This window comes from Nothobranchius furzeri, chromosome 6, assembly GCF_043380555.1.
Source record: "Nothobranchius furzeri strain GRZ-AD chromosome 6, NfurGRZ-RIMD1, whole genome shotgun sequence".
In the NCBI taxonomy this organism is placed as follows: Eukaryota; Metazoa; Chordata; class Actinopteri; order Cyprinodontiformes; family Nothobranchiidae; genus Nothobranchius; species Nothobranchius furzeri.
The window spans coordinates 72,891,189-73,153,688 of NC_091746.1; the positions used below are offsets into that span (position 1 = coordinate 72,891,189).

Sequence of the window (262,500 nt, forward strand, 5' to 3'; positions counted from 1 at the left end):
AAGCTACTCAGTTACAGTTACTTGAGTAAATGTAATTCGTTACTTTCCACCTCTGATGAAACCTCCGTTGATTGGTCCTCGTCCGAGCGACAGCGATACACACACACAAACACAGAGCCTAAATTAGCGTGTAGCTTTTTTTTACGTTGAGCCTAAACATGTCTTTGGCCAACTGCCTTCATTAGTACTTGGTATGGTCAATACTCAACTTTGAGCACTCATATTTGGTTTGGGAAAAAAACATAAGTATTAACCTAAAAGTTCAAAGAGAAGGAAATGATGCTTAACAACTTGTTTACCCACAATGCTACCATCTAGCTCCTACAGTAGTGTAAATATTTGCTGAAACAGGTTTCCACATCAGAGAAAGAGTGGGATAGAAAAACGAGGAGAACAAAGAGCTGGATGAAAAAGGAAGGGTTTGTCCTGGAGGATAATGGAGTTTTATTATTTGTTTTTCTTTTATTGTTTGGGTCTCAGCTGGCAGAGAACAATGTATTGTGTGTGAGGGTTTGCCTCCCTGCGTACAGACTCACACACAAACCAACGGCACTAAGTGAATCTGCCCTCTGAGGTGAGAATTTACATAATGATCTCATATCAGTTTGATTTATCAGTTCAAATCTTGATCTCCTATTTCTTTATGATCCCCCGAGAGAAGCCGTTTACCGGTCTACGGTCCCTAATCGCATGAGCAAGGCACCAACATGGCCTGGGTGAGGATTCGAATACCAGCGGGGCCGCATATGTTAAAAATTAATACAAACGGTGTCCGCCTAAATGGAACGTTAATATTAGAAATGTTTAAGAATAATATATGAGATGTATTTGAATAAAACGGGAAGAGATTCACTCAAACAAGCAGCAACCCTTGGGGACTAAATGTTCCCAGGGAGGCAAAATTTTACAAGCAATTACGTTAAATGAGAGTTCGTCTTTAAGAGAAATAAATAGGTGCTCTTCAAAAACTCTTTCGGTAAAAAATGACACAAGGCTTTTAGTACCTAGTATCTCTGTTGATATATTTTATTGTTATCATATGAAGAACAGGTCATTTATTTCAGAACGTGCTGCAGTTTGCCGCCCCTTACTTCTGCCATGTTAGTACAGCAGCCCATAAGGGACAAACCAAACACTGATGGAGGAAACGAGGCAAGTGTTCAAGTTTGTGGTCATAGAGTTGATTCCATAGCAAAAACACAAATATAAGCATCATTTCAGACATGCCCTCACACAGGTTACCATCATTCTAGACACTCACTGGAGGTGCTGACCAATTAACCATCCTCTTTTCTGCTGGTAAGCTTAATGCTTAACCCTCTGGAGGCAGGCGTTGCAGATTAGCAATGTTAAAACCTACCTACCTGGTTACTCCACATACATATATCATGAGCATTTTTAAACTCAGAAGTTCCCCTGAAGGATTTAGTTGTTCGTCCTTTTATCAAAACTTATTTTGAGCCTGAGAGGGTTAAGTTGCATCAGGAAGCTTTGCTGAAAAAGTCTAATTCAAAAATGGAATTTTTTGAATTTTCCGAAACCAAATAAATTTTTTTCTTTTTCCATAAGCCATTGTGGGTATACAATTAAAGAAAAAAGCTTTGAAATGTATTAAAGTGCGCAGAATTCTGAAGACAAACTCTGCTAGCATAACTTGGTGGTGACGGCTTCTCTCTGACCATCTAATCAGAGGACAGAAACCCCTCATGTCATGTGAGATAGCTAGAAGGTCCAGGGAGGAACGCTGATTGTTGAAAAAAGCAGCTCTCCTGCGATAAGGTAAAACTAACAAACTAACCAACACCTGCTCTTCTGGTGGACTCAGTGGACTCCTTTAAAAAGCAGGTGAAAACTCACGTGTTCAGGCTGGCTTTTCGGTGACCTTCATCACCACCCCTCTCCTTATTCTGTTATTATTCCGCCTTTCCCGGGATCCATTGATTTCCCTCTTCCCTATTAATTTTCTCTCTCCCTTTCCTTACATTTTTTATCCATTTAAACATATTTTTAATATATTTTTTAAATCTTTCTGAGACAAGACGCAAAGTTTCTATCCATTGTTGCAAGCACTCTCCAACAGCCTCGCAAGGGCAGACGGAATGGTGCCCACTTTTCTAACTATCCCTCAAAAGCGATGGATACCACAAGTCTGTGATTGGTCAGAATGCTGCCTCCTTTAACTTCATCAACAGCACCGCCATTCCCGTCGCCTTCGTCTTCCTCTGCTTACCCGGGTCCGGGTCACGGAGGCAGCATCCCAACTCAACTCAACGAAAATTATTAATAAAATGAGAACCAAAGTTATCTAGTGACAAACACGGAGCAGATTGAGGAACGTCTCGCAATAAAAGTCAAACAATATAAACGTTAATACACCCGTGACTGAAGTACTACAAAGATATGGAGAACAATTTTTATTCATGTCAGGAAATTACAGGAAATATGAGTTTAAAGGATGGAGAGGTGGAGGACAAATTTGTCCATGTTGAAAAGGCTCTGAAAAACATTTTTGTCAACTGTGATCTGATTTTCTCTGTAGGACTGCAGGTGTCCAGGGTCAGGAGAGGCTTTACCTGGTTGTCATCCTGGGAGAGAGGCCTTCTACTGTCATCATGTTAATGTTATTTAGCTGTTTGATATTTGAACACGTTTATTAAAACAAATACTAATAACTTTCTGGTCACTGATTTTATCACCAGTTTTATTATTACAGATGTTTTTTGAACATGTTACATGAACAGAAAATGAAAAGATGGTAAGGAGACAAGATTGTTTATGATACGTTATACTTATTTACAGATCAAAACCAGTATGGACCAGTTATGCATGGTTAAAGCAGGATTAACCTGAGTGACTCTTCCTGGATCATCTATTTAAACTGAGTGAGCAGGAAGTCTTTAACAGTGCAGCTGGATCTGCTGCAGGAGGATCCAGACGTGGATGGAGGGCTGGAGCAGACCCGTGGCTGGACGTTTCTGGTCAGAGGAACATCATACAGGACGGTCTGCAGAGAGAGCTTTGGGACGCTTCCTCTCACTGTCCACTCCATCGTCCATCTACAGGGCCTGCTGGGCTGGCTCAGACGACGGCTGTTACATCTCTAAGACGTATTCAGAAATATGAAATGAGGAGATGGTTTAAGGATCCACTAGTATAACAATTGTGACTCTTCAGCAAATAAAACCACAGTGTTGTTTTTAATAGAGGTTCCTACATAAATGACTTGCCTGTTAACAGTGGTGGTGGTCTGCTGGTACCTCCTCCAGGACAGCACCACTGACCTCCTCCACACACATCTTCCTCAGGCTCATCCTCCAGACCCACAACTTCACCAGCACAGAGGCAGATGTGCAGCACAGTGCATGCTGACCTGTAATAGATTAAATAAGAGTTTGTTTGTTTTTTTTATAGAAAAATGTAAAACAAACATAACCTGCAGTACACTGGTTCTGTTCAGGTTAAAGAAAAGCAGCAGGGAATAGTTCAATAAAAACTACAGATAATTACATTTTTACGACAGATCTAATCATTATTAGGTTTAAGTTGAATAAACAAACGCACATTGAAAACACTTCAATGCTATTTTATTAAAAAGTCTGTTTTTTAAAACGTTTTACCCTCATTTGATGCAAAATAAGTTCTACGGTCCAATTTACATTAGAAAACATCCTACTGCATTCAACATTTATAATGCATTTGGTTTATATGAATTACCTACATGATAATACTCTGTAGAAATGTGTTGTCTACATTTAACAAGTTCATTCTGTAGCTTAAAACATACATGAAACCATCTAAAGTTAACATGTAAGTCCTGAAAGATTCTAGAATAAACAAAGTTACTTTACCTGAAAACGGTTGTGAACAAACGCTGCTGATGGACGTGAAGCTGCTGTAGCTCCTTAATATTCCTGCTCCATTTTCGCTAGCTTTAGCATTTTTCCTTTGCGTGTAGCTGCCGCCGCGGCAGTGACGGGACCTACGAGCCACCGTAGAGGTGAAGGCTAAACTATCCGAATTCAGAGCCGCTGGGTTCCGGTCTTAGCGGTCTTAAAGGACCCGGCCTTGCTAGACCGGCGAGGACCCGTACTCATAAGCATCCTTCCTGTGGATTCGGACACACCCCATAGTCCCTACAGCATGTCCTGGGTCTTCCCTTGGGTCTTCTCCAAGTTGGACGTGCCCAGAAAACCTCACCAGGGAGGCATCCTGACCAGATGACATGTCGGGTATCTGGTCTTGTGCTCTTGATTATTACGGAAAATTACGTTTACATCTGATCTAAAATAATAACCTACATCTATAATTCCATCTGGAACCGCACCGCTACTTCTGGACTCTAGAGTCCCGTTAGCATGGCTGCAGCAAAACTGCTAACCGTGTTAGCTACGGTGAGGAAAAAAGTCATTTTGGAAAGCTACGACACACACACACACACACAAGATATAATCTGAAAGATGATCCCCATATTTCAACAATAGTTCCTCCTGGGACCGGTAGAACCTCCGTGCCATCCTGGATTAGTGCAAACAACGAGTCTAACTAACGAGTTACTCCAGCATCAGGAAGATTTATTTTGGTGCTATCGGTTAAATATAATCCAGAGTTATATCAACATATACACACACAGCGGTAAAACTGGCAGCACATTATTTTATTTATCTGTATATTACTGAATTACATTGGGACGCATGGTGGAGCTAAGACCAGCTGAGAACTCGTCAGCTTAGAGCTCCTCATGTTGGGATAGAGTCTTGTGACCCACGACATGCAGAATCATGAAGAGACAAGGTGAGTAAAAATAATATATCTTTATTTGAGTTTGATGAGGCTGGGGAGACGTCGGAGGAGGGCGGTTCTGGCAGCGTTCAGAGACAGAGAACAAGAATGAGTAATGTAAAGCAGAAGGGGAAGGTGTGATAGAATGGAGGCTTACGGATTCCAGTAAGGTAGTGGAGCGCTGAGAGGGGGGCGTGTCAGGTCTGAGTGGTAGCTGTTGGAGGAGGCTGGGAGCTGAGCACCGGTTCCAGGAGCGGGCAGGTGAGCGCAGGAGAGCAGACGGCCAAAGGGAGAAGCGGTGTGGCGGGTGGACAGGAGATCCGGAGGCGCCTTGTTGTAAAAGGTGAGAGTGCAGGTTGACGAGCTGGTAACAGGTAGATGATGAGAGTACTTGGGTGGGAGAACGGAGGAAACGGGACAGGTGATGACGAGGCTTTAACAGGCAGAACAGGATGCAAACAACTAGAAACAGGTCTAGAGCTGGTGTATGCTACCCAATGCGAGTAATCATCCGGCACTGGTGAACTGTCACACCGCTCCTTAAATTCCCTGCGAGCTGATGAGGGAATTTGCAGCAGCTGCTCTCTGGGCGCGCCCACCTGCAAACAGGAAAACTCATGGAGAGGTTAGCTACACCCATTGTGACAGTACCCCCCCCACCACCACCACCACCACCACCCCCGCCCCCCACCCCCCTCAAAGGTCGCCACCCGGCAGCCAAGCAGAGGAGGAGGAGGAGGAAGCCCGCGCCGCATCAAAGTCCCGGATGAGGGACGGGTCATCGATCCAAGATGCTGGGATCCATTGCGGAAGTTCCGGACCATAACCCACCCAATCGACCAAGAACTGGCGGCCCCGACCATGGGGTCTGTTCTCAAGGAGGCACTGGACACAATAACCAAGATCGCCGTTAGACAGACGAACAGGAGGAGGAGCAGGGGCTGGAGAAGGACACAATGGACTCGATGAGACGGGCTTAAGGAGGGAGACGTGAAAAACAGGGTGGACCTTCAGGGAAGAGGGCAGCGAGAGACGGACTGACCAAGGGTTGATGACTTTGCTGATGGAGTAGGGACCAATAAACCGGGGAGTGAGCTTCTTGCTAGTGTCCTTCAACTTAATGTCTCTGGTGGACAGCCAGACCTGTTGCCCACAAGTGTAAGGAGGAGCGGGACGACGGTGGTGGTCTGCCAACCGTCGGTTGCGATCAGCCGTTCGTTGGAGGGCCGCACGGGTCTGGGTCCAAGTCCTTTTTGCTCTGCGAATAAACTGGGGTATAGTGACAGCGGGAGGAAGATCTGAAGAGAAAAGTGGGGGTTGATAGCCGGAGCTTCGAGAAACAGTGGCTCCCAGGGAGGCAGCAAACTCTTTCCAGACTCTCGAGGGGAACTGGGGGCCACGGTCAGACAAGATCTCGTCCGGGATGCTGTGAAGTCGGAAGACGTGCTTGATCAGAAGTTCAGTGGTTACTGAGGAGGAAGGTAGAGACTTTAGTGGGATGAAATGACAAGCCTTAGAGAATCTGTCAATGATGGTAAGTATGACTGAGAATCCTTTAGGGGGGTAGACCGGTGACAAAATCGAGGGCGATGTGAGACCAGGGACGAGAGGGAATGGAAAGGGGACGGAGTAGTCTGGTGGGAGGCTGGTTCTCTGATTTATTACGGGCACAGACCTGACAAGCCTTGACGTACTCCTTAATGTCCTGGAACATGGATGGCCACCAGAAGGACCGGCGGATCAGGGCGAGGGTGCGGGCCACTCCCGGGTGGACAGAGAATCGAGCTGTGTGGGCCCAGTGGATTACAGCACCTCGGACCTGCTGGGGCACATAGAGCTTGTGGGGCGGTCCCTTAACTGGGCCAGGGTCCGTTCCTTGGGCATCCAGGACTTTCTGTGTGATCTCCCAGGTGACTGCCCCGAGCACACAGGATGAGGGAAGGATGGTTGCAGGTTCTTGATCCTTGTCGGATGCATATTGTCGGGACAGGGCGTCGGGTTTGACGTTCTTTGTGCCTGGTCGAAAGGAGATGACAAAATTGAACTGGGTGAAGAACAGAGACCAGCGGGATTGCCTGGGGTTTAGTCTGTTAGCCTCCTTGAGATGGGCAAGGTTCTTATGGTCAGTCCAGATCACTATGGGGTGCTCAGCTCCCTCCAGCCAATGGTGCCACTCCTCAAGAGCCAACTTCACCACTAGCAGTCCCCAGTCCCCCACATCATAGTTTTGCTCCGCCAGGGTCAGTTTTCTAGAGAAAAAGGCACAGGGATGGAGTTGGTTATCAGAGAGGGAGATTTGGGAGAGAACAGCACCCACACCCGAATCGGAATCGTCTACTTCAAGGGTAAACTGGCGAGCAGGGTCAGGGCGAGAGAGGACAGGGGCTTGAGTGAAACGGTCCTTCAACTCAAGAAAGGCGTTGTTTGCGGCCTTGGACCAGACGAAGGGGTGTTTAGTGGAGGTCAACTGGGTGAGGGGTGAGGCCACTTCACTGTAGCCGCGAATAAAACGTCTGTAGAAACTGGCGAAGCCGAGGAACCGCTGCAGCTGCTTGCGAGTGGCAGGGGTCGGCCATTCTCGAACTGCTTCCACCTTCTCGGGATCCGTCCGTAAGTGCCCACTCTCCAGAATGAAACCCAGGAACTTGATTGAAGGGGCATGGAACTCGCACTTTTCCGCTTTGACAAAAAGGCGGTTTTCAAGGAGGCGTTGCAGGACTGCTCGGACATGTTGGTAGTGCTCAGATGGGGTGTTGGAGAAGATCAATATGTCATCCAAGTATACGGTAACAAATTTATCTATGTAGTCACTTAGAATGGAGTTTACCAGGGATTGAAAGACGGCGGGCGCGTTGGTAAGGCCGAAGGGCATGACGAGATGCTCGAAATGACCCAGGGGAGTCTTGAAGGCCGTCTTCCACTCATCTCCCTCCCGGATCCTGACGAGGTGGTAGGCGTTTCGTAGGTCCACTTTAGTGAAAATGGTTGCATTCTGGACTGGGTCAAAAGTTCAAGAGAGCAGGGGTAATGGATATTTGTTTTTTACCGTAATTTGGTTGAGCCCTCTGTAATCAATGCAGGGGCGCAGGGATCCATCCTTCTTAGACACAAAGAAGAAGCCTGCTCCAAGTGGAGAAGTGGATGGGCGAATAATGCCTGCAGCCAAGGACAGAGATATAGGTGGCCATGCACTCTCGTTCAGGCTTGGACAGGTTATACAGTCTGCTGAAAGGTAGAGTGGCTCCATGGAGGAGGTCGATGCAGCAGTCGTACGGTCGATGAGGTGGTAGTGAGGCTGCTCGGTCCTTACAGAAAACAGTTTGCAGGTCGTGGTATTCAGGGGGTATTAGAGACAGGTCAGGAGGAGTGGGGGTACGGGTGCCGGAGCCTGGGAGGACAGGCGCCAGAGACAGTGAGAGAGGCAAAACGGACTCCAAGAAATTATCTGGCTGGTCCTCCAATCAATGTGAGGGTTGTGTGTAGTGAGCCAGTCATGTCCCAGGACAATAGGTGATTGGGGTGAGGGAAAAACAAAAAATGACAATATTTCATGGTGGTTACCCGAAACCTGCAGCTTGATGGGTACTGTTTGGTGAGTAATAGTGGTTAAGGAGCTGCCGTCCAGCGATGAGACTCTGATGGGGTTGGACAGGGGCGTCGTGGGGATTTTAAGTTGGTCCACGATGTTCAGGTCAAGCAGGTTCCTCTCGCACCAGGAGTCCACTAGGGCTTTAGCGGGAACACCCTGCTGGTTAAAAAGGATGGAACAGGTTAACAGGCACTGAGATGTTTTAGAATCAAGGTTTCCACCCACCAATACTCCCGGTCCTATTGGTGGGCTCTTCCTTTTGGACGAATGGGGCATTTGATCAGGAAATGTCCGGACAGACCACAATAAAGACACAGCCGAGGTGATCCGACGCTGCTTCTCCTCTGGAGTCAGCCCGGCCCGGCCTATCTGCATGGGCTCCTCCTGGTTGATTGGGGCCAAGGCTGGGCTGACAGGTGTGTGTGAGTGGATCGTCCGGTTGGGCTGAGGTGGCTGGAAACACTGCTGGGAACATGGTAGTCGAGTCTTAAACCTTTTCTCTATCCGTACCGCAAGACTGATTAGGTCCTCCAGGTTCTCCGGTTCAGGACAGTAGGCGAGCTGGTCCTGAATTCTCTCACTGAGAGCCTGGGTGAATGCCCCCTTCAATGAGTCGGCATCCATACTGGAAGTAGTGGCCAAAGTCCTGAAATCGATGGCAAAGTCCTGAACTGTTTGTTTACCCTGTTTAAGGTTCCAGATGGTCCTCGATATTTCTGCTGGGGTCTCTGTGTGGTCAAAAGTTAGTTTAAATTCTGACAGAAAATCGCGCAGTGTACCTTTAATGAAAGACTGGTCTCTGCCTCTGGCCTCCGCTCATTGTAATGCACGGCCCTGGAGCAGACCAATTATGTAGGCAATTTTAATCTGATCAGTGAAAAACGCTTCAGGGTAGGATTCAAAATTTAACGTGCACTGAAACAGAAAACCCCGTACATGCTCAGGCTCACCGCTGTAGGTGACAGATGGGGAGGATTCTGGGACCCGGAAGTGCAGACGAGGTGGTGGAAGTGTTCGAACGGGGGTTTCTTGGGCAGCCGATGAAGGCGCGGGAGCGAAGGGAGGAGAGATCTTTTCGTGGAGTTGCCGGAGAAGGCTCTCCAGTTGGAACACATGCAGATTGGTGTTTGCTTGCTGATCATGGAGGGACTGAATGGAGCTCTTGTGTTGGGCCAGGGTTGTGGCGAGATCAGGCGGATGTGATTCAGCGAGTGGGTCAGAGTTATGGCCGGATGATTCTGTCATGTTGGGATCGAGTCTTTTGACCCACGACATGCAGAATCATGAAGAGACAAGGTGAGTAAAAATAATATATCTTTATTTGAGTTTGACAAGGCTGGGGAGACGTCGGAGGAGGGCGGTTCTGGCAGCGTTCTGATACAGAGAACAAGAATGAGTAATGTAAAGCAGAGGGGGAAGGTGTGATAGAATGGAGGCTTACGGATTCCAGTAAGGTAGTGGAGCGCTGAGAGGGGGGCGTGTCAGGTCTGAGTGGTAGCTGTTGGAGGAGGCTGGGAGCTGAGCACCGGTTCCAGGAGTGGGCAGGTGAGCGCAGGAGAGCAGACGGCCAAAGGGAGAAGCGGTGTGGCGGGTGGACAGGAGATCCGGAGGCGCCTTGTTGTAAAAGGTGAGAGTGCAGGTTGACGAGCTGGTAACAGGCAGATGATGAGAGTACTTGGGCGGGAGAATGGAGGAAACGGGACAGGTGATGACGAGGCTTTAACAGGCAGAACAGGATGCAAACAACTTGAAACAGGTCTAGAGCTGGTGTATGCTACCCAGTGCGAGTAATCATTCAGCACTGGTGAGTTGTCACACCGCTCCTTAAATCCCCTGCGAGCTGATGAGGGAATTCGCAGCAGCTGCTCTCCGGGCGCGCCCACCTGCAAACAGGAAAACTCATGGAGAGGTTAGCTACACCCATTGTGACACCCGGTGGAGCACAGGAATGAAATATTTAACAAAGTTAACAAACTGTACCGATTTTGGTTCTGAGGAGGAACAGAATCCTCCTCGGTGTCCACATTGGGTCGCGGGTCTTCTGAGTCTACTGGTCTATAACGTGTCTGCACCTCCGGTGGTGATATCCAGCTAGCAGGGTCGGAGTTCTGTTGAACTTCTCCGGTAATCTAATATCCGTTCTCGTCGCCGTATCCCAGAGAAAAAACAAATGTGACCGACTAGCAGAGGCTTCAGAAGCTAGTCCTCAAAGCTGGCATCACTGCATGGTATGGCAACAGGAAAATGACGGGGCAGGAAGCGTAATCAGCTCAGACTGTACTCGCATAATGGTTATTTAAAAAATGCCTCTGACATTTCGTCTCTGCTGCACTGGAGATGCCACGGTAAATTGTTGCTGATGACATTTGTGATTGTAAATACCAACAGACATTTGTGCAAATATCAGAGTACTATATATAACAGATTTTTATATATTTCATGTCAATAATCACAGAAAGGTGTAAAAAAACCACACATGAACTGCTGTGCTGTTGTGGTGGCTCTGCTGACTTTGTGAATTTTGTACATTTTAAACTTCAATGAACAAAACACCAGCAAGTAGGATTCAGTTATCAGGTTGCACAGATGTCAAGGAATATTTGTATTTTGATCCAGATCAATTAAACATGTCTAATCTTTCACTTTCCTCATTCCTGAGCTTTAATTCAACATTTACTCATTCATTCACTCTCAATGACTCATCCATTTATTCATGATCTCTCATGCTGTCTCAATCATGCATGCATGAATTCATGTTAATATGTTTTTTAATATGCATGCTGAGTGCATTCACTGCAACTGACTTCAGTCAAACATACATTTTAAATTAACACGTTTGATCAGCAGTTTAATTCATTCACCTGTTAGTTGATTCATCAGTTGGTTCTATATTCTCCCCTGACGAGATCTTTATTTTTCAGCTGTGATCTGTTTGGGTACGGGTAACGAATTTCAAACTCACCTCAAAGAGAAGAATCCGGTTACTGGATGAACATCACGGCGCATCGCTCATCCCGCTGATCTGAGGAAAAAACAACATATAAATTAATTAATCAAATTTGATTATTTTTGCGCACAAAAGATGATGTTGTAAAGAAGATGAGGCTTTAGCTTTTACGGAAATATATCAATCACATTTTATAAAGCACTTCACAGTGTGGTAGAGTAGGAAGTGCTTCACATAATTCCAGGCAAGATGATAAATTAGACGAAAAAATAATATAAAAGAATAAACAATAACTGTAGTAGAAAAAAGGAACTGAGAGAAAACAATTTCATTAATGAGGGGAAACACAGATGTAGGTATGAGAAAAGTAAATCATCTAAGTAAGGAGAACAAAATCAAATAGGAAAACAGGGGTGCACAGTTCATCCATGGTGATCGGTGTTGCTGGTAGATTGTAACAGATAAATGCTGGTGGTGGACACACACACACACACACACACACACACACACACACACACACACACACACACACACACACACACACACACACACACACACACACACACACACACACACACACACACACACACACACACACACACACACAGAAGAGCCCCCCTCAGAGGACCTGAGTGACTTGGTGGGTTTGTAGAGTAAACCCTAATCTTATAAACACAATTAGCTTTACAAACAAATAAAACACCAACGAAAACAGAAATAGATGATGCAGACTTTAACAACGAGCAATGCCAGTTCTCTTTCAGGCCTTTGTCTGCACCATCATCCACCTTCTGACCCTTTCAGGGAGGAAATTATTGGAGAATATATTTAACTGTTCAGTCTTCGGCGGAACAGTAAAGTAAAAAATGAATTGTTTCATGTTGGAGACTTTTTTTCTGTGAGAACCAGTGACTGTGTTCTCCATTTGCCAGTCTTCCCTGTTTTCCTGCACTTCTCCCTCTGTGCGTTTCTATAGTAACCTTGGCTAAAATCCAAACAGCCGGTAGGGGCCTCTGAAGGGCATTAGGCAGGCAAGATGAAAGATTTCCAGCATGCGACTGCAGCTTCCAGGCAACAGATAAATGTGACTTTTAGAGGAGGAAGGCGCCACCGAGCGAGGAATGCTAGGACGATACCGGAGAACTCGCCCATCCGCGGTCGGATTTTGAATCGGCATTAAAAGGGTAAATAAAAATGTGAACATTGGGTGAATTTGAAGACTTAGAGGTTTGTTCCACAGATTCTCTGTTAAAGGATCATTTTGGTGAAGAGAGAGTGAAGCAGAAAGCAAAGCTCTAAAACTGCTGGTTGATCTACGTCTGAATCCTCACCAATGGTCAGGAGCTTTGGGTGATGACCAAAGATCAATGTCACAAATACAAGCAGCCAGCTGAGGAGATTCCAGCCTTTTATCAGGACACATCCTGGACATCTCCGGATGGACGCGTGTCCGGCATGTCCAGCTGGCAGGAGCCTCCTAGGTTAACCCGGGTCTCCCTGGAGGTCTGGCCCAGAGAACTTGTGGACATTCCAGCAGAGGAACTGGTGAAGGCGGGGCTTCAAACATTACCTGCCTTTTGGTTTTAGCTCCCATGTTCTGTTCCTGTTACTGTGACATGTCAATGTTTTTTTTTAATAAGAACAAATATAATCACCACACTTCTATTGAAGGCACGCACACGTTCCTGTGAAGGTTTTAAGGTGTTTTCTGTAAAGAACCACCGAGTAGAATTTAAAGCTCCGAGCACCGATGTTTCTGTTTGTTCCCTGAAATATTCACAAGCTCCACATCCACATGAATCTTTCACTAAGGAAGTGATTACCGTAAACATGAAGTGCCATCTCTGCCACTGTGTGCTGAAAAATTCATGCTTTTAAAGCCATAAATTATGACGTGACTTTTCTCTCTTTGGCTTTTGGGGGGGGGGGGGGGGTCTGGCTACGAATTCCTCATCAATCATCTTCTTCCTCACCCCCTGTCTCTAACTCCTGTCTCATTTCAGGTAAACATGCTTAACAACATTGTTTTAGGACAACACACCTGAAACTCCGAGGATCTTACTTCAGTTATACAGATTCTGATCATTTGATGAAGCACAAAATATAAACATTTGACTGTTTTTGTCTCATAATCACCAACAGAAACTCCTCTTGGGCTTCTGCAGAGCTTGAGGACCAGCTCAACAGGTGATTCAGCCATTTAATTAGGTGTGATAAAGCAGAGAAACAACTAAAGCATGCTGGATAGTGGACTTCCAGGACCAGGATTGGTTATCCCTGAAATCTGGTGAGGATGTAAATGTACAACAAATGTGCACTACTCATGCACGTGTCAATAATCACCCCTGGAGGGAAGATCTTTAACTCAACCTTGACAGAGTTTGAGATTTAATTTTGACAAGAGGGGAAAGAACCTTGAGTCAAACATCTGGGTTCAGAGAAAAGATGACAAGTCACAGGAAACAGCGGAGACATTTCGCAGTGGGGTGGGGAAAAGGCAGGAAGCACCAGAAACCGGGATTATTCGTTTCAAAATAAAACAGGAAATCAAGAAAGAAACCAGCATAACTTCAGTTTGTTCTGAATGATTTCTCCATCATCAGACTGAGAAACAAATCAGTTATAAAACAAAACCAAATCAGGCCAAAGTTCACAGTGAACCCTGATTTCACATCAATGCAGGGTCTTCTGCTCATGTTGTTGCCAGATCCTGATTTATTTGATGTGGTTGTGGAGTGTGTGGTCCCCGTATCTGCATGTTCCAGTTAGTGTGTGTGTTCCTGCGCGCTCGCTGGGCCCTCACCTCCAGGCGAGTCGATCCTCTTACAGTAATACCATTTCCTAATCTCAGAGGCGTATCAGAGGCAGCTCAGCACTAATAGGTTCACACAAATGGGATCTCGTCAGAACCCTCCCAATCCTCCTGCCGCTGTAAATATGGAGAGAATTATCGGAGTCCGCCTGCGGGCCTTCCATGTGGAACTGATGCAGATTTGACAGAGAGGCTGGGAGATAGCAGCCAACACACAAAAAGATGATTTTACATCATGTTAACGCGTTAGGACGGTAATTTTTTGGGCTGTGGAGACAAATTTAATCAAGTTTTATAACTCTGAGCGAGTCTGATGTCACTAAAACACATTTTAATGAGGAAATGTGAATTCCTGAAAAATGTTTAGGTTTTAGATGATCTGCTTTGATAAAATGATTTTGCAATTTTTCAGAAATACTTTTATTGAATCTGGAAACAACCTAGTGCAGGTGTGTGTGCTTGTTAATGACACCGCCTCAGAGCCACTCTCTAGGTCCGCCAGGTGATGCCTCCTTTTGGTGCATTAGCAGCCATCCGCCATGACTCACTGGGTATCAAGAAGACAGAGCAGACACTTGCACGCACGCACACACACACACACACACACACACACACACACACAAACACACAACATATGCCAACTAGGGCTGCTCAATTAATCAAATTTTAAACCCAATTACGATCTGAGTTTTGAACGATTATAAAACCAAAACAAGCCGATTATTTGCTCCTCCCTCCTGCGCTGCTGAGTTGCAAATCATTTGGTAAATGGTAAATGGTCTGGTTTAGTCTCGGCTCTTAAACAAAACTCCCACATGTCTCGTCATGTTTTAGTCACTAAAGAGCCATTTTTAGCTCATCAGCATCTTGTTTTCATTATGAAAAAAGGGATGCCACCAACTAAATAAATGTGTCATCGTTAACAAAAACAACACTGGTTATACACTGCCTTTGTGTTTGACTTTCTGTCTGGCTCGATCTAAACGGTGGAGTTTCACGTGTTTTCGAAGCGTAGCGCATCAAAAATACTCAAAACGTAATGAGAGCGTGTCTTCAGTACTGGGGCACGTCCAAAACATGGAAAGGAATGCCTCCACTATAACGGCTGCTAACTTGAATCTGCACCGAAGGGACTTGAGTGTCTGTTAGTGCTTGTTTTTGTCTTCTTAAACTTTTGCTTTGCACTATCTTCCATTGGGAAAGAGAAGGAAACTCATCTGTGGGGTAATCCCATTGTCTAGTAGCTCCGGTTTTGGCCAGCTGAAAACAATAAGTGCAATCGGGGCCGTGAACGAGCGGTTTCTCCCCTCCCTGAAAACACTCATCAGGAGCTCCAGGTCTCAACCATTGCAATCAGCTGCTGCATGAACACCTGTTTCCAACTAGTAACACAGCATAAGTATGGTGGCATAACTGAAGCGTCAGCGGAAACGTCAGCCCTTGTGTCTCAGCCCCTCCGGTGTGAAGACACTATGGGGTAAAGACATACGTGTCTACCTGCGCGTGTCCACAGACGCTGCTCCATCGACACCTTGCAAAATGTGCCATTATCCTATAACTGTGGTCACTGGCTTCAGAGGAAGGTCACACACAGCAAACTGCTTTCGCAACCTTCAAAACCTCCGCTCGCTAAAACCAACTCCCCCGAAGACACCCACTTGTCTATGGGACTGTGGAACTGCCAATCAGCTGTAAACAAAGCAGACTTCATTACCGCATATGCAAACCACCTGTCACTCGATGCACTGGCTCTCACTGAGACCTGGATCAAACCATGTGACAATGCTACCCCATCTGCTCTCTCAGTTAACCACACTTTCTCCCACACTTCTCGTGCATCTGGCCGAGGTGGTGGAACGGGCATGTTAATTTCCAACAAATGGATATACAGTCAGTTGCTACCCATCACAAAATACAACTCCTTTGAATACCATGCCATCCAGGTAACTGTACCGAAAAATTTCTTTTTGGTTGTCGTATATCGCCAACCAGGTCAACTCGTAGACTTTCTTGATGAACTCCACACCCTGCTCTCCTCCATTCCTGAGCACGACTGTCCCACAATGGTCCTTGGAGACATGAATATTCACCTGGACAATCCCAACTCATCAGGCTTCCTGTCACTAATGTCATCATTTGATCTAAAACTAGTACAAAGTCCTCCAACTCACAAAGCTGGAAAAGCACTTGACCTCATTTTCACCAGAAACTGTGCCATAGACACAATCTCTGTCACACCGCTGCATCTTTACAATCATTACTTCATCCATTTCAGCACAACTCTACAAGGGAGGTCCACTGCTTCCTCCCCAATGGTCTCATTCCACCGCAACCTCTGCAGTCTGGCACCCAACCACTTCTCCTCTCTTGTTGCCTCCACTCTTCCATCTCCCAGCACTTTCTCTGCTTATGAAGTGAATGATGCCACCGAGTCACTCTGCTCCACACTCTGCTCTTGTCTTAACAACTTGTGCCCTTTAGCCACTAGACCAGCTAGATCCTCTCAGTCGCACCCTTGGCTAAATGATACCCTCCGGGCTCTACCCACCAATCTTAGAGCTGCGGAACGGAAATGGCGCAAAACAAAAGATCCTGGTGATCAACTGAAATTTCAGGAATTACTGTCCTCTTCTCTGCCAGCATCACTGATACAAAGAAAGCTTTCTACACTGACAAAATTCTCACCTCTACTGACTCTCAGAAACTATTTTCAAGATTCAAAACTCTGCTCACCCCTCCGTCTCCACCTCCTACCAACAACCTATCAGCTGACACCTTTGCCTCATTCTTCACTGACAAAGTGGCAGCTATAAGCAAACAGTTTACTCAACTGGCCACTCCTGAACATTCGCTACCACAAACCCCTTCAAGCCCAACCATCTCAGGCCCTACTGCTTCATTTTCCTCTTTTTCCCCTCTCACTGAGAACTGTGTGTCCAAGCTTCTCACGTGCAGCCGCCCTACTACATGCCCACTGGACCCCGTTCCGACTAAGCTGCTCCAAGCTATTGCTCCTACAGTAGCTGCAACAGTCACACATGCGATCAACGCTTCACTGACATCCGGTATATTTCCCACCTCTCTCACGCATGCTCAGGTTAAACTGCTGCTAAAAAAAACATCTCTTCCTCCAAATCATGTGGAGAACTGCCAACCTATCTCTCTCCTCCCTTTTCTGTCCGAAATCATTGAAAGGGTGGCTTTCAAGCAGATCACAGAATACCTCTTACAAAACTGTCTGCTTGACCCTTACCAATCTGGGTTCAAAAAGGGCCACTCTGCTGAAACTGCTCTGTTAGCAGTGACGGAATCCTTAAAAGAAGCTAGAGCGACTGCCAAATCCTCGGTGCTTATCCTGCTCGACTTATCGGCTGCATATGACACTGTCAACCATGGCTTCCTTTTGTCCACACTCTCTAGCATGGGCATCACAGAGAAAACACACGCCTGGTTTGAATCGTACCTCACAGGACAATCATTCAGTGTATCTTGGCTTGGACAATCCTCTACCGTGCACCATCTTGCCACAAAAGTCTCCCAGGGCTCTGTACCAGGACCTCTTCTCTTTGCCATATACACCACCTCACTGGGTGAGATCATTCAATCACATGGCTTCGCCTACCACTGCTATGCAGACGACACCCAGCTCTATCTGTCATTTCCACCGGACGACCACACTGTCTCTGCACGAATAACAAAATGTCTCTCTGACATATCAAAATGGGTGAAATCCCACCATCTCCAACTCAACCTCTCTAAAACTGAACTACTTGTCATCCCAGCAAAACCATCCATACAGCACAATATCTCAATCCAAAATGACTTCCTATCTCTGGCTCCTTCAAAGGCAGTTAGAAATCTGGGTGTTGTGATTGATGAACACCTGACCTTTAAAGATCATATTGTTTCTGTTGCTTGTTCATGCCGCTTTGCGCTGTATAACATACGAAAGATCAGACCATACCTAACACAACATGCCACCCAGATCCTGGTGCAATCTACTGTCATCTCCCACCTCGATTACTGCAATGCCCTTCTAACTGGTCTTCCAGGCTGTACTGTGAGACCTCTTCAAATGGTCCAGAACGCAGCGGCGCGTCTGGTCTTCTATCAGCCAAAAAGCGCACACGTCACCCCTCTGTTCATTGAGCTCCACTGGCTACCGCTAGCAGCACGCATCAAATTCAAATTGCTAACACTAGCATACAAAGTCCGAGATGGTACGGCTCCCATCTACCTGAATCCTCTTGCAAAGGCTTACGTCTCGGCCCGGCCGCTCCGGTCATCACAGGATGGTCGGCTATCAGTGCCTACACCACGCTCAGGACAATCCAGACTCTTCTCATGCATCGTTCCACAAATGTGGAATGACCTACCAAGCACTACCAGAACAGGGGCTTCCTTTTCAATTTTCAAGAAACTCCTGAAGACCCTGCTCTTCAGAGAGCATCTTCTAAACTAGCACCCTCCCTGCACCCGTCCCCCCTCTCTACTGTCCACTCCTTGTTCCCTCCTCTGCATGATTGATGTCAAGTTGTTGTTGTTATTGTTGTCGTTAGCCTCAAGGGCAACATGCCGATTATCACTTGTAAGTCGCTTTGGACAAAAGCGTCTGCTAAATACATAAACATAAACAAACTGCCGTGTAGTATGTTTCGCGACGCTTTCACGTGCAGTGGAAAGGAGGGGTTGGGGGACGGAGCGTTTCGTCTTAGTGCTCTCCAGTGAGAGGTGGGAAGGACTTCGTAGCCGTGGTGCTGGAGTTTCGGCCATGGTGCAGTGCCACACCTGAGCCTATTCATGGGAAACACAGAGGTGGTTTTATGTTTATGTTTATGTTTATTCGCTTAGCAGACGCTTTTATCCAAAGCGACTTACAATTTAAAGCCTATAGGGCATGTTGTGATCTGTGGGGGAAACCGGAGTACCTGGAGGAAACCCACGCATGCATGGGGAGAACACGCAACTCCACACAGAAAGGCCGCAGCCGAGTTTCGAACCTGCAACCTTCGTGCTGCGAGGCAAGAGTGCTAACCACTGCGCCACCATGCAGTTTTAACGTCGGAATGGCACCAGTTTGAAGAAGTAATCCATCTGAAAACCCGCTCTGGTACTGGCGGTGATTTAACTAGGAGTCTGAAATCACGGTAACATTCTGGCTCTATTTTTGAGAGCTTCTGAAGATAAAATCCAACCATTTCTGCCAATTCTTCAGCAAGACTGGACAGGGATCCCGTTCCACTCACAGAAAAAAATCTATTTTTGGTTTCTAGGCATTATTCAAAGTTAAGACTAGATAAGAAAGAAAATGCTTCTTAACAACAATGGAGATTACACTCCTGCTAACTACACAGAGAGAACGTGTGCTAGTGTTTACAGTCCAGTGAAGAAGTTATCCGGGCTACAGACTACCTAGATGTGCAGGAAAACGCCGTTGTGACACAGCAACAACCCCATCCAGCCATCTGCAATAGCTTAGCATTGCATAGCTTAGCACGGTGTAATGCTAACTATGTGTCTGGTGCTGCAGCCTCTTGGCCAGATCGTCGTAAAGGAGAATGCGTTCTCAATCGACTCATCTGGTTAAATAAAGGTTAAATAAATGAAATGCATTGTTTATCATGGCTGAAAGGAAGAGCTGAGACAGGAAAACACATATGTGGAGCCAAAACTGCTTTGAGGGTGTTATTTGATGTTTAAGCTGAGCTGAAATTCTGAGAAATCTAAACAGACAAAAACAGACAGACAGACTAAAAGACAAAGATTAGAGAAGGACACAAATATTGTCACAAGGTTTGCTGACTTAACTTATGAGGTCAATCTGAATGAACTCTAGAATGTTCTGGTGTAAATTACAACCCTCCTCTTTGCCATTTTAATTGACTTAAACCAATAACCCGATTTCTAATGTGTTTATGATGAGAGCTTCAGGGTCCCTAAAGCCCAACAGCACCAGAACCATCTCCTAAAGCTGATCAGAGTATGACCACCACAGAACAGGTGTGAATGTTCCTGTAGAACAGTGAAGAGAATGCTTTTGAAGGACGGCCTAATGCCAAGAAAGGCAACGAAGAAGCCACGTCTTTCATCAGGAATGGACTGATGTTCTACTTAACCCTCCCACTGTCTTCATGGGTGACCCCGTGAGGAAAGTTGACTATTGAGCAGAATTGATGGTTTATCCCTTGAGGTCCATGTGGCAGGGGTGAGGTGTTGCTCACTCCTCACCCCTGCCACATGGACCCAAGGGATAAACCATCAACCCTGCTCAATGGTCAACTTTCCTTGCGAGGTCACACCCATTGGGACAGTCGGAGGGTTGAAGCTCTCATTCACCCATTTGGCCAATAAGTCTGCTTTAGTCTCTAGTATGAATTAATGCCTTGAGTTGTTCTCTGTTGTTCTCTGTGGAATAAAAGCTCTGGCGCTCCTGGAGGGGTGTCAGAGGAAAACGACAGGATTACGAGTCTTAATTGTTTCTATTTATGATATGAAAATGTCTCGACTCTGATTGGCTAACAGATTGGCCAACTCTTCTGCTGCCTTCATTCACTCTTCTTATTTGGATGAAAAATGCAATGTTGATGTTTTATCTCTAAAAATAACATAAGTCTGTATTAGGGATGTCCCGATAAGCATTTCAGGTTTTCGATTCCGATCCGATCGTTTAACTTCAAATCTGTTCTGATCAGTGTGTTCTATTTCCGGTAGCTTCATTCCGGTAGATTCTTCCTGGCACTCGCAGAGTACAGACGCTTCTCTTTTTTCTCTCTTATCTTTTTTTCCCCAAGGTTCTTTGTCCTGTCTGCCCACAGAGCGCTTCTCTGCATTTCTTCTGAAAACCCCTATTTTTAACCATGGATTTGATAAATTGATCATTCAAAGCGATCGATAAGATTTTTTCAACAATGAGAACGGAGCAGGGGGCTCCCACATGCCCACAGGGGACACACCCGGTGGGATATATGCTGGATTCCTGGAGGGAATGGAAGATCATATGCCTCTGCCAGCTGTCCATTGAGGACATCGAAGACGTGTGGATATTCGGCCTGATGATCACTGGATTTCTCCTGATTGGAGTGGGACGATATCTGGTTTTCTGGAAATTTGGGAAAACGGGAGCGATTGGAGGGCGACCCGCACCCACAGAAAGCACCGTCCGTGTGGAGACTTCTCAGACTGGAACGTTACTCGAGGTGAATCGTAAGCTGGACAATGTTCTAGCTGCGATACCAGTATTAGTGCGCAAAATGGATGTCATCTTGGAGAGAGTCACCGGACGGTATGGACAAGTTAAAAAACCCAAAATTGGCTTCACTGAAGGACTGGAAATGACCAGTTTAAAGACTGAAGGCAGTGAGGAAAATTATCTCAGCCTGACCCAAACAAAGTCTTGTTATCCGAATCTGACACCCTAGCAGACCCTAACCCTAACCCCCGCGAAGGAATGCAGACAGATGCTGTGAAAACCCGACCATGAATTAATTAAACGAAGCCTTGAGGCAGAGAATTTGACTCGAGGCTTTTTTGTACTTGAATTATTCGAGGTACTCGAGGAATCGTTTCAGCCTTAACACAGACATAAAAGCAATTTACAAAATGTAAAAGTAGCATAAATGCATCAAACCAAAAAGCCAAACAATAAAAATGAAGACCTTGAAGACCTGCAGTGATGATGACGGTTTAATATCGAGTGGAAGCTCATTCCATAAAGAAGAAGCCAAGACCGAGAAAGCCCAATCACCTCTAGACTGGAACCTAGTCTGTGGGACAGTCAGTAGTTCCAGGTCAGGCAAGCGTAGAGTTCGTGATGGGGTATGTCTGCCAAGTATGGTGGAGCACCAACATAACCGCAGTCCTCACAAAAAAGCTCAGAATTATTAAAAGGAAAAAGGATAAAAGTAGGGGAGACAGACAAAACAGACGGCGTGTCGCATGCACTGGTGCCATCTTGTCCAGCTAGTGATATCAATTATTTCGGGAGATCGGCAAGACTTGTCTGTTATAATCACTGAAATACAGTGATGCACCGATATGAAATTTTTGGGCTGATACCGTTATTAATATCACTGTTCCATCCATCCATCCATCCATTTTCATCCGCTTATCTGGAGTCGGGTCGCGGGGCAGCAGCCTAAGGCGAGAGGCCCAGACTTCCCTCTCCCCAGCCACTTGGGCCAGCTCCTCTGGGGGAAACCCAAGGTGTTCCCTGGCCAGGTGAGAGACAGTCCCTCCAACGTGTCCTGGGTCTACCTTTAGGTCTCCTCCCGGTTGGACGTGCCCGGAAAACCTCACCAGAGAGGCATCCAGGAGGCATCCTGACCAGATGCCCGAGCCACCTCAACTGGCTCCTCTCGATGTGGAGGAGCAGCGGGTCTACTCTGAGCCCCTCCCGAATGATCTAATATCACTGTTGTGGCGGATCATCGATATTTGCTGATGCCGATATACCAACATAAATCCTTCTAAAATCAGCAGATTTTGTGTAGAATGAAAATTATTAAAGCTGAATTAGCATGATGTACACACACCACCACATTAGTGTGTGTGACTACTAATGGGACTTTAAGAGTTTAATTAAAATCACTGTCACGTGACTAAACTACACATCACCCCCCACCCCACCCCCCACTCTTCACACACACACCCTCTGAAACAGATAAACAAATGGAGACAATATGGAAAAAATATCGGTTGTTAATATCAGCCCAGTTTTATTCATTGGGCCGATGCCAATATGTAAAAAAAGACTTAACATCGGCCGATACCAATAATGATGCCGATAAATTGTGCATCCCTACTGAAAAACATGAAAAAGTCGTCCCAATCCGATCTCGGCATATCCCTAGTCTGTATGCAATTGTAACTAAATTCAGTTCAATTCAGTTTATTTATATAGCGCCAAATCACGCCAAGAGTTGTCTTAAGGCACTTCACAAATAACTAAAATAAAATTACCTTTCAAACTTACAAAACACTGAAAACATTTGACCCGAGGGAAAAAAAATATGTCCTTCCGTTAGGTTATTAAATATTCAATTCAATTCAAGTTTATTTATAAAGCGCCAAATCACGACAAGAGTCGTCTCAAGGCACTTCACATAATAAAAATTCCAATTCAGGTCAGTTCATTAAGCCAATGAGAAATAATGTTTCCTATATAAGGAACCCAGCAAATTGCATCAAGTCACTGTCAATAAGTCTCTTAATATTTATTGAACTTCGAATATAAAACAAACTGAAAACATAAAAAAATAAACGGTGTGTTGGGGTCCTTTCTTCAGTCTAGTAGTGGCGGTAGTTGCCCACACAGGTGCCTGGTTTTTTTTTTTTTTAATCAGCTTTTAAAAATAATTTCGGCCGATGACTGATATAGAAAAAATTGGATCTGTTGGCCCGATATACCGACTGGCCGATATATTGGTCAGCCTCTAGCCAGTTTTAAGGAGTTCTGTTCCCCTGTAATGCTTTAAGATTTTATTTCAAAATAAACCTTTTATTTTCCCCACAAAAGTTATGTAATATTTATAAACATGTTCAGCATTTGGGGAAAAAATGTCATAAAACATTACCTTCTGAAATCTTCAAATCTCACTTGAAGTACCAGAGAGCCTTAAAGTGATCAAAATAGTGATTTGTTTTATATCGCGATATCAATAACGACAGACATGAAAATAATATGACAGGATTTTTTTCCACATCACTCAGCCCTATCATCAATAAGTTAAAAGTATCTACAGCTAATTAATTCATCAGCAATTATTAGATTAAACATGTATAACAACAGTGTTCCTGTGAAGTTGTACCGATGTTTCTGGGAACCTAAAGTTTAAATCTGTTTTGTATTTGTTCCAAAACAAAACTTCTTTCCAGTAGCCTAGTAAGTGTTTGCAAAACAAAAGTAATTATTGTATTTACATTAAAAAAAATAATGAAAACACTCATAATCATGACCTTTTCTGATCTTCAAAAGCATCAACAGGATCTGTAAATAAGGGTTTTATAAGGTGTAATTTATTATAAACACCCATTTTATTTCATAGTTACTGATTTACCAGGAATAAAAATGGGCTTAAACTAATTGATTCCCTTAGAATAAAAACCATGTTTGGAAGGAAAGAAAGTTCCACCACTCAAAGTGATTTAAATTAAATCAAGTAATGCTGAGATCATTGCTGCTGCTGCTACAAGAAATAATGTTGAGATTTTACTCTTATTTTTCCCTAAAAACTAAGATTTAAAAAAAAATAAATAAATAAAAACTAAGATTTAAAAAAAAAATTTAAATAAAATTTCAGGAAGTTTTTTCTCCTCCAACTGCTCATTTTTTTATTAGACACTCATGTTTGATTCAGACAGCCTTTAATAAAAATAAATCTGTGAATATAGTTTCGTTGCTGCATAAAAACTTTTTCTTAATTTTAAATGCTCAGCTCCTTTAAATCTTCTTTCTGTTTTATGTCAGTTGTATAAGGTGATTTCTCTCATTCAGATGTCCTCAGAAATGAGGATTGCTGTGAAGACTCTGACACTAGTCAGTGACTTGATGCGACCTGCTGGGTTCCTTATATAGAAACTTTTTACTGATCGGCTTAATGAACTGACCTGTATTGTAATGTTTACTGTGTGAAGCTCCTTGAGACGACTCGTCGTGATTTGGCGCTTTATAAATAAACTTGAATTGAAAAATATGTATATATTTCATGATGCGACTCATTTTTGTTGTAGATGACCTGCTGGGTCAGTCTGACACATGTCTGGGTCTCGAACCATCGGCCTTCTGAATGAAGACGAGCGCTGACATAGAGCAGAGCAGATGCAGAACATAGATCCCTTTATTGTATTTATGAGCTTTGTTTTTCTGGGGGGAAAAAAACAAAAACAAGACAAGCAGGAGGAAGCTAAACATGCAGATGCCTTTTGAAAATTAGGACACATTAACACACGAATTAAGATCAGAACCACTCCGGTCCGTTTAAATGACCCTGTAGAACTCAGCTGTGCTGCCATAAATCACCCCACCCCCTCCTTGAATGCTGACCATGCCTTAAACTGCTCCACTGGAGGGAGAAACAGGAATATCTGACAAAAGATTAGCAATGAAACGTGTTTCTTCAGCAGAGCCACGCGCTGATGTGGCTGCAGCAGGAGAGCTGAAACACGGTCCGAGAGTGACACCAAGAGGCTGCAAACAGAACTGCTTCACTCAGAAGTTTGCAGGTTTACACAGAGACATTTGGGACTTGTGTATTTTCATATCTGTAATCAAAAACAATCTAGATGTTTTTCTACTGAATCTGAAGCCAAATACAAGGTTTTAATTTCATCTGTTGTGAGGATGCTTGCTGAAGTTCAATCTAGATTAGACCAAGCTGTGGTGTAAAAAGGTTAATTAAAGTGTATAAATCTGTGGATGGGCACACCCAGCCTTATCCTGTTCTGGATCCTGGTTTTCACTAAATCCTTAAAGCTGTTATAGCGAACCAGCCCTCCCCTCTGGTATTTTCCCTGAGATGCTTCTGCCAGAACCTGAAACCCAAATTGCCAGAGGAAACAAGAGAGTGCTAAACACCAGTCACCTTCATCTCGGTCCAAACGTCTACATTGTCCTGGCTAAAGGTGAAAGAAAAACTTACAGATTCTTCGTTAAATTTGACAAGAAACCTTATTTTAACTAAACTGACGTAAGTACTTAATCTGGGGCTCAGTTTCAGTTCCGAAGAAGTGAATTATGCCACTACACATGCCACAGAGGAAAGGTTTACTCTAGGTCTGAAACGATTCATCGAGTACCTCGAATAATTCGAGTACAAAAAAGCCTCGAGTCAAATTCTCTGCCTCGAGGCTTCGTTTAATTCATGTTTAATTAATTCATGGCTTAGCAATCGCCCGGGGTCATGTTTCACCCGGACCGAAATAAGTGATGCACATACACACTGCACTGAATGCACACGCGAGTAGCGAACGTAACTTAACTTTCTCTTAAGCCATGGCGGACAACGTGGACCCCGGTGGAGTGCGAAAAAGACAGAAAAGGTCAAAGGTGTGGGAGCATTTTTCACGTCGTAAAGCGGAAAACGTAGTCCAGTTTAAAAACTGTAAAATGGATGTAGCCTACCACACCACCACATCCTCCATGCTGCAGCACCTGACCAGGAAACATCCACATGTAAATGTCCCTTCTACAAGCGGACTCGGAGGTCTGCTATATATTCTGCGGACACTGTGCGACTTTTCATTCATAGCTCTCAGTTTCAGCTCACACTGTGGTTCTGGTAGCAACACGTCGGACCTAAAATGTGCTAAAAATAGCAGTTTTTACACAACACGTCAGACTTTTTATTGTGTTGTTATTGACGTCTGTTGTCCCTCGGGATTGCTGCAGGAGGACACGGGTATTTATGAGAAGAAAACAAAAGAAAGTAAATAAATGTTTTGAGATCAGTATAATTTGACATAACCACGGCAAACATGCTTTCTTGACAATTCTTGTTATTGTGTGAGAAAAAAAGTGTAGAAATTAAAACGGACGTGTGTTAATAGGGAAACAGCTGGCGAGCCATGTTTGCGCATGCGCCGTGAGCGGTTCTGGTTCTGTTTGGGCCGCAGCCGCTCGCTGTGCTACTTCAACAGTTATCCTCCTAGTTGTTGTCTGGCTTGCTGGGCTAGCAGATTCTCACACGAGGGGAGAATCAGCTCAGGTTGTTTACTTATTTTTTGCACAGGCATTTGTTTACTGTGGAGTAAAGTTGAAGTGCTGAAGTTTTGAAAACTAATTTTGAATAAAACTTGAAAGAATAACTTGCAATTGCGTGCTCATTTTAATAGGTATTTCATATTTTATAACATGCTATTTGATATAATGGTTTACAAACACAAAAGGGTCATTTATTAGAGTACTCGATTAATCGATAAAAGATTCGATAGAGTACTCGATTACAAAAATATTCGATAGCTGCAGCCTTAGTTTACTCTACCCACAGTAAAAACAAATAATGGAAAAAGACCTGTTACATAAAGCAATGTCTTGTTATAGTTACATTGACCCCAGGAAGAGTAGCTGTACAAATTGCAGCTAATGGGGAAATATCTGAATAAATAAATGGGGAAAATGGTGGTTTATAGACACATGCTAAATAACCACTTTATTAAAAATATGTATCTCCACTATAATGTTCAGCTATTCTGTGTTTAAACATTGTTAAGAGGCATGAAAAAATGTTTTAAGCTAATTTATTTTCCACATTTGTTATTGCATCTTTAGCTCTGCCTCGTGCTTCATGGGTTCACATGAAGCCCACCTAAACCACAGGAGCTAAACCTCAACCAAGGTCTTTGAATTGTTCTTAATCTGACTCTCTAACTTTGTACCAAATCCCTCTGGGAGACAAAAGCCCAATTCGTCAAAATAAAAGCCTTAAGCTGGTGTCAGTTACCCAATTTCACATTTATGTTTGGAACGTAAGGTCAATAGACTTCATTTACATAAAATGTTACCTAATTTCAGTAAACAATTAAGTATAAATCATTAATGGGCCAAAACCTACCTTATGAAAACCCGAGGCAGACGTGTCCTCCCAAATTATGTCCATGGTCCTCATCGTCCATACAAAGCAGGTGCTCCAGTAAGCAGCTATACATGAGGCATACATTAAGACAGGCCAAGTGCCATTGCTGCTTGTTCACCTGTCACTTATAAATTAGCTCATTTTACTCATTACACTTACGTTAAAACTTCGTTTCCCATCCTTTGTAGTCCTGCTGAATAAATTCCTTAAAGCTAACGCTAAAGAAAAGCTCCCTGCTAAGCAGCTAGCTTGCTGTCCGCTAACAGATCTTCTTGATCACAAACGTTCTCCAACTAACTGTTTTTCCGCGTTTTCAATGCTATTCTTACTTTTCCGCACCTCTTCAGCCCTTGCTCGTTCCTCTTCAAGACAGAAACCGATTATGGTGTAGCTCAATTTAATCGTGGCAGTTTTGTGGCTGTTTTAAGTGTAAACTGACTGGAAGTAAAACTGACCTGGAATCAGCGCAAGAAACTTCCCGCCCAAAATGAACAATAACCCTAACCAATCAAAACTGATAGTTTTGTTTAAACGCCAGTAAACTGTTACACAGCCAATAATATTCTATTAGAAGACCGAAAAATTCCACCTGAAAACAGGATGTATTTATTTGTGATTGGATGCTAAAACTTCTTGAACTAAGCAATCTCAGCAGCTTTATTGTGGACATTTTAAAGAGCAAGTAACATCTAAATTAACTCTTTTTTTTTTTTTTGCTGATGAACTGTATAAATGAGTGTAATGGTGTTTTAAATATGTGTATTCATTATTTTAGCATTTTGGTGCATTTTCTTTAAAAATTTAAAATTCTGCCTAAATACCACAGTATAGCTCCACCTTCAGCTTGAAACATAGAATTTGAGTCATTTTGAATAAATTTTAGCCAATGGCTAAAGAGTAAGATACTACGTAAACCAGTAGAGTACTACGTGGCAGGTCTGTGTCAAAGTTATAAAAGCAACGAGTCTCGGCCACGCCTTGTGGCGAGTTGGGAGTTGGATTTGCAAGCGAGTGTAGGACGGTTAGCGGTAGTTCAGCATTAGCATATAGCATTAGCATATCCTAGTCTTTAGCATAGCTTTTAGTGTTATGCATACTTATTTAGTGTTAGTTTGGCTGTTGGATATTGTAGTTTAGTTGGTGTTTGGCTGTTAGTGTAATTAGGAAAGTAGTTCGGGTTTAGTGCTCCATAGTGTTAGTATGGTGAGAAGGTGTAGTGTAGTGTGGTTGCGGTGGCTCTGTGGGGTTTCACTCCTTTCCGCTGGACTTAGAAATTAGGCGCCAGTGGTTGCGCAATCGGTGTCTGGAAAACATTCAGCTCCTGCCTGGTGCTGTAGTTTTATCCGCGATTCTGCACGTCTCCGTTTGAAGAGGGAGGCCGTGCCCACCGTGGCTCTTCCGCGATTTAGATGCAGCCCACCGACTCTGCTCCCCCACCATGGCGGGCTCCAGTCTGAGGTGAGTAAGCTAAATAAAAGTTTAAACATCTTCTAAAGACAATCTCCTACCTAAATGCAAAGTTTGAGAGATGTGGTTCACTCCATTTAGCTAATATCAGCCTGCGCTGCCTTCGGTTAGATTTGTCAAGTTCACAAAATGTGGAACGGGATGTAAGGTTAGAATCAGCGACGAATCGGAACATGTCTCAAAGCCCTGGCCGACGAAACGGTACGCATGACTATTACTGTCAGGCTCGGAGAAAATTCGGGTTGTTTTTGTGTCAGTCGGTAATTCTGCAACAGTGACTAACTAATGCAGCACTAGTTGACAGACAGCATTACAGCGTGAAATCCAGCTTGTGACCCGGTTCCGTGAGGAATTCTGTTCAGGAGGTCGCATTTCAGGCTCTCCACATCATATGTGACTGACTTTTACATTATAATAACGATCACACACTAGGAATGTTATAAAGCGCCTATATTGGGCAGTTTCTTTTGTATATTATCTGACTTTATAAACTCCAACAACAATGTGCTTCTTTTTTCAGGCTAAATCTACCCAAGAAATTGGCTGTCAGACTGATTTACTAGTGTGCAAGAATGCATTTGTCCAGCCTGACGTGAAGCCTTACCCGTAGCAAAGGTGAATTATTTTTAATAAACTTCTATGTAAAACTTATTACCTTCTAGTTTTAATTTGTTTTACAGATTATTGTTACATGTGATTTTATGCTCTTGTAACCTAGGCAACGCTGGAGCGGCAGAGCTCCAGCGTCACACAGGGATTCACAATGACACAGGTGGAGAACGAGGGTGCAAAACCAGAGGGACAGAGACACCAGAGAGCAGAAGTTTGCCTGCAACCTCTTTTATTAACTAAATAAAAGCCCCCATCTAAAAATATAAAACTAAAAAGTTTGAGTCCATAAAAGCAGTTTAAAACATGTTCTTCAAAAAGACCCCAAAAGATAGTTGGGCTCCTCCCAGATCCACAACGTCACGCGGAGGGAATTTCCAGGATGGGAAAGGTGGTGTCCCGGCTTCAGCGTCCGACTCCAGCAGTCTCTGGTCTCGCTCTCAGCAGGCACTCGTCTCAGGTTTGATCTCCCGGGGGCTCTCGCCGCTCCTCCCTGACAAGGACAGAACACTGGGGCAGAACTTTTGTCTGTGGCGCAGTGCAATCTCTTTCTCGTAGGATCGGCCTATACGGCGCGTCACCCAGCATACAACAGAGGAAGCCGTTTACTCACGGATGCAGGCAGAGGTCCAACCTCTGCCCTGCTGTCATTCAAAGGCGTTGCTCCCACTCGTTATCGCTGCACGCCAGGGATGAACCGGTCCTCCTGCGATCCAACGCGTTCTGTGCTACGTCCACCTATATTAGTCCAGTCCCTCTGCCTTCTTGTTTCTTTGGTCTCTTTTTCCTCTCTCCTTCCTCAGTTCTGCAGCTTCTTCCCTTTATCAGCCTGCTAACTATGCGCACCTGGTGCGCTTTCCCAGTCACGCCCACCTCTTCAGGGGACTGTCATGTCAACAGTGGCAAAACAATCTAAACTAAACAGGCACATAAAACCAACAACACATGACAAAATCATGCAATAACACAAAACTATTAAGAAAATCCAACAATTAATAAAAGAATTTAAAGCAACAGAAAACACACATTCCACTGTGTGACACTCTTTTAAACATTTATAAATGTGCTACTTCTTTGTTTTTTACATAGCCACCCAGAATAGAGCTCACAGCCTCAGTGTGTCTTGTGACACAGGGACCATGACGGAAATTCATCTTCCAGAAAGTCCAAGAGCAGCGTCCACACCCCTGAAAAGACCAAGATGTGAGGTGTCTGCTGTTGATTCCAGCTTCCACCTCAGTGACAATGCAAGCTCAATGAACTGTTCAAGGTAAAAAAAAATTTTAAAACATTTCAGAATTTAAGATATTAACAATTAAATAAGTATGTGACTACATCATGACATCATGAAGGAGGCTACTGATGCTGGCCCTGTGACACTTGGTGGTGACGTGTGAGCTGATTCACCTGGTAAATAACTTTTACATTAAATATTTTGTTTTTGCTATCAAAAGTAAATTATCTAATAACCTGCATTATTGCAGGACACTCAGCAAAATATGGACTCTACACCATGAGGCAGGCACACGTTAATACTCTATAAGAGCACATAAGGTGAGCAACACCACATATTATTTTTATTACTGTACACTGTCCTGGATTTGTTTTCTTTCTGCATCTCATCATTAGCCTGGCTGATCACCTGATAAATCCTGTCATCTGGTTATGACAGCATGAGGATGTCCTCACATACCTGTAACCTATCAGCTCATCTGGCAGAATAGAGAGAAGAGACAACTCCACATCTCCTGTTCCTGGAAAGCCTTCAGCCATCCTTCGATGACTGAGAACCTCCATCAGCTCTGTCTCCTGTCTGCCTACAATTATTATAATAAATATTGTGTTTGACAAGTTTTTTGTGCTGCCAAATATCTCATTTTGATTCCAGTTTTGATATTTTAATGGATATTTATAAATTTCATTAACTGAATTATCACATTGTTGCATGTTTAACTAGCTCTATTGTGATGAATTATACTAGCACCTCACTGTTAAAAGCTCGTTTTAATTTCAAGCATGTTTAAGTATTTATGGACATGAACAAAAACAGGAAATATATAAATTGAGATTTAATTAATTAATATAATTAAAATAAGGGGGAAAGAGTCATTGAAAGGCACATTCTTCTGGAAGCTCCTGATCCTGACGACACCAGCAGAGGAGACCAGCTGCAGACACCAGAGAATCACCTACAACCAAGAAAGCAGCTAGTATCAGTAAATAAATAATGAAATCAGGGCAGTTTTAGTGGGCTGAACACATTACAGAATAATTCTATCATGGGGTATTTTCATAACTTTCTATGCAGCAGACTGTAACTTAAGCCCAGGGCTCCTGGACAGCTGCTATCCAGCACGTTTCAGTGGTTTTCCTGCTTTAACAGGTTGGATTAGCTGTTAAGCAGCTCAGCTATTTGTTGCTGATTAAAACCAGGTGTGTTGAAGCAGAAAAATCTCTAAAACATGCTGAATACCAGCTCTCTAGGGCCGTGGAGACAAACCCTGCAGCTAATCCAATGCTATGGCTAACGGCTACTTACCATTCAGAGCTGGTTCTGTTGGGTCGGTTCCGCTAGTTTCAGGCAACTCACAAGCTCAAAACAATAAGGCTCAGGTCCGCTTGTCTCCTCCACATAGACTTGGTTCCTTTCTTCTCGAGTGTCTGGTTAAGGAGGGGGAGAAACATCCTCCACTTCTAATAACTGCTCAGAGTGAAGGGAGCTAGCATCGTCTAGTTAGCCATCGTCTTCGTCACTGCCGCGCCTCCGCCCTCTTGGTCCTCCAGGCAACGCCTACTAATGTTGCAGTTTTTAGAATTGATACGTGGGTGGAGTAAGACTCTGAGGGGGGCATTACCACTTCTTTAAATACCTTACAAAATGAGCTGTCATACCAGATCTGCTAGGGCTTCCAGTTCAGATTGCTTGGGGGTGATTACGTCACTGTACGGCAAAATCAACGTTCCCACCAGGCCCCCCACAATGCAGCTCTGAAATTGAGTCAAACCCGGAAGTGAAATAAATTGCAGTTCCACCCTCATCCGCTGGGGGCTGGTGTCAGAAACGAGTAAATCCTCATTGACTCCCATGTTAAAAATACCAATTTCACAGCAGAAATAAACATGTTTACAGGGTTCAGCCCTATCAAATAAAATGTTTTAAGCCTAGTCTTAAAAGTAGACAAGGTGTCTGCCTCACGGACTAAAGCTGGGAGATGGTTCCACAAGAGATCTGCCTTCCATCCTATTTTTAGATATTCTGGAACCACCAGTAAACCTGCAGTCTGAGAGCAAAGTGCTCTGTTAGGAACGTATGGAACAATCAGGTCACTGATGTATGATGGAGCTTGATTGGTAAGAGCATTACATGTTAGGAGGATCTTAAAATCTATTCTAACAGGCAGCTAATGTAGGGAAGCTAAGACAGGAGAGATATGGGGTGTGTCCGAATCCACGGAAAGGATGCTTGTAAGAGTGCAATGACGTCACAGCGCAGCGACGAGTACTGTCCGAATTCCATGAATACTCATTCTCACGTCCTCAAATGCGTCCTTGCTCCGCCCACATTTCGAGGATGGGTCTGTTGTATCCTCACAGAACAAGGCTATCCCAGCATGCTTTGCGCGCCGGCAGTGGATTTTCAACAGGCAGAGAAAATGGGGAGAGCTACGAAGTTTTAAAAGTAAGTTTGTTAAGAGCTAGCCATAGAAACCTTAAAAGCTTAAAGCGGTTCAGTTTATAGATATTTTTCGTTTGTATATTTTTTTTTATTACATTTTAGGCAGAAATCAGCCAGAACGAGTTTGTATCGCGAGTCCCAGTTATTCCCGTGTGTGTGTGTGTGTGTGGCGAATTAAACTTGTCATTTGTTTTAAGGACTAATTTTGTGGTTATTTGATAGTTTTAAATTTTAGGGTTGGGTTAAGCAATAATGAAACATGGGATTTCCTCCAATTCTGACTCCAGATGTAGACAAATTAACTCCTCCAGGCTTTTGTGGTTGTTTTTATTACCTGATCAGTAATAAATGTTACCATTGTCAACAAAACCAGTCATTAATCAGAAAACCCTGATTTAAAAAAAACAAGTTAAACTGCTAAATGTGCCCTTGGCTTTTATTAACAACCACACGACAAAACCACATCATAGGAAGAAACTGTTACTGAGCAGCAGTTCTGACCTACAGGACTGGTACCAGTCTGGTTGGGACCGGTAACGGGACCATCGGATCAGTAATAGTCATATCAGATAGATCCGTGACAGTCGGATTAAGAGTTTAACGTTCCGTCCCAATTTTCTGTATAAAGGCCTGAATATGTTTAACGCGGTAATTCAGAACACGAACACAGATTTTTTTTGAAAACAAACAAAGAAATTATAAGACGGGGCTCCTGTACCAACAAACTCATAACACCACCAAGGCTTCACCCACAGGAGTTAGAAGCATCTGGATACACGTTAAATCTAAAACGTATAGATGGTAAATAAAAAAAAACATTTTTATTTGTTTTATAGGAATTTAAAACAAATCTGAGAAGAAAACCAATAATGGGGAAAAAAAGTTCCTAAAAAAATCTTTTAAAAAAGGACAAAAGTTAATCCAATCAGTGATTTCATACAATGTCTAACCAAAAACAGTGATTTTGCTCAAACACCTCACACAGCCTGGTTCACCAATATCCCACCACTAATCCGAGTAAAGCAGAAGGTATTCTGACAGTTTAGCCTTATTTCAGTTTTAATCTGAAGGAAAGGGAAGATAAAACCCAGATGTCAAAATTAATGTAATTGGACATGATTTCTAAAATGTGTTAAAACGTCGTTCTAAGTGCCGAGAAGAGGTGAGGCTCGATCTGTTTAGAGATTTAAATGACGTTTCACGTCAGTCGTACCGGTGTGGAACAGAACTGGCTCAATAAAAGAGACGCATTTAAAAGGAAAATCCTGAGTTAAGGAACATTGTGGTCTTGCTGGAGCTGCATGACCTCTGACCCCCGGTGACGGCGGTGGTTTCTTCGGTGAGTTTTTCTGTTAGAGTTCGTGCATAAATGGTGAAACTGGAGCTTCACCGGTCAGAGGCACTTCAATGTTCAAACGCTAGAATAAAAACCAAGTTGGAGCTGTTCAGCGACTCCACAGAAATTAAGTCGCTCCCAGATGTTTACAGCTCCTCCAGCTGTGGCTCCGCTCACATGGCTTGGGCATCTCTGCGAGAATGCTCTCTGGTGCCGTCCTGGGGACCTCCGCGGGCCTGAGGACGCCGTCGAATGCTCCGCCCAGTGGAGATGAGGTTGGCATAGCCGGGGGTGTGAGAGAAGGCGTACGCCGAGCGACGCGAAGGCCGATCCCTCTGGAACGCTGGCCTTTTCCTTCTCGCCTCTTCTTCCTCACTCCTCTTCAGGTCTTCTTCGTACTTCTTCCTGTTTTTCTGCACCTGGAAGAGGATGGGAAAAGTTTGTCTTTAAGAGCAGAAAATCACCTCCAAGTTCAGCATTGGGTCTTATTTAGTCTTCTCTGTCGGGACCTTTTAAAAACAGACTTCCTCCAAAAGGCCAAAATATATTCCTGCAACTAAAACTTCATGAAGGTGGTGCATTCAGTTGGTTTCTCTGGAGTATACAGGTGTGTGTTAACATAAGAAAAGGCACAAGAGCAGCAGCTTTCCCTATTATCCATCATAATTTATGCTCCACTTATTCTCCAGGATCATTCCAAAGCCTGCACCACTTTTGGCCGTTCCAATTTCATTTTCCTGCTCCAAACGACCGGAATGAGCTGCAAAAACCACTAAACTCTTCTAAATCTCACATCTGCCCTCAACTCGACACGATCAGTAACACCAAAGAGCTTCTGACTGCCTTCAGACGTCCAGATTACTCAGATGAAAGTCTGAGTGACGACGGCCTTTATGAGGTCCCGCTGTAACAGCTTTGCCGTCATATTTCTTGGCCGTAAATGACAACGATTCTCCGTCGACTCACCTGGTTAAATAAATCTGTGGCTTTCTGTCAATCTGGAAGGGTCAAAGGTCGTCTCTAAATGTGTTTGGAGACTATTATTCTACAGAGACACAAGGGGGAAAATATCCAAGACAGTCCCTGATCTAGGAGTGGAGGTTTCCTTGAGGTCAGAGGTCAATGCTCAGAATTCCATTAAAAAGGTCAAAGGTTACAGTAGCTTAGAGCAGATTTAGGGCGTTCCTCAATGTCGAGGAACAAATTCCCAGAATACAGCGCGGTATTTTCAAAAGGAAGCTGGCAGCTACTTTGGGAGCCCAGTATAGATGCAAGTCTGCTAACTGTGGCCATCAGGCTGAAATCTGAAACGTTAGCTATGGTTGGTTAGTTGCATCTTTGGTGGCTATCAGGTAGTAACTCACTTACATCTTTAATGTATTTTTAACAGTAAAAGGCTTGCTATACATTTATATCGAAACTTACACGTATAAAATATAACGTTGCCTCACGTGTCATGTGACGTGTAGGCCGCGGTCACATGATGCAGTTCTGTTTCGTTTAACCCTTTTCTTTGACCGAGGAAGGACGGTGTTCTCGTAAGCAAGGCGCCTGGCCTCGCCAGACATCGCCTCGCGAGGCCAGGGGGCTTGACATTGAGAAGCACCCCAACAGTTGTGTCCCGAACGAGAGAGCTTTACCCGTGATGCACTGTAGCACAAACCGCTGATCCCAGCAGCCTGGTTTGGGCCGGTTCTGATCTTTCAGCACTTCAGAGAGCTGAAAAGGACTCCACAAGGCTAAACGTGGACGTTGTTGGTCTCACCTTGTCTCCTACTGAAGGCCAGATGGTTTTGTAGAGGAACTGGATGCAGATGACGGGCAGCAGACTCATGCCCACCGTCAGGATGATGGTTAACCACAGGTATGGCTGACGCAGGGCATTGGGCGCCGCGCCTAAAGACACAAACATGGTTACAAGATGACACTTCGTTTTCAGCTCATCTCCACCTTTCAGCATCCTCCCCACTGACTGACCTGTGAAGGTGAAAATCGAGGGGAAGATGACATGAATCCCTGCGCTGTGGATGTCGAACATGATCCCAAAGTAGATGGCGATGCTACCCAGAACGGCAAAGCAGTTGACGAAGGTCCAGTATGACGTGTCCAGAGAGATCTGCCCAACAAGACCGTTGGGTTTTAGTCCCGTCAGTTTTCTGTCACAAGTTCTGGTCTGAACGTTTGACCATCAGACTGATGTAGAAACCGATTTAACACTAAATCATGAAAAACACCTGTTTGAAATTACGTAAAAAATCCCTTTTAACTCCAAATCTTCCTCCATTATGATGTTTTAAGATTGTTTAGCAAACTGAAAAACATTAAATAAGCTCGTCGACTCCTGAAGCAGCGATGGTTCGGACCAGGTGACTCACCTGCAGGTTGACTGTGAAAATCAGAGATGAGGCGGTTACCACGGCAAAGGACTGCAGGTCTGACGGAGCTTCTCCATCCTGCCCCATCGTCTGCAGGAACGCTCCGTAAGGAATGAAGAAGATGATGAGAGAGACAAAGATTCCATGGAACAAACTGATGAAGAAGTTCTTGTAGTTGAACATCGTCTCCTGCTGGCCAGGGAGGTAGAGTTTAGGAAACTTCAGACTCAGTCTGTCGTTCACGTCCTGCAGGAGGAGGAGGAAGGAAACAACACATTTATTTTTATGTTTTTATTTTTAACATACAAAAGATTTTCTGGTTTCAGTTTGGGTTTCAGTAAAATATTCAAAAAATTAACACAAATGAGAAATTTTCCCTGAAAATTTTGGACCCAAAAGCTTTGTTACTTGGTGAAAAGTCACTTTTAACTCGTTCACTGCCAATGACGACTTAAGTAGTCATTTGCATGTTTTTACTGTGTGGGCGTCGGACGAGCCCCCACACCGTGAGAACAAACATCTCAGCTCTAAAAGCCAATCTTCATCCGCATACGTCACACGTCTCGTGATCAGGAAGCAGAACATCCATGTGTTAGGAGATCATTCTGGGCCGCTGCTGTAATAAAAAGTGAGGTGCGAACCAGAAAAGCTTCTGCCGATCACAATTCAACAACAGATTATGAACGGATAACGCTCGAAACGTGCGGATTCTTCCTGATGTAAGAGGTGAGTCTCCTCTTTGTTTTGGTTGTTTGGGCGTCGACATCATCGTAGCGCGCAACGTTTTGTCACTCTTTAAAAAAACTGTAAAAACGGTAAGAAACGCTGGCAGCGAATGAGTGAACAGAATCAGAAGATAACCAGTTTGAGTTTAAACCTGCATTAAAAAATAAATAACACGTAGATTTTTGACACCAATCAGTAAAATCTAGTCAGACTCGAAATGTCTGCAGAATGTTTGATTTGCCAAAAATAACAGAAGTTCCAGTCCAGATGAATGGCGTGAACGTATTCGAATGGCGTTACATTTTTAAGCAGTTATGAAAGCGCTGGTCATTTTAGGACATTTGTGCACCTCGTTATGTCCCCGTGATCCAAACCCAAACCAGTTTGTACCTGATCAAGAAGTCCAACAAGCAGAACGGGTAAACTGCTGTAGGCCAGATTGTAGAGCGTGATGAACCAGTCCTCATAGACTGTCTGCAGGAAGGAAAAGTCTCGTTTTAATTTTTAAAAGGTAACAAAACATCACTGGCCCTGAATGTTCTGTAGAAACTGGACTCATTCCATCAGAGACCGGACAACCACCTTCCGCTGTATTTTTCTTTAGACCAGACTCCACCTCCACACCAAAGTCAACAAAAACACTGAGATCTGAGCATTGCTGCCCACCTGTGCGGAGTATCCGTTGAAGAAGGAGTACCAGAAGTGGACCAGAGTGAAGGCAAAGTTCTTGAAGAAGAAGTAACGCAGGAACTTGCACATTCTGATGTAGGACCAGCGCCCGTGCACCAGCAGGAGGCGCTGAAGGTAACGGAACTGGGCAAAGGCGAAGTCGCTGGACATGACCGCCTGCATCCCCTCCTGACCGCTGATCCCCACACCGATGTCGGCAGCTGGAGGGACAAAGGACGAGGATCAGAGAGCTCACAGGGACGTGGACAGAAAATAAAGACCGGTCCTCACTCTTGATCATGTTGACGTCGTTGGCGCCGTCTCCGATGGACAGCGTCACGGCCTTCTTGTACTTCTTCACCAAACTCACCACGTTAGCTTTTTGTTTCGGCGTGACGCGACAGCAGATGACGGCTTCACACTCACAGGCCATGTCTACAAAGTCGATCTATGGACAAATACGATCATATGAACAATGAATTTAGATTAAATAGCCCAGATACATAATCAATACATTGTGCGAGGTTGCTCCACATATCGACAAATGATTGTTATCTCAATAACGTAACCAATGTCACAAAATTTTACATATAAAACTTTTTTGGTCTAAAGCAGTTGGATAAAATGTCTTCTGCTAGTTTATTATTGTATTTTCCACAGGGATGTTTAACGCGAGTTTTTTAACCAGATCCAAGATCCGGCTACATAAAATTCAAGAAATTCAATGTTCAAGTTTGACTGATGTTTAAATTTACAAGATAAGCTGTTGAATCAGCTGGTGATCGTAACCACAACTACATTAACTGGGAATGGATCATCACTGGTCTAAAATGCAAACGGTTCTGAATCACTTCCTGAATCAGAATCTTTAAACTAATCAAGGAATAAATTTAAGTTTTTGGAGATTTTGGAGATAAAACTGATATTGGCCCTGAAAACCAAAATCGGTGCATCTATAGTTAAATGTGTCATTTCTATTGGCAAATGTTCAAATATGCTGATATACTCTTACATGTTCTAGAGGTTTCAGGGAACAGGAAAAAAAACAAAATCGATTCACGACATATTTATAAGGATTCGGAATTTCCCAGTTTCTATACTTCCCAAACATCCATCCATCCATTTTCATCCGCTTATCCAGAGTCGGGTCGCGGGGGCAGTAGCCTAAGGCGAGAGGCCCAGACTTCCCTCTCCCCAGCCACTTGGGCCAGCTCCTCCGGGGGAATCCCAAGGCGTTCCCTGGCCAGGTGAGAGACATAGTCCCTCCAACGTGTCCTGGGTCTACCTTTAGGTCTCCTCCCGGTTGGACGTGCCTGGAAAACCTCACCAGGGAGGTGTCCAGGAGGCATCCTGACCAGATGCCCGAGCCACCTCAACTGGCTTCTCTCGATGTGGAGGAGCAGCGGGTCTACTCCGAGCCCCTCCCGGATGACCGAGCTTCTCACCCCATCTCTAAGGGAGAGCCCAGCCACTCTTCAGAGAAAACTCATTTTGGCCGCTCGTATCCGCGATCTCGTTCTTTCGGTCACTACCCAAAGCTCATGACCATAGGTGAGGGTAGGAACGTAGATCGACCGGTAAATCGAGAGCTTCGCCTTCTGACTCAGCTCTCTCTTCACTACGACAGACCGGTACAACGCCCGCATCACTGCAGATGCAGCACCAATCCACCTATCGATCTCACGCTCCAGTTTTCCCTCACTCGTGAACAAGACCCCGAGATATTTAAACTCCTCCACTTGGGGCAGGACCTCCTCCCTGGCCCAGAGAAGGTATTCTACCCTTTTCCAAATCAAGACCATGGTCTCAGATTTAGAGGAGCTGATTCTCATCCCAGCTGCTTCACACTTTGCTGCGAACCACTCCAGCGAAAGCTGAAGATCACATTCAGATGAAGCCAACAGTACCACATCATCTGCAAAAAGCAGAGACCTGATCCTCAGGCCACCAAAACGGATGCCCTCCACACCTTGGCTGCACCTAGAAATCCTGCCCATAAAGGTTATGAACAGAATCGGTGACAAAGGGCAGCCTTGGCGGAGTCCAACCCTCACTGGGAACGAGCCCGACTTACTGCCAGCAATGCGGACCAAGCTCTGACACCGGTCATACAGGGACCTAACAGCCCGTATCAGAGTGCCTGGTACCCCATACTCCCGGAGTACCCCCCACAGGGTCCCCCAAGGGACGCGGTCAAACGCCTTCTCCAGATCAACAAAACACACGTAGACTGGTTGGGCAAATTCCCACGCACCCTCCAGGATCCCCCTAAGGGTATAGAGCAGGTCCAGTGTTCCACGGCCAGGACAAAAACCACATTGCTCCTCCTGAATCTAAGGTTCAACAATCCGAAGGACCCTCCTCTCCAGAACCCCTGAATAGACCTTACCAGGAAGGCTCAGGAGTGTGATTCCACTGTAGTTGGAACACACCCTGCGGTCCCCCTTTTTAAATAAGGGGACCACCACCCCGGTCTGCCAGTCCAGTGGGACTGTCCCCGATGTCCACGCGATATTGCAGAGCCGCTTCAGCAACACTAGACAGTGATGCTTTAACTTCCAGAACGACCCACTTCATCACAGACAACTGGCAAACCCGAGAATCGGATTCGACTGAATTGAGGAGTTGTCAGATTCACACCCAAACCATGTTCATCCTCAGAAATCGAGCCACAATGGAAAACCCTGATAACCGGTGTTTTTTGTTAAAGTGGTACAATTAATGTCGAGCTGCTTGAGTTAAAAAGTTTTACTTGTCTCAGTTCTTTTTCCAGGTCGTTCATCGGTTGTTCATCCTGAGGGTTGGTGGGCGGTGGGCGTCTTCCCAGACGGCGGAGCTTGAGCCGGCGGCGTTTCTTCTTTTTCTCGAAAAGAATCTCGTTCTAGACCGTGAGAAACAATAGAACAACTGGTCAGAGAGATGGAGAAAAGGGCGACATACAGAGTTTCATTAGTGAATGAATCGAACCAGCCAGCCTCCGGTGATGATGAGAGCGTTTTTGCCCGATCCAGGAAAGAAAGGCTCTGCTGGTTTCTTTTTGCGAGCTCTGATCGTCTGAGGAGCGGAGTTTCTTCTGTCGGCCTGACGAATCCGCAGCTTCTCACTGCAAAAACATTCAAGCTCTAGTCTCAGGTCTGCTTTTTAAAATTTGTTTTACGCCAAAATAATAAAATTATTTAAGAAATGTTTTTAAACAAAACTCATCCAACAGGCTCGTACACACTTGCTACGTTAATTCCAGGTGGCAACGTTTTTTGGACAGGCAGTCTATAAATGACGTTTGATGTAAAGAGCACTATTAATCATATTTAAAGAGCAAGTCACCCCGTCCCAGAGTAGGGCTGCAACTAACGACTATTTTAATGGTGGACTAGTCACCGACTATTGAAACGATTAGTCGACTAATCGGATAATTATTACATTTTTCTTTAACTTAGCATGAGATTGCTGTAATTATGTGAAAAATTATAGTAAACACAAGAAAGATGGGTACTTCAATGGAAAACGCATATTTTATTGAACTTTGCTGCTGATAGGCCGATTCATACTAAAGTAAATAAAAATGCCGTCTAACACCAATTAGGCACAGTGCTCAGTCAGTACAGACAAAAATGCATAAATAAAGTTAAAATACTTTTGTCAGGCACAGTCGGGCATAACATTAAATCTCTATTTTAAAAGGCTCCCTCTGTTTGGAGTTTCAAGTCGGCCCTGAAAACGCACTTCTTTAGCATTGCCTTCCCTCCGTGACACTTTTCATGACAATCTAGCGCCGGATTTGAGTTTTTAATTCTGTTTTTATGATTCAGTTGCTCACTTTTGGCACCTCGCACCATCTGGTATTTAATTTTGTTTTATTTGTGCCATTTCAAATGTTTTATCATTCGTCGCATTATTTTATTTTATAGTGCTGTTAACCGTTCTCCTATTTTATTGTTTTTAGTAGGAATTTCTATCTCCGACTATTTATGCTTTGTTCTGATGTATTTTGCCTGTTCTTATTGTGTTTCTTGGTCAAGCATTTGGCTTTTTTTATGTACAGCACTTTGGTTAGCTGAGCGCCAGCTAACAGAAATGGCGGCGTCCAACACCGCAGCTACGCGTACCGAAACATCTAAAGTTTGGGAGCATTCTAGCCGGGATTCGGCGAATAAAAAGTTTACCTGCATTATATGTAAAGCAGTCCTCGCGTATCACGGCAGCACCTCGGTGATGCATGAACACTTAACGAGAAAGCACGTCGGACAGTTGAATGAAACAGAGTCTGACTCACCTCGGTAAGATTTAAATAACACAAAATCAAATACGTTTTGTTTTGGATGTACGTTTTTTAAGCATATTTTCACCATACCATATTTATTTATAAAGTACCATTTCAAAATAGCATGGCAGCAGAGAAGCTATTGCGCACGTGCAACTCTCGGCAGAGATCGTAATGAAGTGAGATGCCTCACTCGGTCATAAAAAAACACGTCTGGCAACAACGTCGACACTGAAATTCATTGTCGACTGTTTCTATTGTCGATATCGTTGCAGCCCTAGCCCAGAGTCTCACGCCGCCCACGCTGCTTGTATGAAAAAAGCGGCGTATACAGGGATTGCATGGCGGACTGAGAGGGTGTTGCCGCAGCAGCGACTCACAGCCTAAACAGCTGATGTTGTGCAACTTCTTCCTTAATCCGTTTAACGTTTTAAACCGACTTACTTAACGTCTTCTCCGTAGTGAACCTGCATGTCGTCTGTCAGAAGTGAGCAGGAATATCCAATGTTTTCTGCCGTTTCTGGTGATAAGAAAGAGAGAGAAGTATGACTTCTAATGCTTCAAATCATTTTTATTCACCTTTTTGAACCATTTTATTTCAGATTCAGTCTAGTTACCTTTCTTATCTCCAGTTAAGACCCAGATCCTGATGTCAGCCTTCGCCAGTTTGGCGATGGTCTCCGGAACCCCGTCCTGCAGTTTATCCTCGATAGCTGTGGCTCCGATCAGCTGGATTCAAATAATGTTTAACATTTCTTCAACTTGTTGGAAAACATTTGGGAAATTTGTTCCAATGCTGTAATAATGCTCTACCAACCATCAGGTTGGTCTCGATCTCCTCGTACACCCGGTCCAGAGCAGCGTCCCGGTCCACCATGGTCAATTGGGCATCTTTGTGTTTCCTGGACCAGGACTCGTACTCGCTAGCGCTGATGTCTTTGTAACACAAACACAGAGTCCGCAAGGTCTCGTTGGCGAACATCTGAGACACAAAAACATCCAGAAGGTCTTTCTTCCATTGAGAGGAAACAAACATTTGGAGTGGAAATCAAACTAGAGTGAAGGCACAAGTACTCACATCCAAAGCCCTCTGGGTGGCGTCTTTGTGCCTGGTGTTAGGAGAGAGGCGCTCATAAATGACCGTGTCGGCTCCTTTACAGTACAGACGAATACGGCCGTCAGGAAACTTCACTGGAAATCAAAAGGTAAGGCACAGAACTTAAATGCAGAACCTAAACCATCAATCCACTTCCCTCCGCTCATCCAGGGTCGGGTCGCGGGGGGGGGGGGCCACTTAAGCAGAGAGGCTCCCTAACCTAAACCTCATGAACAAAAGCAATTATCACAAATCTCAAGTGGAGTTCAAAAGTCTAAACTAAACATTTTAGACGGCCTTTATCTTCGATAATATTCCCCAAAATTGGGAACTTAGTTCCTCTAATGATCTAGTTTAATTATACTGTATACAGATGATACAGAGCTCAACATCATCCTTTACTGGACCGATGACAGCCCATCAATCTATGTCCATCATAGACAAGAGCGGGACTACAGGTGCTGGCCAGTAAATTAGAATATCATCAAAAGGTTGAAAATATTTCAGTAATTCCATTCAAAACGTGAAACTTGTACATTATATTCATGCAATGCACACAGACCAATGTATTTCCGATGTTTATTACGTTTAATTTTGATATTTATAGGTGACAACCAATGAAAACATCAAATCTGGTATCTCAGAAAATTAGAATATTCTAAAGGCCAATGAAAAAATGTTTGTTTCTCTAATGTTGGCCAACTGAAAAGAATGAACATGAAAAGAATGTGCATGTATAGCACTCAATACTTAGTCGGGGCTCCTTTTGCCTCAATAACTGCAGTAATGCGGCGTGGCATGGACTCGATCAGTCTGTGGCACTGCTCAGGTGTTATGAGAGCCCAGGTTGCTCTGATAGTCGTCTTCAGCTCCTCTGCATTGTTGGGTCTAGCGTATTGCATCCTCCGCTTCACAATACCCCATAGATTTTCTATGGGGTTAAGGTCAGGCGAGTTTGCTGGCCAATCAAGGACAGGGATACCATGGTCCTTGAACCAGGTGCTGGTGGTTTTGGCACTGTGTGCAGGTGCCAAGTCCTGTTGAAAGGTGAAGTCTGCATCCCCATAAAGTTGGTCAGCAGCAGGAAGCATGAAGTGCTCTAAAACTTCCTGGTAGACGGCTGCATTGACCCTGGACCTCAGGAAACAGAGTGGGCCAACACCGGCAGATGACATGGCACCCCACACCATCACTGACGGTGGAAACTTTACACTGGACCTCATGCAACGTGGATTCTGTGCTTCTCCGCTCTTCCTCCAGACTCTGGGTCCTTGATTTCCAAAGGAAATGCAGAACTTGCTTTCATCAGAAAACATAACTTTGGACCACTCAGCATCAGTCCAGTCCTTTTTGTCCTTGGCCCAGGCGAGACGCTTCTTGCGCTGTTTCATGTTCAAGAGTGGCTTGACACACGGAATGCGACACCTGAATCCCATGTCTTTCATGAGTCTCCTCGTGGTGGTTCTTGAAGCGCTGACTCCAGCTGCAGTCCACTCTTTGTGGATCTCCCCCACATTTTTGAATGGGTTTGTCGTCACAATTCTCTGCAGGGTGCGGTTATCCCTAGAGCTTGTACACTTTTTTCTACCACATTTTTTCCGTCCCTTCGCCTGTCTGTTAATGTGCTTGGACACAGAGCTCTGCGAACAGCCAGCTTCTTTAGCAATCACCTTTTGTGTCTTGCCCTCCTTGTGCAAGGTGTCAATGATTGTCTTTTGGTCAGCTGTTAAGTCAGAAGTCTTCCCCATGATTGTGGTGCCTTCAAAACAAGACTGAGGGACCTTTTAAAGGCCTTTGCAGGTGTTTTGAGTAAATCAGCTGATTAGAGTGGCAGCAGGTGTCTTCTATATTCAGCCTTTTCAGAATATTCTAATTTTTTGAGATACCATATTTAGAGTTTTCATTAGTTGTCACTTATGAATATCAAATTTAAATGTAATGAACATTGGAAATACATTGGTCTGTGTGCATTGCATGAATATAATATACAAGTTTCACGTTTTGAATGGAATTACTGAAATATTTTCAACCTTTTGATGATATTCTAATTTACTGGCCAGCACCTGTATGTCAGAAAGTTGTGCTTTTATTTTGAAAGCACTGGAAGTCATCTTAAAGAATGAAGACGAGACTGCCGTCTTGTTGAACTAAGGATCGGATCCCTGCTTTTTGCAGATGATGTGATCCTGTTGGCAACGTGATCTCCAGCTTTCTCCGGAGCGGTTCGCAGCCGAGTGTGAAGCAGCTGGGATGAGAATCAGCTCCTCTAAATCTGAGACCATGGTCCCGAGTCGGGAAAGGGTAGAACGCCTTCTCCAGGTCAGAGATGAGGTCCTGACCCAAGTGGAGGAGTTTAAAGTATCTCTTGGTCTTGTTCACGAGTGAGGGAAAGTCTGTTGTGGAGCTCTCAGTTTACCAGTCTATCTACTTTCCTACCCTCACTTATGGTCATGAGTTTTGGGTGGTGACCAAAAGAACGAGATCACAGATACAAGCAGCTGAAATTAGTTTTCTCTGCAGGGTGGCTAGGCTCTCCCTTAAAGATAGGGAGAGAAGCTCTGTCATCTGGGAGGGGCTCAGAGTTGAGGTCGCTCAGGCATCTAGTTAGGATGCCTCCTGGACGCCTCCCTGGTGCGGTTTTACAGGCACGTCCAACCTGAGGAGGCCTAAAGGAAGACCCAGGACACGCTGGAGAGACCATGTCTCTCAGCTGGCCAGGGAACGCCTTGGGATTGCCCTGGAGGAGCTGGCCCAAGTAGCTGGGGAGAGGGAAGTCTGGGCCTCCCTGCTTAGACTGCTGCCCCCCACGATCTGACCCCAGATAAGCGGATGATGATGGACGGATGAAGACACAAGAAGGGTTGAATATTTTTGTGAGGTTCTTACAGACGATGGACATGCGCTTTCGGTCAGAGTTGAAGTCCAGCAATGCCAGCATTTCATAGGTCGCCTCACGTCCCATTTCAGAGATGGTGATGGTGTCCTGAGTACGAGACAGGAAGACGAAGCCGAAGTTCCTGGCTGCAGTCACTAGAGCGCCTTCATCAGGAGATGCAGCCTGGTAGACCAGCTCACCTAAAGGGAGACACTTTTTAGATTTGCTCTTTAAATGGTGATTTCTTCTCATTGTGCTGTTCTCAAACACCTAGTTCCATATGGTTTTGTTTGGTTCAACCATTGTGGTTCTAGCTCAGGTTTATATAACTTTAGGATTACCATCGTTGCTTTCCACCATGACTGTGTGACAGAGGGACAGCAGCTTGAAGAATTCCAGAGCATCTTTGTCCTTTTTGGATTTAATGTTAGCAACCAGCAAGTGATCCACAAAATCAAACTTTTTATCAGCAAGGCGGTTCCAGCTCCAGTCCACAGGCTAACGGAAAAACAAAAAAAAACAAAAACAAAGATTAGCTTGTATGATTTTTATTATTAGAGGACTAAATGCAGCATTTGAGGAAATTTCCATAAAAATATTTTAAATCAATCTGAAAATTAATAAAAATGCTCAAAAATATTTCAAATAATTCAAAATCTCTAGGAGATGAATGGCCACAAAAATCATGACTTAAATATTTTTTATTTTACTTTTGACTTATTTTGCAAGTTGCTGAACAAAATAACCAGAATATTTTCCAATAAAATAGTTTTTCTGGGAAAAAACGTTTTCTGGACAGATTTAAATCAGTTTGTGTGTTTATTTTTTTGTTAAGTGTTTGAAAACAGCAACAATGAATTAACAGCTTTCAGTCAATCCTTCAGTTCAGTTACTTTATTCTGTGCTACAGCATCCTAAAAACCTTTTATATTGCATTTCATTTTATTTAAAAGGGACTTTACGGACTTGTGAATTTTTATGCTCGCGATTGCCCCCTCAGGCCAAAAGTGTAACGGCAGCTTCAATAGGAGGCTTGTGCACGAGGCGCGCATGCTGTACGTGCACACTCCTCAATGAAAATAACAGCTGAGACAGTCCCGTGTGTGTGTTGGGGGGGGGGGGGGGGACCGAGGATAGGAGAACGCACAGCTAATTAAATAATTTGGTTCTGTACCTTTCTCTTCAGCACAGCCGACAAAGGTTTATGATGGGTCAGTCCTCCTGCATGCTCAGATCATTCCCTTCCCTTGCTTGAAAAATTGTTCCAAAATGAAAGTTGAACCCACATCTTTTTTATCTGTGAATTCAATGCCGTTCGGCGAGTCTCAAATAAAAATTTGGGCATCTTACTGTAAAAAATATTCCATTAATGTAAAAAAGCAACTCTAAATGAACTATGTTCACATCCAGAATCAAACCCAGGTCTTCTGCATGAGAGTCCGATGTCTTACTAGGTGAGCTACACTCTAGTAACATTTACAGCATTTATATCCTTGATGGCAGCTGAAACGACGTCAAACCAAAGAACGGTTCGGAGTGAAAATGGCTATTTTGTTGCTAATTTGTAGAAATATCTAGAAGAAAGTTCTACAGAAAGTAGCTAAGGGTCCTCAGAAATGTAGCTAGCTTTGTCACTAGGCGTTAGGAACAGCGACAAAGTGGCACTGCCTCTCTCTCTGCTGCTAAAGCTACGGATAGCAAATGCTATGGGCTATGCCTGAGCATGAACGCTCATGAAGCAGCCTGCTCGACCCGAGCATCTCTCTTTTTCTGTGATTTTAAAGAAAAACAGGCAATCACAGTAAAAATGCCAGGGCTCATTTTACAGGACCAGGGCATTGCAGGAGAACGTATGAAGAAGACTTTTATTATTTCTATACATGTTTTGGCTGTCAGACTTCCACAATGCCCCTTTAAAGAGCAACACCACAAATTTACCAACTGTTAGCTATTGTATGCTAACCAGTAATGCTAACAGGTGCTAGTAATGCTAACGTGTCAGAAGTAAACCGATGAAAATCACCAACTGATATTAAAGTACAAAGGTAAAAATAATCATCAAGTTAACGTCCGTTTGTTCATTCATGAAGACACCATAGTGATCAGGCTCAGCGTGTCACATTTAAAATAGTCCCAGTGGAAACGATTGCCTCTTACCCTCTCTGGCAGAAGATGGTTCTTTGGTCCTTTAACACATTCCTTATCGGTTTCATACGTTGATTTAGACACCATAATTGTATCTGAGACAGCAGTGTCATCAACAGTTTTGATTAGAAATAAGTGAAAGTAAATAGAAATGTATTATTTAACTACACTAACTATAGAGGCAAGATAAGAGTCTTCCCATTAAAAATGTGATTATTTCATTTAGAATAAGTTATTTATTCAAGATGAATATGTAAAAAATTTGATTGTGGCATTTTCTTCTGAGATCTGGATTTTTTTTTTACTTCTACTGGTTATTTTGCAATAGGATCTCATAAACAAAAGTAATGTTTTTGAAACTTTATAGTTCAAAATCCCACCTTTATTTTGTCCAGCGACACTCCTTCAGAGGTGGTAGGGTCACCTGTTGGGGGAAAAAATAATTAAGAGTTTAAATCCAATTTGAAAAAGCTGCAGAGATAAAAACCAAAGTCATTGAAAGAGTTAAACACAGCCTTTTAAAATGTCAGAAATTTTCTCGACTGTCCAGTTTTAGAATTTAAAGATAAAACAAAAAACCTGTTCAGTTCGGGTCTTCCCTCTCTTTGTTCAGGTCACCCCACTGGGATCACCTAATGGGTTTTTTTTTTTGTATGCAGACGACACCCAGGTTTATATTCCCATTAAAGGTGGCCTACCTCATTAGATCCTCTCCTAAACTGCATCGGTGAGGTTAAAACCTGGATATCTGCTAATTTTTTACACTTTAATGACAAGACTGAGGTCATGTATGTCCAGTGGGCCATGTTCAGCTGACCTTGGTCCACTGGCCCCATTTCTAAAACCTGCAGCGACCAATCTGGGAGTCCAGCTTGACAGTGACTTACTTTTGGACGAACAAATTAGTGCTATAACCAAAGCTAGTTTTTATCATTTAAGGATGATTCTCAAGGTTAAGCATTTGCTCTAAAAAAATGATTTTTAAACAGTTATTCACGCGTTCATCACACCATGCCTCGACTATCGTAACCAACTGTACCTCGGGGTCCCTCTGTCTCAACTCTGTTGTTGACTGAAATTGTATCAGTTAAAAATATGTCAGACAAATTGACAATATTTGAAACATTAAAGGCATGGTTCACTCATTTAAGTGGTCTCTAGTAGGAATGAATGTCTTGTAAATCGTGCTCTAGACCTAGCAGTGAGCCACATCACGGCTGAGCTTCAGACAGCAGGATCCGGAGTCCTATTCCCTGATATGTGGACATCTCTCCTCTGATTGGCTAAGAGCAACACGACTACCACATTCACAAGCTGGTGGTGATGAGCTACGATGTAGCCACAGCTGCCCTGGGACACAATAACAGATGAGGTTGCTGAGCACAGGCACCACCGGCCAATCCGGCCACCACCAGCAAGGTGGGTTTATCGTCTTGCTCAAAGACAACAGCAGCTTTCTTTGCCGGCATCGATCCAACAACCCTTTGATTAGTGGACAACCTGCTCTGCCTCCTGAGCTGCTGCTGCCCTAACCTTCCTCCTGATGGGTCACTATAGCTCCATTTCTGCACTTTAAATTATAAAAGGTTTGTTTAATATAATCAGAGAACGTAGTTTGGGGTTTTATTCTGGAGAATTTAACACGTCGTACCGTAGCTCCGTCCGGCGATGGTACACTTCTTAAACTGCATGATGTTCTGCGTCAGCGTTCCAGTCTTGTCTGAGAAGATGTACTGGATCTGACCTAGCTGCTCATTCAGCGTCGTGGTCCGGGCCTGCAAAGGAAAAGAACAACGTCTACATGAGAAATGCAGGCAGGAACTGTGCAACAGCATGTTGGGGCAAGCAAAACAAACAAAAACATCCAATCGGATGAGAGAAAATGTAAAGTTAATGACTTCAGGGACACTGGAGAGAAGAACCCATTTTCCTTCAGAACCCGACTATTGGTTTAATTTTTTACAGTGTTTACATCATTTGATGTCATTTTTTAGGTGTGTTTTTACGTCTCCGTGGTCTAGTGGTAGAGTGTCCGCCGTGGGACTGGGAGATCGGGGTGTATATCTGGTCGGGTCACATGACTTTAAAAATGGGACCCAATGCCACCCTGCTCGACACTCCGCTTTAAGGGGTTTGATTGGTGGGTTAAACCACAAAATGTTCCCGAGCACAGCCCCATCTCTCTTCCGATTGGCTAACGGCTACACAACTCTACCGACTCAGTTTGTTCTTCAACGTTGATGTTTTATCAAATAACACAAGCATGGAGACGTTCTGCTGTGTGGTGGAGGTGCTAATGCTAACAGTTAGCTTCTACTAGCTGAGACGTTCTATGCAGTTTCCTGGACGCTAAACCAACAACGGCCTTCCCCGTCGAGAGCCAAGATGGGTGAGTGCACGAATGTTAGTGACAGTGTGACGTAGATCTGTCAGGATTTTCTATCCTAGAGTTTCACCGTCTGTTTTCTATCAGAAGCTACCGCAGGAGGTAGGTGTAGGAGACTATTTTCATGTTCAGCCTGCATGAAGCACTCAGAGTGACCCGTTAGAATCAGAAATAATCATTAAACATGAGTTTTCGGTGAACCACACTTTTAAAGTGTAAAAACAGAAAAGGTGTGGTTATAAAATGTTTGTGGAGGCTGGTTTACACACTAAAAATCACATTTAATCCAATTTAAAGACAGTATTTTACGACTCCTAATTAAGATTCACACAAACTAATTTAAATCAATAAAATCAATTTCAGACTTTCGTAAAAACAACTTAAATTCTCCACATTTGCTCTGATTATCGATGAAGCGGGCGCTTGTCTAAGACATTTTAAAGATAATTTTACAAAGACTGTGTTAATTAGTGAATAATGTCGATGATCCATGAAGACATACCAACCTTTGCTGGTGTGTCCTTCTCATGGTAATACATCTGCAGGTCCCAGTTGATGAATTTACTCTGACCCAGACGGATCACCTCCACGCTGGACAGAAAATATCATTTAAACCATCAACACACACACACACCTGGGAACCACTGAACATGATCCCATCACATCTCAACCAATCAGAACCTTTTGTCCCCTTCGGGCTGAACCAGACGTACCTGACGTAGAGCGAAATGGGCACCATGGTGTTCAGGACGATGATGTACCCCCAGAAGCTGAGGAAGCCTCTGTAGCCGGCATCCTGATGTTTACCGTCATACAGGTACCAGGCCCGAGAACCGATGTCCTGGTACCAGTACGTGTGGCCGATGGCGAGACCAGCCGCCACCAGGATGAGCAGCACGAAGATCTACAAAAACAGGAACCAAACAACGCTAGAGCTTAAACCCTTCACAGGGCCAGTAGCCATATTTGATCACCACTGGCCTCATTTTAGCTCTGGACCCTAAAGCAGAACCATAAATAATGACATAAAAAGTAAACAAAAACAATATATTTAAGAAAACAGTCTAATTAAAGTCTTACTGTGTAAACCATGTAGTTCATCAGCTCGTCAATTTTAGTCCTCTTGAATCTGGTTTTGCCTCCATTCCTCATGATTTTAGTGTCGGCTCCTACGGAAATGATCAGATTTAAAACGTTTAAAATTATATTAAAAAGAGCGAAACAAATGTTGAAATTCATTCCAACAGCCACATGAGGGGGCTTGAGGCGGTACCGACCTGCGAAGATGACCAGCCCGTGGCACACGTCTGTGTTTCGGACCTTGCATCCTCGGAGCAACATGTTGTCCAGCTCCAGCGGGTAACGCTCCCCGGCCCACTGCATTGTCCCGGTGAATTTGTCCAGGCGGTTATTTGGTTCCTCACATTCAATCAGGGCTACAAAACAGGCACGAATGAGTGAAGAGTCACACATTCATCTGTGGACTCAACTGAATGACTCCCATTAGAAACATCATTTCTATCATGTCGCCTCTGATTACGACTTAGTTCGCCTCACAGCTGAAGAAAAATGGAGGGAACGGTTCCCAGAGTGGGGGTCGGGACCTCACTGGGACAACTCGACTAAATAAAACCTGTGGCAGCCATCCTTAAACGGGTTGAATCCAAACGTTTACAGGATTTTCAGCCAGTGATTAGGATCAGAGAGTTTCCTTAGCGCCACTAACTTATGAAATATTTAGTGAACAAACGCTGATGATGTCATCATCAGTGTAAATAAAACAAAGGTTATTTACATGGACCACAGAGTTGAAGTTTTTGTTACCAAAGTTTTAAAGTAACATCTAAATACAAACACAGCAAAGGCTTCGACGGGCTACGAGTGAGAGCGAAGTGGTCAAGGAAATGTTAGAGAAGCCGATTAGTACCATGAGGTTCCCGAGTCGGCCTGAGGAACCCTAATGTTCCCACATTAGACACGGTTACATGGTGAGGGAGGATATATAGATTGATAGATATATCGATGTATATATAGATAAATCTATTGATATCAAATCTACCAAATCTATTTGATCAGAAAAGAAATACATCTATAGATCTATCTGAGCCAGGATCTTCTGGAGCTTTCTTCCCGTTAAAAGGGAGTTTTCCTCTCCATGGTCGCTGCATGCTTGCCTAGTATGAGGATTGGTGTGGATTGGAATGTTTATTATGTGAAGTGCCTTGAGATGACACTTGTGATTTGGCGCTATATAAATAAAACTGAATTGAAATTGAATTGAACTGTAAAGACACACTAGTCAGTGACTAGATGCGACCTGCTGGGTTCCTTACACAGGAAACTTTTTACTGATCGGCTTAATGACCTGACCTGTATTGGAATGTGTACTGTGCGAAGGTCCTTGAGACGACTCTTGTCGTGATTTGGCGCTTTATAAACTTGAACTGAATTTGTCTTTTGAGCACACTGCTCCGTTAGAGGTGCAGAACTTTCTATTCAACGTTTTGTCGTTTGCAATAAAACATATTTGCATAAAGGAAGTGCGTTAGTCTGCCCATATGGTAATAAAGACATTATAAACATCATGCTACGTACATTTATGATATGCTATTAGTTTGTGTATAATCATGAAAAGAATCCTGAATTTAACCCTCTCAGGCTCAAAATAAGTTTTGATAAAAGGACGAACAACTAAATCCTTCAGGGGAACTTCTGAGTTAAAATGCTCATGAGACACGTGTGTGGAGTAACCAGGTTGGTAGGTTTTAACGTTGCAAATCTGCAACGCCTGCCTCCAGAGGCTTAATTTGTATTTACAGGGCATCTGCAGGTTTAAGGGAGCCAAATTTAAGACTTTTTAAGACCTTTTTTAAGGCCACTTTGACCAAATTTAAGCAATTATTTAAAATTAAATTTAAACTCCAATTTCCAGCTATTGCATGGAACCGGTGCTAACCACGTCGAGAACGTGGGATTAGCCATCCAGTTACCATGGCGCAAGCTCCCCCTAGCTTAACCAGCTAATGTGCTCATCTAAAAATAGCCCCCTTTCACAACCAACTGAATGTGTACGGTTTCGCTTACGGCAACATCGTACACAAAAAATGCTGAACACTAACTAGAAATTCACCAAATTTTATAGAAACAAAAGAATCTTGTTTGTTGGGTCGTCGGTAATTTTAGACCTTTGGAAACTCTATTTAAGGATTATTTGTTATTTTTAAAGATTGTTAAGGCCTTAAATTTGGAAAAGCTAATTTAAGACTTTTAAAGGACCCGCAGATACCCTGTTTTAAAATAAAGCCTTGTTTACTTTTCAATCCCTTTTATACAAATACGCATTACGAACAATTAAATATGTTTTTATTTAGTGGTTTTACTTCATTTACTGACGTTCTGGCAAAATGTCCCTCATGTAATAAATTAAAGGTTTACTAATCATGAATTTCTGTAATAAACTGACATTTATGCCCCCCCCCCCTCCACCACCAACAATAAAAAGAAAATAGGCCCTCACTATGACGCATCTGTGGTTTTTACCGTTAAACTCGGCCAGCTCCTGTTCCTCCTGCAGCCTTTCGTCCGTCACCCGCAGGCCCATCTTAAACTTCAGGTTGGTTTCCCTGCAAAAGGAAACAAGCGAGGATTTATGGAAATAATTCAAATGAAATAAATATCCTCTGCACATTCGGTAAAATAAAATGGATTCTCTGGTGTTGCAGGTTTAAAATCTAAACATTTAAAAGTCACGGGTGGATTCTGAACATGGTTTAATTTGCAGAAGAGGATTTTCCCATGAAACACGTCTACAGTTTGTTTAAGCAGACTCGGGTTCATGTTCCACTCCAATCACTGAATAAACCAACAGAACCTGAACCGAAGCTTACAGGAGCCAACCTGCTGTTCCCTTAATATTTACCCTCACTTGCTGCTGAGTAACATGTTAACACAACAGTCAAATAAACTCAGTCATTCAAAGATAACGGCAAACTACTGACTTTAATCATCAAAAACACCAAGTATTAAAAATCTCATAAGCATGTGGGATCTTACCCGTCCAGCTCGGCTGTTTCTACGTAACACAAACTGTTTGGGTTAGAGCTGGACAACAACAGGATGTCGGCCTGAGGAGAAAGACAAAAGGTTAAACGCTCGGCTGAGTTTAAGCCTCAGGTGTGCATAAACATTCATTACTTTTATTATTTATCCACTTGTGAAATTCATCTGAAATGTTTGCTAAAATCTTAAGTCTCCAGCCCCAAACGCGCACAAGCATCTGGCTGCAGACATCAGCTGGCGTCTTTGCCGTGACAGGAAATGACGTATCCGGTAAAACAAGACAAGTTCTTCCGGCGACACGCCAGCTGATGTCTGCAGCCAGGTCCTACTCAGTATGGTTGAAACAGAAGCGGCCGCCAAAAAAGACCAACTTCCGGCCGAGGTCTTTCACTCGTCGATTTTCCGGTAAAAGCAATGACATGCCATCTTGTTCTTGCTAGAAAATTCTTCCGGTGACACGCCAGCCAATGTCTGCAGCCAGGCCCTACTCCAAACGCGTGTTAAGATGATGCTACAGGAAGGCCTTTTCGCATTAAAAGCATCAAACCTGTGAATTTCATCATTTGTAACCTGAAGATATTTAATCATCAAGCAGTTTAAACATGTAGTCACAAAATATACGGTAAAAATGAACAAAAGTTCTGGTTTGCTTAAGATTCTCGCTTCTTTATATGAAACCAAGATTTTTTTTTTATGCAGCAACTTGAATGAGAGGAATGTAAATAATCAGTCTGTTTGTTACTGACTGTTGCTGGTTTACATCCCAAACAGCAACTTCTTTAGTTTGATAGCAATAATGTTCACACAACATTTATTATTTCACCACTTCACGTTATTATTTGTTACCATTAGCTATAACCTGCAGCTTTCAACAGCGATGCACCGATTTCGATGTGTCCAAACAGATCTCATTTTTGTTTGGCTGAGGTGTGAAGTTGATGAACATGCAGCGGTTTATAGCAGGGCTGTCAAAGCAAACAGGCTAAAAGCACCTCGCCTCATGTTCTCCCTGATGCCTGAATAATTCACAGGCTTCCCAACTTCAGTTAGTCGGGACCTTCCATCGCAGTTTCAGCCCTTTCAGCCACTTCCTCTCTCTCCCTTCTGTCCTCTAATTCAGCCTAATATTGTATTGTTTGAAGATTCATAACATGCCTTAAAATTACTTGAAAGGTAGGTCTATCTATCTATATCTCATATATCTCTATATGTAAATGTATATCTCTCTAAATACATCTATATATCTATATGTATATATATCTATATATCTATATCTATCTCTATCTCTATCCATCTATATATATATATATCTATATCTATATAGATATATATACAGATATATGATTTGATGCCATATCACCCAGCTCTATATGTTTTTCTAACCTAATGGAAGATTAGTTGTGAGTAAACGACAAAACTAATGAGATAATTTTAGACGACTGACAGCTCAAGTCAAGATAAATATTTTGGATTTGTTTTGCAGCAGCAGTTTGGTCTTGGGCCATCTTAGGCTAGCAGTAGCCTTGAATCTCCACTCATCTTTTTCCCTAAACTGAGGCTGTTCATAAACTCTCCACAGGACCACAAAAAAACAAACATCTAAAATAACTTATTTTTAAACAAGCTTGTCAAGTGAAATATTTTCAAAACAAAACCATCTTACTGGAATGAAGTCATTTTTCTTGAGGCGAACCACGTCTCCAACCTGGATGTTCCTCCATTTTGAGTCTTGAAACCTGAGGCAGAGATAAAATAATCTTTTTTTTATTCTGTCACCTCTCAAGTAGATTCATCTCAATGAGTTGTGTTCCTGACCTGCCATCCAGGAGAACTTCACACTTCCTGCCGTTGACTTCCTTGTCCATTCTGTGTCGCGCCTGGGAAATAAAAAGTATTTAAAAGATCTCTTATTAAAATTAATCCCGAACCAGACTGAACAGAATATTGGACGAGCTGAAGTCCTACCAGGTCATCCACCAGGTCTTTGATGGCGGTAATTCCCAAAACGATGACCAGAGGAATCAGCGTGGTGTACCAGGGCAGGGTGGTGATCTCTGGTATACTCTAAGATGTTGCATATATTTATCAGTCCTTGTGATTTAAACCATAAAATTAAAAAATACATGTTTTATTAGACAAACCTGTAAGATGAGCAGAACCAGGAAGTAGATGTTGGCAACCCTCTTAAACTGCTCGTACAGGTTGAGAGGGAGGAAGGTCAGGGCGTTGTACTTGTAGGTTTTAATGGCATTTCCCTGCAGAGAAACACATAAGTAGGTCACTGTCAGATTATAACATGACCATTACTAATAATTAATAATGGTGTAAGTCCTTTGTGACCGGTGAGCGACTAAAGTACCGATTCAGAGTGATTTCAACTGTAAATTTGCATTTAAACACCATTAAGAGTCAGGGATAGGGAAGTTTCAGCTGCAGCAACATTGCAGCTCTGACTGTTGGACGACAACATTTAACAATAAAGTACAAAATAAGACTTGAGAAATTTAAATATTTAGCATAAAAATTTTAATCATGGTCCCATTTTAGATTTAGAAATCAAAGCAAACATTCCCCTCAGTTTATCCGAGGTTTCTGCGTCACTTTTAGTACAACTTCAGCAACTTCTTGGATTTTGAAATTAATCAAAGCAGAACCTGGAAAAACAAGAATCTGATGCAAACGTCCTTTAATCTCAGTAATCCAGCTTAGACTGAGAGACCCTCCAAAGGCTCAGGAACCCTCTGCAGGTGTTCTGGATTCATTAGCCGATCACAGTGTGGCACTTAAGGTCTAGAATACTGAACCTTTTCACTAGGGTGGGATTTTGAATGTGGGGTTTTTGGCAGCTGTAAGCCACAATCACAATTCTAACAAAGGTTGGAATATCTGGATTAGCATGGAATGAGTGTCTCGCAGGTTAGTTTCACCTTTTAGGTCGTTTTACGGACATACATTTCATTTTATTGTTTCTTTTCATTTATTTATAAAGCCCCTTCTGCGACCAATGCAGACGCCCAAGGTGCTGAACACAACACAATAAAAACACAAAACCATCAGAATAAAATATAACAATCGTAAAATCAGCATAAAATCAATTAAAAGAGGAGAGTAAAAGCAAAAAATAAAATCCAGAGAAAGATTAAGAGGCCGGGGCATCGAAACTGGGTAAAATTTGCTAAACCTGAAAAGCCTTGACAAAAAATGGGTCTTAAGGCGAGTCTTAAAACCCCCCAATGAGGGTGACTGACGCACCACCAAAGGCAACTGGTTCCAAAGTGCAGGTGCCAACACAGAGAACGCACGGCCCCCCCCCCGTGACCTGCACTAGTGCGTGGAGCGATCAACAGCTCCCTGCCGGCTGAGCGAAGGGCCCGCAAGGGGGCATGCCTATGCAAAAGGTTGCCAAGATATGCTGGAGCCGTTCCTTGTAAGGCCCTGTAGGCTGGCACCAAGACCTTGAATTTTGCCCTGTATCGCACAGGCAGCCAATGAAGGGATGCCAACACAGGGGTGATATGCTCCCTGCGCCTAGTGCCCGTCACGAACCTAGCGGCTGAGTTTTGTACTAACTGCAAGCGTGCTACCGCACCCTGACTAAGGCCGGCGTACAGTGCATTGCAGTAGTCGAGCCTTGAAAGAACAAAAGCGTGTGTGACAGTCTCTAGATGTACTCTGGACAGCAGGGGCTTCATTCTGGCTAGTCGGCGTAAGTTAAAAAAAACACGATCGCACAACCTGGTTGATTTGCGCGTCAAATTTTAGGGCTGAGTCCAGTTGCACCCCCAAATTTCTGATGGTGGTCTTCATGTTGGATGCTTAAGGGCCCAGATTCACAGCATCGCATGGGCGTGTAGACATACCAGGGCTGAGTACAATTACTTCAGTCTTGGCGTCATTCAAATGTAAGAAGTTTGTAGCCATCCAGGAGCGCACATCCTCTAAGGCATCTACAAGTTTTGATATTGACCCATCAACCCCCCGCTGAAGGGGGAGGTAGATCTGACAGTCGTCAGCATAAAAATGAAAACGCATGCCGAACCGCCGAAGAACATTCCCCAACGGTAGTAAGTAGATGGCAAAAAGAAGCGGAAAAAGAACTTTTGCACCACGTTCTCATGTTCCCAGGTTCCCTTGAATCAGAAAACATCCAAAGACCTTTAGGCGGTCTGTGGAACAACAGATTCAAATGAACCATTTTCTAAAAGATCAGAAGCTGGTTTTGGTGCAGAGCCACAGAACCGACAGCTGGATGGAGGTCCAGAACCATTTAAACCCTGTCCACCTGCCCTCCGTCATCTCCTGCTGCGTCTAACGTGTCTGCTGGGGAGACTACACCAGTTCAACCGGGCGATCAGGTTTCGGTCTTCACAAAGGCCGATTACACCCAGAGTCTGACCTTAAACGTTCGTGCTCTCCGGCTGCTGGAGAACCCAAACCTCACCAACGGCTGGACGGAGTCCCTCGGGGAATCACAGTTTTCCACCTGCTGGCTGGACTAAACCAGCTTTCACTTGTATTTAATGACATTCTTACAACTTCTGATGAGAAAAGTTCCCAACATGTTCATCAGGAGGGTTTAGGCTCTCCAATCTGTGGCTCTGAAGCAATACAAGGTCCTTCAGCCTCTCTGGAGTGGCTCCGTGTAACTTTGACCTGAATCTGAACAGTTCTGAACCATTTCCTAACTTTTCCAATCAGTTCCTGAAAATTCAACGACAGAAAGACGGAAACATAAGTTTCTTCCCACCAGACTTGTCTTAAACGTCTGAAGTTGATGCTCTAAAGAATCGATTCACGAGAGTTGGTCTGCTGGTCCAAACCAACAACACGGTGGGGTTGTTTCACTTACGGAGTATCGGCTCTTCTTTATGCACAAGAAGATTTTCTTCTTAAACTCGGGCAGCTGATGGTAAGCTCTGTCGTTAGCCTTCACCTTCCACCCAACCACTGAAAAACAACGTGATTATTTTAGGAGTTTACGGAGACGGGATCTAGGAGATGAACGTAAACGGGTCAGCTGCCTGAACCCACCGGGGGGTCTCGTTTCCATCGGAGGTTGAGGGGCTTCCGGCGCCACCTCCGCTTCACTTTCCGAGGTCTCGTCGTCCAGCTCATCGTCCGTCTCGTCGTCGCTGTACGGCATGACCTCATCGTTCGGCCCGATGGAGCCCTGCGAGTCGACGCGTTGCCGACTCATCTTAGAGCCTCAAGTTTCTGAAAATAAACAAAAACGTTAAAGCTTCACCGTATCTTAAAAGTCACGTCAACTCCATCAACGTAAACAACCAACCAAGCACAACACTTCCCGTTTTGGCTCGTTTGGCTAGAAAGGGTGTTGCCATTAGGGTTATTGGACGCATCCATAAGATCGTCCGATCGGAAGGCGGGCCAAAGAATGGCGTGATGATCGTGATGAGTGAGCCGGTTCTTAGTCCCTTCTCTTATTTAAATGTGAAACTGATGTTTAAAGGGACATTATGGAAGTGTGACAGCCAAAACATGTATAGAAATAATAAATGTCTTCTGCATACATTCTCCTGCAATGCCCTGGTCCTGTAGAATGAGCCCTGGCATTTTTACTGTGATTGCCTGTTTTTCTGTAAAATCACAGAAAAAGAGAGATGCTCGGGTCGAGCAGGCTGCTTCATGCGCGTTCACGCTCAGGCATCGCCCTCCGAACCGTTCTTTGTACGTTGTTTCAGCTGTCATCACAGATATAAATATTCCAGATACAGATGATGTCACTGGCGCTTTAGCTCACATAGTAAGACTTCGGGCTTTCATGCAGAAGATCTGGGTTCGATCCTGGATGTGAACATAGTTTATTTAGAGTTTCTTTTTTACATTAATAGTATATTTTTTTACAGTAAGATGCCCAAATTTTTATTTGAGACTCGCTGAACGGCATTGAATTCACAGATAAAAAAGATGTGGGTTCAACTTTCATTTTGGAACAATTTTTCAAGCAACGGAAGGGAATGATCTGAGCATGCAGGAGGACTGACCCATCATAAACCTTTGTCGGCTGTGCTGAAGAGAAAGGTACAGAGCCACATTATTTCATTAATTAGCTGCACGTTCTCCTGTCGACGGACGGACGGACGGACGGACGGACGGACGGACGGACGGACGGACGGACGGACGGACGGACGGACGGACGGACGGACACACACACACACACACACACACACACACACACACACACACACACACACACACACACACACACACACACACACACACACACACACACACACACACACACACACACACACACACACACACACACACACACACACACACACACACACACACACACACACACACACACACACACACACACACACACACACACACACACACACACACACACACACACACACACACACACACACACACACACACACACACACACACACACACACACACACACACACACACACACACGTCTCAGCTGTTATTTTCGTTAAGGAGTGTGCACGTACAGTATGCGCGCCTCGTGCACGAGCCTCCTATTTAAGCTGTCGTTACGCTTTTGGCCTGAGGGGGCAATCGCGAGCATAAAAATTCAAAAGTCCGTAAAGTCCCTTTAAGTCCTCATAATTTTAATCCCACCTGAAACCCTAAAACCAAATTTGAGTCCGATGCTAAATTAGGACGCAGTAAAAGCATAGTTATTAATACAAAAGAGAAATCAAAGTAAAAAGCCAAATGATCTAAAATTAGAACGGACTTGACCTTTCATTTGTAAGTGAACACAACACCTGCACATTCACACCTCTAATTATTGGAGGTGTTAAAAATGAAGACTGGTGAGAAGCTACCAGATGATAAACATGAATGTTTCACCACCTCGTCGGCTCTTCGTTCATCGCCCGTTAACATCTGAGCTAAAGTTTCTCCTGAAGGTCAGCAGACTCTAAACTGCTGACTAATTTAAATCAAATGCTGCCATTTCCTCCTAAAGTCCTGCTGGATGTCTGCAGTCATAGATTCAGTCGTTACATCAATCCTTTAATCAAGACCTTTGCTTCATTTATTCATTTCCACCCACAGACGTTATGACATTAGTCTTATTTAAACATTTCAAACATCACCTACAACCAAACACGAAGAGACTCACAACAAGTGAATCAATTCAAGAGACAGTGTGCAGATTTCACCATTAATTTCTGGAAATATTAATCAAAATGTTGAAAATGAATGACATGATGCCCAATTGTTGAAAAGTATTGGCGGCTTTGTAACATATAACCATAAAAATCAGGTCTAAAACACATGGGAGCGGGTCTGTGGGTGTTTATCAATGCCAAGGAACCTTGCCTTGATGTCTTGGCCCCGCTCCGGTTGCCTAGACCAGTGGTTCCCAACCTTTTTCCCAAGGGACCCCATTTTTTACCAGTAAAATTTTTGACGACCCCCTCCCATTCTCTCTTCCAGTACAAACAGTATTAAGAAATGATTAAATTATTCAAGCACATTTTAATATGCTTTGATTCCAAAGATAACAGTAATAGTAGGCTCCAGTACAGAACAAAGTCATTAACAAAACCAAACAGAGCATAATGTGCTTGACAGTTTGTATGACTTTTCTGAACACATTGTTTCTTGTAAACACTGATAAATCAATCATTCCTTTCAACAAACGTTTGACACATAAAAAATACACTGAGCAAAATGTACTTAAATGTGTATATTACTGTTTATACTAGATTATTTACTGTAAACGCTGTGATTAATCAACCAGTCCTATCTTCAATTAACTTTTGACACTAGAAAATAAAACAGTGAGCTGAACAAAATGTTCTTAAAAATGTGTTACTCTTTCTGTACTAATTATTTCCAGTCTTAATATCAGTAAACTTTTCACTCAGGAAAAAAATGTGAGCACAATGTAGGCTATAAACAAGTAATAAATGAAGTTTTAACCCCTTAAAATGGAGAGGTCCTGGCAACCCACTGAGAGGCTTTGGCGCCCCCTTGTGGGGGTCGGGACCCCCAGGTTAGGAACCACTAGCCTAGGAGATACGTCATCAGGAGCCGCCAAGACATGTTCCAATGTTCATGTTCTACCGAGGCGTGTGATCTCCGTTTGTAGGCCGTTTAGCTAGCTGAGCGAGGATACACAGGAAGTGTCTTGTAGCCTAGCCTTGGTCAAAAATTACCCAGAATACACCGCGGTATTTTCAAAAGGACGGCGGATCAGAAGCCGGCAGCCGCTTCGGGGACAATTTAAGTTTAAAAGTAAATCATCTAATTTAAAATGTTTTTACATCCAAAGAAGTTATCTATGGTTGGTTAGTTGGTTAGTAGTAGCAGCTTCGGTGGCTAGCGGGTAGTAACTCACTTATATTTTTAATTTAATAAACAAACACAATTTAAAAAGTAAAAGGCTCGTTATATATTTATATTGAAACTAATACGTATAAAATATAATGTCTCCCGTGTCACGTGAGGTTATGTGACCACCGTGGATGCCACGGTGGTCACGTGATGCAAGTCTGTTCCATTTAACCGTTTTCTTTGACCAAGGAAGGACCGTGTCCTCGTAAGCAAGGCGTTTTGACATTGAGAAACACCTTCTACGGGAGCCCATGAGGACAAAATGCATTTACTGATTGGCAACAAACAGTTACAAAACTTTTGTCATTCTTAAATGTTGTTTTACACATTTAGCTCGTCGCTTGTCGCAGTGATGAAAGGGAGTGATGTGCGCGTTATTTTGCTGAAGTTTGCACTCCCCAGGGCTTTTTGACCCTAATGGGCATCTGTTAGTAAGGTCTTACCCCGACACAAAAATACTGCTTGCTTGAGACGATTTAGGCATCTACTGCCCCCTATCGCCAAGAAAAATACACACAGTCACTTTAAAGAGTAAATGTCAGTAACGTGTGAGAGTGAAGGGAGTCCACAGAAATCCAAGAAGCTCAGCAGAAGATGGAGGTAAAGAAATGCTGAAGAACTGAATCTCAGACGGCTTTAAAAATCAGGTTCAACTTGTTTGTACAAGAGACTTGGAGCTTTGGAGGCTTAGGACATCTCAGAATAAAGATCAAGTCAAACAGCATCTCAAGGATTCAGAACCGGTTTGGTTACAGCTGCTGGGTCAGCTGATCCGGCCGGCTAAAAAGGTTTTACAGGAAGATTCCCTAAAACTGATCTCAGATCTGAGAAATCACCCAAACAAAGAGCTGCCGGTCAGACGTGGTTATGTGATGAAACGGTGATGTTGTAACGAGCGTCTGCATATCAGAGAGATTAATCCAGACTATGTGTGTGTGCTGGTAGTGGGGTGAGGCGACGCCTTCATCAGTTTTAACTCAACAGGAAATAAATATCACCGACGTCTGAAGCTGAGATTTAAACAGGATATTTCAACAAACTTCAGTCAAAACATAAAAACAAAGAAAACCTGTTTTTATTTAGTCGTTTGCTTTAAATAGAAGCAGCAGATGCTGCTGGTCGTCTCCGTTCGTCCTCAGGCTAAAACCCTCAGAGGGTTTGTGGTCACCACGTCCGTCAGAGCAGAGGAAGCAGAAGATTCTGGAGTCAGTCTGGAGGTAAATGAATGAGGTGTGAGTAACGGCGCAAGTCTGAACATGAAAACTCAGTCAGGAGGAGAGGAACACGACCTGAACGCCTCCAAAAACACTTCACCCTTACGCTCATTCCTCTGAGTTCATCCTGAAATTTCACATCTGACAAAAATACGAGACCCAAGTCAGCTTTTTGGATCAAGTCACTCAACGGAAATGAAGCATTTCTGCAAAGTGGATTTCAGAAGTAGGATCGCCTTCAACATCCACTCCAAAGAGCAACGCCAAAGGAAAACAACCCGGAGTCAATCCCGCGTCACACCGTTCATAACCAGGAACTACTGAGGATGACGTTTTGATTCTTGCATAATGGAAACGGTGGAAATGTTCCTTTAACACAACTCCTGAGTTAATGTCAGTGTAAACATTTACATGATTCCATCACACGTCATTCACACATTCACACATTGGTGGTGATGAGCTACGATGTAGCCACAGCTGCCCTGGGACACACTGACAGAGGCGAGGCTGCCGAGGACAGGCACCACCGGTCCCTCCGACCACCACCAGCAGGCAAGGTGGGTTTAAGTGTCTTGCCCAAGGATACAACAGCAGCATTCTCTGGCAGGAACCGGGATTGAACCTGCAACCTTCAACCGGGATTGAACCTGCAACCTTCCGATAACTGGACAACTTGCTTTACCTCCTGAGCTACTTCTGTACACTAAAATGAATTTCAATTACTTCCACTCTTCAGTAATACTAATTATCCGTTCATTTTTAACCGCTTATCCGGGTCGGGTCGGGGGCGCAGCAGCCTAAGCAGGGAGGCCCAGACTTCCCTCTCCCAGCCACTTGGGCCAGCTCCTCCGGGGGAATCCCAAGGCGTTCCCTGGCCAGGTGAGAGACATAGTCCCTCCAGCGTGTCCTGGGTCTATCTTTAGGTCTCCTCCCGGTTGGACGTGCCCGGAAAACCTCACCAGGGAGGCGTCCAGGAGGCATCCTGACCAGATGCCCGAGCCACCTCAACTGGCTCCTCTCGATGTGGAGGAGCAGCGGGTCTACTCTGAGCCCCTCCCGGATGACCGAGCTTCTCACCCTCTCTCTAATTCCAACAGGAATTAGATCATTTTTAACCAGGACCGTTTGCAATAGCCAGAATGTAATCTTTAATTTGACCTTCTCCTTAAACTTAAAGTAAATTAAATGAATAAAAACAAGTTATTTGAATCTTAACTTACATGTTATAATAAGTGAAAGCATCCGAATAAGCTCCAACATTCCTCTTTATAGAAAAAGAAAGGACCAATCCGAGCACGATCAGATTAAATCTGAAATTAAGAGATTGTAGAAATCTAAAGCAGCTGAGGAGGCGCATCCCTCCATACAGGTGCTGGCCAGTAAATTAGAATATCATCAAAAGGTTGAAAATATTTCAGTAATTACATTCAAAACGTGAAACTTGTACATTATATTCATGCAATGCACACAGACCAATGTATTTCCGATGTTTATTACATTTAAATTTGATATTTATAGGTGACAACCAATGAAAACATCAAATCTGGTATCTCAGAAAATTAGAATATTCTAAAGGCCAATGAAAAAATGTTTGTTTCTCTAATGTTGGCCAACTGAAAAGAATGAACATGAAAAGAATGTGCATGTATAGCACTCAATACTTAGTCGGGGCTCCTTTTGCCTCAATAACTGCAGTAATGCGGCGTGGCATGGACTCGATCAGTCTGTGGCACTGCTCAGGTGTTATGAGAGCCCAGGCTGCTCTGATAGTCGTCTTCAGCTCCTCTGCATTGTTGGGTCTAGCGTATTGCATCCTCCGCTTCACAATACCCCATAGATTTTCTATGGGGTTAAGGTCAGGCGAGTTTGCTGGCCAATCAAGGACAGGGATACCATGGTCCTTGAACCAGGTGCTGGTGGTTTTGGCACTGTGTGCAGGTGCCAAGTCCTGTTGAAAGGTGAAGTCTGCATCCCCATAAAGTTGGTCAGCAGCAGGAAGCATGAAGTGCTCTAAAACTTCCTGGTAGACGGCTGCATTGACCCTGGACCTCAGGAAACAGAGTGGGCCAACACCGGCAGATGACATGGCACCCCACACCATCACTGACGGTGGAAACTTTACACTGGACCTCATGCAACGTGGATTCTGTGCTTCTCCGCTCTTCCTCCAGACTCTGGGTCCTTGATTTCCAAAGGAAATGCAGAACTTGCTTTCATCAGAAAACATAACTTTGGACCACTCAGCATCAGTCCAGTCCTTTTTGTCCTTGGCCCAGGCGAGACGCTTCTTGCGCTGTTTCTTGTTCAAGAGTGGCTTGACACACGGAATGCGACACCTGAATCCCATGTCTTTCATGAGTCTCCTCGTGGTGGTTCTTGAAGCGCTGACTCCAGCTGCAGTCCACTCTTTGTGGATCTCCCCCACATTTTTGAATGGGTTTGTTGTCACAATTCTCTGCAGGGTGCGGTTATCCCTAGAGCTTGTACACTTTTTTCTACCACATTTTTTCCGTCCCTTCGCCTGTCTGTTAATGTGCTTGGACACAGAGCTCTGCGAACAGCCAGCTTCTTTAGCAATCACCTTTTGTGTCTTGCCCTCCTTGTGCAAGGTGTCAATGATTGTCTTTTGGACAGCTGTTAAGTCAGAAGTCTTCCCCATGATTGTGGTGCCTTCAAAACAAGACTGAGGGACCTTTTAAAGGCCTTTGCAGGTGTTTTGAGTAAATCAGCTGATTAGAGTGGCAGCAGGTGTCTTCTATATTCAGCCTTTTCAGAATATTCTAATTTTTTGAGATACCAAATTTGGAGTTTTCATTAGTTGTCACTTATGAATATCAAATTTAAATGTAATGAACATTGGAAATACATTGGTCTGTGTGCATTGCATGAATATAATGTACAAGTTTCACGTTTTGAATGGAATTACTGAAATATTTTCAACCTTTTGATGATATTCTAATTTACTGGCCAGCACCTGTATTTTCCATAGGATGGAAGAAGTGGCAGAAAGATTTTTCTCTACAGATAAATCATGATTTCATCAGTTAATTTGACCATTTTAACAGAATTATTACAGTTGGTTTGTTTTTATGACTGCACTCTAAAGTGATCAGACTCAGGAGTGTGTCGCATCTAAAAGGGTCCGGGCAGAAACACGCTCTCAACCTTTATTTTACATAGAATGTGACAATTTTACCATTTTTCAGATCAGCGGCGCACCGAAATACTCCATCGCCTTTAAGACCTCTCGTGTCTGCAGCCCAAACACATTCATATATTAATAACCTGAATTAAATAACTGGGTTAGAGTCAGCCTAGCCGGTCTTTACTATGATAAATGTTTTCCTGTGGAAAAAACAACAACCATTCAAACACAAACCAAGCAGAGAAGCAGCGACCGGTTTGAGAACTGGTTTTAGCTCCGAGTACCTCAGCAACAACAGGGAGGAGAGCGGGACAGACGAGAACATACCTCCATGACGACACTGAAACCTGAGGAGGAAGGAGGTGCAGCTCCTGGTAAGGCAGCTAAACTCTTCCCACAAACAAGGCAGACCGTAAGAAATGTCTACAGAGGATGTAAAACAAGCTGCTTGAGAAGGTCTGGAGAGCTGCTCATCCAGATCCGTGATGATCGAAGTCTGGAAGTTTGGGAGGAAAACCCAAGAGCCGAGGACTGGGCGGCATTATTTTTAATAAAAACTGCAAAAACCTGTTTCTCAGGTCTCCTCCAGACTAAAAGCTCCAAACGTAACAAGTTCTCGAGCAGCTGGGTGGAACTGGGTCAGACCGGGTCACAAGAAATCCTTTAAATCTTGAGTCTTCTCTGGTTTGAACCTGGTTGTTTAGAAGTGACACAATAAACGTACGAACACCGAACACTCACTAAAAAGTCTCCTTCACGTCAGGCTGGCTCAGTTTATTCAACCAGAGGAGTTCACCGAGAACTCGACGGCGATCTGGACGATCCCATTCCATCCTCCAACTCTACAGGAAGTCGTTTTCAGCCTCCGCCAAAGTTTTACTAAAAAGACCAAACTTGTTTTTGGGGATTGTGGCTTCAGCCCCAGGACCCCACAGCAGGGATCGAACCTGCAACCTTCAGATTACTGGGCGACTCGCTGAGCTGCTGCTGCCCCTTAACTTTAATTAAACAGGTCTTTTAATAATATTTTGTTATTTAACTTGTTCACGAGCCAGAAAAAACAAAAAAAAATCCCAGTTAGAAAACATCCGAGTCACCACCAGAAAAAACGAGCTCCAGACTCTTTTCTGGGGTTTCCCACCGGGACCATCTTAGCTCAGCACAGCTCGACTCGTCTCATTGCGGTTTCCAGATGTTTGAGTCAGGTTTACGGCCCTTTTTCTGGGCTGAACACATGACGTCAGCGACTGTCACGGATTGGCTAGGGGGCGGAGTCACCGGTTGTTCCAGAATGTTCCATTGTGCTGCTTGCTGCCTTTTTGGAGTCTCTTCTTTTTGGAGTTTGACAAAAATCTACCAACGCAGAAGAAAGTTCAACAACGCTGCCATGTTGCCTTTAGCGGTGCTACGCTGCATTTGCATCACATACGGATGACATCACACCGGCCCTTCGTGTCGGGTTGTCACCCCACTATGCTAGTCCACAATGGTGGGCCAATCACAGCATTTAATGGGCAAATCAGGGCCCTCTGTAGAGAGCCTGAGTCACGTCCATCTACTTCCGGACCACGGGTCTCCGGAAGAATGAAAAAATGAATACAAGTCAACAGGGCTAAAAACGCTACTTTCTAATTTTGCATGTTTTGTGCCATGGATTTCACATATGATGTCCGTGAATTTTGATACCAAGAACGAGCTTACTGTCAAACAGGGGGTACGGACGACATTTTAGGTTTTGTGCGAAAATAAGTCCAGGACTACAAATGCGCTTCACCAAAGTCACGTCATCGAACCAGACACGGAGAAAACTGAGGGCTGTAAGTTCAGCAAACTTCCCACAGGAGGAATGAACCACCATAAATCTGGTCATGTGGTGAGTAGCAGCTACACTGGGGGGAGGAGCTTATGTGCTGATGTCACATTTGTGACGTGCCAATTTCTGGTGTGCAGTCATGCTAATTACTACATTTTACAAGCAGAAAAATCTCAAAGTACGTGACTGGCGTGGTCGAAACACCCATCATTAGTTTTCCTTTAAATTGCAGTGCAACACGTGTGATCCAGGGTCTGAGGCACAGCAGGTTAGAAAGAAGTGTTTTAGCCCCGGGGACCCCTGAGCCGACCGGAAAGGGAGGAGACTTAAGCTCCCTCTTCATCTGGTTGGACTTGGGCTTTATCAGAATCAGGAGCAGACAGACGTATTAAAGTTTTTTTATTTAGAAAAAGGATGCATTTTCACCCTCTTCAACAGCGGACCGCCTCGTTTACCAACGTCCGTTACGGTGAGTACGTCACATATTCATTGTCCAGTGGTATACGGCAATCGTTTGAAAGACAACGGTAGAACCCGACCCACAACCGAGAGCCGTCAATGGAGCAGTTAGACTACTGTAACTCTCTTTTCACGTGTCTGAGCAGAACCTCCCTGAACCGTCTACAGGTGGTTCAGAACGCCTGTGCTTGGCTTCTGACCAAGTCCTCCAAACACACCCACATCACCCCGCTTCTCCTCCAGCTTCACTGGCTGCCAGTCAACTTCAGGGTTCATTTCAAGATCCTGGTTCTGGTCTATAAGGCCTTACATGAACAAGCACCATCTTACATTGGTGATCTTCTTAGTCCCTACACCCCCAGCAGGTCCCTGAGGTCCAGTGATCAAAGCCTACTGGTTGTGCAGCACCAGGCTAAAGGTCAAAGGTGACAGATCATTTGCTGCTGTGGCCCCCAGACTCTGGACCTCTCTCCCCCTGAGCCTGAGATCAGTGGACTCAGTGGTCTCCTTTAAACTCACCTGTTCAGGCTGTGGTGGGACCTTCATCACCCTCCTTGTTCTGCTCTCCCCACCTATTCCACCTTCCCCAGGATCCACTGATTTCCCTCTTTCCTATTCACTCTCTCTTTCTTTACATTTTTTAATCACAATTGTCTTTTTGCTCATTTTAAATATATTTGTAATCACTTTCTAAATTTTTTATATTTTACATTTTTTTTGTGAAGCGCCTCGTGATTTTTATCGAGAGGTGCTATAGAAAACTTTTCTTCTTCTCCTTCAAACACTAAATAACATATTTAGTCTGGCTTGCCAGGCTAGGAATGAGCCACTGAGCTACCAGAACCTCCGTCAGCTCACCAGACAAGACCTTCTACCCTAGCACCTACCCAGACACGTCCTTCTCTCTACAAGCTGCACACCGCTTACGCACGCCCCTCCAATGTTGGTCCTTTAAAACTCAGACGAGGTTTCCCTTTTCTGGTAAAGTTCCAACATCAACAAGGAGCAAAACAAAGCTGCACTCTCCTCGGATACAGGTCCTGGTTCTGACCAGTCAGAATCAGCTGAAGAACCTGATCAGAACCAATCTGATGTCTCAGTTACCCGCTGAACAAAGAAGAGGCTGGTTTTTCCCAGCCGCATTTCTAGTTGGTTCTGTTTCACGCTTGTATTTTACACAAGCAGGAAGTTTAAGCTGTTATTTACTCAGATATAAACTTAATGGGAATTATTTCAAATCTAATGATTTACAGACAGAGTTAATAAAAGTTTTATTATTATTATTATTATTATTATTAGGGAAATTAACTGCCATCTGTATTCAAACGTTTGAACATTTTCCTTTGAATCCTGAAGTTTGATGTGAATAAATGTGAAAATAAATCACTGAAAATTACAGGAAAATAAAGATTTTACAGGTAGAAGTCAGAAATGGAACATTTGTCTCGATTCATTTAGACCCAACGTTTAGGTTTAAATGAAATTTCAAACCTTCAGATCCGCTTCTACATTAATGATGTATTAATATTTACTCACAACAAAAGCCCCAAGAATAAGTCCATTCATGCACAAAAACAACCAGCAGCTGGATTAACCCCTGGGGGCAGAAACATCCCAAATCCAAATAAAAATCACTTCTTCGTTTAGAGCAGAGACCTGGAATAACGACGCTGGGCCCCTGCAGGAGAAATATTTGACTCCTTATTTGCATTTGTTGTTTCCTGGCTGCGCCTGACCCGGTCGGCGCCTCGCCAAAAACAATCATTGGTGTAAAAGAAACAAAATGTTTCCCTAAAAATCAACTCGGTTAAATTTTCAACCATCTTGTCGTTTTCAAGCCTTTGTTGAAGTTTCAAATACATCTGGTTGACTTTTTGATGGATTTTTATTATCAATTTACAATTAATTCTGTTTATAGTAAATAATGTAAATGTGTAAGTTATCATCAGTGGAATAAAAGAAGCAGACTGATCACATCTGGCACAGAACAATCCTGATTGAAGCTTATTTAGTGAGATGGGATCAGAACACACTAAAAAATTCATCAGGACATTTGTAGAAATTCAGTTCAAATTCAAAAATACTTTATTAATCCCGAAGAGAAATTCAGTAAATAAACTCGTTGGCCCTTTTATGTGTGACCTTATAAACTTAAGTCTACGTTAGACTTGACTCTTGACATCATTTTTACCACATGGACATGTTTATGTAGGGAGTTTTATGGATGTGGTTCTTTTAATTTGGGCTGAAGTTCCCTACGGCTAACTCCGGTACTAGTGAAGCACAGATATGAAATCCTTGGGCCGACACCGATATCCAATATTAAGATCATTGTTATGGCTGATAACTGATATGCCGACATTAATGCTTCAAAAATCAGCAGATTTTGTATAGAATGAAAATTGTTGAAGCTGAATTTACGTTATGTACACACAACTAGGGATGCAACGATACCGATACTGGTATCGGTACAGATACCGATAAGATATTGATATCGGTAAAAGTTAACCGATACCAATGCAGTTGCTTGAAAATGGCTTCACTGTAATTTGTCATTTCTGTTCATCTAATATTTTAGTTTTGTGATGATTTCCATTCATATATTTTACTTTTTATCCACCTCACAGTATTTTCCTGTTGAAAGCAGAGAAGAAAATAAAACTGTATTCCAAATCATTGCATTTTTTTTGTGTGGTAGAAGTATCGGTAATCGGTATCGGCGAATATTCAGATCCAAGTAACGGTATCGTACCGCTTAGGAAAAAAGTGGTATTGTTGCATCCCTACACACAACACACACATTTACGGTTCTGAGATGATTTCATTCACTGTTCACATGACGTAATTACACATCACCCCCCCTCACCCGCTGAAACAGGCAAGCGAATGGAGCCAAGATGGAAAAAATATCGGTCATTAACATCGGCCCGGTTGTATTTATCGAACAGATACCGATATGTTAAAAAATGATCAACATGGGCCGATACCGATATTGATGCTGATATATTGACCATCCCTATCTGGTACGATGCTTCTAACAGGTTAAAACTGGTCCTGAATAAAGAGCAGCAGCAGGTGATTCTTTATAACGTGGATGAAGAGTTTAAAAGACCTGAAGTCGGATTCAAATAAGACAATAAAATACAGAACGGCTGAAGTTCGCCTGATCTCATCTGAACTCAACACGCCTGCGTCTTCCCCTCATATTTTCCTTCGAGTATTTGACTCACAAGTCACGATTCAAATTCTCTGTCGCAGTTTTCCAGGTTGAAAATTTCCATGAGAAGTTCAACATTTCCCTAAACAAAGTCCTGAAAACTTTCTTCACCTCCAGAGACGAGCCCTGCCGAGGCGAGGAGCCCGGAGGGACCGGAATGTGTCGGGTCGGAAGAGAAATGGGCAGACGGGGCGTTTCAGGAGCTTTTAGAGGTTCAGGAGCTCAAGAGTGAGGAGGAAGTGAAACCAGAAGTTCCACGGTCCGTTACCCAGCCCAAACGACATAGACAACAGGGTTCTCTCCGTATGACCCACATGCACACACACAGGTGGTGATGGGCTACAAGGAGGGTGAAGTGTCTTGCCTAAAAGCACAATGGCTAACACAGACGGAGCCTGGGCTTGAACCAACAACTCTCCAGTTACAGGGCAAAATTCTAACCTGTCACCGCCCCCCCCCCCCCCCCCCCGGCATGGTAAAACAGCACACCTGGGGGCAGGTAAAGGTCTTCTGGGAAAATACTTAAGCGTATACAACAGAGAACTCAGAAAGTGTCTGAAATGAACTTTGGCTTGAAAAACTTCAGGCGTGCAACAAAAAAACGATTAAAAAAGCACCGATAAAAAGTCTGTCGTCGTTTTAATAGAACATCTGGATGATTTTAGCTGATACTTTCATCCTTTTGTGAGTTTTTTTATTAACCAAAACTTAAATTCTGAAAGTTTTTATTTCTCCTTTTAAAATGTCAAAAGATGTTTTTTTCTAGCAAATTTTATTGTCAATAAGTTTCATCCCAAATGTGAAAAACATTCCTCCTCGTCTCTGTTGTAGGAAACGGGTTTAAACGCTCTTTTGACTGATTATAAAAAATATGGAGAACTTTAGCAAAGCGGGACTCCAAAATAAAACATTAACTTTCACTGCAGGTTGTGAGACTTCCAGATTAAATACCAGCAGGTTTCAAATAATTAATTTGCAGAAGATTTTTGCTAAAAATCTGATTTTAATCATTTCTGCGATATTAATCGTTACCTTTTGAGCCACAAATTTATATTTGATTAGATGATTATAGAACAGGCACCCAAAGGGCTTTCCTGCTAATTCACCCTGCTGTCAACACGTGAAACTGAACTAAAACACTAAAAATAACCAAAAGTTTTTACATTTTTAGGACCAAAGCAAAACTGAGTGAACGAAATCTGTTTAAATATATCTGGAAACATCCTGCATCTGTGTCACACTCCCTTTTCATTCGGTCATACTGGTTTTCCCTGCAGCTTCAGCAGCAAATAAAACAGAATCTTAATAGATTTGATGCCCGAGTTTAGATTTTAAATCTAAAACATTTAAAATTAATTTACAAATTTCGTGAATTCAAATTCTAATCATTTAGATTGAAACATAAAAACTAATAAAACCTAATTTCATGAGCCAGTTTTATTTGTACCTAATTAAAACTAATCCGCATCGTTGTTTGGCTGCTTCCCCCCCAAACACAGAAACGAGATTATTTAGGGATTAAACTAGAAACCGGAAGCTCTTCATCTCCTCTGGGACCCGCTGTGGTCGAACTGAGCCCAAGGGTTCGGAACCAGGTGTTAGTTTAGAACGATGCTGCGTAAATAATCCAGCCTACCAAGGAAAGGTGTTGGGCTCATCAGCCGACAGGTGAGACAGGTGAGGTCCTGCCTCGTGAGCCGTTTTAGTTTTATACTTAAAACAACCAGACTCCAGGTAAGCAGGTGGAACACACAAACACGAACCGTTCTGGACTCACCCCGCCTTTCAGTGGATCCGTTTGAGCTGAAAATCGTGTTTCCCGTCCGTGTTTTCGTGTCCGTGTTACCGAACCATAGCGTCCGCTGCTTCCTGCTCCGTCTCTGCGGCACCCCGCCCTTCTCTCCCCGGGACTCCTCACCTGTTCAGCCTCGCACAAACCTGCCGAACCGGTCCCACGCCTCCGAGCCCCCAAGCAAGAGCAGCCTGCCAGCAGCAGCAGCGAGGTGGAGGCTTCACCTGCGGAAGTGGGGGCGCTGTTCTGCTCACGTGAGGCGCAGGTAAAGGGGTGTAATTGAATTCTTAATTGAACCAGGTGAGGGGTTTGTGGGCGGGGCTTTCTAAACCTGCTTCTATTATTGGAACTCTTGCTTCTTTTATGAAAATTATTAGTAGGAGCAGAAACGTGTTGTTTCTCTGTATTTTACTGTTTGGATAAATGTCTTTTATGTCTATTTATGATACTCATTTATCTTATGTAATTCTATATTATTCATGCACATAAAATCAGTCGCTTTTTACTTTCCATTTCAGCTCATTTTTTGTACATAAAGAGCTTAGCATGAAAATAAATATTATGAAAACTTCTACAGCTGTGTTGTGTGAAAACCGTTTAACATTTGCAGACACACAATTTGTACACTTTTCTTTATTTACTTTTAATTGAATAAAAATAACAGCACAGTTTGACAAGCAGAAAATCATTTTCGTTACTAAAATACATAAACTATCCTCGTCAGATGAATTGAGTTTTAAAGTGAATTGTTTATGAAAACTCACCAAAGACCTCAAGTCATCATGTTTTTAGCTAATGGCTGTTTTACAATTACTTTGCTAGTGATTAAACACACGTTCTCACAAAACAGAAGATTAAATGAGTCTTGAAAGGGCAAACGTCCAAGTAACACTGTTTTACAAAGCCTGGATGTACCTCCATCCATTCTCCTGATGTCTGTTTGTTCTGTTTCCGGCAGAGGGCGCTGTCTGAAGTTACAGAGGAGGAAGAAGAAGAAGCCCCGCCTTTCATGTCACGTTTGGGCCAATCAGGACGCTCCATCCTGACGCAGCTCACCGTGCCAGAGGTGTGCTCCTCCAGTCAGCTAATTTTCTGACAGAAAGCTAAAAACAAAACACCCAATTTTCATCAATTTCTCTTGTCTCTGCTCGGATTACCGCCCGGGGCATCTAGCTCTGACCTGAGTCGCTAACTCTGCACCATGGTCGGTGTTAAAGTGATCGGGAGCGACCCGGACTTCCAGCCGGAGTTAGCGGCCGCCGGCTCCAGGCTAGCCGTGGTGAAGTTCACCATGGCCGGGTAAGCTAAGCTCACCACATCGGTTCTCCATGGTTTGTTCGTTCTTTTAGCTAATATGGTGGTGGGAGATTTACCTGATCTAAGAAGCGGCACTTCGCTAAATACCATCTTTATACGGGTGTAGCTTCCATGCTAACATTAGCCAGTAGCTACCTAGCTGTGTTGCCTACAATGACATAGCAGTATCACAGTAAGAAGTAACGAGACTAATCAGTCTGTGGGGTTTTTAATGAAGCCACGTGGCTTTTTAACCGGGAAAAGCGAAACTACAGCGGCTAATATTCTGTTTAGTTTATTAATAGCGAATTATTGATCAACTTTTCTCCTTCTGCCTCCTCAGCTGTCGACCCTGCGTCAGAATAGCTCCAGCTTTCAACATGCTGAGCAATAAGTATCCACAGGCTGCCTTCCTGGAGGTCGATGTTCACGTCTGCCAGGTAGATCTCACACCTGACACCCCCTCATGGTGTTCACACATTAAAACGTCCTCATCAGGTAAAATAGTGGAGTACAATACACCTGGTAGAAGCTGTGTTATTATTGAGCTGACTGTTATTCAGTAACTTCAGTTTGTTTTCGCTACTTTTGAAGCCTGGGTTGTTTTGTGGTGATTATTCTGACCAGTTTTCTAATTCGTAAAGGGATCATCCTAATAAACAAGTCACTGTAGGCCTGAGTAAAAGTTATAAATAGATATCAAATAGCTTTCTGAGTGGCCTCTGTTTGGAGAAGGGGACCATCAGTCCTGTAGGACTGAAATGCTTGTGGCTAGTCCGTGAGCAGCGTGCTGCCATCTTAAAACGGCCTTTACTGTGAATCCTGAGATTTACACGTTTAAACATCACCTGCATCAGCAAAATGCAGCAGTCACGACTCCAACAGGAAGTTTTTAATACGGAGGTATTAAGATAGCTGCAAGTAGATTAGCTGTTAGCTCATCAATCGTGGAGGGCGTTACATTTATTGCTCTGAGCGGAGGCTGTTCAGGAAGCTGTCCACACCTGGTGGCAGAGGAATCGTTTGTAACCTTTACCCAAAAACACCAGAATCAGAGCATAAAAAATGAGGTTTAATTAAAAGACATTAATGCTTCTGTGTGACTGGATTAATTATTGTTTTAATCGCAGAGTTGGAGAAAAAAATACTTCTTTTCTTCCTCTTTAGGGGACGGCAGCAGCCAACAACATCTCAGCCACACCCACGTTCTTGTTCTTTAGGAACCGAGTTCGGGTGGATCAGTATCAGGGGGCAGACGCCGCGGGCCTGGAGGAGAAGATCAAACAGCACACGGAAAACGACCCGGGAAGTAACGAGGACTCGGACATTCCAAAGGGATACGTGAGTCGCTACAGAAACGACAACAAAGGGATTTTCTGTCTGTAGAAAACAAACCACATGACCCGAAGCCGCGTTGGTGAGGTGTGCAATCCAACAGGGACTCAGAAGTGGAGATAGCAGAAGGAAAATCAGGATCATTTTCACTAATCTGATGTTTTCTAATTAGATTTCCAGCAGAAGCTCTGGGTGTCAGAAGGTAGAAACAGTTGTTAGCTCTTCAATCGAAAGAAGCCTTTAAGTTAACCTGTGTTAGCATCGCTAGCAGGAACCGGTGGGACAAAATCCACGAGTCACGACAGAAGTTTAGGTCCTCCAAACAGCCGAGTCGGACCTTCAGGTCCCAGTTTAAAGTGACCTGAGGAGACAAACGTGACTAACGTCTGCCTCCTTCTCCTCCACCGCTCAGATGGACCTCATGCCGTTTGTCAACAAAGCCGGCTGCGAGTGCCTGAACGAGAGCGACGACTGCGGCTTCGACAACTGTTTAGTCAAAGACTCCACCTACCTGGAGTCTGACTGCGACGAGCAGGTAACGCCATGATGACCTCGTTCTTACAAAACAAATATTCTAGATCAACCAGGTTGTTTTTAATGGGATCTATAAAATGTACTTTATGTTTTCGTTTCTTATATTTGCCTTTCTGCAGTTTACTAAAATGTAGAAAACTCTCAGATGTTTAGAAATTGTGTAATAATAATAATAAAGTGTTTGTGGGGTTTTTGGGCCCCAAACTCACAACAAACCACTAAACAAAACAAACATCCCTACTGGACTTTGGTTCTAGTGTTTTAAACTCATTTAGCCTTTTTTTTTTTGTCTCATTTAGTTTTTGATAACGATGGCCTTCAACCAGCCCGTGAAGCTCTTCTCCATGAAGCTGCAGTGCTCGGACTTAGGTGGGTTTCCTCCTCTGGTCTGGAAGCCAAGCAGAGAAAAGGGTTTTCTAACGTCCCTCCATCTCCCCGTTCCTCAGCCCAAGCCCCGAAGGTGATGAAGGTGTTCATCAATCTTCCTCGGTCGATGGGCTTCGACGACGCCGAGCGGAGCGAAGCCACCCAGACTCTGGAGCTGTCGGAGGAGGACTACAAAGACGACGGTCTGATTCCTCTGCGTTACGTCAAGTTTCAGAACGTCCAGAGCGTGACGGTGAGAAACCAGAAACTTCACCGGGACTAGGGATGAGTACCTTTGACATTTGAATCGATTCGGTACTAATTCCCGGTACCTAGGAATCGATACCGGTACTTAACGGTACCAATATTCGATACTTTTTAGTGTTTAATATTTTAATTCTCTTTTATAATTAAATATATATTTTTCTCAATATGTAACCATATTTGATAAATATCACGATAAATAACATACAACTGTTTGTATTTTAATAATAATAATAATAATAATACATTTTATTTAAAAGCGCCTTTCAGGACACCCAAGGTCACTTTACAGAAAACACGTGATAAAATACATTAGAACAATAATAAAACCCAAACAAGAAAAAACAAAGAGAGAAACAGTTCAATAAAATCAGAGGTTGTAGGCAGATTAAAACATGTGTGTTTTGAGTTTTGTTTTGAAAAGGGTGAAACTGTCGATGTTCCTGATGTCTGGGGGAAGTGAGTTCCAGAGACGGGGAGCAGAGCGGCTGAAAGCTCTGCTCCCCATGGTAGCGAGACGGGCAGAAGGAACCGCAAGATGGATGGAAGAAGAAGATCTGAGTGAACGGGATGGGGTGTGAATACTTATAAGGTCTGAGATATATGGAGGAGAGAGGTTGTGGATTGCTTTGAAGGTATGGAGGAGAATTTTGAAGATGGACCTGAATTTAACTGGGAGCCAGTGAAGCTGCTGTAGAACCGGGGTGATGTGGTGAAAGGAAGGGGTTCTGGCGATAATACGGGCTGCTGAATTCTGGACCATTTGCAGTTTATGAAGGAGTTTGTTGGGAAGACCATAAAGAAGTGAATTGCAATAGTCGATACGGGAGGTGACGAGGCTGTGGACGAGAATGGCGGCAGTGTGAGGGGTCAGTGAGGGACGGAGACGGTTTATGGAACGTACATGGAAGTATGCTGACCGAATTATGTTATTAATGTGAGCCTGAAAAGAAAGTGAGCTGTCAAGAATGACACCCAGACTCTTGACGTGAGTCACGAGTCCTTGTAGTTAACATCGTCCTTGTAGTTTTATAAGCTGATAATTAAACTGAAGCAAACATCTTTACTGTGAACTAAATTTACTGTGTATCTTCATTCCTTTTGCCGTCCTTTTTCTTTTGATTTTTCCTACTGGGAAGTTAGAATTTCCCAGGAGAAAGCGAACGCACCATTAGCTGATAACAATGGTAGCAATGGAAGCTAACATATCAAGCTAACGTTATCTTAAACAGTTTATTTAGCTGGTGGAGCAGATTAAAACGATGATGCCTCACACTTAGATCGTTGTCGCTGGTTTCATCTTCACCCCATCACCCGTCGCATTTAGTAAAGTGAAGCCAAACTTTAGAACGCGTTCATGTTCTTCTAGTCGGGAATTCGGAGTTCCGAGGAGAAAGCGAACGCACCGTTAGCAAAATGGAAGCTAACATATCAAGCTAACGTTATCTTAAACATTTTATTTACCTACCGGAGCAGATTAAGATGAGGATCTCACTTAGATCGTTGTCGCTGGTTTCATCATCACCCAGTTACCCATCACATTTAGTGAAGTGGACCCAAGCTTTAGCGTGCGTTCTTTCTACCATGCTGCTCTGTTTACAACTGGCTCGCAGCGACCGACGACATAACGCTCTTGCGCATGCGCAGCTGTCTAGGCAAGTTCTCGTTATGAAGGACGGGTACCGAAATGAGGCACCGTTTCAAATGACGTGAGTCGGTGCTCAGTCGGTACTGTGGAATTCGGTCGGTACCTTAAAAAGTACCGAATTCGGTACCCATCGCTAACCGGGACTAAACCTGATGAGTGATGTCGCCATGATGCCATCAGCCAGATGTTTTATTGTTTGGGATATAGTCACGATAAATGCCACAGGAATGACTCGTATCTGTTATAAACACAGTTTATTACAGCTTCCTGTTCAGTATTTTTACATGTGTGGTTTTATGCGAGTATCGGGATAACCGTTTCTCTCCTCTTCCTGTCAGCTGTTTGTCAAATCAAACCTCGGAGACGAGGAGACGACAAAAATCACCTACCTGACGTTCATCGGCACCCCGGTACAAGCCACCAACATGAACGACTTCAAGCGGGTACGGAGCTGCAGAGCCGTCTGTTTCTGTTTCCTTCAGCCCAGTTTTCCAGCCGGTTGGGCTTCATCCGAGGTGCGTTTCGTTTGTTGTCCTGCAGGTTGTTGGGAAGAAAGGTGAAAGTCACTGAGCAGGAGGAGCAGGGGAGGGACGATGAGAAGAGCGGGAGGAGGAGGACGTTCCGTCTGCCGAAGCTGCCACACACCCAGCTGCCAGGAACAAGGAAGCCCACACGACCTCCCTCCTCTGGAGACCTGCTCTTTACGTCGTTTGTATTGTAATTCTGTCCAATCGCTGTAAATAAAATACAATCCTTTTTCAAAGGCACGTCTGTCGAGCCTGCTTCCTTGTTTTTGGCGTTTTAGTGTGATTCAAACCTGAACGTTTAAAGTTCAGCTGAAGTCGCGTTCATCTACAATCCGGGGTCTTTTTTGAGCTAACGGCTAATCGAACACAGCTGAGTTTGATTCAGTCACCGTTATTTCATTTGACTGTTGTCGCAGAAACTGATTCACAAAGTGGTTCGGAACATTTAGGAAATCTACAAAACACATCAAAACTAAAAGCGCACGTTAAGGCCAACATGGCTAAAACTTACCAGCAGAAATCCAGATTATTACGTCTAGCTCATCCGAACCTGGATCTGAGCCGATGCGATCCTCTTCCGTAGGCTGAGGCGGGCCTGGCACCTGACTAGATTATTCCTGCAGGTTTTACAGGACCGGGACTCATTGAAGGAATTATAAATCCTCTTGTCTGGAAATGCCTCGGGAATCATGAGGAGGAGCTGGAGGGAGTCCAGGTCTGGGGTTTCCTCTACAACCCGACTTTGGATCAGTGGTGGAATATTGATGAGAAGAACATCAGAATTCTGTAAAAACCACAGCACTTTTGTTCCAAAGATGGTGTAAAGGATTCATAGAAAAATGTCTGATCAACTAGCCATTAGCTCATCAATCCTAATGCAGGTAAACTTTATTTCTCTGAGCAAAGGCTGTTCTGGAAGTTTTCTAAGTAATGAGACCTAAAAGTAGAACCCAGAGAAATAGATTTATGAGTTTTACGCTGAAAAAGGCTTACCTAAGGATGAAACATTCCTTTGAAATTAGCTGGAGGAGTGTGTGTGCGTCTCAACACTTTACCCAGGAGAGGCCAATAGACCCTGTGTCGAGAGCTTCTGACTGGAAGTTGCTACTTGGAGGTGAAGATGAAGCACGACCAAGTTTTTGGTGTGGAGCTTGACATTTGTGTAGCAGTTGCATACAAGGATATAAACAGAAATGGGGATGAAAGTGTTTTTGGAAACAACGACAAGTCCTGGGCTTTGTGGTGTTCTCACGGTGGTTACGAGTTCAGACACAACAGCATCAGAACCCCGTCTCGGGTCGGTGGTCGACAAAGTCGGAGTGTACCTGGACCACAGAGCAGGAGTCCTGTCCTTCTATAGCGTACACAACTCCATGATGACCCTCCTCCACAGAGTCCAGACCACGGTCACCCAACATGTCTGCCCAGGATTAGGTTCATTCGCGGAGTTTGGTGGCTCTGCTAAATTCACACAACTAACGTTATCTTAAGTGGAGATTTGGGCTTTTGAGTAATTTTGATCACGTCTAGAGAGGATTTGTGAATCAGAATCTGTGACAAACACCAAACAGACAAGTAGAACTCCAGTTTCACTTTGACAGATTGGATGGGAATACTGGGAAATCCACTTGCCCTGGTGTGATTGGTCACCTTCTAATCAGTCACACCGACAGCTGAATGGGAAATTGCTCTGACTTTATTTTGACCATCCCTGATCATATATGGGTTCCATCTTGTACTGTTCCTAATTAGAACAGTTCTTGAACATTTAATTATGCTAATTAGAGCAAAGTTCATATTAAAGAATAAAACAAACAAATATTGTTATTCAAACAATTATACAAAGAACTAATTGCTGATAAAAAATAAGATCTGCTTTGTTCTATTCCTTTATTTGCCTATTATGCATTAATTTTGATTTTTTTAACTAGTTACTATCAGTAAGTTTAATCATTTAATGTTTTTTTGCTTTTCTTTATTATTCTTTTAATAAAATGTAATGTAATATTTTATAATGTTTGAATAAATAAGTGAATAAATAATGTAGCAGCTGATTCTTGCTCATTCACAGGAAGAGACTAATAATAGTATTAGTAGTAGCCTAATAATATACGATTACAGAAAACAACTGTTGAAAAACAACCGTTTTTACACCGAGTGGTAAATCCAACAGGTTACAAGGTTTTAAAGAGTTTCATGATTACTCAGTTTCCAATTTTATGGTTAAGTTTTAGAATTTACCGGAGCTTTCCGTTGTGCTACATTCAAAGACATCCGAGGATTTCGGGACTTATTTCCTCCAAACTTCTATTTATTTTATTTTAAAGTACTATTCATATTCAAACCCCTATAAATAATTGTTTTATATTGACGCATGTTTTCTTTGTTGTTATTCATGGGATCAATAAGAAGTTGTCTTTTTACAGTCAGCGGTTTCTCAGCCTAGTTTTTTCTTGAATGTAGTATGTTCTGGCATTGATTATAGCCAATCAGATTTATTGTCATTGAAGTAACGTTGACTTGCTAGCCAATAAGATATCCCCAAATGGAAAAATCCCCGCCTCCTCCTCTGAGCTGCGGCAGAGCTGACGCAAAGTTGCGTGTTAGGTACAGCAGACGTCACCTGCAGTCAGCTTTTAGGGTCCGTTTTTTTAACCTTTTCGTTATAAAACCACCGTCTCATCTTCAGCAGAGGGTTATTTTACGCGGGTCAACATGGCGACCGACATAACAAAAGGTGTGGACAAAGTATCAGTGGGTAAGAAACGGAATACGCTCAGCCAGCGTTAGCTAGCTGCTTCGCTAGCTACATGTGTGTGTTTCGTCAGATTCATTCAGCGGTGAGGGCAGCTCGGTTTGCCGGTTTCTGGTTCTTTAGATTCGTATGGGACCGTTTCACATTGACCGAACCTGTCGAACACCAGGCTTAATGGAACCGGTTGATAAAGCCTGAGCTAACAGGCTAACGCTGAGCTAAAGCAGCTGTCATTAGTGGTGAGAACGTGAATGAAACCGAAATTTGTCAGTTAAAATCACCGATATTATTATTAGTATTATTATTATTGTTGTTGTTATTATTGTTATTGTAGGATTTATTATTATACAAGTAGGATTTATTATTATACAAGTAAACAAAATTAGAAAGTAAACTGGACCAAACTGCTTCAAATGATAAATATGATGATGGATAAACCTGAGATCTGCTATAGAAAATTATGAATTAAGATTCTGGTTTAAAATTCGGCTTTAGAGACATTTTGGTCATTTTGAACTTTATTTTTTTTATTTAACTAAGATAAACGTTAAGCAGCTTGAATTAGAGAGACATTTTCTGGTGGATTTGTTCCGGATTCAGAGAGAAATCATCTGTTCAGGCCCGGTGTTTCATCAGATGTTAACCGTTTAACCACTGACTCTGTTTTTCGTCACTTTTTCTGTCCCGAGACTCTGAGCAACAGGAAGCTTCAGAGCTCAACACATTTCTTCACTTTTCCTTTTAGTTTCTGTTTAGGAAGACATCAAATGCAACGATCTCTGGTATAAGTAGAAATGAAGGAGGTTGATCTTTAAGGACTTGGGGGGTCTAGAGAGGAGAAGCATGTGAAGCAGGTTGTCAGCAAGAGTGAAAAGAAAAGTGTAGAAGACGGTTGTCTGGTTAGAGACGGTGTCAGTGAGGACAAGCCAGGAGGACAGAACCAGAGGTTCGCTTTGGGAGAGATGAGGATGATCAGGAACAAGCCCATCAGAGGGAGGCAGGAGGCTGAGATACTGACCAAAAAGGTGAAATAGGACACGAAGCTAGTTGGTGTGAGGGTAGAGGACGCAGGAGACATGACTAAATGGAGAGAGATGATTGGTTGTGGAGACACCTGAAGGGACACACCCACAGAGAAAGAAGATCCATGAGTCAGACCTAAATCTGTGACCAAGTTCTTATTTTTAAATCATCATCAGGGGCAGTACATCTAGTAATCAGAGGGTTGTCGGTTTGATCCCACCTCATTCCTGATCATTCTGCCGTTGTGCCCTTGGGGAAGACGCTTCACCCTCCCTGCTGCCTGTGTTCGTCGCTTGGAGCAAAACTTCTGGTCACAAACAGTTAGGGATGTGTATTGGTGACATACTGGCGATACGATACGGGATACAGATGAGGCGATACGATACGCGATACAGAGGCGGCAATACGATACGCGATACAGAGGTGGCGATACAATACGCGATACAGAGGTGGCAATACAATATGCGATACAGAGGAGGCGATACGATACACAATACAGAGGAGGCGATACGACACAGAGGAGGCGATACGATACAGAGGAGCCGATACGATACAGAGGAGGTGATACGACACAGAGGAGCCGATACGATACAGAGGAGGCGATACGATACGCGATACAGAGGAGGCGATACGATATATTGCGATACATTCAGCCAGACGATATTAGTGATATTTTTAAGACAAATTATTGTGGGAAAATTCAATAAACAGTCTAAACTGATACTTCACATGTTTAACATGAGGTATCTGCACCATTATAGAGGGATTTACATTTCAGTGGTGGAAACAAAACCCATGGCACACTGCTGCCAGCTAGCGTTAACGTTTGAATTGCACCAAGAGAAAAGAAAATGCACAAATGTTTGCATGTAAATTCTTCCAAAAATTCAATGCACAGCTGTCAAATATCGATATATAATGTTGCAGGAAATAACACCACGACATGTTGCTAGATCAATGTTTTCTTACATCGCTACTGTTAGTAAAATCAAAGGTTTGTCTTCAGGGCATTTGACGTTGTCATGGTAACGTTTGTTTGCAGCCGAGCTGTACGTGTCTGATAAATGTGGCAGCGACGAGGACGGAGACGGTTCTGAGCAGAAACCCTTCAGAACTCCTCTAAAGGTGCGTGTGGGTCTAAAGATGCTGATGGCGCTGCTTTAGTTCGTCCACCAGTCGTTTACCTGTCAGCACTTCCTGTTGTTGAATCCCGTCAGGCGCTGCTGTTCGCTGGGAAGGAGCCGTTCCCGACTGTCTATGTGGAGTCCCAGAAGGAGGGGGAGGTGAGTCCCGCCGCCGCTCTAACAACTTCCTGTGTTTCTTCTTCTCTTGTTCTTTACCTGCCTTTGTTTTGGTCAGCGCTGGTCGGTGATCTCCAAAACCCAGATGAAGAACGCTAAGAAGGCCTTTAACCGCGAGCAGATGAAGAACGATGCCAAAGACAAGAAAGAGGTCTGTAGAGGTGAAGCAAGTGGGTTCTGGTTCTGGTTTGGAGAGGGTTAGAAAAATCTCAGGACTTGTTTTGGTGTTCAGGCTGAAGACAACGAGAGGAGGGAGAGGAACCTGGAGGAGGCCAAGAAGATACTCGTCACGAAGGACCCAAACCTGCCGGAACCAGAAACGGTTCGATTCTGAAGCTTTTCTTCACTCATCCGCAATCAGCTCAGGAGTTTCGTCTGTTAGAAAACATTTAGAATTTCTACGAGTTCGGGTTCTTTCGGACTTTGTGCGATTCCATCAGATATGAAGTTAGAGTGGACGTTGAAAAGTTCTGGTGAGAAATCTAAAATTAAACGTCCAAATATGCAGTAAACACTATTTCAAAAAAGTATGGAAAATATTTCAAATGATAATAGTAATAGTAATAATAACAATAATAATAAGCGTAGTAGTAATAATTATAGTATTAATAACAATAATAATAATGATAGTATTGGTAGCAATAATAATAATAACAATAATAAGAGTAGTAGTAATAATTATAGTATAAATAACAATAATCCTAAAAATATTTGTAATATCAGTTGTAACAATAATATTATTAATAATAAGAGTAGTAGTAATAAATATAGTAATAATAATAGTAATTATAATATCAGTTGTTACAATATTACTACTAGTAGTAGTTGTAATAAATATAGTAATAATATAATAGTAATGATAATATTAGTTTTAACAATATTACTAGTAGTAGTAGTTGTAACAAATATAGTAATAATAATAGTAATGATAATATTAGTTGTAACAATATTAGTACTACTACTACTGCTAATAATATAGTAGTAGTAGTAATAAACAGTAATAATAATAGTAATGATAATATTAGTTGTAACAATATTACTACTACTACTAATAATGGTAGTAGTAATAAACATAGTAATAATAATAGTAATGATAATATTAGTTGTAACAATATTACTACTACTACTACTAATAGTAGTAGTAGTAGTAGTAGTAATAATAAATATAGTAATAATAGTAATGATATTAGTTATAATAATAGTATTAATAAATTTAGTAATAATAATAATGGTACAATTACTAGAAACATTATTAATTACAATAATAATTATAAGGATGAAGATGATGATAATAATAAAGGCAGTTCCAAAATAATGTTAAATATAAAAAGAAGCTCAGTAATGAAACTCTTAAATTCCACATTGAGACAAATATAGTCATTTATTAAAGATTGTAGAACATAATCTGATATAAATCCTAATTCCTCTGAGATCACTAAAGTGTTTCTGAATAAGTGAATAATATAAACACTTGATATTAAATAATAATTTAGAGTTGAAACTTTTCTAGATGGTTTTAGTGTTATAGGTTTTTATTCGGGTCGTGCCGGCTCTCGACCACCAGGCGGTTTTTAAGCTTCCAGTGGAGAAACATAAATGACCCGCACTTGTACAGAGTAAGGACTCCAAAGTGCTTTACACTACAGTGTATCAGTCATCATTTAACACCAACATTCACACACTGGTGGTGGTGAGCTATAAACCGTTATAAAATGATGTCAGATTCTTTCATTATTTCATGGTAATTGAGTGTTTTTAGTCTGATTGGAGTAAAAGTAATTATTAATTTCTTTGTCATTTTCTGATGATGAAACAAGTTTTACTGCGTGAATGTTGGTGATTAAACTAACGGGTCGGACTGTTTGTTCAGGTTAAAATCCACCAGCTGGAGGCCAAGAGAGGTCAGAGGGTCAAAGTGTTCGGATGGGTCCATCGTCTCCGGCGGCAGGGTGAGAACAGAACCACAACCCATCGTCTGGTTCCACCTGGAGCTCCGAGTCCACTGATGTTTTCTCTCCCACAGGGAAGAACCTGATGTTCATCGTGCTGCGGGATGGAACCGGGTTCCTCCAGAGCGTTCTGTCTGATAAACTGGTATCGTCTTGTTTTTACTCGGGTTCTGATCCAGATCTCATCTCTTTCCTTTTCCTGGAATGCTTTCATTTAGTCCTCCACACCTTCTGAAGCTATTTCCCGCTTTGTTTGACTCCTCAGCTCTGGCTCTTGTTCCTGAACAGGGTGGAACATTTTTTAAGGCGGGAAACAAAAATGAGAGTTTTAGGTTGAATTACAGGTGAACCGTTTCTGAAACTGGATCAAAACTCATCAGAGTTCAGAAGCAGAACCTGAAACGTCCTTCAGCTGAAGAAACGACCTCGCTGAAGCTAAAATCTAAAGTTTTTTCTGTCTTTGATGTTTTCCATAAGATCTGATCCAAATCAGCTGCTGTGTTGTGGTACTGGCTCATCCCTTTAGTTATGCTGCCAGTTTATTGCCTGATTAATTCATGGGGTTGAGTTCTTATTAGCAAACCTCTGAAATGTTCTGGTACCGGAACTGAACAGCTCTGAAGTTCTGGAGAACTTTGGATCCAGAACCACAGGAACATCTGGATCCCGGTCCAGGATCGGTTGGCTTTCCATTGTTTGTGTAACGTAATAGACTCGTTTTCCCAGCATGCTTAGCAGCACGTCCATGCAAAAGCGGCTGTGCCCGCAAAGTCACGGGATAATTGTGAGCTCACGTGTGATTTCACCAGTTCACGCGTTAATTAGCAAAGAGAAAGATGGGGAGCTTAGATCCAAACGGTCCGTTGTTTACTTCCTGTTCCGCTGACCTCTGACAAGGACGCGTCACAGGTAACGACGTGTTCCGTTTAGAGTTAGGCAGTCAGAAATCTGCACGTGACTTTTGTTTTGAAAGTTGGCACGTTTGACACTGCTCCTGTGTTTGACTTCCTGTTTGACTCGATCTGAACTGGTGAGCTCGTCGTCTTCTGGAAGCAAAAAAAAAAATAGACCTGAAGCATAAAGTTAGCGTCGTTAGCCGTGTTTTGCACTTTGCAGACGTTACGCGACGCTTGTGCATTCAGTGGAATGTCAGGTTAATCTGTAATCCAAAGTGTGTGTGTGTTTTAGTGTCAGTGCTACCACGGCCTGGTTCTGTCTACAGAGAGCACCGTGGCTCTGTACGGTACCATCACTCCGGTTCCTGAGGGGAAGCAGGTAAACACACCTGACGCTGCAGATGAGTGGATCTGTGGTTTATAACAGAAATAAACCGGTGATGAAAGTGAGACGTCGTGCAGCTGGAATAATCTAAATCTGGACTTTTTCTCCCTCGCCTTCGTCTCCCAGGCACCTGGCGGTCACGAGCTTCACTGTGACTTCTGGGAGCTGATCGGCTTGGCGCCAGCAGGTGGCGCCGACAACCTGCTGAACGAAGAGTCTGACGTGGACGTGCAGCTGAACAACCGACACATGCTGATCCGAGGAGAGAACGTCTCCAAGATCCTCCGGGTCAGATCCACGGTCACGCAGTGTTTCCGGGACCACTTCTTCAGCCGTGGATATTACGAGGTGTGTGTGTGTGTGTGTGTGTGTGTGTGTGTGTGTGTGTGCGTGTGCGTGTGCGTGTGCGTGTGCGTGTGCGTGTGCGTGTGTGTGTGTGTGTGTGTGTGTGTGTGCGTGTGTGTGTTTGTGTGTGTGTGTGTGTGTGTGTGTGTCAAACATATTGAGCTTAATGCATTTTTACCTAAAATCTCAGGGAAAAATATACATTTCTGTAAACTGAACGTTTCTTTGTTAAACCTGCGGCTGAATTTTAAACTTTGGTCGTGCAGCAAAGCTTCAGACTCTTTCTGCACCGGTTCTGAGAAACTATTTAGATCTTTAACCAACAGAAAATTCTTTAAACTTCAAATTAACCCTTTGGAGTCCATGGATGCGTATCCGCGTCTTTTGAACAGGTCTGATTTGGGACGCTGTAGCAGCGAGACTCTGCCTCCCTGAGTTTCAGTTTCAATTCATTTTTAAAAAGGAGATTATAAACTACACCCCAGTTTTTAAATAGCAACGTAAAAGCGGAGTTATACTAAACTAAAAAACTACCTATTTTTAGACAACCTGATAACTTGTCAAAAGAGCAGTTTAGTAATCCGTGAGAGGGAACGTGCTTGTGAACATAAAAACATGAGATCCTGTTGCTGTTGGTGGAAGTCTCACATATTCAGCTGATAAAAAGCATCATTATGAAGCTGAGAGAGAGAGGAAGGCTGCACGAGTAACGAGATGTGTGCAAAAAGGAGCCGCTTGGCGGGGAAAGTAGTGGCGCGAACGGAGTAACAACAAACAATTAGACAGATATTGACGGTAAACTTCATATTTTGGAGCGATCTGGACAGATATATTGTCTCTGCAGTTTAGTAGGCTTTTATTAGGCTTATATAAAGGATGATGAGAAGGATAAATGTCCACCAGGCAGTTCAGATCGTACGGCTGTTTTTTGAACTGGAAGCAGAGGAAGTGGACGGAGACTCACAGCCGCAGTCTGAGACAAACAGCGAGGATGTTGATGACGATGTGGCAGATCCATCCTTCCTCATAGAAGAGTTGGGTCATGATGAGGTAGAGGATGAAGGCAGAGATGCAGCTCCTCGGAGATCCAACAAGAGGAGTGGGCGGCGCCGCGCAGCTGTCAGATCTCGGCGTGAGACAGAGCCACTCTTCTCTCTCCAAAATGCATGTACATTATTGCCAAATTAATAAAATAAGTAGACATTCAGATAGTCCAGGTTGTCCTGAAAAAAATGATATCGCATGAGGCAATATTTATTGTTTTTATTAGAAAATACAAAAGAAAAACCAAAATGAGTCAAAAACGGTGATTTACACCCTGGACCCCAGAGGGCTAATAATTATTTTTATTTATTTTTTTGTTATTTGCTGTATTTATTCATATTTTTTATAAATGTAGTCTAGATTACCATTCTAAATTATAAAAAAAAAATTTGTCATAAATGTTTGTTGGTTTCACAGTAAAATAAACAACTTTTTTCCAATGCGGATTTCATGTTTTTGAGTGATTTAAGGTCTAATATGCAACCCCTTTATGTCCAAACATAAAAAATAAGTATAAATTCTTAAAGTCCAGGTTGTGCTGAAAAAATTGATGCCACATAAGGCAGTGGTTATGGCTTTTATTTTGGAAATCCAAAGGAAAACTCTAAATGAGTCAAAAACGGTGATTTACACCCTGGACCCCAGAGGGTTAAATATAATTTAATTAAAAATAAAGATCCACTCAGCATCAAATCAACATTGAATTCAAACTAAAAGCCTAACCCTTCTAAACCAGTATTAAACGATGACTGGAGCTCCAGAACCTGCTGGTTCGGACTGATGGATAACCTCTGGGCACCTTTTCCAGATCACTCCGCCCACGCTGGTTCAGACCCAGGTGGAGGGCGGCTCCACCCTCTTCAGTCTCAACTACTTCGGCGAGCAGGCCTACCTGACCCAGTCCTCCCAGCTCTACCTGGAGACCTGCATCCCCGCCTTGGGAGACACGTTCTGCATCGCCCAGTCCTATCGGGCCGAGCAGTCCCGCACCCGCAGGCACCTGTCTGAGTGAGTCATCTGACCCGCCATCTGAACTGGGAACACTGGTTTCTTTAAAACTTCCTGGCTGGTTTAACTTGAGAGATCCCGTTTACAGACCGGACCAGGACATCCTGGTACCTCCTGACCCAAACCAGGTTTATTCTCCAGGAAGCGTTTAATCCTCAGCTGAGCTGCAGGCTTTAGTGGATTTAGACTCTGAAGCACACTGGACTGATTTCCTGCTCTCTGATTGGACAGTTTTAGTTAGTTTGAGGGTAAAAATGAAATATCCGCAGCAGTTTTGATTCTGATCCCTCCCCAGCGGCAGGCGTTTGTTCTGCTCACGCGTTGTGGTGGTGTGACGCTAACGCTCTTCTCTGCTCAGGTACACTCACATCGAGGCGGAGTGTCCCTTCATTTCTTTCGAGGACCTGCTGAACCGGCTGGAGGACCTGGTGTGTGACGTGGTGGATCGGCTGCTGAAGTCCCCCGCTGCAGAGCTGCTGCACGACATCAACCCGGTATGTTTACGCAGCGCTCTGGTCGACCGCGCCCTCAGAAGTTTCCTCCTGATGACGTGGTTCTGTTCTCCAGGAGTTCAAACCCCCCAAGAGGCCGTTCAAGAGGATGAACTACAGCGAAGCCATCGAGTGGCTCAGAGAGCACGACGTCAAGAAGGACGACGGCACCTATTACGAGTTCGGAGAGGTGATTGGTCTCGATCAGCGTAACCTGCTGAGTAGGAGCTCGACGAGTCACGAAACGGGAAAGCTGTTGCCAGTAAAGTCATGTAGAGTAAAGTAAAGATGGCCGAAGCAGATCTGCTCACGTCTGCGTTCCATCAGAACACTCTGGTTGGCCTTCTGTTCAGTTTTTCACTAAAGTCTAAATTTTCTCCAAAACTCTCAAAAGCCGCTGAATAAGCTTTGTCTTTGAACCCAAAGGTCAGATAGCATCGGGTGATTGGGCGAATTTATCGCCCATCGATGATGGGCTAAACTCATGATGGTGAGATCTTGGTGTGGCAAGATGGCGCCAGTGTTTTTGGCCGGCCTTCCACCTTGCGGTCTCCTATTGTTTCTGAACTTTCTTTCCACGTAATCGCAATCATCAAGTATGATCGCTCTACTCTTCTGGACGTTGGCAATGTGCCTGTCTCCACCTGCTGTGAGGGATTTCCACCATACCTCTTGCCCGCTGCTCCCTAGACCTCCTCTCTACCGGTGTCGGATGCCGTGTCGCTTCCGTGGCTGGAAGCATCGCGGCTGTCGAGCCGGGCGACTGGTGAGGCTTAGAGGCTTTCTGGCCCGCTCAACTGCCTCCTTCAGCATTTCTGTCGGCGTGGGGCCCAGCCTGTGTTCCTCTTGGCGATCCCTGGATCCGGCAGTTCCATATCTGATCCCGTTGGAGTTGCCCAGGGATCCGGCGGGCCCACAGCTCCGCTCTGTGCCAATGGTGCTGTGCCGTCGTGGAATCTGCCCAGCCAACCTTCTCCTAGTGCTGACGTCATCGGCGGTCTGCTCCACGGCTCGGAATGTGCATCAAGACTCGACCTCCATCAGCTTTGCTCTTATAAACGCGAGATCCATCAGAAATAAAACTTTTACACTAAGAGATCTTTTCCGTGATCGAGCGCTGGACTTTCTCTGCGTCGTGGAATCCTGGATCGCCCCGGGTGAGTCAGCTGCTCTAGCGGAGACTCCCCCCCCCCCCGCATGTTCATTCATAAACTCTCCAAGACAATGCTCGTGGAGGAGGCCTTTTAACTATTTTCAATTCTTCATTTACCTCTAATCCTTTTTCTTTTTCCACCGAAATGACCTCCTTTGAACTGAGTGCTTTTTAACTGCCCTCCCCCCCGATACAATAAGAACTTCATAACTGATTTCTCTGCTCTCTTAGCTGAGATTTTTGCTCGATATCAACGTGTTCTCATTCTTAGAGACTTTAATATTCACATCTGCTGTCTGGAAAACCATTTCTCACAGATTTCCTTAGTCTAATTCAGCGGTTCCCAAACTTATATAGCCGCGCACCCCCTTCTATGTCCCGACCATGTCAACGCACCCCCCCCCCCCAGCCCCCACATCAGGGCAGGGGGGGGCTGCGTCTCTCTCTCTCTCTCTCTCTCTCTCTCTCTCTCATATATATATTTATATATATATATATTATATATATATATATATATATATATATATATATATATATATATATATATATATATATATATATATATATCAGATGTCAAGCTACACAGACAGGGTTAAAAAAAATTCCCCATCACTTTCATTTTTTAAATAGTAATTAATAAACATTCGATACCATTACAATTTCCTTTGATTTCATTTTAAATAAATATTTAGAGTGCCCAGGTAGCACATCAAAAATGCAATTTAACGGTTTTCTTAAAGTAGGAACGTTTAACCTGTGCGGCCAGAGCGCTCTCCTTCCTTCTGCTCTGCGTAAACCTGAGCTGATCACCTACTTGTGCGTAATCAAATGTCAATAGGGGACAAGATATAGCCTTGATGTTCACTTTTACCTCAGACCGACTTATTGCTGTTTTATGGTGAGGCTGAATCTGCGATCCGCTGTCATGCGGACTGGAATGACACATGCTGCAGTAACATGAGCTGTGGTCAGGTTCATGAGGAGTCACTGGCTGGAGCGGACCCGACTCATCCCAGAAGCTAATATCTTAATTTGACCTTGAATGAAAAATAACCTCTTAAAAGTTTTTATCACGGTGGAGGCAGCGTTCATTTCTGCCTTCAGTCTGACGGCGCGCCGGAGTTAAAGCAGCGTGTGCGCTTATTGAATCTGTGTGCGTGTGTGCGCGCGGCACAGCCGCTCAAGTCACCGCGTCTCGCGCTATTTAAACCAATGTTGTAAAATTCCTTCCGCCCAGCCCAGATGTGCTCACTTGTGCACCCGTGAGCCGTGGTTCAGCCGGAACGCGTCTGACCTCTGACAGACGCACTCTGAACTTCAGATCTTCAGCGCGTTGTCAATAGCCTGAATGGGAATCATTTCTTGTTATTTAGTTACATCCACAATGTTCTGTGTGTGAGGTTTACAACGTCAGAACACCTGCATGAGACAGGTGTTAATTACAATCTGCCAGAATGACTCGCCACCTTCAGATTCCTCCAACACCGTTAAAAATGATCAAATACGGAACATATCGGCGTGTGCAGGCCAGAGTGCTGAAGCTCGGCGCATTGTTATTATGAAGCTAGGGAACATGTGGAGGACACACACACGTGCGCGCAAAAATATACTTGTTTTCAATTACATTTATTGTGCCCACTTACTTTTTCTTAGGCCCACCCACAAATGAGTTTCTGGCTACGCTAATGGTGACATATGACAGACTTCTCTGAGCTCCGCAGCCATTACACTTTTCACCTCGCGCACCCCCTAGCGGCAGCTCGCGCACCCCCAGGGGTGCGCGCACCACACTTTGGGAATCCCTGGTCTAACTGATGCTTTTTTTTTTTGTATGACCTTCTTCACCTCTCTCTCTTTATTCTGCTCTCCCCACCAATTCCACCTTCCTCAGGATCCACTGATTTCCCTCTTTCCTGTTCACTCTCTCTCTTTCTTTACATTTTTTTAATCACAATTGCCTATTTTTGCTCATTTTAAAAATATTTTTCAACATTTTCTAAATGCTTTTTTATATTTTTACATCTTTTGTTTTTGTGAAGCGCCTCGTGATTTTTATCTTGAGAGGCGCTATAGAAATGATTTCTTCTTCTTCTTCTTTCGGTTTGACCTAGTCTGTAGATGCTCCAACTAGGGATGCAACGATACCACTTTTTTACAAACCGATACTTGGATCCGAGTACTCGCCGATACCGATTACCAATACCGATACTTCTACCACACAAAAAAAAAAGCGATGATTTGGAATACAGATTTTATTTTCTTCTCTGCTTTAAACAGGAAAAGACTGTGAGGGAGATAAAAAGTAAAATATATGAATGGAAATCGTCACAAAACTAAAATATTTGGTGAACAGAAATGGCAAGTTACTGTGAAGCCATTTTCAAGCAACTGCATTGGCATCGATTAACTTTTACCGATACCGATACTAGTACTGGATTCGATACCGATGCCAGTATTGTATCGGTGCATCCCTAGTTCCAACTCATGTACACTCACATACTCTCGACCTTGTGCTCTCACCTAGTCTGTTGTTAAATGATCTATCTCTTTTAGAAGTCTGCTGGTCTGACCATATGCTTATTTCGTTTGATATTTTTTTTTACCTGTTAACAATCATTCACACTGTCCATCACGTTCGTTACGGCGCATCATTAACTCTGAAACAGCAGGGTCTTTTGTCCGTGCTTTTTCTGTGTCTGGTCTGCCTAGTCAGCTTAGCCTGGATGATCAAATGGCTTTTTTTGATGATAAATGTCTTACAGTCGTCAATTCTGTTGCTCCTCTGAAACCTGCTCACGCCAAACATAAATCTGACCCTTGGCTCAACTCTCATACTCGAAGTTTGAGAAAACTTTGTAGACGGGCTGAGCGCAAATGGAAAAAAGACCACCTCCAGATTTCATATCAGATTTTTCAAGACCTCTGGTCCAAATGTCAACAAGCAGTTATGCATGCCAGAAGCTATTACTTCTCTAAAACCGGTCCAATCCAAGAGTTCTTTACAAAACTTAATTCGGTTCTCATCCCTCATGAGTCCACCTGCTCAGTTATTGCACCAAATCTCCCGGATCAGTTTCTAGATTTCTTTTCTGATAAGGTTTCCTCTATCAGGGCTAGCTTATCACTCCTCTATCAGGGCTAGCTTATCACTCCCTCTGCACTCCCTTCCTACCTTAACCTTTAATACAGCGCCCTTCCTCAGCTTTGAACCTATTTCCCTACCATGCCTGCAATCTTTGCTTCTGTCGATGAAACCATCTGGTTCCCCAGACGACATCCTTCCTCCGTGCCTCCTGAAAGAGGTGTTCGCAGCTATAAGTCGTTATATCCTACACTTTATCAATACCAGTCTTATTTCCAGTGTTGTACCCCCTGTCTTCAAACATGCTGTGGTTCAGCCGCTTCTAAAAAAAAGCAGGCCTTGACACCTCGGTTCTTTCTAAATTATCGCCCTATTTCCAAGCTTCCATTTCTGGCAAAAATCCTGGAGAAGGTGGTCTATGATCAGCTATCAACTTTTCTAGCCCATCATAACATAATGGATGTCTTTCAGTCAGGTTTTCGACCCCTGCACAGCACTGAGTCCTCTCTCCTCCGTGTCTTCAATGACATTTTTATGGCTACTGATTCTGGCTCCTATGCTGTGTTATTACTTCTCGATCTGTCCGCCGCCTTTGACACCGTCAACCACGACATCCTTTTATTGCTGCAATACGTGGTCCAGCCCTAACTTGGTTTAGGTCTTATCTGTCTAACAGGTCCCAACGGGTGGTGTTGAACAGCATCTCATCTCGCTCTGCTCCTCTCTCGTGTGGGGTCCCGCAGGGATCTATTCTGGGGTCCTTAGTTGTTTTGTCTTTACCCCCTTCCCCCCAGCTTATGCCTCTGTCAGGTTTCAGCGATGGGTTTCAGTCACTCTTATGGAAGTCAGTCAGAGAAAGGAGAGGGGACTCCTCTTGTTCACAAACAATCTTTGTTCTATAGTGTGTCACATGTCATCATTTGACCAATCACAGTCAGAGACGGCACGCCTTACTCGTTTAAAACAAACGCCAGTAAATGGATCTGGATTTAGGGACGCTGGAGGAGAAACACGTGATGAGATAATCTCATAATATTGTAACATTTCTGCTGCATTAAAGAGTCAGATCAGCATTTTCCCCTTAGCAGTGGTTTATTAACTCATTCACTGCCAGTGTTTCTCACCGTTTTTACTGTTTTTTTTAAGAGCCACAGAACGTTGCGCGCTAGGATGATGTCGACGCCAAAACAACCAAAACAAAGAGGAGACTCACCTCCTACATCAGGAAGAATCCGCGCGTTTCGAGCGTTATCCGTTCTTTCATAATCCGTTGTTGAATTGTGATCGGCAGAAGCTTTTCCGGTTCGCGCCTCGCTTTTTTTACAACAGCGGCCCAAAACGATCTCCTAACACATGGATGTTCTGCTTCCTGATCACATGACGTGTGACGTACGTGGATGAAGATCGGCTTCAGAGCTGAGATGTTTGTTCTCACGGAGCGGGGGCTCGTCGACGCCCTCTGACCACCACCAGCAGGCAAGGTGGGTTAAGTGTCTTGCCCAAGGACACAACAGCAGAATTCTCTGTCCGGAGCCGGGATTGAACCTGCAACCTTCTGATTGCTGGACAACTCGCTACACCCATTCTACACCGTAAACACTTTGGTCTAACCTCACAAATCCAAATGGATGTCTAACTCACCGTTCAAAGCCTCACATCACTGACAGAATAACGACGTCTCACGTCCACAAGGGTCCGATAAAATAGTCGCCACAACGAGCCAACTTAAACCTTCAGAGTTTCCTTCAGGTGCTCCTACTTCTTATCATAACCGCCGTTAGCAACCGACAGGTGAAACGTCACCTGTGCAAATAGAAACCTGCATCATTTGTCGGACCAAAGAATGTCTGTTGGAAATGTTTTACGTCTCGTGAGAAACGCCAAACCCTTTTTCGGTGAAATAAAATCTGATGTGGCTGATCTGAGTGACGTGAACGTTTCCCGTTACGGGTGTTGACTCTGTCCCGTCCGTCTCCCAGGACATCCCCGAGGCTCCGGAGAGGCTGATGACCGACGCCATCAACGAGACCATCCTGCTCTGTCGTTTCCCCGCCGAGATCAAGTCCTTCTACATGCAGAGGTGTCCTGAGGACCGACGCCTCACCGAGTCGGTACGAAACTCACCGATCCAGTTTGTGTTTCTTCTCAGGCGACAGAAACTTTCTAACCAGGAATGTTTCAGCTTCAAGGTGGGAAACAGGCTCTTGGAGACAAAACACCCCCGGAACTCTGAGCTGTGGCTCTTCAAAATAAGAGCTTCAGGAGCACTCATCATCGTTGTTCGCTTTAGCAGCTCTCCATCCTGATAAAATAATAATCATCAGTAGGTTTTGTTTCTACGCACAGCAGTTTCATAGGATTCTGTAAAATATCATGGAGCATAAATCTGCAGTTACTGGTTTATGTCAGTAGGAGGCAGAGTTGAGCTGATAGATGGGCTTCAGGAGGTTTGATCAAATGGAGAAGAGCCCAGAGGTTCTGACTTTTAAAACATCACAGGGGAGTTCCGCCGTCAGAAGAACAGGAAGTGAACATCTCTCAGAAGGAAGCTTTTATGGAATCTAGGGTCGTCACGGTGTGAAAATCAAACCTCACGGTTATTTTGACCAAAATTACCACGGTTTTCGGTATTATCGCGGTATTTTTTTAAACGTCTTACATTTTCAGACAGTTAAATAAACCCTGTATATCAGGAAAGTATTGTCCTCAGTTTGTGTCTAAATTTAGCCTAAAATGTGTTATTTTGTAATTATGTGTTTTATTTGTTTACATTTTTCCCCTTTAGTCTTTAAAATACCAATATTTGCCCATAACTTCTTATTTTATGTCTGTTTGATGTCATCATTTTAAAAATATTAGATCAGGTGATACTCAAGTAGCCTTCTAATCAGATACTTTTTTACCCTTACTTGAGTAATAAACCCTATATCAGGAAAATATTGTCCTCGGTTTGTGTCCTTCCAGTGAGCTTTGCAGATGTGGGAAAATGTCATCAGGCAGTAATCATTGTTAAATTCATAATTATTCTCGGAGAGAGACCAACTCTTATCTGCCCCTGGGAGCCCCGTCATGCATAGCGTCATTTCAACATGGCGGTGTCCGCGACACGGTTTATATGCAGGTAGCGGCGCTGCGGCTGCTTTATATAGCCACTCGTTGCATTCTCCCTCAACCCAACTCCTCGGATCACGCATTTTAGCTAAAACGCTAACGTTAGCTTGCCTTGCGTTGACTGTAGAGTTGTGGGTGATGGTCACGCAGATGTGTCATGAGATTTGAAGCGTTGCTGCCTTTCACAGACACTTTTTCTGCACGTGCTGCAAACAGGATAGCCGTCTTCTATCAACTGTCCCTCGGCATTCTTCAAATATCCAAAAGATGCCCGTACTTCCTACTTTGTCTTCTTTGAGGGATAATAAATGTCCTGAGTGCTGCCGTCTCCTCCTTTGGCCATTATTTCAGCTTTAGCTTCAAGAAAGTTTTGGTTGTAAACAACAAAGTGCGCATGTGCCGTCGGCAACTTCAGCAGATTATACGGTGGCTGGTAAGGGTCACCGCGCCTACACCGCAGCCACGATAATCCACCGAGATAATATATGTTTTAAAAAAAAAGACGGTTATTATTATTGTCAACTTTTTTTACCGGGGTTTACTGCTACACCAGTTACCGTGACAACCCTAATGGAATCTGCTGTTAGTCTAGACTAGCGTAATCGTGTCCAGGTGTTGTTGTTTTCTAATCGGAGCTGCTTCAGCGGGGTCTCAAACAGAAGCTGTGGGTCTGCAGGTGGACGTGTTGATGCCGAACGTCGGGGAGATCGTCGGAGGTTCGATGCGTATCTGGGACTCTGATGAGCTGCTGGAGGGGTACCAGAGAGAGGGGATTGACCCGACTCCGTACTACTGGTACACCGACCAGGTAACTGACCCAAACGGGTCGTTGTGAGTTGCCGCCGTGGCGCTGGTTCATTCAGGGTAGAATTTGAGGTTCTGGTTGTGTTTCAGAGGAAGTTTGGGACGTGTCCTCATGGCGGTTATGGTCTGGGTTTGGAGCGGTTCCTCACCTGGCTGCTCAACAGACACCACATCAGAGACGTGTGTCTGTACCCGCGCTTCATCCAGCGCTGCCGACCCTGAACTCCACACATCTGGATCAGCGCCCCCTAGAGCCAGCGTGTGCTGCTTGCTGCTCGTTGAGTCCACCGGTTTCTTCTATCGTCTCAAATCTCATCGCTAACGAGCTTCTCAGACGGAGTTCTGCTCCTAAAAGCTTCGCCCTCGTCTCTTCTGTCACCTGAACTCGGCTGGATCACGTTTATCTTTACAGAAACTCACAGATTTTATCCTAAATACTGCTGAACAGGAAGTCTGTCTAATTAAATCAGATATTTATCTGGAATTTGACTTTAATATGTAACGTTTAAAACTCAAAGTATAAATTCACAGATAAATAAAAGATCTGAAGTTTGTTTCCTTCTGAAATCATTGTTTTCCCATCAGTGCTGATCCAAAAACGCCTCGCTGCTCGTTTGTTCTTCATCTCAAATGTGTGAAAATGCACTGAAATAAAACCCATTCAACCTGGAGGATTTCTGAGTTTATTTTAATCACTGAGTCTAAAATAGAGCTCAAAGACCGGTATTAGTAAAATGCTGTCAGACTGTTGGAATTACAATAAAATCTTGTGTTTGTATCCATCCATCCATTTTCATCCGCTTATCCAGAGTCGGGTCGCGGGGGCAGCAGCCTAAGTCGAGACGCCCAGACTTCCCTCTCCCCAGCCACTTGGGCCAGCTCCTCCGGGGGAGTCCCAAGACGTTCCCTGGCCAGGAGAGAGACATAGTCCCTCCACCGTGTCTTGGGTCTACCTTTAGGTCTCCTCCCGGTTGGATGTGCCTGGAAAACCTCACCAGGGAGGCGTCCTGGAGGCATCCTGACCAGATGCCCAAGCCACCTCAACTGGCTCCTTTCATTGTGGAGGAGCAGCGGGTCTACTCCAAGCCCCTCCTGGATGACCAAGCTTCTCACCCTATCTCTAAGGGAGAGCCCAGACACCCTGTGGAGAAATCTCATTTTGGCCGCTTGTATCAGTGATCTCGTTCTTTCGGTCACTACCCAAAGCTCATGACCATAGGTGAGGGTAGGAACGTAGATCGACCGGTAAATCGAGAGCTTCGCCTTCTGACTCAGCTCTCTCTTCACTACGACAGACCGGTACAACGCCCGCATCACTGCAGATGCAGCACCAATCCGCCTATCCATCTCACGCTCCAGTTTTCCCTCACTCGTGAACAATACTTAAACTCCTCCCCTTAGGGCAGGACCTCATCCCTGACCCGGAGAAGACCATGGTCTCAGATTTAGAGGAGCTGATTCTCATCCCAGCTACTTCACACTCGGCTGCGAACCGCTCCAGCGAAAGCTGAAGATCACCTTCTGATGAAGCCAACAGGACCACATCATCTGCAAAAAGCAGAGACCTGATCCTCAGGCCACCAAAACGGATGCCCTCCACACCTTGGCTGCACCTAGAAATCCTGTCCTTAAAGGTTATGAACAGAATCGGTGACAAAGGGCAGCCTTGGCGGAGTCCAACTCTCACTGGGAACGAGCCCGACTTACTGCCGGCAATGCGGACCAAGCTCTGACACCGGTCATACAGGGACCTAATGGCCCGTATCAGAGGGCCTGGTACCCCATACTCCCGGAGTACCCCCCACAGGGCCCCTGAAGGACGCGGTCAAACGCCTTCTCCAAATCCACAAAACACACGTAGACTGGTTGGGCAAACTCCCACGCACCCTCCAGGATCCCCCTAAGGGTATAGAGCTGGACCAGTGTTCCACGGCCAGGACGAAAACCACATTGCTCCTCCTGAATCTGAGGTTCAACAATCCAACGGACCCTCCTCTCCAGAACCCCTGAACAGACCTTACCAGGGAGGCTCAGGAGTGTGATCCCCCTGTAGTTGGAACACACCCTGCGGTCCCCCTTTTTAAATAAGGGGACCACCACCCCGGTCTGCCAGTCCAGTGGGACTGCCCCCGATGTCCACGCGATATTGCAGAGCCGCGTCAGCCAACACAGCCCCACAACATCCAGAGCCTTAAGGAACTCCGGGCGGATCTCATCCACCCCTGGAGCCTTGCCACAGAGGAGCTTTTAACCACCTCAGTGACCTCAGCACCAGAAATTTGAGAGGCCAACCCAAAGTCCCCAGACTCTGCTTCCTCACTGGAAGACGTGTCGGTGGGATTGAGGAGGTATTCGAAGTAATCTGCCCACCGATCCACAACGTCCTGAGTAGGGGTCAGCAGCACACCGTCCCCACTATAGATAGTGTTGGTAGCGCACTGCTTTCCCCCCCCGAGGCGCCGGATGGTGGACCAGAATCTCCTCGAAGCCGTACGGAAGTCTTGCTCCATGGTCTCACCGAACACCTCCCACTCCTGGGTTTTTGCTTTGGCGACCACCCAAGCCACGTTCCGCTTGGACTACCGGTACCCGTCAGATGCCTCTGGAGTCCCACAGGCCAAAAAGACCTGATAGGGCTCTTTCTTCAGCTTGACCGCATCCCTAACTGCCGGTGTCCACCAGCGGGTTCGGGGGTTGCCACCACGACAGGCACCGACGATCCTGCGACCACAGCTCCGGTCGGCTGCCTCAACAATGGAGGCACGGAACAGGGTCCATTCAGACTCAATGTCTCCCGTCTTCCCCGGATTATTTTGGAAGTTCTGTCGGAGGTGGGAATTGAAGCTCCTTCTGACAGGAGACTCTGCCAGACGTTCCCAGCAGACCCTCGCGATACGTTTGGGCCTGCCTGGTCTGACCGGCATCCTCCCCCACCATCTGAGCCAACTCACCACCAGGTAGTGGTCAGTTGACACCTCCTCCCCTCTCTTCACCCGAGTGTCCAAGATGTGCGGCCATCATCGAGCTGCGGCCTAAGGTAACCTGGTGCCAAGAGCACATATGGACACCTTTATGTTTATGTTTATTTATTTGGCAGACGCTTTTATCCAAAGCGACTTACAGTTTATAACCTATAGGGCATGTTGTGATCTGTGGGGGAAACCGGAGTACCCGGAGGAAACCCACGCATGCATGGGGAGAACACGCAACTCCACGCAGAAAGGCTGCAGTCGAGTTTCAAACCTGCAACCTTCGTGCTGCGAGGCAACAGTGCTAACCACTGCGCCACCATGCAGTCCACGTTTGTGTTTTGATTTTATTTATTTTTATTCAATAAATGATTCCAAAAGTGTTACAATTTTTTATATAAAATATTAGAAAAACAAATAGTCTAACAAAATATGTATGGTCTAAAGACTTAAAGGATCCAGATGGAAGTGGTGAATGTTTTCGGTTCAGCGGTTCTTTACCGGAACCGTTCGATGGACGAATGAATCCAACAAACAAACCAGAAATGACCTTTTCTCTGAAACGCCACAGCAGCTCAGCTGGAGTTGGTGAATTCTCATCTAAACCAACATTCAGATGTTGCTAACAACGGTTTACCCACAATGCACTGCAGCACAAACAGCTGATGGCACATGTCTGTTAGAATGAAGTAAATGAATTTGCTCTCCTCTCAAAGTTCTGATGCTGGTTTGGATGGTTCTGACCTGAACTCAGAACCAGAACTTCCTATTTCTGGGTTTTGGGGTTTACTTTTGCTTTTTAAATTCAGCCTCCGCCTGACGAGACTACTTGAAATCCCCCCAGCAGGTCCTTCAGGGTAATAAAACTCGTGTTTGTTTGGGTTCTTCAATCAGAAGGTCACTTTTTTATTTATACCTGAAACTATTTTAAACAGCCAAGCAGGATTTTTTTTTTATAATTCCTGCAAAACCGTCCCCAACAACCTTCCTGTGATCAGGAAGAATATTTTCACATTTCAATATGTGCCATTGAATATCATTCATCCATCCTCGGCCCATCTGTTTATTTCTGGACAAACGACTCCAGGTTTTACGTTAATTTTAACCATTTATTGTTTTAACTGCAAACTTCACATATTTACCAAGGCGCCTGTTTCAGAAAAACTAATGATCTATACCTTTTCTCTCTTTATGAAGCAGTTTGAAGATGATAGAAAACCTATACAGCTTTATTTATAGACAACTATTGTCTAATTTACTTCAGATTTAATGTGTATCTTATAAATATAGAATATTCAGGAGTTTGTTTTGTTTGATTTTTGCTAAACTTCACCTGAAGGACCCAGCCAAGTCCTGAACAGGTTGTTCCTGGGTCAGTCACCTGATCTCACGCACGCACAGGTGACGTCAGAGTCACAAAATAACATAATAGAATAAAATAAGAGTCTTTTCCTTTCCTTTACCGCCTTTAAACAGTGTTTTTAAAGCGGGCCCGGATGTAGGCATGGGCAAGGAGGGGCAATGCCCCCCCTAAAAATAGTTACTGCCCCCCAAATGCGATGACATGTAGAAATCCCAAATTTGAAAAGATCTGATGAAAAAGGGTCAAAATAATGTTGGAGAAAGAGTTAAAAAAGACTGATGGTGATAACAGTGGAGAGTTTGTAGACCTCTCCACTGTTTGCAGATATCTACACGGGTATAAGAATGCCTTTCCTCAGCTCCATCGCATGAATGTGACCTCCCTTGTGATTGGAATATCAGCAGCATCGTGCGAGAGCTCGTTCTCCACATCGTCTCGTGTCCTTACCCCGTTCCGCCGTACGACGCTACACCAGAGAAAAATAAATGTAGTCATTCTGGCTCACGAGAAGGCCATAACAGGCCTAGATATGGATGGACTTGTTAGGACTTTAGCACAGAAAAGCAGACGGCTGCTGCTGCAATGACTGATAGAAGCCATAAAGAAATAAAAACAACAATTCTAATATATATATATATATATATATATATATATATATATATATAAAAGTGAAATAAAAAATAAAATAAAAATGGAAGGATAGACAGATAAGATAAATAAAATAGATTAAAGACATAAAAAAGATAAAAACATTAAAAAATTAAAAGATAGATAGATAGATATAGATAGATAGATAGATAGATAGATCGATATAGATAGATAGATAGATAGATAGATAGATAGATAGATAGATAGATAGATAGATAGATAGATAGATAGATAGATAGATAGATAGATAGATAGATAGATAGATAGATAGATAGATAGATAGATAGACCTCGCGCTGGGACTGCACGGCGTATGAGGCGCGTCCCCTGGGTGGCAGATGGAGGGTACACCGCAAGGTCACGTGGACCAACGCAGTCTAGGGGAAGGACACCCCAACAGAAAACCACTGGTCCTCCAAGTATGGGGGTTGGGCAGAAGGTTAACAACCTACTCCTGGAAAAACAAACCTGTTACAGAAACAACGGACATCATATTGCAAAACAACCAGGGTGGAGCAGGGATCATGACCGGCATCATGACGATGGTGGGTCAAAGCCTTAGGGAAGCCCAGCGTCCGACAAGATCTCTTGTGACACCCAAAAATGTTCTCACCATCGGACATTGGAATGTGAGAACTATGTATAGAGGTGGAGCGGCGGCGCAGATTGCGAGAGAGATGGAGGGATACCAGCTGGATGTACTTGGAATCAGCGAGTGCAGATGGACGGGAGCGGGCAGGGTGAGGATGGCTTCAGGACAGACAATGTTATACAGTGGGGATGAGGAACTGCATGAGGGTGGTGTTGGCATCATGTTGAGTCAACAAGCTGAGAAGTCACTCATGGAATGGACACCCATCAACAAGAGAATCATAACAGCAAGATTCTACTCAAGATACAGGAGAGTAACCATCATTCAAGTGTACGCCCCACATAATGAGAAGGAAGATGAGGAGAAAGAACAGTTCTACCAGGAACTACAGGAAGCATTGGATGGTTGCAACAGGAATGACATGATCATCATCATGGGAGACCTCAATGCTAAAGTTGGAAGTGACAACAGTGGGTATGAAAGATCAATGGGGTACATGGATTGGGGATTCAGAATGACAATGGAGTACGATTATGTGAGTTCTGCCAGATAAATGGGCTTGTTATCACAGGTACACTATTCCCCCATAAAGACATCCACAAGGCAACATGGGTATCTGCGGATGACAGTGTAAGAAATCAGATTGACCATCTTCTGATAAGTGGCCAATGGAGATCTTCCGTCCTAGACTCACGAGCACAAAGAGGAGCTGATGTCGGCAGTGACCACTACCTGGTGAGGACGCGCATCAAATTACGGCTCAATAGGTACAAGGTCAACAATATCAAGCAGAAAATAGACGTGGAACGCCTTGGAGATGAAGAGACAAGAAAGAAATACTGCGAAGCAGTAAAGAGTAGGCTGGAGGAGAACAGGAGAGAAAGTGAAGATATAGAGGAAATGTGGGAGCAGCTGAAGAACGCCTACATTAGGTCAGCAGAAGAAGTGCTCGGCTTCAGGAAAAGAAAGAACAAGCCGTGGATCAGCAATAACACCTGGAAACTGATCGATGAGAGAAAAACTATCAAGACAAAGACTGACAGTACCCGCTCAGAACGAATCAAGAATAAATTGAGGAATGAGTACAGGGAGAAGGACAGAGAAGTGAAAAAAAGTGTCAGAGAGGACAAGAGGATGTGGATGTCAGAGAAGGCAGAGAGAGCTCAAAAGGCAGCGGAGAAAGGATGGCAGAAAGAACTGTATAACATTGTGAGACAACTAACAGGTCAGAACACCAGGCAGGCAGCAGCGGTCAGGAGCAAGAACTGGGAGCTGCTGAAGAATAAGGAAGCCAGACTAATGAGGTGGAAGGAACACTTTAAGGAAGTGCTCAACAGGGAGCAACCAGAAGAACCACCACTAAAGGAGGAGGAGGAACAGAATGAGCTGATATTCCAACTAAAGCTCCAACAACAGAAGAGATCAAGACGGCATTGAAGGCCCTTAAAAACGGAAAAGCCCCTGGTATAGACCAAATTTCAGCTGAAATGTTGAAAGTAGACATCGAACGAACCAGCTTAGAGTTAAAACGAATCCTTGACATCATTTGGGCAAAAGAAATAGTGCCAACCCAATGGACCAAAGGGCTCATCTGCAAAATCCCTAAGAAAGGCAACCTTCAGGAATGCGGGAACTGGAGAGGAGTTACGCTGTTGCCTTTGGCCAGCAAGGTGCTTAGTAAGATCCTGATCAACAGAATTCAAACAGGAGTTGATCCGTCACTGAGGAAAGAACAAGCTGGCTTTAGGAAAGGAAGAGGAGCTGTAGACCAGATATTCATTCTTAGGAATATCTTGGAACAGGTCAATGAATGGAACGCAAAATTCTACATCCATTTATTTGACTTTGAAAAGGCATTCGACTCAGTTCATCGCGAAAGCCTTTGGACTATCATGCGCCAATATGGAATTCCCCCTAAGCTGATTCAGATGGTCAAGATCCTGTACGCCGACTTTCAGTGCGCCGTCATTGATGAAAATGAAATAACAGACTGGTTTCCAGTGACAACTGGAGTGAAACAAGGGTGCTGTATGTCAGGATTTTTGTTCCTACTGGTGATAGATTGGGTCATGAGGAGAACTGTGGAGGGTAAAAGAACCGGAATCAGATGGAACTTCATGACCATGCTGGAGGACCTAGACTATGCAGATGACATTGCCCTACTGTCCTCAATAATGGCACATCTTCAACACAAAACAACTAGGCTGGAGAAGAATGCAGCTAAAGTTGGACTGAGGCTGAATGCTGGAAAGTGTAGGATCATGAAGGTGAACAGTAAGAGGGAAGATAAGCTGAAAGTGGGAGAAAGAGAAGTGGAGGAGGTGGAGAGCTTCACATACTTGGGGGCAAGTGTCACTAAAGATGGTGGAGGCACAGCAGATATCAAGAGGAGGGTCGGATTGGCAAGTGCAAGGCACAAACAGCTTTCAAACATCTGGATGGCCAGTGACATCAGCAAAAAGACAAAGACTTCTCTGTTCAAAAGCCTCGTACTGTCAGTGCTACTATATGGATGTGAGACATGGAAACTGACAAAGGGAGAAGAAAAGAAACTCGACGCCTTCCAAACGAAGTGCCTAAGGAGGATCTTTAAGATCCGGTGGCAACAGCATGTTTCCAATAAGACAGTGCTAGAGATGGCACAGACAGAGAGGATCAGCGATGAGGTGAGGAGGAGGAGATGGAACTGGATCGGCCATGTGCTGCGAAAGGAGGAGACGAGCGACTGCGCTGTGGCTCTAGGTTGGGCGCCTGAAGGTCGAAGGAAAAGAGGCCGACCTAAAACAACTTGGCGGCAAGTGGCTGAAGCAGAGAGAAACAGAGCAGGATGGTGTTCATGGAACTCAACAAGAAGTGCAGCTGGAAATCGATCCCTGTGGAAAAATGATGTCCTTGCCTTATGTGCCTCCTGGCACAAAGAGAAATGATGATGATGATAGATAGATAGATAGATAGATAGATAGATAGATAGATAGATAGATAGATAGATAGATAGATAGATAGATAGATAGATAGATAGATAGATAGATAGATAGATAGATAGATAGATAGATAGATAGATAGATAGATAGATAGATAGATAGATGGATGGATGGATGGATGGATGGATGGATGGATGGATGGATGGATGGATGGATGGATGGATGGATGGATATGGATAGATAGATAGATAGATAGATAGATAGATAGATAGATAGATAGATAGATAGATAGATAGATAGATAGATAGATAGATAGATAGATAGATAGATAGATAGATAGATAGATAGATTAATGCAGACCCAATAGGGAACAAGCCAGTGTCCCAAGCCCGGGTAAATGCAGGGTAGTGTAAGGAATGGATCAAAGGAAAAGATAGATATATGGATAGAAGAACTGTAATGGTGATAGTATAGTTTTCTATGCATTTTAGGGATTTGGGGGTATGTGACACCCGAAAAATGATTTCCCAGACTTTAAGCCAGGGGTGTCAAACATACGGCCCGCGGGCCGAATTCGGCCCGCAAATGGGTTAAATCTGGCCCGCGAGATGGTTGTATAAACTTTATTTTCATACTTTACAATGTAGAGTGAAAATAAACTCTAATTTTTAAATTAAAAGAACTGCTGTTCCCAAGACGTTCACTAGATGGTGGAATAGGCATTGTGTTAAGCAAGCAAGCCGTTTATCCTCAGCCAGAGCAAGTACGTCAACCAAGTGCAACAGGTGTTCTGACGAGCTACTTTGTTTTGGCCCCGATATCTAATCCGGCATCTACAGTTTGTGCTTCAGCCCAAGATGTCTGTCAAAAAGGAGAAAAGTGGACACAGAGTGCAGGTTGTTCCAAGAAAAATGGACATCCCCCTATTTTTTCATGGAAGTGAACGGAAAAGCTGTATGTTTGGTGTGTTTACAGCACGTTGCAGTGCTGAAAGAATATAATCTTCGTTGCCATTATGTGAGTCTTCATGCCGAAAAATATGACAAATTTGAAGGACAGCGGAGAAGAGAGAAGGTGAATGAACTGTTGGCCGGACTGAAGAAACAGCAGTCTGCGTTCACTCACAGGCCAGATATCAGTGATGCTGCAGTGAAAGCTAGCTGCCTGACTGCTAATGAAATTGCGGTGGCTTCAAAACCATTTAGTGAGGGGGAATTTGTAAAAACGTGCATGATGAAGGCAGCGGAGATTGTGTGCCCTGAAAAGCGCCAAGCTTTTGCAAATGTCAGCCTGACCAGAAACACAATTCCAGACAGGATTTCTGATATTTCAGCGGATTTGGACATCCAATTGAAGGAAAAAGTAAAGTCCTTTAATGCTTTTTCAGTTGCTATTAATGAAAGCACGGACATTACAGATGCTGCTCAACTGGCGATTTTCATCCGCGGAGCTGATGACACGTTGACCGTCACTGAGGAGTTTGTTGAGTTGGTGCCCATGATGGATGCAACAACAGCAGCTGATATTTTCACCGCACTCGTTGGAGCGCTGGACAGGGTCGGAGTGCAATGGTCCCGCGCTGTAAGCCTCGCTACAGATGGTGCGCCCTCAATGACTGGGAGAAGCAGGTTTTAATTTACCGGTCTGGCCCACTTGGAACTAGATTTTCCTCAATGTGGCCCCAGAGCTAAAATGAGTTTGACACCCCTGCTTTAAGCGAATGTAGGCGTGATCAGCACGTGTGGGCGGGGTCATCTGAGGCTAACGTACATGACGCTGCACTGATAAAATACTGCGGATGTCAAACTAACGATAAGGAGGGCTGTACCGGAAATTAAACTACGACTTCACAATAAGAGCCTAACAAGGGCTGCGTTTTTTCAGTGTTTCAGAAGTTTAATCTGTTTTTGATCATAAATGACTATTAGACATATCATTGCCATGCCAAGTTCATATTTACCACACATTTAAAAACAGTGCGAAAACTGACCAAAGAGCTGAACAGAGTTTATAAAAACAAGTGAGCAAACATAAAAATATAAAACAGATAAAATGGCAAAGGTCTAAAACATAAAACCAGCAGGGCAAACAAAAGAGAAAGGACACCAGACTTAGCATCATTTGTTACACAAGGTCAATGAATAAAAGTGAGTTTTCAAATGACATTTAAAACAGCAAGTGATTGGGCCAGACTGATATGCAGGTTTAGGGGCAAACACTGAGAATATTTTCCAATATTTGTATTTATTTAAGAAAATGTAGGTGAATGACACAAACAACGCTGTTTGTTAAAAATATCAGAAAGTTTAAGCAACTGCTTTAAAAATACATGTTCTTTTATAACAAAAGGAAACAGTGGCTTTAGGGAAATAAATTAATTTCAAGAAGTGGCTGAGCATTTGAATTTATTTGTACACAAAAGAAAACACAGTTTAACTCATAAAGGTCAAATGCCTTTCAGTTTTTAAATTTCAAAGGAAACGTTCAAATCTATTTAGAAAGTGCAGTGGTCATAGCTTTTATTTTTAAATCTGAAACCGGAAGTGCTCTTGTAAACATCCGGAACTTGATGGAAGTGAGCGCATCCAGCAAGCAGGTGGTAGCTGAAGGAATCTTCCTCCGCGGACGGACCTGAGACAGCCTGTTCAGTGTGGTAGCGCTCCCGGAGACCGGTCACCAGTTTTCTGCTCCGCACACCCGCAGCTTCTAACGGGATGGCGGTCCTGGGCGGCGCCGGCCGCTGGATTCAGTGTAAGTCATGACCGCAGCTTGCTAGCCGGACGGAAACGGAATAGCACCGTAGATTCATCCGATGGTTTCTGCGAGAGAACCAACTGCAGCGCGCCGTCTCACAGAGGCGGTTTAGTGGTTTATCTCATGTTTCAGGCTTACAACCGAACGCTGACATTGACCGTCACGCTAGCACGTAAAGTTGAAAGAAACTGAAGCTAAACAGCTTCCTGTTATTTATTGTAATTGTAATGTTTTATTGATCTTGTTAAGGTGTAAGATTACTGCTTTTTAACTTTCGCCGAAAATGGCCCAAACTGAGCTTTTTATTTTTATTTTACTCGTCTAATTTTCACCTTTTTTCTTTATAACGACCTTTATTGTACATTTTTGTGACTGATCGTGAGTGTTTCCGGTGTGGTTTCCGGTGTTGTGGAGTTCAGCCAACAGTCGATTACAGTTGAAGGTCCGTGTTACATAACCATCTTATCCCTTGCCGGTGGTGAATTTAGTGCCGGTAAGCCTCTCCGCGTTTCCGTTTATATTTTCACGGCGGGAAAGAAAAGAAGCGAACATTTCACGCGTTGTTACACAACTGCAGAGTTTTGAACTTGCGTAACAGAGGAGGCCCCCTGGCGGCCCTTAGGCGCACTGCAGCGCTGGTTATGAAAGTTGAAGCTTGTTTCGATCAGAAGAAACAAACAAACAAACACGCGCACACAGATATCAGTCATCTGGGACAATGTTAGAGTTTATTAAAAAAATAGAAACAATGATAAAAATCAAGACACATTTCTAATTCATGGCTGCTTTATCAATCTTGTATGTGATGATGGCATTTACAGATTCATACTTTATTAATAAACAATAAAAGATAGAAATTCAAACCCGATTTAGTGTTTGTATTTATATCTTCGGTTAAGGCCTTTTATTTGTACATGTAAAGTTTAGGGTGGTGATTTGGAGATAAATAACATATTTCTAAGCTTTTATGCTTTAAATGTGTTAAATCGCTTCACCGTCAAACTCGGTAACTTCAAACGCATTTCCAGAATTTTATTTCATTTTTCTGCAGAAAACACGATAAAGATTTAATTTTCTTTTACCTTTTTCTGTATATATATTTTTCATAAATTAGGTTTTTAACCGTAACAGATAATTTTAGTTAAGTGAAATGAGGAGAGATGAACGAGTGAATGTGTTTCAGTTGCTAGGAGCAGCGTCGGCCTGAGTGTGAGGAGACGCTCCACTGCTGCTGCTTTAGCACAGCGTGCTGCTCCAGAGATGCAAGAAAGCAGGTAGAACACACACACACACACACACACACACACACACACACACACACACACACACACACACACACACACACACACAGTAATAATATTCCAGCTGCTGAGTTGCAGGAAACCTAAAACTGGGATCCTGATGCTGAACATGGGAGGACCTGAGAAGCTGGAAGACGTTCACGACTTCCTGCTGCGGCTCTTTATGGACACAGACCTGATGAAACTTCCTGTGCAGAAGTAGGAACACACACACACACACACCAGATTAGGAGCAGCTGTGCTTGTTTGGTCTGGTTCTGTTCACTGACGTTATGTTCTCCGCAGCAAGCTCGGACCGTTCATCGCTAAGCGGCGCACGCCGAAGATCCAGGAGCAGTACAGTAAGATCGGAGGAGGCTCCCCCATAAAGCACTGGACCTCCATGCAGGGGGAGGGCATGGTGAAGCTGCTGGACGACATGAGCCCAGACACAGGTGAGCTGCTACCTGTGAGCTACAGGAGAACAGAAGATGTGTGTGTGTGTGTCAGGCTCGGTTCTGGATCCTGCTCCTTTAGATCTGATGAAACGGTTTGCTGCTGCGAGCTGAAGATAAGGCTGAAGAGGCGCGTCTCCTCACACGCCTTGGACACGCCTCTCTGATAACAAACCGAACACACGAGCTCCAGAACCGCCGATCCAGAACAGCAAGACTCTGGAAAGCATCCCATCGTGATTCTTATTGTTGTTATTTGATCCGTTTGGGATGACATGAGGAGAATCCGGATCAGCCGTCCTCCAGAACTCTCAGGGTTTTTCTCTGGACTCCGGCTGCAGTCACGTCATAAAAAGGCTCCATAACTCAAGGGATGAGCCAGTTTCGCCAGTGCTCTGCAGAGAGTTAAAACCAGAATCTGTGACACAAACTGGGATCAAACTTGGAATAATGTCGGATTGGTGCTGATGACTCTTCATTAAACGTAACTTTATTGTTTTTTTTTTTTGTTATGAAATGTCAGATCCCTGCTCCGACTCTTCCCTGAGTTTCTCCACTTCCTGACTCAGATCAAACTGGGATGGGTTCCAGTCCGGTTCTAGAGACTTGTGGAAGTTCTGAGGCTGTTTACAGACAAAACTTTATCGGTGAATTTCTCAAACCGGATAGAGTTGGATACTGAGGCTCTGACGGAGACGGAAAACTCTCGGGAATGCTGTTTTGGAAAGCTGCAGCCCAGTGAGATACTGGTGTTAAACATGTCCTGTAGGCTGTTTGTCGCCAGCAGCTGGTCACACAGGCACATCTGGTTCCTGCTCTTAAAGAGCAAGTCACCCCCTACTCCACTCCCACTTCCTCTTTGAAAAATGCAACAAATGTGGTTGCCTGGCAGACCGAGAAGGCGGAGTCACTAACAAATACACATTTACACATACATGCTCACAACAACATTGTGACATCATAATGTACCAGCTAACCTCATAGTGTACCTTTTAGCCAATTGCGATGGCAGATTTAAATTCGTGTGCAGTGTAGAGTTTTTACCTGAAGAGGGCGCAGCATAGGCAGTTTTAGGTAGAATATTTAAATTTTAACTAAAATGCCCTGAAGTGCCAAATTATTGACTTCACGTGTCTGCAGCACGATCAGACACTCGTTTATATAGTTTATGAGCAAAAAAAAGTTGATTTGGGGGTGACTTGCTCTTTAAGTTTGATGAATGAAAAATCAAAAACCGAATTAGTTTGGCAGGAAACGGGATTCTTGCCTGTGACTCCGCGGCGTCTGAAGAACCGGGACCGGACCAGGACTTTGTCTGCTGTTTGTTTACAGATTGTTTCTTCTTGTTCAGCTCCTCACAAGTTCTACATCGGTTTCCGGTACGTGAACCCGCTGACGGAGGAAGCCATCGAGGAGATGGAGAAGGACGGAGTGGAGCGGGCGGTGGCCTTTACTCAGTATCCTCAGTACAGCTGCTCCACCACAGGTGAGTCGGACGTGCCGCAGGTAGAGCAGGGCAGCGTCGACAACACGCGGACCATAGATCAGACAACGTTAGCTTACAGGAACAAGCTTAAAGAGACCATGTGTATTTTTACCGTTAATCTCTGGAATTATCCATTGAAATGCTGAAAATCCAGTCTGGGATTGAATCAAACCTTTGAAAGAAGGAAAGATGTTTGTGTCTAAGAGCTGAAAAGTAATGTCATCGTTTCTGATTTTCCTCCTGCGTTTGGCACAAACATTAAAAAATGGGGAGCTCAAAGCAGACGGGCGTCTCTCCGCCTCTCGTTGACGAGGCGCTAAGTCGTTTAACGAAAACAGGAAACTAGGCCAGATGTCAACGGGCCATTGATGAGAAATCGTGTTTAGAAATGCACCCGCTATGGATCTGAGGGCCGATGGCGATGTACTTGAAAGATTTAGAATGAACAGGATTAACTTAAAGAGTAAGTCACCCCCTACCAGATTCTTACTCAACTCCCACTTCCTGTTTGAAAAATGCGACAAATGGTGTTGCCTAGCAGACCGAGAGGGCGGAGCCACTAGGGCTGGGGGTAAACGATTATTTTTAAAACGATTATTCTGACGATTATTTTATCGAATAGTCGACTATTCTAATGACTGTTTAGATGATTAATCTAGCGTTTATTTTTTTATTGCACAATGAATAAAAACAAGAAAATCTAATAAATTCCTCAAAAAATTGATAAATTGTTACTGTAAGAGAATAAACACTACAGACCTTCCATTTTGTATAACACTGCTTTTATTGTGTTGGTTGGTTATGTTCTGGTGACGTGTAGAACGTGGGAGTGCAGGCTGCTGCCTGAGAGGTGGTAGAAGACGGAGTGTCTCCATGCTGCTTTGTTTTGGTCACTTATGAGCGTGAGGCGAGTGGTGTTACGACTCTTCCTGGGGAGTCTGGCTCGTGTGCAAAAAGGAAGGGACAATAACGGGATTTAAAAGTTAAAATGATGATCAGGTTTATTTACAACAACAAAAAAACATAAACCTTTCCATCCACAGGTTGGGAATAATAAAACTAATTCTGCCAGTGGGGCATTAAAACAAAAGTACAAATAAGTAGGGATGTCCCACTGGGCAAAGATTACTGGGTTCTGGACCAAAATAAGGATCTCCAAAGGCCCAACTCTAAACTGGGCGGTTAAACCAAACTCAAGGTGATATTTTAAACTAAACCGAAAACCTACAACACTCTAAATGTAATAAAAGGGAGATCTGCACCACAAAAAAGATGAACTCTAAACCAAAACGTAACAGCTTATCCAAACGCAAGAAGCTGTTAGCGAAAATGCTAACAATAGCTTTACCAACATTAAGTTCAAGTTACCAAGTTTAAATAAACCAAAAACACCCAGCAGCAAACAGACCAGCACGGAGGAGAGACTGCTACCACCAAAACAGCTCTCCTAATGTCTGAAAGAAGCTCCTTAATGAAGGGAGAAACGCTCCCGGTGATGTCCTACATCTGCTATAGAGACGAAGCAGCGCATCTGACCCTGGAAGTTGTCGTCCGTTGCCGGGAGACGAAGGCGGGCAAAACAGGAAAGGAATCTAGTAGCGGACGGACATTGTTCCGGGTCTTCGGTATTTGGTGGAGATGTTAGTGAAGGCGGAGAAGAGGGCGAGCTAGAGGAAAAACAGGCAGATTCCTCCTCCATTTACAAACTCCTGGGGATGCAACAAGTGGGCGCGGTGCGTCGACTTCCGGATCTGACGTCGACAAATTTTTAGAATCGAGCCGTCGACGTCATCGACGCTTCGCTACAGCCCTAGGAGCTAGGGCTGCTCAATTAATCGAATTTTAATCACGATTACGATCTGAGTTTTGAACGATTATAAAAAACAAAACAAGCCGATTATTTGCTCCTCCCACTTGCGCTGCCCTGAGTTGCAAATGAAGCGCACCTCCACAGTGTTGCCAACTTAGCGACTTTGACGCTATTTCTAGCAGCTTTTCAGACCCCCTTCTTGACTTTTTAATCCTAAAAGTACCTAGCAAACACCTCAGAAACATCTCTGGTAACCCTTAGCTACTTTCTGGATAACTGTCGTCGACATTTCCTGCAGGTTAGCTAAACACTCCGCCTGCACTCCGGACCGTTCTTCAGGACATTAGGAAAGGGAATGATGTAGTGATGTGTCGGTCGCTAAAGACACGGCTCTCGGAGCCGGCTCCCTGTTGGAGTAACCAGAGTGAGTGACACACACCGCACCTGCGGACTCCTGAGCAGCTAAAAACGGCTAAATGTGCACGTGCGGCGTGCTAAACACACGTGCAGCTTGCCCGATTGCTGTGAGACCGAGTTGGGGGGTGGGGGGTGCAGCTGTGGTTGGGACAATTATTACATTAACTGATGGACTTGTAAATAAATAGTTTATAAATAAGGTAGAAATAAGTTCCTCACGCTGATAACTAATAACTAACCTCTCTGAGGACACGGTGCTAGTGCACGCTCCTACAGCATCTTGACACGACTCAATAAATGTTATACAACATTTTGTAAACATCAATTTATTTGCATGTATTTGTTATAAATGCCACTGTATAATTCTTGCTGTCTATATTTGCAAGATATTGGTATTTGGGTCTGTACTGGTTAGACTTACATGAGTTAAACCAAGGTCTATAGCCCTTGGGTCATAGACTATGAGCTATAAGTACATTGGTCTTTTTATACTGGGAATCAGGAGTTATTTTAGTGATCATCTTGTTTCTTATTTATTGTTGTCCTGATTGTGCCCTGAGCAGTTTTATGACTGAATAAAAACAAATAAAATCAACATTAATTGAAAAATCGCCCTAAATAATCGTGATCTCAATTTCAGTCACCATAATCGTGATTATTATTTTTGCCATAATCGAGCAGCCCTACTAGGAGCCACTAACAAATACACACACACACACACACACACACACAGGCTCACAATGACATTGTGACATCATATGGTACCAGCTAACATTCTAGGGTACCTCTTAGCCAATAGCGATGGCAGATTTAAATTCAAATGCAGTGTAGAGTTTTTACCTGACAACGGCACAACACTGACAGTTTTAGGCAGAAAATTAAAATTTTAACTAAAATGCACTAAAGTGCAAAACTATTGACTTCACGTGTCTGCAGCACGATTAGACACACATTTATGTAGTTTATCAGAAAAAAGGTAGATTTGGGGGTGACTTGCTCTTTAACTCATTCACTGACATTGACAACTGAAGTAGTTATTTGCATGTTTTTACTTTGCGGGCGTCGGACGAGCCCCCGCACCGTGAGAACAAACATCTTAGCTCTGAAGCCGATCTTCATTCGCGTACGTCACACGTCACGTGACCAGGAAGCAGAACATCCATGTGTTAGGAGATTGTTTTGGGCCGCTGCTTTAAAAAAAGTGAGGCGCGAACCGGAAAAGCTTCTGCCGATCACAATTCAACAACGGATTATGAAAGAACGGATAACGCTTGAAACGCGTGGATTCTTCCTGATGTAAGAGGTGAGTCTCCGCTTTGTTTTGGTTGTTTTGGCGTCAACATCATCCTAGCGCGCAACGTTCAGTCACTCTTAAAAAAACGGTAAAAATGGTGAGAAACGCTGGCAGCGAATGAGTTAAAAGATGACTGTAAAAATGTCCTCGTGGAACATCTGTGATAGCAAGCAGGAGCTAGCATAGTGCCATGTTAGCGAACCTTAACATCGCCATACGATGCTGTTATTCATGACCCAGATCTAAAGTCGAACCCAACACTGCTTCATCGTGTTGAACCAGAACCTTGCTTTAGGGAAAACTCACACGTGTTCAGCTTTGTTGTTTAAAACGACATGAATGTGTTTTGTGTGAACAGGCAGCAGTCTGAACGCCATCTACCGTTACTATAGCAACCGAGGAGACCGGCCAAAGATGCGCTGGAGCGTGATCGACCGCTGGCCCACACACCCCCTACTGGTGGAGGTTGGAATAATGCTTCTTATCCCATCCTTACATCAGCTTTTGTTATAGTGTCCGTTCTAAATGACGTAGGTGATCGCTTCCAGGTGCAACAAAAACCTGCTAAACATCTCTGAGGTTGTTTGAAAATGTACAAGGTGAAGTAGGACGAGATAATGATTCACGCCTCATTGATGCTAGAAGCTCCGATATGAACCCGACGGAGTTTTGCAGGCTTCCTTACAGAAGCTCAGTCCCAGCAGTAACGGGTCCAGCTGGTGCTCGGTGGCCACTCGAGGAAGAAGGAGGCAGACATGTTTGTTTTTGTGTTTTCAGTGTTTCGCCGAGCACGTCAGAAACGAGCTGCTGAAGTTTCCTGCAGACAAACGAGACGACGTGGTCATCCTGTTCTCCGCTCACTCGCTGCCCATGGCTGTAAGTAGGCCCCCCCACCCCCGCTCGGGCTGATGGTTTGAGTCCCGTTGGTACAGACCATTACTACACTAAAGAATAATGCAGTTCTGAATCATGAAGTGATGACTTCATAACATAATCCATCCGTCCGTGTTCAGCTGCTTATCCGGTCCGGCCCCGGGGGCCGCGGTCTAAGCAAGGAGGCCCAGACTTCCCTCCCCCCGGCCACTTGGGCCAGCCCCTCTGGGGGAATCCTGGGTCTTCCTTTAGGTCTCCTCCTGGTTGGACGTGCCCAGAAAACCTTTTATAAGAAAATGAATTTCAAATTATTTTAAAGATTTTAAGTCACAATTCTGACCCTGAGATGAGTCGTAATTCGGACCAGATCAAAGTCACAACTACAGCGTTCAAAATCTCCACCAGCATAAATAACGGCTTCTGAAGTCTGTGTTTATGCGGCTTTATGTGATTTTTGTGAGAATTAAAGTCAATTTTAGTCAAAACTCTGCCATAAAGTCTCGTTCCGACATTGAAAATGTTAATTATGACTTTTCAAATCATATTTGTAACTTTTAAAGTTAAAGGCATTCATATATTTATGGTAGTTATTTATTTTCAAATAGTAATAAGTGTGTGTGTGTGTGTGTGTGTGTGTGTGTGTGTGTGTGTGTGTGTGTGTGTGTGTGTGTGTGTGTGTGTGTGTGTGTGTGTGTGTGTGTGTGTGTGTGTGTGAGAGATTTAAAGTCTTAATTCTGACTTTTAAAGTAACTTTAATTTTCACATTTAGGATTCTGACTCTCTGGTCTTTTAGACTTTAAAACAAAGCGTTTCAGGGTTATTTTTCTAATTATTTTTAATAAGAAGAATATTCATTTTGTTTTTATTATTGTAAGATACCATGTGACTGCGGGTCTCCATCCTGATTCGTTAACATCAGTGATGTCATGTGTTTGTCTCAGATCAGCTGAGAATCAGATGATTCGCTAACTCCTGATGTGACCATTATTATAAACTGAAGTTAGTCGTGTGACTTGTTGGTGTTTGTCCCACGACTCGTCCTGTTTGACCCCCGCAGGTCGTGAACAGAGGGGACCCGTACCCTCAGGAGGTGGGGGCCACGGTTCAGAGAGTGATGGAGAGCCTGGGAGACTGTAACCCATATAGGCTGGTGTGGCAGTCCAGGGTGAGTCTCTCTCTCACACACACACACACACACACACACACACCACACACACACACACACACACACACACACACACACACACACACACACACACACACACACCAAGAGCTTCCACAGACCTGCAGTAATGGTTTCATCCACAAGAGGGCGCCAAATGTTTAATAATTCCTGCTGCTGTTCCAGTCCAGATCCAGTGGCTCCGGTCCAGATTTCTGCTCATCCGCTTCAGTCATCAGACTTTAGGGAAGAATCTGGGTTTTATTTGATAAAAGTGTGACTGGATTATTAAATGCAGGTCAAAGATGGAAAGGAAAGAGATGACACGTAAAATAACACCACGCAGCAGCCTGCAGCTCCCCCTAGAGGCGGTGTAGCTAAATGAGCAGCATCTCATCTATCAGGGTCGACGTTAGGACTCGGACCAGAACCTGAGGGTCTGTGTTTGGTCCTGCAGGTGGGACCCATGCCGTGGCTCGGCCCGCAGACCGACGAGGTGATCAAAGGCCTGTGTGAACGAGGGAAGAAGAACCTGCTGCTGGTTCCCATCGCCTTCACGTCGGACCACATAGAGACGCTTCACGAGCTGGACATCGAGTACGCTCAGGTTCTGGGAGAGGAGGTGAGGAAACCCGCCCTGGGTTTGGTTCTGGTGGCGTTCTGAGTGGGCCAGGCCAGTCCCATCATTAGCCACTTTATCTGAGTTCTTCCTCTGAGGTCTTCTCAGAGACGGAACCACCAGAACCGTGAGGTCCGTTTGCAGCCAGTAAGAGCTGCGGGCCGAGTTGAGTTGCTGGAACCAACAAAAGGAGATTTTCCCATCGTGTGTCCAGGCTCGGAGAAATGTTCGGTCCGGAGTTCTGGAAGGTGGTTTTAATTCTAATGATAAACCCGTTTATTTAGGATCCGAGTGTGGGGATCAGTAATAAACATAAACGTTCATCAGAACTCTGTTCACCTGAAACCTTCAAACTTTTTTATCAAGAAGGTGGTTCAGCTGGGATCAGGAAAGATGGACAAAAACAGGAACTTCATGTTTTAGCTGAATGGATTCAAGCCTGAAAGCAGGATCAGATTTATTTATGAAGCACGACTGAAGAGAACGGAGGCAGCCGACCACCAGTAGAACGGGACGAACAGAATAAACGTGTTCAGGTCTGTTTTAGAGCGACGCCTGCAAACGTGAGACTCTCAGACCTCTGCTGTGTTTTTGTTTCAGTGCGGCGTGGAGAACATCAGGAGAGCAGAGTCTCTGAATGGGAACCCGCTCTTCATGAAGGTACAAGCTCCGTGTTCATTAGTTAGGTTGGTCTAGTAAAGGTTCTACTGGGTGAGATGGGAGTCGCTCATCACAGGTCCACATAAATCCCTTTAAATTGACTCTGAGGAGGATTTTATTTTGAAAAGCTTCATCCGCTTCCCCATTTCCTGTCTACAGAAACGTCACTGATCCCAGTGTGATCCAGATGTTGGTAGATTATAATTTATTATTTAAACTCGATTCTTAAAGGTTTAGAACTAATAATTGTGTTTTTTTGTTCTTCTGCTTTTGCTTCGATTTTTCAATCCAGTCTCACGTTTGAGTACAAATTTATTTAAAAAACAAAAAGTGTGTGTGTGTGTGTGTGTGTGTGTGTGTGTATACATGTTAATGTGTGTGTATGCATGTGTGTGTATACATGTTAATGTGTGTGTATGCATGTGTGTGTATACATGCGTTTGTGTTTGTGTGTGTGTGTGTGTATCTGTATACATGCATGTGTGTGTGTGTGTACATGCATGTGTGTGTGTCTACATGCATTTGTGTGTGTGTGTGTGTATCTGTATACATGCATTTGTGTGTGTGTGTGTGTGTATCTGTATACATGCATTTGTGTGTGTGTGTACATGCATTTGTGTGTGTGCGCACGTGTGTGTGTGTATACGTGTGTGTGTGTGTGTGTGTATATACATGCATGTCTGTGTTTATACGTTTGTGTGTGTATGCATGTGTGTGTATAGCATGCATGTGTGTGTATACGTGTGTGTGTGTGTGTGTATATATATATACATGTGTGTGTGTTTATACGTGTGTGTCTGTGTGTGTGTGTGTGTGTGTGTATACATGCGTTTGTGTGTGTGTGTGTGTGTGTATATGCATGTGTGTGTATAACATGCGTGTGTGTGTGTATACATGCGTTTGTGTGTGTGTGTGTGTATACATGCGTTTGTGTGTGTGTGTGTGTGTATACATGTGTGTGTGTTTATACGTGTGTGTGTGTGTGTGTGTGTGTGTGTGTGGGTGGGTTTATTAAAGGAAAGGGCCGGATCAATGGGAACCTTTAGAGCTGACTACAGTAGAACCGAACCGCCCGGCTGGCTGGCTGGTCAGACCCGCTGCGCTCGGAGACCCCTTGCCTGGTCTCTGAGTGTCTGTGTGAGGAAATCAATACCGGAGGATGATTAGTTGGTAGTTACTGAAGAATGGTTTCCTTGGTGTGTTTTAGTTTCTCAGAGAGCTGCAGCAGCTGGAAGATGAAGAAAAACACGGTGATCAGGAAAAGCTCTGGTTGTTAATAACGGTTCCTCTGGTTTAGCAAACGTTAGCAAACCACTTTTATCCAGCTAGACTCGAGGTCTGGTTTGTATTCAGCTGAAACTCGGACAGAAATGAGTTTTAAACCTACAAGGATCAACTTTTAGACAACAAGGAAGTAAAAGCATCACGTTGGGCGTTTGTGCACTGCTTGTGTCGAGTGATTGATTTAGATTTTTGTAAAGGTGCAGGAAGCCTGTTCCAGCTAACAGAAGCTAGCAGCCCATTAGCTCGGCATGGGCTGGAGACGGCTTCTCTGCAGCTCTGCCTGAGCGCCAAAAGTTAAACACAAGTGGGCGTGAGCCGTGTTGCTTTTGGAGACGCTGGCATGAAGCACACAGCTTCCTCCTGAAGCTGTCGTGCTCCTGAGGGTTCCCCTCCCTTCCAAGAACGCTCCTGTAGAGGCAGCAGCTCCAGCTGCTCAGAGCTGCAGAGATGCTGCATCCAGATTACTAATGAATGGCTAATGCAGGAATCCGCTGCTGGCTGGTTCGTTCACTAGCAGTTAGGGGTTATAGTGACATAACTTCAGCCGGCCAATCGTCCCTTAGGTGGGCGTTTGTGGACGGCTCAGCACGAAGCGAGCCGCAGGGTAGCAGGGCCAAAAAAAGCAGTTGGCTCCACTGGCGAAACGTGAAGACCGTGACCCCACCCGGCCTCGGACGAGCACACCAGAGTGTAAATGCACCTTAAAGAACACAAACGGGAACTTCACCACAGTCGAGAATTAACACGTGGTGCCGGCCCAGCCTACGTCAGGTCCGATGAGTCAGAATAACACGATTATTATTTTAGGTTTTCAGCCCTGAAGCGCTCACAGCAATGCTGCTTCACGTGTACTCGTTCTCTGATTGGACATCCAGTCCTCCGTAGCAGCAGTTCTCGTTTTTTTAAAGGTGTGGTTTACTCGTTAGTCTCATGACCATCGACATAAGTATACTGGACATCTCCTTTCCATAGGCTCCAATAACACATTTTTGAGGCTAAACGGGAGGTGGCCACCACCGCCATTTTGACCGTGTCACAGGTTCCGTCAAGCCCAGACAATTCCATAAAAGGGAAGATAGGTGGAGCTGAGGGTGGGGCTGTAAGGCTGGGATCAACTGACGACACCCGGTCGAACTAGCTACAAGCTAACCTGAAGCTAACCCTGGCTAACCCAAAGCTAACGCGGAGGTGGGAGCTAAGCTAACGGAGGTAGCAACCTTGCTACAACCGGAGTTAACTGTGCACAACACCAGAGCTTCTGAGTCAGAGATACGCCGGGCTGACCGCTGGGTAAAACCGGGTGGAACACAGAGGTCTCCGAGACCTCCACAAGCCGTCAGCCGCACAGCAGACAAGCGCCGCTGCGATCTGAGATGTGCCGAGCTGCGGGAAGGGGAGAAACGGGTGGAAAACATCGGTCTCCCGAGAGCTCCACAAGCCGATAGTGGGAACCCAGCTCCACCAACGTGTTATATTTCAACCATTTTCTAAAGTGCAGCATTATGTTAAATGCACTGGGTTTTACCCTATTACATTTAAATTTCATGGTTAAACAGTACATGTTAAAATCTAAGCTCAGCTCGGCAGTGACCTAAAATACATAAATATAATTTTACTTACCAAAAAAAATGAAGTGGAGACCCCTTGGATGCTCTATTAGTGCAATTAATGCCACAGCAAGTCATTTTGTCCAACAATTGCACAAATAATATCCAAACAAGAAAACACAAACACAGAGACTCAAAATCCCGGAACAGTTTCCAGGCCAGACCGAGGCTCTACTGAGGCCTTTCCACGGAGCTAGCTCTGTGGTCACGTGGGTCTGATGCTCATTAATTATACAGAATTTTAGGCTTTTAATACACTTAAACAGACGAGTGAGAAAAAAGATTCACCCCCCTCAGAGTTGTCATGAGTGTAAACAAGATCATTTAAACCAAAAACATGTTCTGGTACCAGGCTGTAAACATGTTTATTTCTGCTGTGAAATTGGTATTTTTAACATGGGAGTCAATGAGGATTTGCTCGCTTCTGACACCAGCCCCTAGTGGATGAGGGTGGAACTGCAATTTCTGGTACTTCCGGGTTTGATTCAATTTTGGAGCCGCATTGTGGGGGCTTGCTTATGAGTCATTAGAAAAACTATGATGCTCCTGTTCTGAGATGCAGACGTTTGCTTGTGCAGAGGTGGGCTGAGAGCAGCAGGATTACTCATTAATAACGATGTACACACACCTCTCTTCTGATTCAACAGAACGCGTTCAGCCATGTTGCTAAGTCACTACCACCAAGACACTCCGCTCTCTCTCCTCGCTGCAAACGTTTTTAAAAAGGCCACCTGTGGGCGGGCACGAGCCAAGATGGGCGAGGCCACAAATGCAAATTCACAGTGTGACATAGACGTGTGAGGCTTTTCTAATCCTAGAGTTTCACCGTCTGTTTTCTATCAGAAGCTAATGCAGCAGATAGGTGTAGGAGACCATCTTCATGTTCAGCCTGCATGAAACACCCAGTGACCCGTTAGAATTCAGTTTATTTATAAAGCACCAAAAGGACAAGAGTCGTCTCAAGGCACTTCACAAAGTAAATAATCAGACATAATAATGTTTTTTCAGTCAACCGCACCTTTAAGCAGCACTCTGTTCATCACTCAACGGCTCAACTCTGCCCCCTGTTGACGGGTAACCGGTAACTGCAGCCTCCTTAAAATATGAACTCTGAATATTTCAAACTTCAGATAATATCAGAACCTGTTGATGATCAAAGTCGAAACATAATTCAAGCTAAACAACAGCATGAGAAAATAAACCAGGTTAAATCACCTCACCATCTAGTGCTCTTGAGCAAACTGTGGCTCTTAAAGAGCAAGTCACCCCCAAATCAACTTTTTTTTCTGATAAACTATATAAACACGTGTCTAATCGTGCTGCAGACACGTGTCGTCAATAGTTTTGACTACTAATTTAACTAATTTTAGTTAAAATTTAAATGTTCTGCCTAAAGCTGCCAGTGTTGTGCCATTGTCAGGTAAAAACTCTGCACTGCATTTGAATTTAAATCTGCCATCGCTATTGGCTAAGAGGTACCCTAGAACGTTAGCTGGTACCATATGATGTCACAATGTCGTTGTGAACCTGTGTGTGTGTATTTGTTAGCGGCTCCACCCTCTCGGTCTGCTAGGCAACAGCATTTGTTGCATTTTTCAAACAGGAAGTGGGAGTGGAGTAATACTCTGGTAGGGGGTGACTTGCTCTTTAAGCCTAAACCTGTTTGGAGGCTTTTATTGTGAAGTATCTGAACAGGATGTAGTTTATATCTGCATATCTGTCTCAGCTCTTTGTTAGTTCTGGTACCCGTTTCTTTCAGGCCCTGGCGGACCTGGTCCAGTCCCACCTGAAGTCCAACGAGCCGTGTTCGCGTCAGCTGACCCTCCGCTGCCCGCTCTGCACCAACCCCACCTGCGGAGAGACCAAGGCCTTCTTCTCCAGCCAGAAACTCTGACAGAAGCCGGTGCTCACATGGACACCTACACACCACGAGGCCCTTTTTAAAAAAAAACTAACTCTGGAGCCGAAGGCCTTCTGCACCTTCTAACGTGTACTATCTTCTCAGCAAGGGTGTCGAAAACTCAGAAAACACAAACACGGAGGACGTGACTTCTGCATCTCCGTCTGTCCTGCAGGTTCTTCTTGGTTGAAGTCTCTTTTCAGCTTTTCATTTGAATTTTCTGTGCTCACATTCCACTCGCTGGCCTTTGAAGCATCAGAGACGCGTCTAGCTTTCTTCTGGTGAGCCGTGGTGAATTTATTCTCGGATTCCCAAAATAAACTCACCAAGAAACTCACCAACAGAGGTATTCTACAACAAAGACCAGAGCAAATCAAACTCATGAAAACTTGCTTCTTTTATCCAGGTTTCTCGTCTCTGCTGGACAAAAACCCGTAAATGTCACATTTGAGTCACGCAAATTCTTCCATTGGTCTGGAAAACGCGGAATGTGTAGAAACTGGAGTTTAGAGAAGCAGTTGGAGTCTTGATGCCATTTCTATGTTTGGTTTCCTCTGATTCGTCATCCGAGTGCAGTGTTCTCACACCGTTTCATCCACTCAAAAACTCCAGCTGCTTGGTTCTGTCGACGGTTCTAAAGAACCCAGAACACCCTTCAGCTGGATTAATCTCACAATTTGAACCTCATCTGCTGCCTGATTCACTCTGAGTGAAGGCAGAAGGGGCAGTTTTTCATTTCTGATCTGTTTTTGTAACGGCTGACCGAACAGAAAACGTGCCTTCACTTTTACACTGAAGGATCAGAACCACTGGACTCGTCCTGCTGTGACCTGAGCCCCGGTAGAACCACGAAGCTTCAGCTAACGAGGCAAGCTAATTGAGGTTTTGCTTGGAAAAGGGGTTGAGGTGGTTAGCAGGTGAGCTAACTAGCATGTAGCATCGTTCTAATGTATAAAACAGATTAGCCAAGAGGCTGTTAGCATTCTCAATAATAAACAAAGCTACCTTTGCTTCTAAGCTGAATTATTTTTTATACGTTTACCTTGAAACCGCTATTTTCCTGTGATGCTAACTTTAAGGTGGCAGCATTTGCTAACTGCACACACACTTTGCTAGTGCTTTGTGTGGTTGCTAATGGTTACCAACAGCAAGTCAACCTAAAACATTTTAACATTTACAAACCAATAAAATGTTTTCTTCGCCCTCAGTTTTAGAAAATGGCGACACGTTGCGGCAGCCGCTAACCGTTAGCAGAGCTGTACTACAGTTCTCGCTTCGCCCATCATTTCATCTTCCACGATGTAACTCAGAGAGAATTGCACTTTATTTTCTCTGGAACAAACTGCGTTACTTTTCACGATCTTCCACCGGCAGACAGGTCCGGGTCGGTTAATGCATGAGACTGGCTCACCCCTTGAGTTTAGGTGCCTTTTATGTGCTTAAATTATTCATAGATCAGTGTCTTAAATGAAGCTTTTTTCTGAAATGGAATTTCAAACTTAGTAGAAAAGATGCACGGAGTCAGCGTTGGACATTTATAATAAAAACTACAGTTTGGCTGAATTTGAATAAAAGCTCGCTCTGTCTAAAAGTTTATTGTTTATTATTGGTTGTTTTAGTTCAAGATGAGACCTTTTTCTCTTTAATTGAGTTCATAGATGTACATATATTTATTTAGTTGTTTAAAACTCAAAATTTCTCCAATACTTTCTTTAGCATGACATCTAGTGTCATGCTAAAGAAAGGCAAATTCGTCTGATTTTATTTACCAGCTGGTTTGACAGCTCTGCTGTTGAACCGGCGACGTGTGTTGAACTAAACATGCTGATTTAGTCACACAAACAAGAAAAACGCTGCAAAAAAAAGTGTAACTTAAGTTTTTAAATGTGTAGATGTATTTATTTTGGAAGTTTTTTGTTTCACGCCCCTGTGTTGGATCGTGTCTTTGAACTGCTTTTGTATACATTTGAGAACATGGTGTCAGTCACACGTGTCTTCCTTCAGAATAAAATATAAAAAATGCTTGGTTTGGTTCCAACTCCTGTGTTCACATGAATCACGAATAAATGCTATACGTGACTTTGATTCAAGATGGCCGACACAGGTAATCAACATTTGTAAACAGAGAAACGTGTTTAAATCAGGTTTACAGGTATTGGGCTGAAACTGTTTTTTTCAGTAGCTGGAAGTTTGTTGGTTATAACCATCGACATTAATATTATAACTCATACTTTGAGTATTAACACATTAAGTGAGATTTTGTATTGATGTGAAAATGTTCATGACAATATCTTCAGGAACCACTGGTATTAGTGCACTAGTACACAGGATGATCGGCTAGCAGTGCCTACACCACGCTCAGGACAATCCAGACTTCTCATGCATCGTTCCACAAATGTGGAATGACCTTCCTAACGCTACCAGAACAGCGGCTTCCTTTTCTATTTTCAAGAAACTCCTGAAGACCCTGCTCTTCAGAGAGCATCTTCTAAACTAGCACCCTCCCTGCACCCGTCCCCCCTCTCTACTGTCCACTCCTTGTTCCCTCCTCTCCATGACTGATGTCAATGTTGTTGTTGTTAGCCTCAAGGGCAACATGCCGATTATCACTTGAAAGTCGCTTTGGACAAAAGCATCTGCTAAATACATAAACATAAACTAGTAGGGCCAAGGGTTTACAATTAAAATATTAAACATATAACATTTAGTTAGACTTAGTATAAAACGGGTACTAAGCAGTCACTGGAAAGCTACACATTCTTTCCAAAAGGGCTAATCAACATAGACATGAATATATATGCACACACCCTATTGGCTGCCATATTGGGTGGGTTCCTCACTCTCCTAACCAACTGGAGTCAGCACAGGGTGGGCAACTGCCTGTTTTTTTTTCTGTGGCTGCAACAACTGGCACACTGTTGAAAACAGATCCTACTTTTCTAGCTACCTGTTGTGGTTTTATATCTTTATTTATTTTATTTTATTATTTTTCTTTCTTCTACAATCTGCTCTTTAACTGTATTATTTCCTGCTACTTCAGCTGTTAACTTTATTTTTCTCTAAGTGTTTTTCTCCCCAGAAGAAGCTACAACGATGTTCTGCTGAGCTGTGGTGGCCTCATGGAGGGGGCCATCGTCTAGCACACTGCTGCTAACCACTTAAACATTCTCCCTCTCCTGATAATAACTTTTTACTCTCTTTGACATTGGATGTGCTACTACTAGTTTACCCGTTTAATTATAGATCCACTAGGATAAATACAATAAAGTTTGTCTCTCATCAAATAGAATATTTACTAAGAAATCACAACGTAACCATAGAAACACTATTGGTGTGTGTATGTGTGTGTCTGCTCTGTCTTCTCCATCCCCAGTGAGTCGTGGAGGATGGCTGCTTATACTGAGCCAGGATCCTCTGGAGGTTTCTTCCTGTTAAAAGGGAGTTTTCCTCTCCACTGTCGCTGCATGCTTGCTTAGTATGAGGATTGCTGTAAAGACTCTGACACTAGTCAGTGACTTGATGCAATTTGCTGGGTTCCTTATATAGGAAACTATTTCTGATTGGCTTAATGACCTGACCTGTATTGGAATGTTTATTTTGTGAAGTACCTTGAGACGACTTGTCGTGATTTGGCGCTTTATAAATAAAATTGAATTGAAAAAAACTTGAACATTTATATTTTAATTATCATGCTCCACCATTTGTATGATTTTGTTAAAAGTCATAATAAAAGTGTTTTCACTTGGTGCGATTAGGGACCCATCCAAGATGGCGGATCACTACTACACAAGCCCCGTTCCACGTCGCATCTGCGTATTTGATTATCACAGCTTATAGTAGTGATCAACAGGTGTTTTACCACGCCCCAATGCCACAAGATTCAGCCAATCAGGGTAGACGAACAGTAATTTACAAAGGACATGGTTGGCGCTAAAAGAGTAGCATAAACTAGATGGATCATTGCGTTTTCTCGATGTTTATGGAGGGAAAGTTGGAAGAAGAGAAGTTGGAGAGGGTATATTAAAGGATATCTAGATCCAGTAGGAAAAGCAGCAAAATGGAAGTTTTTCAGTGACCTGGGCTGGTTTCGGCAGAAGGACCGGCTAATGGAGAGGGCTAACATCTGTTTGGGTTCAGTGTCCACTCCTCCCATCAGTCATGTTTAGCACCGCTGTTGCTGAACAGATTACGCCTAACGGGGCTTTCTGGGCTAAATGAGCCCTTTTACAACGATGACGTGGTGTTCTCGTGACTGTTTGGCAACAAGTTGAAACAGAATATTTTTAATTAGTGTGAAGGATGTGGTGCCATGTTTTTCTGAGTATTCAATGAAAACCCAGCTAAAAATAAATATAGCTGTGACCATTGGATAGTTACTGAAGCGTTGTGATGGATTACTGTCCTTTTTGTGTTTAAACATGCTGTTTTCTATCAGGTTGTCTTCATGTCAGATGGAATTCTTCTCATTTTGACTTAGACTTTACGATAAGCTGCCCTACACATAACACCGCCGTCCAACACTGATTATCTTTTAAGATTAGATGAAAACAACTCTAAATCCATCATTTGTCATCAGCATAGGTTATAACATGAAAGGTGGAGCAGGACATGTATTCCTTTTATTCTGTGAGGAAGTGGAGCCAGAAGGTCTTGAATTAAAGCTGAAGCTTGGTTAAAAGGATTATAAATATATTTATTAAGTATAAACAGGATTTTACATCTTTGATTTCCTGTTTTCCTGACGCGTTCTCTCATCCCCAGCACGTCTGACTGAATCATTCCTACCAGATTTTCTGCATCTCATCACTTTTGCCCTCTTTTGTCTGTTTTTTACACCTTTTGTCCTCGTCCCTCCTTTCCTTCACCCATCTTTCTTCATTAGATCACTTTTCCCCCCCTGCCATCCCATAATTTCCCTCCCTCTTCTGGTTTCTCTTTATCTTTTCCAATCTCCCGTCTTCCTTTCCTACTGCCCATCTCTCTCCATCCTCACCCCCAATTTTCCTGTGTTTTTTTCTAATCTTTGACTCCCCCCCCAGACCTACCCATTCATTCCAACTCATCCTCCCCCCCCTCCCTCCATCTTTTTTTCCCAGCAGTCCCCTGCGGTGTTGCAATCACCTCTGCTGCTGTTGATTAAGCTGAGAGAGATTGGCTGTCCACGACCCAATAACCCCCGAGGGCGGCAGGCTGAGCTGCCACCCTCCCCCCTTTCTCTCCTCCCCCTCCCCCCTGCATCTGAGCCAGCAACAATCTTTCATTTCATTTTTGTTCTCTTTTCCCCGCTCAGTCATATCTCTTCATCTCATGTTCTTTTCTCTTAGACTTTCTATCGTCTCTCCACCTTGGTGTCTCCGTGTTTCTGGGTGATTTCATCTCTTCCTACAATGAATTTACTCCTCATAAAGCTCCTTTTGTTTGCTCCTTCTTTTCTCTCCATCCTTCTTTTCCTCTTTTATCTCCTGAGATGTTTAAGCTTCTCTCAATCTCAATGTTTTTATTTCTATCGGTCCGCCACCTTCCCTCCTTCCCTTTTTGCGTCTGATCTTCGCTTCCCTTTTATCATTTTTTTCTCCTCACCCCTTTTAGCAACTTTTATTGTCTGAGACAAATCAGGATTAGGAGGCCCATCAGTCTGAAACTGAATCTATTGATCCACAGAAACATTTGTCTCCATCCAATTCAATTCAAAAATACTTTATTAATCCCAGAGGGAAATTGATTAACTGATTAATTGATTGATTAATTGATCCTTTGCAAACGAAAAGATAAATTACATTAAAATATTATTTAAAGAAATGTTTGAACTTGGTGGTGTAGAAGCTGCACTTTAGTGAAAGTCTCCAAGGAGCATGTAGTTTTTAGGTCTTAACTAGATTACTCTGGTATTTAAAAACAAACAAACAAACAAAATCCCTTCCAGATTAAGACAGATATTTAGATAAATACTGCAGTAATCCCATCGGGTGAGCTGGTGATGATATCTGCATCATCAACATCAAAATATAAATCAAGAACTTTCTGAACTTCGCTTTTAACAGAAGCTCCCTTTAGTTTTTCCTTCCAATAATTAAATTCACAACAAATGGTCTCATATTAATAAATAACTTCTGCTGCTGTTTTGGAACAAAAGAAATTGTAAAATTTTCTGCATCATGTTGGAGACACTTAAAAATGGCCTCAGTGAAGAATATGTTCCTCAGTGTCGTTGTCAAAGCTTCCCAACCCGGATTCATGGCCTGGGCAGGTGTCTGCTGGTGTAAACGTCCTATAGAGAAGCTGTGCTTAGTTGTTTCCTGTGCAGATCTGACCACTCCTCTTCTCCTCAGAGCAGGTCCCAGACCAGTCTGTGGATGAGGTCTAGCACACACCGGTGCAAAAGCAGAGCTGAGGCCAGCACCATTTGGCGTATTCATGAAACAGACTCATGAGGCTTTCAAATGATGCTGGTGGTGTTAGAGGTCCATCTAAAGTCAGACGTCCTTACCTGTACCTTACGGCACTTACACACTAGCATCGGCTCCATCTGGACCAGGTTGAAAGCAGTGGCGGCTGGTGAATTGCTTTTTGGTGTGGCACACTTTAACAGGCGTTGTGCGGAAAAGAGCATACCAGCTGAGATTTGCGGGATCAGTTAGGAGAAGGTGCATGTGAATAATGTGTTGTTTAATAAATTTGTACTATTTACATGTTTCTTATCCATTTGCCTCCTTACAAAATAGTAGTTTATGGGCAGATAAATAAAAAAGATTTGTTATTTATTATTATTATTATTATTATCTTTAAAAAATTTGTAATTTTGAGTCACATTCTTGTTTTTTTTAAACCAGCAACAAAAATTCAAGCAGGCAGAAAAAAATATAAAACTACTCACTAAAGGGCTGAACGATCGATCGTTTTTGGACCGAAATTGCGATTTCAAACAGCACGATCACGTGACCATCAAAGCTGCGGTTTTAGCGGGTTTGACTGATCCAGGATCAGGTGTATAACTTTTTTTTTTACATCCGGGGGTTTTTCCGCCTGTGCCATGGCGGCGGCAAAAGCCAGCGTGTGGGGATACCGAGCCCAGCTCCACAGCTGTCAGATCTGCATGTTCAGGTTATTTCCCTGTTTTATGTTCCCACACACAGCGCTGCTAGAGCCGATAATAATGCACCGTAGGTGAGCCCGGGACAGAGAGAGAGAGAGAGAACGTAGTTGAGTAGGGGAGAGAGACCCCTTCTTTCCACCGGAGCCGTCAGCAGCAGCAGCAGGACTTGCTCTGCTGCTTGGCCCTTCCAACAAGACACGAAGCAGCAGGGGAACAGCCGTCACCGACAGAAGCAGGAGAAAACTACAACATGGCTCCAAAAGGTTTGTGTTTTATGTTCTGTCCATTTTATAATCGCCAATACGGACCTGAAAAACAAAGAAGACCGCTAGCTAGGTGATAACTTCTCACGGGGCCGCACAGTCAGTAACTTTTTTAAAAGTAAAGCAACCGGAAGAAAGTACGTTGCTTTATTCTGAAAATCTCGGGAGCTTCGCTCCGTTTCCGCGTCGATTTCCTGTCTTTCCTTCCCCAAAAATGTCGAACTTGACCCGTTTCAGAGGCGTCGCGCGTAGAAAATAGAACCGGCACGTACGCCGGGGACACACCGGCCGCGGAAGCCCCGCGAAGCGCCGAGAAGCGAATCGCTCACGAAATTCGGCCGCTGCTCGCCGCTCTTCAGTTCAGATCAGACGCGCCCCAGTCGCTGTGCGTCTCGGCTCAGCTGTAGTTTTTCTTTTAAACACTTGTTGTCCTCAATTTCCTCTCTGCCTTTTCTCAGCTCTTTTCCTCTACGTGTGTGTGTGTGTGTGTGTGTGTGTGTGTGTGTGTGTGTGAACCTATAGTATGAGTTGTTTCTGCCAGTTGAATCTCTTGGAACCCGCTCCAATTCTGCAGCTGTATCCTAGCAGTTTCTTCCGACATGGGAACGTAAATAATCATGTTTTTCGGGGGGCGTACAGCTCCTTGTGTTTCTCAACTTCCATAATTAATTTAAAGTCATCCATCTTAACTGCTTGCTTCAGACTTTCTGCCTCTCTGTCCTGTTTGCTCTGGTGAAAAGACACCCAAAACCACACCCCCTTCACGTGGTCACACACGCACACAAGTTCGATGTGTGTGTGTGTTCCTGTGGTTTTTCTTCAGTGTCTGATTACGAACACATTTGACTATTACGGAATTTTATTTTGAAATGCTTTATTTTGTTAAATTTACCGGCCTGCCTCTTATGTCGAGGTTTGACTTCCTGCCAGAATTGACGCGATTCACCCGCGGCTCACGAAAAAATAAAGCAGATGCCGAAACGATCGCTGCACGGCGTGGGCTGGAGCGCCGGCGCGAGGCGATTCGCGGCGCTTCGTGGCCCATGTGGTCTATAAAATAGCTTAACAAGGGAGCCGAATGAAGGCGGTCCCATTTTTGCGGCGCTTCTGCGGTCGGTGTGTCCCCGGCGTTAAGGGCCGCGACATGCTGCTGCTGAGACGCGGCCGACTCGAGCTGCTGACGGCTCCGGTGGAAAGAAGGGGTGAGGGCCATCCTCGGAACCGGAGGGTTGCAGGCTCGAGCCCTGTCTGTCGCAGTCATTGTGTCCTTGGGCAAGACACGTCACCTGCCTTGCCTGGTGGTGGTGATCGGAGGGGCCGGTGGCACCTGGTTACGGCAGCCTTGCCTCTGTCAGCGTGTCCCAGGGCGGCTGTGGCTGCAGCTCATCAGCATCAGAGTGTGAAAGTGCGTGGGTGAATGACTGGTACAGACCATCTGATTTATTTTTTGTTTTGTTTTACCTGCTGCTGTTTGACGTCCCAGACTTTACAGGAAACAAAAATTCAGACTTTTAAATCACCATAAAGAGATGTGATTAGAAAAGAAGAAACATGGAAAAAGGAGGAATCGTTTAAATCCTGTAGGAAAGACTCTTCATTCTGGTAATGGGATTGTTTGTTTGGGGATTCTGGAGGAGTCACCAGAATAACACTAAGTGTGCATAAATGCTCCTCTGGGTGTTTCCAACAATCACCAGTTAATTATCAGAGGGTAACCTTCCTGACCTGAACGGATGCTAATCCGAGGCGAGTACAACCCGGGTCCGAGTCGGGTCCTGCTGGGGCAGCATCTGTGCCATGAGTCCATTACAATCACCTTCATGTGAAGCATGACTGATGGCATGTTGGAAGTCCAGAAGAGCTCCTCGTCCTTGTTCCGGCACCTTTGTGTCCCGTTGTCTCCCTTTGAGCCAGCTTCTTCTGCCGTTGCTGTTTTCTCTTCTCTACGTCCAAACGACTCTTCTTTTATTTTAAAATCACTATTCTGTGGCCATCGCCTGTCAGCTTGGGGAGTAGGGGGGGGATGAAAAGTGTGTGTGTGTGTGTGTGTGTGTGTTTTGGAAACTGCAGGCTGCTGGTAATTGAAAAGCTGGGATGCCAACACCTGCAACCCTGTGACCTCTTACAGAGAGAATAACCATTGATTTCTACAAAGAAAGAGACGGAGCGACGAGGCAGGGGGCCAGGTAAAAGAGGAATTAGAGGAAAAAATTACAGGGGAAGAGCGAGGATGGAAAAAAAAATGAGGAACGCAATGGATGTAAACGGGAAAGGAGGCTTAAGATTCGGAAGGCGTCCCAAACGTAACGCACACACAGGTTCAGGGAGGTTCCAGCCGAATGTTTAACAACAGCAGTTTTGTTGTTCATCAACAGATGTTTTACTTAACTTGGTTATATAAAGGAGCGTGTAATCACTGAACTCTCATGTTGGCTAGGTCTCCTCTTCGTGTTGACTCCTGCCACACTGTTATCGGGTTATTTTTGTGTTTCTGCCGCCTGCATCAGCTCTTTTCTGCTCCGGGTTGCTCCATCTTCTCCTCCTGTAATCATTCCAGCATCCATCTCCTCCCATCAATCCACCTTGTCACTTCTCCCCTTTAACCCACCTAGTCCTCCCCTCCTCCCATCTCTCCACTTTTAATCACTCCATCCCATCCTCCTGGTCATCTTCTTCTGCCCGTTGCCGTGGAAACGGTGGTCCTTCCTCTGCCCGTTAATCTGATGACATTGTCTTTCTATTACTAGCAGGTCAGATGCCTGATAAGGAGGACTTGGCGTGGGAAAACGTTAGTCTCCATTAACTGCATGTGTGTGTGTGTGTGTGTGTGTGTGTGTGGGGGGGGGGGGGGTACGGAATCTAGAAGTGTTCTGATGAAGTATTTTGGATTTTTTAGAACGTTCCGGGTTTGACATTTTCATGCTTTAGTCTTTAGGTCGATTTTCTACAAAGGTTCACCTGAAGTCAGCGTCTCACTGCTGGAGACTAGTCAGAGACACAAGGTCCTGATAGAATTTGCCATTCTTACAAATAATTTTCTGTCTGGTTCAGATGGACGATGGCATCACAGACACATTTTTGTGAAGGCAGTTTGGCCACACCCTCTCAAATACACTGAACAAAAATATAAATGCAACACTTTTGTTTCTGCTCCCACTTTTCATGAGATGGACTTAAAGATCTAAAATTCATTCCAGATACACAATATCACCATTTCTCTCAAACATTGTTCACAAATCAGTCTAAATGTGTGATAGTGAGCACCTGTGCTTTGCTGAGATAATCCATCCCACCTCACAGGTGTGCCACATCAAGATGCTGATCTGACATCACGAGTAGTGCACAGGTGTACTTTAGACTGCCCACAATAAAAGGCCACCCTAGAATGTGCAGTTTTGTCTCACAGCAAAATGCCACAAGCATTGAGGGAGTCAACCAGATCGGTTGCTTGTGCACTGAATGTTCATTTCTCCACCATAAGCCATCTCCAAAGGCATTTCAGAGAATATGGCAGTACATCCAACTGGCCTCACAACCGCAGACGTCGTGTAACCACACCAGCCCAGGACCTCCACATCCAGCAGGTTCACCTCCAAGATAGTCTGAGACCAGCCACTCAGACAGCTGCTGAAACTATTGGTTTGCATAACCAAACAATTTCTGCACAAACCGTCTCAGGGAAGCTCAACTGCATGCTCGTCGTCCGCATCGGGGTCTTGACCTGACTCCAGCTCGTCGCCTCAACAGACTTGAGTGGGAAAATGCTCACATTCGATGGCGTCTGGCACGGAGAGGTGTTCTCTTCACAGATGAATCTTGGTTTACATTGTTCAGGGCAGATGGCAGACAGCGTGTGTGGCGTCGTGTGGGTGAGCGCTTTGCTGATGTCAATGTTGTGGATCGAGTGGTCCATGGTGGTGGTGGGGTTATGGTATGGGCAGGCATCTGTTATGGATGAAGAACACAGGTGCATTTTATTGATGGTATTTTGAATGCACAGAGATACAGTGATGAGATCCTGAGGCCCATTGTTGTGCCGTACATCCATGAACATCACCTCGTGTTTCAGCAAGATAATGCACGGCCCCATGTTGCAAGGATCTGTACACAATTCTTGGAAGCTGAAAATGTCCCAGTTCTTGCATGGCCAGCATACTCACCGGACATGTCACCCGTTGAGCATGTTTGGGATGTGCTTGACCGGCGTATACAACAGCGTGTACCAGTTCCCACTAATATCCAACAACTTCGCACAGCCATTGAAGAGGAGTGGACCAACATTCCACAGGCCACAATTGACAATCTGATAAACTCTATGCGAAGAAGATGTGTTGCACTGCATGAGGCAAATGGTGGTCACACCAGATACTGACCGGTTCTGAGTCCCCACACCCCCAATAAAGCAAAAAACTGCACAATCCAGAGTGGCCTTTTATTGTGGGCAGTATAAGGTACACCTGTTCACTACTCATGATGCCAGATCAGCATCTTGATGTGGCACACCTGTGAGGTGGGATGGATTATCTCAGCAAAGCAGAAGTGTTCACTATCACACATTTAGACTGATTTGTGAACAATGTTTGAGAGAAATGGTGATATTGTGTATCTGGAATGAATTTTAGATTTTTAAGTCCATCTCATGAAAAATGGGAGCAAAAACAAAGGTGTTGCGTTTATATTTTTGTTCAGTGTAAGTTTGTTTTCCATGGTTCTAAGTAGAGGTCGACTGTTATAGCCTGGCCAGCCATGTCAGTTCTTCCTTATGGGAAGCAAAGGGCCTGCTAATGCTCCCATTCAAATAATTAGAAAATAAAATGTTTTAACAAATTTCTCATGGAAACCATCACCATGGTTGTCTCCAACCTGTCTACATGCAGATTAGCTGAGTCAAGAAGTGTTAGAAATGTTTGGGACAGAAGGGTGAATGCCGGCGAACAAATAACGACAACATTTTAGCTATTATGAGAAAAACAGCAATTCCGAGGTAATGGGGCAGGATTTTTTATGTGTTCTGAAAACGTAGCCACGAACTCGTCACAGATTCTGTCTGAGATTGTTTTCCATGAGTCAGAAAGTTTGAGAAATGTGTAAAAACTAGGGCTGCTCCGATTGATTGGCCACAGATAATTATCGGCCGATTTTCCTGCAAAAGTGTGCGATCTGTGATCGCCGATCACTGCCTTTCATTTCCGACCTGGCACTGGCGCTTACTCTTCCCGGCCGGCAGTTCACCCTTCCGCTTCTCCCCGCTTAGTGCGCATGCGCGTGGCGGCAAACCCGCAAAGACAAACATGTCTGCCGTGTGGAACTTCTTTACGGTGTGCGAGAGTGATATTAAGTTTGCGTCTTGCAACACTTGCAACAAAAACATACCCTTCGGATGAAGCACTTCAAAAAAATTCAACACAACGAATTTGATCCGACATTTAAAGACTAAACACTTGGCGGAGCATGGTGAGTTTTTGAGGCTCACCGCAGACAATGAAAAGAAGCCAGCTAATGCTAATGCAGCCACAGTCAGACGGCAGCTAACGCAGCCGACGCTTGGAAACACTCGCCCTTATGAGCGTGACAGTCAAAAGGCTAAGCAAATTACCCGTAAAATCATCAAGTTTATTGGACTAGACGACCAGCCTTTTTCAGTTGTGGAAGACGCCGGATTCTGCCGACTACTAACCCACTTGGAACCTCGCTACATGCTACGGGGACGTAAATATTTCGCCGTCGTAGCCCTTCCAGAGCTCCACCAGACAGTGTTCTTTCATCGAGGGACTCTTTAAAGAAAGCGTCTCATCCTCTGTGAGTTTCACAAGTGACATTTGGAGCTCAGATGTCAGTCCTGTGTCAATGCTGAGCTTAACAGCTCACTGGATGTATCTGAATGTATCCTTAGTTACTTAATTTGATTTAGGCGGTGATGTGAGACATTGACTTTTTTTGCACTATTTGTAGCCTAAAGAGAGCCTTAATGTTTTCAATTTCTTATAAATTTTTACTGATATTACATAATTTGATGTGAAGTAAAACCATGTTTTTTCTGAATTAATATGTAACACATGCATTAGAACTCACCATAGCTAAATGAACAATTTACAGCCAATCTATGTAATTGGTATCGGTAATCGGCTGATTGGCCATGATCGGCCTCTTGGCTGATCGGTATCGGTGATCGGCAGATTAAAACCTGATCGGAGCATCCCTAGTAAAAACTGCAGGAGAAGTTGGAGATGTCCTCGTGTCGGACCTGAGAGGAAGTGAAGAGAATCTGGCATTTCACACGTGAGACTTTTTCACATCAAAGGAGACAATTCTGACAGGCTGTGAGGAAAAATGGAGAAAGACAATTTGCATGAACGTCCACGTAGGACACGTGTCCACGTTGTGCCCCATGTGAGCCGGTCAGCCTCACTAACAGTCACTGATGCGGAGCTCAGTGGGATTGTGGGAACGTCACATTCAACATCCAGGGAGGATTTGTGAAAATGCTGAAGATAAAAATCTGCTTGGATTTTGCAGCAGGAATAAAGAGAGAATCGGTTTGACATGGAGAAGACCAGAGTGATTCCTTTATTGATTTTTTTTCTTCTTTTATACATCGAGTGGAACATCATTAATCCCAAATATCTCCCTTTGATCATTTTATTCCACACAAGCTTGCAGTCACTTCTCTTTTCTGCTCGAAACCAAACTAAAATAACAAAAACAAACAGTTATGACTTTTGATCGGTAGAAAAATATTGAAACAATTGAATTAAGAAGCAGAACTAAGGACAAGTTTTGGTAAACATTTAGGTGTTATTTTTTAAGATGACTGATGTAAACAAAAAACAAGCATCACAGATCTGCCAGATTGACCTCTGACCTCTGACTGTTGGTGTCGCTGCTTCCGGAATCAAACTACTTTTATTCTTTTGTTTATTTACTTCCTTTTAAGTTCTAAAAGCTGCTTTTCCCTTCTGTTTCTGTTTAGTTGGTTAGGATAAAAATTCCAATGGAACATTTAAAAAATGTAATGTTACAGGAATTCTGCACCTGAGCCAGTCTCGTGGTTTCGGTTCTCCCAAACTTTAACGTTCATTCAGATAAATTAGTGCAATAATTATATAAAAACAAGTGAATTTTTTTCACATGAAGAAAATAAACAATAAAAGCTGTTACTGAATTAAACTCAAGATCAAATCAGGAATCTAGAAGAAACTGAAACAAAAGTTATCGTTTTTTTTTTTTTAGTGACACTGAATAAAATTCAACACTGGTTCCAAGTATGGAGCTTAAATCACATTTGTTCATCTTAAGGTTGAAATCTCGGGTTTACAGACACTTTAAACACTTTTAATTCACAGCGGCGTGTTGATAAAAATGTTAAATTCACTTAAACTAAAACATAAAAGAACATTTTTATCGTTTGACTCAAACTGCCAGATAAAAAAAAGTTTTTGTTTTTCTTGTTGTTCAAAGCGCCGTTGTTCTGCTCTATCTGCAGTAAAATGCTCTTTACTGGCCTCTAGAGGACAAACGTAAATCAGGCTTTTAGTTCATTTAAAGGTGAAGTTATTTTATTTTAAGTAAAACCAATCAGGCAAATCTTTGTTTTGCAGCCAACATGTTGAGATTGCGATTAGAGCTTTCAAGAATTTTGAAGGATTTGTGTTTTTAATTTGTAAAGTTCTCTAATCACATGTCTTTTTTATTGTCAAACTCAGTTTCAATAAAAACAACATAAAAATATGTCCAGTACTAAATGTTTTCACTCATTTGAACATAATTTTTTTTGTTTTAAGTGAATAAATGAAATTAAATGTTTTTGTCTGGCTGCTTTTTTAAACACTCAAAGGCCGACTGGTTCCCAATTACCCATAAACTATTAGCATAGATGCTAACAACTTACTTTAGTTAAAGCTTTCAGCAGGTCAAAGGTCACAAACAAATGTTTGAGTTTATGGTGTATAGCGTTGGGAATAAAACAGGAAAATGAGTAAAAAAGGGTGAATGTTTGGAATCGGTGCGTTAGCTAAAACCAGCTAATACAGCGCGATGTGATGCAAGAAAGAGAGGAAAACCCTCTTCGGCATCATTCCAGGGATGTTCCCAATCCCAAAATATATCCATGATGGGATGTAAATCAAAAACAGACCAAAGTAATGATTTTAAAGGATGTATTCCTCCGTCCGTGGCAGGTGGGACAGAGAGACGAACATCAATACATCAAGAAGAAGAAGAGCTGAGAATACAACAAGCAGTTCGTATTTTTGGTATTGGCGCATCTTTCACCACCACAAAACATCACAACTTAAAAACGTATAAAGCTTTTCCCCCACATTGGTTTCTTAAAGTTACAGTTTCTAAAAAAGGAAGTAGAACAAGTGAATAACTTATGACTAATAGAACGTCGTCTAACACTAGTGTCTATGAGGTATTTCTGCAACAGTTTGATGAAGAACGCCAGGTCTGCGCACAAGTCACAGCTTTTTTCTGCTTCTTAACCGCCAGAAAAGGAAAGAAAAATGAGAAAAAGCTGCAACAAAACCTGTTTGAATACTGATTTCAGGAATTAGGTCAGCTCCAGCATAAAACGGCTGATTTTCACAGCTTAAAATAGGTTTTAATTGCAATACAACATCCCTTTCCCTGCAGTTTGGAATCATTTTACTACGATTGTCATGATAGTGGAAGTGAGTAAAGAGTAATGAGAAAACTCTTTAGTACTTTGTTTAAAAATATGAAATATTCGTAATAAAAAGGTAAAAATGTTTCTTTACTATTTATGTGAATACGATTTTGGTAGCAATCAGAAAACGTTGCTTTAGTGAATTCAGAAAACCGTTTTATGGCTGCTTATGTGTTAAAAAAATCCTTTTTTCACTCCACATTTATTTATTGTTCCAGAAATGAATGTAAGATTGTTTATTTTGGTTTCAGGTGCTGTTTAAAAGTACAATAAAATAAAATAATAAAACTTCAGAGAAAAGTTCAGCCTAGCAGAAATGAAATATGAGAAAGTTGGAACAGGAAGAAAGGATCTAATATTCAGCTCAGACCTTTAAAATGTTTATGTCTTTACGGGTCTACAACATTTAAAGCAGAATTTAGAGTTTTTGACTCTTAAAGAGCAAGTCACCCCCAAATCAACTCTTTTTTTCCCCTGATAAACTATATAAATGTGTGTCTAATCGTGCTGCAGACACGTGTAGTCAATAGTTTTGCACTTTAGTGCATTTTAGTTAAAATTAAAATTTTCTGCCTAAAACTGTCAGTGTTGTGCCGTTGTCAGGTAAAAACTCTGCGCTGCATTTCAATTTAAATCTGCCATCGCTATTGGCTAAGAGGTACCCTAGGACGCTATGATGTCACAGTGTCGTTGTGAGCCTGTTTGTGTATTTGTTAGTGGCTCCGCCCTCTCGGTCTGCTAGGCAACTGCATTTGTTGCATTTGTCAAACAGGAAGTGGGAGTGGAGTGATACTCTGGTAGGGGGTGACTTACTCTTTAAGCAAGGCAAGGTTCCATTTTTGTTTTAGAAAATGGAACCTTGCCTTGCCTTGCTTGGGTTGGGGTGACATTTGCATCTAACGTTGTTAGTCTTTTTGTTGCCATTCAACTAAAGGTTTTCTGGTTCTTCCTCTGCAGCCTGATCAAAAACACAACTAACCAAGGATTCATGTTCCCTAATTGTGTGGTGCCTGAACACAAAAATAATTTTATTCTACAACTGTACACAAACACCTAACCACCGATTAATGCTGCGTAAGCCTCGCCGTGTCTAAACGCCACTATTTGTGCTGCTTGTCAAGTATTTTATATCGAAACAGAAACGAGTAAAGTATTTAGGGTTGCTCAGACGAAGGCGGCAGTGAACATCAAAACATGTCAGCTAAGTTGGTCCCACAGTGGAGCTACCACCACACCAGCAGTAGCCTTCCTGCTACCAATATCTCAGCTAGCTGGACTTCTCTGCAAGCAAATAAAGTGTGATACAGTGCAACGCCAGCCTTCATAGAAAAAAAAGGTAGGCCTTGGACCCTCGTTGAAGCTAGCTAATACTGCTGCTATCACAACAATGCCAACAAATAGTCCATCCTGGCCACAGAAGACATTCATGCTGCCTAATCTAAAAAACCGAAGTCCATCGGATGTTTTCCAAAACCTAAAATCTGGTCCAGTAAATATTTAACGTAAAATGAGTCAGTTTTAGCTTTTGTTACAGGAGCTGGGTTGTGCTTAAGAAAAAACCATTGTTGGCATATTATGGGAATTTTTTAATGCTAATTTTAAGGAGCTGGGAAAGATGTTATGAGTGTGAAGCTGTTTTTTTATTCCCAACCAGACATTCCCTCTAAAAGGGAACCTGTTGAGCGTAGTGGCATCATAGCGGTTGCTACGCAGAGCCAAAGTTAGCAGAAAACAGTTTGTCCAATTAAAAACGGTCTGAAAAGCTGGCTGATTGTAAAGAAACAAGGTGTGGGTTCGAACAAAGAGTGCTCGTCTCATCCAGACATCTACGAAGCGACTCCTTGTTAAAGAACCTTCCTTGTTTTGGCTTTTGTTGCAGATTTTTCTCAAACTAAATGATGTTTTTCTCTTTTAATACTTTGGCTCAAGTCAAATGAACTGACCGCTGTCTCGCCGCTCTTCACACTTATGATTTTAGAAGAGGAAACCGAGACAGAAAACCTAAAAAACACAAAGAGGGGGAAAAAAAAGAAGCAGAAAAGCTTGTAACTGTGCGCAGGCCGTCCTGCAGAGGAAACAAATCTTTGGTTTCTTTGGTTTCATCAACACGATTAAAAGGACAAATGGAAAGTCAGTGAGGTAGCCTCTTTGGTTCTCACTACTCAAATAGATGGTTAGGGTTGTTTTTTTAATACTTTTTACACACAGACAAGGTCCGTCTTGGAAGCAGCTCGCTTTAAGGGATGCCTCAGTTGAAAACAAGTGGGTGTGTCTGCATTCACGCCGTCGCATACAGCCGGCTTGATTATAACGTGATGTATACATCACTTCCTGTTTACCATAACGTACAGCACAAACAAAAGCAATCCCGCTTAATCTGCACGAGTGTTTTAAAATGTGCTCTTTAGAGCAAAAGTCAAGCTTTTATTTGACCTCTACCTTTTAAGCTCCTCACAAATTTCTTTGTGGATTTTTAGAGATTTTTCCCAAAGGTTCCGATTTTAACCGGCGCATGAGCAGCGTGGATGGAAACACAGGTCATTGGCCTCTCCAAATTCTCTTTGGTGGGTCGGTTTAGAACAACATGTGGCCCCTTTTCACCTGATCAAGTGTCACCAACATCAGTCAGAAGTTCATTGCTTGTTCGACAATGGTCGGCAAAATGCAAATGCACTAAAAACAAAACAAAATCAGCAGTTTGTGTCTGAAGAATCCCGATTGAGTAAAGAGAAACAGATGCGTTGCTCATAATTCAGCAGAACATTACTTCTTATCAGGAGACTCATCATTACCAGGGTAAATCAAATAAAACAGAATAGAAAAACTAGAGTGGCTAAAAGCAAGCGTTGACATTCAGAAGTACTCGAGTCTAATCGGACATTCCTACATTGTTCTGACAGTAAATCTAAACATTCATAACACCACGTTTCATTTGCTTCATAAAATTAACTAAAAATAAATTAACAGGCTTGGCATAAGCACTGCATCTTTGATGCAACTATCATTCTTAAATACTCATAAATATTAATAAAAAAACAATTACATCTAATTAAATAACATTAAATTATCAGGAAGTATAAAACTAGTGTGTTCTAAAACACCTCGTAAATAAATATGGCATCAAACAGAAAGAAAAGAGAACAAACCATGTAAACTTTGGCAAAGCTAATCGGCATTAAGGGGAAAAGGGTACGGAGGGAGATTTGGCAACAAAATTTGTTCGCTTAAATTACTTCACAATTAAAAAAAAATGTATATCACAGTAAAAAAGTAATCACATATTGCAAAAACCTAGGAAGTACCATAGTGTTTGTAATTGTCAAAAAAAAAAATACAACAACAACCTTAAAAACAAGCGATGAAAACCTCACCGAAGTGAACAGTTTTTGGTTTCGTATTCTTCTGTTTTCTCACCTTTTATTTTTCATCTGGCAGGTTTATCCTCTTTTACATCTAGACAGAACTGCAAGTGGGAATGAAAAAATGGCCCCCACCCCCCTGAGCCAAAATCCACGCCCCTCCATTGGGCGTGGCCAGCAAGATGGCGGAGCCAGGCGGGTGGAGTTTCTCTTTGGACTAGAAGCTTTACATACAGAAAAACAGAGAGAAAACTAAAGATAAAGCTATTTGACCGACTTTTTAGCAGTTTCTCTCAGCAGTTATGGATTTGGTGTTTTATTTGGTTTTGTTTCATGTCATAAGGATCAGCGTCGTTCCTCCCCCCCCGAAGAGTGAGCTATTAATATTTTCATGTTCGATCAGCACTCCCTTTGGAGGTTTTTTCTCCAGCATGGCAACTTGAACAAACTGTGCTGTGCTAAAGACATTTTTAAACGCTTGCTGTTGGTTGATTTGAATATTCCCAGTTAGGAAAGAGGAGCAACTTATTTTAAGGGGAAAAAGTCTAAAGCTTTTTAAGACTTTGCTTTCTACTGTTAAATTTCTCACAGGTAAATAACAATTGTGGTAGTTTTAAGCTAGCCTTGCCATTAGTAGCAGAGATGGGGGAATTGTGGCAACAACACGTCATCTCCATGCCATGGGTGTTTCTCAGTGTCAAGGCGCCTGGCCATGTGAGGCGATGTCTTGCGAGGCCAGGTGTCTTGCTTACGAGGACACCGTCCTGCCAAAGAAAACGGGCAAATGGAACAGACTTGCATCACGTGACTGCGGCTTCCACGGCCATCACGTAACATCACGGGAGATAACGTTATATTTTATACGTATTAGTTTCAATATAAATTTATAATGAGCCTTTTACTTTTTAAATTGTGTTTTATTAAATTAAGAATATAAGCGAGTTACTACCTGCTAGCCACCAAAGCTGCAACTACTAAGCAACTAACCAACCATAGATAACTTATTTGTATCTAAAAAAAACATTTTAAATTAGCTGACTTACTTTTAAACTTGAAAATTTTCCCCGAAGTAGCTGCCGGCTTCTCATCCGCCGTCCTTTTGAAAATACCGCGGTGTATTGTGGGTAATTTTTGACCAAGGCTAGGCTACAAGACACCTCCTGTGTATCCTCGCACAACTAGCTAAACGGTTAACAAACGGAAAACGCGCGCCTCGGTAGAACATGAACATTGGAACACGTCTTGGCGGCTCCCGATGACGTATCTCCTAGGCAACCCATGCGAGGCCAAGACATCAAGACAAGGTTCCCTGGCATTGAGAAACACCCCATGTTTTTCTTCAGCTCAGCAACTAAACCAGGTGACTTCAATCCGCACAGCAAGTGAACCTGGTTCAGTTGCTAAGCAGAACAAAAACACGGCATGGAGATGACTTGTTGAAGCCACAGTTAGTAGTTTTAAAAAGAAGCTTAAACAAACTTGACTTTGGCTGTCATCAAATTAATGTTTAGGTTTAAATGTGAATGAATTAAAGACTTGAAGGTAAATAAATGAATGTGTCCAACCTGATTAAACACGGGAAAAGGTAGTAACCGTACACTACCGCCAGCACAGCAGGAAATCTTTGGTATGCACTGCACATGTCAGTTAGCGTAACACTGTCACTCCTTTACCAGTGTATTATTCTGTAGAAATTTAAAAGAAAAATGAAAGGAAAAGTTAATTTTGATGAAGCCTTTTTGAAAGGTTATTCCTAATTCACCAAAATCAAATATGATCAAAGCCTAGAGCTTTTAGCAGCTTCTGTCTCCACAGCTGACAATTGTTGGATGTAAGCTTTAGCTAAAAGATTTGGATTAAAACGTATCATGGCTGTTTTTTCATGCATACGTAGAAACCAATTACACTAAAATGTGTTCATGTTTTTGCAATAAAAGTGCTTTGCAGTAAAATAAACATTAATGAGCTAATTAGCTTACGGGCTAATCATGTAGCACTGGGAAAAACATTCTAAAGAAGAGTTTAATGGAATTTAATTGGGCTAAAGCTAACTGTACTATTTCACAAATGCAGTAAACAAATTTTGTTGCTCTCATGGAAAGTTTTAGTAGGTTAACATCATTAATACCCACAGCACACCGTTAGCATCATTAGCATCGCGCTGTAGATGTGTCCCCTCCTGGAGTGTGAATTCCCCGGTTGGGGGGGTGGGGGGGAGGAAAACTGCTACCGGAGTTAACGGTGAATCTTTGGTTTGTTAGCTGATGAGGTTTCTGTTGTTCTTTTAACCGTTTTTTTTTTCCATTTTGTTATTTTTTTCTTTGAAAAACTGCATAGGCACACGTTAAAGACACTCTTCAACTGTGAGAGACACATTAATGTTCTGCCTTTTTGGTGAGTCGGAGAGAAGAAAATGGGTGACGGTATTTTTGGTTTCGTCCCTCCTTCCCGTGTGTTTTTTCTTTTTTTTTTTATACCCTTTTCAGTCCCCAGCTTGCTTCCCGTTAAAGCCCACTTGATGCAGCATCAGACTGAACAAAGCTACTTCACCTCTTCCGCAATGTCGTCCTTTCCTTCCATCTCTTCTTCCTTGACATCGTTGCCGCCATTCTTTTTTATCCTTTTTTTGGAATAATTCTTTTCCATCTTGAGTAAGGTTTTTTTCCATTTGTTGGAACAGTTAGGTGCAGAAAAAGGTTTTCTTTGGTTTCGATTTTTCAATAAATAGAAAAAGTCTCAAGTGTCCTTATTTTGTTTAAAATGTTCGTAAAGCCTTTGGCTGCCTTTAACCAGGCCAAGTCTAAGCCTGGAGTTTTCTAAGGAGGGGCTGCTGACTGACGCCTTTGCTTTGGTTAGATTTTCTTTTTGGTTTGATAGCTTGAATGAAAGATGATTAATGAGGTGATAGTTGAAAGTAAAGACTGCTAAAACAGAGCTGGAGGTGATGTTGTTGAGTGTATTGGCTGCGTTGGTATTTACATAAGTCTGTACAGTCTAACAAATAAAGAAAAAAAACAAGGATTATTTAAAGTTTATGGCTGAATATTTATTTAAATCCTTTGTTTGCAACGTTGAGACAGCTGAATCTCGATGAGGGACAAACTTTACAGGCATCGTCTTTAGATTGTCCTCTTTAACTATTACAAAGGCCCTGATTCGCCTAGAAAGTTTGTCCTCCAGTAGTTCAGGTGGTCTCTCTGTTCTACCGTTTAATTGTGATGGAAATGTTGGGTCATGTTTTAATGGCAGCTGGACGTTTTCAAAAGCATCTTGGCTTTAGGGAATATTTTAAGTCAAAAGTTTATTCAGAACATTTTTTATCATAAAAATATTCTATAAAAAGAAAAAAACACGTCTGAATTTAAACTTTTGAAAAAAAAAATTTAAATTATTGACCAAGTATCTGTAGCTTGAAAATTGGGTTTTTGGTAAGAAAAAAATTCCTGGCTTTCTGTCTGAGGAAAACTACTTTTTCATCACGACGCTAACATATTAAAATGGTTAGAAAAACTAGTTATATTTTTATTTGTAGAAACATTCTATTGGCAAAGGATTGGGAATTTTGTAGAAAAATAACTAAATGTTTCCTTTACAAATGGTGTTTTTTGAAGATTGGCTACCAGATTTTTTAACCAACTATCCGTCAGTTTATTTATCACACATTTTATCGCTAAAAAAAATCTAAAACTAGAGCAACAACTAAAACCAGGATGCTCTGAAAAGGGGCCGCCTTCTTGAATGAGTTTTGATTAGAAATGCCCGGGGAATTGGGTTTGGTCACGGTGGAGACTTTGGTAAAACTTTCAGGAAATGACTCTTTAAAGTTGCATTTGTTTATGTAAAATCAAGTTGTATTTTTATGAATATACGTGTTTGTACGTTACACCATGATGTGACACATGCCGAATGGATTTCAGCCACTTTTTAGAAAATATGGCATCCTGAGTTTTTCTAAGATGCAAAGCCCACTCGGCTCGGCTGTTAGCCCCGGTTCTATTGCAAAGAAAATGTGCTTCAAGATTGTGCTCACGTACACATGTCACAAAAATACTCCACTGAACGCTAAATATGCCGAGAAAGCTTGTACTAAATTTCTGTCGGATGAGTGCTTTGGTGCAAATGTTTGTGCTTGCATATTTTGCCGTTTTCTTACTTCGAAAGCTCATGCTACCTTCTTTAAAGAGTCAAATCATTGAGTGTAGGACAGATGATGGCATTGAGGGTTTGGGAACCATCTTGAATTCTGATTCATTAAAACTATTCAGCATCCTGAAATGACCTGTGTTTGGCCCAAAGTCTCTGTTTAAAATCCAACAGTTTTCCAAATGTAAGCTGTGCGTTTTCTGAAAACCTCCTGAATGAAAACCCTGCCCCAAACTGAAGAGTCTTTGGATATTTAAGGGCTAGAATAAACCAAAATTTCCACAGAAAATGTTAATATCCCAGAGCTTCCATCACATTCTGCAGTCATAAAGCTTTCCTTGGTTTCATGTTTGGTTGTTTCCTAGCTTATATTGCATAATAGAAAACATACATTGTCTTCTAGTCTTTGGTTTTTGGGCTAGAGTGTCAGCCTGTTATCCTAAAGGAGACATCAGCAGTGAAAGTCCATGATTCAAAAGGTCCCCCAGTGAGATTTGTTGGTTTCTAGATGGTTTTACCCTTCAGCTTTCTTTATGGACGTATGATAATTTTGCAAAAGGCGATTTGGCTACAAGTCGTGGCAGTGAGCAGCCCCTCTCAGTTTGTCACCCTCAGTGAAAAAAAAAAAGGTTTGGTGTTCCGCCCCGTTTTGACCGGATGAAACGTCGACCCACTCCCCCAATCCATCCCAGTGTCTCCACTGAATCCAGTGAAGACCCCTCCCCATTGCTCCCCTCCCTCCTCTTAACCTCGCTGTCTCCCATCATGCTTTGGTACAAGTGCTGGACGCTGAGGACAGTGCCCCAGGGCTGGCTCCGTCATCTGTCCATTTGTCCAGGCTCCGGCGACGGGCATTCATGAAGAAGTTGCTTACAGTGGTGAGTTCGAGGCCCAGCTGCTGCGAGATTGTGAGCTGCATCTCCTTGGATGGCCGTTTGTTCTCCTTGAAGATGGCCAACAGGGTGCGCCGCTGCAAGTCGGTAAAGACGAGCCGCGACTTCTTTGGTGTGTTGTTGCGATCCTTCGCTGTGTCCTGCTCCTTCCGTTTACACGCTAAGCAGCACAAAGGAAAAAGGGTTTTGGGGAAAAGAACAAAGAACAGAGTTTTAGTGTTTGTTTTTGAATAAATAAACATAAAAAAGTTTAAATAATTTTTTTTGTAGAACCGATCTAAAAAGCTCCTGTTGTGAATTTGTAGTTTTAATTCACAAGTAGGGCTGGGTGGAATCAATATCCTCATATGTTGAGGATTTCACTTCGATAACAATACATGTACAATAACAATACATGTACGATAACAATACATGTACGATAACAATACATGTAGATAACAATACATGTAGATAACTACATGGACGATTACTACATGGATGATAACTACATGAGCGATAACTACATGTACGATAACTACATGAAGGATAACCACATGAACGATAACTACATGAACGATAACTACATGGACGATAACTACGTGGACGATAACTACGTGTACGATAACTACATGTACGATAACTACATGAAGGATAACTACATGAAGGATAACTACATGAACGATAACTACATGTATGATAACTACATGTACGATAACAAAAAATAAATAAATTGTAAGTCGCTTTTGGTAAAAGCGTCTGCTAAGCACATAAACATAAACATAACTACATGAAGGATAACTACAGGAACGATAACTACATGAACGATAACTACATGGACGATAACTACGTGGACGATAACTACGTGGACGATAACTACGTGGACGATAGCTACGTGTACGATAACTACATGAACGATAACTACATGGACGATAACTACGTGGACGATAACTATGTGGACGATAACCTAGTGTACGATAACTACATGAAGGATAACTGCATGTACGATAACTACATGAAGGATAACTACATGAACAATAACTACATGTACGATAACTACATGTACGATAACTACATGAAGGATAACTACATGAAGGATAACTACATGAAGGATAACTACATGAACGATAACTACATGTACGATAACTACATGTACGATAACTACATGAAGGATAACTACATGAAGGATAACTACATGAAGGATAACTACATGAAGGATAACTACATGTACGATAACTACATGTACGATAACTACATGGACGATAACTACATGAACGATAACTACGTGGACGATAACTACGTGTACGATAACCACGTGGACGATAACCACGTGGACGATTACTACATGTACGATAACTTCATGAACGATAACTACATGTACGATAACTACATGGACGAAAACTACATGAACGATAACTACGTGGACGATAACTATGTGTACGATAACTACATGTACGATAACTACATGTATGCATAGACACAAAGGTTGTCCACTAGATGGGGCTGTCACGTGTATCTTATTGAGTCATGCTGACACGTGACTCGTGGTGGGACAGCTTTTTAATGGGACATGACTGTTGCCAACCTTCACACATGTTTTCATTTTTCAAATGATTGAATTTATTGACATGGGTTAGAGGCAGAAACTTCAATAACGATATACAATTTTGATTTATTGTCCAGTCCTATTAACAAGTAGCCTGGCAAGCCAGACTAAATAAATGTATTATTTAGTCTGGCCATGCTCCATTGACGGCTCTCGGTTGTGGGGCGGGTTCTACCGTTGTCTTTCAAATGATCTCCACATTCCATTGGACAATGAATGTGATATACTCTTGTTTCACTCTGTTGCATCATCCCACCCACCAGGCATATAGAGTGCCCTGATTGACCCACAAAGCGGATAAAGCTCTGTGATTTGTTCACTAAGCAGATAGACCACTATGATTGGCCCACCATTATGGACCAACCACAGCTCTTTATGTGTTTGAAACCCCTCTAGAGAGCTGTGATTGGCTAGCCAGAGTCCTGGTAGGAGCTGTGGAGGTTCCAATGGAGCGTGCCTAGACCAAACTTTGCAAAGCAAGAATTTGGTCTAGTTCACTAGGCTAATTAACAAGTAAATATTTCAGAAATGCAGGGATGAAACACTGGTCAGTGGTGCATCTTCGACTTCATACAGGACCGCCGTTACTGAGGGTGGAACATTCTAGAAACTACAGTTTTTACTCAAGTCCTTTTAAGTGTTTTCTTTTTAAAACTATTTTCCACTCTACCCCATAACAGCATCAACAATTTAAGGCAACCGGCATCAAAACAATTACATAAAAATGGTTCTTATAAAGTATCCACCCATTTTCTATACCGGCCAGAGGGTCATGGGGAGCTGCTGCCCAACCCAGTTGTGACTGGGTGAGGGGCGGGGTTACACCTAAAATAATACAGGAAAACTGGGAATTGAACCCAGAACCTATTAACAACAAGGCAAGAGAGTTGTTCTACTGCTTCATCTGGGAACTATTTAGGCCATTATTATGAAATAAATAGGAGGACCAGTGTTGACACGTTCACATTGTTGTACGAGAGGTAGTGGGGGATGGGGGAGGTCTGGGTGTGTTTGATTTGATTACCTCCTTGAATTAAGTATGCACGAGTCAGAGCCCAGCTGATCAATACGAATCAGGTTAAAGACTCAATTCAGTAACGACTATTATGTAAGGGGAAGCTATCCTGGCTGTAAACACACACACACACACACACACACACACACACACACACACACACGGCGACATCCCTCTCAGCTTCTTATCACACCGTTTAGCGGCCTGACAACAGATACCGGCAGCACAGCGCAGCTCTTGTTTTTGTCTCTAAACAAACAGCTGGACAGAAACACGCCAAATCATCACATCTCAAGTGTTTCTGTGATTGTTTAGTCTGGTCTGAAGGACTGGGTTCTCAAAGGGAATGAGCGAGGAATGCTCAGGCTGTCATTGACAGGTGGTGCTGTTGAGCTAGCCTGGATTGACATTTTTAAACTGTGTTTGTGAAAGAAGACAATATTTATTTAGGTTTTACTTTAAGGAAGATACCTTATGCATCAACTTTTAACTGTATTAATATTATAAGTAAAAAAATTTTCCACATTTTTAGAAAAGTTATTCCTTAAGCATTCACTTGTTCTTTTTTATTTAAAATTTTTTTTGGCCTCATGTAAATAATTTAGAGGTGCGTTTGGCCATTTTTATCTTGTTTAACCTTCCTGTATGCTGTAATCGATACTGGCATGAATCACGGGGACATGGCGTTCTTTAGTCCAACAATCTGTTTGCTTTAGATTTGTTGATTCAAAGTTTAGAAAGAATCTTGGACTTTGGCCGAAGCTGGATGATCTGTGAGCTAACAGACCAACGGGCGGAAAAAAACACGCTGAACTCATCCTACAGTCGTTCACCACTAAGGAGCAGGCTGCTCCGCCTCACGCTCAGAGAAATGATTATACTCCTTATGACGAATTTACCTCCAAAGGTCAAAGAATTTTCATTTTCCTCACAGTTAAATCTAAACCATTTCATGGACACTTATTTAAATCCATATAACTAATTCACGTTAAAATAAAGTCAATACCTTTTCTGCTGCAGATGTAAAGATGATTTCATTCTTTTTTTTGGTTAAAGTTCCAAATAAATTCTGATTTAAATATTTGCGACAAATAAAAAGTTTAAAAACCAGCAGATAAAATCAAGCATCAAGCAGTTTGATTTAATTTCTACAGACGTGATCCTTAGCTGATTTTAGGATATCTTCTGATTAATATTCTGTCCTACAGCAGCTTCATGCATGAGTTATTATTCAACAAAAATCTCACCGCAACAATATCAAAATAATACGACCTTAACACAAAATAAACTCTAATTAAACAAACGCTCATTTCAACTCAATTAAAAAATACTTTATTAATCCCAGAGGGAAACTGATTGCTGTAGTAGCTCAGAATAATAATAATATATCAAGTCATCAAAGAGTTGTTGTATATTACAATGGCTGTTGGCAGGAAGGATCTCCAGTAGCGGTCAGTGTTGCAGCCAAACTGAAGAAGCCTCTGACTGAAGACACTCTTCCGTTGTCGGACAGTCTTGTGAAGAGAACGCTCAGGGTTGTCCATCATGTTCTTGATTCTCTGGAGAATCCTTCTTTGCATCATCTCCTCCAGTGGTTCCACAGTCATCCCCAGAACAGAACCAGCCTTTTTTATTAGGCTGTTGAGCCTTTTCAGGTCCCTGCTTCTGATGCTGCTACCCCAACAGACGATGGATGAAGAGATTACACTCTCAACAACAGACTTGTAGAAGATCTGCAGCATCTTGCTACAGACATTGAAGGACCTAAGCGTCCTCAAGAAGTGCAGTCTGCTGTGTCCCTTCTAGTAAACAGCTTCGCTGTTCTTTCTCCAGTCCAGTCTGTTGTCCAGGTGAACTCCAAGGTATTTGTATTCCTCAACCACCTCCACTTCTTCTCCCATGATGGAAACAGCGTTTGACTCCACCCTGTTTCTTCTGAAGTCTAAAACCATCTCCTTTGTTTTGTTCACGTTCAAGGTCAGATGATTGTTTCCACACCATGCCACAAAGCGCTCCACCAGGTCTCTGTACTCAGCTTCCTGTCCATCTCTGATCCACCCGACAACTGCAGTCATCTGAGTGTTTCTGTAGATGACAGGTCTCTGATTTGTACTGGAAGTCTGAGGTGTACAGGGTGAAAAGAAATGGTGAGAGTACAGTCCCCTGTGGTGCTCCAATGCTACTGATCACCTGGTTTGATGTGCAGTTCTTCAGCCTCACAAACTGTGGTCTGTTTGTCAGGTAGTCTTTAATCCAGGCGATAGTTGAGGCCCCCACCTGTGTCTTCTGGAGTTTCTGGCAAAGTACATCAGGCTGGATTGTGTTAAATGCACTAGAGAAATCAAAGAACATGACCCTCACAGTGCTGCCTGCTTTGTCCAGATGACAGTGGGTTGGTTGAAGCAGCTGGATGATGGCATCTTCAACTCCATCTCCATGGTGATAAGCAAACTGCAGCAGGTCCTGATATGTTCTAGTTTGCTTATTCAGGTGGGTGAGGGAGTGATTTCCTGAGGTCTTTGGTAACGCCTTTACACTTGTTGACAAATTTAAACAAATCAGAATTTAACAACAGTTGATGAAAACAGATCACTTCCTGATCTAGTCAGTTCTCCGCCAGTTCACTTGGTTCAGCCGACCAGGTGAGCAAGAATTGGGAACCATCCTCTCTTTTGGCCAAGGTCACGGTCGCTCCGCAACGCTTGCGAGTCATATCAGACACTACAGTCTCGGACGTGGAACGTCTAAAACTTGCAGACCCTGGTTGCATCTCATGGCCGGCGAGATCCAAATTCAAAGGGAGCTACGACTCTGAGTTTCCTGTAGCCACGACGTCCAGTAAACTCACCACTCCTGGCTGCCTTTCCTCCAGACCGCCGAGAGCGATGTCACACAAAGGTATCGTAGACTCTGCACAATGGCATCAGATGGTTTTATTAATAATGCGAGTTTACCAAAGACCTCAGGAAATCACTCCCTCACTCAGATACTTAGAGGTTGACTCTTAGTGTGAAGTGAAAATGTTTAACATTAGCAATAATATTATGATATTACTGTGTTCATACTGATGGATTAAATTATTAATTCAACAAATACTGATCTGGTGTAATTTAAGATCTAAAATAAATAATTTCAGGAAAAATATTAATTTTAACCCACAATGTAAAGTATAGGACACGTTATTCTAACACTTTGGATTTAAACTAATTATTCATTCAAAAAATATGATTATATGGAGGTTAAAATGAATTTATGTGAGCAAGGGAAGATGGACTTTATTCAGAGAGTAAAAGATAGGAAGTCCTGTGTCTTGCAGCCTTGAGGACTCATGACGCACGCAGGATGTAAAGAATATTTGCTCAAGTTATTTTCTTCATATCGGCACCACGGTGTCAGGTCGACCTGTAAGTTAAGAGTTAACTTCTGGTCATTCTGGTGAAATACTTGGCTTTTTGGTATGCTACAGTGGTTTGTGATAGGTTTCCCTTTATGGCATAAATGTGTAATTTTTCTAAAAACATTAATCAGATGTGGTAAAATCGCATAGATGTTGGTATTGAGAATTTCACACATGTGAGATGTTTACTTTTAAAAATCTGGATTGTTTTTGCTCTGCCTCTGGTTTGTAGCTTGATAAAAAAGCAGCTCGGCAGCACTTCTCCGTAGACCGGTTATTTTTTTAAATCAGCTACTAAACTGCAGACACGTCTACGTTTAAACTGGGACTAATCCCCCCCCCCCCCCCCCCCACACACACACACACACACAGTCTACCATTAGTAAAGCAGCAGCACACTGCAGTGATTCAATCAGGCTTTTCTCCTCTCAGTCTGAGTTACAGTCGGGATCAAACACACAATTATGTTATTCAAGAAGGGTTTACCGCTCTGAGGAGGGGGAGAGGAACGACGTGGGAGGGGCGGTTATTCTTTAAAGGTAAGGGCCGAATCAATCGGATCAATACAGCAGGGTACCTCTGTCTTCCGTCGGCTCAGACAGAATCTTTAACGGCACCAGAGATCTGCAGCAGACCAACATCGTCCCAGCTCGTAAATGTGAACATCGTGTTGCTCTATCATGGTTGGCATCTTGCATCTCAGAATGAAATCTGCATCTGAACCGAAGTCTTCAGCAGCACATTTGTATAATCTAACTCAATGAGGCTAAAGAGCCCAACACCACAGTAGAGTCATGAGATTATTTCACCCTTCAGACCTTCTCCTGGAGCTGTGGTTCTTCAGCCCCAGGTCAGAACCCCGCTGTGGGGTAGAATACCGTTTTAGGTATTTTATGTGTCAGCATCCCTTTGAGTTTATAAAAGAGACATTTCAACATTCAGACCTTCTTCCAGACCCACAGTTTACAAGTCAAGAGCCCATCTACACCCATATACTCGTGAAATATTAAGGATGGCATCTTGGGATTATATTCTGTTAATTGTGCGAAAGAAGCTTCAGCTGTTTATGCATTTCATGTTAATTTATAAAATTAAGGTCTCAGCCTTTCTTTTTGACCCATAATTCCCAAAGTTGGGATCAAAGCTTCCTTGTGTGATTTTTAAAATCCAATTAAAGATAAAAATTACTGCTAAATGGAAATTTTTCACAGTAAATACTACAAATGAACAGGAGTGATGAACTGATAAATAAAAAGTATGTTAGCTTTAGTTCTAAAAATGTTTGACATCAGTTTGCAAACATCTCAGCTGCTGGGATTTAGTTATTTGAAAAGCTAAAACGTCTGGAAGCTTGAGCTCCAGAATGTTGGGTAATACAAGAAATACCATTTCTACAGTAAATTATACGTCTGATATTAAACATCGTGAGCTCTCATTTTTTAGCCGATGCAAACATACGCCGATGGCTTCTTTAGTTCAATATATTTAGTTTTCCCCTGTAGCCTCCATCGCCGCTAGGTCCTCTGTTGAGCCGGGCGGACACTGTACGACTTTTTCACTTTTTTGAGCCAATTTTCCCCTCGTGCGAGAATCCACAAGATCGGGGTGAGTTTTGCGCTGAGCGTTGTGTAGTATACAGGGGGTCACAAGAGGTGATTAATGCCACGTGGCCAGCTACCAATCAGCAATCGTAAGCTCGCACGAATTTTCTGGCGTGTTTGATTTTTTGCTCGTCCCTCATGAGGGTATCGCACTGTTGAAGCGGCGCTGCGAGCCATCCGCCCACAGCCATACGTAAATATGCGTCAACGTGGCTCACCAGCTATTTCCCTATTAACACACGTTAGTCGTCTATTTATTCACTTTTTTTCACAAACAATGACGAGGATTGTCAAGAAAGCGTGTTTATATCAAATTAAGCTGATAAAACATGGATTTTCTTTCTTTCGTCTTGCTAATCCAACCACCATAAATCCCTGAGTGTCCTCCTACAGCATTCTTGAAGGACAACAGACATCAATAACAACACAAAAAAGTCCAGCTTGTAGTGTAAAAACTGCTATTTTTAGCATATTTTTAGGTCTGACGTGTTGCAACACAGTGTGAGCACGTGGCTCGTGAGATTTGCTCTATGGGGGAGTCGTACGGTTTGAGATGAAGCTGAAGGCTACGAGTGGAAAAGTCGCACAATGTCCGCCCGGCTTTAATGCCTTGTTTAATTTCTCATGAGAATGTCCCGGCTACCAGACATCTGTCCCAGATTGTGTTAATCTGTCCCAGATTGTGTTAATCTGGGCGACATTCAAGTCATCATGGCAGCATTTCTATTAGGGATGCTCGATACATTGCATCAACATCAGTATCGGCTGACATTAGTCAATTTTAACAAATCTTCATCGGTCCGATAAGAAAAAACTGGTCTGATATCACAACTGATGTTTATTTTCATTTTGTTGCCTTACAGCTGTATTATTATTGGAAATCAATATCCGCCAAAATGTATGGGCTGCGGCTAGCTAGCACAGGATGTTTATTAACTCGGTGAACTTGGTGATGTCTGCCAAATGTTCAAAATAAACTCGGGTGGGGCTAGAGTCAGTTAAACCTGCTAACATAAAATATGGATTCCTTCAGATAAGGCAGCTTTATTCACACAGACACAAATTCAATGTGCTTCTCAGGTGGAAGAAAAAACTGTGGAAACACAAAACCATTTAATTTTATTTTATATGTATTTCAAAGTAACTCACCACCACATGGTTACATCTCCCTGATATCCAGACTGGACTCGGTATCAGTCCAACTTCAGATAAACTACCGGCCACCACTCGGACTTCGTTTGCTTTTAAAAGTCAAACTCAACACACCTACTTATACTTATATGTGTATATATGTGTACGTTTTAGGAGCACATTGATTGTGAAAGACAACTGAACACTCACTGTGTGCGATATAAATTAAGTAAGTCAATAAATCTCTTAATATTTACTGAACTTCAAATATAAAACAAGGTCAAAACATTTAAAAAAAATGGTGTGTTTGGGTCCTTCAAGTCCTTCTTCAATCTAGTAGTGCCGGTGTCGGTACAGGATCTGCTCGGGTGCAAAATCGGCTCGGGGTCCTTCGACTGCCGATGACGTCAAAGTACGGCAAACCCACTCGGACAAAATACACTACACATCTATATACTGTTGGAAATAATTTAGCAGTTTCGTTATTAAAATAATGTTTCTTACGACGTAAGTTTGTGTTTATAATGGTATTTGTAAAATAAAACACTATATTTTATTCATAATGTTGAACTTCTCTTTGTGCACATCCCTTGAAGGATCATAGGTATTAGCAACACCTGTGAAATTGTATTTGCAGGAAAGAAGTGTGTCCCGTTTATTGAAGTATTTTGTGTTTAGGGTTTTTGACGTCTTGTCCATGCGTAGTTCATTTACGCTCATAGCTGCTAGCCAAAACTCTGGAGTTAAAAGTTTTCTGGCTTTACTAAAATACCTGTCTGTACTTATTTGATTGATGGTAGTTTTACTTTCTGTTAGACTCCAAATGTAATCATTTGGCACGTTTCTAATTCATAATTTGTAAGAATGTAATCGGTGACATTAGCATTAGCATTTCTATGGGTTTTTCCATGAATATTAGCATTGCGCTAACCACTCGCTGCCAAATTGCAGCCTTTGCGATTAGAAAATCTCCTTTTGTCACATCGCCATTTAATTGCACATGCAATTAATCTTTCAGCCCTAATATACATGCAGCTCTATGCTAAAAGTGTATTTTCAAAGAGGTAATGATGGATTTCTTTGTAAAAGTTGTCCATCTTTCCAACAGAAAGATTTGCCTGGACCAACGTAATTCCGTAAGGTTCATGTTCAGCCAATCAACTACTTTGACTTCATCGGCAGTCGAAGGACCCCGAGCCGATCTTGCACCCGAGCAGATCCTGCACCGACACCGGCAGTTGGCCACACAGGTGCCTGACTTATTTATTTATTTTTAATCAACTTTTAAAAATGATTTTGGCCGATGGCCGATATAGAAGAAAATTGAATATATCGGCCAGCTGATTTATCAGTCTGCCTCTAACGTAGATCCATTTCATGAGCGCGCCACCCTCGTGTACTACAGTAGAATGTTCAGAACACACATTACTACTCAGAACTATTCACTTAATAAGTATCATGAATTAGGCTAATTAGGTATTAATTATTTCAAAAACACAGCTGATCAGACACCTCAGAACAGGAAATCAGTCATCCAGTATGCCGGCTTTCTGCCCTGACACCTTGTCTTTACACCTGAATAGAAGTTGTTGTGTCTTGAGAGCTGGCGGTACTCACAAGCCACACTTCAAACGTGAAACGGGATTTAGAGTGGAGAGCTGCAATAGAAACACCAAGGTGATGTTTTATTAAAGCAGCCATTCAAAGTGAAAACAGAACCAGCAGAACGAATAGAGATTGGTTAACTGGAGTGGAAATTAAACAAAAAAGGAGATTAAATAAATATATAAAAGAAGCAGGAGTGAGAAAAAGCACAAATAGAGCAAAAATAAAAGTTCTCTCTATTTTTCTCTGCTCGTCAAACATCTGGTTGGCAAATCCAGACATCCCTGTTGTTCACCCTACCTGGATGAGACACCTGGGCTCATTTAAATCTTTTCTGTCTACTGGCCTCTCTAATACAATTTTTATTCACGTGTTTTTATGCAATATTGTGTTTTAGTCCATTTTTCACATTTGTAAACTAAATATAAAATCCAACAGAGATCAACAACATTTAGGCAGTTCTGAGAGTCTGAGCCACGTTGAACGCCAAATCTAAACGTCACAAACAAAATAAATATTTAATAATCAGCAGATGAAGTGGAATCATTCTTGCTTTTCTGTCTTTCGCTTCTTGTAAACGGCGATGTTGGAATGAAGTTCATTAAAACTTGAAAGAGGAAGTGAGTGAGTCGGTGAGCGTTGGTTTCATTTTACAGATAGAGGGAGAGCAGCTCAGCGCAGTCATTACAGACTGTTTTCATCCTCACCACAAAGATGGATTACAGCTTCAGCAAGACGGTCTCCGTCTCCACACAACCACGAGTCCAGTTACTGATGGACACCAGCTCCTGCAGTACAGCATGTAACAGAAGTAACCAAAACTAGAGGGAAAACAGGGCCAAAGAAAGTACAAACGGGTACCAGAATGAGCTCAAATCATTTTATTATATATTTATAATTATTTCCAAAATGCTAGAAAATGATTCACCGTCAAAAAATCAGCCCAGATATCCAAACGGATGATTAAAATGAGAAAAAAGAAAAATATCACTGGACGCCTCCATAAAAAGCCTGATTTGTTCACGTCAGACACCGCCAGTGTGTTTTACTATCATTCTGCCATCTATACTTACCCCGACTTTTAAAAAGGCACCACAAGAGGCATCAAGTTTAAATAAGAGCCTGCTCACGAAACAGGATGTGACTCGTTATTTTACTAGCTTTGTTTTATTTTTGCTGATAGCATAACTTTTGTGACCATTTGAAGCAAAAATCCAAATAGCATAATTGTATTTTTCATGTAAACTCTGCCATTTATGTTGTTTTAGCCCTGGTCAGGCTAAGTCTGAACTGATACATAAACAGAAAGTCAGTAAAAAATACCGAGACAGAACAGAGCCAGAGGGTCAACAGGTGGACCTGACAGAAGCTGGGTCAGGTGAGTCTGAACAGGTGTGTCGCTACAAAGGGCCGAGGAGACCTGAGAACTGACTATAAAACCACTAATACGTGTTTGGACTCATCCACCACATTTTCCATCTTTGTTGAATCGTCTTTTTTTTGTCTCTCTCTCTCTGCTCCCCTCTCTCCTTCTGTCTCCTCCTACCTTTCTGTCTCCCTCCTTCTAAATTCTCAGCGTCTCCTCTTCTTTCTGTTTCTTTATTGCACCATTACCACTTAAGCCTTGGTATCCATTACACAAAGGGCATGTAAGTGCAGGGTAAGTAATAAAGTCGCCCTTCAGCATACACTTCACTGCTCGTGTGTGGCGCCACATTGGGACGCTGCGGCTCTTCGTCACGCGGCAGCAGGTCTGAGCTGCGTTTGGGTTCGGTCGTTAATCTGCAGCGATCGCGTTAATGTTTCTGATGTCGTCACGATGTCAAACCTCCACCCCAAAAACCCATCCGGTCAGCCGTCCTTTCACTCTGTCTGCTGGCTCAGACTCGGCTATCTGCAGCCGAGCAGCTCCGCTTGTGGAGTTGTGGGTTAAAAGCTAATCTAGTTTAAGTCTATTGAGCAAAATACTCATATTTATTCATTTAAAAGCAAGAGCCTCCAAAACTTCCGTCTCTTTTACTCCCTTGGGTTTTACATCTCTGGTCTGAAGGCCACACGATGCGTATTTCAACACACGAAACGGTTCAATACAAGTCTTATTCAACACATTGAGATTCAATTACAAAACATACAACAAAGTGAAGAAATGATTCAGTGACAACTAATTTTAGTGCAAAAAAAAAAAAAAAAAGATCAGAGCAGAATTGAAAATCCTGCCAGGCAGCAGACGTATTTAACGCTCTTACTGAGCCGTGAGCTAAAATAACATAACTGTAACAAACTTAACTTACTTTAATTATACTATTCTTTTACGTTTTATGCATTGTTTTAACAAATTCAACATAAAACGTTCAGCCCATTCTGAACTCTGGCTGTTTATGTATTTTCTGCTTTCAGCTTTGTGTGACGATCCACCAATAAAAGCTTGTAGAATATTCCAATTTGGAATGAGATATTTAGCTTTTATTGTATGATTCAGCCTTTGAAGGGGTACTAGGCAACTTTTCATATTTTTAAATCCTTTTCTTGAGCCAGTATGTGCTGAAATGACCCTTTAAAGAGCAAGTTGCCCCGTCCCAGAGTATTACTCCACTCCCACTTCCTGTTTGAAAATGCAACAAGTGCTGTTGACTGGCAGACCGAGAGGACGGAGCCACTAACAAATACACACACACGCATGCACACACACAGGCTCACAGCGACATTATGACATCATAATGTACCTTTTTGCCAATAGCGATGTGCAGAGTTTTTACCTGAAGAGGGTTTAACACTGACAGTTCTAGGCAGAATATTTAAATTTTAACTGAGGGCCAGTTATTGACTACAAGTGTCTACAGCACGATTAGACACTCTGTTATATAGTTTATCAGCCAAAAATAGTTGATTTGGGGTGACTTGCTCCATAAAGGGTTAATGAAAAGTCACTCAGACTCTAGTAGACACTAATGAAGGCTGGGGAGAGAGTTCAGCTGTTTGTTTAATGTGTTAAAAAGACGAATGCACAGTAAGGAGATAAGTTTTGCTTTTGATTCAACTGAATGAACACCAGGAGGTGCTAAAAGCAAGCCACAGCTGCCTAGTTTACCTTTAAGGTTTTACCGTTTTTGGCCTTCAACTAGGACTCCAGAACTTAGTGTTTTTCAGGCTTTTTGCATCTTGTTACTTTTTAGAACAGTCACTGTGTTTCAAATGAACTTTTTCAGCTTGAACTTTAAATCATCAAAAACATTTAGGCTAATATTGACAGTTGCGTTCAAACAGCATTGCTATAAGGAACTGATTAAATCATATTTGTCTTATTTATTTCAATATTTAAATAAATAGGACAAATATTGAAATAAAAAATGTTGTTCATATTAATAGAAAGCAAAGATGTCGGCATCTGTGTATTGAAAAAAACATTTTGTAAATGTAAATACCACGTGACATAAATATATTCTCAAGCATGTTCACCATCATGCAGTTTCCCCTTTATTCCTCCTACTAACTGCTCCCTTCCAGTTTCAGGCTCACAAAACAAACAGCACTAATTACATGCTGAAACAAACATGCCCATGAAGGTCGGAGTAATTAGCACTAGTTAGTGTCAGACCGCACACACATGGCAGAGATCCACAAGTGACACAAGACAGAGAAAGAATAAAAATATCTGAGTGATCTGCAGGTCCTAAAGGATGAAAAACAAAGTCACATAAACTATGTTGAAGCTCACAGATACATTTCCAGCTTTAATATGTAAATAAGAACAAATATTTAGACGGAAAAAGTCCCTCACGATATTAATTTTCATATCATGTTGATATTGCTATACGTATATGTAACAAATCACTATTTTCATTGATCTTGAATGCTCTTTGGTACATTTAGGTGACATTTGATGATATCAGAATTTTGTTTTTGATTTTAATTCTAACCTGTCATCAAACATTTTTTAACTGTTTTGAATAAATAAAATGTTTATACCCATACCCATACCATATTTATTTATAAAGCACCATTTCAAAATAGCATGGCAGCTAACCAAAGTGCTGTACATAAAAAAGCCAAATGCTTGACCAAGAAACACGATAAGAACAGGCAAAATACATAAGAACAAAGCATAAATAGTCTGAGATAAAAATTCCTACTAAAAACAATAAAATAGGAGAACAGTTAACAGCACTATAAAATAAAATAATGCGATGAATGATAAAACATTTGAAATGGCACAAATAAAATGAAATAAAATACCAGATGGTGTGAGGTGCCAAAAGTGAGCAACTGAATCATAAAAACGGAATTAAAAACTCAAATCCGGTGCTAGATTGTCATGAAAAGTGTCACGGAGGGAAGGCAATGCTAAAGAAGTGCGTTTTCAGGGCCGACTTGAAACTGCTAACCGAGAGAGCCAGACGCACACGGAGGGGCAGAGAGTTCCAGAGTTATTTTAATCTCAAATCTTCAAGCCTTAGAGGAGATCAGAACTCAATAAAACAGGCATTGAAATATAAATTCTCAAAATGTCTCTGCTTGTTTTAAGTTGTAATGTCCAGCAATGGTCAGTTTTTAGGTACTGTTTGACCATCCAACATCTGGTCAAAAAGGAGACACGAGACTGCACGTGTCCCCTCTAAATCAGCCTTCCTTCATCCCACCAGCTGGAGCTCAGAGCCTGCAGCTCTGAACAGATAACGTGTGTAAGTTTCAGTAACAATGTTCCTTCCAAGGTCCATCACAGAGCACCCTTTTATCCAAGACTCCTTGCTTCACAGAAGAAAGAAGGAAGATTTAAAATTAAATATGAACTAAAACTTATAAGCTAGATAATCATTAAATAAATGTTTGTTTATTGCTACTTATGATAATTAATGTAATGACATTATTTCATTAATCTGTGCTCAATGATTGAAGGTTGAAATGAATGTTATGTTTGATTACATTGATTGATTGCATGTTTACTTGACAAGGTCATCACCATTTGCACTCGCACAAGAACAAAGTAAGGTTAAGCTAAGCCCTTGACACATAAATAGTCTTTTTACCCAGATCAGAGCCTCCGGTATCAAAGAAGGCGTGTTTCTGAGATTCTTGGTAATAATCCTCAAACTTGTCAACCTCTGGTTGGCTACACAATCATAACATGAGAACATTAAAACCAGATTACTCGGGTTTTTCCTCGGTTTTAGAGAAAGCTTCAGACCGGCCATCTGAAGCAAAACCCTCTTTAACCACCAAAGCTTTTGACACGTCGTCAAAATCTTATTGCACCTGCGAAGCTGATACAACAAAACAGTTCCTGCAGAACAAGCTGAGATTGTTTAGACTCCTTAAGAGTCCACCAGAGACGCGCGGTTCCATCCATCTGTCGTGACCCGAGACATCTCTGGACTGAAGGGTCGGTGCCACGGTATTCTACACCAGAGGTCATCCGACCTCTCTGACCTTCAGATCCACCAAGAGGGTCTCCGAAAACGGGTGGAGTAGACATGACAGATTGCGTCTGATGTGTTTTTGATAATAATCAACTTCATAGCTTAACGCAAACCAAATTCTTTTACATCCAGAACTCAGCTCTCCTAGATACGGAAGTTCTGACTAACATCTCATTCACACATAGGTTTCATACATCACAGTAAATGTTAGTTAACTTGTCATGTTTTAATTGTTGGTAAAATAAATTCTTACTTTTATAAACCTGACTGCTTTCTGAATCAAAACAAAGTGTGTACAATCCCCTAATAAACAAAGAACCCTAGAGTGTTCTGATTAAAGCACAATAAAGACCAGGCAGGGTGATATTCTCTATTCAGATAGAGCATCACAGCTTATTGGTCACAAGTAGAGGTAATATATTTTGAGCTCTTAAAGCACTCAATTTAGCAAACCCTACAAAGTATACCGTAAATTCTCTAATACAGGCCCGGGCCTTTATTTACTCAAGCGCATCCTGGTTCAGGCCTTTATTGGAAGAAGGCCAGAATTAGAGGCAGGTCTCAATTTCAATTTGAGCAAAATAAACTACCAGAAAACACTAGGTTCGTTTATTGAAAATGTACAGTTAACATTGTACGTACGTATGCATATAGAACATTTACAACAAATACTGTTGTTTCAGGCAAAAAAAATGTTTGAAACACACGATTTTGAGAAGTCAAATGGTCACACAGGACGTGCCGCGCCACGCTTCTTGGAAAGTCGTGCGATAGTCACAACATCATGCAAGACTTGAGAACAGGAAGCGGGAAGTGACTCTATTGTTTTTACTTGATCAGACTTGCTGTCGCGTTTTGTGAGATTCTAATTAATTAACAGTGGGTAAGTATGCCATTTATTAAAATACTTTAAGATCAATAGTACTTTAAAGTTATCAAAACTGCAGCTGGGTTTGTGCCGGCGGTTAGGTTTGTGCAACTATTGGAGACCGGCCTTTATTTACCCGGGGCAGCCGTAGCTCAACAGGTTGAGTGGGTTGTCCAGTAATAGGAAGGTTGCGGGTTCGATCCTGGCTCCGGACAAAGAATTCTGCTGTTGTGTCCTTGGGCAAGACACTTAACCCTTGCCTGCTGGTGGTGGTCAGAGGGATCGGTGGCGCCTGTGCTCGGAAGCCTCGCCTCTGCCAGTGCGCCCCAGGGCAGCTGTGGCTACATCGTAGCTCATCCCCATCAGCGTGTGAATGTGTGTGTGAATGGATGAATGATACACTTAGTGTAAAGCGCTTTGGAGTCCTTACTCTGAGGGGCGCTATACAAGTGCGGGCCATTTATCATTTACCCCCGCTGGCAGCGAGACCGGCTAACGTAGGCGTCCCGGCCAGTAATGGAATACAGGCCAATATTAGAGAATTTACGGTAGCTTCTTTAAAAATGCACAATAACAAACAATGTTTTATATCAGTGCAATGTTAAGCAGCTTTTGAAGAAAAAAATCTAAACAATAAAACAAACTAAGCTCAGAAGGAAAATAAATTTATATTCTTTCCACCTTCTGTAGCTGCTGCTGCAATCTGTAGCATTTGTCTAGGGTTGATTAGTCCGGTGACATCTGTGTGCGTTTGGTCTCGACTTTCTCTTCAGGTTGAGCACTTCATGTAGAGGAGTGAAATAAATGTTACGTATCTATTGAATACTATTGAAACTTGCTCATGTCAGGGGTTATAAAGTTCTACATCCCGCTGCTCCAGGAGGTGGCGCTGGTTCGTGAGCTAAAACAGATCAGTGATTTACCTCCGAGTTTGTCAGAACATTATTAGCGGTGCAACAATGATGTTAACTAGCCAAACTAACCCTACACAAACATTAGCCGTTAGCAGAGCACCTGCCTGGCTGCTACTGAACCGTGCAGCTCTGCTCTCTTTATATCTATTGACCCATAGATCTACATTCTCATATGTGCATCGCCCAGCCCTAAGGGATGAAGAAAACTGTACTAAATGGAGACAGATGATTCGCTGTGGTGACAAAGAGAAGATAAAACATAGATATAGTTGTGAGTGAAGTGATGATTTTTGTAAATGAAAGATTTAAAACTTGCAGTGATCAGCTGTCTTTTTCTGTTAAAATTCTTAAACACAAAAGCAAACTTTTCCAGGTGACTGGAATATAATCCTACTCATCTAATTAATATATTTATCGAGAAAGGTGGGTGATAATGTTATTGCTGGTGTTTTTTTGTTAGCAAAATAAAAACAACTAGACTAATTATTGCCTACTATATGTATGTTTACACCAAGAGACCATTTTGGTCTGCCTGTTTTGAAGCCAAGGAGGGGCTAAAATTGCAGTTCCACGCTCATCCACCAGGGGCTGGTTCCAGAAGAGAGCAAATCCTCGTTGACTCCCATGTTAAAAAAGCCAACTTTACAGCAGAAATAAACATGTTTACAGCCTTGTTAAAAAACATTTTAGGTTTAATAGATCTAGTTTACATTCTTGACAACTCTGAGGGGGGTGAATATTTTGTTGCAACTCTTCTGTTTAAGTGTAATTAAATGCTTAAAATTCTGAATAATTAGTGAGCATCAGAGCCACGTAACCTCAGAGCTAGCTCTGGGGAAGGCCTCAGCCTCACGTTAATAGATGTTCAGCCGTTTCAACTTTCTGAACTTTAATTTTGTCACTGTTTAGTGTTAACATGTTAGTGGGGCTGCTGGCTGGATGAGAAACTTGAGCAGGTGCCCATCTTCTGTCCCCTGCCCGGGAACAGTTGCTAGAGCAGTCGGCTGGCTGTTCCTGTTCCGATGCGAGGTTGTAGTCATCCTGGTCACACGTGGATCTCTGAGGGAGACCACAGAAACACCACAGATCTTTTAGTTGACGCTGCTTCACTTTTAAGTCGCTCAACCGCATTCTGGGAGTGTTGATTCAGCTCCCGACTCCGTATCGACACAGCGCCGGTAGCCGAGTCGATGACAACGGCGGACTCGTGGATCTTTGACCGTGGTGGCCCAGCAAAGCCCGATATCCTGATAAACCCCATTCAAGAAGGCTGCCAAAGCTAGTAGTCATCAGCAAGCAAACAGTGTCTCCATCCATCCATCCATCCATCATCCATCCATCCATCCATCTATCCATCCATCCATCCGCTTATCTGACTCCATCCATCCATCCATCCATCCATCCATCCATCCATCCATCCATTTTCATCTGCTTATGCGGAGTCGGGTCGCGGGGTCAGTAGCCTAAGTCGAGAGGTCCAGACTTCCCTCTCCTCAGCTACTTGGACCAGCTCCTCCGGGGAAATCCCAAGGCATTCCCTGGCCAGGTGAGAGACATAGTCCCTCCACCGTGTCCTGGGTCTACCTTTAGGTCTCCTCCCGGCTGGACGTGCCCAGAAAACCTCACCAGGGAGGCGTCCAGGAGGCATCCTGACCAGATGCCCGAGCCACCTCAACTGGCTCCTCTCAGGGTGAGAAGCTCGGTCATCCGGGAGGGGCTTGGAGTAGACCCGCTGCTCCTCCACCCTATCTCTAAGGGAGAGCCCAGCCACTCTTCGGAGAAATCTCATTTTGGCCGCTTGTATCCGTGATCTCGTTCTTTCGGTCACTACCCAAAGCTCATGACCATAGGTGAGGGTAGGAACGTAGATCGAGCAGTAAATCGAGAGCTTCGCCTTCTGACTCAGCTCTCTCTTCACCACGACAGACCGGTACAACGCCCGCATCACTGCAGACAATCCATCTTTCCCTCACTCGTGAACAAGACCCCAAGATACTTAAACTCCTCCACTTGGGGCAGGACCTCATCCCTGACCCGGAGAAGGCCTTCTACCCTTTTCTGAATCAAGACCGTGGTCTCTAACTCGGTGAACTTTACACAGTTTGAGCTAAACTCTGATGTCACAGCAGCTGAACGTCGTCTCCAAAACCACCTTTTTGTCACGCCTGACTGTGCACCATCTTTGATGAAAACATTGGTATCAACTTTTGGAGTCGACTGTGTTCGTCTACAGAGATCAAACTCTGCCATCAGTTTATGATGTCAACACAGTTTTAGGGTTTCTGGTGGTTTTATAATCTGTTTAGTTTCTAGTAGATTTTTTTCAGTGACAATTTCTGTTTTTAGACTCTGCTAATGACCTCACCTGGTCCACATTCACAAACGAAACCTGCCAGAGGTCTCCTGGTTCAGGCCCGTTCGATCCTTTTGTCTATTTCTGGTCCATACTTGATCAATTTTGGTTCCTTTTCTGTAAAAAACATTTGCTTCTGTCTGGGATTGCCTCTCATTTGTTCTCCGTGCTGTATGAGGACAGAAACAAAGTGTCTTCAGTCTGTTGCTGTGTTTCCGGTTATCTCCTCCGATCGGAAGGAGGAGAGCATGTTGGTGCATTAAGCATGACCACACACACTCACAGGCTAATACAGCTGCTAAGTGCTGCCATGCTGTGTGTGTCTGAGTGCTGAGATCTGATGCATCAAGTGTGTTTGTGCAGCCGACGTGCAGTCCGTCAGCATCTCCACGGCTATGCTAGGACGCTCCACTGCCTCGATCTAAAGCTCTAACCATCAAATGCTAAAGATGAGAAGTTTCAGCCTAAAGTTATGCTAAAAAACACTTCTTGTTTGTTTACAAACATTATTATAACAACTATTATTAAGTAGGGAGTAAATCAAAACAAAGGTTTTATGAAATAAAACATTCTTGTGAAGTTCTTTGTAATTTTCATTTTCTAAATGAAGGACTTAAATACATCTATCTGCTCCTGGTTCTGATAAAGCCTGAGTCCAAATAGTCCAAAATTGATGTAAAAGACGTTTCAAACGAGCTGTCGCCAACTTGTTCCTCTCCGTTGCATCATACCAGCTACCAGATCAATAGAGCGACTTGATTGGCCAGTAAAGTGGACAGAGCGCTGTGATTGGTCTGCAGTGGTGGTCGACCAATCACAGCACTCTATCGGTTTGAAACCCCTATAGAGAGATGTGATTGGTCCGCCAGAATGCTGCTAGGGACTGCGGAGGTTCCAATGGAGCGTTCCTAGACCAAACATTGTCTGGTTCACTAGCCTAACCCCTGATGGGAACAAATTTCTAACAATTTTTGCCCAAAAAAATTCTTCATTGCCTACAAAAGTCCAACCTTCTACTGGAATTTAAAATAGTTTAAAAAACTTGGAAAACCAAATTTCTCTGTCATTATGGAAGTCTGGACTGGAACGCGCCTCAGTTTAGTTTTTGTGGAAAATGTGAAACTACTTTGGGAGGAATTGGAGACCAAATTGAGAATAAAATAAAGCGTTATTATGACACGTTTGAGATAAATTCCAACAAGAAAATCTGCACAGCTGTCACAGTTTGTTCTTGATCGTGTCACTCGTCTCACATAACCCCGGCCAAATGTAGAATGTTTAAAACATGACAAACGGGACTTTTTGTTTTAGGCTCCTAAAACTAAACACTGACAGAAAATGGATGGGTGGATATAAGTGTTTATAGAGGCAGAACAGGCCCAACTTATGTCCCCTTACTCTTCTCACAGCACTCGGTAAACATCCAAACATTAGTAAACAATGTCCTGATTTTCATATTTTAAATCTTGGTGCATTTTTCACATGTATGGGAATGCTGTTGTATGTTGTGTGTCCTTGTCGGCCCGTTTCCACCATGGGAACTTCTGAGTAGTTTCACCAGACCATTACGGTTTGGGAATGTCACCACTTCACCAGACTATTACAGTTTGGGAATGTCACCACTTCACCAGACCTTTACGTTTGGGAATGTCACCACTTCACCAGACCATTACGGTTTGGGAATGTCACCACTTCACCAGACTATTACAGTTTGGGATTGTCACCACTTCACCAGACCATTACGGTTTGGGAATGTCACCACTTCACCAGACCTTTACGTTTGGGAATGTCACCACTTCACCAGACCATTACGGTTTGGGAATGTCACCACTTCACCAGACCATTACAGTTTGGGAATGTCACCACTTCACCAGACCATTACAGTTTGGGAATGTCACCACTTCACCAGACTATTACGGTTTGGGAATGTCACCACTTCACCAGACCATTACGGTTTGGGAATGTCACCACTTCACCAGACCATTACGGTTTGGGAATGTCACCACTTCACCAGACCATTACGGTTTGGGAATGTCACCACTTCACCAGACTATTACAGTTTGGGAATGTCACCACTTCACCAGACCTTTACGTTTGGGAATGTCACCACTTCACCAGACCATTACGGTTTGGGAATGTCACCACTTCACCAGACTATTACAGTTTGGGATTGTCACCACTTCACCAGACCATTACGGTTTGGGAATGTCACCACTTCACCAGACCTTTACGTTTGGGAATGTCACCACTTCACCAGACCATTACGGTTTGGGAATGTCACCACTTCACCAGACCATTACAGTTTGGGAATGTCACCACTTCACCAGACCATTACAGTTTGGGAATGTCACCACTTCACCAGACTATTACAGTTTGGGAATGTCACCACTTCACCAGACCATTACGGTTTGGGAATGTCACCACTTCACCAGACCATTACGGTTTGGGAATGTCACCACTTCACCAGACCATTACGGTTTGGGAATGTCACCACTTCACCAGACCTTTACGTTTGGGAATGTCACCACTTCACCAGACCATTACAGTTTGGGAATGTCACCACTTCACCAGACCATTACGGTTTGGGAATGTCACCACTTCACCAGACCATTACGGTTTGGGAATGTCACCACTTCACCAGACCATTACGGTTTGGGAATGTCACCACTTCACCAGACCATTACGGTTTGGGAATGTCACCACTTCACCAGACCTTTACATATGGGAATGTCACCACTTCACCAGACCATTACGGTTTGGGAATGTCACCACTTCACCAGACCATTACGGTTTGGGAATGTCACCACTTCACCAGACCATTACGGTTTGGGAATGTCACCACTTCACCAGACCTTTACGTTTGGGAATGTCACCACTTCACCAGACCATTACAGTTTGGGAATTCACCACTTCACCAGACCATTACAGTTTGGGAATGTCACCACTTCACCAGACTATTACAGTTTGGGAATGTCACCACTTCACCAGACCATTACGGTTTGGGAATGTCACCACTTCACCAGACCATTACGGTTTGGGAATGTCACCACTTCACCAGACCATTACGGTTTGGGAATGTCACCACTTCACCAGACTATTACAGTTTGGGAATGTCACCACTTCACCAGACCTTTACGTTTGGGAATGTCACCACTTCACCAGACCATTACGGTTTGGGAATGTCACCACTTCACCAGACTATTACAGTTTGGGATTGTCACCACTTCACCAGACCATTACGGTTTGGGAATGTCACCACTTCACCAGACCTTTACGTTTGGGAATGTCACCACTTCACCAGACCATTACGGTTTGGGAATGTCACCACTTCACCAGACCATTACAGTTTGGGAAAGTCACCACTTCACCAGACCATTACAGTTTGGGAATGTCACCACTTCACCAGACTATTACAGTTTGGGAATGTCACCACTTCACCAGACCATTACGGTTTGGGAATGTCACCACTTCACCAGACCATTACGGTTTGGGAATGTCACCACTTCACCAGACCATTACGGTTTGGGAATGTCACCACTTCACCAGACCTTTACGTTTGGGAATGTCACCACTTCACCAGACCATTACAGTTTGGGAATGTCACCACTTCACCAGACCATTACGGTTTGGGAATGTCACCACTTCACCAGACCTTTACATTTGGGAATGTCACCTCTTCACCAGACCATTACGGTTTGGGAATGTCACCACTTCACCAGACCATTACGGTTTGGGAATGTCACCACTTCACCAGACCTTTACATTTGGGAATGTCACCACTTCACCATACCATTACGGTTTGGGAATGTCACCACTTCACCAGACCATTACGGTTTGGGAATGTCACCACTTCACCAGACCATTACGGTTTGGGAATGTCACCACTTCACCAGACCATTACGGTTTGGGAATGTCACCACTTCACCAGACCTTTACATTTGGGAATGTCACCACTTCACCAGACCATTACGGTTTGGGAATGTCACCACTTCACCAGACCATTACGGTTTGGGAATGTCACCACTTCACCAGACCAGCTTCTGGGCCATTTTAGAAAAAAGGCACATTTTATATAACACAGCCGCTCTCCATTAACCCTCTCAGGCTCAAAATAAGTTTTGATAAAAGGACGAACAAATAAGTCCTTCAGGGGAACTTCTGAGTAAAAAAATGCTCATGAAACACGTACGTGGAGTAACCAGGTAGGTAGGTTTTAACGTTGCAAACCTGCAACGCCTGCCTCCAGAGGGTTAAATGGCGTCAAATGCAGCACAGAATAAAACAACATAAACATTATTATTATTATTATTATTATTATTATTATTATTGTTAATAGCGTTGCACTTTTCAAATCAAACTTAAAAACATGATAAATGACCCGCACTTGTGTAGCGCCTTTCAGACTCGGAGGACTCCAAAGCGCTTCACACTACAGTGTATCATTCATCCATTCACACACACATTCACACACCGATGGTGACGAGCTACATCTTCAGAAACAAAAGAAAAATGACATTCTTAAGATGACTTGTTTTATAGAATCATTTGTCCTTGTCATGGATAATCCCAGAATTTAGATTTTCTTTTTACATTTTAGCCAATTTTTCGATGTTTAGAAAAGCAAACGGATTATTTGAGAACAAAGAATGACTGTGTGTGTGTGTGTGTGTGTGTGTGTGTGTGTGTAAGAGGGAGAGAGCGTAGAGTGATGTTTTATCAGTGTGTAATCTTTATGTCCACACAGTCTGTAGTGACATCACCAGAAAAAGGTCTCTGCCCACTTTCTCTCTCTCTCTCTCTCACACACACACACACACGCACGCACGCATGCACACACACACACACGCACGCATGCACGCACGCACACACACACACACACACACACACATACACACACGCATGCACGCACACACAAACACACACATACATACAATAATGCATCTCAACTTATTTACCAGGACAAGTGTGTCGACCAATCACAGCCACTTGTGGCTGAGTGATGTCATCGAGTTGATGAGGAAAGATCCTCAAAGGGGTTTGATGTCACCCACCTACCTCCTTCTGTCCTTTTCTCATCTGGTTTTGTTTCTCTACATCCTCTAATCTCTCTCTCTCTCTCTCTCTCTCTCTCTCTCTCACACACACACTCACACACTCACACACACACACTCACACACTAGTTTACATTTTTATTTTTCCTGATTTAAACACTTTTCTAACCGTGCGTTAAACAGCTCCATAAAACGATGATTTCTCAGCAGGCTGTGAGCTCATCGTCACATCATCGTGTTTTAGTCCTGCAGGGATTCAAACGCTTCATTGTTCTGAACAGTTTGATTCCCAAAGAGCTCCGGGATGAAGCAAACAACTGGATTTAATGGAAAAATGTTTGAAATTTGTTGCAAATTCAGATTTGAAGCTCATTTTTATCAGTCTAATAAAACCTGAACTAATTCAAATGTCTATTGTTGCTATGTCATGGTTTATGGAAGTTCATGTCACCACCTCAGGAAAATACATTATCACATGGTTTTAGCCAAATTAGAGGTTTTTGAGTCTTTTTTGCCTCATCGCTTGAAACGTTCTTTTAAATTCTTTAAGTAAATTAAATGTTTTGTAAAACCAAAATTATAATTTTTATCACCTCTGAAACGTACAATCCTGGAAAAGCCTCACCCCGTTCTCCATGATTGGATCCTGATCCATCCATCAAACTGCCCTCTGCACCCTCCCTCTTATGTGCACAGCAGCTAAACAGGAAGTGACGGTTACAAAAAACCACAAAATTACATTTGCATCTAAGGGGCAATTGGTAAAACTGGCGTAAATGAAGAATATAGAAAATCAGACATGAAGAAGAGCAACTAGCTCACACACAAACACACACCCAAACAGCGGATGAGTTACCTGGACCTTCTCCTGTCAGCCGTGTGCGTTTGAAGCCCGAGGCCGTCACACAGTCTCGCAGCTCCGAGCAGAGATCCGAGCTAGATCAATAGATCTGATTATCTGTGATCGATCAGAAGGAGTTATAAACAGACATCCTGGCAAACCGCCGTGTGTCTCTGAACGATCGGCGGTGAGAGATTCCAGCTGATCGTGTTTCCTCTGACGTAAAACGGATGAAAAGACAAAACAAACGCCTTTCTCTGGGTTTTCCTTCTGTTCTCATATCTGATCAATAACACCGTTCTTTATTATCTATATCTATATTTCTTATCTGTCTACCTTCAGTTTGCTCTCCGGCTCGCTCCCCGTTCACGCGCTCCTTCTAAACCATTAAAGGTTGGAATATCTACAATTGGATCCGATCCATCCAATATGAAACATAATCCAATAACGGACAGATTCAGCTTAATGAATCCGGTTATGAGGTCCAATCAAATGCAGAAGGATTCCCCGATAGGGATCAAACCGGCAGCGTTTAATGCTTTTACCACCAGATCTGGAGGTAAAATACAGGTAAAATCTGACCTTCGCTTCCTGGAAAATTCAGCTTTAACATGTTTTTAACGCGAGTCTTAAGAAAAACGTCAGCGGGTGAAGCGAAGAGGAGGTAAGAAAATATCATCAAAGGGACGATTCACAAGTCAAAGAGGAGAAAAGAAGGTACTTGCATTTATCATAAATAATTGGATAAAATGACAAAAACCCAAATGTTCATTAAAAACGTCTTTAAATCAGCGTCCTGTAGCATTAACCACTGACCAGAATCTGAAATGGAGCCGCGCTTCACGTCTGTCATCCATCCTGAAGTGTCTAAATGTGTAAAAGTTCTAAATTATTCTCATCTTACTCGGAGATGACTTCCCGAACAGCCCCTGTGCAGAGAAATAGGGTTTACATCCGTCAGGACTGATGAGCTTACGGCTAGTCTGGGCGAAGACCAAAGTGTGTTGCTGCTGTGTACTTTTGCACAGAAATGCCAAAATAGACACAATATGCATTTTAAAACTTCAAAGAAGAACTTAACTCAGGTGTGTTCTTGCTGTGTCGTATCTCTAATTGCATGCTGTAGTTCTTTTTTAAAACACAGAGCAGTTTTGTTTACCTGTTTTCCCGCTACGTTTCGTTTGCGGCTGCAAACTTCCTCAGGCTGACGCTGATGGTGGCGTCACTTTCTTCTCCGTTTATGCATGGGATTGCATCGTCGGAGAAGGGAGAGCGGGCAGCAGAGGGCGACAACGTCCTCTGCTGCCCGCGGATAAACGGAGAAGAAAGTGACGCCACCATCAGCGTCAGCCTGAGGAAGTTTGCAGCCGCAAACGAAACGTAGCGGGAAAACAGGTAAACAAAACTGCTCTGTGTTTTAAAAAAGAACTACAGCATGGAAAGAACTTAACTCATTCACTGCCAATGATGACTAAAGTCGTCATTTGCATGTTTTTACTGTGTGGGCGTCGGACGAGCCCCCGCACCGTGACAACAAACATCTCAGCTCTAAAGCCGATCTTCATCCGCGTACGTCACACGTCATGTGATCAGGAAGCAGAACATCCATGTGTTAGGAGATCGTTTTGGGCCGCTGCTGTAAAAAAAGTGAGGCGCAAACCGGAAAAGCTTCTGCCGATCACAATTCAACAACGGATTATGAAAGAACGGATAACGCTCGAAACGCGTGGATTCTTCCTGATGTAAGAGGTGAGTCTCCGCTTTGTTTTGGTAGTTTTGGCGTCGACATCATCCTAGCGCGCAACGTTCTCTCGCTCTTAAAAAAACAGTAAAAACGGCGAGAAACGCTGGCAGCGAATGAGTTAAGATGGTTCTTTCTCTGTGTTTTCATATGTCATGTAGAGGTGCATTGTGGGTAACTCAACAGTTTTTATTTTCTAAAATCAGGAAAATCCCGTTTTAAGAGAGTCTCGGTGCATTGTGGACAGAAAATGGTGTGAAATTTAAAAAATACATTTAATGATTGAGGAGGTTTGTTTTTAACTGCTGCAGTTAGACGGAAAAAGCTCTAAAACGCGGTGCCTTTATAAACAAAACATACCACAAACATAAAAAGTACATTTTATTTTTTAAAGAGAAATTAATATAAAAAAACGAGTTTCTCCTGTAAACCACCGACGATTTGCCGTCTGACTCACAAAGTTTTTATAAAAGTCAGAAAGTGAAAAATTACTTCTGGTCCAATTTATTAGACCCTTGGTGTCCTTGTTGAGTTATTAAACTGCAGCCAGATGCCTTCAAAATCATCACACACACACACACACACACACACACACACACACACACACACACACACACACACACACACACACACACACACACACACACACACACACACACACACACACAGTTCTTCCAGGAACCGGTCTGGATCGGGTTCCTGCAGATCAATGCAGATCTGGGTCCGCATCGTTTACGTTATCGTTGCCAGTATTAATGCTCTTTTAATCTGCTTGGGATTACAGTCATCGATCCACGTCATCTATCTGCTCACACACACACACACACACACACACACACACACACACACACACACACACACACACACACACACACACACACACACACACACACACACACACACCAGGGATAGACCTAGTCTTGTGGACAAAAACAGCAGCGAGGACGGAGACAGGAAGGAAAACAAACAGGCCTCTCCGGTCGTTTCGTATCAGTATCTGACCGTAAGTGACTTAATCGATCACGGATACACATCAGCACATTTACATACAGATGACTGTCAGCTGCATCTGCAAACACAAACAACACACACCCCCACCGCTGCAGGAACAGCACAAACACACAATAGTTTACATCACTTCTCAGCTTTAGACGCTTACAGACCAATAATGAATATGAAGGTGCTTTATTATGTCGAAAGAAGCCTCGTCCATGTCCACACCAAGAATAAGCAACACAAATGTAATTTTTCTATTTTCTTTTAAAACAAGAGTCACACCCTCCTAAAACTCAAACTTTGTTTTGTGATGTTTTTACTTTTCCCGGATTTAAAATCTAAAAGTGAAGCCGCTGCTGCCGACCGGCCTCAGTGGGACTAAACTGGTGGCATAAAAATAAAACTATTCTGGATTAAGACCTTTAGACATAAACAAACAACGTTTTGAATATTTAATATTAAAAAGTGGGAAATTATATTAAAATAAACAAACTATAAAAAAATGTAAATTTAAAGCCGATTCTCCCTGAAAACCGTCGAGTGGAACAGAATAAAATATTCGAGTGGAGGAAGCCCAAGTCCTCTCTAGGAAATGACATTGTTGGTAATTACAATGTAATAATATTAATAGATATGTTATTAATATTAAGATGATAATAATACAGAACTTTCTACAGAAACTTAATAATCTTGTGTTTAATATTTAATAGGAGCGATGTGAAGGACACCTTTTTCTGGTTAAATGTGTTCCTGTCTTTGATCCAGACCCTTCGCTGCCGTCTGATTGGCTCGTCCCACTCACTCATTTCGCCTCTGGACAGAATTATTTCAGCTGCACCGTGACACCAATACTAATGAAGCTGAGGACCGGAGGACGAAGCTGAACCATAAATAAAATAACAGCATTAACAAAGGAACAGAAATCAGACCAAACTGGTCCCAAAAACCTGTTTTAAAGGATCTTTGATGCTTATTGGAGTTGAAAATTAATCTAAACAAATTGTTCTGATATCTGAAAGAAAGAATAAAAATGACTTCCACAAACAAGAGGCCAGATGGGAAATGTGGCTGTAGATGAAACTCCCTCTCCTCCTTTTGGACCTTCTGAGCGCTCCAGCCGGGTGGACTCGAAGTCTTGGTGTCACGTTTGATTTGGGCACTCTAATAAAGCTGCGACGGCACCATTTTCTCATCTAAACCGCAGCTCGCCAACACACCGACAACCCCAACGCCTCGCAGGAAAGCCTAATTAATGTGGACAGCGGGAGAGGAAAATCACGGCTCATGTAGGCCTCCTCTACCGGGACCGACGGGACCGGACCCGAGACCGCTTAGAGGGAAGGTTGTGGCTCGGGAATGAAAAAATTCATCTGTTTTTGACATTTAGATTTGTTTAGATTATTCAAATCGTTCATGTAAACTCTTATTTGTGAGAAATAATAAATATTAGTGGTAAAATTTATTAGTTTCACTTTTACCCAAACCAACAGAATCCTTCAGACACAAACACAGTGAATCTACATGCTTTTGATTTAATATTTTATTATTATTCCTAGATTTAATCAGCATGAGTCATTTTACTCAAAGCTATAGGTGAACAGCATATTTTATTAAAGACTAACTAGAATTAAATAAGGATTTAGTTTTTAACTCACATTTTTAGGCAGTTTTGAGGGATTTTATTCCTGATTTTCTACAAATAGTTTGAAATTTTTCAGGGAACTTGTGTCAAACTTTTATTTTTGGGATGCTCCAGATGAAACAACCCACAGCTGCAAACATTGCTTACAAAAAAATAATAAAATACGTTTAAAAGCCTTTTAACTCTTTTCATCTACACCACGAAAATAGCAATGAAAAGCAGTTTTTGTGCTTTTTATGTAATTTAGAAGAAATGTTTAGAAACTCAAACCAAATATGTGTGGACTTTTTAATACAACCGTGTTCAAACCTGGAAAAAGCAAAGTTTTTAAGCCTCATTGGCACCCGTTACTCAACAACAAAAGTCTGAACTAAAGTGGTAAAATGTTAAGAAGTTTTAAGGTAATATTCTAGATTTTCCAGCACCTTGGTGGTAATAAATGACAAAACATAAAATCCATGATCAAACTTATTCCACTTGTTTCCTAAAAGTAAAACTGTACAGGTGAGCCGTGTGGGAATCCCTAGATTCCCTTCTTTACTGAGAGGGGAAAGGACAAAAACATTCCCAAACTGTTTCAAGTGTTAGTGTGATAAACTGTTTTATCACTGGTCATTATTATTACATTAATAATTTCTCAGATTTTCCCCAAATGAATTAAAAATACAAACAAGAACATGTTGTTTTGTTTTTTCTAGCTGTGGGACCCAGCTTCAGATATTCGACCTTGAAAACATCTGATTAAAATTCAAGCCTTTTCAAGGATTTCAAGCACCTTTTAAGAACCCTGAATATGCCAACCTGAAAATAATAGAAATAAAATGCAAATAAATAATATTTGTATTATAATACGACAGTGGCACAAGCGTTAAAGAAGCTTTCCGGAGTTTTCTCCTTTCAGAAATTATATGTGATTTGTCAGAAATCTGTAAAAGTGATTATCTCATCATGTACTGTGATGTAAGCAATACACCTTTTTTTTGCTACGCACGCCCACTGACCCGCAGAGCTCCGTGCAATAGGAAACTGAGCGCCGACCAGAACTAACCAATAGCGTTAGACTGCCGCTTACTTGCGTCAGATTTAAGGAATACCTCGGCTGATGCAGAGTTGATGAACTTTTCACGGACAAGTAAGTCTCTAAAATCTAAATGTATGAAAACACAACATGTCATGAGAGTAATACTCGTAAAACAACGTGTTTCAGCTCTGTTCGTCAGCTACAGAAGCACATTTATAAACAGAAACGTGAAGTCGCCATCTTGAAAAAACAGTTTGTGTGTGTTATGCTTGTCAGCCACTAGATGGTGCCATCAGATAAGAGAAATACTCCAGAAAGAAGCTTTAAGCGCTCGCCTCGTAATCAGAAGGTTACAGGTTCAATTCAATTCAAATTTATTTATAAAGTGCCAAATCACGACAAGAGTGGTCTCAAGGCACTTCACATTCAACACAGGTCAGTTCATTAGGCCAATCGGAAAAAAGGTTCCTATGTAAGGAACCCAACAAATAGCATCAAGTTTGAGCTCCACTCAGTCTGTCGCTGCTGGCGTGTCCTTGGGCAAGACACTTAACCCACGTTGCCTGCTGGTGGTGGTCGGAGGGGGCGGTGGCGCCAGTGCTCGGCAGCCTCACCTCTGTCAGTTTACCGCAAGGCAGCTGTGGCTACACTGCAGCTCATCACCAGTGTGTGAATGGGTGAATGACTGATTGTGTTGTAAAGCGCCTTGGGGGGTTCCAGGACTCTAGAAGGTGCTATATCAAATACAGGCCACCATAATATTTTAAAAGCAGACTTTATCATTGTTTAATGTGTATTTGTCTTTTAGTTTGTCATTTCATCAATGTCTAATTCAAACTATTCAGCTTCATGACTTTTGGTGTATTTTTACTTTTTATAATCAGATTTTTGTGATTTTTTTTGTATCAAATATTAAAACTTTTTAAAGTTTCCTGATTTACTTCGCTTCATAGACTTAATTCAAAGTTGAGATGAAACTTTGAGCTTTTACTGTGAAAAGGTGCCGTTCCCGTGGAAACCGTGTGATAAAGGTTCTTGTGGAGATGTGATGAATTGTAATCTGCTGTGGATGAAACATGCATATATCTATTTATTTTGTTTTATTATCAATAAGAAAACAAATACGACTGGTCTCTGAGTTTAACACGAATGCTGAATGTGAAAATATCGCTGGCATAACCTGCAAAAAGGAAAAAGCCAGCCTCTCCTACACCACAGGGAAAATTAACTTTCTTGGCCCCGCCCACCTTGACTTGCAAGCACAAGACTCTCATTGCTGTTAGCCAATCAGAGGCGAGAAGTTTGAGTAAGACTTGTAATCTTATCCTGACTCATCTGGTTAATTTTGATGCCATGCATATGATCACACCCCCACAACATTCAAACCGGTTTGATCTAAGCAACAGCCTGGTCAAAGGTCAAAGGTCAACCTGTTTACAAAGTGTTGTCGTCATGAAACTAGAGGTGAAAAGCAAAGAAAACCTTTCCTCTGCCTTTGTTCTAATGTCGCAAATTTTACGTTTTTATTTGGTTTTATGCAACAAAGTCAGAGAAACACGAGTTTCTACTTATTTTTTCATAAACGAAGTGGGACACAAACTCTGACACGTCTCACTTTCCACCTCTGCAGCTCTTACCGACACGATAAAACTGAGAAGAGAATCTGTCGACTCTTCTCGTGCCGACACAAACAAACATCACGAGTCGGCAGCCTGAAATCCAGCATCACAGATCGATAGCAGTCTGCATGTGCACGAGGTCAGAACACAGACCCAGAAAATTGACAAAAGCATTTGTGAAACCAGCGCGCACACGTGCACGGTACCTGCTGGTAATCTGCTTCATACAGCAGAGTCCGCCTTATCAATAATGCACCGACTCAGCCTGCAACAGGATGCATAAAATGGAAAAGACTTAAGTTGTGTCCCTCAGAATGGCAGCACAATACGCAGGTTCTTCTTTTATCATCTCCTTATGTAGAGGAGGACATGTTGTTTTTAAACGATAACCCTAATAACACACGTTTTGTTTCTGTAAAAGTTTCTTTTTTGTCCTGATTTCTCCCTTGCTCTAATCTTAATTTAATCTGCATGAATAAATTCATTCACAGCCAATGCGTTTTTACTGTGTGGGCGTCGGACGAGCCCCCGCACCGTGAGAAAAAACATCCCAGCTCTGAAGCCGATCTTCATCCTCGTACGTCACACGTCACGTGATCAGGAAGCAGAACATCCATGTGTTAGGAGATCGTTTTGGGCCGCTGCTGTAAAAACAAGTGAGGCGCGAACCGGAAAAGCTTCTGCCGATCACAATTCAACAACAGACGGATAACGCTCGAAACGCGCGGATTCTTCCTGATGTAAGAGGTGAGTCTCCTCTTTCAGCTCTAAACGACTTGGCGGCTCCTGGAAGCAGGACTTTGGCTACCCTTTCAAAGAGTGGAAATGAAACGTGGATCTATTCATTTAGACTGAAGTTGTTATTTTTCCGTCACACCATGAAGATATTTGTTACATAAGAATCCCCCCAAACCTGAAGGCCTTTCAGGACTCTGTCGCTTCTGTCTGTTACTTCCTGTTTTGACTGAATGCCCTGATTTTGCACTTTCAAGACCAAAACCAGCTGGTGATAAGTATTTATCTCTATTATTCAAAAACTAAAACTGAACCAGGGTGGAAGACATTAGTAAAGTGAACCCATACCGTAACATAAAGACTAGGGCGCCCTGCTGACTGACACTTCCTGTTTTTGTACAGGGCATCACTTAATGCTCTTATTTTGGTGAGCCAGACTTATTGATGAAGAGATTAAATGAATGCATTTTACCTACTCTGACCTTTTAAAGCCTGAATTATGATATAAACATAAAAAGTGAACGATTTATTGTTTAATATTATAAATCAACTATATAACTATCTGTTTAATTTTATTATGTAATTCTTTAACAATATAAGAGTAAAGAAATAAAATAGGCACTTTCCACTTATAGATCCTCCACCAGGGGGCAGTGGACATGTGTAGGACTGGCTATGACGGGTTTCTGTTGATCCTGATGCTCCATCTAGATCCTGCAAAGGTCTCATTCACTTGTTTTTTTAAAAAAGTCTACAAAATGCTCTTGAACTCCTGTTTCTGGGGTAGACGTTTGTCGGAGGAGTGAGTCGGAGGAAAATGACTCAATAATGAGCAGTACTCATTAATATTCATGAGATTTGTAGATGCACTTTATGGCCTGTTATTATTTTTTATTTGATTGTGTGATGCAGATCTGTGTGGGCACCAGATTTATTTCCAACATGTGACTCAAACAACGGCAATGAAGACATACCAATTGCTCTGATTGGCTAACAGCAACATGACTCTTCCACTGCCTTTGTTAAAGGGATACTTTTCAAAATTTTCTTATTTTTAAGTGGTTTTCTTGGGCCAGTATGTGCTAAAATGGCCTTTTACAGGCTACCCAGGTCCTATCGATCCCGTGGCCAAAATATTCCACTTGCAACTTCAGGTTGATGGGTCGCTCTGTTGGGACTTGGAAAAACTGGAACTGACATACCTGGCGCTGCAGTCTGCATCCAGCACGTTTCCTGCCTGTTTTCGTTAATAATGCTGGTACAGCATTGAAACTATAGTTATCCTGTTACTCTATTTTATGTATTATTATTATTATTATTATAGTTTAGTGATGGATCGTTGCTGAAGGAAGGCTAAGGAAACGTTTTGCTTTTAGTTGTACAAACATAGCCTGGCCTGCCAGACTCCTCTGTTTAATTCTGCACAGAGAAAGGGTCTGGAAACTCTCCTATTCAAATAGCCACACCCCCTGACAATTCTAACCGAGCCAATCAGCGCTGAGCAGCGTACCTCACACCACAACGCCGAGTTTGTCCAACATGGCAACTGAAGCAGAGTTCGCTGTGGCTCTTTCCTCTGGTCTAACCCCCAAATTCCACTACCTCCGCTCCTCTCCGGTCCACCCCCGCCTTCCGCAGCCGCTCGCTTCCGAACTCAATTTTTACTGGTACCCGCTCTACAACGGCTCCGCTCCGGTGCGGAGACCTGAGGGGGGCAAACAAGCATGCACGGGATTTTCGAGATCTTGCGATACAGTCCGAGCAATAAACGCGGAAGTTAGATCCAAACACCCGTTGTGTGAGAGAAGCATCGGCATGAACTGTTTAATCTGCCCATCATTTGTGTTGAGAGATCAGCAGTGTTTGGATCAACAAAGGGTGACTACTTTGATAGTGGAAACTGTATTTATGGCTTACTTTTGTGCATTTAAACTTCAGCCGCCATTGATAGTTGTTAAAAGTTGTTAAACCTGTGCATATGAAACAAAAAACGCCTTTTGTTTATCGATTTATTGTGAAAAACGGAAGTTGTGCTTGCTCCTTTTCCTGTTGGGCAGTTGTGATTTCTGTCCATTTACTGCGGAGGTGCTCCGGCGTCCGGCGAAAATAGGATTGATTCTATTTTTGCCGGACGCCGGAACAGAGGGCGGCGCACGGCGCCGCACTGCCGGAGCACGGCCGCAGTAGTGGAATTGCTCTGATTGACTACAACGGGACCGATTTTGCTCCGGCGTTCGTGTCGGAGCGGAGCGGAGCGGAGGTAGTGGAATTTGGGGGTAAATTACTTGAATGTCTTTAACCCTTTGATGCATAATGGTCACTACAGTGGACAGGTACTCAAAATTGTTATTTATTTATTTTTGCTATTAAGCACAGCTGTTAAGACTTTGAGCCCCTCCATTTGGACTTCAGTAAGTCAAGCCAACATATTTCATGTTCAGAATGCACGCTGTCCACTGAGATGGACATGTAATAAATTATGTGTAAATTAAATGTTACAAAAAATATGTAAATATGAAATTTGTTTCATTCACACCTAAAGATGAATGAAAAAAAATGTTTAAAAAATCATGGTTGGAGATTTCATAATTCATGCATCAAAGGGTTAAAACAATAAGTAGAAGCGCTAAAAGCATTTATTCTAAAGAAAGATGTCTGCGCCGTTGCCAGACGCCATTTCCTACTACAGCTAGAAAATTACAGCATTGCGCGGTACAGTCGGCATTTCCATCTTTTTTCTGATTGTTTTTTTTTTTTTTAGCTGGCTAGTCCCGCCCCTCATGTGCCTCTGCCTGTGAATAACCAGACTAGTTCTCTGTGTAGAATTAAACAGAACAAATCTGGCAGGCCAGGTTAGTTCAAACGGACACTAGAGGGAGCTAAAAGCATGCCAAAATGGCCTAGTTCCTCTTTAACAGAACCCACAATACTGTAAAACACATTTGTTGGGTAAAACTGCCAAGTTGCCAAGTTTTGGAGTTGCTAAAGGTCAGCTTCTACCAGCAGAGACATGCTTTACGCTAGGGCTGCACAATATATCGCAAACATATCGTTATCGCGATTTCAGCATGCACAATATGCATATCGCAAAGAACAGATAAATATCGCATGAATGGTCAGCTCAAATATTTGCTACACATAATACATTCTGTCCATCAAATGGATTTCGGTGGTAACCCAGAAAGTAGTGCCTTGCGGTAGTCATTGTGCGCCAACACAAAGGCATGGGTAAGAATGTCTGTGTTTTCAAATGATGAATTCATCAGATTGTTGCTACATTCCTCAGACGATAAAAAGCAACCTTATTACTTTTAAACGGGATTTGAAAGAGAGCACCAGGTTGAACCACATCATGCAGACAATTTGGCCTCCCTAGACAAGTTTTACTGGAGGCCCCCCACTAGGGCTACACAATATATCACAAATGTATAGTTATCGCGATATCAGCATGCACAATATGCGTATCACAAAGATCAGATAAATATCGCAATGAATGGTCAGCTCAAACGTTTGCTACACATTAGGGCTGCACAATATATCGAAAAATTATTGTCATCGCGATAACAGGACGTGCGATAGGCCCATCGCAAAACACGGCAAAAACAGCGATAAATGTTTCGTTCAAACATTTCCATCCGTGTCATACATCAACTTTTTGTAAACCAGCTCTGTTTTTTACGCGGAAGTATTATTTGACCAATCAAATGTAGTCCTTCTGATATGCGGCCAATCAGATGGTTCCTTTCACGTAATACGCCTGCCCCCTACATAGACCCTTTTGGAAAGCAACACCCGAACAGAGTTAGCGGCACTGTTCCCTTGTTCGTCATTCTGGCTCAGAGCAACGAACGCACTTTGTGCTGAGGTTTCTGGATTCAGCGCTGTTTTCAAACGTAAATGTGACTCCGCTCGGTGTCGTTAATCATTTTTACCGGGCCGACTCCGACACGTGCCGGTGAACCAACCCACCTTCATGTCGCTAGTGTTAGCCCCAGGCTCCGGTTAGCTTCCAGCTAAAAGGGTACAGCACTCTCCTCCCAGTCCCAGTATGAGCTTTTATAACCTTGTTAATCAGGATAGTTGATTTGCTGCTGCAAATAAACTGTCAGTCAGAAGCTCTGCTAGCCGGTTATCTTAAGAGGAGCTAGTTCAATTTGTTAGCTTGTTATCAGAGTCATAGTTGCAGTTTCATCATCTGAGCTGCTTTTTAAGATCTAGGTAAACTTGTTCAGTTTGGGGTTAAAAACAAACGTTTTCACATATTTTCCATGTATTTTTTTGCCAGTTCCTCTTCTGAAAGGTAGACAATTGTTTTTCTCTTTCCCTCAGAAAATCTTAATATTCTCCTGGTTTGGCCCAGCACAGTTCACTTCCCAATAGCAACAACAGCCTTATATCATAACCACATAAGTGGAGAAAATGCTCAGTAGCAATGAGAGAATTTGCTGTTGCATTTAAGTGATGTTAACTATTATTTAACATTTAAACTATTTATTCTAAAAACCCTGGTAAGGGATGTTTTTCTGTATTTGGAGCATCAGAAAAAGTTTTATGGTGGAGGTGATGTTTTAAAGTCGCTGAGAAACTGCATGCATGCAGTTTGTTGTTTTACTGCTAATACAGTAGCAGGTGCATCTGCTAATACAGTAGCGGGTGCAGCTGCTAATACAGTAGCAGGTGCAGCTGCTAGTACGGTAGCAGGTGTAGCTGCTAATACAGTAGCGGGTGCAGCTGCTAATACAGTAGCAGGTGCAGCTGCTAATACAGGAGCAGGTGCAGCTGCTAATACAGTAGCAGGTACAGCTGCTAGTACGGTAGCAGGTGTAGCTGCTAATACAGTAGCGGGTGCAGCTGCTAATACAGTAGCAGGTGCAGCTGCTAATACAGTAGCGGGTGCAGCTGCTAATACAGGAGCAGGTGCAGCTGCTAATACAGTAGCGGGTGCAGCTGCTAATACAGTAGCGGGTGCGGCTGCTAATACAGTAGCGGGTGCGGCTGCTGATACAGTAGCGGGTGCGGCTGCTGATACAGTAGCGGGTGCAGCTGCTAATACAGTAGCGGGTGCAGCTGCTGATACAGTAGCAGGTGCAGCTGCTAATACAGTAGCAGGTGCTAATACAGTAGCGGGTGCAGCTGCTAATACAGTAGCAGGTGCAGCTGCTAATACAGTAGCAGGTGCTAATACAGTAGCGGGTGCAGCTGCTAATACAGTAGCGGGTGCAGCTGCTAATACAGTAGCGGGTGCAGCTGCTAATACAGTAGCAGGTGCTAATACAGTAGCAGGTGCAGCTGCTAATACAGTAGCAGGTGCTAATACAGTAGCAGGTGCAGCTGCTAATGCAGTAGCAGGAGCAGCTGCTAATGCAGTAGAAAGTGCAGCTGCTAATACAGTAGCAGGTGCAGCTGCTAATGCAGTAGCAGGAGCAGCTGCTAATGCAGTAGAAGGTGCAGCTGCTAATACAGTAGCAGGTGCAGCTGCTAATGCAGTAGCAGGAGCAGCTGCTAATGCAGTAGAAGGTGCAGCTGCTAATACAGTAGCAGGTGCAGATGCTAATACAGTAGCAGGTGCAGCTGCTAATACAGTAGCAGGTGCAGCTGCATATTTTTGCAATAAAAATGTTATGTTGTAATGGAATTCATGCATTAGTTTTTGTTTGCTTTGAACCCAGAGCAGACGTCACACGCCAGACGACATCAACACTGCATACTTTAGTATTTGTTCATTTATCGCGAGTAATATCGATATCGCAATATTATGCACTGTTATCGAATATCGCAGGTTTTCCTAATATCATGCAGCCCTACTACACATGATGCATTCTGTCCATCAAAGAGAAGCATGATGTTTTTTTAACAAATCAAATAGAGCTCTTCACCCATTTGGCCAATCGGGTGGGTTCTCATAGGTTAGATGCCCGCCCCCGAGGCGGACAGCACTTCATTTAGATGGTTAGCGAACACCTGAGTTAGCTTCATTAGCTCTTTTCGCTGACTGTGCTTTTCCCGGGATCCACGGATCGCCTTTTCTTGTTCATTTTATTTTTCCCTTTCCTCACATCTTTAGCTTTTCTCATTTTTATGGTTTTTTAATTTTTTTTGTTTTTGATTATTTTTCTTCCTGATTTAAGTTTTTATTTATCGCAAGTAATATAGTCCTCGCAATATTAATCATTGTTATCGAATATCGCAGGTTTTCCTAATATCGTGCAGCTCTCCTTCCTGTAGGCGGTCCCAGGCCAAAGTGGGCAGGGTTATGAATACTAACCTTCCCTGTGACATAGAAAAGACTGGCCTTTTGTGTAAGCGATCATGTTTTACAAGTATTACACATTTTCTCAGTGAGCGAGGACAGGAGTGGTTTGGCAAGGATTTGCCAGAAAGACCTACGAGGGGCCTAAAATGATAATCATTCAGCTCTAATATTATCGGTTAAAGCAGACAGGTTTCAAGACCCAACTCACACCACCTGGACACAAACCTCTCCTCCCACTACAAATCCGTTTTTACGGCTTTCAGCGTTTTCTAGTTCCTGATTATGTCCTGAAACAGTCCAGTCTGAATGTCGTCGCTGAAGCGATGCCGTCTCATCGATGGCATCGGCACATAAAGTCGCTCCGCCATGTAAAAGATGTCAAAGCTTTGTCTGCTTCTGACTTCTGCTTAGCTTCCCCTGGCAGTCAAACGACGTCCACCATCCAAACAATGGGCTCCCGGCCTCTCCCCTCCGTCGTTCACCCCCTCCCTCCATTTTGCCTGGTTAACCCGGCTGCGAGGTGAAGAAGAAGTGGAGTGAGCAGACCGAGGCGGGTCACGCTGAGATTCCCATCAATAATTCATCGGGCCGCTGCTGCCTCTGCTCTTGTGTTCAGTTCCCCTGGCGATAACATAATACCCCCCACCCCCAGAAGAGAGCGATGGGGGAGAGAGGCTCATGGAAGGAGAAAGAAACAGATTCATAATGAAAAGGAAGAAGATGAGAAGGAAAGAACGTAGAAAAACCCAAACACATATCAGCAAGGTTTGTTTTCAAGAGATTTCTCAGTAAACGTTTAAATAATCAAAACCTTCATGAGTGGTGATGTTCCGGTCGAACGTGGTTGGTCCATTGTTCGTGAATGGACTGAACTCAGCTGACAAAAAATAATGGGATAAAATAAAAAATAAATGTAGAGATGTTGGTTTAAAAACAAACACGTTCTTGTCTCTGCTTCAAAACAAATCTTTGTAACGAAGCACATCTTCAGCATACACGTCTAAAAACGTCAAACAAATTCAGATATTTAGTCAAATATTAACGACGAACTGTAACCTGAGATGTGCCGGTGTTACTGGATCTGTGGTGTAATTTCTGATTGTTTTATTGGGTCAGGATTAGGATTAACCTTCAGAATGTTATGATTTAATTCCCAACATGGCTACGCCTGAGCTCTTTTTGTGGTCAGAGGAAAATTTGCTCCATCCATTGTCTCAGTGTTGCTGCCCTGACCTTTGACCTCCGCTCTATTGGACGCTTGTAGCACTGCTGATCTTGGAATTGCTCCCTCTGCTCCTACATTCATTGTAAAATCACCTAAGAGGGAGGGCACAACAATGAACAGAGCCTATAAAAAATACACAACAAACGGCACTGGATGATCTTTAACCATTTGGACGATTACGCTTCCAGAACAAAACTGAAGATTAAATACTGATAGCTACAAAGCCTTAAATCCGTTTTACCAGATACAGAACGTGTTCTCTGAATGCTCAGCCTGGTTAACAGTCCCTCTAGCAGCTACAAGTCCTCGAATAAAACAGTTCTTTACACGCTAGCAAAAAGCAAATCAATCATCTGGGGTTTTTTATCTGAATAAGCTTCTGATCTTAACGTTAGCTCAAGTCTTTTGGGTGTTTTACATTAGCAAACCACATGAGAGCATCAATAAAACTAGCTAACGCAAAGACTGGAATGCTCAAAATTGAGCTGAAAAGATTGTCAATTTATACAATATGATAGTTATGCCGATTTTCAACTTGATTCTCCACTTAATCTTAAGGATTCCCAGATTACTGTAATCTTAAAATAATTGATCAGATATTCCTGCCATGTGTGGTGTGTTATGAGTGTTCAGGTCTGCTCAGAAGCATGTCGGGACCGCTCCAATCACAAATCGGGAATATTCCGTGTGTTGGACAAATGAATGTGCTTCCTGTTGAATGTGACATGCAGCCAATCAGTAGCGAAGTGACAGAAGCGCACTTTACGCACTTCTTCCGCCATGGTTGTTTATTCCAAAGACTTGTTTAATCCCAAGAGGTTTGGGAAAAATTCCCACCTGACTGGGAATGTTCGTGAGTGGTGTGTTGTCTTTGCCATGTGACCAGTCATCTCCACCTGAGGGGTGTTTCGTGTTTAGAAAATCTACAGATAGTTTTAAAATATCGCTTTGTGAACTGGGCCTTGCACAAAGACTAGGAAATCCCCAAACGCGTTAGCTAGCACTGGAATGCCAAAAACACAGATTAGCTAACACAAACACTGGAGGGACGAAACCGGAGTGTCCGGCGAGAGAACTCCATCCATGTATGTGGAGAACATGCCTAACTACATGGGAAGACTAAGGCCGGGATTTGAACCCATCACCTTCTTGCTGTGAGGCGACAGTGCCATGTGCCTGTTCTATGTATCTTAGGACAAATGTTTCAATCACTCGACGCGACTCGATGTTTCATATGGATAAAGTGTAGCACAACAAAAGGCTAACCTTGCAACCATTCACAAATTAGCTATTCCGGCTAACAAGCTGTTCAGTCATAAATCCCTTTCCTTTGTTTTAGATGTTAAAGTGCAAGTCACCCCCTACCGGATTCTTACTCCACTCCCACTTCCTGTTTGAAAAATGCAACAAATGCTGTTGCCTAGCAGACCGAGAGGGTGGAGCCGCTAACAAATACACACACACAGGCTCACAACGACAGTGTGACATCATATGGTACCAGCTAACATTCTAGGGTACCTCTTAGCCAATAGCGATGGCAGATTTAAATTCAACTGCAGTGCAGAGTTTTTACCTGACGACGGCACAACACTGCCAGTTTTAGGCAGAAAAGTCAAATTTTAACTTAAATGCACTAAAGTGCAAAACTACTGACTACACGTGTCTGCAGCACGATTAGACACGCATTTATATAGTTTATCAGGAAAAATAGTTGATTTGGGGGGGACTTGCTCTTTAAAAAAGCATAAATTAAAGCAATCTTCAGTGAATAAAAACAACTAGATAAACCATTTGTTTATCAGTCTAAGAGGGTGACGGGGTGGGTGCATTTGTTTAGTCATGCGACAGCGGTTGTAATCATCTCAGAACCATAAATGTGTGTGTTGTGTGTACATATAAACGTAAATTCAGCTTTAATAATTTTCATTCTATACAAAATCTGCTAATTTTAGAAGTATTAATGTCAGTATATCTGTATCAGCAAACATCGGTTATCAGCCCAAAATGTACATATCAGTGCATCACTACAAAAAACGCCGCTTGTTTTTTATCAGCTATCTTTGGATCATCTGTTGAGATAATAATTAAAATAACACATTGATATTGATGATATGCAAATATGGGAGTGTATTGACAATAATCTAGCAATATGTCACAATATAGACGATATTTGGCACTTTGAGACTGAATATGATTAGAAAACTCAGGCCAGAGGCTTCCAAGACACATCTAGTGTTATTATGAGGTTTTGTTGTTCTGCTGGTGGTGAAAACTGCTGCGAACCAGCTGTCGGGGTTTCAATTGGACCGCACAAAGGAAATAAAGTTAGTGTGTGTGTGTGTGTATAAACTTATAATTTTATTACATTGGCAGCGGTCTCTAGTAGGAATGAATGCCTTATAAGTAAGTAGAAGTCAGCCGAGGGAGAAATTGGTGATCTGGAGTTTTATTTCCTGACATCTCTCCTCTGATTGGCCAACAGCAACACGACTCTACCACTGACTTTGTTTGCTCTGCAAAGTTGATGTTTTATCTTCACAAAGAACACAAGCCTAGAGGAGTTCTGCTGTGTGGTGTAGTTGCTAATGCTAACGGTTAGCTTCTACTAGCTGAGACGTTCTCTGCTGTTTCCTGGACGCTAAACCAACAACAGCCTTCCCCGTCGTGAGTCCAGACGGGTGAGTCCATGAACGTTAGTGACAGTGTGACGTAGATCTGTCAGGATTTTCTATCCTAGAGTTTCACCGGACTTGTTTTCTATCAGAAGCTACTGCAGGAGATAGGTGTAGGAGACTATTTTCATGTTCAGCCTGTATGAGCAGTAGCTCAGGAGATAGAGCAGGTTGTCCAGTAATTTGAAGGTTGCAGATTCAATCCCAGCTCCCAGCAGAGAATTCTGCCATTGTGTCCTTGGGCAAGATACCTAACCCACCTTGCCTGCTGGTTGGAGGAACCGGTGGCGCCTGTTCAGGTCAGCCCCTCCTCTGTCAGTGCGCCCCAAGGCAGCTGTGGCTACATCGTAGCTCATCACCACCAGTGTGTGAATGGATGAATGATGAACTGTAGTGTAAAGTGCTTTGGAGTCCTCTAAATTTGAAAGTCTCCATACAAGTATGGGTCATTTATCATTTATTATAAAGTCGGAGTGATTGATCATTTTCAAGTTTAACAAACAAAAATGGTTTCTCAGCGGACTTGCTCTTTAAATACCATTTCAGCACCATAACACAAAATATCGCAGTATTTCAGTGTATCGATATTTTCTTACATCTCTATCCAAACATCTGGCCTCTGACTGACAGAAATGAAACTCTTCTGCTGCCTTCGTTCACTTTTCCTTTTTTGGGGAAAAAAATGCAACGTTGATGTTTTATCACAACAAATAACACAAACCCCAACATTATGAACCGCTAATCAAGAACATATATATGTAGACGCCCCGTGGGCTGGCACTCCCTATTGGAGCTGCCATAGTGGCCGGCCGCCATCTTAGATGGGTCTCCATTCACCCTCAGTGCATTCATTTCTATTGAGGAAGGATTCATTTTTATCAAGATTTTTCAGAAAATCAGACACGGTGTGGCACGATAAATAAAATATAAATATAATGAAACAAAGGCTAGAGAAATCACTGTAATCCCAGGTGATCTGTTTTTAATAAGCCGGTTGTTGCAACCGTAGGCTGCACAAAAATGGGCAAAGTGGCTCACACTGACTTTGGAGAGTGAGGAAACCCTTCCAATATGGCGCTGTTACGCTCTCCAATGCCCAATTGGGTGTCTACGTATTCATGTCTATGCTGCTCATGGTTAGCTCTTATTAGACGCACTTGTCTTTCTCCTTCCTGTGGGCGGTCCCAAGCCAAGGTGGGCGGGGCCATAAATACAGGTTTTCCCTTTAATGTAGAAGAGACCGGACTTTTCTGATGCGATCGTTTTCTCATCTATTCCCTTTCTGCGGCTAATACAGCAGCTGATGAGGTTGGATAAAAAATTCACATTCAGCACACACATTCATATTTTAGAAAGGACAAGTATTACTCATCTCTATGGAAACCAGACCTTTCTAAGTAACTATTTTGCAAAGGTGGTTCATGTAAATCCAAAAACTTCTTTAAGAGAAGAGAAACACAGTTTAGAACATTTGAATTCCTAAAATGGAATTTTGAAGTTTTTGCACCAATTGAATCAACAAAAATCCCTGAAGAGAATCGTAAACATGGAGGAGAAAAGTACCACCCATGGAGGGAGCAAATGATTGCATACAATAAAGCATACGTGGCTGTTCAATGACATTTTACATCACACAGGGGAGGACAGGTCGCATGACACACACACGTACACACACACACACACACACACACACACACACACACACACACACACACACACACACACACACACACACACAACTCTGTTCTCTACTGCTCATGTGGCTGTAAAACATTATATAGCACCTGTCCAGAAAATGGAAGAATCTTTAATGAAATCCCAGTCAGATCCACTGATTTAACCCACATCTAATTTTCTGTCTGCTATTTAAACATCAACCCAAATAATAAACACGTTTTGCTGTTTTCTTTGTGAAGACAAACCTTGAACGATATCCAGTTTTAAAATCAAACCTGCTAAAATCATAAATTCATGGAAAGGGTGAAACCATTTGAAGATGCTGTTTTGATCAACTGATTTGAGAATTAAGTGTTTTTATAAAATATAATATGGCTGTTATGTAGAAACATTTCAAAATAGGAAATTATTCTGTAAAATTTTACAAGTTTTTTTCTTATTTGAAACTATATTTTGTTTTACTAATTAATCAGGGAGAAATGTTTGATAAAAACTGAATATGTATAATAAATATTTATTGTTTACCATTAATTCAACATTTATTTATGTGTAATTTCAGAAACAGTAAATGCATATTTATTTATTTAATTATTTATTTTCTTTTCTTTGGTTTGTTGCCGCTCTAAAAAATTGTTTTGCTTCTAATAGCTCAGAAAATCCCGATTATTCAATCTGCTTCTTTATTGACAAAGCGAGACCTGGTAGAAGTTAGACATTTTAGGTTCGAACTCAGGTGAGATTTGTTTTAAAAATGTAAAATAAATAATTTATTCAACCAACTCAAAATGTCTAATTTTTTAAATGGCGAACATCTATAATTATTTTTTGTCCATTTCTGTAAATGTTAAAATCATTAAAGAGATGAGAAGAAACATAAAAGATGAGAAAATGAAAAGAATCATAATTCAGCTCCAGATTTTGTGAAATCACTTTTATTGTTGGACAGAACTGCTTTATTTAATTTTAATGGTCTTTAAAATTCATTTTTGTACACATTTTAATATTTTAGGGTCTTTTACGACAATATTTAAAACTTCCGCTCATTATTACACTTTAAATACAGCAAATTAAAGTTGAAATTCAACAAAACAACTGCTGACTTTAGTTACTTTCATTAAAAGTGGTTAACTTTGTGACTTCTTATGTTATTTTGTCTACAGAAGTGTTTTTTTTGTTTAAAACTCCTCAAAGGAAAAGAAGAAGTAATAAAAATCAGTTATTTGCTGCTCAGCCCGCTGATACAGAACTTTTTGGTTTGTGAAGTTTCCAAACATCTCAACGTTCAACCTGACGTTACGACATTTCAAACTGTTAGAAATCTGACAAAAAGTTTCACAAATGCCTGAATAAAAATAGAAAGTAGGCTTTTTACTGGTTAACACAGAAAAACTTGTCCTCTTAAAAATTTCTGTAAAATGGGATTTTTTAATATATATATTTCTAAAGTTTTCACAATATTCTGATGAGATAATATAAATAATCTTTCTGGTCATTTATACACACACACACATATATATAACACTTGAAACACTTAAAATCTGACACAACTCATCTTTATTTTTCATGTATTTTTATTTCTATTTATTTGGTTTTTAATTCCAATATTTAATTACATTCAACTGTAGACTAGTTATAAATAGAGGAAATAAGCAAAACAAATGAAGGAATAAAAAGACTAACTTAGGCTGAATCTTTAAGGGTTTGACTTCAAAAGATAAATTAGTGATATTTGTTCAAAATGATTTGGCCTTTAGTTTTGTGATCCTGCTCAAATTGTCAATGCTCTTATGCTTTCTTGTAACAGGGAGTGGTTTAAATAATAAAGGAACACATTTTAAAATACATTATTTAGATAATATAAAATAGCTTTAAAATAATTTCAATCGCGTGGGTTTAAGATAGAACGACATCTTTGTTTTTCTACATAGAATAATATTAAAGTGAAGCAGGTTAGGATGGCCAGAATCAGGAAAACAGATTAAATCTCACCGCCAACCCACTAAAATCAATAGAGCAGCAAAAAGGTTCAGTTTGTTCGGTTTCAGCGTCTCTCAGACAAAAGAGGTTTTCTGCTGAGATTCTCACTAGAGGGGGCCACACACACACACACACACACACACACACACACACACACACACACACACACACACACACACACACACACACACACCGTCTGTTCACAACAAAATCAAAAAGCCGCCTCCACACAAAAAATAACTCTTTAGTTGGGATTTAGTCCGTTTTTCCTACAAGATCACTATCCTGAAGCTGTGTGTGTGTGTGTGTGTGTGTGTGTGTGTGTGTGTGTGTGTGTGTGTGTGTGTGTGTGTGTGTGTGTGTGTGTGTTTGGGGGGTGGAGGGAACTCCCATGACCTTGTCATTTCCTATCGATCCGCTTGTTATTGATCAATAATCAAAACACCCGCGGATCTAAATAAACCCGCTCCAGCTGCGGAAGAGCAGACCAAAACAAACAGGGCAAAAAGTCACTTTCAGGTGAAATCTGGAGGATTTTCTCCTCCTGAAACCCACGGCTCTCTCCTCCTCCTCCTACCTGCCAGTCTGAGCGCCGACATCCTCTGAAACTCGGGCTCCTGCAGCCACTTCCACATCCTCCTGAAGGTCTCCCGGCCGGACTTTAGTTTACTCCAGGGTTTGGGGTTCCGCAGGAGGTCCGACAGAGTCCCCTGGGAGCGGCACAGCACCCTCTGGGCGAAGATGGCCTGCGGGATGCTGTACCTCTTCAGCTCCGCCGTGATCCGCTGCGCCACCTCCTTGGTGTTGATCTCCTCCAGCTGCCCCGAGCTGTTCCCCCCCTGCGTCCCCGAGGAAGAGGGCGGTCGTTCCCGGGTGGAAGCCAACACGGGCCCGAGTGATGGAGACTGGAGGTGGGGGTGGTGGCCCGCCGAGGACGCTGCCGAGTGTCCCGGGTGGTGCATGCCGTTCAGGTGAGGCATCATCCCGGCCGCCGGGCCCCCGAGGCCCCGGTGCTGGTGGTGGTGGTCCCCTCTGGCCAGCATGGAGGCGGTGTGGTCGAAGTTCAGCATCTTGTCGTGGCCCCCGTGTGTGGACGTTCCGTAGTTGTGGAGCCCCTGCTGGGTGTTGTGGATGGAGCCCAGACCGTTACCCAGCACCGGGGACAGGCTCTGACCCATCCCGGACATGTGGTCCTTGTGGTACGGGCTGTAAATGTTGTTCATGCCCGGAAGTCCCCGCTCGTCCCGCATCAGAGTGAAGCTCCCACTGACATTCCCAGAGAGCCGCTGGTGGTGGTGGTGGTGGTGATGATGGTGGAACTTGTCTGACACGGTGGAGATGGGGGGCAGCGGCTGCAGCGGCGTGAGGGTGGTGTAGGTGCCGCTCATCCCCATCCCGGGAGAGGACGAGTCGCACGGCACGCTCATGGCGTGGTGCAGCGGCAGGGACAGCTCCGGCCGGTACTCCCCGCTGCCGTCCAGGATCGTGGCCATGCCGGACACCATGGCCGAGCGGGAGGACGCGGCTGCAGCGGCCAGGTCCTGGTGTATCCGCAGGGTGGACGCTGCCGCCGCGGCAGCCGCAGCCGCCGCTCCGTGTCCCCCGGGCGCCACCGACGAGCCGCGGCCGTGGTGCGGGCTGTGGCCGCTCATCAGCTCCGCATCAGGGGCCACGGAGCTGACCGCCACCCCGCCGTGCAGGCTGCCGATGCCGTCCATTGTCATGTCCGTGTTCATGGCGTAAGCGTCCAGGTCCTTGGCCAGGCATCGATAGGCGTTAGTGTAAGCAGTCTTCATTCATCTGTCCTCAGTCCATCAGGTCGAGCGGAATTATCTCTCCTCCTTCCCCTTCTTTCTCTCGCTGCTTCTCCCGTGATGCTCCGGGATGGGTCCGTAGCCGTATTCCCCGGTTCTCCTCACCCCCTCCTCTTATGGCCTCTCCAGCTCGGCGTCTTTGTGTGTCGTCCCCGGTGTGAGCACACGAAACCCCCCCAGTGTTTATCTCGGTGAAGCGGGCCTGTGCTGCGGCGCCCCCATGTCCAGCCCTCTCCTCCTCCGGTGTGACTCTGCTCCTCAGACGGGAGCTGTCCGCGGTCCCCTACCCAGCCTGCAGCGGGAGGAGGTGGGGGAGGGACCGGCTGCGTTAGCGGGGCAGCCTCGCGCTGGATGGACGGTTCAGGGAGCCAATCACAGCGAGCGGTCTCGGTCAAAGGGGCGCGGTTTCACGATTAGCTAACCAATCAGCGTCTTCTAACCACGAGGCTCCATTCATTTAAAGTTGAGATATATTTTAATATGCGACACATTTAACTTATTCCTGTGGTAAATTATTTATGATTTTATTTTGTAGAAATTTCCATCTCTGAATCCAGAATTTAAACCTTTCTTCTAACATTTGCTTCTATCTGTTGCTCCTGCAGTAAAGAAGCCATCCGGGATCACGTGATCTCATCACGCTGCTGCTGATTGTTGACAATAACAAGAGACAGAAGACAAGATGGAGAAAGGTAGACCACAGAACCTCAATCTAAGGGATCATTTGGATGTTTTTGAAGTGCTAGTGAGGTGGTGTTCAGCAGAGATCCAATCAGCTGTCAGTTTCTGACCTGCAACAGAAACCACTCAGATTATTGTTTGGTTCTTAAAAGTAGGAAGAAGTTCGTCAAAGTCGGAATTTTACTCAGCTGCAACTGTTGATGAGAAATTTGCAAACAAAATTTACAAGAGAATTTCCGAAACGTCTCCGTGTTGCTGAGGGTTCTTTCTCAGTTTCTTTGCACGAGTTCCAGGGTCTCGCTCCCGTCTCAGGCATCTGGAATCTGCTGGAACCGCCTTACTTTCATTTCTTAGAGTCAGAAAGCACAAAAAATCTGACACGACCTTCAAAAGAGTTGGTGAGTGAAATGAGAATCTATGTGATAGAGCTTCACGATTTTTTATGTTCATGTTTATTTAAGGACCGTGTACAATATTAAGCATAAATATGGAAATTTGATGCATTGCACCAACTTTAGCTTGAAGCTAATTCCCATCTGCAGTTCTGAAAACATTGCAAATACACAAATAAGCAAAATTCAGAAGATACAACAAGACCATGGACATAATTTTTTGGGGGGACAGGGGGGACATGTCCCCCCCACTTTTTCCAAAATCAAGTTTTGACCCCTGCAATTTTTACCATCCAAAAACAATATTACGCTATATTAAATTGACACTGGTTGAGCTCTAGGACCAAGCGGAAAACAACCGTTTGTGTTGAAGCCGGTTTCCCATCAGAGCATACTGTCAAGACCCCCCCCCCCCCCGTGTCCCCCCCACTTCTAAAGTGAAAATTACGTCCTTGAACAAGACATTACCAAAACAATAAAAATACACACATCACTATATGTACACACAACAATATATTGAAGTATGTTTGAGACCTCGGTGCTTATAGTTCTGAGAATTTTTAAGTAGATTTTTAAAACTGCCAATGAGCTACAGGTCTTAATGTCATCAGGTAGATGTTCCACTGACCAGCATCCTTCACGGAAAAGGCAGATTGTCCAAAAACGGAACGACGGAAAGGTGCGTGACAGTCCAAAGAAGATGAAGTCCTCGTGGATTTTATAGATTCCTCAGAGCGACTGTTGATAATCCACTCAATAATCGGCGCTACGGCAGCTAATGAACGATCAGAATTTAAAAAGACGATGCACGGCTGGTGCACTCAAAGTGAGAACGTTGTAATGGGTGTGAACAAGATACTAACGCTTCAACACGTATTTGCTCTCAGAGTAACCTGATGACCAAACTGATGAAGACCAAATGAGTGTGGAAACGTTAGTATCTTGTTCGCCCACCCATCACAACTTTTTTTCACTTTGAGTGCTGCACCCGTCCCCTTCCTTTTTGAATGTCAGTCAAATGTTTGAGAAGCAGCAGAAGGCATCAGGGGTATGTTTTGAAAAAAGAAAAAAAAAACAAGAGGAAGATGCAAAAGAGAAAGATATGTGTAGATTAAAGGGACAATGTGTAGTTTTTACCATTAATCGCTGGAAGTATCCACCAAAATGTTGTTGAAAATGAATGAAATGATGCCCAGTTGTTGAAAATTATTGGCGGCTTCGTAGCACTTAACCATAAAAATCAGGTCTAAAATACATGGAAGCAGGTCTAATTCTCTGGGCGACGCCATATTAGATGCCATGTTTCCTTCTACGGGAGCCCATGAGGACAAAATACATTTACAAATTTGTAATAAATGGTTACAAAACTCCCGTCATTCTTAAAAACATTGTTGTTTTACACATTTACCTCTTCACTTGTCGCCAGTGATGAAAGGGAGTCTGATGTGCTTGTTATTTTGCTAAAGTTTGCACTCCCTAGGGCTTTTTGACCCTAATTGGCATCCGTTGGTTAGGTCTTACTCCAACACAAAAATACTGCTTGTTTGAAACAATTTACATATCTACTGCCCCCTGTTGCCAGGAAAAATACACACTGTCACTTTAAGTTTACTTTTATGTTCTCTGATTAATATTTGTGGTATGCTAGCTAGCAGTATTCAGTGCAGTGTCATGTCATCTTAGCAGGAAGCTAACATTGAGTGGCAACGAGGGTGTGTGACGTCACGCTCTGTTGTGGTTTTACTGTCTCACACGAGGTCCTCCGCTAACTGGCTAGAGAAAGTAGATTTCTGTCAGTGGACATGTTGATGAACCGTGACCAAATCACTCGTTGTGTTCAGCCAGTTCTGTCTCTTATGTCTGGGACTAGAACCCCTGGTCAGCGAGAAGGAGACTCAGAGGAAGTTTCTTCTGTTAAAGAAGATGTTGGCATGTTGAAACTACAGCACTTTGAATCATCGCTCTTATTGTGTTCTGGGAAATTAAAACATGAATGCAATCCAAGTCAGATGTGAAAGTCCATTTACAGTTCCTGTTAAATGACTGGAAAAGGGTGGCTTGCCAACTCCGGGTCGGGGGAGAGGTCCTACCTCAAGTGGAGGATTTTAAGTATCTCGGGGTCTTGTTCACGAGTGAGGGTACGAGGGATCGGGAGATCGACAGGCGGATTGGTTCGGCGTCTGCAGTGATGCGGACGCTGAGCCGATCTGTCGTGGTGCAGAGGGAGCTGAGCCAGAAGGCCAGGCTCTCGATTTACCGGTCGATCTACATCCCAATCCTCACCTATGGTCGTGAGCTTTGGGTAATGACCGAAAGAACGAGATCACGGATACAAGCGGCCGAAATGAGTTTCCTCCGTAGGGTGGCCGGGCTCAGCCTTAGAGATAGGGTGAGGAGCTCGGACATTCGGGAGGGACTCGGAGTAGAACCGCTGCTCCTCCGGATCTAAAGGAGTCAGTTGAGGTGGTTTGGGCATCTGGTCAGGATGCCTCCTGGACGCCTCCCTGGGGAGGAGTTTCGGGTATGTCCTGCCGGCAGGAGGCCCCCGGGTCGACCCAGGACACGTTGGAGAGGTTACATCTCCAATCTGGTCCGGGAACGCCTTGGGGTCCTGCCGGAGGAGCTGGTGGAGGTGGCCGGGGAGAGAACGGTCTGGAGCTTCCTAGTTGGGATGCTGCCCCCGCGACCCGGACCTGGACCCGGATAAGTGGAGGAATACGACGTGAAATGATGTACACTCTTGACATCCAGGCAGGCAATTTTTCCAGAAATGCGGCTGCTGGTTGGTCTGCTTTAGTCTTTGTTGCATATAAACAATGAGAATATGTATGAATTTATTTGCTGATTCCAACCTTTTAAAAGGACTAAAGTGTAGATTAGTTTATACAGTGAAAAACATTTTTTCGTCTGATATCGCAGATCACTAAACTATCGACATGTGGACTCGCTAGATGTGCAAGCGTTAAGCACATTGTGATGAGCAAAGATGAAAACGAGTCACACGCTTTTGTAATATTGTATCAGAAAAGTGTTTTCTGGTTATACGGCGAGGTGTGCGCGCACAGCTGTGAGTGTACAGTAATTTAAAATGTACATGAAGTCAAAATGAAAATGTTCAGCAACTTCATAATTACATTAGAGATTGATCTTCCGTTATCATACGGCCCATAAAATGCTAGCAGGATTTTTCCAACTTGTTTGCGACCACATCATGTTATAAATATAGGTAAATAAATAAATATTCCTTAAGCAACCTGCAGACACAAACAAATTCATTCTTAGAATTGGAATTTTGAACTTTCAGTACCACTTGTCCAGCTCACTGGGGTTGGAGTTCGGTGAGACACCGTTTTAAGGTGAGTCGTGGTTTAAAGTTGGTCTGTAAAGGATGGGTTGTTTACATCTTACTTATGAACCATAAAATGTGAGATTCCATAGAAATATGAAACATCAATCTGATGGATCTTTGACTGTTTTAACCAGAAGATCAGAAGTTTTTATTGCAGGGATTAAGCGACACTTCGTATTAACTCAGAGGAAAGAGAGAGAGTCAGGTTTTAATAGTTAAGAAATTTATTTCTACAGAATTTAAACAAGACTAACTTTAACACTCTGTGTACTGATGGACTAAGGTGGAGTGAGACGTGAGATGAACGATGGTGTGTGTGTGGAATGTTATCAGAACCAGCGGATCCGGAGAAGCATTTAGTTCTGAGTGGGAGTGAATGTTTCGCTCTAAACTTTAGTAGGAGATTTATAACACACATGAGACGCCATCTGTCGGTCTACGTACCCCAGGGGAAGCCTCCGTTAGATCCAGAATGCCGAGGTCCTCTCGGACCCTCCTTGGTACCGAAGCCGGTAGAAAAGCAGCGGTGCCGACCAGACTAGTCTGGGAATGCTTCCAGGTCACGACAGGTTATCATTGGCATCAGCGAGACCCTGAAGGGGTCGTGAGGTTCAGCTTTTATTCTGAAGGAACCGTTGTGGTCAGGAGTAACTGCAACAGATTTTATCCAGCTTGTCGAGGTTCTTTTGGCTGAAGAGGAAGTCCGGATGGCCGGTCCGAGACTTCTCTAGGACGCTTGAACTAAAGAAAAGGTGGCGTGGGATAGTTTTCATAATTGTCATATTTTGGTTTACTGGCGAATCAGAATTTGACATGAAAAAGAGGGTTTATACAAACACCACAGAAAACCACGCCTAGCCAGAAACGAAGGTTCTGATTGGATCAGACAAAAGGAAATGTGCCGTGTAACTTTAGCATTACGTGTCATCAGTGTCTAGTGCAAACGTCCAGGATTATAATTACTTGTAAAATACTACTGATCACAGGATTATAATCTCAAGTAATAACATTGTCATTTCACAGATTGATGGAACATTGGGCTCACATTATTATTGGTAAACAGGGGTGGACATTAACTTCAAAACCAACCGGCCAGCCGGGCCGGTAACTCTGAATATTTACCGGCCCCGCCAAGAATCTACCGGCCCCACTGGTCAGCTGCCAAAACGAGTCAAAATGACAACTGAACCGTTTTAAATGTAATAAACCTTTATTTTGTACACATTCACAAACATAATAACGTGTTCAAGTTTGAATTTGTTTGTTCCCTCAACTAAACTCGATTTTGTCGTTGCATACTTCCGGCATACAATGCAGTAAATCACCAACTCCACTTTGCTGTACTCGAGCATTGGCTGTGTTCGAGATGAGCCAGTTCTGCGCAGATTAGACCAGCAGTGATCGGCGAGCAGTGCATGCCGGTTAGATTTGTGTCCGACTTGACGCCGACTTGCTCTGACGTCATGCAAACGTAGGCAACGATAACCTCGTGAGATCAAGGCGGCCGCAGATTTTGGAGCAAGGCGCTGCAGTTGCTCTCCACCGGCTGCAAAACCTAGAGGATGACGGGAAACGCCTGGCTCTCACCTGATCTAAGATCTGATTGGTTCATATTTTGATCCAAACATCCGGTGGTAGAACATGAAATGTTAGTTGTTCACATGTATTCTGTAAATCATGTTATGCTGATGATGACAACAATATAGGCCATAAAGAGAAATGTGGTTTGTTTTCTTTTGTCACGTTTCCTATGAGCACACTGAACCTACAGCTGATAACCTTTACTTATTATTACAGTCATGTCTCCATAAGCATTATATGATATCCACAAGCACGTGAGGATGTGTTTCAGCTGCTAACAGGCACCAGAATTAAAATTGAAAATTGAACAAGTGTGAACTCTAACAGGAGATCTTCAGTCACCTTCGAGCTACACATGTAGGGAAGTCCAAGAGATTCAACCGGCAGAAACATATCTCTCTCTCTCTCTCCCTCTCCCTCTCCCTCTCTCTCTCTCTCTTTCACACACACACACACACACACACACACACACACACACACACACACACACACACACACACACACACACACACACACACACACACACACACACACACACACACACACACACACACACACACACACACACACACAGAGGAAAAGAGAGCTGAGAAATGGCAGAGGAAATGGAGGACACCAAGTAGTTAAAAGAAAAACTACAGCTGAGCCGAGGCGCGCCTCGACTGGGGCGCGTCTGATCTGAACTGACGAGCAGGCGGGCAGCGGCCGAATTTCGTGAGCGATTCGCTTCTCGGCGCTTCCGCGGCCGGTGTGTCCCCGGCGTAAACGCCGGCTTTCAGCCACTCCCCCTGCTGCTTCCGTCTGCTCTCGTCTGTTTTCCAGGCAAGGCTCTGCTCAACTCGAACACGGCCATTCTCTGCGCCTCCCGTCTTCTTTAAACCGCCAAGAATCATTCCACCTACGCACACGCTTCTCTGCTTCATTCCGTTTCGAACTGTCTCGCTTCTCCTCACCAGTTTTAAAGCATTTTGCTGCTAGAATCGTGCAGTACGTGCACGAATCGTACAAGTGCAGTACGTGGCTAGAGGCGCGCAGGTTCACGGGCGCGAAACGAAAACGGAGGCTTCCTACAGGGCGGGGCCATGATGTAGGTGAAAGCCGGTGTGTAAATGACAAATAAGGCTTGGGCGCCACCCGGGCGGTAAGTCGTCACGTATTTACCGCCCGACGAGAAAATTTAGCGCCATTGGCGCTCGGGCGCTTTAAAGGTCCACCCCTGGTAAATAACAAAGTTGGTTGATTATGTGTTTATCAAGAGAGTTCTTCGTCTTCGTCTTGAGCCGTAACAGAGGTGAAGCAGTTCAGAGGAGCAGAGTGCATGAAAGACCTTGGCCACTATCTCATGTAGATTAGGTTGTCAGAGACTTTATGTCTCTGCTCGAGCAGACGCAGCAGATCATGACCTTTAGGTCAAAAACAGGACATTCATGACGCTACATGAGCAGGGAAAGAAAACGACTCAGTTCTTAACTATTTCATGACAGCACCACACAGATGCAGTTATGAAGAGTTTTCTATCAATGTCACTTTAGTTCACAAAAATCTGAGCTGAAACAGAAAAACACTGAATGTATTCATCATCGCTGGGCAAAGATGGAAAAGTAACAATATTTAAAATGTTTTCGGTCTAACTAAAGGACGTTTGCATCATAGTTTCCCGTTGCACAGGTCTGGACCAACGCTGGTGCTTTTTTATCCTTCCCAGTGATGTGTTGGCCAGATGTTTGCATCTGCGTTGAGCTCAGGCTGCAGAAGGACATGTTGGGATATTATCGACAGCCTCTGATGGAGTGATGAATGTGGGAGCAGCACTGAGAGCACATCATGGCCCGTAGCTGCTTCACTTTACAATTCATTACACTCTGAAGGACGAATCAGCTGCTCTGTCTCCTTTTAACTCAACACAACAAAAACATTTGGCTTTTATAGACTCTATTAGGATTCCTCAGCCTGTGCTGAGCTCCCTTTTATTCATCTAACTGCTTAAAAAAGGGTTTTTGAACTGGGAATATAAAAATGTAAAATTAAAAGAAAATTTCAGTTTCAGTTTTTAGACTGTAAATTGCCAATTAGTGCACATCCTTCAAATTTTCACTTTAACTCAATCCCTAAACCTGAGCTGCCCGGGGCGACTGTGGGAAGGAAAACTGGTAAACAACAAATCTATAAACATGAACTGTTCTGCTGTTCACCTGCTACTGGAGAGGCTGAGAGACTGGGTAGGCCTATCAGGATCTGCTCTGGAGTGGTTCTCCTCTTGTCTCTCTGAGCGCTCTTTTTCTGTGGCCGTCTCCAAGTTTAGGTCCTCCACCTCCTCTCTTACCCATGGTGTCCCACAAGGTTCTGTGCTGGGGCCTCTGCTCTTCCTCCTCTATCTGCTTCCTCTTCAGCACATCCTGAGCTCCTTCAAAAGAATCTCCTACCATCTTTATGCAGATGACATCCAACTGTACATCTCCTTTAAGCCCCATGAGATGTCTAAGCTGCAGCTGTTACACACCTGCTTAGACTCTATCAAAACCTGGATGGTGGGAGCTTTCTTCAGCTGAATGAAGATAAGACTGAGATCCTCATCTGTGCCCCAGACAAGCTGGTTCCCAAAGTCAGAGACTCTCTTGGTCAGCTTGCTTCTCACACCAAATCTTCTGTGAGGAATCTTGGCATGACCTTTGACCCAGCTCTCACCCTGGATTCTCATGTCAGTTCTCTTGTTGGCTCTTCCTTCTTCCATCTCAGGAACGTTGCTAAGCTGAGTCCCATTCTGTCCCGCTCTGAACTTGAGACAGTTCTCCACACCTTCATCTCCTCACGCTTAGACTACTGTAACTCTCTTTTCACGTGTCTGAGCAGAACCTCCCTGAACCGTCTACAGGTGGTTCAGAACGCCTGTGCTCGGCTTCTGACCAAGTCCTCCAAACACACCCACATCACCCCGCTTCTCCTCCAGCTTCACTGGCTGACAGTCAACTTCAGGGTTCATTTCAACATCCTGGTTCTGGTCTATAGGGCCTTACATGGACAAGCACCATCTTACATTGGTGATCTTCTTAGTCCCTACACCCCCAGCAGGTCCCTGAGGTCCAGTGACCAAAGCCTACTGGTTGTGCAGCACCAGGCTAAAGGTCAAAGGTGACAGATCATCTGCTGCTGTGGCCCCCAGACTCTGGACCTCTCTCCCCCTGAGCCTGAGATCAGTGGACTCAGTGGTCTCCTTTAAAAAGCAGCTGAAGACTCACTTGTTCAAGCTGGCTTTTGTATGACCTTCTTCACCTCTCTCTCTTTATTCTGCTCTCCCCACCTATTCCACCTTCCTCAGGATCCACTGATTTCCCTCTTTCCTGTTCACTCTCTCTCTTTCTTAATATTTTTTCTTTTAAATCGCAATTGCCTATTTTTGCTAGTTTTAAATATATTTTTAAACATTTTCTAAATGCTTTTTTATATTTTTACAATTTTTTTATATTTTTTGTTTTTGTGAAGCGCCTCGTGATTTTTATCTTGAGAGGCGCTATAGAAATGATATTTTCTTCTTCTTCTTTTATAGATTTTATAACGTATAAAAGAAATGCTACAGACTCAAATGATGAGTCGAATGAAACCTTGTACATTGTTGAAGCCCGAAGTTAATTTAACTAGATTAAAAAAATGAAATAATGATGTCACCAATATGGGGATGCGAGAATAAACAGGTAAGATAAAAAGGTTTTTCATCATAAACCAGAAACCCATTACAAATGAGAAAAAAGGTCTAGAAAATTAAATAAATGAAATTAATAATTAAAAGAACACATGCTAATTAGTACTAAATAAGAAAATGTAAATATATGCATTTTTTTTTACATACTAACTAATGAATAAATATATCTTTTTAAACCTTCAATAACATTCAGCGGCTGAAACCTTAATAGGTTAGTATTATCATTTCTGGACTTTCTTTCCTTATAAATGAAATAGCTTTCAGCCGAGTTTCGACCCTGCAACCTTCGTGCTGCGAGGCAACAGTGCTAACCACTGCACCACCATGCAGATTAAGTCCATCATTAACATCTGTCTGCCTGGAGGGAAACTTTGGGTGGGATCCTCTAGAATCATAGGAGCCTATGGCAATAATCACTGATACTATCAATAAAATGAAGTGATAAATGACGCGCACTTGTGTAGCGCCTCTCAGAGAAGGACTCCAAAGCGCTTTACACTACAGTGTATCATTCACACATTCACACACTGATGGTGATGAGCTACGATGTAGCCACAGCTGCCCTGGGGCGCACTGACAGAGGCGAGGCTGCCGAGCACAGGCGCCACCGGTCCCTCCGACCACCACCAGCAGGCAAGATGGGTGTCTTGCCCAAGGACACTGCAAACCTGCAACCTTCCAATTACTAGACGACCCACTCTACCTCCTGAGCCACTGCTGCCCCCAAAAGAGACGCTGTGGTGAGCCGGAAGGGACTGCTGCCTTTTCCAGTTCTTAGGGGAACATTTAAAGGCGCGGAACACAGAAAACTCATTTCTTAATGATTGTTTCTGATTCTAACGGGTCACTCTAAGCATTTCATGTAGGCTGAACATGAAAATAGTCTCCTACATCTTTCCCCCGCATTAGCAGAAGTCCTCCAGGCTTGTGTTATTTGTGGAGATGAGCAGTGGTAGAGTTGTGTTGCCGTTAGCCAATCAGAGGAGAGAAATATTAGGAAATAAGACTCCAAATCCTGCCGCCTGAAGCTCAGCTGTGATGTGGATCAGTTCTAGTTCCTGGAAGTGGTGCACCGGTATATTTTCCCCCTGAGAACGGTGTACAAGGCATTCATTCCTAGAAGAGACAACGGCAAATGTACTGAATGAACGAGTGAACCACACTTTTAATGAAAACGTTTAATTTACGGGCTTTTAGGCAGGAAATATTGTTCACATCAAACAAATATCATCCAGCCTGTCTGCTAATCCCCGCTGGAATGAGCCGGTGTTCCATTTAAGGGTTTGCGGTGCTGTTTAAGTTAAAAGTTTGAGATCGTGACACGATTGATGCATCATTGCAGCTGTAGTTCTTATTTTTCTTTCAAAGATGGGGGTGTTGTTGGTTGTGTTTTCAGACCCCGCTTTGTGCATGAGCTGCTTTCTAAATGAGGCCCCAGAACAGTTTACGCCACTTCTCAGTTTGTTTCCTGGAAGATTAAAAGTGAGTCAAGTCCTCCGAGCAAAGTCCCGATGGAGGACGGAGGAGATAAAGGAGGAGGAGGTGAGCAGATGTTGCTTTGTTTAAAGACTGTTGTGTAATTAAGAACAAAAGAACAGAAGCCTGACCCATTTTCTTCTTTTGATCAGGTGCGTGCGTGTGTGTGTGTGTGTGTGTGTGTGTGTGTGTGTGGGGGGGGGGGGGTTCAACAAAATGCTTCTTTCTTCAAGAAACTTTGAGGAGAAGTGGAGAAAAGGAAGCTGTTAGACACATGGGTTCCATTTATTGCTCCCACCTGATGTTTCAGATCGGAGCGAGAGTGCAAAGTGGGAAAAAGAGGAAGCTGCAGGGATGAGGAGGGAGTGGATGATCCGGGAGGAGGAGGAGACTGAGAAGGTGGGGAGACGCTAAAGAGTTTGGAGTCAGCATGGCGGTGCAAACAAACATTAACATCACTGCCAGGCAGCGCTGAAGTCTCAGAAGAGACATCTTCTCATTTCAGGACAGCAAAACAAGGCTTCAGATCACTCGTTCCTCTGATCCAAAAGAATTCAGAAGTTTAAAATCATCCCAACAAAATAATCCCAACAAAATAATCCCAACAAAATTATCCCAACAAAATTATCCCAACTAAATAATCCCAACAAAATTATCCCAACAAAATTATCCCAACAAAATAATCCCAACTAAATTATCCTAACTAAATAATCCCAGCGCTTTTGGAACATTTCTCCTCCTCAGTCAAGACGTTTACAAGACTTTAGGCAACAGTGCGGTAATCATACAGAATTCAGTGAAAACCACAGTTTGAAAAATATTTAACAACACACCCAGCTCTACCCCCCCCCCCCCCCCCCCCATTCCCTCACTGAGTGGCTTAATGAAATTCAAACATGGTTATCTAACAGTTCTCTTTAGCTGAACAGTGACAACACAGATTCTTCTCACTGGTTCCAAATCAGCTTTAGCTCCGTCAGACTGCACTTTTTTATCATCGATACCTCCTTCGGCCTAAGGTCAAGAGTCTGGGTGTCGTCCATGATGGTACGTTATCATTTCAGTCCCATATTAGTAAATTACTCAGGCTGCTCGTTTCCTTCTACATAACGTTCATCGCCTCCGACCTTCCCTCACATCTCGGTGCTGCTATTCTTGTTCACACCCTGGTCACCTCTCGTACTGACTTCTGTAATTCACCACCTTTTGGTCTCCCTCTGAAATCCACACAAACACAGTTGGTCCAGAACTCGGCTGCCCGTGTCGTCTCCTGAATCCCGTCCACCAGCCACATCACCCCTGTCTTGAAGGATCGTCGCTGGCTTCCTGTAAAAGTTTCAATCACTTTAAAGATCCTTCTCCTTGCATTCAAGGCCATCCATAACCTCGCCTCCATATCTCAGCGAGCTGTTGCAAATCAACGTCCCGATCCGTAGTCTCAGATCCGCCTCCTCCATCCATCTCTCAGCAGCCCCTCCCGTCTGTCTACCATGGGGTCCAGAGCATTCAGTCGCTCTGACCCTCACCTCTGGATTTCTCTTCACTTTTCAAATCAAAACTTACTTGTTTTTGAATCTCATTGGTTAACCGTTTCATTGCTTTTTAATTGTTTTATTGATTGACTTTGTTTTACTATGCTGTGATCTTTCTTGTCTTGCTGTAAGGTGACCTTGAGTGCCATGAAAGGCACCTATAAATTAAATAGAATAATAATAATTATTATTATTATTATTAAAACTACAGAAAGTAGTTCAGCTGGTTGGTTCTGATCAACCTGATTGGTTGCAGTCTTATTAAATTCCTTCCACAAGAGGAACGTGTTTCTACTGTGTTTGAGTGCAGCAGAATATCGCTAACTGCTTGTGTTGCTAATAATAGCTCGCTAACCGAGCTCCACGATGAGCAAACTCCACAAGCAGCGCTTTGAAAGATGCAGCTGCTCTGAATAATGGGCCATAATAACTATTTCCTTTTGTAAGGGATGATCCAGCGTTTCCTCTGCTGAAAGAGCAGTTGTCTTACATTTTAGAGAATTCAGCGCGATCCTACAAAAGCTCGTCTGATATTCCCAGCTGATCACGCAGTCAGGAATCTTCAGAAGCGTGACAGCAAATCCACACACGCAGGAAGTAAAGATGACTAAACTAAAACCAGGTGTGCAGGAGGCAGAAAACAAGGGGCGTTTCTCAATGCCAAGGAGCCTTGCCTTGATGTCTTGGCCCCGCCCCGGTTGCCTAGGAGATACGTCATCGGGAGCTGCAAAGACGTGTTCCAATGTTCATGTTCCACCCTTCCAGCGAGGCGTGTGATCTTCGTTTGTTAGCCGTTTAGCTAGCTGAGCGAGGATACACGGGAGGTGTCTTGTAGCCTAGCCTTGGCCAAAAATTACCCACAATACACCGCGGTATTTTCAAAAGGACGGCGGATCAGAAGCCGGCAGAAACTTCGGGACAATTTTCAAGTTTAAAAGTAAGTCAGCTAATTTAAAATGTTTTTTTAGATCCAAAGAAGTTATTTATGGTTAGCTAGTTGCTTAGTAGTAGCAGCTTCGGTGGCTAGTGGGTAGTAACTGACTTACATTTTTAATTTAATAAACATATACACAATTTAAAAAGTAAAAGGCTCGTTATATATTTATACTGAAACTAATACGTATAAAATATAACGTTGTCTCCCATGTCACGTGACGCTACATGACCACCGTGGAAGCCACGGTCACGTGATGCAAGTCTGTTCCATTTAACCGCCTGAACTAACATGATGTAGCTTATCCATGCTTTCGTTCTTTTTTAAACACAGAAACAGTTTTGTTTACCTGTTTGTAGCTACGGTTTCGCCGACAGCTGCCGGCTTCTTCAGGCTGACGCTGATGGTGGCGCGTCACTTCCTTCTCCGTTTATCTGCGGGCAGCAGAGGACGTTGTCGCCCTCTACTGCCCGTTCTCCCCTCTCCGACGATGCAGTCCCATGCGTGGTCCAGCGTGTAAACTCCGTCGTCCCTGTTCATGGTCCCACATCCACGTCTCCTTATCTCTATTGCTTCCTTGATCCATCTTTTGTATTTTTGTTGTTCAGTGGTTATGATCCGTGTGCTGTCCCAGTCCATTATATGGTTTTCTCTTAAGCAATGTTCTGTTACGGCTGACTTTTTTATTGTACTTTCTGCTTCTTCTTTTGCTGCTCTTGTGTGTTTACGATTTGCCTCTTTCTCGCACTCCTTTCTGTGTTCTATTGTCCGTGTATTGAGTTGGCGTCCGGTTTCTCCTATGTATGTTTTATTGCATATTTTGCATGGGATTTCGTAGATGACTCCACATTTTTGTCCAGCTGATATTTTGTCTTTTGGGTGCACTAGTCTGTTTCTAACTGTTGTGTATGGCTTTGTTGGTGTGTTTATGTTGTGTTTTTTCATTGTTGCTCTTATTTTTTCCGTTATGCCTCTGATGTATGGTAGGGTTATCACTGGTTTTGGTTCTTGTCTTTCTGGGTTTCTGGTTCTTTTTTTGAGTTGTTCTTTGCTTTCTGTTTTTGTTTGTTGTTTTCCTTTGTTTATTGCCCATGTCGGGTATCTGCAGGTCTTTAAAGCGTGTTGTATGTGTTTGTCCTCTTGTTTACGGTCTCTCTCTTCTGTTATTATGTTTGCTCGGTGATATAATGTTCTGATTACTGACATTTTGTGTATGGTGGGGTGTTCTGATGTCCATAATAAATATTGGTCTGTGTGTGTTGGTTTCCTGTATGTGTTTATGTTTATGTACAGAAAGTACAATAAAAAAGTCAGCCGTAACAGAACATTGCTTAAGAGAAAACCATATAATGGACTGGGACAGCACACGGATCATAACCACTGAACAACAAAAATACAAAAGATGGATCAAGGAAGCAATAGAGATAAGGAGACGTGGATGTGGGACCATGAACAGGGACGACGGAGTTTACACGCTGGACCACGCATGGGACTGCATCGTCGGAGAGGGGAGAGCGGGCAGTAGAGGGCGACAACGTCCTCTGCTGCCCGCAGATAAACGGAGAAGGAAGTGACGCGCCACCATCAGCGTCAGCCTGAAGAAGCCGGCAGCTGTCGGCGAAACCGTAGCTACAAACAGGTAAACAAAACTGTTTCTGTGTTTAAAAAAGAACGAAAGCATGGATTTACAAAGACACAGCAAGAACACACCTAAGATGATGTAGCTTAGTTTTCCTAAGCCTTGCTAATGTTTGTTAGCTCATAATGTAACTTGTTTAATGCTGCTTTTTATTTTAGGAACTTCACAAATCGTCAGAAGCCATTTCTGGCTTTAAATCATCCAGATGGAGTATCAGGATTAGTACCTTCATCAGAAACCTGACATATTCTTTGCTCCAGACTGAACTGTACAAGATGATCAGCAGATGGGGTGAGGCCATCTTTATGCCACACAGAAGCACAACACAATATTCTGCCCAGTGTTATGGCTTTTTGTCAAACTGAATCTGGAAACGGCAGCAGGCAGAATGCTCCAGAACAACCACTGACTCCGCCCCCAGCCAGTGACCAACAGTTGCTGACCAGGTCAGCACGCCAAGTGCCACAACGAATAAGGTGCTGAAAGGTTTGGGGTAAATACCAAACCGAGCCACGAGTCATGCTGAGTAGTGCTGTAGAAAAAGCGCTATTGTGGAGCTAACAACCGTTAGCTAGGCAGATAGCTAGCTGTATAATAGAAGAACACAACACACCCAGACCTGAACAATAAAGTTATTTTTACAGAATTCAACAAAAGTGAATTAAAACTACACAAGCAGAGTTTTAGCTTCAGTTGGAGGTGAAAACCGAGCTCCAGGAGGAAGGCTAGCTAACCCCAACCCTGCTGAGGTTCCTCTGCTGGTGAGACTGAATATAAACGGCTCCTCTCTGCCCGACTTCTGGGCTCCGGCCCGGGCCATCTGCCGCCTGCAGAGCAGCAGTATTGATCTGCAGCTTTGTGCTGGAGACCACATGCTAATCTACAGCGTTGGTGACAAACACCGCTCCGCTTTGCCTCGCATCTGTCCCACCGACTCCCTCCATCCTCCCCTTTTCTCTCTCTGTCATCATCCCTCCCTCTTTCTATAAATGACCCAGCAGTTTTTCAGCGGGGTCCATCTGTCCGGCTGTAAACCCTTCCTCCTCCTCCTCCTCCTGCCGTGGTTGGATGCTGGTGACTTCAGTTTGTTTTGGTGGATCACGGCAGCCATGCTTAATGGAAATGAGTGAGTTTATTTCAGACTTTTGTACAAAAACAAACTAAATCTGGATCAAATAAGAACCATCTAATTAATATTATCTATATCCATAACTTAGTCTTTTTATTAAGAATGTGTAGGGCCTTGCATTTCTTGCTAGGAATTCTATAAAATTTCAGTTTTTAAACAAATAAAAACAAAAAAAGCTAACTGACGAGTTTTTTATCTGTTGGTGAAACACGATGAGTTATTTTTTATTCAGATTTAAACATGTTGAACGCAAACAAATGAAACAGAAATCCATTTGGTTTTGGGTCGTGTTGCGCTGTGTGTTTGGTACCTGGAGGGGGGTTCGGCCTGATGACTCTGATGACACTCACGTTCAGTTAAAGAGGTGATTTTCTACGGTTGATCCTGTAAAAGTGAAACTGTGGAGGTTTTATCCCAGCGCTCAACACTCCACTCAGGGAAAATGGTCCAAAGAATTATTTATTTATTTATTTATGTATTTATTTATTTCACAAACCGTGTTGAATAATTAGTGATAAAATCTCTGTCTCCTAATTAATTCAGAATTAAACAAAATCCAGATCTATGACTCAACAAAAGGAACGTAAAGATTTATTGACCTTCATTATTACTTTATGACGTCAACGTTCATTTAACTATTTCAAAATAACTTTCCAAAAGGACAATTGTATGTTGTTTTTCCTAGATACAGAGTATTTGGCTCATGCAAGTGAACATAAACGACGTGAATGATAAAATCTGGTGAGCATCAAATAAAACGGATAAACCATCATATCCAGTCAATAAATCAGAACTTAAAGATGATTCAGAATTTGCGTTCGACATGTTTATGAATAAAAAATCCCAGGAGATTATTTCAGTGTAAAGATGAAAAAAATGAATGAATTCTGAAATGAACGAATCGATCAAAGAGCATCATCACTTGTTAAAGGATTTAAGGACGGATCTGGTGTAAACATCGGATTAAAAATCAAGAGTCAAGGCAATAACATTTTCAGATTAGTGCGTCTCACATTTTAATATTTAGAAATGTTTAATGTCATTAATTAAAATTAGAATTTTTTTATTGTTTAAACTTAAAAACAAAGACTCTTAATGAACATCAGAGATTAAAGGTATGTTTGGGGTTTTCACACATCAGAATGAATTACTTATCATTCTGTGCTGCTGTTAAAAGTCCAGATTGATCCAACTAGAAAATGTGCTGAAACCAGAAAGTGTTTACTGATAGTAGAGAAACAAATAAAGGCAGAAATAAAACTGTAACAATAACGACGATGATGATGAAGAAGCAGTCCTTCCTTCTGTCTCCTGTTTTCTTCCCTCGTTTCTCTGCAGACGTTTCGGACCTGCTGCCTCTTTTGTTGCCGTCCTGTTGGCCATGAAATCAGCTTTTTATGGAAGCACAAAGGCCGCGTGCCAAGCCGACCTGCTGTATTCAAATGGGACCGCCAGCAATTATCAGCAGATTTCAGCTGGGATCCGTCCTGCAGGCTCTGATTTTAGCACCTCCGCATTCTTACAGTCGCCTGGTTCCTCCGAGTCTTCTCAACAAGCACAGAAATCGTCTCTGAGTACAGTTAATTTTCTTATTAGCACAGAGATTACATATAAACCACAATCCAAAGACTTAGATGAGTGAAAATTTCCAATTAGGAGTTTTAAACAAAAATAAAACATGCATAAACCAAACAATCATTAGAAAAATAAAGTGTTTTTTTTTAAATCAGTGTTCACCTCCTCAGGAAAGTCATCCGTCATTTAGGATCGATGATTCAGGACCCAAAGATGTAGATCAGAAAAGATTTACTGGGTTCATAAAGGCTTATTTTAAAAAATAACAAATATATATTTTCTGCCTAAATAATAAATTTAGTGACCAAATTCTACATTTTAAGTTATTTTCCTCCATTACAGCAGCACACACACACACACACACACACACACACACACACACACACACACACACACACACACACACACACACACACACACACTTTCTGCTCGGTGTGTTGACATGGGTGAACGTGACCACCGGCTGCAGCAGCTCATGTTTATTCAGATCAATAAATGTGATCAGCTTCACTGTGAGCTCAGTTTTCCTCCCAGACATTTGTGTGTGTGTGTGTGTGTGTGTGTGTGTGTGTGTGTGTGTGTGTGTGTGTGTGTGTGTGTGTGTGTGTGTGTGTATGTGTGTGTAGGAAATTGAACACACCACTGAAACCCACTCAGACGAACCAGAGCAGCTGGATGAAGGGTTAATTATCATCCCGTCGAGGCTGAAGAGGAGAAATATTTTATCTGCCGATTCAGGAACTCAAATTAAAACTTAAAGAAATAATTTATTCATGTTTATAAATTTCATGATTTTCATGTTTTTCATATTTAAAACATCAAGAGTTTACACATTAACAATAATAAAGGCTGACAGAAGTTTAATATGAACACAATCATTTTTATGTTCGGTTATAATAATAAAAACATAATTTGTTTGTAAAATGATTTATTGATTAAATACATGAAAAACTGAACAGAAAGTTTTAGAATCAGATTAAATCTGAAGTTTTTACCTCCAGAACAGAAGAGCCGCTGCTCCTCTTCATCCTTCCTGTGATTATTTAATGTCCTCCGGCGAGTTGCTCAGTTAATCACAATATTTGATTTATTGATTTTCTTCAGTCTGCAGATCAAAGAGACGAAGATGAAGAGCAGCAACTCAAATATTTAAGAGCAGAGATTTCTTCAAACACTGAAGTTTACAGACTCTTTCATTCATTTCTTAACTTCTGTTATTATTATTATTATCATGACAATTGTTATTATTATTATTATTATTGTTATTATTATTATTTATTATTATTATTATTATTACCGCTGTTGTTGTTAAATACTTCTATTTTAATGACATCACTGATATAAAATACTTTTATTAATTTAAAAATCATCTATTTATGTATTTTTGATGGCTTATCTTATTTTCACAGGAAAAAAGAAAAATAAATTCCTTGAAAATGTTTGTATTTATATTATAAAACAGATTTATGTCATTTAAAGGTGTTTTTATGACTGAACAAAATAGTTTCTGTATTTTTTGTCATAAAAATTTATTAATAGTTGAAGAAAATTCAACCTAAAATCAGATGAATGTATTTTTTCTTTCTTTTATATTTGCTATAATCACTTTTAGCCTTTCATAAATAATCCCCACCCAAAAAAGACAAATTAAATCTGATTTCTTTATATTCTCATCAGCAGTTTTTAATGACTAAATATTTTGTTTCCTGTTTTGCTTCTTTAAAAAAAATTCAATCTACTTTTAAAAAGGTTTTCATCATCTGAAAACAACAAACCTGACATTTACAGATGGACTCAGAAAACCTAAAACAGAAGAAGAGTCCAGCAGCAGATGGTCTGGGACCCCCCCCCCCCCCCCCCGCACACACACACACACACACACACACACACACACACACACACACACACACACACACACACACACACACACACACACACACACACACACACACACACACTACCACCAGTGTTTGAAACCTTTTCTGCAAAATAGATTATTTTTAACGTTTCCATACTTTTTAACTTTATTAATGAAAACATAAACAAACAACACATTGTTTATTTAGATCTTTCTGTAATTTATGTGCTTGTCATGTTTGAAATTTTTTTAAAAACACAATTTAAAAATATGATCACGTGTTTTTTATAGTGTCAGATTTTCCTCTTCTGCAGCAACTTTATAATCTGTGAAATTTAATAATCTTTTAAATCAAAACCTGAAATGACTTCTGCAGCAATTAGATTTGTAACAGAAATTTATTCATAAAGTAAAACTGCTTCTGGACTTTTCCAAACTCAGCAGTCCTTTGGGCTCTAAAAGCTCGTTTTAAATCCAGATGTTGACTTCTGCACGTCCGTCTTTTGTTGTCAGCAGCAGAAGCAGCAGCAGGGCCGAAGGGGTCAAGGGTCAGATGTGAGTCGACCCCAGCGCACGCCATCGACCCGTCTGATTTACATAAACGCTGCCTGACCTACATTCAGACTCTGTTTCTGCTCATTAAAATGTCTCAAAGTCATAAAGACACAATAAAAATCTAAAATTGGGGGATTTGTTAGTTTTAACTTTGGTTTTGTTGAACCTTTATAATTTGGTGAATTTTCACTGAGATTATTGTTTGTTTTAGTTTATAGAAACAATCAGAATTCACCAGGAGCAAAAAGAAGATACACATTTGTTCAAAAGCTTTAATTTCAATAAAATGTATATTTTTTTGTTGAAATCCATCAAATCTTTATTTTTTGTTCTAAATCATGAAAAAAACAATTTTGTGAAAATTTGATGATCAATAAAACATGTTTTAAAGGGTTTTCTGGCTTCTCGTGACTTGTTCACACAAAGCCTAACCTTTGACCTATGAAGTTCACCTCTCACCGTTGACCTTCAGGTCACCGCTGCCTCTTATGATGTTTGTCTTTCAGTTAAAAATGTAAGCAGTTTGAGAGAAAAACAGTGAAACATTCATGTTTTTTTATTTATTTGTTATAAGCTGACCTCACATTTAGTTTTTACAGTTCACGTGCAAAACACAAAAATCTGTTTTTAATACAATTTCTAAAAGAAATCTGTAAAATATCCTTTTTTATATTTTTATCACCACAATTTGTTCACTTTTGAGTTTTCCTTTGTCAAAATACAGGGAATAACTCAGAGTTTTGTATTTAATAAAAATAACTTAACTTTTGTATTTAAAAAAATTTACTCAGGAAAAAATCAGCTGACTAAGTGAATTAAAGACCTGGTGAAAGTCCAGCAGGTCTGGTCAAACAGAACTGTTTAGGACGAGTTGTTTCCTGTACCCATGGAGATGAGACTGAAAGGACTTTAGACAACGTGGAGACATGTGGAGTCACATGGCTGTCTGCCATCAGGGCGATTAAAGGTCAGAACGGGTCAGAACCTGGTGTAACGTGGGTGACTTGCAGACAGCTGATAATCTATGACCTCTGACCTCCATAACTATTGATGCTTTATTAGAATGTGTCTCAAATCTTTACAAAACTGCTGATCGCACGTCTCATTTACACAGAAACAGGTGAGTCACAGAGAGATAAGAGGTGGACCATAACGTTTTTCTCATATCAACAAAATATCACTGTTGAAACTCTCAGAACATTTTCAATTGTTCAACATCGAGACAGCAGTGAGCTGTTAAGACAGCAGCGAGGTGTGGGACAGCAGCGAGCTGTGAGACAGCACTGAGGTGTGAGACAGCAGAAAGCTGTTAGACAGCAGTGAGGTGTGAGACAGCAGTGAGGTGTGAGACAGCAGTGAGGTGTTAGACAGCAGTGAGGTGTGAGACAGCAGTGAGGTGTTAGACAACAGTGAGGTGAGAGACAGCAGTGAGGTGTGAGACAGCAGTGAGGTGTTAGACAACAGTGAGGTGAGAGACAGCAGTGAGGTGTTAGACAGCAGTGAGGGGTGAGACAACAGTGAGGTGAGAGACAGCAGTGAGGTGTTAGACAGCAGTGAGGGGTGAGACAGCAGCGAGGGGTGAGACAGCAGCGAGGTGTGAGACAGCAGTGAGGTGTTAGACAGCAGCGAGGTGTTAGACAGCGGTGAGGGGTGTGACAGCAGCGAGGTGTGAGACAGCAGTGAGGTGTTAGACAACAGTGAGGTGTGAGACATTAGCGAGGTGTGAGAGAGCAGCGAGGTGTGAGATAGCAGTGAGGTGTTAGACAGCAGTGAGGTGTGAGACAACAGTGAGGTGTGAGAGAGCAGTGAGGTGTTAGACAACAGTGAGCTGTTAGACAGCAGTGAGGTGTTAGACAGCAGTGAGGTGTGAGACAGCAGTGAGGTGTTAGACAGCAGTGAGGTGTGAGACAGCAGTGAGGGGTGAGACAGCAGCGAGGTGTGAGACAGCAGTGAGGTGTTAGACAGCAGTGAGGTGTTAGACAGCAGTGAGGTGTGAGACAGCAGTGAGGTGTTAGACAGCAGTGAGGTGTGAGACAGCAGTGAGGGGTGAGACAGCAGCGAGGTGTGAGACAGCAGCGAGGTGTGAGACAGCAGTGAGGTGTTAGACAGCAGTGAGGTGTTAGACAGCAGTGAGGTGTGAGACAGCAGTGAGGTGTTAGACAGCAGTGAGGTGTTAGACAGCAGTGAGGTGTGAGACAGCAGTGAGGTGTGAGACAGCAGCGAGGTGTGAGACAGCAGCGAGGTGTTAGACAGCAGTGAGGTGTTAAGACAGCAGCGAGGTGTGAGACAGCAGTGAGGTGTGAGACAGCAGCGAGGTGTGAGACAGCAGCGAGGTGTGAGACAGCAGCGAGGTGTGAGACAGCAGCGAGGTGTTAGACAGCAGTGAGGTGTGAGACAGCAGTGAGGTGTGCTGTAGGAGTGACAGAGGAGTTAAAGGTGGAGGTGGGAGTGCATCAGGGATCTACTCTAAGCCCCTTCTTGTTTAGAGACGGTGTCTATAGCCGCTTTTACAAAACAATGCTGCCAAGTAGCTGCAACGCCGTGGCGGCACCATGGAGCCTTACGTCGTTAATAAGTGGTCAGACCGTGGCGGCTGGGATGTAATTTTGGGGGGGGGACGGGTGGGACATGTCCCCCCCACTTTTTCAAAAGGCAGTTTTGGTCCCTTGCACTTTTTTCCGTCCAAAAACAATGTTACGCTCCATTAAATGGATTTGGTTGAGCACTAGGACCGAAACGGAAACCGGTTTCCTATTAGACCCGCCCAAAAGCTAATCTATTGGCTCTGCTGATACTTGCTAACGTATTATTGGCTGTTGCTGCTGTCACTCAAGTTGTAAACAGTCAGAACGTGCTCACGTTGTTTTGCTAGTTTGGAGCCGCTTGGGAACACCGGTACTGAGTCACATCGTCAACTAGACGCTGTGTAATATCAGAGCTCAGCTCAGCTTCCATTACATAACATTTGAATAAGTGTTCATTTGTGAGTCTTTGGTAGTTAGGCACAGCCAGGAGGCAGCATGTCAAGAAAACGAAAAGTGGATATAAGAGACTTCTTTCAAAGTCAAAACGTAAGTTGGAACATGTGACACCCCTGCATTAAGCTCAGACTCACCTCCTCCTTCACAAACATACTCAAAACTAACTTTTACAAACTCATCTCCTCCACATAACTGACTCCTCAGACACAATTTATTCGTATTATTAGAATTATTATTTTTTTATTATTACTATTATCATCATAATTATTATTACTAGTAGTAGTAGTAGTAGAAGTGTAACTTCAAAACTTTTATCATTTAACTTTATTGTAAACTTATCTATTGCAATGCATATTTTCACATTAAAAAGCTCTGAAAAATGAACAGTATCATCATCGTCAACAGATTTTTTTAAGCTTAATGTCAAAGATGTACACTTTTCATTAGATTTATCTTATTTTTTCCTTTTATTTTTTGTGTGTTGAAATGCAACAAATGTTTAAACACTTTTAAGGGGAAAAACATATTTAATATGTTTTTATACACTCAAATGTTAGGGTGATGATCATGTGTAAAACATTAGTTCAGCATGTCCTCTAACACAGCAAATGAACAAACGGCCAGATCTCAGGAGGGACCGTTTATGTATAAATAATTTTTATACTTTTGACTAGGCCTGGGAAAGTAACAAATTTTGCTGGACGATATTTTGTCCAACAAATTGTTGATGATAAACGATATTGTCAACATTATCTAGACCAAAATAACCACTAATATAATGTTAATATATCATAATAATGCAAGTACACCCTTTAAAATGCAACAAAGAAACCTTCATTTAACATTGAAATGTCCAGAACCAGAACTTCTAAATGAATAAAAATAACAAACAAAAATTAAATAAAAAAGGAATCTCACTCCCTGTTAGAAAATGTTGCACCAAAAACAATAAAAAAAGACCCAAAACAATAAATACAATGGCCTATCCATTGTCAACAGCCAAAACTGCACTTCAATAATGATAATAAATAAAAATAATAATAGAGTTGTACATTTTTTAACTTTGATATATATATATATATATATATATATATATATATATAAATATATATATTTTGAGGATGGAAAAATTATTGAGATGGGCATGTGACGTGTCAAGGGGTCTTTACTTAACACCCCCCACCCCAAATCCGCACAAGCCTGCTGTGTCCCCCCCACTTCTGAAATCAAAATTTCGTCCCTGCGTGGCGGTAATGTGGTGCCATCATGTCCTTTTTATAAAAGAGTAGGCGATAGCGGCACAAAGGAGGCATGGGGGCGGTCTCTGCGATTCCGCGGACTTCCATTTATCTCGGACATAACTTGCTTTTTATTGCGATTGAAGCCGTGATCGGTGAGTTTTCATATCAAACGTCCCCATCAGTCACTGTGCAGTCTCTGGTGATCTGAGCTTCGGCTCTAACGAAGAGAAGCTCTCGGAGCGCTGCGTCGCTCCAGTTTGCCATCTCAGCTGATTTTGTTCAAAAAGCAAAACATATTATTCGTGTTTACTTTCATTTTCAATATATTTGCCGGTTGGAGCTCGGCATTAACTCCCCACGTCATCATGACATCTGCCTCTGTTGTGCCATGGCGCAATAGCCATTTATATGACAGCAATATTGCTACCAAGTGAAGTGGAACGAATGCCAACATGGCGCATTTATAAGACATACCATTGGGGTAACATTGCGCCGATTTGCTATGTCCAGAGGAGGGACAAGGATTACATAAGTAGAAGGATGCTGAGATAGAGGCACCAGATAGGAGACTGAGAGGAAGACCATGAAGGGATTTATGAAAGAGGACTGTGTGTGTTGGGTAGAAGACACAGAAGACTAGACTAAATGGAGACAGGTGATTGGCTGTGGAGATCTCTGAAGGGACATGCCCAAAGAGGAAACAGATATTTTTTTCACTGTTTTGCACTGATATAAATTTGGAAATGAAATTGTTAAAAAAGCTTTAAAATATGTTTATTATACATGAAGTTTAGTTGAACTCAAATCTATTCAAAGGTCAGTGTTGTGCACATGACAGAACTTGGTGCATCAACCTGGTGTGTATATAATGTGTGTGTATATGTATAAATGTGTATATGTATAAATGTGTACATGTATACATGTGTATATGTGTACACATACATACATACACATATACACACATGTGTATATGTGTATGTATGTATGTGTATATATACATATGTGTGTATGTATATGTACTGTATGTATGTGTATGTGTATGTATATGTATGTGTGTGTATATATATATGTGTGTATGTATATGTATGTATGTGTACGTGTGTATGTATATGTATGTGTGTATGTATATGTATGTGTGTGTGTGTCTGTGTGTATTTATATGTATGTGTATTTATATGTATGTGTGTGTGTGTGTGTGTCTGTGTGTATGTATATGTATGTGTGTATGTATATGTATGTGTGTATGTATGTGTACGTGTGTATGTATATGTATGTGTGTGTATGTGTATGTGTGTATGCATATGTATGTGTGTATGTATATGTATGTGTGTATGTATATGTATGTGTGTGTGTATGTATATGTGTGCATGTATATGTGTGTGTGTACGTGTGTATGTATATGTATGTGTGTATGTATGTGTATGTGTGTGTATGTGTATGTGTGTATGCATATGTATGTGTGTATGTATATGTATGTGTGTATGTATATGTATGTGTGTGTATATGTATGTATATGTATGTGTGTATGTACGTGTGTATGTATATGTGTGCATGTATATGTGTGTATGTATGTGTACGTGTGTATGTATATGTATGTGTGTATGTATATGTATGTGTGTATGTACGTGTGTATGTATATGTATGTGTGTATGTATATGTGTGTATGTGTGTGTGTATGTATATGTATGTATATGTATGTGTGTATGTACGTGTATATGTATATGTATGTGTGTATGTATATGTGTGTATGTGTGTGTGTATGTATATGTATGTATATGTATGTGTGTATGTACGTGTGTATGTATATGTATGTGTGTATGTATATGTGTGTATGAATATGTGTGTATGTATATGTGTGTATGTGTGTATGTATATGTATGTATATGTATGTGTGTATGTACGTGTGTATGTATATGTATGTGTGTATGTATATGTGTGTATGTATATGTGTGTATGTGTGTGTGTATGTATATGTATGTATATGTATGTGTGTATGTATGTGTATATGTATATGTATGTGTGTATGTATATGTGTGTATGTGTGTGTATGTATATGTATGTATATGTATGTGTGTATGTACGTGTGTATGTATATGTATGTGTGTATGTATATGTGTGTATGTATATGTGTGTATGTGTGTGTGTATGTATATGTATGTATATGTATGTGTGTATGTACGTGTGTATGTATATGTATGTGTGTATGTATATGTGTGTATGTATATGTGTGTATGTGTGTGTGTGTGTGTGTGTGAGAGAGAGAGAGAGAGAGAGAGAGAGAGAGAGAGAGATCACTGCAAATCTGTTGATTAAACAAGTGATCCACTTCTTTCAAATCCAAAAACATATAAAGCAACAAGGAGTGAACAGAAAGAGAAAACTCAGAAAACCCAAAACAGGTATAATACAGAAGTGAATGATGAGCTACTTTTGACTGGGTTATTTAAAAAACACAAAACACACAAAACTTCCTCCTGTCAGCTTTTAAGCCAGAGATGTAGTTTATTTCAAGTATATGAACAAGACAGTAAGTCTACAGTGTGTTTTCTCCTAATGTAGTTTATATCTCTAAAGGTAAATAATGTTAATCTGTATGGAGGCAACAGCAGTTTCTAAATGCATAATGTGAAACAATACATTCTATAAATAAGATACCCCCCATGTACACGAACGTGTCAGAAAATAAAACAAGGCTAAATCTGATGAATGACATTCAGCGGCACAAGTTTGCTGAAGATGCACTCCTGTTGCTTAGCATTAGTTTTCTAGTTTAACCTTCAAACTCTTTTTTTCTTACATGAAACTTAAAGTCAACACTTTCCATTCATTTGAAATCAAAAAAGGAATTTGTCACAAATAAGACACAATGAGCAAATCTGCTCAAATTTAGCTCCAGATTCCCAAAATAATCCAAGTTTTTCTTATTGTGCAACACGTCTAAAGACCTGAAAATGAAAACATCCAAACTCACGTTCACTGCTAAAACCTTTGTGTGCTGATGACTTCATTTCTTTCTTCTATTCATCATATTTGATGCTCTTTAAAGGGTAAAAGGAAATTTGTGTTTTAGCAAAGTGAAAACACAAAAGAACTGCATTTAAAACTAATACTAATCACTGTAACATAAACACCGTCAAAACATACTCCCTACTTATATACAATCAGAGAAACCTGAGTAAAACCGTCCAGGACTTGAATGTTTTAAGCATTTAATTCAGAATTAGTTAAAAAATCAAAGAAAACTCGGAATACTGTTGTGTAAAAACAATAAAACCTCTTCATATCTGTTCTGAAAACTGTTTTTATGTGATAATCTACCAGGTGAATTGTGTATTTTGTACATGAAGCCTAAGCCACGCCCATCTACTTCTGGACTCTTACTGCCAAGAAAGGGGGAGGGGGTTAGGGTTACCCCTAACCCTAACCCTAAAGAAGCATCTTGATGCCAAGAAAGCGCTTTTAGTCATAATTATGAATTTTTACAAGCTAAGAAATCTGAAATTACATGACGGACATAATAAAACACATATAATTACTTTGAATTTAAATTGAAGTACAACGTGAAGTAATTCACGGCGTAAGGCAAAGCAGACCAGAAAATCACCCTTACAGCCCTGTTCAGGAACCCATGGGCCGACCGGAAGGGGAGGAGACTTAGGCGTGGAACAAACTTGCTGTTTAACGACGCGCACGCACATGTAAAATGGCTGCCACCTGTAACTTGCATTGATTTGACGCGTCGTTTGTGCACTTCCCCCGAAGTTGACGCTTTCGAACGCTGCAATATACAAGTAACCAGTAGGTGGAGTTGACAAAATAAGCAAGGCACTCACCATGGTGACTCCTTCTCTGGTTTAGAAGTTTTTCACGCTATCTACCATACCACTGCTGTCTTTATTTCTGCCGTGATCTAAAAATTAACCAGTTCCTGATCTCCTCTACTGACGCAATGTTTGTTTTGGCTGTACCCCACAAACCTGGGGTGTATCTCAGTGCCAAGGAACCTCGCCTTGATGTCTTGGCCCCGCCCCGGTTGCCTAGGAGATACGTCATCTGGATCCGCCAAGACGTGTTCCAATGTTCATGTTCTACCGAGGCGTGTGTTCTCCGTTTGTTAGCCGTTTAGCTAGCTGAGCGAGGATACACGGGAGGTGTCTTGTAGCCTAGCCTTGGTCAAAAATTACCCAGAATACACTGCAGTATTTTTAAAAGGACGGCGGATCAGAAGCCAGCAGCTACTTCGGGGACAATTTTCAAGTTTAAAAGTAAGTCCGCTAATTTAAAATGTTTTTTTTTAGATCCAAAGAAGTTATCTATGGTTGGTTAGTTGCTTAGTTACTAAGCCTTAGTAGTTGCAGCTTCGGTGGCTAGCGGGTAGTAACTCGCTTATATTAATTTAATAAACATATACACAATTTAAAAAGTAAAAGTCTTGTTATATATTTATATTGAAACTAATAAATATAAAATATAACGTTATCTCCCGTGTCACGTGACGTTACGTTACCACCGTGGAAGCCGCGGTCATGTGATGCAAGCCTGTTCCATTTAACGGTTTTCTTTGACCAAGGAAGGACCGTGTCCTCGTAAGCAAGACGCCTGGCCGCAAGACATCGCCTCGCAAGGCCAGGCGCCTTGACATTGAGCAACACCCCTGGCTTTCGATCCGGTCTTGGTACTCTACTATGCCCCCTAATGGAACACTCCAGTACTACATGCAGTGCAGTGCTTTGCAGCAGCAAGTATGTGCACAAAGAAGCTACCTGCGCCAATGCAAGGTCAAAAACCAAGTACTGTATCTCCCGACCCTTAGGCAGGTCTAATATGGGCTTGATGACTATAAAAATACTGTGTTTTGGTATGATAAATAAATTACTAAACATATTTGTTATTTTCTTTAACGTGGTTCTTTTATTTTTTGAGATTAAAGTGGGTTCAGGAGGTAGTGGGTTGAAACCAGAACCCAAGGTGGTGGAGGTCAGTCTGATCCTTTTCCGAAAGATTTACAAATCACAACATCAAAGAACGTCATTTTTACGTGTTTTTTTCTTTTTACATAATTAAGTGAGAATTTTTAACTACTAATTTCTTTCTAATCATTAAGCACCTGCAGTGATGAAACCAAAGTGGCCAAAGTCCCCAAGGACTCCTTCTGTTGAATAATTAAGTTAATGCAAAACGTCCCGCCTAAATTTGAAACTTGTTCCAAATATCCGCAAAATGTGGTCATTCAACTACGGGACAACAGCCACCGCATGTGAGTTACTGTCTTAAATAAATTCTGACAAATAAATAAGAATATGGAAAGGTAAAATAAAATGAAGCTGAAAGTTTTCACTAACAAACATTAGCAAATTGCATATCGATATGTTACAAAAATTTTGTTTTTACATAATTTTAGATGAAAATTGTTCCATCAGTAAATGTTGGTCGGTAATGGTAGCTAACTGCTGTTAGCTATGTCCTTAGCGAAGAAACATTTGTAAAATTTCAGGGCTGTGAAATTGGTAGATGTTTTATAGTTATTTATGAATGATAGCCACAGGGCTGGAGTCACTGTTTTTAAAGCAATCTGTTATAAAAACAAGATTACAAGTGATAGCTAAGTGCTATAGCAACACTCATAGCCAATGGACATTAGCAAATCTTTTAGTTCTGCTATGTGACATTAAATAGCAAATGTCACGACTTTACCAATTTTAGATCAGATTCTTTTAAAACCAGTAAAGTGTTTAGACAGTTATTATCAAATCCATTACCTCGCTTATCTTGAAACGGCCCCTGGAGGTGTGGCGTGAGAGGGGGTCAGATGCATGTGTCTCATGCTCAATGCATGAGAGTTGGCAGCCCTAGCCATGGCAACTAGCTACATCACTAGCTGACGAACATCTCCTGTGGGTGGCAGTATCTGCGGTAAGGTGTTTCCTGCTTTCAGTGTTGCACTACGTGTAGCTGTTCGATGTTTGTGGCTCGCTAAAATTGATTAAATTTCTCTGTTCTAGGATATCTCTGAGTTATTGTAGCACATAAGCATGCTAAAAACACACATTTTCTGTTGTTCCACCAAGCTTTTAGGGAACCATTTGAGTTCGCACACAGTTTATTTGGTGTTGAACGAGTTGCTCGTCTAGCTAGCTTAGCCTTAGCACGGCACACCTCTGTGTCAGATGTTTAGTTACTCCTCTGCCTCCATTAGCGATAATGGTATGTGTAATAAATGTAGCATTTTTGTAGCTTTGGAGGCGAGGGTGTCGGAATTGGAGTCCCGGCTCCGCACTGTTGAAAAGCCCGTAGATAGCCGTAGCTACTTAGCTAGCACGGGGCTAACTAGCTCAGAACCACCCCGTAGCGGTGCTCCAGCAGAACCCGAGCAGCCGGGACCTCAGGCTAGCTGGGTGACGGTACGCAGGAAGCATAGAACCCAGCCCGTGGGACACCACCAACCCGTCCACGTTTCTAACAGATTTTCCCCGCTCAGTGACGCACCCACTGACAAGCCGACTCTGATCATTGGCAGCTCCATAGTCAGAAACGTGGCATTAGAGACTCCAGCAACCATAGTTAAATGTTTACCTGGGGCCAGAGCGGGCAACATTAAATCTTACCTGAAACTGCTGGCTAAGGATAAGCGTAAATACATAAGATTGTTCACATAATGTGAAGTGCCTTGAGAAGACTCTTGTCGTGATTTGGCGCTATATAAATAAACTTGAATTGAATAGAAATATTTTGCAGTTGCTTAACTTCATGCAGCTTATTCTAATGAATGATCTAACGTGGTGTTTGAGTTTTAATGAGGTTCGTGTTAAAACTATAAACAAGCCTGATCTTGGTCATCCCTGATGTTAAACCATTTTTAGTAAATGTTTAGCTGGATGAATGAAGCCATCAGGCCAACTAACACCTATAGGACTATTAATCTAAAGTACACGTTAAATTCTCATCTAACAATTAACAGGTTAGGAATGTGTATTGGTGAAATTTTGGCAATACGATACGTATCACGATACAGGGGAGATGATTCAATGTGTCACGATATATTGCAATACATTCTGTCGGACATTAGCGATTATTTCAGACTGAGTTTATTGTAGCAATATTCAATAAACAGTCCAAACTGATACTTAGCATGTTTAACATGATGTATCTGAAGCATAATAGAGGGATTTACATTTCAACGATGGAAACAAAAACCGTTGCACACTGCTGCCAGCTAGCGGTCGGCATTTGAATTGCACCAAAAGAAAAGAAAATACACAAATGTTTGCATGTAAATTCCTCCAAAAATTCAACACACGCCTTTTGAATATCGACATATTGCTGGGAAAAATATCACAATATGTTGCCCTATCGATATTTTCTTACATCCCTGCAACAGATCAGAGACCATTTCTAAATAAATGAAAACTTTTTAAAATGTATTATTATTTTTAGTTAAGTTTATCAGACTTTTCCTTTGATTGAATGTGCTAGTGTTGCCGTACGCCGGGGACACACCGGCCACCGAAGCGCCGCGAAAAGGGGACCGCCTTCATACGGTGCCCTTGTTATCATATTCTATAAACCACATGGGCCGCCGAAGCGCCGCACGCCCGCGCTCCAGCCTGCGCTGTGCAGCGATCATTTTGGCTCTATTTTTTCGCGAGCCGCGGGTGAACCGCGTCAATTCTGGCAGGAAGTCAAGAGGCAGGCCGGTAAATTTAACAAAATAAACATTTCAAAATACAATTCCGCGATAATGTGTTCGTAAACAGACACTGCATAAAAACCACACGAACACACACACACACAGCGAACTTGTGTGTGTGTGTGTGACCACGTGAAGGGGGTGTGGTTTTGGGTGTCTTTCTACCGGGGCAAACAGGACAGAGAGACAGAAAGTCGTAGGCCAGCTATTAACAACTGGTTGACACCATAGGTTCACACACACACACACGTACAAACACACACACACACACACACACACACACACAGACACACACACACACACACACACACACACACACACACGTACAAACACACGTACAAACACACACACAAACAGCAAGGGGGAGGGGGGTGTAGAGGACAAGAGCAGAGAAAAGGCAGAGAGGAAATGGAGGACGCCAAGTGGTTAAAAGAAAAACTACGAGGCGCGCCTCGACCGGAGCGGAGAAACAAGCGTCTGGTCTGAACTGAGGAGCAGCGGCCGAATTTCGTGAGCGCTTTGCGGCGCTTCGGCGGCCCGTGTGGTCTATAGAATAGGATAACAAGGGCGCCGAATGAAGGCGGTCCCCTTTTCGCGGCGCTTCGGTGGCCGGTCTGTCCCCGGCCTTATGCTCATCACACACTCCTTATCTAGTATTTATTCCCTCTGGACACACACACACACCTTAGGTTTGACATTTGCTTGTGCTAGTCCTCTTTTGCGTCATCTCTGTAGCCAATTATGCTTTTACATCTTGCCTTCTATGGTCTTTGATTTTGTATAACATTCACGTCCTCTCGGCCTGTCGTAGAACTGTCAGTCGTTGAGTTGTCCACTGTATTTTATAACTTTCTGTCTGTGTTAACATTAGAACGGCTGTGAATTATCCACGCTGTTCAGTAATCATTATACTCCTTTCCTACATTCATGAAATGTTCTGTGCATTCATCAACACGTTTGGTAAAAGCAGGTTCAACCGTCGACCAATGTAATGCGTGAATGAACCAAACGTACAGAGCAAAAAAAGAGGAATAGAAAACTGTTATCTTAGTTCGTCACTGTTCACAAAAGTTTTGATTTAGCCAACTTGGCATTACAGTCGAGGTTTAAGTTCTTTCAAACAAAACCGAGAGCGGTCTGAATGAGCGCCGCCGCTTCAGTGCTAGGCGCAGTGCGAGAGGCTGAGCTTCAGCACGCCGTCCGTGTGCATCTTGTAGAGGAGTTTGAACTCGGCGGGCAGCTGATGGGACTCCTGCCATTTGGTGGTGAACTTGGTTCCCTTCCTGTCGTAGTAGTGGTACGGTAACTCCTTACCCGTGTTGGGGTCCCAGCCGAAGGGCCAAAAGCCGTACAGGTGAATCTGGTCACACATGGAGGATGCTAACGTGTACATCAGGATGCCAGTGCTCAGCCGTTTTGGCGACAGCTGCTTGGTTTTCCAGTAACTGTTGGGTATAGAAATGAGAAAACAATTGCAATTTCATTTCTGAGTGATACGTTTAACCTCAGCAGCTCCGTCGATCGTTTTGTTTTATTTTCTCACATACAGGTGCATCTCAAAATATGTGAATATTTGGGAAAACGGTTTTGGAACTCATTCATCACGCAGAAGGGAACATTTCGGACCTTTGTTATTTGTAATTTGGATGAATGTGAAAGCATATAAGAAAACCTAAAATTCAGTGTTTAAATTGTGAAGAAGAAGGTAAAGAGACTTGGTGTCACACCCTAAACAGCTAACTAACTCAAAATATCCAGTTTCCTGAGCTTCTAAATGGCAGGAGCGGGCCGTGTGTTGATTAATATTCATTGAATTTTAGGTGTTCACAATATTTGTAACATATCTATATAATGTGAGTTTCACTTTCTGGAGTTAGTGACAAAAAATATTGAAATATTTCACCGTGTACTTATTTTTGTTCCTGTTGATTTTTACAGAAACCATTTGAAAAAAAGTGACACAATGAAATATTCGCGTTTGGTTCTCAGTGTTAATTCAGACTGTTTTATATTAGTGGGCGACGGTGTAACAGGAGCCCGTAATCGGAAGGTTGCAGGTTCGAGCCCCGCTCAGTCTGTCGCTGTCGTTGTGTCCTTGGGCAAGACACTTAACCCACCTTGCCTGCTGGTGGTGGTCGGAGGGACCGGTGGCGCCAGTGCTCGGCAGCCTCGCCTCTGTCAGTGCGCCCCAGGGCAGCTGTGGCTACATCGTAGCTCATCACCACCAGTGTGTGAATGTGTGTGTGAATGGGTGAATGATTGATTGTGTTGTAAAGCGCCTTGGGGGGTTCCAGGACTCTAGAAGGCGCTATATCAAATACAGCCCATTTACCTATAAAGTCACTCTTATTGGAATAATTTTACTAAAACCAAAGAACAAATCTGTGCATGAATATTAAATTAGTTCTATTTGGAGTACCTTGAATGCATGACTTTTTCAGAAATCGATAAGGAACAAAAATCGCCTATTATCTAAAGTTAAAGAAAGTACTTCTCTTTGTCTGTTCTTGATGCCATCCTGCTGAGAAAGCATCACAGCGGGGTAGGCTCTCCAAAATATCCTCAACAAAAGTATCTGGAGGAGGCGAAAAGCCTTTGAGCAATTCTTTCAGTGCAGGTAGCTTTAATGGGATTGGTAAAGATTAGGTTACTGTAAAAGCAGCCTGCTTGGCTGCTACACCGTAAGCACTACGCCTAATTCCCTCTCCCAACACAGTTATAGCTACGTGCCATTCCTTTCACTAAATAGCTGCTTCCTCATAATCCGGCTTTGGATCCTAAATCTCCTCTTTGCTGTAAACACAAAGCAATGCTCTTTACAGTACAGAGTTCCTCTAACCACTACAAACTGGACGGAGGCTGGGGAAGAGGCTGTGTACTGGTACTGGATGTTAAAAAAAGCCTATTTTGAATCGCAACAGGACTGAATTCAATACAATTCAATACAATTCAACTTTATTTATAAAGCGCCAAATCACGACAAGAGTCGTCTCAAGCCACTTCACATAATAAACATTCCAATTCAGGTCAGTTCATTAAGCCAATCAGAAATAATGTTTCCTATATAAGGAACACAGCAAACTGCCTCAAGTCACTGACTAGTGTCAGAGTCTTTACAGCAATCCTCATACTAAGCAAGCATGCAGCGACAGTGGAGAGGAAAACTCCCTTTTAACAGGAAGAAACCTCCAGAGAATCCTGGCTCAGTATAAGCAGCCATCCTCCACGACTCACTGGGGATGGAGAAGACAGAGCAGACACACACACACACACACACACACACACACACACACACACACACACACACACACACACACACACACACACACACACACACACACACACACACACACACACACACACACACACACGCACACGCACAAACTACTTGTTGAAACTTGTTCAGAATAAAATGGTGAAGATTTGCCGTAGCAGTTAGGCAGTAGCAAGCTGTTCAAGGTACAACGTTCCTGTCTACACTACCACAGGCGTTTCAGTATTGGGCCGTGACAATCTAACATATTAAATATCCCAGATACGTGATCACGCGGTCCCGTGGTCCTGAGCTTGGCGCTCCTTCTGGTCTGAGGTTGGTAAGGTCAATCCAGGCTTTAAATTGTGTTGTAATGTCTTGGTCCGATTTTGCGAGGACAAACAAACGTGATGCCTACTGAATGTGGTATGTAGCCAATCAGAACGATGTGATGAATGCAACACTTCTCCACCATGTTTGCTTACTCCGAAGTGACTCCAGGTTCATGCGTAATTTTTACCATGTTGCTCCGTATCACGAACTCCAGGTCCATAGATGGTAAATCTGGTAAATCAGCTTGTGTGAGGTCTCTCATGCTTTGAATACCATCCAACAATTAAAAAAAAACCTGCAGTGTGATGTTGTGGTTCATAATCTGACCAATGAATCACATTTTTAGCAACAAACGGGTGGAAATGAGTTCACATTAATAAACGATGACATTTAGTTTGGTCTGTCTTACTTGTTTATATATTGCATGATGTTGCCAGGCCAAGCTAGCTGGACCTTCAGCTGCCCCCGATGTTCTACGAAGAAGTCCACCAGCGTTCTCGTCACTGTGGCCGATGTGTGAAAGAAAAAGGCTGGAATCCAAAGAACGGCACCATCTAGCTTCTTCAGGCTCAAGAAGAAGTTGTTTCTGTCCTGCACAGTCAGTAAATTATTGTAGTACTTTTCCAGGATGCTGGGGTTGAAGGTGGTCATGTTGGTCCGACGCCCAACGTCTTTCTTAAAGATCTCTGTCGGTGCAAAGTTGCACCGGAAGACAAAGTCATATTTCTCAATCTGGGTACCACAGCGCGAGCCGGTGAGAATGCCGCTGTTACCGACCACGGCACAGACGTTGTAGTGCTTGTTGAGTATCGGAGAGACATTCGGGAGGAGTGATCTGAAGTTCTCGCCAATGGAGTAGACGTACTTATGGCTGGAGTAGTCAAAGTGCATCAGCTGTCCGACTTTGACTGAGTTCCGAGTCAGTGTGAAGTTGTTGGGGATGTCTATGTGTTGAGATATCTCAGTCCTGCAAGACATGATCATAAATGTAGGAATTTAAAGGGTTGCTCCTTTTTTCATGATAGATATCCGTGGCACACTTCCTGTAGCTCAGGAAGGAAACGCATAGACCATCTTTGATTGTTTTTAATAAAGCACTTTGGTACAAAAACATTTTAAGATCACCATGAAAATGCAAAGGCTAGAAGAATAAAATCCATCCATTTTCTGAACCCGCTTGTCCATGTAGGGTCGCGGGGGGCTGGTGCCTATCTCCAGCGGTCAATGGGCAATTAGGCGGGGTACACCCTGGACAGAGAGCCAGTCCATCGCAGGGCAACACACACCTAAGGACAATTTGGACAGAACAATCAACCTAACAGTCATGTTTTTGGACTGTGGGAGGAAGCCGGAGAACCCGGAGAGAACCCACGCATGCACAGGGAGAACATGCTAACTCCATGCAGAAAGATCCCAGGCTGGGAAGCGAACCCAGGACCTTCTCGCTGCAAGGCAACAGGTCTAACCACTGCGCCACTGCGCAGCCCTAGAAGAATAAAATGATGACATAAGAGTATTTTGTGTTGTTACTCTTGTTTAAAATGTAACCCGATCAGTACTTTAGAATGCTGTCACATAATCGAGTTAGACGTTGTGTCAAGTGACGCAGTCGAATAACCGTTATATATTTTCGACAATAATCCATTCATCCATTTTTGGTCGTTTATCTAGGGTTGGGTCGCTGGGGCAGCAGCCTAAGTAGAGAGGCCCAGACTTCCCTCTCCCCAGCCACTTGGGCCAGCTCCTCTGGTGGAACCCTAAAGCCTTCCCTAGCCAGCTGAGAGACACAGTCCCTCCACCGTGTCCTGGGTCTTCCCTTGGATCTTCTCCTGGTTGGACATGCCTGGAAAACCTCACCAGGGAGGCGTCCAGGAGGCATCCTGACCAGATGCCCGAGCCACCTCAACTGGATCCTCTCGATGTGGAGGAGCAGCGGGTCTACTCTGAGCCCCTCCCAGATGACCGAGCTTCTCACCCTCTCTCTAAGGGAGAAACCAGCCAGCCTGCAGAGAGAACTCATTTTGGCCGCTTGTATCTGCCATTTCGCAGTCACTACCCAAAGCTCATGACCATAGGTCAAAAAATTCCCTTGACTGGAGTAAATCTGTGTGTTTTGTTGTAGCCATTCCTCAGACCTAAGCAGAAGCTTTGGGGCGACGATGGCACAGGAGTTAAGTGCTCGCCCCGCAATCGGAAGGTTGCAGGTTCGAGTCCCGCTCAGTCTGTTGCTGCTGTTGTGTCCTTGGGCAAGACACTTAACCCACGTTGCCTGCTGGTGGTGGTCGGAGGGACCGGTGGCGCCAGTGCTCGGCAGCCTCGCCTCTGTCAGTGCGCCCCAGGGCAGCTGTGGCTACATTGTAGCTCATCCCCGCCAGTGTGTGAATGTGTGTGTGAATGGGCGAATGACTGATTGTGTTGTAAAGCGCCTTGGGGGGTTCCAGGACTCTAGAAGGCGCTATATCAAATACAGGCCATTTAGGAATGTAGATCGACCGGTAAATCGAGAACTCTGCCTTCCGGCTCAGTTCTCTCTCTCCACCACAACAGACCGGTACAACGCCCGCATCACTGCAGATGCAGCACCAACCCGCCTATCGATCTCACGCTCCATCTTTCCCTCACTCGTGAACAGTGATGGGAATAATGCTGTTTAAAGTAACGGCGTTACTAAGAAATAACGAGCATCTAATTAATTACCATCTTCTTTCATCATAACGCCGTTTCCGTTACTGATAAGAAAACGCGTGCGTTACTAATTCAGCAGCGCGGCGTATTGAAGCTGTCATCAGCTGATTGGGGGCTAAAGAGGCAGATGCTTTCATCCAAGCGCATCATGACCCATGAAGAACGAGGAAGACATGATGAATAGTCTACAGCTGCAGACCCGCTGATTCGCTGCTGCAGGCGTGAATCAGCCTGTCACGTGAATCTTGTCGTGACAGCGGGACGTTCCAAAGGCCCGCTCACCTGTTCACCGCTCAGACGCCACCATCTTCTACCTTCCTAGAGTATCCAAATGTGACCTGTTTCTGATCATTTCTTTAGTCTGGGGTCCCACCCGAGAGCCAGGCCTGGGGTTTGGGGCTCGTGAACGAGTGCCTGGTGGCCGGGCTCACCCCGAACCGGACACAAGGGCTCATCTAACTGTGGACCCACCAGCTGTAGGAGGAACATGAAGGGTCCGGTGCATTGTGGATCGGGTAGCAGACCAAAGCAGAAGCTTTGGCCGTCCGATCCCCGGACAAACTGTTAATAACTAAACTCATATTTAATAAATGCCTTTAGAAATGTACATGATTCAATGGAAAACTGACTTTTTACTGTGACTCATATTATTTAGTGAAAGTAGCTTTTTTTGGGGGCTAATTTTAGTCACAATTGCAAAACAAAAAATTCCCTTGACTGGAGTAAATCTGTGTGTTTTTGTGTTGCCATACCTCAGCTGCCTAAAAGCAGAGCTGTTGTACTTCCATTTAGAGGAGTTCTGCAGGTCCTCGCTCAGAGAGTTGGCCAGAGGTGTGAAATCTGGGTCCAGATACTTCAGAGCCAGCTGGGAGCTACGGAGAAATTAAACCACTCAGTTGGTCTTCAGGTTGACTTCAGAAGGGTTTTCATGAGCATTTGTAACTTTTATGAATTGAATTAGATTTATGGGGAAATTACAAATAATAAAAAAAATGTTGGTTTAAAAAAGCAAAAACTCAAGCAGGTTTGCTGTTTGAATCACTAAATAAAAAAGTTATTACATTGGGTCCAGCACACTTTCTGATCCTGTAAGTTGCTTTGGAGAAAACAGTCTGCCAAACATAAACATAATACACTTTAACGAGATAACCTCAACTTATGTTAAAATGTGGTTTTGGGTCTTAGTGCAGCGATGAGCTGCAGCTTTTCAGTTAGCAAAAGAAAAGTGAAGCAATGTGAGCACAGATGGATAGATGGGTGGAGACATGGATTCACCTCAGGTCAGGTTTGCGAGGTGGCCTCTCTCTGCAGCAGATGTGAAACAAAATACAAAAAACTTCACTCATTCTTGTCTTCATCACCATTAAATCAACACCAATGACCTGAAAGTTAGATTTACCTGACAGGAATGATCATAAGGATCGAAGCAGGCAGATCCTTCAAAACATCTATTTTCCTCAGGGGCGTGTCCAGGGAGTGGCCTGGGGTAGCACATGCCACCCTTGGAATCTGATTGGCCACCCCAGGTGCCACCACACTAATTTACCTGTAAATAGTCTTTTCATTGTCCACAAAAGGCTTGGGGGTAAAACAAAAAAAGCATAACCATTGGTGCCACCCATGCACAAAGTTGTGCCTCACCTGGGCCACCCCATTTTAAAAGATCTGGACACGCCACTGACTTTCATGCACCAAAAAAAATTGGCGTTCGTTAATAAACCTGCAGTTGTTTACTGTTGTTTTTTGGCTTTGCTTATTATATGGGGGGCTGATTGTTAAATATACATTGTAGACAAAGAAATAGTTATACAATATTTACCTTCAAATAACACTTTAAAACGTACGCGCAGGGTTTCCCCGAGAAAATGAGTTATGGGCTCGACACACGGGAGGCGACATAACCTCTCCTCCATTCATTTTCAATGAGACATGCGCGGCAAAGTGACTGTACACTTGTCCAGATCTAGGCTAACATCAGATTTTAACCATAGGCCCTATCAAATAAAAATGTTTTAAGCCTAGTCTTAAAAGTAGACAAGGTGTCTGCCTCACATACTAAAGCTGGGAGCTGGTTCCACAGGAGAGGAGCCTGATAACTAAAAGATCTGCCTCCCATCCTAATTGTAGATATTCTGGGAACCACCAGTAGACCTCCATGGAACAGAAAGCGTAGACGCCTTTGCTGCTGGCCGCTGCCGCGGATCGCCTCCCGTGTGCCAGGTAATAAAAGCGACAGCGACAAATTTCGCTGATCGCGGTCGTTTGTCACCTCCCGTGTGTCGGGCCCCTAAGAGAAACGCGAAAAACGTACATGTGAAATTTTGCGCTCATGCATGTGTCGTGTACTGTTCCATTTTTCTACCAAAGATTATAGAGATATTCACATAAAGGCCGCGGCATGGGAAATAGTCGGTGTCAGCACCTTGTGAAACATCATATCTACCGCTTTTTTTAAACTCTGAACCGCTTGAATAACCTTAAGCGGGGGGGGGGGGGGGGGGGTTGCTCCGTCCAGCTGTGTTCCTTTGTGTGTGTGTGTGTGGGGGGGGGGGGGGGTTGGTTGCACACGTTCCACTGCTGCTTCTCACCAGTATCAGCTGATGGAGGGCTCTAGTTTCGTTGCGCCATTCGTTTCAGCGGACACGGTAGGGGCGGGTCAAGGGGGGGGCCTGACGCTTAGCCTGGCGGGTGGGCAAGCAAAGCCTGGCGGGCCCCCAGGCTTATAAAGCGCTGGGGAAAACCCTGTACACTTACACACACACACACACACACACACACACACACACACACACACACACACACACACACACACACATCTTTTTATTATTTAAATATTTATAATCACATATAGAAGTTAAACCTAAACAGATTCAAAAGGTAAAACATAAATTGATAAATCTAAATATTCTGAATGAAATATAAATAGAGAAGTCAACGTTTTCATTTCTGCAAATGATCTGACATGCAACTTAAAGCTGCTGTGAAGCTAAAGTACCAGAGTATGAATAGAAGCAAGAGAGCCCCTATCTAAGGTCTCATTAATCAATTTACAGAGAGAACCCAAAAAGACCGATACACGAGCGTCAAAGTGTCTCAGATGTTAGGGGATGTCTTCACTCGGCTTTTATTTCAGTGTGGACCACCTCAGTTTTAAAACAGTTAGTGGCATTTTTATTTGGAAATGACTACATTAATATTACAAATTTAACATTTACATGTCTCAAATAAGACATTGTAAATATTTAGATGTAAATTTGAATCTTTAGATTTAACTTTGAACTTTTGTATCTATCTATCTATGCATCTATCAACCTTACATTTAACTTTGCATCTTTAAATTTGACCATTTTTTTATTATTATTTAGATTTGTGTTGAAATATCTAAATATAACAAAGAAATTCTTAAATAAATGTGTGGAAAAAGTGACTTTTAAAATGTCACCTGTTTTTATTGTTATGAGGAACAAAGTTTGGCAAAACGTTGCATTTTTTTGTTGTTTTAGTACAATTTTTTTAATTGGCACCCCATATAATCAGCTCTAGCTTAGTCAAATGTGACCAAGTAGAGGAAAAATAAACATATCAACATCATTTTTCATGCATTGGGTTTTACTTCTATCTTAAGCGTTCGTGTTTATCCCCGAATGTGAAATTCCTCCCATCAACACTTGAGTTTTATTCACTTCCTTCCATGACAACAAAGACGTCCCACAGCAGTTTTACTCCAACACATGAAACTCATTCTGAGGATAACCTTGGTGGTGATGACGGGAAGCAGGAAGGAGAATGATTACAGGCGGGAGGAAAACGAATGTGGACCTTGTGTTGTAAATCACGGCGGCCAAGGACGGCGTCTCAGCTTCGCCATCCTTACCCGACTCAACGTGTCGGAACATAAAAACGTTTACAGAAGGCAAGCTCTGCTGCACCAAACCAATCAGAGCCAACCAGTTGCATCTACTCTACTTTAGGTGATTATTGGTGGTAACAAAACTTAACCAGTACAAGTAAACATGTTTCCAAACACACACACACACACACGGCCAATCATCTGTCTCCATTTGGTCCAAGCTCTTGCATCCTCTACCCTCCGACCAACCAACTTCATGTCCTCTTTCACAGATCTGTGATCTTTGTTCTCATGGTGGCGTGAGGATCTTCCCGTGGAAAAGACGTGCCAAAACCGCTTTCCTGTCTCTGTAGGTCTGATCTTGGAACGGTTGTACCGGGACGCTGGTTCAGTGACAAATAAAGCTATCCTTATCCTCTTTCACCACATCTGCGCTTTTCCAGCACACATCTCCACCTCTAGCATTTCCTCTACCTGCACCCTGCTCTCACTGCAGATCGCTGTCATCTGCAGACATCATGGCCCGCGGTACAATGGGTTTAACCAAACCAGCATTACCACATCAGCAGGAAATCTATAGACTCATAAGGGAGCTTCCTGAACAGCCTCTGTTCAGAGAAATGGTTTACAGGACTGATGTGCTAATGGCTAGTTGGAAGACCAAATTGCGTCACTGTCGACTTCACATTACGTGGTTATTTACAAGCACACAGATAGGGATGGGTACCTTTGACAATTGAATCGATCCGGTACTAATTCCCGGTACCTACGAATCGATACCGGTACTTAACGGTACCAATTTTCGATACTTTTGAGTGTTTAATATTTTAATTCTCTTTTATACTTAAATACAAATTTTTCTCAATATATAACCATATTTGATAAATATCACGATAAATAACATACAACTGTTTGTATTTTAACATCGTCCTTGTAGTTTTATAACTGATAATTAAACTGAAGCAAACATCTTTACTGTGAACTAAATTTACTGTGTATCTTCATTCCTTTTGCCGTCCTTTTTCATTTGATTTTTCCTACTGGGAAGTTAGAATTTCCGAGGAGAAAGCGAATGCACCATTAGCTGATAACAATGGTGGCAATGGAAGCTAACATATCAAGCTAACGTTATCTTAAACAGTTTATTTAGCTGCTGGAGCAGATTAAAACGATGATGCCTCACACTTAGATCGTTGTCGCTGGTTTCATCTTCACCCAATCACCAGTCGCATTTAGTAAAGTTAAGCCAAACTTTAGAGCGCGTTCATGTTCTTCTAGTCGGAAATTCGGAGTTCCGAGGAGAAAGCGAACGCACCCTTAGCGAAACGGAAGCTAACATATCAAGCTAACGTTATCTTAAACATTTTATTTACCTACCGGAGCAGATTAAGATGAGGATGTCTCACTTAGATCGTTGTCGCTGGTTTCATCATCACCCAGTTACCCATCACATTTAGTGAAGTGGACCCAAGCTTTAGCGTGCGTTCTTTCTACCATGCTGCTATGTTTACAACTGGCTCGCAGCGACCGACGACATAACGCTCTTGCGCATGTGCAGCTGTCTAGGCAAGTTCTCGTTATGAAGGACGGGTACCGAAACGAGGCACCGTTCCAAATGACGTGAATCGGTGCTCAGTCGGTACTATGGAATTCGGTCGGTACCTTAAAAAGTACCGAATTCGGTACCCATCGCTACACACGGAGCACCTGAATGTAGGACCAATGTAACCTGGAGCTTGGGGAGACTGGGGGGACTCGAGAAGACTCGGGGGACACCACCCCAGTGGCAGGGTTCTAGATGTGGATTTGTTCAGAGTTCCTCAAGGCCCCTTGGATGTTGTCCTGGTTGTCTTGTGTGTACTACATTGGGTTGTTACTGGGAACAACAAATTTGGACACTCCTCATCCTCCCTGAGAAGGTCTACACCAGGGTGCCGGGGAAGACAGGCGACCGATGTGACTTCTGTCCCAGTAGTGGGACACAGGCACAGCTCTTCACCCCCTAACATAACTGATCATTGACCCAGCTATTTTATGTCTTGGGGAAAGCTTCTGATGGTATTCTCCTGGGAAATGTGGAGTACCCCCTTAAAGACTGCTTGGAACCAGATTAAGTGTCTACGTGTGTTTCCAAGTGCAGCTTTTCTAAAACAGTGCCAGTCTTCTAAATTTGTGTCTGACACCCTCCTCACCTGCCGGTGGTGGTTGGGGGGAGCAATGGTATCTGTGATTGACAGCCCCGCCTCCATCAGTGTTCCCCTAGGCAGCTGTGGCTACACCACCAGTGTGTGAATGGGTGAATGACTGGTTGTGTTGTAGAACAGAAGGTGCTTTAGGAATACAGACATTCACCACAAATCACCAGAACTTCTATTAAGCTGCTGCAGAGAGTTATGCTGCCAGGTGGGGTAGGAGGTTGGAGTGGTTTTAAGAAGGCAGCAACAGGTGTTGGTCTTGGTTGCACTCAGCCTAGCCCTTAGCCTATCAGTCAGGAAGAACAAACACTATTTCTCTGAACAGAAGCTGTTCCGGGAGCGATCTTTTGCAGTTAAATCTCTTTAATGAGAACGATTTAGAAAACTATAGTTTTAATTGAACCATTGTGTGTGAACTGTGTTTTATGGGAAAGATGAATCCGATTTGGTCTGAGGGATAAAATTCCTGAACAGGCCTCTACCTGCAGGGAGGCCTTGGATCTGATCAGGGTTCTGCTGATGAGAACATCCTGTTTCATAAACATCCCACTGATGTCATTTCATCCAACAAGCACCATCTGACTGGTGGCTGCATCCTAACATCTCTTCATTAAACAGGCGCCCTGTTCTAATCCCAATCCCTCATCCAGCTTCTCCGCAGCTCTGCAGCCCGGCCTGGACTCACCGGAACCCCGTGTGGAACATGTACATCCTGGGTCCTCCGTTGGGTCCATATCTGGGGGCTCCGAGCACGAAGTCCTTCTTGATGGACACGTAGCTGATGAGGGACAGGATGAGCAGCGCCACGCTGAAGATGATGAGCCCCAGCGCGCTGGCGATCCGCACCATCCTGCCTCTGTGCGGGCAGCTGCACCCCCGGAGCATCAGCGAGCGGCCAGGCGCGAGGGCGCGGCGCGGACGCGCTTCCTCACCGTCGGTTTCATCGACTGGGTGGACGGAGGAGGACAGCGGCGGGTTGACCGGATCCTCTCACGGAAAATACACGACGTGCCTGCGGGTAGCGCGAGGAGCGGACGCCGGAAGAACGAACGTGACGCATTCACGGTGCTGTGTCCCAGGATGGAGATCCAGGGAGGGAGGGGGTCCCAGCAGGCATGCGGGGTCAGATTACAGTCGGTTTAATAAACACCCCCCTCTGAGGTGCTGAAACGAGGCGGAGAGAAAGGATGCTGCTCCGCTGCTGCATCCTCCTCCTCCTGCATGGTCCTCAGGCTGAGTCATGATCCGGAGTCGCTTAAAGCAGAAATCAGCTCTGATGTGGAAGCAATCGGATGAACAAAAAAATCATCCGAGGCGGAGCTGAGAGAAAAACCCCAACACGGACCACAGGACCAGAATCCTCCCGATCCCAGCAGAAACACGTTTAGTTTTATGAAGCACATCTAAAAACAGACGCTTCTTTCTGTCTCTGGTGGTGACTTAATGAATTAATGAGGAAAAATCACAAATTCTAAAGAACATCCCACAACATAGAACCAATAATCGATTATGTTCTAGGATCAAATAGAAGAAAATGAATAAATTCTCACCTGCCCAGGTCTAAATGAAAGCTTACAGCAGACTGGAGGAAAACATGGATCCGTCCAGACCTCCACATGATGCTTGAGTTTTATTTTCACATCCAATAAAAAACACCAACCGTCTCAAGAACGTGCTTTTATTAACTTACTAATGGCATAAATACTCATTAAAGCCCCTTTATAAAAATAGCAATTATTACTGTTGTTAGCATTTCTCCTGCAGCTTTAGGAAAACCAGTGGCGTGTCCAGATCTTTTAAAATGGGGTGGCCCAGGTGAGGCACTACTTATATGTGGCACCAGTGGTTATGCTTTTTTTTGTGTTACCTCAAGCCTTTTGTGGACAACGAAAAGCCTATTTAAAGGGAATTCAGCGTGGTGGCACCTGGGGATGGCCAATCGGATTCCAAGGGTGGCATGTGCCACCCCAGGCCACTCCCTGGACACGCCCCTGAGGAAAACCAAAATAGCTGAATGAAAACGTGCAGCTCTACCAGCAGAGAGTGATGTCACTGACCAGTGCCAAAAGGCGTCCACGGCCGCAGACTCATCATTTTCTTACAGTAATGGTTTGGGCGAGGCTTCATCTTGAGCCACATCATTTAATAACAAATGAATAATAAAGTAAAAATTTTACATGTGCACTGTGTTGCCACAGTTACTTTGAAAAAGTATTCGGATTACAAGTTAATTTATTACTTACATTCAGCAACTACCACGCCTGCCAACATAACGAGATAGTTGGAGTTACCATGGTGACCCTATTGAGCCACTGGCTGCAGTTTGAACATTTCTTTTATCTCAGTTTTCTTTACATTTTTTACAGTTTCAACAACAAAACATGAACATTTAGCCTTAGCTCAGGTATTTATGGATATTTAGTTACTGGTTATTAAATGTTTGACGTCATGTAAAACTGCTGCAAAGTTGAGGTTTCAAACCTGAACTCTGTTCAAACAAAGCCTCAAACGAGACAAAAAGCAACCATCTTGTTATAAATGTCACACACACACACACACACACACACACACACACACACACACTCCTGTCTGCTGTCTGAACTGTGAGTGATGTCCGGTCTATCTGCCGTTCTCCATCGATACCGTGGACATAACAAAGCATCCTTCTCCATTTTCACACCACAAACACACACACCTCATCTTCAGAGAGGAGCAGCTTCAATTTCCAGGTTGGGATGATGAATTATGAAATGTGGAAACTGGGATCTTCAAAGTGACCTTCAGCCGAGGGTTCATTAACACCTTCTGCTCCTTTTTTACCCTCAGACAGTAAATAACTCCTGACTGCGGCTATTTTTCAAAGGCCGGGCTTTAAGATGCTGGCGATTGTTTAACTTCAGAGGAATTTTATGAACATTTAGGAGTTATTAGAACAAACTAGAACATCGGCCGTGACATCACCTCATGGTCTGTGGATCTGGATTAGAAATGTGAGATTAGGAGGTCCGATCTGAACTCAACAGCAGCAGATTCGGTAAAACAACCTTTAATACTTTTACAGTAAAACAGTCAAATGAAAGAACCTGTCTGATTTCCCATGTCCGTGTAAATAAGCTTTAGTTAAAAATAGCTCACAGGTGTGATGTGGTTCGTTTTGAATCAACAGCTGATTTTTGCCCCTGTGGGATTTTAAAGCAGCAGGGATGTGGAGGGGAAATGCAGAGTTTGCATCCAAACCTTGAAGGAGGGAATTCTAGTTTCATACACGGATCAGGGTTTATCTAAAGGCCTTAGTAACTTTCCTCGTGGTCGTGGTTTGAGTTCATGGGAGTCTGCAGAGACTCGTGTAACGTGATGAAGGAGCTATTCCACCGAAGGTTATTTACCCTTTCTCCACAGATGTCTCTGACACAGAACTAATGTGCATGAGACTGCCTCAAGGTCATGCATCTGCTTCTAAACTGCTTCCTTTCCAGCCCAAGAGAAGAATGAAGCTAAAGGACTCTTTCCTTTTAATAAATCAAGGAACTCTATTTTTAATAAAGCTAATAAAACAAAGTGTTAGTCTATAATAAGATGTTGACCAATCTGTGAAATGACAATGTTATGATTAGTATGCTTTAATAAGTAATGTGACTTTAATCTAGCTGCACTAGACACCCTGATCACACGTAATGTAAACGCATGACACATTGTTTACTCATCCAATCAGAACCTTCCTTTCTGAAGCGTGGCATAGTCTCTGTGGTGTTTATAAATCTGTCCAACTTTGATTCGACCGTAAATCAAAACATCCAGATAAATAAAACCAGTTTATCTTAGTTCAGTTCACCGCATGCTAAGAGAAGTATCGGACCGGCCACCCGGACCTCCTTTTTAAGCAAAGAACCAACAAGCTGGATAAAATCTGTTGCACTTTACCAACCAAGCAACGGTTCCTTTCAGAATAAAAGCTGAACTCACTGACCCAAGGGGGGGGGGGGGGTCCATCTGACGCTGTCAACCAACTGTCGCTTTTTACCTGGAGACGATCCAACGACTAGTCTGTCGTACTGCTGACGCTGTTTCATCGGCTTCGGTACCGAAAGGGGGGTCCGAGGACCTGGCATTCTGGATCTGTACAGAGGTTTCATCTGAAGGGTATGTGTGGAGCAACAATATGGCGTCTCGTGTGTTTATGAAACTCTGATCATACTCTGATCATAGCTAAAAGCGAAACATCACAACATCATTCAGACTTGCTTCTCCGGATACGAGAGTTCTGATGACATCATCACTCACACATGCACCATTCATCTCACGTATCATTCTCACCAGATCCTTCCATCATTAGAGTTAGAGTTAGGATTGTTTAAAATTCTTTAAAATTGTTTAGAAATAAATCTTCTTAAACGTTTTAAAGGTGACTCTCTCTTCTCTTGTCTCTCAGTTAATACAAAGTGTTACACAATCTCTGCAATAAAAAGTCCCAATCTTCTGGTTAAAATAACCCAAAGGTCCGTAAGATTGATTTCATATTGACTATGAAATCTCATGTCTTACGGTTCCTTAATTAGATGTAAATTAACCCCTTACACTCGGTGTTTTGAGTTCAGGTCTGGACTCTGACACGATCTTTAGATGATTCTAGAAGATTTGGGCCTGCAGAGGAGTTCACGCTGAACTCGGCTGCAGCTAGAAGTCCAGCTCCGTGTTTGGAAACTTCCAGACTCATAAACTTGTCTGTGTGGTTCCTGTCCCATAAATGGGCCGTCCTTCCCTGGAGACATGTCCCTCAGCGTCAGCGCGGTTTAACATGAACTTCCTGCTTTTGTCACAGACTTTGTTCTCAGCTGACTTTTAGAGGACATCAGTGTCCAGCCTGCCACAGCCAGTTAGATGCTGGTTTCACTGGTTTGTTGTTCTGATGGGCAGCAGCAGCAGCTCAGGAGGAAGAGCAGGCTGTCCAGCAATCGGTAGGGTGCAGGTTTGATCTCGGCTCTGACCAGAATTCTGCTGTTGTGTCCTTGGGCAAGACACTTAACCAACCTCCTTGCCTGCTGGGGGTGGTCGGAGGGACCGGTGGCGCCCGTGTTGGGTAGCCTCGCCTCTGTCGGTGCGTCCCAGGGCAGCTGTAGCTACATCGTAGCTCATCACCACCAGTTTGTGAATGTGTGAATGACTGTGCTGTAAAGCGCCTTGGGGGGTTGTAAGGTACTGTACAGAAACAGGCCCTTCACCATTTGAAATGAGATGTCAGGCTGTTTAGCTCAAACTCTGACCCGAGTCTGAGCTCCACAGTTCTGCATCCAGAGACACGACAGGAGCACACGCTGAAGGTCCTTGTGCTGCAGAACGTTCACCTCCTTCCACCCTCATCTTATCATTTCTCCTCCCGTTTCTTGGTCCAGCTCCGTATTTCCTCCCCTACGATTCTCACTTCCTACCACCTTTCACCTTCAAACTGACCTTTTTCTTTTTCTCCATTTGTCCTTCAGTCATTCGTCTTCTCATTCTTCCCCCTTTCCTCCTCCTTGGCGATGTTGGTGGCGACAAAGTGACGGAGACGGACCGGCTGTTGCCGAGCAACCAGACAGACCAATAAAGAGTGGAGAGGTGGAGGGAGGCGTTGTGGGGGATGAGGCAAAGATGTGGTGGAAAAAGGGTGGAGGAGGAGTCGTCGCTCCTGCCTATCAGCTGAACTGCTCACAGTGGAGGAATTCAAACAAAACCGTGGAGGCCACTGGAGTCTCACGGTCGTGTTCTACAAACCAGTTCTGGTGCATGATCCTGCTTGAAGGAGCCATCAGAAGATGGGTTAGGGTTGAGAGACAGCTGAAATCCAGACCTATCAGACCAGGAGAGGTCTTCCAGCCTCTTCTGGTCCAGTTCTGGTGATCCGGTGGGAACTGTAGCCTCTGTTTCTGTCTTCTGCCACAGGAGGCCAGCTGGTAGTTCTGCAGACCTCGGTAGGAACCAGTGCTGATCAGAGCTGCTGTTTTACCCATCTGGCCTTTGACCCTAGAGGTAGTTGTGGGTTCTAAACCAGTATGTCGGTCAGCAGATATTTACTGCTGTTTAAATATCAGCATGGACTGATGCACCTTCTTGGTAAAGCTGAGTTAAGATCTGGGGCAGCCCGGAGCTGCTGCAGAAATAATGTAACTGTAAGTTTACCTTCCTGAATAACATCTGCATGATCAATGCTCTAAAAGTGGTTTTCGACTGAAATTTCTAATAGACGTCTGATTTTAACACTGAGCACAAAACAAAGGTATAACAGCTGGTTCCAAAACAAACTCAGCTGATCCTATCAGACATTTTAACATGCACATAAGTAGGGATGGGTACAGAAATCGGTTCCTTAAAGAGCAAGTCACCCCCTACCAGAGTATTACTCCGCTCCCACTTCCTGTTTGAATAATGCAACAAATGCTGTTGCCTAGCAGACCGAGAGGGCGGAGCCACTAACAAATACACACACACACACACAGGCTCACAATGACATTGTGACATCATATGGTACCAGCTAACGTTCTAGGGTACCTCTTAGCCAATAGCGATGGCAGATTTAAATTCAAATGCAGTGCAGAGTTTTTACCCGACGACGGCACAACACTGATAGTTTTAGGCAGAAAATTTAAATTTTAACTAAAATACACTAAAGTGCAAACCTATTGACTACACGTGTCTGCAGCACAATTAGACACGCATTTATATAGTTTATCAGGAAAAATAAGTTGTTTTGAGGGTGACTTGCTCTTTAAGACACCGACCAAATTCTGTAGTTCTGACGAGGACCGATTGGTGGTTTATGAAACCGGGCCTTGTTTCGGTACCTGTCCTTTATTAATGAGAACTTGTGAGACAGCGATTTCCCAAGATAGACGGCAGCGCAGGCGTGAGAGCATAATGTCGTTAGTCGCTGCGGGCGATCTGTAAACAGCAAGCAGCATGGCAGAGTCCACTTCACTGAAGGCGATAGGTGACTGGGTGGTGATGTCATCGATCTAAATGAGACCCAGGGCCAGGTTAACACTTTGCTGTACCCTGGGCAACAATATTAAAGGGCCCCATCATCATGACCCAAGGATCACCATAATATAGTCACATACAGAATATTTTACTGTAATATGCAGTAAATATACTCAATACTTGAATGCCTGACATCACGTAACCCACTCAGGGTAACCTTTGACCCACCTCGTGTGGACTGACCAATGAGGAGAGGGTCTTAACTTGGGGGTTCATTTTGCCTTGGCCCCCAAAATGTCTTGAAACGGCCCTGGGTGTGTGACTGAGTGTTGAAGGTGATCTGAATTGTATCAGATGTATAAATATGACATGTGTGTAACTTATTGTTTTATACAGGTAAAACGTGTAGTGGAGATAAATCTACCTACATTTGACTTTTCAACACTTTGTTTTGTTTTCTTGTTTTTATTGAACTATTTCCTGTCCTGTCTGTCTCTCATCTTCCTGCATCTCCTCTGAAGTCTCCAGAAAATCTGATGCCTGGATTCTTACTTTTTCACCTCATCAGTTACTTTTGAGCAGATCAAAGGGATCTCCTGACCGCAAAGAGGAGAGCGCGTTTCGATGCGTCAGTGAGGTGAAATCACCGCAGCACAGGTGATGAGCTCCGCAGCGGCAGAGCCTTCAGGCACATATAAGACAGAAAATAGAGAACATGTGCGGACATGAACGATCGTGTGCTAATTATAGTTTTTTGGTTGCGCCACTTTGAGAATGGACCGTGCGCTGGAATCAGCTGCATGGAGCGCACCAACGATCATCGCTCTGCCGCTCTCTGCTCAAAAAAGTCCATAAATGATGTAATATAGATTGAAAACTTTTTTCCGGCTCCCCTGGATGTGTAGGATATCCAGCTCCCCCATAATTCGATCCCTGCTCCTGGATGAAAATTCAGACCTTTTCATCAATACAAGAACCCCCAGTCCAGACGTCCTGGACAGAGAGTGAAAAGTGGACACGTCCGGGGAAAACCGTACATACGGTCACCCTAGTTTAATATAAAGCGGGAGATTACAGACACAGTATTTTGCTCGTGCTCTTGCTGCCCTGGGCCCTTTGGAGTTCGTGGGCCCTGGCCCAGTTGCCCATATGGTTAATCCGGCCTTGATGAGGCCTCATCGTTTAGTCTGCTCCAGCGGATAAATAAACTGTTTACGATACTGTTAGCTTGATATTTTAGCTTCCGTAAGCATCAGCTAATGGTGCGTTCGCTTTCTACTCGGAACTCGGAAATTCTGACTTTTGAGAAGGAAAAATGAACAGTTTGAAAAAGAACGGCAAAAGCAATGAAGGTACACAGAAAATTTTTTTCACAGCAAAGATGTTTGCTTCAGTTTAAGTTGCAGTATATAAAACTACAAGAGCCACCGTCACAGTTTGTCCAGAGGAGAAAGGATCACATGGAGCTGGTTTAGTTCGTGAAATACCACAACATTATAATACAAACTGTAGTATGGTTTCTATCAAATATGGTTGTATTAGAAATACACAAATATAATTAATTAAAAAAGAGATTTCATTACTTGTTATTGGTGAAGTACCAGTATCGATTCCTAGGTACCAGGAATTGGTACCGTATCCATTTAAATATCAAAGGTACCCATCCCTACACATTAGGTGGAAAACGTCTAGATATTGGCCATCAGCTGACCGTGACTTGTACGTATCGGCTTTGGTACCGGCAATAGGAAACCCATGTAGTTCTAGTCCCAGTAGATCAACCAGGCTGCGCCAACAGCCACGTCCCTAAAATCCTTTCTTCTCCGTTCTGCTCAGTTTGGTGCTGCTGTCCGATTGACTGATTAGTTTTTTGTGTTTGAAAAGTTTTCTGGACAGAAAAACCAACACTTCTCTTCAAATAAATGAGTACAAACTCCCTGATTTTCCTTCTTCGTCCTCCTCTTGTCTGTCTGTGTTCCTCATTAGACGAGCGGCTTCCAGACATCAGAACTCTGGTTCTGTGGATGAGTCCGACTCTAAACACTATTGATCCCTTCAGATATGAGCTGTCATTGATCTGATGTGTGAGAATCATTTTTACCCCACGAGAGGAGCACTGTAAAACACGACGGTGCTCACAAATCATTGTAATCCACCAAAACTCTGTTTCTCATGCCGTTATATTGTTTGTTTGTTTGTTTGTTTTCCACCATGAAAGAACCAAACTGAACCTTTTTGGGTTTTCTGTGAGTTTTTCTTCTCAACATTTAGTTTTAGTTTGTAATCAGCACACCTGCCACAGCACCCGCTGCCTCAGGAGGGTTAACAACATTCTGAACTGAACTGGAGTCTCTTTTTGGGAGCAACAAGGATGAATCCGTGATGAGTCTATCAGAGGGACAGCTCATGTTAGATGTTCTGGAGATCAAGTCAGATGACAGACTGAGATGGTTTGGACATGTCCAGAGGAGAGACACGGATTCAGTAGGTAGAAGAATGCTGAGGCTGGAGCCAGCAGGCAGGATCCAGAGAGGAAGACCAATGAGGACATGAAGTTAGAGGATGGAGGATGTAGACGACAGGACTAAATGGAGACAGGTGATTGGCTATGGGGACCTGATCTAGACTTTTTTGTGCGATGGTGGCACAGGAGTTAAGTGCTCGCCCCATAATCGGAAGATTGCAGGTTCGAGCCCCGCTCAGTTTGTCGCTGTCGTTGTGTCCTTGGGCAAGACACTTAACCGACGTTGCCTGCTGGTGGTGGTCGGAGGGACCGGTGGCGCCAGTGCTCGGCAGCCTCGCCTCTGTCAGTGCGCCCCAGGGCAGCTGTGGCTACATTGTAGCTCATCCCCACCAGTGTGTGAATGTGTGTGAATGGGTGAATGACTGATTGTGTTGTAAAGCGCCTTGGGGGGTTCCAGGACTCTAGAAGGTGCTATATCAAATACAGACCATTTACCATTTTTTGTGATCTTTTATCTGAACAGTCTGATTTTTACAGTGTACTGACTTCAGCCCGGGAGTAAACAGAGACAGTCCAATAAATGAGGCAAAGTGACACTGATTTGGTTCATTTCAGGGAAATGTCATCTGGGATGTCATTATGAAATGATGGAGGTGAAAATCAAAGAAAATGCGACTGAAAGAAAGTGACAGATTCACATAAAGGACACAGAAAACAGATACCAATGGAGATTAGGTCATGAACTTTTTTAAGTTCACCATATTTTCATCAGCTTTTACCCCAAAACTTATTCAAATTAGAAGATTCAATTAATTTTCATTGGACTAGAAGGCATAATAATTTAAATACAAATAAAAATGTCAGTAATGGTGAAACCAGCTGATTGTGTTTACTAGCTGTAGCCTGAGGTGGTTCACCACTGGGGCCTCTACCTCCTCACTGTGCAGCTTTGGTGAGGCTTTTAGTTACAAAATAACTAACTCATAGATTAATTTCACTCTTGAACATTCAAAAACATGTTGATTTTATATTGTGCAGCCCAAAAAGCTGCATTGGTAGATAAATTGGGGGCTTATCCGGGATTAAAGGAGGACTGAATTCAAGATTTGATACAATACATTTATACAGCGAGATCTCAGGAAACAAACTAGTGACACCATCTAACTGTGATGTCATTTCATTTAGTTTTTCATCTTATTTATAAAGCACCTTACGCCACCAGTCAAAGTGTGGTACATGATAAAATCATGGATTATACACAATATGATTAGAAATAATAAGACCAAGTCAATGCAACGTTTAAAGTTACAAAGACAACATCAGGTTTGATAACGACATGTGTCAGGAAAACGTTTGGTGTTTCTCAATTCCAAGGAACCTTGCCTTGATGTCTTGGCCCCGCCCCGGTTGCCTAGGAGATACGTCGTCGGGAGCCACCAAGACGTGTTCCAATGTTCATGTTCTACCAAGGCTTGTGATCTCCGTTTGTTAGCCGTTTAGCTAGCTGTGCGAGGATACACGGGTGGTGTCTTGTAGCCTAGCCCTGGTCAAAAATTACCCAGAATACACCGCAGTATTTTCAAAAGGACGGCGGATCAGAAGCCGGCAGCTACTTCGGGGAAAATTTTCAAGTTTAAAAGTAAGTCAGCTAATTTAAAATGTTATTTTAGATCCAAAGAAGTTATCTATGGTTGGTTAGTTGCTTAGTAGTTGCAGCTTCATTGGCTAGTGGGTAGTAACTCATTTATATATTTAATTTAATAAACATAAACACAATTTAAAAAGTAAAAGACTCGTTATATATTTATATTGAAACTAATAAATATAAAATATAACGTTATCTACCGTGTCACGTGACGTTACGTGACCGCCGTGGAAGCCGCGGTCATGTGATGCAAGTCTGTTCCATTTAACCATTTTCTTTGACCAAGGAAGGACCGTGTCCTCGCAAGACATCACCTCGCAAGGCCAGGCGCCTTGACATTGAGAAACACCTCTTGAAACTAGGACAGCTAATGTTAATTTAATGCTTAAATTTCAGCTTTCTCTTTAAGTTTCTCAATTCAAACAGAAAAATTAGTGAATTTTTGACCTTTCATGTTGTGGTGAGTTTGTGTGACCTCCATTCATGCGAGCTGACTCACAAATGACTCGCCCTCCTTCCTGTAGGTCGTGGGTCTCTTTTGACCTGTGTGACATTTTGTTTCATTGCAAAATGAATCAAAATGCTGGAGAGTTTAAACCTTCAGACTCTGTTCTGTTTTATTTAGTTGAAGATAATTGCTTTCACTCTCCCAAAACCATTCTTCCCTTCTGTCCAAAATACGAACATTCAAATCCCAAATAGGCCCGGATTGGCGATGCAAACAGCTGTAGGGGTTGACTGTGGTTCTGTAGAAACACTCTGTTGTTTATATTTGAACCCGCAGAAAGCCCCGTCGCCGGCCCAGACTCCTGTCTGTCCTCCGGGGCGACGCCGGCCTGGAGGTTTTTTTTTCTCCCGTGTCCTGTCTGGCTGTGAAGCTAACAGAATTGATGTCTGAATGCTGGTAACAAGCCTTACAGATTTACTCTCAGGTGGAGCATCAAAGCGTCTGCTTTTAATGTCACGCCTGATACTTAAAACTTTATTGTTATTGTTTTTGAATGCTTTGTAATTCCGACCAGACACGGAGACCGAGGTGAAAGAGAAAGGAAGAGACAAAAGGTGGGGTGGGGGTCCACAAAAACAAACAATAATGAACAAGAGTCTGCTTCTAGACCTGCAGAAAGAGAGAAAATAAAATATGGGACACAACAACAATACAACAAGATCAAGCTATCACTGTGTCAACTTGATGAGGAAATATAAAATCAACATTGTTTAACTGAACAATCACACGATAATAAATCACAGTGCATTTAGTGCCCACCACAGCCTTAAGACATGTGTTGAACGTGCCCAAGTCCATACTTATGAGAGCACCATGTGAGCACCTGTGTGTGTACATGCGCTTGTTTATGTAAGGTTTCTCTATGGGAGCGTCCAATAGAGAGTGTGAGGGGCCACAGATCTGCCCCCTAAAGATGTGCAGGAGACGGGGGGAGCTTCAAGTCCAAGAGATCCAGGTGCTGCCCCAGAACACTGGAACCCCAGGGAGACTGCGACCAGACCTGGAGGTTTAATATCAGAGACGGTGGACCGTAGGACGATTGAGAAACAGATGAATTAATCATCTTCAGAGGAAATGACCTGTAAAAATGAGAATCGATATCCATCCGACTCTCAGGCTGGACTGTTTAATCATTGACTCTGATTCGGTGGCACCTTTTAAGTGGATTTCAGAGTGGAGCTTTCTGTTGACACAAACTCCCTCCCAGTTTAACCAGTCAGGCTCTTGCATTCCACTGATACTGGTTATCACCGCCTCCCCCTGGACAATAGCTAATGGCTGATTCATTTAGAGCTTCCAGATCGAACTGGAACGTGTTGATTCTGGACAGAAACATTAACCTGCTGATATGTGACCATGTGGTCAGGAGGTCATTAAGCTAATCAAGTCAAACGTATCCAGAATTCACAAATGAGCCTCATGCAGGAGAAAACAACCAGCAGTGGGTTCAGATAAACAGGAAGAGGAAAAAACTAACAGGAGGGGGGAAATTATGTTCCTAAAACATGAATTCAGTCATGATTTGTCCCTGATTATCTGTATAGATGTGTGTGTGTGTGTGTGTGTGTGTGTGTGTGTGTGTGTGTGTGTGTGTGTGTGTGTGTGTGTGTGTGTGTGTGTGTAACCTATGTACAGACAGAGACGAGGACAATGATAGAATGTGAATTAATGATTAAACACAAAAATAAATAGACGTTTACTCTGAAGAACAAACATCTCCACATTTCTTGGCTAAAAGTTTGAAGTTTTTTTTATCATAAATAAAGTTGGAATGATTTGTGAAAAATGTTGAACAGGAAAATGAACGTTTTTTATTCAATAATTCCAAGTTTGGGGAATTTAGGATTTAAAACGTTTGTGTTTTCATGAAACAGAAAACGAAAAATGATGCTTTTTGTAAATAGTTAGAAAAAATATCAAAGATCACAATTGATCGTGTGCAACTTCAACACTGGCGCACTACAAAAAATATCGATCAATCAGATTTTATTTACAAAGCGCTTTTCAAGCAAAGTGCTTTACAAAATGACCCCAAATTCCCATAACAGTTGAAAAACATTAACAGACATATGCACACACACACACACACACACACACACACACACACACACACACACACACACACACACACGTCAGTAAAAATTTATATTTGGCTGAGTCCAGATGAACCAAGTAAGGTAAGGCAAGGAAACGCCATCAGAGGAGCCGTCTGCCCCGGCAGCATCAGGTCTTCCACACTAAGTCAGGGCGCTCAGAGGAGGGGGAGCATAGACCCCCACCTCCACTTAAACACTACCTGTAGAGCGCCCAGGAAGCAACAGTCGACCACCGCCCCCGGGGCAGAGGGCCCCTACAGAGAAAACACTGGATTAAAATGAGTAAAAATATAATAAAAGAGCAAATTTAAGGAACAAAAGGTGAGGAAATAAGTAATAAATAAATTCATGTGGACAGTAAAATAATAATATTAAATAATGAAACTGTGCTAAAATAAAATCATATAAAACACACAAAGCAAGCAATAAAATATAAATCATGTGAAACGAGAAATAAAACTATAGTAAATAATTAGATAAAATTTGGTTTGCTCGAATGAGCGTAGCTGCGGGAAGCTTATTGTTTTTTTAGTTGATGAGTGAGTATAGGGGCGGGATTTAATAAGTTTTCTTCATCCCAGTCCTTTTCAGGTAATTTTTGTTTCTTGTTTTTGTGCACTTTATGTTTTATATATGTATTTTGTTGTGCCTGAAATGAACAAATAAAAATAAAAAATGAATAAAATACTGAGTTTAAATGACTAAAATAACTATGGATGGAATAATTACACACGACACAAAATGCATTCTGTGGTGAAATGAAATGTTCGTTTTTACACAAAGACTCTTAGGACACGATAAAACTGCTCTGAACTCCTGTCACGTTTCTGGTGAGTTTCTCTGGATTTTATCTGTTTAATTGTCGGAGGTGACGTTTCCAGGGGACACCAATGTCTTTAACCCTTTGGTGCATAATGGTCACTACAGTGGACAGGTACTCAAAATTTTATTTATTTATTTTTGTTATTAAGCACAGATGTTGAAGACTTTATTGCATTTGAGCCCCTCCATTTTGACTTCGGTAAGCCAAGCCAACATATTTCATGTTCAGAATGCACGCTGTCCACTGAGGTGGACATGTAATAAATTATTTGTAAATTATAAAATTTTACAAAAAATATTTGTTGAAATTTGTTTCATTCACACCTAAAGATGAATAAAAAAATTGTTAAAAAATCATGGTTGATGATTTCATAATTCATGCATCAGAGGGTTAAAATTCACAGAGGAAGAGTCAGGGTTGTGGTTGTTTTCCCACCCGACCTGGAGCCTGATGTTTGGATCCGTGAGCTTGTGAGTCTTTGTTCTTGGTTTAACTCGTTTCCAGCCTCATAAATAAAATATTAAATCCCATCTTTACCAAACGACGAGCCTGCCGTTGCTTCTGAACTACTGTGGGTTTCTGCTTGTGACAAATACAGAGTTAGGGACGTCTTTTCTTCAAGAATCAGAGCGATTTAAGGAATGAACTCAAGTAAAGCAGCACGGATGCGAAAGTGTTGAAATATCTGGATATAATAATAGACATGACATTTCCTCGCCTCCTCCTTTCTCCTCCTCTCTTTGATTCCTCCTCCTCCTCCTGCTGATATGTCGTAATGTGTAGCGATGATGACCTATTGATTTCTGCTTGAGGGATGTTTGACAAGCAGGCGGGAGCTGAAATACATGCAGGTTGTAATCTCACTTGTTCAGAAATTAGCTGAAAACACGGAGCCGCTGCAGACGGAGGCCGGCTGACGCTTCGGAGTCTCGTTTTTCTGATTTGTGTGGTTTTAATCCTGGATTTGACCCGACAACTTTATAATAAGACACAATAAAATGTTGGAGACTCAAATGTTTGAACCAGATTGGAAACCAGAGTTAAGCTGCCAAACTGTTCTGATGGAGAAGGTGGAAACTTGATCAGTTTTAGACTCCTTGCTTTAAAACAGATTTATCTTGCAGCCACAATACCTTTATGTGCAATGTTGCTCTCTTTGGGATTCCCTTGCATTACATTTTATTTCCATCCATTCTCTTCTGCTTATTCAGAGTCGGGTCGCGGGGGCAGTAGCCTAAATCAAGAGACTTCCCTCTCCCCAGCCACTTGGGCCAGCTCCTCCGGGGGAATCCCAAGGTGTTCCCTGGCCAGGTGAGAGACATAGTCCCTCCACCGTGTCCTGGGTCTACCTTTAGGTCTCCTCCCGGATGGACGTGCCTGGAAAACCTCACCAGGGAGGCGTCCAGGAGGCATCTTAACCAGATGCCCGAGCCAACTCAACTGGCTCCTCTCCATGTGAAGGAGCAGCGGGTCTACTCCGAGCCCCTCCTTTAGCTTCTCACCTTGTCTCAAAGGGAGAGCCCAGCCACTCTGCAGAGAAAACTAATTTCAGCCGCTTGTATCCGTGATCTCGTTCTTTCGGTCACTACCCAAAGCTCATGACCATAGGTGAGGGTAGGAACGTAGATCGAACGGTAAATCGAGAGCTTCGCCTTCTGGCTCAGCTCTCTCTTCACCACGACAGACCGGTACAACGCCCGCATCACTGCAGATGCAGCACCAATCCACCTATCGATCTCACGCTCCAGTTTTCCCTCACTCGTGAACAAGACCCCGAGATACTTCAACTCCTCCACTTGGGGCAGGACCTCATCCCTGACCCGGAGAAGGCCTTCTACCCTTTTCTGATTCAAGGTTTAGTTCCTTGTTTAGTTATTAATTAAATTGGTATTCATTGGTAATTCGAGCTCATTTAGTCACCAGATATTATTCCAGTGTTCACAGGCGAAAATCTAAAACATCAAATGAAAAATCAAATGAATAAAACAAAAACAACCAAAAATTTAAGCTTTTTTTTTTCTTGGTTTCAAGTTCAAGGGTTAATAATAACTCTATTATCCTAAATATTAGTTGAGAATTTGCTCTGGTAAATACTTCTTGTTTGTGTGAACCTGTTATGTTTATATTGACATCTTTGTTTATATAATAATAATAACAATTTATTGTTTGAATTAATTAGCTTTGTTTGTTTATGAATTGTATTGTATTGGTCTGTATTTGATATAGCAACTTCTAGAGTCCTGGAACCCCCCAAGAAGCTTTACAACACAACACGCTGGTGGTGATGAGCTACAATGTAGCCACAGCTGCCCTGGGGCGCACTGACAGAGGCGAGGCTGCTGTACACTGGTCCCACCGCTCCCTCCGACCACTAAGGGCAGGCAAGGTGGGTTAAGTGTCTTGCTCAAGGACACAATGACAGTGACAGACTGAGTGGGGCTCAAACCTGCAACCTTCCAACAGGGTGGGCACTTCACATCTTTTTCATCTGTTCAGCACTTTGGACAGCTCCCATGCAATTTTTAAATGTGCTACAGAAATGAAACTGGATTGGACCGGATCATCATCGTCACTCTTGAACTGCTTTGATGAGATTTGCCTGGCTAGAGATGTTTGAAAATGAATCAACATTTTTATTTTTGTTAGACTCAAAACACTTTAAATAAAATATTTACTAGTTTTGGTTTATTGTTCATGCTTTGGATACATAAAATGTGTCAAAATAAAAGTATTTTAGGAGATTAAACTTTTTTATTTGATCAAATAAATAGTTTTATGTGATGTTTGAAGATATTCAAACACAAAGATTAAAGAACATAGGTGTGTGTGTGTGTGTGTATGTGTGTGTGTGTGTGTGTGTGTGTGTGTCTGACCTTGACACTGATAGTTTTAGCCATAGGGCTGTACTTTAGGTCCGCTACACAAACATAATCTCACATTAACACTAAAAACACAACCAAAGACACATGTGTGTACCAATAAGTATGTGTGCATCCACACAGTGTGTGTGTGTGTGTGTGCATATGAGACACACACACACACACACACACACACAC

At 43.0% G+C, this 262,500-nt stretch overlaps 6 protein-coding genes and 1 long non-coding RNA gene across 12 annotated transcripts; 4 read left to right on the forward strand and 3 right to left on the reverse strand.

Annotated features, from left to right (window-relative positions):
* Positions 1-33,862: 33,862 nt before the first annotated feature.
* Positions 33,863-75,462, reverse strand: atp8b1 (ATPase phospholipid transporting 8B1). The gene is made up of 30 exons (XM_015943433.3): positions 75,344-75,462; positions 60,407-60,589; positions 60,225-60,322; positions 57,517-57,630; positions 57,341-57,439; positions 57,191-57,252; positions 57,039-57,111; positions 55,370-55,440; positions 54,857-54,939; positions 52,594-52,752; positions 52,397-52,485; positions 52,030-52,220; positions 51,823-51,907; positions 50,582-50,705; positions 49,311-49,354; positions 47,127-47,283; positions 46,797-46,985; positions 43,893-44,005; positions 43,632-43,796; positions 43,432-43,543; positions 43,259-43,334; positions 41,521-41,656; positions 41,306-41,434; positions 38,845-39,001; positions 38,551-38,774; positions 38,275-38,358; positions 37,159-37,404; positions 36,761-36,899; positions 36,549-36,679; positions 33,863-35,202 (listed from the first exon to the last, which is right to left on the reverse strand). The coding sequence occupies exons 2-30, from the start codon at positions 60,570-60,572 to the stop codon at positions 34,957-34,959; spliced, it is 3,762 nt and encodes a 1,253-aa protein (XP_015798919.3). The 5' UTR covers positions 60,573-60,589; positions 75,344-75,462; the 3' UTR covers positions 33,863-34,956.
* Positions 75,463-75,495: 33 nt separating this feature from the next.
* Positions 75,496-81,568, forward strand: txnl1 (thioredoxin-like 1). The gene is made up of 9 exons (XM_015943437.3): positions 75,496-75,623; positions 76,317-76,657; positions 76,998-77,094; positions 77,822-77,995; positions 78,402-78,524; positions 78,823-78,892; positions 78,970-79,142; positions 81,140-81,244; positions 81,342-81,568. Exons 2-9 carry the CDS (start codon positions 76,560-76,562, stop codon positions 81,369-81,371), a joined length of 870 nt encoding a protein of 289 aa, XP_015798923.3. The 5' UTR covers positions 75,496-75,623; positions 76,317-76,559; the 3' UTR covers positions 81,372-81,568.
* Positions 81,569-83,466: 1,898 nt separating this feature from the next.
* On the forward strand, positions 83,467-101,346 carry nars1 (asparaginyl-tRNA synthetase 1). 2 transcript variants are annotated; one of them, XM_015943434.3, is made up of 15 exons: positions 83,467-84,086; positions 86,149-86,231; positions 86,324-86,389; positions 86,466-86,558; positions 86,640-86,729; positions 88,278-88,356; positions 88,431-88,501; positions 89,545-89,631; positions 89,764-89,985; positions 91,835-92,034; positions 92,393-92,528; positions 92,602-92,715; positions 98,740-98,871; positions 100,548-100,679; positions 100,766-101,346. In XM_015943434.3, the coding sequence occupies exons 1-15, from the start codon at positions 84,044-84,046 to the stop codon at positions 100,895-100,897; spliced, it is 1,680 nt and encodes a 559-aa protein (XP_015798920.3). In that variant the 5' UTR covers positions 83,467-84,043; the 3' UTR covers positions 100,898-101,346. The 2 variants fall into 2 exon arrangements, with proteins under 2 accessions (XP_015798920.3, XP_015798921.3); XM_015943435.3 differs by having other exon boundaries at positions 83,467-84,065.
* Positions 101,347-111,719: 10,373 nt separating this feature from the next.
* fech (ferrochelatase) lies at positions 111,720-128,790 on the forward strand. 3 transcript variants are annotated; one of them, XM_054744681.2, is made up of 11 exons: positions 111,720-111,918; positions 113,105-113,195; positions 113,301-113,420; positions 113,508-113,656; positions 115,008-115,142; positions 119,022-119,128; positions 119,441-119,539; positions 120,594-120,701; positions 121,156-121,320; positions 121,918-121,977; positions 126,628-128,790. In XM_054744681.2, the coding sequence occupies exons 1-11, from the start codon at positions 111,882-111,884 to the stop codon at positions 126,760-126,762; spliced, it is 1,206 nt and encodes a 401-aa protein (XP_054600656.2). In that variant the 5' UTR covers positions 111,720-111,881; the 3' UTR covers positions 126,763-128,790. The 3 variants fall into 3 exon arrangements, with proteins under 3 accessions (XP_054600656.2, XP_054600657.2, XP_054600658.1); XM_054744682.2 differs by lacking the exon at positions 111,720-111,918 and adding an exon at positions 112,001-112,414; XM_054744683.2 differs by lacking the exon at positions 111,720-111,918 and having other exon boundaries at positions 113,287-113,420.
* Positions 128,791-140,661: 11,871 nt separating this feature from the next.
* onecut2 (one cut homeobox 2) lies at positions 140,662-200,766 on the reverse strand. The gene is made up of 2 exons (XM_015943440.3): positions 199,095-200,766; positions 140,662-151,347 (listed from the first exon to the last, which is right to left on the reverse strand). Exons 1-2 carry the CDS (start codon positions 200,311-200,313, stop codon positions 151,058-151,060), a joined length of 1,509 nt encoding a protein of 502 aa, XP_015798926.1. The 5' UTR covers positions 200,314-200,766; the 3' UTR covers positions 140,662-151,057.
* Positions 199,332-212,303, forward strand: LOC139070380 (uncharacterized). The gene is made up of 4 exons (XR_011520908.1): positions 199,332-199,488; positions 200,937-201,023; positions 211,428-211,573; positions 211,818-212,303. It is a non-coding gene; the product is annotated as an uncharacterized lncRNA (long non-coding RNA).
* A 19,715-nt stretch (positions 212,304-232,018) lies between these two features.
* Positions 232,019-246,412, reverse strand: st8sia3 (ST8 alpha-N-acetyl-neuraminide alpha-2,8-sialyltransferase 3). 3 transcript variants are annotated; one of them, XM_015943441.3, is made up of 5 exons: positions 245,640-246,410; positions 240,185-240,214; positions 239,662-239,781; positions 236,634-237,191; positions 232,019-234,083 (listed from the first exon to the last, which is right to left on the reverse strand). In XM_015943441.3, exons 1-5 carry the CDS (start codon positions 245,837-245,839, stop codon positions 233,801-233,803), a joined length of 1,191 nt encoding a protein of 396 aa, XP_015798927.1. In that variant the 5' UTR covers positions 245,840-246,410; the 3' UTR covers positions 232,019-233,800. The 3 variants fall into 3 exon arrangements, with proteins under 3 accessions (XP_015798927.1, XP_054600659.1, XP_015798928.1); XM_054744684.2 differs by lacking the exon at positions 245,640-246,410 and adding an exon at positions 240,309-241,396; XM_015943442.3 differs by lacking the exon at positions 240,185-240,214 and having other exon boundaries at positions 245,640-246,412.
* Positions 246,413-262,500: the final 16,088 nt, after the last annotated feature.

Bases quoted from the DNA above. Each gene is read 5' to 3' on its own strand.
- atp8b1 (XM_015943433.3), bottom strand. From the start codon at position 60,572: ATGAGTCGGCAACGCGTCGACTCGCAGGGCTCCATCGGGCCGAACGAT. The intron at 52,753-54,856 runs GTAAAAACCACA...CCTGTTTTGTAG, and splicing joins GGAGCTGGCCGAGTTTAACG to CCCTGATTGAATGTGAGGAA. The intron at 51,908-52,029 runs GTACGTCTGGTT...TTTTCTGTCCAG, and splicing joins CCCATTTCGCTCTACGTCAG to CGTGGAGGTGATCCGTCTGG.
- txnl1 (XM_015943437.3), top strand. From the start codon at position 76,560: ATGGTCGGTGTTAAAGTGATCGGGAGCGACCCGGACTTCCAGCCGGAG. The intron at 77,996-78,401 runs GTGAGTCGCTAC...TCCACCGCTCAG, and splicing joins CGGACATTCCAAAGGGATAC to ATGGACCTCATGCCGTTTGT. The intron at 78,893-78,969 runs GTGGGTTTCCTC...CCCGTTCCTCAG, and splicing joins GCTGCAGTGCTCGGACTTAG to CCCAAGCCCCGAAGGTGATG.
- nars1 (XM_015943434.3), top strand. From the start codon at position 84,044: ATGGCGACCGACATAACAAAAGGTGTGGACAAAGTATCAGTGG. The intron at 88,357-88,430 runs GTGAGAACAGAA...TCTCTCCCACAG, and splicing joins CCATCGTCTCCGGCGGCAGG to GGAAGAACCTGATGTTCATC. The intron at 88,502-89,544 runs GTATCGTCTTGT...TGTGTGTTTTAG, and splicing joins GCGTTCTGTCTGATAAACTG to TGTCAGTGCTACCACGGCCT.
- fech (XM_054744681.2), top strand. From the start codon at position 111,882: ATGGCGGTCCTGGGCGGCGCCGGCCGCTGGATTCAGT. The intron at 113,421-113,507 runs GTAGGAACACAC...TGTTCTCCGCAG, and splicing joins ATGAAACTTCCTGTGCAGAA to CAAGCTCGGACCGTTCATCG. The intron at 115,143-119,021 runs GTGAGTCGGACG...TTGTGTGAACAG, and splicing joins GTACAGCTGCTCCACCACAG to GCAGCAGTCTGAACGCCATC.
- onecut2 (XM_015943440.3), bottom strand. From the start codon at position 200,313: ATGAAGACTGCTTACACTAACGCCTATCGATGCCTGGCCAAGGACCTG. The intron at 151,348-199,094 runs GTAGGAGGAGGA...TGTGCTGCTTAG, and splicing joins GTCGGCGCTCAGACTGGCAG to CGTGTAAACGGAAGGAGCAG.
- st8sia3 (XM_015943441.3), bottom strand. From the start codon at position 245,839: ATGCTCCGGGGGTGCAGCTGCCCGCACAGAGGCAGGATGGTGCGGATC. The intron at 239,782-240,184 runs GTGAATCCATGT...ATTTCTCCGTAG, and splicing joins CCTCGCAAACCTGACCTGAG to CTCCCAGCTGGCTCTGAAGT. The intron at 234,084-236,633 runs GTAAGACAGACC...TATACCCAACAG, and splicing joins ATCATGCAATATATAAACAA to TTACTGGAAAACCAAGCAGC.